Source organism: Crotalus tigris, unplaced genomic scaffold (assembly GCF_016545835.1).
Source record: "Crotalus tigris isolate CLP2741 ecotype Arizona unplaced genomic scaffold, ASM1654583v1 scf7180000024339.11422700, whole genome shotgun sequence".
NCBI lineage: Eukaryota > Metazoa > Chordata > Lepidosauria > Squamata > Viperidae > Crotalus > Crotalus tigris.
This window is the reverse complement of record NW_024100509.1, coordinates 2,276,417-2,557,499: the sequence shown is the minus strand read 5'-3', so window position 1 is coordinate 2,557,499 and position 281,083 is coordinate 2,276,417. Positions and strand designations below refer to the sequence as shown.

Below are 281,083 nucleotides of genomic sequence, written 5' to 3'. Positions count from 1 at the left end.
ATTTTGATTGAGTTAGTTTAGAATTATCAGTGACCAAGAAAAATGGAAAATGTCAATATTTATCCCAATACCAAAGAAAGGTGATACGAAAGACTGCTCCAACCCAGTGAACCATAGCCTTGATACTATAGTGAGTAAAATTACCTTTAAGATAATCTAGCAATGTTTGAATCCAACTGTCAACACAGAACTGCCTGTTGTATAAGCAAGATTTTGGAAAGGAAGAAGAACGTGTGGTCATATTGCCAGCCTGTGCTGGATGATGGAAAAAGCAAAGGAATACCAAAAAGACACCTACATGAGCTTCTTGACTACATAAAAGCCTTCGACTGTGTTGGCCATGACAAGCTCTGGAACTGCCTCAAAGAACTGGAAATATCACCACACCACATCCAGCTCATTCAATCATTGTACTCTGATCAGGCAGCACTTGGAAGAACTGAAATGTCTGGCATGAATAACATCTGGACGAGTAAAGACATTAGCCTTACAGCCAAATGCAGATTAGTTATCAAAATAATTTTTCCAATTGCTACTTATGGCTATGAAACTAACTCTGATAAAGGGAAGCTAGGAAAAGGGTGGATGCCTTTGAACTGTATGCTGGAGGCGATTATTGTGCATCCCAACTGCAAAAATAACAAAGTCATAGACTGAACCACACCAAAAAATATCCCTTGAAACCAAGATTGCCAAACTGAGGCTGTCATACTTTGGCCATGTCATGTGAGCTGAGTGATCAGCGGAAAAAGAAGGCCACCCTACTACCCCACTAGTTGGACACTATAAAGGAGAAGGCCACCCTAGTACCCCACTGGTTGGACACTAAAGATACCAGGATTACCATGGCGGATCTGAAGGAGGCAGTGAGAGACAAGAAGGTCATGGAGAGTGTTGATCCATAGAGTGGCCAAGAGTCAGATAAAGCTGAATGGCTGACGATGATGAGCTTACTCAAACGTTAATTTTAAGCTTTTTTTTTACATTACATAAAATTTAAACTTGTGTACATACGTTGCCTCTTTAACAGTAGGTAATCACTTTGCCTTTGAAAATAGTTGAGTACATGTATTATTATTAGCATTTATTATGGTAAGCAGTAATATAGGTTGCTTCTTTTCATCTTGATGTGTGACCCCTGCTGTTACAATTTAGTATTTTTTTTGCATGTGCTATTACAGCTTTATGCCAACAAATATAGCATAGTGTGATATATCTCTTCATAGCAGCTAATGTCTCTTACCTTCAGTGGCAATGGCTAAACAAAGCGTAGACAAAAAAAGATTGTAAGGAGATGAAGATATCTGGAACATTTCTTTATATAACAAAAGAATGGTTCTATAGATAGAGAAGCATTTTCTTGAGAGGCTGATTATTTCAATTCAGCTATTACCTGGTAAAGAGCAAGAACATTTGTTATTTTAATCAATGTCAAACTTTTAAGTTTTTGGCTTTGTAACGGCTTCCAAATATTTCTCCATTACTCATTACACCAGAGGTCTTCAAATGTGGGCTTTTATGACTTGTAGACTTCAACTCCCAGAATTCCTCAGCCAGGCATGCTGGCTGAGGAATTTTGGGAGTTGAAGTCTACAAGTCATAAAAGGGCCAAGTTTGAAGACCCCTGCATTACACCATCTGTTACCTGGAACACTGCAATGTGCTTTACATGGACTGTCCTTAAAGACTATTTTGGAAGGCACAGTTGCTCCAGTGGAGCAGGAAATGTATTGATCTGAGCTCTGGTGGCACAGTGGTTAGAATGAAGTATTGCAGGCAAACTGCCCACAGCTAGGAGCTCGAAATTGACTCAGCCTTCCATCCGAGGTCACTAAAATGAGGACCCAGATTGTTCAGGGCAATATGCTGACATTGTAGGTCACCTGGAGAGTGCTGTAAAGCAAGTTTAAGTGCTATTGCTATTGCATTGTAGCTGCCCAAAGTCACTTTGGATAGCAAAATGGATGGCATATAGATTTAATAATTTTTAAAAATGTTTCACATGCTTTGATATGCCCATGTGATACCACTGCTCCATAAACACTACTGGTTGGCAGTGACCTTCTGGATACAATTCAAGGTACAGCTTATCAAGTATAGGTAGTTCTAGATATCAAAGATATCAAACTGGTGGACAGCTTCTTCCTTTTAGGATCAACTATCAATAGTAAAGAACAATGCAGGTTGGTTTCAGAATTAGGTATCCTAGGTACAGTTATAAGTCTGAATCAAAGACTTTGGAGAACTTGTAAACTTAACACTTAAACTTACAAACTTTAAACTTAAATTTATATTTTTATTGTGTGCTAATAGAAAGGTCTGCAAACTTCTCCAGCAGGTTGTATAAAAAACATTATGGGATTGTCTGCAAAAAGATTAACAATCTGAGAACATTTGATACTGTTCTACACTAAAGCGATTTGAAGATTCTTTCATTGAGGATGGAAATCAATCACGGCCGGAAATTGAGTGAGGGCGTTTTTATCCAAACCATTTTTTTCAATCTTGGTAACGTTGAAGTTCAACTCTCAGAATTCCTCTCCCCAATAGATGGCCAGGGAATTCTGGGAGTTGAAGTCCACACATTTTTAAATTTGCCAATCTTGAGAAACCGTTAAAACGCTGACATCCAAGCTACCCAGTTCGGATTGGGAACCCTGTTAGCTGGGAATTTTGGAAGTTGAAGTCCAGACATCTTAAAAGTTGCCAAAATTGAGAACTTCCGGTTTACGGGAACATCTTCAGAAAAGCCGGTTCGACCGGGGAAATTGAGTCGCGTTTCTTAAATGCGGTGGGGGAGGGCTACCGAGGGCCCACCACGATTGGCTTCAAGATAGGATATGGCATCAGAGGAGGCGGAGAAAACAAACCGCGAGGTTGCGTAACAGCGGAAGCGGGGAGCAAGTTCTCTGCTTCGCTCGATGTTGATGTAGGGTGCGAACGTAGCGGCCGCTAAAAGGACGGTTGTCCCCTTGGACGCAGAGATGACGAGTGACAACCTCAAGGCGCAGCGGGCCGCCCTGTGGTCGCGTCGATTCGCTCTGCTATACGCGATGGGAGTGTGGACGGTTATTGGGTATTTCGTTTCCCGGTCAGTGCGTTTCAGGGAGATCCCACTGCAGGAGAAGAAGGATCTGCCGCCACCACCGCCACTCGGTATATCCCGAGCGCCGTCTGTAGATAGATCTTGGGCCCTGGGGAGGTATTTTTTCGCCTCCGAGTGTTTTCTACGGTTGAATTATTTTGTTGGCTAAACCATTGTTTATGGTTAATTGAATAGCTTGCAACAGTAACAGGGTTCTAGACTTCATCCATAAGTCCCAAACTGCCGTGGTTAAACTCATGCCACACGAACCTAAGCGAAATCGTCCGCATTGTGGCTTAGGGCGATAGGCGTTCCTACTTAGAGAAGATTTTTGAACATTACACTCCTTCTGGTAGGAAACAGCTTCTTTATAAAACAAGTGAAATTGAATGGCTTTCTCGGACCATTGACTTCCCTCCAACGTAGTACGCTAAGCCATAATTGGTCTTAACTGGCGTTATTCGAATAATAACTGGCCTTAGACAATCCTGAATTGCAAGAAACAGTATACAGAGGTTGATAATATACAATGAAGTGCGAATATGTGAAGCTAGTTACAAACATGCCAGGCCTGCTATTCTGGGTTAGCTTTAGATAAAGGCATTCGGGGAGGGAAGAGCAAATCTGAAAAAAATTAGGGAAAATGTTTATTTTCCTGAAGACTTTTGCCTTTTTCCCCATTAAACTGAAACATTTCAGATAGATTAAAAACTAAAATGAAAATTTTAGAATAATAGATGCAACAAGAAGAGGTGTTCAGAATTTGAATACGGTAGACAATGCCTAAAGAAACAACCTATGCAGGGAAACTGCTTGTTCTTATTTCCTGAAAATAAAGATATGTGGTCAGAGACATATAATTTTATATGATTTTGATAGTTTCTTCTGTTTTAAACTATTATTTTTGGCCAAACAATATTAAGTGATCTTAAGGTTGCAGTAGCAGTTTACAGTTTTGGTGTTGACAGATTTAAAATGGATTAGGGTAAATTAGTAAACCCAAGTGTCTCAATGAATCATATGTTTACATTTAACATGCTAAGCACAATACAGTAATTTTAAGTAACCCCAGGTATGCATAAGGCAGTTTTTTATGTTCTAAGACTACCAAACTGAATTTGAGTAAAGGGTGGTAAGAGAATTAATATATTTTATATTTAAAATTTCTCCCCAAACTCTTATTTTTTCCTGGAAAAATGTTTAATAAAAAGAATCTCTAATTTTGAATTATAGTTTATATCTCATGGCTCAAAATATGCTAATATGCAAACTTGCACATTGTAATTTTAGGTTAAGCATATTCAAGAAATGCTGTATAATGAATAATTGATTTTGTACATTTTAATGTGTCATTTTTTTTATTAAAGCAATGCAGATGAAGTTAATAAGACTTTGAAACTTCATTTGTTTTGTAAAAATAGAACTCATTCTTGTATAGTCTGACCTCCTAGAATTCTTATCTTTATCCATTTAGATGACAACGAATATTCCAGAAGTGTTTGACAAGAGCAGAAGATCAAGACTGAAACTGGACTCACATTAACGGCAAAAACTAGTTCATCTGTTTTTGTGCCATATTCTTCTCATTTGCATAATCATGCTGTCAATTTTTTATAATAATACTGGGAAAGAAAAGTAAATTATATTGAAAAAAAGAGATGTATCACAGTGTCTATAACTTATTGAAGAGTTGCATGAGATCTGACTTTGAAATAACAGTAATTTGAAAGTAGTATGTTCTGTCAGCCTATTATGAGACTTTAGCCCTGCTTCACTTTCATGCATTTGAATATATTGTATATAATTTTATATATTTTCTTTTGTTTATAATTTATTTTTAATATCTTTTCCTGAAATTCTGCTAGCATGTGTTTGAAATCATAAAGACTAAATGTGATTGATTCCTTATTTCCTCCTACAGAAACCATAAATATTTTTCCCATAGAGCTTAGTGTTTATGATAGCTATCTTTGTTTTCAAGGATAGACAATTTCTGTAGCCCTTACCTCTGATGTTGAAATTGGGAAAAGGTGTTAGTTTCTGAATATAGTAGAAGTAACTTTTGATCTTGCAGGTTTGAAATTCTCCTGATTGCCAGATACAATTCAGACTACACATTGCTGATTTCATTACAAGGAATACATTTAACTTTTTTGAAGAAGAGTTTTAAAAGCTATATGTGATATTTTGGATTGTTTTTTTAAAACTATGGTGGCATATTCCTTATCATACAGAGTTTCGGGAAGGCTTGTTTTCTTCACCCCTACCTATTTCATTTTTCCACACACTTGTAATGCAGACATGTCAAACTCGTGACATCATGTGACGTCGTGCAACGTATTGGGACAGTTTTGCCATTGCTGGCAATGGGGTGGTTGCGGCTTCCACGTGACACGTCTGGCCTGCGGGCTGGCAGTTTGACACCCCTGTTGTAATGGAACATTTTATAAATGTTTTGTCTCTAAGTCTGAATAAGACAAAGTGTAGTTCAACAACGTTACATAGGAAATGTAGTTAAGATACTCCACCTTAATATTTTGCACAAGGTCATCTCTAACTGGTTTAGTATGCTATATAATGCACAAGGTATTTTGCTTGATGTGAACGTTAATATGTAAAAGCATAAGAAAAAGCTGAAGCAAATATATCTGGAAAAACTCTGAAGTTTGCCTAATCATGATAGGTTTATGAGTTCTATTGCTACTTTGTGCCTTTGAGCATTTGCTTGATTGATGGAAGCTGGCATTTTTAGAATTTACAAATCTCAAGATAATGGTATTCAGTGTATTTTGGACTTCAGACATTTTGTTTTAAACAATGATACAAGCAACATGGAAATGTGAAGCTGATTTTTCAGTGTTGTGTAATTATTAACAAACAATATGACTTTAATATAAAGCTATACATTACAACGTATAAAAAGGATGAAAAGTTTGGGAACCTGTAGACATGACAAATATATTACTTGTAACTCTTCATCACCGCAGCTCTCTGGAAAAAAGACTAGTTCAGTGGCAGACAAATGGTATAAAATATAGCATTATAAAGCAAACCTAAACTATATATGCTCCCCAAACTGCATCTCCAATACCAGATTGCTTAAAAGCTATCTTTACTGAACTTTGTCAATTCTAATGACCACAAAGCAGTTTTTTATATTGTATTAACTACAGTTTATAGTTTTTAAAAACTACCAGTTTAAAAGAAAAAAAAAACAGATTGAATCTTGTTTTTCCTAAGATCACACAAATAATTAGAGTTTTACAAATTTGATAAATAAAATCTGCCAGGCTGGTACTAGCTCACCATTTCTTACGGTGATTAATGTTTCCTTCAGTATTTTATATTTTATTAGTTATCTTTGTAAATTTTTATATATTAAGAATTTTATATTCTCAAGGGAGATAGCTTTTTAACCTTTATTAAAAACGCCTTCCTTGGATACAAAAGAACTCATACAGTTGTCTCAAATTTTCCATTCTTGAATAAAGAGATAAGATAAAATAATGACCTTGTAACTCCAGATAGAGAATAACAGAGTTGGAAGGGACCTTGAAAGTCTTCTAATCCAGTGTTTCTCAACCTTGACAATTTTAAGGCATGTGGACTTCAACTCCCAGAATTCCACAGCCGGCAATGCTGGGAGTTGAAGTCCACATGCCTTAAAATTGTCAAGGTTGAGAAACACTGTCTAGTCCAACCCCTTGCTCAAGCAGGAGAACTCATACCATTCTGGACAAATGGTTGTCCAATCTCTTTTTTAAAACCTCCAGTGATGGAGCACCCACAACGTCTGCTGGCAAGCTGTTCCACTGATTGTTCTCACTTTCAGGAATTGTCTCTTTAGTTCTCCTTGATAAGTTTCCACCCATTAGTTCTAGTCCTGCTCTTGTGCTTTGGAGAATAGGTTGACCCCCTCCTCTCTGTGCTAGCCATTCAAATATTGGAAGACTGCTATTGTGTCATCCCTAGTCCTTCTCTTCGTTAGACTAGACATACCCAGTTCCTGCAGTCCTTCATATGTCTTAGCCTCCAGCCCCCTAAGCATCTTTATTGCCCTTCTCTGCACTCTTTCTACAGTTTCAACATCTTTTTTGTATACAGGTAGTTCTCAACTTATCACCATAATTAAGCCCAAAATTTCTGTTGCTAAGTAAGACATTTGTTAACAAAATGAAATTCAATGGTGAAAAAAGTAAGGTTCTACATTTAGGCAAGAAAAACCAAATGTACAGGTATAGTATAGTATAGGGGGTACCTTGCTGAATAGTAGTAACTGTGAGAGGGATCTTGGATTCCTAGTAGACAATCACTTAAATATGAGCCAGCAGTGTGCTGCAGCTGCCAAAAAAGCCAACACAGTGCTGGGCTGCATTAACAGAGGGATAGAATCAAGATCACGTGAAGTATTAATACCACTTTACAATGCCTTGGTAAGGCCACACTTGGAATACTGCATCCAGTTTTGGTCACCACGATGTAAAAAAGATGTTGAGACTCTAGAAAGAGCACAGAGAAGAGCAATAAAGATGATTAGGGGACTGGAGGATAAAACATTATAAGGAATGGTTGCTAGAATTGGGTATGTCTAGTTTAACAAAGAGAAGGACGAGGGGGGACATGATAGCAGTGTTCCAATATCTCAGGGGCTGCCACAAAGAAGAGGGAGTCAAGCTATTCTCCAAGGCGCCTGAAGGCAGGACAAGAAACAACGGATGAAAACTGATCAAGGAGAGAAGCAACTTAGAACTAAGGAGAAACTTCCTGACAGTTAGAACAATTAACCAGTAGAACAACCTGCCTCCAGAAGCGGTGAATGTCCAACACTGGATGATTTTAAGAAGAGACTTGGCAGCCATTTGTCTGAAATGGTGTAGGGTTCCTTCTTGAGCAGGGGGTTGGACTCCTTCCAACTTTATTATTATTATTATGGATCATCGCACAGTCAGCCAGATGTTCAGACTGGATTTGGCATTTTGTCTACCTATCGATTCCTTACCCAGGACCTGGGATAGGCAGATGTGGATGTTTGATGGTATTACAGGTATCGTCGCAGGATGGAAGCAGTTCCTAGTAAGGCCGCCTTTTGCAATTGACTAATAGCGAATTTGTCAATGCCAATGGTGTTCAAGTGGTGCTCCAGTTGTTTTGGGATTGCACCCAAGGAGCCTATGACTATTGGTACTATCCTTGCTTGCTTTTGCCACAGTCTTTCTATTTCTATTTGTAGGTCTTTGTATTTTGTTATCTTCTCCAGTTCTTTCTCTTCTATTCTGCTGTCTCCAGGCACTGCCACGTCCACTATCCAGACTTTTTTGTCTTTCTTATCGACAATTGTTAAGTCTGGGGTGTTATGTTGCAGGTGCTTGTCTGTTTGAATTCTGAAGTCCCAGAGCAGTTTAATTTTATCATTTTCTATGACTTTCTCTATTTTATGATCCCACCAGTTTTTGCTTACAGTATTATTATTATTATTATTATTATTACTATGTGAGCTTTGGACCATTTGATGACCTTTCTTGACATAATTGCTAAGTGAATCACTGTAGTGGTTAAGATAGTAACAGAGTTGTTAAGTGGATCTGGCTTCCCCATTGGCTTTGCTTGTCAGAAGGTTACACAAAATAATCAAGTGACCCTGGGACACTGCAACCATCATGAGTCAGTTGCCAAGCATCTGAATTTTGATCACATGACCATGAGGATGTTGCAACAGTTGTAAATGTGAAAAACGGTAATAATAAATCACTTTTCAGTGCCATTGTAACTTCGAACTGTCACTAAACAAACTGTTAAGTCAAGGACTATCTGTACATCTGGATGAAACTGAACATATGGATCAGTTTCAATTAGGGTTTTGCCCAGGATATAATGCTGAATCCATTTTGATTACCTTGATGAATGACCTACGCAAAAAGTAGAGGTAAGAAGTGTGGCCTTCCTAATTCTCAGTGACTTTTAATACCCTCAATAATGGTGTGCTTTGAGACCATCTGATGTGGATATGCAAACAGCACTTTGCACTGTCTCTCTTTCTTGTTGCTGGGTGTGTCCAGAAGATGGTGTATGGATTACTATTTGACATCCAGGTCATTTACCAGTAATGTCACATGGGTTTTTTTCTTTTCCCTTTTGCTAAGTGAAACTATTAGGTGGAATCATTTGGAGCATTGGAATGGATTGCCATCAGTGTGTTGGAGAGACATCTTCTCCTCTTTGTAACTCTGAGGAGGTTGGTGTTTTGGAAGATAAGGTTCTTCATGGGCAAAATCAGAGTTCTCCAACCTTTTTGGCTTTGCAGACCGGGGGAGGGGAAGGTTCTGCGCATGCAGTGCACAAGCGTGCAGCTCCATTTGCGTGAGTGGGGATGCACCCACGCACTTGCCCACCATTTGCATGGCCTGATTCCAAATGGTTCAAGGCCTAGTAGTGCACTGTGGTCTGGGAGTTGGGAACCCTTGGGCTAAATAGCATATTCAGACTAAATCAAGCTAAGTTTAACTTGCTGCTGGTAAAGAAGAAGCTCAGGTAAAGCCATTCTGAATGGAACTAACCTAGAAGAAGAGGTCCGCAGTTTGGGAAAGTTCCTTAACCTCCAGGTATTGCTAAACTGAAGTGATAAATATAGCACCCAGCAACCCTTTCTGAGCTGATTGGCCTTAATAACAATTATCTGTGCACCTTGGTTATATTGTAACTTCACTAGTATAGTCCACTTTATATGGGATTGCCATTAAAAAGGGACCAGAAATTGCAATCTTAAAAAATATGGCTACCCTTTTAACCAATGCAAGATAGAGGGATCACCAAGGGCCTGTAATAAAAAGTTTGTACTGGCTTCCAGTTGGTTGCTGAGTGTCCTTTAACTGGCTGTTGACCTTGAAAGTAATAAACATCTTAAGAGTCTCCAGGATTTTCATTTCTTGCCTGGATACTTAGATTAGCATTTTGAGGACATGCATTCTGGCTTCCCGCCTGGCTTTTAAGATATAGAAGGCCCTTCCTAAAGAAGTATGTTTGAGGGGCCCATCCATGTATTGTTTAGGAAATGATAAAAATCTATCTCACCCATCTTTTAATTGGCCACAAAATTGACTTTAAGGATATTTATTTTAATTTCACCTCTGATTTTAACAGCATTGTTTTAAGAGAGTATTTTGAAGTATAAGCTGCCTTGAATGTGCATGGACGGAAAGGGGGAATAGTTGGCAAATAATAATGGATTTAATTTATTTCCTGGTTTTACTAGGGTTGGTCACAACTTTAATATAGGTGAGAGTATTGAAACTATCTATGCAGAATCCAATCTGCTTGGAAGAATAAATCTCTGGTACTGGTGACCAACTAAGATTGGATGCTGCAACATATTCTGGGACATATATATTTGCCTTCATTCATAAACTACCTGTGATTCAGTATTTTCCATATATATTTTGCTACATTGTTGGCAAGTACTATATTGAAATGGATCTCCAAATGAATAATGATCAATATGTGTTAAGCTTTCATGGAGTTACTCAGTTTCAAACTCTGCCCAAAGGAAACTGAATTCTGAAATTCTGCGCTCATGTGGAATAGGAGCTCCGCAATACTCTATTTTATGGCCCTCTAATGAATTTCAGAAGGCCCTTGGATTCTGATACTCTGAAATTAGGAGTTGCATATTCATAAAATAATACATTTTTCTATTTATCACTGCTCTTGCAGTGAAAGGATGGGGGCGAGAATGAACATGATTGCTGGAAATTATTTCCTGCATGCCATTGGTTCTTAAAGAGAAGGGCCACTGCACAAGATGAGAAAAATATCTCTGTCCCTTTGGTCTGGCTCAAGATGAGAAGGATCTTGACAGACTTGAACACTGGGCACTATTTAACAAAATGAAATTCATTGTGAGAAAAGTAAGGTTTTACATTTAAGCAAGAAAACCCAAATACATAGGTATAGAATAGGTGGCACTTGGTTCAATAGTAGTAAATGCGAGAACGATCTTGGAGTGGACAATCACTTAAATATGAGTCAGCAGTATGCTTCAGCTGCCAAAAAAGTCGACACAGCCCTAGGCTGTATTAACTGGTAGAATCAAGCTCACATAAAGTGTTAATACCACTTTATAATACCCTGGTAAGATTACACTGGGTATATTGCATCCAGTTTTGGTCACCACGATATAAAAAAGATGTTTGAGACTAGAAAGAGTGCAGAGAAGAGCAGCAAAGATGATTATGGCCTTGGAAGCTAAAACATACGAAGAATGATTGCAGGAATTTGGTATGTCTAGTAATAAAAAGAACTAGGGGTGACATGATAGCAGTGTTCCAATATCTCGGGCTGCAACAAAGAAGAGAGTCAACCTATTCTCCAAAGCACCTGAGGGCAGGACAAGAAATAGTGGCTGGAAACTAATCAAGGAGAAAAGCAAGCTAGAACCAAGGAGAAATTTCCTGACAAAACAATTAATCAGTGGAACAACTTGCCTCCAAAAGTTGTGGGTGCTCCAACATTGGAGGTTTTTAATAAGAGATTGGGCAACCATTTGTCTGAAATGGTATAAGTTTCCTGCTTGAGCTGGTACGGTTGGACTAGAAGACCTCCAACTTCTAACTATGTTATTCTGAGTCGTGAATTACTTTCCACGGAGCCATCTGTACTATTTTTTCACTTTCTGAGGAGTTTGCCAAATTCTGGCCCAATTTGGAATAATTTTGGGAAAGATTAGAAAAATCAGAAGAATTCGCACGTTACACAGACCACCAGCTTGTGGAGAGGAAGAACCGAGATCTTCCCGTAGAAACGGCGGATTTTCAAGCATTTCGATACGGATGAAACTACCATCGGCAGGTGAGCTACAAAAAAAAGGGGACTTTTCTTCCACTCGAAAAGTAACTGGAATTGAAAATGCAATTTATTTCACTGGTGCAAACTTTAAAAAAAAGTCCTGCAATTTCTAGTACTGATGCAGAAGAAAGACGGGAAATAAAAGAAACTGATTTTTATTGCTAGGTGTTTAGCTTCGTGGAAAACAGGCGCGCTTAAACATCGCGGATTTCCATCGCAACTATTACCGGTATTTAACCTTGGCAGATTCCCAAATCCTATGCAAGGTTGAATCGGAAAAGTTATATGGAAAAAAGACCGCCGGGTGAGGAATACACTACGAAGTCGAAAAGGCACCTCGGCCTACAGCATTTCTCTTTGGCTGCCGGAAAACAATACTTTTTACGAGAAGCTTTAATTAGAATCAGAGGATATTGTAGGGGAGTTTTCAGGGAACTCAGAACCGCGGGATAAACCCACGTCTAAAAATTATACATCTATAGCTCAGTGTGGGAAGGAAGCATTGTTACTTTACTTCCGGTCTAGGACGGAAGTTGTGCTCGGCCGCTCCGGATTCCTCTGGGCCCGGCGTGATGAAGGCCATCATCCAACGTGTCACTCGAGCCAGGGTGTCAGGTGCGCGGGTGCCGTTTATGTTCCGATTCCGTTTTTTGTCAGCTGCCCAGCGCCAGCGTGCTCGCGTTTGCCCCTGGACGCGGTGGTTTAGAGGCTGTGTCTTCGGCTCCGGCATGCCGGCGGGGCTTCTCGTGGCCGAGCTCAGCCCCGCCATCTTCACCGCCTTCCGCCGCGGGCTCCTTCAAAACCCACCGCCTGGTTGCTCAGTTCTTAAAGGGTCTTATATTTCGTTAAGCCCTGATTTGGCATGAAATGTATTCTCGCGTTGGACATTGCAGCGAATCCCAGTTCTTTGCGGCATGTCCATGTGGTTCATGTATTTCCATCCTTTATCTTTGAAGCTTTTAAATGTGAAACAAAAAAAGGAAGTGTGAATAAGTCTTAAATTGTTGATTCGTTATCCTATTCCACATACGCAGGGTGCTCTTTAGAGAATGGTAATTTGTGACGATCAGCCAGTCTCTTTACGTGTTTTATACAGCATGTGCAAAATTTATATACTGATGTGGCTGACATCTTTAACACGTTTAGATACATGGTTTTACTTTGCAAATATTTAGTGTTTTGTATGCTTTCCCACTGTAAACTATTAGAGTTGAAAAGAATTTAAAGAACTAAGCCCATAGTCGTGCAGGTAAAAAAATTAGGAGGACATAGAAACTCCTGTGAAAAATAATTAAAGGAAGCGATGCTGAGCGTGGCATCTGAGGGGGATAAGCCTAGTGATTGATTATTTACTTATATTTCCTATTTCTTAATTTGTCCATTGTGTGTAGAAGAGTGCATGAGAGTTTGCCATGAGATAACTTGCCTCAATGTTTGTATTTACTTCAGAAATAGACTTGCCATGAAGAGATTTGCTTAGTTTATTTAATTTTCTTTCTTTCCTTACTCCCTCTGAATAAAATGTCTTCAGAACAACAGATTTGATAACATGCACATCTTTATTTAGGCAGAAGTAATGTCCTAATGTGATTGTGTAAAATGTTCAAAAGATTTTACATTACAGTATTTAATCATTTTATTGTAGTATGTTTTTAAAACAATGTCTGTAGCTTGTATATTTATTATTTATAATGTTTTTATCATTGTAGAGTAAATCTTCACAAATTAGCATAAGATAAAAATATATAAATCAAAATAGTTAGGGGAACATAATAGAAACAGAAAATACACTCTGGACTCTAGCAATGAAAAACAGTGAAATGTTTGGTAGAATAAAAACAGAAATAGGAACTGTTTATCTGCCATAAGGATTATTAGATTTAATATGAGTACAGATATGAAAAACATTTGAACTAGTTTAGAATTCACCTATCCCCTTTAACGTGTGGACATCATTGAAATATCCTATTGATTAAACTAGGAAGTTAACCATATGTTTTAATTTTCTTTGTTGTAATTAGGTGGAACTTGATGCAGTGACAGCAAAATTTCAGAAAAATGTTTATTCTAGGGTAGACTATTAAAGGCTCCTTTTGATTTTTATTTTTAAAATATTAGTTGCCAGTGAATATGCAGAATTGAAATGAAGAAGTGACATTTGCAAGCATAATTTATGGAGAATAATGTTGTTAACTTTCAGATGAATAGGTTCAGGCTTTTTCTGTTTACTGTACCTTAAGAGCTATGTCTACATTGTTAGTTGCCTCTCCAGAATACACATTTCTCACCATTATTTTCAAGATCATTTTTATAAACGTATCATTTCCACAAATGTCACAAGACATTTCCATTGTGGTACCTTTCTGTAGCATTCTTAGAGAAAAACTTTGGCAGGTCAGAACAGCATAGCACTTTGTTAGGCAGTCTGTCTAACTGTCCAGAGAAAAGGATAAGGGTAGTAGTAGCATTAAGTGTCCTACAGACTGCAGAGTGACTTAGAATATACAGTAGTGGCCAAAATTGTGGAAACCTTTTGGGAAAAGTGTACAGTAGAAATGCCACCTTTGGTTAAGTTTCCACCAATTTTTCTTATAATTTTTTCTAACTGTAGCCTTGTTTACTTAATAATACTATTTTACATTGCTTTCTGGGCAACCAGTCAACTCTGCACCATTACTTCAATTTTATTACATTTTACAAGCTCACTAAATGAAAGAACACAAAAAAAACCCAACCAACTTGATAGCGATCACTGACAAATGTCCTCCTCTCAGCTTCAATACATGACATCAATAACTGAATCCTACTATGATCTGATTGGCTCATTGCCAAAACAAGATGACACCTGATTGGCTCTTTAAACACTCATGCTCATTGGCTACAATCAGATGAAGGAAAGCTACCTGATTATCAACCTAAGCAACATATGCTTCCTTTTTCTGGTTATTTGGCTATAGCCTTTCATAGAATACAGTACAGATAATTGAACAAACTTTGTTGTATTACACTCTTGATTAAATTATCTTTCCATTGATATACTACTCCAAAAAAAAGTGTTATTAGCCATCAAACCTCAAAAATACACTTTTCCCAAAAGGTTTCCACAATTTTGGCCACTACTGTATTTGCCAGTGTAATTTTACTAGATCCTTATTTTTATGATTGGCTACGGTAAATTTTAATAAATGGGCACCCTGCTATGACAGTTATTTTGTTACAGTATCCACAATATTATCTCAAAATTCTGTATGCACCATCAATCCAAAAGGTTTGGGAAGGTCTGTAAGTAAGTCCTTGACTTACAATTGATTAATGATGGTCCAAAATTAACAACTGCCTGAAAATAGTGTAAAATTAATTACAAATACAAGGCTTGTAAAGCTCTTCAGAAAATGTTGCATCACCATGCCCACAATCCCCTGATCACGATTTGGGTGTTAGGCAGACTGTTTGCACTTATAACTGGTTTTTAAGTGCCCTGCAATCATGTGACCACCTTCTGTAATCTTCTCTGCCAGCTTTCCCAAAAAAATCAATGGGGAAGCCAGAGGGAAGGTTGCAAGCTGCTGCTACCTGCTGAGAGGACTCCCTCTCATCTTTGGGGATTGGCTAAAATAGCTACTTGCCTAGGGAAGCTCTAGTTCCTTCAGTGGGGTGCAGAAAAGGAGCTCAAATCCTGAAGATTTGAGCTTTTCTGCACTACACTAGAGAGTGTCCTTCGGTAGGTTGCAGAAACAGAGCTCACATCTCAGGATTTGAGCTCCCTTCCTGCACTTTGCCAGAGGTGTTCCTTTCCATGCAGAGAGGGGAGCTGAATTACTTCGGCAGGTAACTCTTTCAGCCTCTGTACACTAGAGACAAAAGAGAGCTGAAATCCAAGCAGAGAGCAGAAAAGCTGTGTGGTAAGATAATGAGCATAGGGTTCTTCGGACAGATGGTGGAGGCTCTGGGAAGCCTGGAATGGGCTGTGCACAAGCATCTCTGCTCAGGGACTGAACATTCTGCTTGGATTTCAGCAGGGAGAATTTCAGCTCCAGAGCGGAACCTCCCCCCTCCCCTCCGCATCCCATGCTCTTTACCTGAGACTCTATCTGCTTAATCACCTGGGACAGGGGTCCCCAATCCCCAGGCTATGGCCCACTACCGGGCAGCAGCCTGTTCAAAACCAGGCTGTGCAAATGATGGACAAGCGCATGCATGCATGCGCGCACAATGCTCCACTTATGTAAGTGCTGGCCCTTGCACTTGTACACAAAGTTCCACTTGTGCGATCAAAGGGTGCTTGAGTAGAGGGCACTTGTACTCACATGCAAAGCTCCACGCCTGTGAGTGGAGGGTGCTTGCACACATGCACAAGCACCCTCTGCTCAAGTGCCCTCCATTTGCACAAGTGGAGCTTCACATGCAAACGCCCTCTGCTTATACACAAAACCCCATTCCTGTGAGCGGAGGGCACGCACACCGCTCACCAATGGAGCTGTGTGCGCACATGTGTGCCTGTCACTCACACGCCTCCCCCCCCCGTGCTGTCTTGTTTAACTGGTTTTCTCAGCATTCAAGATTACTGTCTCAGTTGTGGTCGTAAGTCAAGGACCACCTGTAAAGTCTCCTTTGAGTGGATTGGTTATATCAGCAAAGTTTTAAAGAAGTGTTTTTTTAAAATATTTTTTAAAATTTATATTTAATAAATATAAATAGCCTTATCGTTGAGAGTGGCAGCATATAGGTTTAATAACAAGTTAAATAAATAGAATTATATGTTGCCCTGTCTACCTATAAGGCGACTCTGGGCAGCTTACAAACGGTGAAAAGATAAAAAAGATAAATATACAAACAACTAAAATTTGAAATGCTATATTTAAAGCTAGAAGCAAGGAGACTGACGTCACAGGGATAAGACCTTTTTACTCTGTCAGCCCACTTCACTGGTGAGTGCCCCCTCCTCGGAACCCCAAGCCAACTGGCAAAACCAGGTTTTGATACCTTTCTGGAAGGCAAAACGGGTAGAAGCAATTCTCACTTCTGGTGGTAGAATGTTTCACGGGGGGGGGGCCACAGCGGAAAAGCCTCTTCTTGATCCCACCAGTCAGAATTTCTTAGCAGGGAAGGGTTCTGCAGCAGGCCGCTTCCACAAGGGTTAGTGAGGTGAGCTAGCCCCTTTTGGGCGAGACACATCCTTTGATACCCTAGACTCACCCCATAAAAGATTTTGAAGGTAATAGCCAACACTTGAATTGTACTTATGAATTTCTTAAAGCATTATCCATTAACTACTTGTTACAGATTCACTCTCATTGTTGTTTTCACCATTAACATGGGTATGGGAGCACAGATTCACAAGGTGTCCTTGCTGTGTCTGGCACAACAAATGTGAGAGGTAGCCCTACCTCTGTAGATAGATACTTATTTCTTATATGGGGATTGCATGACAATCTACAATGAAGGATTAGATCAGTGGTGGCGAACCTATGGCAAACTTGCCAGAGGCAGCACTCGGAGCCCTCTCTGTGGGCACGCATGCTGTCGCCCCAGCCCTGCCCCAGCCCCGCCTCCCCCCGCAGCTCCCTCCTCACCAGCAGCCCCTCTGGAGGAAAGTCGCCCCCGGGCGCAGCCCACACGGAGCAGCGCAGCCAAGGACATAGCCAGGCAGCAGGGACAAGACTCCGCCCTCGCGCCCCATAGCATGCAGATGATGCTGTGGGGTGTGGGTGGAAGGCGTGGCTGCCATGGTGCTGCAGGGCTGCCTGGGCGATATGCTGTGGTGGGCCATGGAGACGGTGCGTGGCCCTGCGGGCAGGGGGCGGGTGGGGGCGCAGCAGGCAGGGCAGGAGACAGCGGGGGTGGGGGGGGCGGTTTTTGGGCACTCAGTCTCTAAAAGGTTCGCCATCACTGGATTAGATCTTTTCATCAAGAGCAAATTTATTTTCACACAGATAGAGGTGAGGCATGAATTATATTGTGATGTTTTTACTATTATAAATTCTCTTGTTGACACTGTTACACATCTGTCATTTCTCCCTGTTATCTTAGCTGTTCTATATGTGGGTGGTTTATCAATCCTATCTCTAGTTCCTCTCTGAATATGAAGTGCCTTACTTCCATTGGGTACCCCAATTAAAAAAAAATCTGTTAGATAAAAGTCTTGGGGAAGATTAGATAATGATTGAAGATGGAGGACACTAAATGATTCAGCTGAATAATTTATATACTGTATAGCTAGATGCCTGGATGCCTGGTACTCAGATAAATCAGCCATTGATAAACACACAGACACAAACAACATTCAAAAGAGAAAATCAACAAGCCAAAAAGAACCTTTTCCAGCTTAGCACCCATTAATTTTGGCTGATAATTTCAGATCCAGATGAGTGAAACTTTCCTAAATAACTTAAATTTTGAGATTTACTTTGAAATTTGTTGACCTCTTTTGATTCAAAGGGAGCAATTAAAGTAACTGAAAAAAAAGTTATTAAATAGCAAATGTAAGATTCCAGTTTGCAGAACTTTCCCCCTCCCCCTCCAATATTCCCTATTAATGGAGGGGAAGATTGGTTACAATCTGGCTATCTTGAATGTTATCAAAACAGTGTGGGTTCTTCAGACATCCTAGGCTCGATGCTGTAGTGTTAAAGCAGTGTTTCCCAAACTTGACAATTTTAAGGCATGTGGACTTCAACTCCCAGAATTCCACAGCCAGCGTTGCTGGCTGTGGAATTCTGGGAGTTGAAGTCCACATGCCTTAAAATTGTCAAGTTTGGGAAACACTGTGTTAAAGGATGGATATTTGAAAATGTCTTTCAACAACTCTGCCATTGCAGCAGTGATAGAGCTAAGACAGTAGAACTTTTTTTTCTGTATGAACTGTATAACTTGTGTAAACAATTATATTCTGCTTCCATTATGGCTAACAAAAGACGGGGGGGTGGAGATTAAAATTCCTTTTTAAAAATCTTTTTTATATACTAGCTTCTATCTTCACATCAAGATTGGTTACATTTTGCACGGTTTATAATTCTGTAACAAAACATCTGGATTTATTTAAATTGACTGTAGTTCATAAGCATATGAAATATCTTAGTTTGTGTGGTCAGGTTTAGAAGTACATATGTGTGAAATTCCTATTAAAGAGGTTTCCCGATAAGAATTTTGTCTGAAAGAAGATTCCTTTTGGGTATTAAAATATTTATATCATTCTATGATATGTAAATTGGTTGTATGAGCATTTATTAAATATTTTGTATTCAGAGATGTATTCTATTTTTGCCTTCTATTTCCAATTGTGTTACTATGTTATAATTACTGATTGAAGGACTATAAAAGCAACAAACCCACTACATACTGGTACTAACCTTGGGCTAAGGAGATCATATATTTTACATTCCAAAGGCATGCATATATTTCTTGTTTTTCTTTGAAAGGGGATCTATGCATATTATGTTTTGCAACAAATTGTTAAAAAAACCTATCTCCACTGGGAATAGAATTGTGACACTTAATAAGAATACAACTCTATAGAGTAAGTTGCTTTCCGAGTTTAGGAATAAGAAACTTTTACATGTGTGTGTTTATTTATAGGGATATGACACAAAATGAATTCTATACATTTAACTTCTTAAAAATATCCCTTACAGTTGGTGAGGAACAAATAAGCTCCATTGGACGTGGTATTTGTGTGCTGCTGGGTATCTCTGTGGAAGACACGCAGAAAGAGCTGGAGCACATGTAAGTAATAATAAATAGTTAATTTTTCTTCCACTTTGTAATTTACATATGTTTTACTTAAACAAATGATATTTTCTAAATGTATGGATCAGTTGTTATGCATAGAATCTACATCTACTGTAAATCTCTTTATATTATCTTTGCTCCCCGTTTTCTGGTCTTTATATTTATAGAATATAATGTAGAATATACAGTAGATGTAGAATATTGAACAGCTTAACTTCAGAAAAGTTCCATAAAGGCCTCTGACTTTTCATACAGGGTTCGAAAGATATTAAATCTTCGTGTGTTTGAAGATGAAAGTGGGAAACACTGGTCTAAAAGTGTGATGGATAAGCAGTACGAAGTGCTGTGTGTTAGCCAGTTTACTCTTCAATGTATCCTGAAAGGAAATAAGCCAGATTATCATATGGCAATGCCTTCTGACCAAGCAGAATCTTTCTACAACAGTTTTTTAGAGCACCTTCGCAAAGCATACAAGCCAGAATTAATTAAAGGTAAGGCAAAATTAACTGAGGAATTGAAATATTTCTCAGGCAGTAAGCTAGATTCCTATAGAAATCGCTATACTTACTTTGTAATTTATTACACTTAAATTATAATTCTTTTTTTAATAAAGGAAAGTATTTTAACAGTCAAGATTTAATGCTGCTCATTATGCTTTTGGTTTGAATTAATGATAGAGATATTATGACTTTAACAAAAGAATTAAATATTGTTTATGGATAAGTACCCTTTCTCTTTTTGCCATCCAACTCTAATTTTTCAGATGGCAAATTTGGCGAATACATGCAGGTACATATTCAGAATGATGGACCTGTGACCATTGAACTGGAGTCTCCTGCAGCCCCTGTTGACTCTAAACAAGTATGTTATAGTAGTGCTTTTCTTTACCTACCGATTTTGAGATAGTACGTATGTTGATTTGAAAAGCCTTACTATGTTCTGCGGGCCTCCTCTTTATATTCTGACCCGAGAATAGCTAATCCTCGTCTGGACAATAATTATTTTAAAAAGAAGTGAGGTTTCTCTTGGAGAGTATTAAAATCTTGTTATGAAAATAGCACTGCAACAACAGCCATGGAAGAATGATAACTTAGGGCTGTGATACTTTTGGATCTTTATGGCTGTTGCTTCTTTTCAGCTGAAGTTTTATATGTTGCTATATAGCAGTGGTTCTCAACCTTTCTAATGCCGCGACCCCATAATACAGTTCCCCATGTTGTGGTGACCCCCAACCACTTATACATCACCGGGTGCCAGGGGCGTGGCCAAAGAAAAGGGGGAAAATGGCGGACAGCCTTGTTTGGCGACCCCCGTGAAATGGTCGTTCGACCCCAAATGGGGTCCCGACCCACAGGTTGAGAACCACTGCCATATAGCATTGTTACAAAATCATGAGTTTATTTTATTTTTATGTTTATGAGTTAAGATACTTAGAGTATCTTAATAGTTTTATAGTTTTAATAGTTTTATATATTTGTCAATAATCTCAATGCACTTTATGAACACTGTATTATAAGAGGATAACTAGAAAAATGAATGCTGACAGAAGTCTGTTTGAATGAAAAAGAGGAAGTCATTCCTATTTAATTTAAGCTAATGGGAAATGCTAGATCTGACATGTAATGGATCCAGTAGATTTGTGGTATGCGTGCCTTATTACATTGTATTATAGAATATATCATATTCTATGTTCTGTGAACAGTTACTTCCGTCAGAGATTTACTGTTTGCTTCTGTGCTTTCTTTCAAGTCTTTCACTAATCTGGCCCTTATTTGTCCTATGAGTGGCTCTTTCTGCTCAAATAGTTAACAAAGCAACATTTTCAGTGAATTGCACTGCTATTGCATGTATTAATTTTAGATACCACAGAGTCATGTAATAATAATATAGTATTAACTGAGACATATCATTTCTAAGAGTAAGTGGTTAGTACTGACATCTGCTTGTGCTAAATTAGGCTTATACTAGACTAGAGTTTTTAAGTTTCAGCTGTGTGCATGTTAATACATAGCAAATATTGACAAATAAAAATCTGATCAAAGTATTAAAAATAGATAATCAAAAATTACCACTTTAAATATACTATAACTGCATTGGTTATTCTGCATGAATTAGCTGCTACAAAAATACCTTTAATTAGATGTGATTCTTACATTCTGGTTTGTTCTGTTTTGAAAGAAAATGCAACCTCACAACCCAAATACATTATCCCTGATTGCTGTTCTTTTCCCTAATATGAAATGGTGTCAACACGTTCCTATACATCTGAAGTCCTAACCATAAAATCTGTACAAGATTTTCAGCTTGGGTTGCATTTCAGACTGCTCTAGTCTATTGAATCCATTGAAACCCATATTTGATATGGTTGAATTATAAATAAGCAAATACTGAAATTTTGTATTTACCCTGTCTACATTTTCTAGGAGCAGTTTATTTCCATAAAGAAACCTTCCAACATGCTTGCTATTGTTACTTAATCAATTTCTTTCTAAATAAAAACATTGAAAGAAAATAATAGCCTCAAGTTGTTTGCTTCTTCTCAAGCTTCTTTCTAAATAAGAGCTTTGAAAGAAAATAATAATAAATCATCCTCTAGTCTTTTGGCTAGGGCTTGGTATCTAGGAACTGTAAAGAGTTGGAGAAATAACATCAGTGATATGTAAGGAGCTGTAACACTTCAAGAAAATTACTACACTTACTAGAAAGATACTCTTTTAATATACTATTACTGGAAAAAATATTTTAATATTCAATGCCTATTCTGCAGTATAACTATTGTACAAATCCCATACATTTGTATTGCCTGTTGGAAACCAGGCTGTGCTATTACAGACTGACATTTGGAGATACGTTGTGACAAAGTAGAATTGCCAAGGAGTCTGTTCTGGAAATGTTGTTGGTGTGTGTGTGTGTGTGTGTATGTGTGTGTGTAAATAAGTTCTAATAACAGTCTTGTAATGATGAGTATACATTGCCAGCATTCTATTTAAAGATTTTCATTACAGGATGATCTTAATTATAGGAAATCATTAAGTGAAGATCTGTCACTTACATATTTCTTTGACAGGGCAGGAGTTCTGAGTAATATTAGCTTCCTGTCAGTTTATTTGAATTTTTTACTGGAGTGTTTTAAATAATGTGGAACTTAAATTGGTTCAGTTTAAAGTTAGCTAGTCTGGTCATTATTCTGGTTTCTTTTTTCCATATTCTTACTATTACTGTTATAGCTAATGTAGCAGGCAATCTTTATTATTATTAGAATTGACTTGATTTTTATATTTTAGCAGAATCCCAGAAGTATGTGGTTGCTTGTGTTTCCTAACAAAAAAATGAGAGTGCATAATATTTCTGAGAGATATGAAAATGATCAATTTACAATGTTTTATGCAGTGCTGTCAAACATATCTTTGGTGATTTACAGATCATCTTGGCCAATCCTTTTAAAAAGATTTTGGTGGCAAATCTTTACTTATTTTCACCATATATTTTGTCTGCTCACACCATTTCAAGGTCTAATATACATCACCCACCAAATCAAGGTACATATATGTGCTCACTATCAATGGCAAATGAGATCTATTAACAATTCCCCACAATGTTCTATGCTGAACAAAATAGCCAATCGTTGTGCAACAGGATCAATGGACTCAATTGACATAAAATGGCAATTCCTAAACATTCTTGGAAAGCATACTAATTTCATGGAACATTCTTTCTCTGACCACAAAGTGGCAAGATATGTGAGAAAAGTCCCTGAGACAACAGAGGTGAAATTTGTTAGAAGAATTTCAATAGCCTTTCTGATGGAATTTATCAAACGAGATATGTTAACTATTCACTGCAAGAATGTCTGCATCGTGTCTAATTGCTGTTTTATGCAGTTCTGCCCTGCGCTTTCTCTTTATGATTTCCTCCTCCTTCACTTTCTCTTGTCAAATTGCATTTTTTCAGGACAATAAGCTCATTGATTTATTGGTGTTTTTATTGCAATAAAATAGGTTGCAGTAGACACAGGTACTTCCCTTAGAAGTAAGAATGGTTACTATCTCCAGCATCCAAAATATTTATAGCTCTCTGCCTTCAGCCTTTTTCATAAACATTCTGCCATATTCCCCCAGTCCCACAAGTTTGTGCATATAAAATGTTCCTCTCTGAGATCTATATCCCCATACATCTGATGAAGAGCATTGGTGTAATCTACAAAAACTTCCTGTTCTTTATTTTTTATCTTGTTTTGCTGTAAAAGTCTAACATAGTGAAAACTAAGATATTATCTGTGCTATTGCACTGCTTCCGTTTGTTTATATTCATTCACAAATGTGCTTTTCCATCTTTCCTTTGCAACAGTTAACAAAACTTGAGAAACAACAACAGAGGAAAGAGAAAACCAGAATGAAAGTCCCTTCTGAATCAAGCAGAGAACGAAATCTTCCTAGAAGTAAAAATGATCCAAGTGCAAGCAGTGGGGCTGAAGGGGATGTTTCTTCTGAAAGGGAACCGTAACTTCTCAAAGCACCTTTAGGTATGGAGTTTCTGCCTCTGCTCTTCTCGAAAAGATCCATTTCCTGCCATTTTAAGTCTTGTGTAAATTATTTATTATTTTCTTTTCAATCCTGTAAATATGTACTTTTTCAATATTTAAAGCTGCTTCCACTTCATTTCATATAGCCCAGTTTTATTTCCTTTGTATAGTTTCATCTCTCCCTTTCCATGTCTAGTGCTTTTTTCACTCCCTCGCCCCCCCCCCCGGTGCCTGGGGCAGTTATATCTTCTCTGATAAATAATTGGAAATTTCCTTTATTCCTAAAACAAATGGCCATAGCTATTTATGTATTCCAGCTTCTTAATGACTGAGAGGCATTTAAGCAACATTTTTTTAAAAAAATACCTTATATATTCAGGCTGTGTTTCTCCAACTTTTAGTGACATTTTGTGTGATTTGGCATATGCCAATTTTTTGTACAATATATAAATTAAAATCTACCAAATAGGGCCCAGGTCCAGCTCTAAATCTGTTAAAGGAGCTTTATTTCTTAGGGAAAAAGCATAATGGAAAGCATAATGGAATGTAATTTACCTGGAAGCTAGGGGAGGGAGAGAGGGAGGGAAGGGAGGGAGGAAGGAAAAATATGTTACTTTTAATTGAAACTATGCATAATTAGTGAAGCCATGTATCTTGAAATTTTATTATAATCTGAAAAGCAACTGCATTTTCTAGTATGGGATCGAATATAGCATATAAAAAATGAGGAAGGAAGCAGGACTAATCAAAGGATATGTCTGTAGTTTAGGAAGAATCTTACAAAATAAGATTACACTTAACACTGGAAAAAATGGTCATTTGCTTCTCTTTTTCTCCCTTTCTCACTTGAAGTTGTACATGGCCCAGCCTGAGGGGGGAAAATCACTAATATGAAGTAGAATTTTTTCTACCTTGAAATATTATTCCTTCTTTAACTGCTATGTACTGTTTAGTTGACTACAGCATCTTATAAGTACTGTAAACAACAAATAAAATCTGCTATAATTAAAACTTTATTTTTTGATCCTTTGATCCTATATTTATTTATAGTCAACTTAGCATACTGCAGATATTAAGGTCCAGGCAGCTTTGAATAAAAAACATCAAAACAGTTTAAAAGGATTAAAAGCAATAAAAGCAAGTAAAATAATTAAAATAAATAGCTAGAAGCCTATATATGCATTTAAAGTTTTTTTTAAGGTGATAAAAATGTTGACTTCTGCCGGAAACTCGGCACCAATACAGAAGACTTGATCCAGGGTTGCCCTTAGATGAGCTCATTGTAACTGTAGGAGAACCTCCTTAGATGATATCAACAAGCAGAGGATGCTTAGTGATTTGTATTTTGCCCAGAAGTGAAGTAGTAACCAGTGCAGTGGTTTAAGTACAGGTGTGGAATTTTGTCTGCTTTCTTCTTGAGCCCAATCTTTTGCCAAATTTTGTATCAGCTGAAATGCTACAATTAGGATTAAAAAACTCTTAAAACATAAAATACTCTTAAGACATTATAGCTTGGAGTTTAGCGATAGATGAAATAATAGTTTAAAGTTAATTTATTTTCAGAAATCAACAATAGGTATCAGCCAAAGCTGATAAAAATGGTCCAATCTGGAAAACCAGAAAAAAGATTTGAGGTCAGAAGTATGCTGAAGCTATTTACTGCTCCTTCTGGAGAATAACTTCCTTCAGAATGGACTTGTTTCACAAGAAGGTCAAAAAATATTTTGCAGTTTGAGCAGTTGCTTTTTTGTTCATAAAACTAAAAGATCCGGAGAAGTAGAAATTAAGAGGGAGGGAGGGAGGGAGGTAGGGAGAGGGAGGGGGAGGGGGAGGGAGGGAGGGAGGGAGAGAGAGAGAGAGAGAGAGAGAGAGAGAGAGAGAGAGAGAGAGAGAGAGAGAGAGAGAGAACGCTAACTCAAAACTGGGTGAAGTTCCTATTTGTTACCACAATTTGAACTTAATTCTGGCTAATATCCATGCTATCCTATTGCAGCAAAAGTCCAGAAGTTGCATTTATCAGATTGCTTTTAAATCCTTATTCTTAAAAGGGTTGGATGATTGAAAGTGTGTTGGATCTTATAAAAGGGAAAAGAATAAATGTTTGTGAATAAAAATTGATAACATTATTGTAGGTGGTCACTTTTATTACTTTGTCATACTAAACAATTGTTTTGCTGTAGGTCAGACATGTCAAACTCGTGACGTTACGTGACGTCGCGCAACGTGGGCCGGCAGTTTGACACCCCTGCTGTAGGTGCTTTATATTTCCTTGTGTGCTGAGACAAATTGCAACTTGATTTAAATGAATGCTGATGTTTGCATAAAACATGGCACTTAGCCCAAGGCAGTGATTAAAAGAGACACTATAATTTGGAAAGATTGCTGGCTCAGCTCTTAGCTTGTGATGAAATCACTAGATTTCTCCACCTCTCTTTGCAACATGTGGATAGCAATGGTGCTGTTTTACTGTAGAGGAGTGAAAGAGTGACTAAGGATATATCATTCAGATAATAGTTTAAAATAGAACCTCAACCAACTCTGGGCTACCTTGTCTTGAGCAAGGCTTCCCTTTTGGCTTTTAGTTAAACATGAACCATTGTTTGCCAAGATGTCCAACTTGATAAGTTGTGATTAGTACCTGCCCTCAAACCAGAATTAACTTTCTGATTCAAGGACAAGTGTTATTCACAATTTTCCTATTCAAACCTCACAGCACATTATGATATCACATTAAAGGAATTTGTGCCTATGATGCCATGGTGCATAAAATTGCCATATCTATAACATCTGAAATATTTTGAACATACAAAATATTGTATAACTGCTAATCTACTCTTTTTATTTCCCAAGAAGAGCAAGTCGGTGCTTTAAAGACTGATTGATATGATTAAAAAAAAAAATCCATCTAGTATCACCAGATCAATACAGGTGACACTGCTTGCCTGGCAAAGCTGTCATCTAATTGTGTCACTGGATTGCTGGAACAATTTATTTTAACCTTGAGAAGGAATTAATTAGCAAATGTGTGGGCTGAGTAATATTTGTCCACATGATGGAGCAATTTGACAATTACTTCATGGTGAATTTTCTGTAAGTCCTGAGACTATTTTTGGTAAAGGGTCTGACTCACTGAACACTTTGCGCAATTTTCCTCACTGAGTTCAATGACAGTTTCATAAAATTCTGAAAGGAAGTCATTCAATCAAACAGCTTTCCATGTTTTCATTTTGAAAATTGCTTTTGCTCTCTCGCTTCCCAACATGAAGATATTTAAAACAAGCATACTGGGCAATGGTAACATGATGTCTCTTCATTTTAAATCCTTCTGTAAGAGAGTAAGCTTGGAATAAATAAGGGGAAAGGGGAAAGAATGGTTCAAATTCAATGACATAGTAAAGAAAAAAGAATATGTTGAAGGAAAAGTATCCAAATATCAGAATACAGACTGCTCTGATAGAAGAGGATGAACTAAGTATCATCAAAACTCTAGTGACCACAGAGATAGACCTCCAGAATGATTGGTCCCCAGTCTGGTCTTCAGATCTTTCAATAATGTACCCATGACCACTGTAATCAAACTTGGTGCTGATCATTTTTTTCTTCTGTTTCCTTCCACCTTTCTCTGCATTATAAACTTCTCAAGAGAGTTGGGTCTTCACATGATGTGTCCATAATACAAAAAATTGAGTCTTGGGTAAGAATTCTGGATTGATTTATTTCCTTGGCTATCCATGGCATTCTCAAGATTCTTTTCCAAAGCATCAGTACTCTTTCTATCATACTTCTTGATCCAAATTTTGCTTCTATAGAGTGCTAAGGGAAATCCATTATATGCACATTCACATGCATAATTCTTAAAGAACTGTTAATAAAATTTAATTCAAATTTATTACAGCCGTAAGGCCAGACACAAACAAAATATGGTATAAAAGTAGTAGTACATTCTTATATATATGTGTGTGTGTAAAGGAAGGACAGTAGGTATAATAGAGTCTAAAAATAATTAAGAACATAATTCTTATAAAATTCTATTATAAAATTCCAATCCGAAGTAGTGGTATAGAATATCGTACAAATGATAACACAGAATTGGGTGACTTGAGAGGTTATTTTCAAGTCCTAGTCTGAGAGTAGTAGCATTAAATAGAAATTACATTCCCTACCTAGAAATTTCTTCCAGGCAGAATATATAAGGGTCTGTCTAGAGTCCTTATATAAATAACAGTATAATGGTATATGGCCTAGAGTTTCTGTTCAACCATCACCACATAGATATAACTGAAGATTCATAGGAGTACTCCTAAAACATCCCCAAAGAATTGCTGAGGACATAATATCCTTGCAAACCTTTAACATTGAAATAGGCAGTTCTAGCATTATCAAAGCCTAATATGCACAGACTGTAAGTACCCACTTCAAACCTCATCCCAAGAAAGCAGGACTTTTGGAACACTCTCATTCCAAAAGGAACTTTTATTAGGAGAAGCTGACAGCAAGCATAGAAGGCAGGATCTGAGGGTCTCCCGCTCAGATCAATAGGTTAAAAGAGTCTCAAATAAACCCCACCCCAACAGTTCATCCGGTCAGTTCAAACGAGCCAATCTCTAGGTGTTAAGTCCACTGTGGGAAGACCTTGTTGGGTCTTCGCACCTTTCTCTTCCGCAGCGAGAGATAAGCCAGATGGCCGGAGGTACATTCCTTTCTCATCCCAAGTTGGCATCAAGGGAGAAACAGTTCAAAAAGCGAGCATGTAGAAACAGCGGAGAGGATACATTGTAGCAAAGCAAAAGGGCATCCCACAGAGCCTTCTCCCCCCTCCTCAGGAGAATGGCAGAATCCACAAGAAGAAAAGAAAATGAATTAGAAACCCCCCCCCCCGAAAGAAATGGATTCTGACACAGACTTTCTATAGAGAAATCCAGCAACTGAATTTTATCTAGGGCTCTTTGTTAATAAAATTTATTTATAAGTAACAAAAAAAAATTGTTGATAAATATAAAAACATTTTAAATAAATTTTATGTTTATTGTTACAGTTGTAGATTTAAGGCAGGTATGGGGAATTTTATTCCTCTGAAGACTGCATTTTATTTTACTTTATTCTGCTGCCATGATTTGAGGGGATGTGGTCCCAACCCCTGTCTGCGGACCGGTACTGGGCTATAGCATGCTCACAACCAGTCCGCACAAACAAGCAAAGTCCCATCCGTGGGATGCAGGCAGCACACAAAACTACGCACTCTCCAGTCCGCAGAAAAACCTTTCTCCACGGAACCGGTCCCTGGTGCCCAAAAGGTTGGGGACCACCGTCATAGAGGATAGGAATGAATGTTTGTTTTTCTGCTGGAATGCTTTTATGTCAAGTAAGCTTTGCAAATTCATTTCACCAATTTTTCCTCTGAAAAAAATTATACTAATCACATGACTGAAAATCAATTATTTGTTTATTAATATTAGTGTCCAAGTGACATTTTGTAAGGGCAGCATGAATTGGTGAAGAGTTTGTGCGATATGATGTTATGGTAGCCATTCCACGCATAATATCATAAAACTGATGGAAGGTGGAATTTACAGCTTCAGGTATTAGCATAAGTATCTTCAATCCCCTTAGTTCCTCCTCAATTGTTTGTCCTTTCTGGAATTGCCAATATTGCAACTCCACCATTTTCCCCATCATGAGACTGAGATGGGTGCCTATTTGGTAGGCTCATTTTGAGGATATTGTTGATGGTGTGTGAAGGTGTTTATGATCCTGGCTGGTTTGGTAGGCAGCCAGTAATGTTGGTACCAGTTAACTAGAGGTAGCCGAGTGTATAAAGTGGTAATGGCCTCTCATATTTCAGAGGCTGCCCAGTAAGTGGGCAGCAGGCAGCAAAGCTCCGTGGTGCTGTGTATCAACTGCCATTACTTCAGCTGATAAGCAGTGAGAAATGGACTCTGGAGGATTTAGCTCCTGTCTTCCTTGGGTCTGCCACCATAGAAACCATAAGACAGACTAAGCTGGCAGAGGTCAAGGAAGTGTTGGTGGCTATGGCATCCTGGTTGTTGGAGTCTCCAGTGGAATGGAGGGCTCAGATGTCCAGGTGGTTTGTGGGAGCAAGAGTAAGATTGCAAACCTGTGGGGAAGCTCTGTTGTGTCTTGCAGCTACTGTTTAAGTGGCCACGTGATTAAGCAGCCATTTTGCCTGTCTGGAAAGATTTGGGACTGAAGCTGCTGGCACCTGGATTTAGGACATTGTATGGATCAGGAGTTTTATATAGTTTGATAGTTGATGCACAGGCTGGGTGTATCTGAGTTCCCCTCATATGAGAGAAGGGTGGGCTGGGAGTACTGCCACCCGGTCCCTTGGAGAGTGACTTCTCCACTGTCTGGGTAAGGGGTGGTTGGCTGGGAGAGTAAAAGAGAACTGTTTTGGGTTCAAGAATTTGGAAGGGAGGTTTGGATGGGGGCCCAGTTCAGGTGGAGGCACTGAGTGTGTACAGAAGTGCCAGAACATGAGCAGAGCCTGTCAGTCTAGATTCTTAAGGTTCTTGGAGATGTAAGGGTGGAAGGGAGCCAGATAGAGAGGAGAGATTGCAGGAAGGGAATTATAGAGGTGATGGACATGGGAAGGTACAGGGCAGGCCACTCTTGGGAATGGCAGCCCTGGTGTTTAATACTAGCATTATGTTCTGGCCCCCTGTGCTTAGCCCAGTGGTTCTCAAATAGTGGGGCGGGCCCCCCAGGGGGGGCGCGAGGCTCCGTAAAGGGGGGCTCGTTTGACCTCGGCAAATACTGTCATATTGGACGCACGTGACACACGCAAAGGACCCGATTGGATAGACAGTCACGCGGGGGGGGCGTGAAATGTTTTCTTCTTCCTAGGGGGGGCATGACAGAAAATAATTGAGAACCACTGGCTTAGCCCCAGGGCCTGGTTTCAGAATCTTGGCTCTAGTCTCCAGTTGCTGCTGATTAAGGTCATCCAAGTGCCAGGGGTGGGTGGGTGAAGCTGTAAGAGTTTGAATGGGGATAAGCCAATTTCAGCTCAATCCTTGTAAGACAGAATGGCTGAGATTTTGGCCCCCCCAGCATTTTGCCCTGTCCCAGGCCAGGCACGCTCAAGAAAATGGGGAGGTAGTTGCAAGCTTTGCTAAACGATTTGGTGAGACAAAATATGTGTGTGAACACCACACATAGTAGAGTAACAATTTCCCCAAAGTTTAGCAAGCTTGCCTTAAAAGTTCCAATTCAAAACAGAGGTCTGAAGAGCGCTTAGGTAAATTCCAAGAGTCAAAAGGTTTGTCAGCTGTCAGTTCCAGAATCAAGATTGTGAGGTTCACAGATCAGGAGTCAAGATGCATGGAGTAGGAGTTAATGGATGATTGTTGTCAACAGAGAGGGTTGATCTCTAGAAACAGACCAGGTGTTGCTTCTTTGGAAGGGCAAGGCTCCTTCCTTGCAAGCAGCCCTGTAGCCTTTGCTCTCCACACTTCTCTGAATGAGGAGCCCTTGAGTTGTGGGGGGGGGGGGAGGAGTGGCAGCTCAGCCTCTTCATCTTCGGAGAGCAGTGGCAGCTGTGCCTGCTGGTTACCTCATCCGCCTGTTCATACAGTAGTCTGATAACTCTGGAGTAGGCTTCTCATTGTCAGTCAGTTTGTCCAGTAGCAGTGGAGCTGGCTCCTCCTCCAGTCTCCTCTCCTGAATTTGAGCTTATCATGATGGTCTGCTGACGTTATCTTTGACTTTGGATGGGTTTGCACTCCCCCAGCCTGAGTTGGGACACAATTTGAGGGTCCTCCTAGACCAGGGGTGTCAAACTTGCAATGTAACGTGATGTATTGCGACGTATCATGACTTTTTTGCCATTGCTGGCAGTAGGGTGGGAGCAGTTTTGCTATGATGCATCCGGCCCGCGGGCCGGCAGTTTGACACCCCTGTCCTAGACTCAGAGCTCCTGCTTGCTATGAGCAAGTGACAGCCATAGCTCAGGGGTGGGTGGGTGGGGGAGGTTTTGCACAGATGCATCTTGGGTACCAGTTGTACCCTTTACTGGACTGCGAGGCCTTGCTCACATCATTCTTGCCTTAGTCTCTTCCCGTTTGGATTATTGCAATGCACTAATGTTCTTGAAGACAAGGACTATTCTTGAAGACACTCAGAAGCTACAACTAGTTCCAAAATACAGTGATGCATACAGTATTCAGTGCTCATAGGTTTACCCATGTTAGATCTTTATTGCACAAGCTGCATTGGCTCCTAGTTTCCTTCCAAGTGCAATTCAAGGTGCTAGTTATCACCTGTAAAGCCTTACATGCTACAGGACCTGGATATTTGTAGGACTGCCTTTCCATAAAAATAGCTGTTCATTCCATTAGACCACATAGGATGGGCATGCTCCACATTTCTTCTGTGAAATCCTGCTACCTAGTGGGACCTGGAAGTGTGCCTTTTTGTGGGTGCTCCTACATAGTTTAATACCTCCCTCCCCCCCCCGCAGCAATTCAGCAGGCCCCCAACTCTTTAAGCCTTTCAGAAGGCCAATAAGACCTGGCTCTTTATTGAAATGGGACAGGATTGAATAGTAGAAAATATGGAATGAAGGGTGTTTGCTATAGGCCATCCCAAGGGGATAATTAAGGCACAGAGACTGTTTTACGACTGTTTTATAGTTATTGATTATATTGTTGTGAGCCTAAGATAGACAGACATATAAATCTCAGATAAAAGGCCTTCTTCTTCAGTGTCTGGAAATTCACAGAGCCTTCCAAATGCAGAGGTCAGAGCTCCAGTACTCTGACACCTGAGCAGACTATCTGGTTGTTGAGCCTTACAAGAAGCAGCATTCTTCAGGAAATCAGTCCCTTCCTGCAAGTCCAGTAATTGATGTGTCTTCTCATGACAGAAGCCAAAACATTTTGATATTTTAGCTTCTGTTCTGAGCAATCTACACAGTCGCTGAACTTCATAGAATCTGGACTTTTCAAAAATTAGCAGCAGCAGTAACAGTGATGTGTCAAAAGGTAAACAGGATGTGTGGCTCTTCAATCGTAAGTAATTAACAATATGATAATGGAGAAAATTGACTTCTGTATGTGTGGACATATGTGCACATATGCATATATGAAGTTTAAACATATGATTGATATGCATGCATGCATGCTCCATCCAACATTCTGTGAACCAAAAATGTTTCCCTTTCCTTTAGATATAATTAGGCAGAGAAATGAAGATTGAGAGATGATCCTTGGAAAGGATCCTTTAGCAGAATTATTTAATCCATGAGCTTCAGACTGATACAAGTGGGTTTATCTATTGATTATGTAGATAAAGGTGAGGGGTTAGTATTCTTGACAATAACATAGGACAGTGATGGCGAACCTTTTAGAGACCGAGTGCCCAAACTGCAACCCAAAACCCACTTATGCATCGTCGGGTGGGTGTGGCCCATTGAGTGGGTGTGGCCCATTGGGTGGGCGTGGCTACGGTGGTAACGGCAGACTGGGTGGGACTAAAAAGTTCAATCAATCAATTCCAACTTTGCAAGATCTTTTTTTTCCCGCGAGAAGTTGAAATTGACTGATTGATTGAACCTTTTTTTTTTTTTTTGTACACGGCGGCAGCGGCATAAAGTGAAAAGGTTTTATAAAACCCAGCTGAAGGCCTAGGACTGGGGCAATGGCACGCGTGCCCACAGAGAGGGCTCTGAGTGCCGCCTCTGGCACTCGTGCCATAGGTTCGCCACCATTGACATAGAATCCTTTATACCTAAATAAACTGATACAGAAACCTGTATACTTATGAACCGCCTTGAGAGAAATGGGTGTTGAGCCTGCCGCTCTAGTATTTTCTGTTCTTGGAACTAACAGCAACCCTGGTTTGGCTAACTATGTATAAGCAGAAGCTGTTTTCACTACAACCATATTAGAAAAGGATTTTTGTTACTTCTCTGGATATTTCCTCTTTCAATTTTGAATATGTTATACATATTATCCATAAGGATGGCAGAAGTAGTGAGAAAAGGATTTGGATGTGAAACTTTGTGTGAAAATAATTAGTGAATATTAGCCATATTTAGGAGTCTCCAGCTTGTAAATAATGTGACCCTGCAAACTAATTCTACCATAAATAGTGTATACTTGCAGTTGTAGGAGCAGCTACATCTTCATTTAGGCTGCAGTTAAGTGGATAATGTCAGTTCTTTATTGAATATATTGATCCAACATCCTTTGTTGGTAAAAGTATTTGGACTATGTAGATTTGATAACTGGTGCAATTCCTTTAGAGACAACGACTTTATCCAGATGTTTCCTTTACCTGGTGATCAGTCTTGCATATTGTCTTGGAGCTAATTTGGTTTATTCCTCTTTTCAGAACAGCTTCTACTCAGTGATATGTGACGATACTCTCGTGTGAACTACTCACTTCAAGCCATGCCACATTTCAGTTGAGTTAAGGATGATAGGTTTGACTCAGCATTTCAAAGTGAGAAATTTCTTGTTCTTCAGCACAGCTCTGTTTTCTATTTACTTTTGTGTTTCAGGATCATAAAAGTATTACATGGCCCACATTCATTTAAGCTTGAATTCACAGGCTTGATACTCTGGTCTAGAATTTGCTGATACGACCCGTAATCCATTGTGAGGGATTCATTTCAACCTGAGGTACAAATATTTTCCTTTATTGGAATCCATTGTTCCCTCAATGATTGCAAACTATCCAGATCCTGAGGATGCAATGTTTTTCATTCTGCAAACTGTAAAAATCCACATTAATGTCAAAAAGTTTAATTTTTGCCAGATCTGTCCACAAAACAATTCCAGTAGCCTGCTGGATCAGCCAGATAGTCTTGGCAAGCTTGAGATAAATGGCAGTATCCTTTTGGAGGAACAGAGGTTTTTCTCCTATGTACACTACTCTTGTTCAGTGTTTTCCTTACACTAGATTGATGAATTCAAGAGTAGCCTGCAGAGGAATACTATATGCCTTTCTCTGGAGTGATTTTTGTTGAACAGCCACTCTACAAAAGTAAGAATGAAATTGCATTTTCTCTATTTTGTGGACTGCCTGCTTAACTGAGTTGACTGAAGCCAAAGTTTTGGCAATGGTTTTTTGTCCGTTTTAAGCCTTATGAGTATCAATAACCATTTTTATAAAGTCTAAGAGAGTTCTTCAAATTCATTTCCATCGACCTGTCTTGGGAAGAATAGATTCTAATGGGGACAACTTGTGCATGTGTGTGTTTGTTTTTATCGGGAAGGTCCTCTCTCAAACTGAAAATAGGTCTTATTGACTGGAATGTCTGATTCAAATTATCCCTTAAGAAAGCTAATTTATTTCTAAGGCTTCGTACACTTTTCCAGCAAAAGTAGTCAGTAAATGTTGATTGCATTCAATATAGATGTAATGCAGTACACCGTTTTTATGTGTTGCTTGTTTAACCATTAACTCTTATATTTTTATAGGATTTAGATGAAGGTCTATCAGAAATGCAGATAGCTCTTAAGTGTTTACAGATTTTTTTTCTCATCACTGTCTAAAAAGGATATTTCCTCCTTGTTCTTTCATATTGGACAAACTTTTGTTTTGGTAGTAACAAAAATTGAAAGTTGTCAGCCACAGTCACTTCCTTCTGCTCTCTACCTCAAGCTAACATTATTCTTCTCCAAGTAATTTGCTCGCAGAGCCATAAGCAGCCTAAATGCTTCAAGTTTCTTTCCTCTTGATTCTTACTTCTGTCTTCCTATTATAATCCCCTTTCATCACCTTGCTTTCAATCTAACCTTTCTGGATTCCATTTATAGAATTCTGTTACATTTAGGTTTTATCTACAATATCAATAAGCTGTTAAAAGACTTTTTAGCATAGCCTTTTCTAGCCATATGCTGTCCAAATGAGCTAGTTAGAGTCCTTTAATTCTCAGTCGGCAATACCTTTCTGCTGATTGGGTATTGTGAGAGTTAAAAACTGCTACATTGACAACAAGTTGAATAAGAGTCACCAGTGTTTATGAGCAAGTCCCGGAATTATGAATGTTGCTGCACCACAGCAATCAGTTCACCCTTAATGAACGACTGCAGTGGCATTGCAACATTCACCATGGTTATTCCCTCCCTAACTCCCCCCTGCCCCCGATCTCCCTAGGCACCAGGCCTTTAATACTCACCCTGAAAAATTGAGATTCTTCGCTTTCTTGGCTACTCCAGGCCTTTGGTGCATTTGCAGAGAATGAAGGCCTAAAGTAACACAAGATCATGTGAGATCAGTGGCGTGAGATCTCATGCTACTGATTTCACCTGATCTCATGCTACTTTAGGCCTCTGTTCTCTGAAACAGAGAACAGAACCAAAACCAGGGGATGCTTCCGCGTGCTTCTGGACGCTGGATCCAGGCATCGGTGGCTTTTTCCAGGCCGCTGCCACTGGGATCTGAGGCCGGAGGATGCTTCCTCTGCTCCCCAGAGGCCCAATCAGGGCGTTGGAAACCATTTCCTGGTCGCAGCCGCCTGGAAGTGAGCCCGGGGAATGCTTCTGCATGCCTCCGGAGGCCCGATCCGCGTGTCAGAGACCTTTTCCAGGCTGCTGCCACCCGGAAACGGGCCTCTGGAGGCATGTGGAAGCGTCCCCCAACCTCAGATCCCAGTGGCAGTGACCTGGTAAAGGCCTCTGACGCCTGAATCCAGCCTCCAGAGGCATTTGGAAGCATCCCTTGGCCTCGGAGCCAGGCAGCAGCAGCTTGGAAAAGGCTCCGATGTTCCATCACTAGGCCCTCCATGGCCTTCCCCACCCTGAGATACCTCATGTGCAGTTAACAAACCACGCATTTGCCCATGCATGGGCGAAAGCAGGGAATCAATTGCGTTCAAGGTACGAGATTCACTCCCACGAATGTTCGAGTTAAGAATGGAATGGGCAGGCTCCGTTACTTTTGTAACTCGAGGACTACCTGTATTGGCAGCCTGGAGATGGTTTAGAGCAGTGTTTCCCAAACTTGACAATTTTAAGGCATGAGGACTTCAACTCCCAGAATTCCACAGCCAGCAACGCTGGCTGTGGAATTCTGGGAGTTGAAGTCCACATGACTTAAAATTGTCAAGTTTGGGAAACACTGGTTTAGAGGATGACAACAAAGATGGTACAAGGAGTTGAGGGTGTGCCCTATTCAGACATACTGAAGAATTTGGGATATTCAGTAAGCCATATATAGGCACATAAGCCATATACAGGTACATGTAGAAACCACAGGGAAGAGGACATGAACTATTTTTCTATTGCCGTATGGAGTAGGACTAGAAATAAAGAGTATAAGTTGCAACTGCCTAGATTTCATTTCAAGATAAGGAAAAAAATTCTGAGAGATCTGTACAATAACGGAATAGTCTATCTATAAAGATTGTGTAGGCACTATCTCTGGAGATTTTAAAGAATATTTTAGATAGTACCCTCTCTTTCTCGTGGATGGGTTAAATGGTTTTCCATACATTGTGGGTTAAACTACATAACCCCATGGGCCATTCCAGCTCTACAATTCTATGATCTTTGTCAGGAAGGCACGTGGTTCAAAAAAGTAGGAATCTTAGGAAGTCTAGTTTTAAGAACAGTAATACTAGAATCTTAGGAAGCTTAATACACATGTGTAATCTTAGGAAGATTAGACTTCCTGCTAATTTTTTTTGCCAAACTTATTGCTTTCCTTTGCTTTCAAATCCATGCTGAATGTTCTTGATTTTCTTTTAGTGCCATTATTCCTATACCCTGGATTACTTTTACAATACAAATCATTTACTCATTATAAAGTTCAGTGGCTGCTATTCAGGCATCAAGGTCGATCTGTCTTCTTTGTCCTCTTTTGTTGTCTGCCTCAATGCTTATAAGTCCCTAAAGCTTTTATTCCCCTCCCCCTCCCATTTTTATCCTCCCTGCTCTCTTTCCATTCTTGACAAAATGCGTGTTTTGATCATGTCTGAATGTAAATACTATATTTTTTTGTCTTGTCTTTGCATTATCGGAAAACATCATGTCCCTTTGCAGATTACCTTGATTTGTTGTTGTTTTTTAAATCGGACATACTTTTCCTGTATTATTTCAACTTAAACACTGCCCAATTTCAATCAACTGGGCAACTCACAACATAAAAACAAAACAAAAAATAAACAATCTAGATTAAACACAGCAATAAATATGTGGCAGACAATATCACAAGAACAAGTATATTGTTCTTAACATTCCATTGTCTTGTATCATCCTTTTAAAGACAACATCAACAACTCAGTCAAGGGGGGTTGAGTTTTTTCTATGTTATGCAGCATCTTCTTCTATTGTATATTACAGTATGAGGGATATTGGTAGTGAATAAAATGATGAACTGTACTTAGTCCTCATTTAACAACCACTCATTCAACAACTGATTGAGTTACTAAGTTACTATGGTGCTGGTGAGTGGCAGTTAACTACCAGTCCTCAGAATTCTGGCTGACCCAGCACCTGCAATCACATGATTGTAATCTGGGCATTTGGCAACCGGGTCGCAATTACATGGTTACAGCATCCTGCAGTCAGAAAACCATTTGTTGACTCTCCCTGCTGACTTTCATCAAGCAAAATCAATGGGGATGTTGGCAGGGAGGCTCACAAGTTACTCTGGTAAGTCACTTGCATCCTCTCACCTGGCAGCAGTCACCCTCTGGCCCAGCCTCACTCAACCTGCGCTTCCAGGCTTCCCACACAGCCCCGCTGCCTTGGACCTGCTATGCTTGACCCATGTGTTGCAGTATGCCTTATCGGTCTGCTGTCCTGCTTGCAGTCCACCTGGGACTTGCTTAACAGTGGGAGCCAGGATTGCTGTCATTAAACGATGTCAGATGACATCACACTTTCTGAGTGCATCAGCTAGTTATAGAAATTAACTATTGTTAACTGAAGACTACCTGTGGGCTAATACCTAATTAGAAAGATATACTGTATGTAGGAGCTTCATTTGTATATAGTTAATTCCATGGATAAAAGAATGGATAGTTCATTGTCAGGCACGAACAACCAGACCTCATGTGTAGAGTTCAAACTAGTTACTTTATTATTCTATGCTTATTCCAGCTTTTGGTGGGAAAGACTAGATAAGGCTCAAAGACATTCAGGGAGGTTAGACTTTGCCCTCTTGTGTTTATGTAACAAGTCCAAACTAATTCCCTGCTTGAGCCCTCCTCTGACTAGGTGGGTTGCTCTCCAACAGACATAGTTCCCAAAACATGGGCATTTGCTCTGGGCTAGAATATACTTTGAAAAATGAAGTCTCCATGTTGAAAAGATCCACAATTTCATGCCATTGGGGCATAAGAAAACTATACAATTATTTCCTTATCTCTTTCACCGCTAAAATTGGCAGTAGCATCATCCATCTAACTTAGATACTGTATACCCATATTGTAGCATCATATTTGGAAATTACATCCCTGAGTAATGGGAGTGTAGCCACAGAAATTTCCTGGGCAGCATTAACTACACAAATCCAGTGAATCACTTGCATGATGTTCAGGACAGTGTTTAAGAAATGTACTTGTAGCTATTGAGTGGAAGGATTTTCCAGAAAAACTGTCGCAGGTATTTATTTTGAGAAATGCCAGGCAAATTAACTCATGATGACATATAGGAAGATTATTTTGAAAATTTGAACAGATGTTTAAAATGCTAGTCAGAATCAAATTGTTTCCTTTTTATGATTAAATTGAGAGTTAAAGCCAGTGGCAACTTAACATGTATCTGGAGAATGGAAGGGTTTTTTTTTTCCTGCATCACATTATGATTTGTTTTCTTTCTTCCCTTTCTTTTTAACAGGAAAGCTCATAAAACACTACTGGTGACCTTCTGTGCTCATGAGGTGAGGATGCTAAATTTCTAGATGAAAAATTATTTGACCCAGAAGGAGAATTTGAATCAGAAGTAAGGATCTTCATCATGCTGTATTACAAACAACCAAAGGAATGTTATCAACGGCCACTGTTAATAGGTTTTAAAACAAGTTTCTATTTGGGTCATTTCTTATTTGCTGTATTTTCATTGCAGAAACTATGTAACTGTCCCTACCATATAGTTAGGTTTCATATAAATGTGAAATACCCACATTATTTTACCAGTGGATATGGTTCTTGGCATAAATGCTCTCATCATGTTCCCCCCTCTGCTCTTCCAGTGGGCATGATCAATCTATCAGAAGCTAGAGAAGCAGAATAGAAGTGCAGGTATTCTCCATCTTGCATGCCCCCCCCTCCCAAACAATCTGACTCCCCAGAGGAATCCCCAGGCTGTTTTGTATTTTCCAAGCTGATGAAGAGGACAGAAGATAGTCCATCGTTTGTATTTTGAGCTGTATGCTGCTTAGAATGTCTCTTAAAGTTCAACTCAATACTTGAAATGAAATGTCCCTCAGTAAAGGATGGGTTAAATCCTGACAGAATCTTTTTCCAGCTGAAATGTGTCGATGTTTTTCATACTCTAAATATTGCTAGTGTAGTGGGACAATTCTACCATAGTTATTGTTTTAGAAATCAGTCCTGTTTGTGGATCTGTACACAGCTCTTTCTGACATTTTTCTGTGCTTCCTTTCCACACTGCCAGACGATATGAGAAGGCCCATATTGTGTAGGAGAGAGTCTCCTGCATCTTCTACCTTCCAAACACTGAAGTGAGGGATAGTCACAGCAGTAGCTCCTTCTCTGTGCACAAGACTGTTGTGCTTCCTTGGCTCTACCTGAAGGAACAGTGCTGCTGCATTAGCCCTCATCTCATCAGTGGAGGCCTCCATTACTGAGGAAGAAAATTTGTTACATATGCCGTAGCAGCATAAATATAATGAATCTTACAATCCTTTCATTAAAATAATTTTTCTCTTTTTTTTTTTGTAGGAGCATGCTTCTATTTTTTTGTCCATCTAATATATCTTTTTAGAACAAAGTATAAAATGCATTGTTTGTGTGTTGAGTGTGTCGCTGGCTGTACAATCTGTGGAAAAAAACTGAATTCAAGTTAGATTAATTTATCAATTATTTAATTTGTGAACTGTGTGTGTTTATATATGTCTGTTAAATTTTTTCAAAGGGAAGAACTTTATTAATAAAGTACAGCACCTGAACAATTTTTTTATTTGGTAAGCCTGTTTTTTTAAAAAGACATTTCAATGTGTTTTAGTGTTAGGATATCAAAATTGTCTTATTAGGAAAGTTTAATGAAATCCTTCTTTTCTTTTAAATATCTCTAAGGCAGTTCTTACTTTCCTTAGGTATTTTCCATCTCTTGTGTTCACTGGCTGCTGGTGACCAGAGCGGCAGCATGGGAAAATATGCCATTCAAATACCAGGCCTTCCCAGTCCTGTACTTTTTGTCCAGTCATATAGGAACAAAAGCTCCAGTAGGAGCAGAGTTGGAGCAAAGGAGAGCTTCAACTGCCATTTTTCTACATGGTACTGTTTCTCTTGGGAAAGGGCTTTTAGATTACAACATAAATATGGTGGCCTTGAGAGTCAGTGATACTTCTCTTAATATGGTGACATTTTTGCAGAGCTAATAAAGGCAGTCAGATCTTACACCCTTGCCTCTGAGGGAAACAGTAGAGACAACACATCTATAGCAACTACCCTGATATATTGAAAAGTTGGAAATACCATATTTTTATAAATCAGGGCTAGCAAATTTATTTTCTTACTATAGTCTTTGTCAGGTACAGAATTTGCTATCATTTCAAATGATGTATCTTTTCATTTTATACTATTTTATACTGTGATTCATGGTTATCTGTATCCTAGGAAATAACAATTGTTTAAGATACCACTGTAATCTGACAGTGTCACTGTTTAATCATATTGATCATATGATGGCAGGGTATTGTTTGACTTAATATATGTAAATCATACATATTGCAATATAAATATTCCTTGAACTTTCATACTAGTTAGCTACACCAGTAGTCCCCAACCTTTTTAGCACCAGAGACGGTTTCGTGGAAGACAATTTTTCCACGAACTGGGAGGGAATGGTTTTGGTTTCACTCACTTTCCTACTGCTTACCTCCAGCTGTGTGGCCCGGTTCCTAATGGGCTACGGACTGGTACCGGTCTGTGGCCCGGGAGTTGGGGACCCCTCAATTATACATTTGAATAAAGAACAGTATGAAAACTTGAATTTTATATTAATTTAAAGTATCTCTTAATACTTCATAGCCTGAATATTATTTTTAAATGTGTACATATAAACATATGTGTGTAATATAGATGTTCTTGTCAGGTCCAGAATTAGTAAAACTGCTGAAGATTTGGAAGATAACTATTGTCTGTTAAATTATGTTTGGAATGACCCAGAGTTCACAAAATTAGCCCCTTGCTATTGAAGATATGAAGTTGCTATTTTCAAATCTTTTGCTCTTATGTATGCATTCAATTCTTTGAAAGAGGTACAGACTAGGATAGCGGTTCTCAACCTTTTTATACGGCGACCCCCAGTCACACGGACGCGCCGCGCATGCGCATGCGCAGCGCCACCCCCTGAGGGGGAAAAATGGCGGATCACATTGTTTGGCGACCCCCGTAAAATGGTCGTTCGACCCCAAATGGGGTCGCGACCCATAGGTTGAGAACCGCTGGACTAGGAGAATGTCCAAAATCCTGCCATTGTGAATTCAGATGTAACCCAAACTAAGCTGAATCTTTTGCAAATAACTTTTGCCTCAAAATCTTTTGCTTCAAGATGCACTTAACAACTTGTATTTCAAGATAAGGAACATATTTCAAAATATACCTCTGCTGATAAATTACGTTTAAAATATTATTTAAATATATATTCTATGCAAATCTTTCCATGCATGGAAATTTTAGGCTTATGAAAGAGACATAGTGGTGAAACACAGAAATAACCAGATCTATCCACTCCAGGTGTGGTCTTTTTTCTGCAGCTGTAGTACATCACTTCTTAAATTGGTATTTTGTTTCAAAAGTTTACTCCCTTTCCCATATACTCCGTGTTGACTCCTTGCTTCCCTATTAATATAGCTTGCGAGTTTTACGCAAAAAACACTGAATTTTATTTGTAAGGTCTTCATATACAGCACTGACTGATAACAAATCTTGAGAGAGATGGGCAGTTCAGAAATGTGAAAATTAAATTAAATAAATAAATGGCTGAACTGGGAAAGTATTTTCTGAGAACCATACTCCTAAGCAAGCTGTTTTTGAGATAAATCTTAAACACTCTTGATTTCCAGGCATTTTGTTTGCGTTGTATTCAGCAACTTTAAGCCTACTATTTGGAGATAACAGCAAATTCTAAAGTCTTAAGTGGAAAATTAGAACTCAGATAATTTTGAATCCTGATCCAGTTTGAAATGTCCCTGGGCCAGATACTATTGAAGTAAAATGCTTTATTTTTCTTCAATACTAGTCATCGTAATTAGGATTTGAGGAAGTTGTGATTCCACAACATCTGAAGGACCCTACTGGCCCTCTTTGATCTTCAGCAATCTATGATATCTTTCTGGACTGTTATAGCAGACATGTTAAACTCGCGATGTCGCGTGATGTTGCGCAACGTATCGGAATGGTTTTGCCATTGCTGGCAATGGGGTGGGTGCGGCTTCCGGATGATGCGTCCGGCTTGCGGGCCGGCAGTTTGATACCCCTGGCTTACAGGGATTGGGAGTAAGAGGCATTATTCTGTGGTGGTTTTGCTCCTTTCTAAATGGCCAATTCCTGCTAGTGTTGACAAGACCAGAGAGATCAAGCCAAAAACCTTGAACTGATGGTAAACCAGATTCTAAAATAACAGATTCTTGTAAGCCCTGTTGTCCTTACTTCCTTTATCTTATGGTCCAGTGAATTGGGGAGTTATCTGATCCGCTTCTATGTATTTTCTGCCTCTTGTGGATTTAAGGTATGTTGCACCTCTTGTTGGTAATGTATTTTGCAAAACTGTCATAGTCTTCTGTTTTTACTCTTTACATCTGGAGGGTGCCACAAGTTTGATGCTCTCTCATCTTGCTTCACATTCATATGAGGCTCCTGGATGATGTTATCTATTGGCTTCAAGGTCAGGTGTCAGTACACTAATGGTACCCATCTGTATATCCCAACTCCTGGCATTCCAAGTGATGTTAATAGATCATATCTCAGCACTTGGAGGCTATTGGCATGTGAATGGGGAAGAAACAGAATCAGGTTTAACTTTAAGCAAGAGTGGGGGGCTTTACATGGTGGGAGAATCATTGTCGGGATTTTCTACCTACAGTTATAGACAATATCGCATTTCCTCATTTGAGATTGGTATGCTTTCTGAGGATTGTCGCAGGCATTAAGGTGTCCCTCAAAGAGAAAAGAGGAAAATGTAGCCAGGAAGGCATTCGCACAGATTTGTGTTGTGCACAAGTTGAACTGTTTCTGCACTGGATGTCTGCAATCATTCATGCTTGGTCACTTCATTTGTGGACCATTGCAATATATTCTAAATGGGGCTGCCTTGAAGATCACTCAAAAACTGCAGCTGATTCAGATATGCACAGTAATGGGCAAGGCTTAGTATGTCCATATAATAAATTCTACAAGCTGCATTGGTTACCAATAAGCTTGGGGTACAATTCAAAGTGTTAATTATAACCTGTAAAGCCATGCATGCTGATTATTTGAGGGATCATCTGCCCCCATGGTTTCTGCTCATCCTATGTGCTCAGAATTGGCATGTTCTGGGTCCTATACATGTCATCTGATAGATCCAGGAAGCAGGTCTCCTCTGTAGTGTCTGCCTTCTTGGATAATATCCCCTAGAATCTCCACCCTCCTTTCAATGAGCCCTTAGGACAGTGGTTCTCAACCTTTTTAATGCCGCGACCCCCAACTGGTCATAAGTTGAGGACTACCCAACCGATCATAAGTCGAGGACTACCCAACCGGTCGTAAGTCGGGGACTTTCCCTGCCAGGAGTGCCGCACATGCGTGGTGCCGCCCCCTGCGCCGGCCGAGGCATAGCTGGCGAGGGGCAGCGATGGCGCAGGCCGACCACCAGCTGGGCCACCAGCTGGCCCAGCCCAAGGGAGGTAAGGCACCTGCCGGCCCCACGCATGCCAGCAACCCTCCCTGCGCCCGCCAGCCTCCCACCTCCCACCCCTGGCCCTCTTTTACTTACTTTTTTAGTACTTGCTCAGCAGGGAGGGGTGGAAACTTCCAGACAACTCGCCTTCGCTGCAGACAACTTGCAGCACCGTTTGCAGAATGGGACTTTTGGCGGGCTCAGCAGGGCAGAGACAGCCTGGACAATTCCTATTGGCTTTTGAAAGCCAATAGAATTAGACTCTATTCAAGAGATTCTATTCTATTGGCTTTCAAAAGCCAATAGAATAAAAGGGAGTAGCACAGCTAAGGAAAAGGGGAAAGAAATGGTGGACTGCGTTGTTTGGTCCCAACCTACAGGTTGAGAACCGCTGCCTTAGGATCTGGCTCTTTTGTCAGGCTTTTTGACTCTTTGAAAATGTGATTGTTAGAAAAATGTGAGGGTTTTTCTCTGAGTTTAACATTTCTTTTGTTGACTGGCTTTTGTCTTTCCCATTTTTATTTCTGTTTGCCTCTCAAAACCATCTGGATTTATATTTATTTATATTTATTTAATTGATCAATAAATTAAATATCAATATGAAATCACTTCAAACCTTAATCATATTACTAAATTTAGACCATTGTTCCATTTTATCATTCTTAAAATATGAAGATATTTTTAAAAACCAATAAGGAGCGCATAACTTGAATCCATTCCTTAATGTTAAAGAGCTATACATTTTTTGTATCTACATAAATACTATTTGGCAAACTGCAGGCTTCATATAATTGAAATTCTTCAAGAAAGGTCAAATTTTATAATGTAGACAAAATGTATGACAAAAATTTCTTCATTAAAAAACCCAATTGTAGGCACACAGTCTATATACACATTGTGTACACACACACATACACACCCATGCCTTTTTAACTGTAAGAAATCTTGCCTGTCACAATAAAGTATATCCACCAATGAGATTACAGCATACAAACCAACTAAACCTTAATGCTGACTGGCTGCCATATCTGATTGCACAATGTGTCCACCCAACAATGATTTCTACTTCATTTTATTACTGAAATGTAAATACTGTTTGTGAAAAGAGGTATGGTAACACCCTAGCTCTTATATACAAAGTGAGATAACAATTGCTCATTCTCCAAACATTTGTAAGAGAAGATGTGGAGAGAAATAATTCAAATGGAAATCAACGCAAGTCAACAAACTGCTGTTTCAGATTCGTATGAACCTCTGATAGCACCTAGAAATGCTTCAGCAAAAGGCCCTGGGCTTCAGAGCGATTTTATTTTTGAGGAAATTGGGCGCCGCATCAAAGGTGTTGGAGGTCAACTTGTGAAAAAGGTGAATGCTGTCTTTCAGTGGGACATCATGAATGGAGGAAAGATTGTGGCCCAGTGGACCCTGGATTTGAAGTCTGGTTCCGGTCAGCTCTATCCCGGAGCATCTCACGAGCCTGCCAACACAGTTTTTATTCTCTCTGAACATGATTTCATGGAGCTTGCTTTGGGCAAGATAAAGCCCCAGAAGGCTTTTCTGACTGGAAAAGTGAAGGTGAAGGGCAATATTCTACTTGGTCAGAAACTGGAGATGATTCTCAAAGAGTATGCAAAGATCTGAACTCCTTCCTTCCTGGCAATTACAGTTCTCGTTTTCTCTTTAGTCAAGATGTTGCTTATAGAGGAGGACAAGATTAAAATGTGGAGTATTTTAATGGAAAGCATATCTGTTCAAGTTTATATTTCCTTTAAAGCTATTTGAATGCTTTAGACTGACAAATAGTAATAGATTACTCATTTTTTTCCCCTCACAAATTCACCTTTGCAGACACGCCATTGTTTCAGCAGCAAGGAAGGTGCAGGTCAGAGTCATGAACAGCCATGATGTGCTGGAGAAAATCCCCATCATTTACTTTCTTTCTCTGTGAATGTAGATGTGTGTGTGTGTGAGTGTGTGTGTGTGTGTGTGTGTGTGTGTGTATCTTTCATACACACAGAGAAAGAATGAGTACAGTTTTATGCCTCTTGTAACAGAAAAATTATGAAGAAATTATAATGAGAAAATCCTCAGTCTGAGTTCTTTTTTTTTGTAATCTCAATATAATAAATAGTGGGAAATTAAGACATTATGAATATATGAGAAACTGACCTTACTATTCTGGCCTCATAATGGAGAAAAGTCTGTAGCCAAGTTATTTTTGTTCACATCAAATGGGTATATATAAAAGAATAGAACACTGTACAAAAAAGGCATCCCAGGTTTCTAAGCATTTTATGGAATTTGGCTTTTTTTGTTTATATATCTAAAGATGTCTCTGAATATCAATTCAAAACAAATCCTGAGCAGGTCAGACAAAATGGGCTTTTCAATTTTTCGTAGCACCTAATATCTGTTCATTAAGTTGGGTCTTGAAAGCATCACCAGACTGACTGGTTAATATATTATTACTTCATGCCTTTACATATACATCAATCATCTTATTTATTATTTTATTTATAATATTTATATGGCTGTCAACTCAAACTGTATGACTCTGGGTGGTGTACAAGAAAAAAAAAGCATCTATAGCAAATGCAACATAAAATAAATTTAAGGAAAACTCATCCCAACTCATCTCACAGGGTTATTATTGTGGGGATAATAGGAGAAGGAAGGTATTTTGGATTTTTTCACCACCTTGATTTATTTTTAAAAGTAATAAAGGTGAGATATAAATAAACAAAAACAATACAATGCATTAAAACTGATTCTAACAGTAAATTGACATCTATCCAGTTGAAATTCCACTCAATTTAACCTGAAAAGTTTGAGAACAGGACCAATCTTGACTCCCTTTCTAAAGGTCCACAGGATTTGGGGTCTACTGTATATTGTTGGAGCAGATCATTAAAAAAAGGGCCACCACCAAGAAGGCATGCCTCTGAGATCTTACAAAGTGTAATTGTTTCAGTGATTAAATGTAATTGTTTCAGTGAGACAACCTGGAGTATTCTTCGTTGAGTGAGAGATAACCCGATACCCTTGGAAGCAGGTGGCCCCACAAATAATCCAGTCTTATTCCATGTAGAGCTTTATAGGTGATTGCCAGTATTTTGAGTTATAGCAGTATTATTGGGAGCCAGTTCTGCTAAAGGGGTAGAATTGACATAAAAAGGCATGATGAGGAATGTCCATAACTATCCATAGTACTGTGTTCTAGACCAATTAAATCTTCCAGATGATCTACAAGGGTATTTCCAAGTAGAGCATGTTGCAATAATTGAATTGGGAGGTGACTAAGGCATGAGTGATTGTGACAAGTGCTTCTCTGCCATTCCCCCTAGCCATAGCTGCTCTTCCAGCAGAATCTGTGAATCCAGGAGGATCCCCAACTTGTGCACTGAATCTGAACTGGAGAGTGCAGCTCTGCTCAGACTGGTCAATGGTAGAATCTCCATTTCCAGAACCCATGGACCAAATCAAGTAGACACTCAATCCAAGAAGAGTTGAACCAAAGCCTGTTCTTCCCCATTCAGATCCCCACAGCCTCCAGACACTAGAAAAGAACAGCTTCATCTGGGTGGCCAGGGATAGCAAGATCTACTGTTGGGTATCATCAACATAGTAATGATACCTTGGCTATGCTGATGTTAACCTCTGGCATCACCTACATTCATATGTTAAAAAGGAGAGTGGAAAAAAAGAAAGCCTTATGAGTCCCCACAAAGCAGGATCTAGTACAAGACAGCTGCCCCAATATCATTTAACCCACAATTCCCTCTTAACCACAATGGCACCGCCAGGATTGTTGTCATTAAGTGATGTGGTCATGTAATCTACCGAAGCATCATGTAATGATGGAAATTCCAATCCCAATTACCACTGTAATTACCAACAGTTAATGAAATATTCCCCAAGTTGGGGTATATAACAGATTAAATGACATGAAACTACATGAATTCATGAAATTAAAAAATAGAATAATAATGACAACAAAAGACTAAATTGTACAGACTGGTGAAAAGTGAATAGATGCATGAAACACAGCTTACAAAAATAGTAAGCAAGTAGAGTTTTGAACAAGAATATCACAACGGAGAAGGCTCTTGGGTTTCTAGAAGAAAGGTAGATATAAATCAAACAAATAATAAATAGATAAACAAGAAAGTACTACCAAAGAAGATATTTCATGTATCTGGTAATGCTAGGAATTCCACAGTACCTTATGAAACAATTAGCTTCCAATGAATCAGTCACTATCAACATAAATGTTCAGCTACAAAGGTTGTGAATGTGCTTTCACAACAAGGTCATAGTAACTGCTCCAAATTCCTGAGCTTAAACCAATGCAAACCAGTGTTTTGCACAAAGGCTCTATTATTATTTTCCTATTTTGTCACTTTTAAAAAGCACCAGATGGTGTCCTTGGCTTTTATTTCTTTCTGAAATTCAAAGCTAATAATATTTCATGAAAAAGGCAAATAGCAGTGGTTGAGGCTTTCTCGGGTCTATAATTCCACGCAGCATTTGATATTTTCATGAGAACACTCCATGGGTTTGTTTCTCTAAATACAGAATTTGAACATATGGTACATCAAAACCAGAAGGCAGGCAGAGAACAATTTGCAAAAAAACAAACAAGAATTATAATAACAAACAAAGGGAAATGCTGAATAAAGGGAAATAACATTTCATGTATCATGACATTAATTTGTCCCACAGTTTCCACCCTAGTTATTTCTTGAGAATATAAAATGTGGAGTTAATTCTTCAATAGACTACTGATTTTCTTTCAGTTTTTCATACACATTCATGTAGATTAAAATTCTCAAAGTATTGTTGGTGTGGATAATATGGATTAACTCACTGAATTAAAATCTCCTGAGTATTTTAATTTTTTTATTTTAATTTCTTTCAGTAGAATTTGTCTATTGTACCTCTGCAAGAATAATTGAAGTATTGTTAATATTAGAGATGAATAGATACTTCATTACAAATTGTTGTTGACTCCAGAGAAGGAGCAGAATGACCCACCTTCAGATCAGAATGCTTCCTCTTATTTAAACTATGAGCTCCCAAGCAATAATGTGCTCTAAAACTTGTAAGAGAGTAAAGTGTGTTTCCACATTTAATTTTGAAAATGCAGAAGTTCAAAAAAACACTAAATGAAGTGCAGGTAAATTTAATATTAAATTGAAATTATCTGTAAGAGAAGCCAGGGGGGAGAGTGAATTTCCTTTGCAAAGTTGAAGACTCCCAGTTTTCCCACTAGAAATTATTCTTGTGTATTTTATGCATGATTTGATAATTGTGCTGTCATTTTAATAAACACTAGATGATAAGATGAAGGATTTAATGTGGTTTTAAAATGTTTTGATTATATAGTTGGATTTTTCTCTGTTGTAGGACTATGTACTGAGGAATGCTTAAATATATGTTATGATCATATTTTTTTAGATTGGCTATAAATAATGGCGACAGAATTTCTGATTAAATAACACACACACAATCTTAAACACAGGTATATATTTATATGTATGTGTGTGGAGAGAGAGAGAGAGAGAGAGAGAGAGAGAGAGAGAGAGAGATTGCCTTGAAATGTTATATTCCTCTTCACTGCAGGCCCTTAAAGAAGATGCTGGTAGCCAACTAAATGCTTTAGCAAATCTTGCATTAAACAGGAAGTTAGATCAGATGATCTCGAGAACTTCCAATTCTGTAATTCTATGATTCTTCTTATGTAATATATGTTGAAGCAGAGTTGAAATGTATATTTTTTGTCAAAAATCTCATATTGCCCATAAAACAAAAACTATATATTTTGGTCTTTGATACTTTTAATAAATGTAGAACAGTTCCTTATCTGCCAAAACAGCTTGAAAAATAATAAAACACCAGATTTAACAATTGTCATTAAGAAACACAAAAAAGTCTGGATAGTGGATGTGGCAATACCTTGAGGCAGGAGAGGAGAAGAAAAGGAACTAGAGAAGATAACAATATACGAAAGACCTACAAATAGAAATAGAACAACTATGGCAAAAGAAAGCAAAGGTAGTACCGATAGTAATAGGTGCCTTAGGTGCAATCCCAAAGGAGCTGGAGTCTCACTTGGACACCATCAGCACTGACAAAATCACCATCAGTCAATTGCAACAGGCAGCTTTACTTGGAACAGTTTACATCCTACAACGATACCTCTAATACCATAAAACATTAACATCTGCCTATCCCAAGTCTTTGAGAAGGACTTGTGAGGTACATGAAAATGCTAAATCAAGTTTGAATATTTGGCTGACTATGCAATGAACCATTTTATTGATTATTCATTGTTTAAGTTAATATCTTACAGAATCCTTTCAGATTCAGACTGGTTACAATAACATAATAAAATATTATAAACTATCCATGGTAAGAAATGAAAAAAATAAAGTAAATTCATAACTTATTATGTATTATAACAAATTATAATACGATAGATCAGAAGTCCTCAAATTTTTTAAACAGGAGGCCACTTCATTGTCCCACCGATTATTGGGAGAGGCGGACTATAGTTTGAAAAAAAATGATTATAGATTTGTAATTAGCAGGAAAAATAAATCTAGCACTTCTGAATTCTTTTCCCAAGGGAGAAAGGAAAGTTCACAGCCTGCAGTTGCTAGCAAAGTTGTCAAAGAATGTAGTTATTGCTGCTAAAGGCAAGAATAAATAACGAATCAATTTTGCAGCTCTCTCTTGTTACTACATCCTCTTACCTCCAGAATGTGGCCTGGGATTGCACAAGGGGCTAGGCTAAAATCCGGTTGAGTAATTTGCAGCCAGGTGTTCAGTACAGACCTTGCCAATGTGATTTTAATAGCCCAGGAAGGGATAGGAAAACCTGAGGAAAACTTTGCAATCAATAAACCATGGTGAACTACGCTTGTTTTGCCCTAGTTTGATTCTCCTACCCCCAATCAAAGGGAAAAACCCGAATCCAGAAGGCAGCCCAGCCACTGCGCCCCTCCGGTTCCTTCTCCTCACCCCTTGGGCCCAGACACAGTCACTGCTCCTCACCATAGCTGGGGCAGGACTTGCAAGTATGTCCCTTCACCAGCTTTGTCCTGCAAAAAAGGGCTCACCTGGTGGTCCCGCCTACTGGCAGGCCCATCGGCATCAGGAAGGCTCCAAAGAAGGTAGCTGCAGGGGAGAAGCAGGAGGTTTTCCAGCAGGTGCCGCCAGGCCTCCAAACACAGTGCTGCCCCTCCACTTTCCAACTCCAAAATTCCAGAGTAAAGTTGGGGAGCCTTTGAGTGCCCCTGACAAGCTGCAGATTTAATATAGCCTCAGCTGACACCCCCTTCTTTGGCAGGGCGAGGCTGGAGCGCATGGCCTTTAGTTGGGGCTGCCAGCATGGCAGCAGGCAGGAGCACCAAGTGAGTGCCACTTTGCAGGATGAAGTGGGCAGATGTATTGGCAAGTCCCACCCCAGCTATGGTGAGGAGCAGCGACTGCGTCTGGGCCCAGGGGGTGAAGAGAAGGAACTGGAGGGGTGCGGTGGCTGGGTTGCCTCCTGGCCCGCTGGATTCGGGTTTTTCTTTTGATTGGGGGCAGGGATGGGCCAGCCCCTCACTGTCTCCAGGACGGCCCGGGGCCAAATGTAAACACCCCGTGGGCACCGCAGGTTACGTGATGCTTCTGGAAGTGCCAGTCAGCTTGAGCCCAGCGCAGATCTTGGGTGCTCAGCAGAGCCCCAGCAATACTGCAGCTCCAGCTGGCTCTCTCACAGGCCTGTGCAGCATTGCTGCCAATTCAGCTCATCCCCACGCTACACTTTTACACTTTTTTTACACCTTTTTTTTTACAGTGCTTTTCAACTCGTCCTATGTCCTACTCTCTGATTATACCAGAGAGTATTCTATCTATTTCTTGGAGTCCACAAGCCAAGACAGTCCCTTGTAACAGAGTTAAGTGACGCCAGAGTCACCACATAGATTCTGCCCAGGACTCAAGGTTTCTGGGAACTCTCAGCAATTTGGTTGGTAAAAATGTTACACAATCAGGTGTCAGCCATCTGTTTGTCCTTCTCTATGAGGGAATAAGGCTGGCAGCCAAGCAGCCCATAAAGGAGAAGTATCAGTGTTTTGCCTTCTTTACTAATATGACATAAGCTCAGAATTAAGTTTGTACTTATGCTCGATCAGGTTCACTTTTGGTCTTTTTCCATGGGGCTCCAGGGCATTATTTCGATTGTTTTACCTCCCAAAGTTCTTCAGTAAACAAAAGCACACCATGGGATTGGCACAAAGAGACAGGTTGCGCTATTTCATTGAGAGCCCTACTCACCTCCTATTGGCAAAGGCTAACCAGGAAATAAAGTTCTACCTGTCAGATCAAATTGTCCCAATCCATCAGCCAATGGAATGGACCTTCTTGGTGATTTCTGCCCTGCAGAAATGTGAAGGGATTTAGAGATGACGTTGGAATGAAAGAACTGCTAAGGAGGGACTTACGCAAGCAATTACATATTCCAGAGGTTGAAGCAAACACGAGAAGGAAACTCAGAATAGCCCCATCTTGATTTTGCTAACATCAGAGGAGTCAGAAAAACATTTGGACAGGCTTTCAAGCTTCTGTTATTATACCCCACAGCAATAAAGTAGTATTTCTGAGGTCCCAGCCATTTTTGCTTCTTCTCCTGGCCTTCCTCAAAAGGCTGAAATCAATCCAGTAGGCTTCTCCAAGTTTCTCTTGAAAGTTATCAAGGCATTAAGACAAATGGGGATGAAGAGAGAGTAGTTAACAAATTCTTTGCAAGAAGAGATGAGTCAGTGAAATGAAGTATACAATATGACAATTGTATGGTATTTGCAGAAGTGGGCTTCCAATATGTATTGTTCATCCATATTTTAATTTGTCTTTTTCAACATAGAGGAACAAGTCCACATTTCTGGAGTTCTTTTTTTTATAAATTTGCTGACATTTCATTATTACTTTTTGTTGTAGATGGATTGCTTATACATTTAATTGCTAATTTATATGATATAATTTGCCAACAATTCGAGATTAATTAAAAGGCCAACTTTCTGGTTTTCCTTTTTTTTTGTTGCCTCGCTATGTTATCACTGTTATTATTTTTGTTCCTTTAATATATGTGCGCCCCATACAACCCTTTCCATTATGATACGATGTAAGATGTGAAAAAGAAAAGCAGCTTTTAATCACTTTTGCTGACTTTTGCTATAGCCACAGGAATAAAATACTATTATACTAAAGGACATGCAAAAATCCATTACTTTCCTCCAGTTTAAGAAATATTAAATCAATGAATTCATATTCAGGAAAAATTCTCTAATATTCAAGTTTTAGATATTTTTGGATTTTTAGCTTTCTAGGGTCACATATGCATAAAGGCTCGAACTATTCTCTAGTAACTTGTTAATACAGACCATAAATTTAGTACTGCACTTTTTCAAGTTTCCAGCTCATTTGCAAGTGTTAATGACACACAGCTTTAATTACAGGGTTGAAGTTGGCTTTATAAATATTGTGTTTTACACACTACCAAATTGATATTTTTAGGACTAATTTAAAATGTGTTGTGATTAGCCAACATGAATGCATGGAGAAGGTTTTTCCTCCAAATAAATTACCTTTAAAGTGGGAATTCTTGCATTCCTATACAGCCTCATTGAGAGGGAAAATTTTAGAAAGACTCCTTTATCCATAACTGTACAATTTTGCCGAAGACACCCTTTTCAGGTACCAGAGGGCGAAGGAGTGACTGTGAACTAACATATTGCCCCCCCCCTTCAATTGGAGACAACTGTTTTAGGAATTTATGATGCCTAAGTAGGACCAGAAATCCTCTCTAGTATGAATAAGAGTCACTGAACTCAGAGAGACTTATAAAAAAAACTGCTGAACTCAGCTCCAAATGCCTGTTGAGTTTTCCACAATCTCTCTTCCCTGCTAATTCCCCTCCCTTCCTCTTTACTGTTTTATTCCCTCATTTTAATTATCCTTGTAAGTATATCCTTCCTTCTCCGCATCCCAACTCTATTCTATTTTCCCCTCCTTTGTTGTTTCTGTTAAAGGGTGGTGGTGGGGAGGATAGTTGTATGTGCTTTGCCATGTTTTACAGACAATTAATGTTAATCAACACTTATCCACCCAGTTTCTTCCAATTATAATAACAGAGTTCCTTCCAACTCTGTTATTCTATATTCTGTATTCAGTTAATTTTTGTCTTAGCCCTATCTCTTTCTGGAATACAGACTAGTGTTGTTTAGAGGTAATTCTTGACTTACAAGTACAACTGAACCCAAAATTTCTGTTGGTAAGCAATCAAAGTTCTGTCCCATTTTATGATCTTTCCTGTCACAATTGTTAGGTGAATCACTGCAGTTATTAAGTTAATAACATGGTTAAGTGAATCTGGCTTCCCCATTGACCTTGCTTCTCAGAAAGTCACAACATCCCTTGTTCAGTGTCTGATGGTTGCCATTTGCAACCTTCATTGACAAGCAAAGTCAGTGGGGAAGCCAGCAGGAGGTCGCAAATGATGATCACATGATGTTGGCTAATGACCACACGAGATTCATTTAACTGGCAACCAAAACTGCAACAGCTGTTGTTGTAAGTTAGCATCATCGTATGACATCATGCTTTACGACAGGGCTGCTTAGCAGGGTTGCTGATCCCAATTACTATAATTAAGCAAGAATTACCTGTAGTTCCTCCTTAGTCATGGAAGCTGGCTGGGTGACTTTGGATCGCTCTTTCTCTTTCAGCCCTAGACTGGGGAAAAAAAATATCATCTATCTACTAACCTTCACTGGATCAGCTTGGTAGATTATGCTTCCTAAACTTCAGATGATGCTGATGATGATGATACAGCAACAACACCTACACATTTTTATATGCACATATTTTATTGTGAAGAAAACCCTCTAGGATTTTTTTTTAAAATTAGATTTGGCAACTAGCTACACACAAGCTAGAAATGCATTTTATTTCAAGCTAGGAATAGAATAGTTCACTTGATCTAATCTTCTGATCTGGCCACATTATACAGGAACAAAACTCAAAAGATAAGAACCAATGGGAACTTGAAATTGAGCCCTCCCTCCCTTGCAGTGGAACAATGAAAGTGAAGGTGGAATCAGGAGAATTTAGCGATCTACTGCAATTGCTCTTTTTGCTATAAAGAATTCTCTGTTTCACACGACAGTAAACTGCATCAAAATGCAAGTAGGATCATAATTTCAAATGCTCCCAGAAAATACCCCCCCCATGTTTTGAAGAAAAGCCTATGTTATACATTTATTTCTAATTTATTTCTAATTTATTATTTCATTTCTTTCCTCCCCTAATATGGAAAAATAGGATTTTGTATGAAACAGAAAGCATATTTTCTTTTGAACTCAGAACAAAGCATTCCACCTTGAACATCCTGAATATTTTCCATTGGAATATTCTGAGTTGACTGTGATGCAATAGAACATGGACGTCAAACTCGCCACGTCACATAATGTGTTGCGACGTATCACGACTTTTTTCACATTGCTGGAGCTGGGTTAGGCGCAGCCTCCACATAATGCAACCGGCCTGTGGGCTGGCAGTTTGACACCCCTGCAATAGAACAAATTTTAAATGGTTTGAATTTTCTGTTGGAGCAAAATTTGTGTATCATGGGATAGGAAACATCATGAACTGGGATGAAGTCCTCTTATTCTGTTCACCAGAGTCACAAGAAGAATTAGAGGGCAATCTCTGTTGACCGATATTATGCAGCCAACTTGTGGAAAGATTGAAACAGGCAATTCTAACTGATTAAAGAATGAAGAAAGACCTTTATATTCTGAAGTACTGAAGGCAACATGGAGGACAAATGGCTAGTCCCTCTTCACCATTCTTCAAATAGCAGCTAGTTTCCGATGTGCACTCCCAAAAGCCCAGCCGATCAGGCACTGTTATTGAAAGGGACAGCCACATGCTTCAGAATGTATGGGATTACAAACCTGCAGCATCTCTTTTACTCAGCATGTTTTCCTGGGACTGTGTGGCTACTCTGCCAGTAAGTGGGGCGTGCACATCTACACCTACTCTAAAGTCGTTTTTCAGGTTTGAATTAGAAGGTCTACATATCCTTGCTAATTTATTACTTATTTAAACATTTACATACTGCCGGTTCCCTTAACAGGTTGATAGAATAGGAAAGCTAGACACTGCAATTTATAGATATTAATAATTTTTATGTGTAGTTTTCCTTTTTTTCTGGAGGAATCAGTGTTAAGTTCAGAGTCATTCTTCCTTTCAATATATAGTTTATTTGTTTTAAACTGTGGAAAGCTTATTCAGCTGTTCCTACTCTGTTCCCTAAGAAGAAAAATCCTTGTCATTGCTCAAATTCACACTGGCTACAAGGCAGACATCTCACTCACTTTGGCACAGTTCACTGGATAACTAACTGGCAAGATCTTACATAAATGTGTTCTATCAATTTTGGATACAGTACATATATACACTTTGGCATGTCTGGTGCCATGATCGAGCATACAAACTACATACCGGGAATCTCCTGTTGCAGGAATGGACCAATGATAGTTCACTTGCTCCTTCTTTACTCCTGAAACTTCTTTTCTCAAAGGTTGTTCTGTTAATAATTGGCTACAAAATACTTACTAAGAGAAGTAAAATTCTATTCTACCTTCAGCAATATTAAGAAAATTAGTAGCACATGCACATAGGGCAAAAGGCAACGACCCTTTTAAAATTATGGAACTGGGAGAAGTACAACACACAGGCACTTCTCTTTTTACCTTGCCTTAAGCTCAACACCTTATCGCATTTTGGTACAAGTTTTAAAAAATATTTCTTGTACCTAGATAAGCTTAAACACAATAGGACATTGCAAACAAAGGAGATGGATTTATAGAGGATTCATCTTGATGTGGTTTAGTGGGAGGAGGTCGCAATAGATGCAATTATTTGTAATACTTATTGAGTTACAAGCATTTTTTGAAAAAGCTTTGAAGAATGTAAGAGGAAGAATTTCTGGCACTATATCAGTGGTTCTCAACCTTTTTAATGCTGCGACCCCCAACCGGTCGTAAGTCAAGGACTACTCAACTGGTCGTAAGTCGAGGACTACTCAACTGGTGCAGCACCGTTTGCAGAATGGGACTTTTGGCAGGCTCAGCAGGGCAGAGACAGCCTGGACAATTCCTATTGGCTTTTGAAAGCCAATAGAATTAGACTCTATTCCAGAGAGTCTATTCTATTGGCTTTCAAAAGCCAATAGAATAAAAGGGAGTAGCACAGCTAAGGAAAAGGGGAAAAAAATGGCAGACTGCGTTGTTTGGCGACCCCCGTGAAATGGTCGTTCGACTCCAAATGGGGTCCCGACCCACAGGTTGAAAATCACTGCACTATATGCTTATGGTCAGATAAAGGTCAGTTTTAACTGAGTGTCCTCTGAAAGATTCAATATCTCCAATGACATAATGGGGAGAAGTCCAGTAAAGCTAATAATGTAATGGAATGACAATAGAAAAGCGTGGAAAAAATTCTGTAGAACAACAGAAGAAAGAAAGTAGAGGTAGGCTTGTCCTTTTCTAAAACTCAAGATGGCCATGAATAAAACAAAAGAAAATGAGAAGAGGCTTTCCTTCTCAAAGCTATGGTAACTGTAAAAATGAAACAAAACAGCTTGGTTGCCTGCCTGCAGATGTTTCATTACATAGTTAGGAAACATCATCAGTGCTAGAGATTGTGGGTTTGCTTATATATAATAGATTGCCCTACTAATGTTGGTTTGTGTGTGTGTGATTTTCTCTTCGTAGTTCCTTGATTAGGGTATGATTTCTGCTTGATTGCTAATCCTTACTTATCTGGGTGTTGATTGATCAATGAGAGGATATGTTCTAATTGTTTTATTTCCTTAGCTTTTTTATTGTTGTTCTTGAATGGGGTGTAAATGTGGTTTATCTTGGCGTAAATTGATGACTGATTTGTCTGAAAGTCCAGTTTCCTGGAATTCCCTTGCATTTTTGGATTTAGTTTGATCTATGATATTTATAGATATTTACAGTTTTCCAGTTGAAACTATGGTTGATTCTGTCTATCTGTTGTGAGATTTCATTATGTCTTCTGAATGCTAATTAATCCAGTCATATCTTCTGACTGTCTATTGGTCCAACTGTGTCTTCTGACAGCTAGTTGGTCCAGTTGTGTCTTCTGGCCAAGTAGGAGTCAGAAGACATAATGAAAACTCCTTAAAATTAATGGTGGCTGCACTTGGATTGCTGTCACATGCCCCGAGAACACATGGCCTGCCTTCCTTGTACAACATGAGGTCTGGAGAACTTCAGAAGGTAAGTGTGATGGGCATGTTGGGATGAGGCCCAAGTGCTACAGGCTTCTGGTGGGGTGGGGTGGGGTGGGGGAAGAGGGGGGACACTGCAGTGACCCTGTGGTGGGTTATAAGGTTGAATGACTGCAAGTCTGCTGCAGCCATTAATTTTGAAATAAATTAGAAATAGTCATAAATAGCTTTTGGGGGGGTCAATTGTAATTTCAAACCTCCGCTAAACGGCCTTTCATTCCTTGAGGATTATCTGTATATTAAGTCATTAAAAGTTTTTATATTTCTCAAGATTCCTATGTGTTAGTCTCATTCTGAAATTATATCATAATCACCCAAAGTTTTTCAGGAAGCAAAACCTTTGAAAAAAATGTTCAGTAATCCCCATACTTCTCACATAGATGATGTTACCTAGTTGGGATTGTAAAACATTGGCAAGCAAACAATTAAACTCAGAGAGCACAAAAGACTCTACAGTTAAATCCTGAAGTTCATGTTCATCTATTGGAACATAAAAATAAACAATTTCTATAACAAATGCAAGGAAAAAGTGACTTAAGACACTTATAAAACATTCAAATCTACCTTTTAAACATTCCAAAGAAATGAAAAGGCAAAAAAAAAAAAAATCAGCCGCTCTTCTTTATTTATTTTTTTGAAGGCTGGTCATGAGAAGGGTCCAGTGAGCTGTATTGGGATTTTGGGCATAAAGTATGCAAATTCTGATTTTGTGAGAGTGACAGTTATCACTAAGTCTTACAAAAGGGGTCAGTTTTGTTGGAGTTATAGCACTATGACACTAATGCTATGAGTTGGCATCTCAATATTATTTATAATTTTATTGTAATAAAAAAAACTCAAGTGCCCAAAATCTAATCTTGAGATGTTGACCATGTTGACAGTATTTTTAAATTTAACTTTAAATTTTTGAAATTAATTTTATAATGATTTTAATTAATTTGATTTTGGTGCCTGCAATGTCATTTAAAAATGTATGATAGCATCCACTAGCATGCTTTTGACTATTTTGTCTTGGCTATTACATGATTGTTCCATAGTTTTATGTGCAAAAAATTACAAGGAGACAAAATGGATTTGAAGTCTCCTTAACCTTGGCTAGAGGATTGCTGCTCGCACATGGTGAGCTACTAAAAAAGATTGCTGTTGTATTTAAGGCTAAGTGATACATTCATAAAAGCAAAAATAAAATACAGTTGTGCCTTCTCAAAAGTTAGTGAGATAATTTAGTGACAATAAAATTATTTATTGGATTTATTGGATTATTTATTGAATTGAATAAATAATGACAATAGAGGTTCTCTATCTTAATATCAACACAAAAAGAATAATGTATGTTCTTTATATTATACTTTATGAATCTTAGACAGAGTCAGTACTAATCCTAATACTATCAAGGTTCTGTAGTTTTTGCTTTGCTCAAACATACTTTGTCTTGTTGAATCAGCAAGTGGCACCATGTGGCTGATCTTCTGGAGTGGTCAGATCAGGTCTATGAGTACTTGAGCAATTATTGTCAGGCACAAGCAAATGGATCCACATGTGTAGAATTCAAACTAGCTACTTTATTCTGCCTATAATGCAGGATTTTCCCCAGACTGCTTGCCTTCCTTTGGGAACAGATAAGGTTCCATGGAACTTGGGAGAATGGGGTCAGTCTTGATCTCTTGCGGATGCACAATGATTCAAGGCTAACTCCCCACTTGAGTTTTCCTCCCTGTGAGGCTGGGCATTTCCAGCTCTTCCTTGGAGAGTGAAATAAAATGGAAGAGCCCAGCAGCAAACCATTTCTCTACTATTGCTAAGAAAGCCACAGAGTTATGCCGATGTAGTCACTAGGAGCCAAGCTTGATTTCACCTCTATCCATTTTTAATCAAGCAGATGCATGTTTATGATAAATTAATATGAGCATATAACTTTATTATTTACCAATTAATTAAAGAAGTATTTGAAATTTACATGCAAATTGCTACAACTCTGTCTTGTTTGCCTTACACCTTACTTGGAGAAGTTGACTCAGCTCTTTGAGGAGCATAAGGCCAAGTATGGTCTGCCCCAAGACAAGTACCTAATGATCACCTAGCCAGCCACATTGGACCAGCCTGGGACACAGAGGGGCAATATTATTTTTTTAGAGAATGTTTGTTGTGGGTGTGAGTATGCATGTAGATGAATGGTGGCCCTGTTATGTATAAATTTTATTATTGTATTTAGGGCGTATGAATGTGAATATTTTTATTTTCTATGCATATAAATTGAGTGTGAATGTGTATTGAGTGTTTGGGGTATGAGAATGGTGGAGTCGGGGGCGGAGCCTGGTACCCCCTCTGCTGAGTGCAATAGCAAAAGTAGGGGGGGCAGGACTTACCCTTGGGCTTGGTCTGTATGGAAAGCGAGTCCGGTCAGGAAGGGAGAAGGCTGGTGAGGGTGGGGGTACTCCGGGGAGGGGAGAAGGTCGGAGCATCCCGGTTATGACTGGGATGGGCAGATATGGCGGGAGCCGAGGGGCAGGCCATCTTTGGGGAACGAGGACTCGCTATGTTAGAGCGATTCCTTGTTCTGGCCCCTCAAGAGGCTCATCCTGTAGTACTGGTGACAGGGGAGTACAGGGCCCTAATTGTAGGCTGCTGTTGCTTAATGCCAGGTCCGTTGTCAGCAAAGCCCCCCTTGTCCGTGATTTAATATTGGACAGCGGGGCGGACCTGGCATGTATAACCGAAACCTGGCTGGGCCCTGAGGGGGGTGTTTCCCTCTCGGAGATGTGCCCGGACGGGTTTGTGGTGCTTCATCAGCCTCGACATCAGGGCAGGGGTGGGGGGTGGCAGTCATCGCTCGGAAGTCCTTGAGTCCTCGTGGGATTCCTGCCCCGGAGGTTGTTGGGTGTGAGTCCCTCCTATTGAAGTTGGGTTCACGGGTTCAGTTGGGCTTGCTGCTGACGTACCTACCTCCCAGCTGCGTTGCAACAGCCCTGCCTGCGTTGCTGGAGTCAGTAGCCGGGTTGGCGGTGGAGTTCCCCAGACTTATGGTACTGGGGGACTTTAACCTGCCATCACTCGGCGATCGCTCAGAGGCGGCGCAGGAGTTCATGGCTTCCATGGCAACCATGGACCTGACCCAGGTAATTCAGGATCCAACTCATAGGGGTGGTCACACACTCGACCTTGTGTTTCTCTCGGGGCAATGGAGACATGATCTGGAATTAAGGGGAATAGAGATCTCGCCCTTGTCATGGACAGATCATTTCCTATTAAGGCTGGACTTCAGAGCATCACTCCCCCATCGCAGGGAGAGTGAGCCGACTAGGTGGTTCCGCCCCAGGCACCTAATGGACCCAGATCGGTTCCAGGAGGAGCTTGGGGAAATACCTGACTCCCTTGTCCACAACTCGTCCGGGTCCCTGGTTGCGGCCTGGAATGAGGCGGCGTCCGGGGCCCTGGATCGAATTGCGCCTTTGTGACCTCTCTGTGGTGATGGTCCCCGGAGGGCGCCTTGGTTTACTGAGGAGCTCCGGGAGATGAAGCGCCACAAGAGACGTCTAGAGTGACGTTGGAGGGCCAGTAACTCTGAATCTGACCGATCACTATTAAGAGCCTATCTTAGGACTTATTTAGTGGCGATAAGGGCGGCAAAGCGTGTTCACTTTTCCGCACTTATTGCGTCCGCAGAATCTCGCCCGGCCGCCTTGTTTAGGGTGACCCGCTCCCTTCTTAAAGTGGAGGAGGCGGAGGAACCCTTGCAGGGGAGAGCTGAGGAGTTTGTTCAGTTTCTTTCGGACAAAATCGCTCAGATTCAGAGAGACCTGGACTCCGACTGGGCAGTGCCAGCCGAGTTGCCAGGGGCTGGTCTTAGTCATGTTATCTGGAGCGAGTTTGAGCCTGTGACCCCTGATGAAGTGGACAAGGCCGTGAGGGCAATGAATGCCGCCACCTGTTTATTGGACCCGTGCCCCTCCTGGCTGGTTTCTGCCAGTAGGGAGGTGACACGAGGCTGGCTCCAGGCGATAATCAATGCCTCCTTGATGGAGGGGTCTTTCCCGCAACCTTTAAAGGAAGCGGTGGTGAGGCCCCTCCTCAAGAAACCTTCCCTAGACCCAGCTGTTTTGAAGAACTTTCGTCCCGTCTCCAACCTCCCCTTTGTGGGGAAGGTTGTAGAGAAGGTGGTGGCGTCCCAACTCTTGCGATCCTTGGATGAAACCAATTATCTGGACCCTTTTCAATCTGGTTTCAGGCCCGGCTACAGCACTGAGACTGCTTTGGTCGCACTGACCGATGACCTCTGGCGAGCCCGGGATAGGGGTTATTCCTCTATCCTGGTGCTTCTTGACCTCTCAGCGGCTTTCGATACCATCGACCATGGTATCCTTCTGCGTCGTCTCGGAGAGGTGGGGGTGGGCGGCACCGTATTGCAGTGGTTCTCCTCCTACCTCTCTGACAGGTCGCAGTCGGTGTTGGCGGGCGGATAGAGATCGACCCCTAGGCGCCTCAATCATGGGGTGCCTCAGGGCTCGGTCCTGTCCCCCCTCCTTTTTAACATCTACATGAAACCGCTGGGTGAGATCATTCGGCGACACGGGGTGAGGTATCATCAGTACACGGATGATACCCAATTATATATCTCCACCCCGTGTCCTTTCAGTGAAGCAGTCAACGTGATGTGCCGGTGCCTGGAAGATGTGAGGGTCTGGATGGGGGTGAACAGGCTTAGACTCAATCCTGACAAGACCGAGTGGCGCTGGGTCTTGCCTCCCAAAGGCCAACTGGATGGTCCATCATTAGTCCTGGGGGGGCAAATTTACCTCCCTCAGTACAGGCATGCAATTTGGGTGTCCTCCTGGACTCACAGCTAAATTTGGAACAACATCTTTCGGCTGTGGCCAGGGGGACCTTTGCACAGGTTCGCCTAGTGCACCAGTTGCGGCCTTATTTGGACCGGGAGGCTTTACTCACGGTCACTCATGCCCTTGTCACCTCAAGACTGGATTACTGTAACGCGCTGTACATGGGGCTACCCTTGAAGGGCGTTCGGAGGCTGCAGTTGGTTCAGAACGCAGCCGCAAGAGCGATTGTGGGCGCGCCAAGGTACGCCCACGTGTCACCTATCCTCCGCGAGCTGCACTGGCTTCCTGTGGGTCTCCGGACGCAATTCAAGGTGTTGGTTATCACCTTTAAAGCCCTTCATGGCATAGGGCCAGGTTACTTACAGGACCGCATTCTGCCGCACAGTTCCCAGAGACCAGTGAGGTCCCATAGATTGGGCCTCCTTCAGGTCCCGTCGGCCAGACAATGTCGGCTGGCGGGCCCTCGGGGAAGGGCCTTTTCTGTGGTGGCTCCGACCTGGTGGAATCAACTTCCCCCTGAGGTTCGAACTACTCCCACCCTGCCGGCCTTTAAGAAAGCCGTTAAAACTCTCCTGTTCCGGCAGGCCTGGGGCTGATGTCCCCGGGGGGGGGGGGATATGATCGGACTCGCGGTATGACTGTATTATTTTATTGTTTTATGATTGTTTTAACTCTGTACGCCGCCCTGAGTCCTTTGGGATTGGGCGGCATATAAATAAAATTAAATACAAATACAAATACAAATTACACCTCCCCTGTGAAAAATTTTCAAAGTCTTTGGGCAGAAGCAACTGCATGTGCTGATGGTGGTTGAGTTCCTTGATATTACAGTTATGACAAAATGAAAATGAAAATAATTCAGAGGGTGGAGTGTTTTGCTTTTTCACAAATCAGGATGGTGCAGTAAGCAAATGAGAATAGCATTGCAAGGACTGGGACTTGAATACTTGTTCAGCAGGAAAGCTCATAAATTGGCCTTGAGCCAGTCATTAATTTTCAACCTAAATTATCTCACATAGTTGTTGTGAGGAAAAAAAAACCCCTAATGGCAGGGAGAAGAAAGAAACAACACATCTCAGACCTGACCTCACTCAAGAAATACTAGAGAAAATATTAAAAATATAATAAATTACTTGTAACAGGTGCTGAACTGAGAAAGCAACACAATATATTACCTAACCTATCTACAGAATTCAATACTGTTGAATTGAATAAGTTGTATAGTCATTTGTTAAATTACGTATTTAGTACTCAATTTGTCCAGTTCAATAATGTATAATTTATTATATGTTTAATATTATAACTTATACAGCATCTTTCCATCCACCCAGGGCACTTAGATTTCTGGAAGCGTAGTGCTGACAAGGACTTGGAGATCATGTAGCTGCACTCTTGCCCAATGGAAGATCTGCAATGTACACACAAAATCTGCCCAGTTAGTGATCAACTATCTCCAACAATGAAAAACCATGCCCATCCAAGACTGTTCCACCAATGAGCTACTTTGTTCTTGCTTCCTTGTCATTACATTCACATTAAATACCTTTCATACCTTTTAATTTTTTTGCAAGTGAGAGACTTCCATGACTCAATGGCACCTATGTGCATGCACACACATATATACACAAATCCCTTCATCTAAGATGAGCTTGTTAATAAAGAAGCTAGTCATAGCTTTTCTTCTTGGCATGTCAGCCCTCAAAACATCCATGTCAGTCACAAAGGCTGACTAGATATGACAGCTGATGCCTTCCTACCTTCTGCTTGTGAGGTGAAGAGAGTATTAGGACTTGCACTACTTTAGATTTGATTCTGAAAATGCATCATTTAAAGGGGCTACATTCTTCTTCCAACATACTTTGAAGCACCTTTTATGAATAATTTGCAAAGTGCTAAGATCCCTAGACAGTTCTCTAATGCAAATATGCATTTCTAGGTATAAATTTCTTTACTGTGTACTACAGAATTGCCATGATGCTATGGATTGAATAAAGAGCCTCTCTATGCTTCCTGTTGTAAATACTACAGTAGTCATTTCCCAGTTGGGAAAAATTCATTATAGTATCAGGTTAAGTTGATTGAGTCACCTGGCTGGGTGCTAATTGGTAAAATGTGATGGTACTTCTGAGTAGTCATTTTAGTGAGTAACATCCTTGATAAACTCATTGCCTCAGTGACATAAATCTTAAGGAAAAAATATATTACTGTACTGCTAGGAGTCCCAGCTCAAAATATGTTTTATTTTGGTATGCTACTATTGCATTGGATACGAAGAGTCCATATAACTACTGTATGAAAACCAGTAATGATTAATAAATTTATCCTGCATTAATTTGTTTGGTATATATTAGACCAATTTATTTTTCTGTGTAAAAAATAGAGTTCTGCAGGAAACTCTATTGCACATCTATTTTGTCCACAAATACTTCATCTTGAAACTATTGTTATCTTAATCTAATTAGATTAAATTCAACAAAAATAACCATATTTTCCTGGGATGAGCTTACTTGACCTTATAAGGGTTAAGAATTTTGTTTCACATCAAGGACCACTTCAAGACCATATATTAAAGAGCTGGTGCATTAGATGTCTTGGTCTGGACTTCTGCTCCTATTGCCTGAAATTGTACTGAAACCCTCAAGATGATTAACATAAAGTCAATCTGATTGTGTTTCAGGAAAGTATATGTTTATGCTACCCATCTCCCACATTAGGCAATTCTGGGCCTTATAGTCCCAATATTTTAGACTTTGTCAAAAACGAACTTTTTGTATAATGGAAATTGGTTAAAGGGAGGATTATATAACATGAAAGAATAAATCTACATCAGATTTGCAGTTGTTATCATATTTTGTTGATAAGTACAGTCTTTAGGGACATCTTCAGCAGTGGTGCTAGCTTCAAAAAGGTTGGCAGATCCAGCGTTGAAAGTCTCACCTTTTTATCAAGTGTCAGACACACTATTCACAGGTAAGGTCAGGTGTTTGATCAACCAGTCATGTCCACCATTCTGAAACGAGTGATGGTCTCTGTGGAGGTCCATGGTTGTCTGTCAACTTTTTTTTTTCACTGAGATGAGACTGAAGCATTTTGTGAGAAAACAATTACTTTGTTGTATGGTGTCTCAATACTGTGTGTGAAATACTGTAGCTTTCTTCTGCTCGTAGTTTAGCATTATAATCTGGAATATTCCATCATTGAGATTTGTTTGTGATCAGGGAAGTTATCTGTTTATTTCGTTAAAAAATGGACTTAATGTATTTTATTGTACGAATTAAAATCCCTAAATACAATTGTACTGTATTGATCATAGCTTGGTTTTGGTTTATTTTGGGTGGATGTTTATTCTGTATGGCCCAGAGAGTCTGATGGATGTTTATTCAGAGGTAAACCCAACAGAGTTGATTAGACTTACTCCTAAGTAAATGTGTTTTGCACATTTGCCATAATGTGCTCCTGAAGCAGAGGAATGCGGAGTGTTCCTTTACAGGGTATAAACGTTTACACTCTCCCTCCCAACCCTATCGCTTTAATCTCTTCTGTAGACTTTTCCAGCAATGCCTACTGGCGATGGAAAAACAAATGAGCTGAAGTTCATTTATTTTTCTTCCATAGATGAGCCTTTAACTCTTGGAAAACAAAGCACCAAAAGCAAAGTCAGGGGGGTCAGATACGTGTAGCCCATCTGTCAAGGGCTCCAGCTTGGAAGGCTATTTTTTTCTTTTTTCTTTTGTGAGAACAGAGTGTTGTTTAACAGAGGGGTTGCTTCAGTCATGGTTAAAGTACAGAAGGTAATGCTGACACTGGCTAGGTTGTTAATCAGGCTAACGTTGGGTCCAGAGAAATGTGTAATGTAGGAGTTCACAGTTTGGGGAGGAGAATTATTTGAAAACATTTCTCTATGTATTTATTTTTCAAAACTAAGGAAACGAGGTCAGTTAGATTTAGGTTTCAAGCTCACAGTCATTTTGACTTTCTTCTAGATAGACATGTATGGGTTTGCAGTATCAAAGGATAAAAAAAAATGTTATAAGCCAATCAATGAAGATGTAAAATCAATACTAGATTCATATTCCAAAATAGGCTGATTGAACAGGTAACAATTACAGGTCATCTCTTCACCTGCACCCAAAAAAGAGGGCTGCCTGCAAAGCAATTTTCTCTCCTATAGAATGTACCACCAAAATCTGATACCTACTCAAAAGAAATCTCCATCCCTGCACATATACTACCTACAGTCCCTAACAATGCCTACAGAACTAGCAATTGGGGTAGTGATATAATGAAAACTTGCCAGTATTCTTGAATGTAGTAGTTTATTGAGTGATTAGTCTTGAAACCTTATTAATAAATACAGCACGTAAGTCTAATTTTGGGATAAGATAGATTGGAGGAAATAGTAGTAAAAGTAATAGTAATAAAGTTGGAAGGGACCTTGGAGGTCATCGAGTCCAACCCTCTGCTCAGGCAGGAAACCTTACACCATTTCGAACAAATGGCTGGCCAGTCTCTTCTTAAAAACTTCCAGTGTTGGAGCATTTACCGCTTCTGAAGGCAGGTTGTTCCACTGGTTAATTGTTCTAACTGTCAGGAAGTTTCTCCTTAGTTCTAGGTTGCTTCTCTCCTTGATTAGTTTCCATCCGTTGCTTCTTGTTCTGCCTTCAGGTGCTTTGGAGAATAGCTTGATTCCTTCTTCTTGTGGCAGCCTCTGAGATATTGGAACACTGCTATCATGTCCCCCTTTGTCTTTCTCTTCATTAAACTAGATATACCTAATTCCAGCAACCGTTCCTTATATGTTTTATCCCCCAGTCCCCTAATCATCTTTGTTGCTCTTCTCTGTACTCTTTCTAGAGTCTCAACATCTTTTTTACATCGTGGTGACCAAAACTGGATGCAGTATTCCAAGTGTGGCCTTACCAAGGCATTGTAAAGTGGTATTAATACTTCACGTGATCTTGATTCTATCCCTCTGTTAATGCAGCCCAGCACTGTATTGGCTTTTTTGGCAAATATTTTAAAACAAAGAGACAGTAATCAGATAAATGAATCTTCCTTACAGGGTACCCTAATTTGTTCAATGTATTGGATTCATGTTCTTGAATGGAGTTCACATGACACGAGGCACTTCCTGGAAAAAATAGGTAGAGGGTCTGTAATCTTCAAACAGTGATTTTTGACCCAAGTAGGGTACTTACGTGCTGCCAAATCTGTAAAAACATTTGACTGGGTGACTAGGTTAAGGGAAGCAAGGCCCTAGGAAAGCAGTTAATATCTTATTTGTTGTACATTTTCGATCACAGTTCTTTAACAATCATAGTAACTTTTCATGAAATGTTAAATATAAATTGTCATTGTCAACTCCTTTGAGTGCCTCTGGATAGAAAAGCATGGCACCAACAAAGAAAGAAAGCAACACCATAATTCAAGTTGAGGCAAGGACATATTCATGCAATGCGTATTAATTGCTCAATGGATTATATTTTTATCTCACCTTTCTTCCAAAGCACTCAGAACAGTAGATGCTCACAATAGTCATGTGAGGGAAGTTAGGCTGAAATTGATTGGCTCAATCTCACTTGATAAACCAGAAAGGGTTGGGGCCACAAGAGATCTAGTCCCTCCCACTTGTCCTCTGGCTAATTCTTAGTCCAATTCCCCTCTCCCCCTTACAGTCATCAGATTTAGGTTTGGAAGATTTTACTAAGTTCACTTTCAGCCTCTAAGATTAGAGTTCTTTTTCTGATTCTAGTCTTATAATTGCTCAGGGACCCCAGAATCATAGGCTGATGCAAATATATGTATGAACTAACCATTGTCTTAATAGCTGCTGATCAACTGGCAATTTCAATAGATGTTATAATCATCCTATACAGATAGTCCTCGACATACAACTATTCGCTTACTGACCATTCAAAGTTACAGTGGCAATTTAAAAAGTGACTTAGGACCATTTTTCACACTTTTGACCGCTGCAGCATCCCCATGATCACATAATCAAAATTCAGAGGCCTGGCAAGTGATTCATACTTATGATGGCTGCAGTGTCTTGAGGTCAGGTGATCCTCTTTTGCAACCTTCTGACAGGCAAAGCCAGATTCACTTGCCAACTCATGTCTTCACTCTTATTCAGAACACTAACCTAATTTGCTTCTGGTAACAGAGCCAAATATCTTAATGAAACTAATTCAGTTTTCTGCTGGGGTTTCCCAGTTGAATTCCTCTTTTTCTTTCCCTGGAGGAAAATATGGAGGATTGAGACAACAGAATGAGAGCCTGTTTCCAATAATTCCAGTTTTAGGATGACCTGGGTCAAATTCCACCTGGTGTTGAAAAAAAGTTGAGGGAGAACTCACATGCATTGAGCACCAAATTTTAGATGCTTGGCTATCAACATACTATTATGCCAATGTCAATACTACATCTTTTAAAAATGTGGCTTGTGTTTGTTGGCACTATGAAAGAGTGAAAGAAATCTTAAGAGAGCTTCAGGACAGATGTTAGGCTGAATGCAAACCAGAGCCCATTACAACATTATTTGCTTTTTAATAAACATGCGTATAAAATTTGCTTCATATCATCATTTTGAAAGGCTATTGATAGTAGCAATAATCAGTCATTCATGAACTATGACAATATAGTAAGGAATTATATGCACAATTATTCACAATAATATACTCATAAAGATACAATAAAATCAGTTAAGTTAAAACATTTATACAATTAATTTTCTTAGAAATGAACTCAGGTCTATAAGCCTGAGGAATATATCTCCAGATGTTCTCCTAGCACAAAGTAACTGAAACCTAGTCAATTATATAGAGGTTTGGTTTTTTTTTTTACATATTTTCATTTATTGTATTGTATACCACTCATTTTATCTTATTTTTTTCCTCTAAATAGATATGCTTAATAAATGTATCTATTCCACATCATAGAGGCTGAAATCTAATGTAAATTTCTGCAAGTAAACTGTACAGAATGAAGGGGAACTATGCAAGTGTGTGGTAATAATTATACCATATCCTGTAGGCAAAAGATAATACATTCATCTGTAATCTATAATCTTTCACTATGATCACTTGGCAGACTGTTAAGAGGTAAAACTAAGAACTCTTAATAAACATCCATTAAGTAATCTTATTATGGACAATTGGCTGGGCAGATAATGTTAGTGGATAGCAAGGATGTTTGCCACAAATCATCTCATAGCTGCCAACACTGTCATTTTTGCATCACAAAACACTTTTTGGTTAAGCAAATGATGCTGTTTATCTTTGTATTTTGTGATTCTTGATGTTCCTTCTTGCTCTCTGTAGTCATGATAGTGCAATTAATTTTTTTCTGGCACTCTTGTACTTATTATAGACTTACGGTCTTTTTAATTAAAAGTGGAGTGTACCTGGGGACAGTGAGTCATAGGCATCATTTCGGATGCTTGAAGGTTATTAATATTGAAATTGGTCCTTACCAGATTGCATCCCCCCCCTTCCTTTTGGAAACATATATGCTGGGTTTGGTTGAAGCAGGCATTTTCTTTGAAATGAGATATCTCTTCAAGTTAGGAATACTATTATTGGGTCTGTAAAAACTTAAGCAAGTACTTTGTGTGTGTATGCTGTTGAGTGATTACCTGGACTCCTGATGACTACCTGGATTAGTCCCTGAGATTTTCTTGGCAAATTTTTTTGGGAAGTGGTTTTTCATTGCCTCTTTCCTAGGGTAGAGACAGATTGACTTGGCCAAGATCATTTTGTTGGCTTTGTGCCTAAGATGGGACTAGAACTCAGTCTCCTGTTTTCTCCCCTGGTTCCTTAACCACTACACCAATCTGGCTTTCAAGCAACTGGTAGCAGAAAATACTATTTTCTTCCATACTGGGTCATAAGAACTTTTGCAGTGCAAATATGGTAATTCTGCATACACAGACTTTAATAAGGGACTTTTACGTGAATGGAGAGTACTTCTGAGCGCAATCCATTTTTGATACTATTGCACAATGAGGTTAGATGAGAAGGGCTATAAAGGATTACTTTTTAGGAGACTAATAAACTGCCTTCTACTGAAGCAGAGCATTGGTTCCTATCTTTCACTACTGTCCTGGGGGAATTCTTTTAGAGACAGCTACTTGACAGTAATTCACAGAGCTTAAACTGAAAGTCTTCCTCTCTCACACATACAAAGGTATAAACATTGTGCATGCGTGCGCGCACTCCCCCCCCACATGCACATACACGGGAAACACCAACCAAACAGGCTCTTATTTGCAACTTCTCAATCATTTCCCAATAAACTGAACAATAAACAATGTCAGGCTTTCCCTGAAATAATATGATTTCTAGGTGTGAAATCCTTTAGAGATGAATATTAGCCAAGCACAAGTATCATGTAAGATTGAGCAACTGTATGATGGGTAACACCAAGTTTCATTAAGTCTACTTCCTGAAATGTTTTGCAGTAATTGATTTTCCCAGGCCATCTTCTGAAACAGCTTAGATTGTGCAATCCTTGTGCTCTCTGAGCTTGGTTGTTGGCTGCAGACATTTCATTACTGAACTAGGTAACATCATCAGTGCAATTATATCACTACATGGCATTAGTGTAGCACACAAACCAACTAAAGCAAGTCATATTGCTGATGTTACCTAGTTATGTACCGTATGAGTTGAGTTACATATGTTCTCTTCTATTGGAACAGCTTAGACTACAGGGAATTGCAGTAATCAAGATTTAGCAGAGCAGGGATTGTTGAAGTGAGCTCACCTTTATTAAAGTATGGCCGTATCTAGTGCTCTAGCCTAATATGGCAAAAGGACCTCCATGATGCAGATGGACCTCTGATGACAGAGGTGGATCTAGAAGGCCCCCAAGTTATTAAGTAATTTATTTTGAATGAATATAAATTCTTCTAGAACATGCTGAATGCTGCCAGGTAATTGTATTTCTTGTTCAGACAGAAATTCATTTTTTTGACCCCCCTGAAGTCTATTCGTGCAACTAGGGAGTGCTTACTTTTCCTATTTGGTTAGCATACTGCAATGATAATAAGTGTTTGCTCTACATCTCCAAATGATCTCACTCAGTATCGTGTACTGACATTAAACGGAACACGGGGTAAAACAGAAGTGCATGGAACCCCACAAAGAAAGCTCCATGAGTGTTATGAGAAATCCCTTTACACTTCCTTTTATAGATAGCTATCCAAGAATGGACAAAATGATGAACTGTTTGAAATCTTGAGTGTAATCCAAGGTCTTGTGGTGAAATGAGATACCTTAGAAAAACAGTCTGTGCTTTTGGGAGTTCAGTAGTTAATTTTCACTGCACATACAGCAGGGATTTGTGGTCCAGAAATAGCTATCAAGCAATAACTTGCTTTCTGAAAGATTAGTACAAAAGAAACATAAGAGAAGTCCAGCTGGATCTGGCCAAATGCCAACTCGCCCAGAATGCTGTATCACTCACTAGACCCATGCAAGAAGAAGTATGTTACAAGGGCTATATATTTAAGCTTCTTAGTTGGCTATCCTGTATGTATTAATGTTAATCTATCTAAACTGGTAGTCACCCGTAGTCATCACCAACACATCCAGTGGCGGAGAATTCTTTTATTTAACAATTGACTGAATGAGGAAATAGTTCTTTTATCAGTTCTGAATCCCCCAATATTTAATTTTAATTGATAATCCCCAATTCTAATTTACAGGCAGTGCTCAATTTAAGATCCTGATTGGAACCAGAATGTCTGTCCCTAAGCAATGTTTAAATGAGTCACGCCTGACTGTATGATCTTTTTTGCTGTGGTTGTTAAGCAAATCACACAGTAATTAATGCTGGGTTGCCAAGTGCCTGAATTTTGATCACATGGCCGTGGAGATGTTGCAATGGTTGTCAGTGTGAGAACGGCTGTAAGCCACTTTTTTTTTATGCCTTTGTAACTTTGAACAGTTGCTAAATGAATGGTAGTAAGTTGAAGATTATCTGTAGTAAGAGTTGGTGGTGGATTCTATCAGTCCATATCTTTCATGCAGCAGTTCATACATCTTCATCAAATATCCCCATAGTCATCTTCTATCTAAGATAAACATACTCAGCCTTTTCTCCAAGGGACACTGCTCTAGGTCCTCAATACTGTTATTTGATCCTCTCTGTACATTTTTCAGTTCTATAGTATTATTTTGGAGGCGCAGCAATGAGGACTGTATATAGTATTCTGAGTGTTTGTAGATTTATCCTTGTAAGATAGGAGCAAGCCAAACAACTTATTCCAAGTCATTTTTTTTTATTACAGCCATCTGTTAGAAGATGTTTCAATTCTACCAAGAAGCAGAACAAAAGAACTAATGAAGAAGTCCCATCTCCTCCTGGTGACTAGCAAAGAGATTAAAGAGGCTTCCTTTGGTAGAATTTATCCTGTTTTTTCCCTTTTCTCTCTTTCATTATAGTCTAGGTTTGCATTACAATTTTCCTACAGTAATTTCTTTTCAGCATTTTCAGACACTCCTCTGCTTAGCTCATGCAGTGGCCCAAAGTTGTAAGAACAACCATAGAGCTTGCAGCCAGTCCTTGCAAGCGATACACATAATAGAGATCTGTCTCCAGCTAGCACTTCTACCTACCATCCTTTTATTGTAATGTCTTGTTAGGTCATGATAAAGAAGAACAAAAAGGTAACCTGGCTAATTTAAAAAGCACTATAGCATAGTATAAAAGCACTGTGGCACTCCAGAGACTTCACATTGAAGATGAAGGAGTAATTATACAATCAACCAGCATAACTGATGAGGATTTTACTCACCCTCAAGGCTACAGGATTCCAATGTCTCAAATAATAAAGTTGAATTTTTGTAAAATGAGACTTTGGATAATGGAGCTGAAGAAAATCCATTTGGTTGCTTTAGATCAGCCCCCGCTTGGAACCAAGAGACATGGTACCCATCAAGAGCAACATTAAAGACTCATATAGAAGTCCTCAAATTGCCTTTTCTCTTTTGATCCTATATTTTAAATTTTTATTTCTTTTATGGTGGATGTGTTAACTGATGCTATGCTATTTTCACAGTTGCAATGTATGGCTGTGAAAGTTGGACCATAAGAAAGGCTGAGCGCAAAAGAATTGAGGCCTTTGAACTATGGTGCTGGAGAAGACTCCTGCGAGTCCCTTGACTGCAAGGCATTCAAACCGGTCAGTCCTAGAAGAGATCAACCCCGACTGCTCTTTAGAAGGCCAGATCCTGAAGTTGAAACTCAAATACTTTGGCCACCTAATGAGAATGAAGGACTCCCTGGAGAAGGGCCTAATGCTGGGAAAGATTGAGGGCAATAGAAGAAGGGGACGACAGAGAATGAGATGGCTGGTTGGAGTCACTGAAGCAGTAGGTGTGAACTTAAATGGACTCCAGAAGATGGTAGAGGACAGGAAGACCTGGAGGAACATTGTCCATGGGGTCGTGATGGGTCGGACACGACTTCGCAATTAACAACAACAACAACAATGCTACATGGATTATTTTTATCCTCATCTAGTGATGGTTCTTTATAATTTTTATTTCAATAATTTCATGCTGCTGATTTGAACAATTTCTGGATATAAATTTGATATTAATAGGAAAAAAATACACACTTAATAAGGTAGTTGCCTCCATATCTTCTTAGCTCTTTTTTGCTTCTCTTCATGTGAGGCCAAATGTGCAGAGTAGATGTTTGGGACCTGCTGGCATTTCTTGCATTGTAGATCCCAGTTTGCGCTGGAAAATAGTTTGCCTAGTTCAGTTTTCTCCAATCTAATGGAGAATCTGGGAACTGGAGTTAGGGATGGTACTATTTTTGGAAGTCCTATTTTATGCCATAGGATTCCTTTGATCCCAGACTTAAGCATCGGGGAATTGAGGGTTTCTGAATCAAAACATTAGGCTGATAATGAAAAAAATGGCTAAACAAGAAGAGAATCCTTAAGATAAATCAGCACTTTGAAATAATTAGTTTTTAGTCAGGCATAGTGTCTTCTGTAGCATGTCTTGTGTGTATTAGTAGAGAATGTTGCCACTGTAGATTGCTCATAGGTGTGGCTATGTTGCTGGTGGTTAGACTCATTTCTCATTAATGTTTCCTCTGAGTAGCTTATATGGAAGCAAAGGGCACAACATAAATTGCCATAAATGTGCCTTATACTTCCTAGTTAATTTTTTGAGATGTGGTTCAAATGCTTAAGTGGTTGCAATGAGGTTTTCCATTAGGAAGACTGATATATAGCTCTACTAGTATTAATTATGAAGGAAAGTAACCATCATTTTGACCTGTAAGAAAACATACGGAGAAAGCTCTATTGGGGGAAGGGGTGATAAATGAATTAATAAACTAATTTGTCCATCTAAATCCTTACAAAATTCACTTGTATTACTCATTAATGTGGTTTGGTGATTAATGAGGGATGGTTTTAACAAATTGTTTGTGGGGGATGGAAGTCTTGATTCCAGCTTTGCCTAATCCAGTGCATATTTATATAAAGATCTTTACCCTTTACTAATATTCTTTATGTAATTCCCTTTATGGATTACTGCCTTGTCGTGGCGAAGGGGCTTGCGTAACTCAATGAAGCTATAAGCTATGCCGTGCAGGGCCACCCAAGACGGACAGGTTATAGCAGAGAGTTCTGACAAAATGTGATCCACTGGAGAAGGAAATGGCAAACCACTCCAGTATCTTTGCCATGAAAACCCCATGGACAGTACTAAAAGGACAAAAAGATATGACGCTGGAAGATGAGCCCCTCAGGTCGGAAGGTGTCCAATATGCTACTGGGGAAGAGCAGAGGGCTAGTACTAGTAGCGCCAGAAAGAATGAAGCGACTGGGCCAAAGCCGAAAGGACGCTCAGCTGTGGATATATCTGGTGGTGAAAGGAAAGTCCGATGCTGTAAAGATTTTTTCTCCATAGGAACCTGGAATGTAAGATCCATGAATCAAGGCAAGCTAGACGTAGTCAAAAAAGAGATGACAAGACTGAACATCGACATCTTAGGAATCAGCGAACTAAAATGGATAGGAATGGGTGAATTTAACTCAGATGACCATCAGGTATACTACTGTGGGCAAGAATCCCTCAGAAGAAATGGAGTAGCCTTCATAGTCAATAAAAGAATAGGAAAAGCAATACTGGGATACAATCCCCAAAATGACAGAATGATCTCAATTCGAATCCAAGGCAAACCATTCAATATCACAATAGTCCAAATCTATGCCCCAACCACTGGTGCTGAAGAGGATGAAATTGACCGGTTCTATGAAGCCCTACAGCACCTTATAGAATTAACACCAAAAAATGATGTCCTTATCATCATGGGGGATTGGAATGCTAAGGTAGGAAGCCAAAAGATAACCGGAATAACAGGCAAGTTTGGCCTTGGAGTACAAAATGAAGCAGGGCACAGGCTAATAGAATTTTGTCAAGAGAATACGATGGTCATAACAAACACTCTTTTCCAACAACCCAAGAGACGGCTCTACACATGGACATAACCAGACGGTCAACATAGAAATCAGATTGACTATGTGCTCTGCAGCCAAAGATGGAGAAGCTCTATACAGTCAGTAAAAACAAGACCAAGAGCTGACTGTGGCTCAGATCATGAGCTTCTCGTTGCAAAATTTAGGCTTAAATTGAAAAAAGTAGGGAAAAGCACTAGGCCACTCAGGTATGAACTAAATCATATTCCTGATGAATATACAGTAGAGGTGACAAATAGATTTAAGGAACTGGATCTGATAGACAGAGTGCCTGAAGAACTATGGATGGAAGTTAGCAACATTGTACAAGAGGTAGCAACTAAAACCATCCCAAAGAAAAAGAAATGCAAGAAAGCAAAATGGCTGTCTGAGGAAGCTTTGCAAATAGCTGAGGAAAAAAGGGAAGCGAAAGGCAAAGGAGAAAGAGAAAGATACACCCAATTGAATACAGAATTCCAGAGAATAGCTAGAAGAGATAAGAATACCTTCTTAAATGAACAGTGCAAAGAAATAGAAGAAAACAACAGAATAGGGAGGACCAGAGATCTCTTCAAGAAAATTGGAGATATGAAGGGAACGTTTCATGCAAAGATGGGCATGATAAAGGACCAAAATGGCAGAGACCTAACAGAAGCAGAAGAGATTAAGAAGAGATGGCAAAACTACACAGAAGAACTATAAAAGAATGAGCTTAACATCCCAGATAACCACAATGAGATGGTCACTGACCTCGAACCAGACATCCTAGAATGTGAAGTGAAATGGGCCTTAGAAAATCTGAGCAACAACAAAGCTAGTGGAGGTGACAGTATTCCAGCTGAGCTATTCAAAATCTTAAAAGACGATGCAGTAAAAGTGCTACACTCAATTTGCCAGCAAATTTGGAAAACTCAACAGTGGCCACAGGATTGGAAAAGGTCAGTTTACATTCCAATTCCAAAGAAAGGCAATGCCAAAGAATGTTCAAACTATCGCACCATTGCACTCATTTCACATGCTAGTAAAGTTATGCTTAAAATCCTACAAGCTAGACTCCAGCAGTATGTGGATCGAGAACTACCAGAAGTACAGGCAGGATTTCGAAGAGGCAGAGGAACTAGAGATCAAATTGCCAACATACGCTGGATCATGGAGAAAGCTAGGGAGTTCTAGAAAAACATCTACTTCTGCTTCATTGACTATGCAAAAGCCTTTGATTGTGTGGATCACAACAAATTGTGGCAAGTTCTTAAAGAGATGGGAGTACCAGACCATCTCATTTGTCTCCTGAGAAACCAATATGCGGGTCAAGAAGCAACAGTGAGCAACGTAAGAAAGAGGCCAAAGAAGCTTCTTCTGAAAGTGCATCACTGCCGGTGGGAGGAGCAAGACCCAAGAGTTATGCAACACATGCAGCAATGGCAGATCTCGAAGGTGTCTTCTCCGGGCTCCTGGCCAAGGGAGATGGCAAAGTTTCTGACCTGGAATGTTAACGGATTGAATTCTCCTCAGAAAAGGAAAAAAATTTTCTACTATTTGAAGCAACATAATAATGATGTTATTTGTTTACAGGAAACTCATATTTTACTTAAGGATCAGAAATATTTGGTTAATGCTCGTCTGGTATCCCATTTTGTATCTTCTGCTCCTGGGAAAAAGGGGGGAGTTGTTATTTATGTGAAGCAAAATTTACCAGCTTGTCTGGTAGAATCAGATCCCCAAGGAAGATATGTGATGATTGAACTTGGCTTATATGGTAAGAAAGTACTTATAGTGGGACTTTATGCACCAAATCAGCAACAGGAACAATTTTATAGGTTGTTACATCAAAAAATAACTTTGCTGGACTATAGATCCGTGGTACTAATGGGTGATTGGAATGGTGTCTTAGATATACAAAGGGATAAGAAAGGTTCTTCTCCTTTTTTTAAACAAGCAAAATTACCTAAAGCCTTTTTTGACATGAAAGAGGACTGGGAACTAAGGGATTATTGGCGGGAATGTAATCAAGAGGAGAGAGATTTCACCTTTTTCTCAGATAGACACCAATCCTTCTCAAGAATTGACTTTTTTTTATTACAACGGACTTATATAATAGAGTAAAGAATGTAAAGATTTTTCCTAGGTCGCTGACGGATCATAGCCCAGTTTGGATGGAGCTGACTCAAGAAAAAGAGGAGAGAAGATCCTGGAGAGTGAATGAAAATTTATTTAGACAAGAAAAGAATGTTCAAAAGTTAAAGGAGTGTTTAAAGGATTATTTTGCTTTAAATATGTATAAGGGGACTTCAATGTCAATGGTATGGGATGCAGGCAAAGCATTTATGCGTGGTATCTTGATAAAAATGAATAATTGTCATAAGCGAAAGCAGACTCAGAAACGTAAAGAATTGGAAGATGAAATTAAATTAAAAGAAAAGTCTTTGATTTTAAATCCTTATGATGAAAGTATTAAAGAATCTGTAAAGTTATTAAGGACACAATTTAATATGTTGTTAGCGGATCAAGCTGCAACCAACCTATTGTTTATGAAACAAAATACATTTTGTAATGCTAATAAGCCAGGGAGATGGTTGTCTTACCAGTTAAGAAAGAAACAGAGACAGAGAATAATAGATAAAATAAATTATCAGGGTAAATTAGTTTCTCAGAAGGAATTGATTAAGAAATCTTTTTTGGACTATTACCAAAAATTATATAAATCTACCAATGTCCAAATTTTAGATATAAATAAATACTTAAACGAGGCTAGTTTTCCCAAATTGACAGAGGATCAGAAACAGGAAATTAATGGCTTAATTACTAAGGAGGAAATTGCGTTAGCAATTCAACAATTGAAACCAGGGAAAGCACCGGGTACGGATGGGTTAACAGTTGTTTATTATAAAGCTTTAATGGAGGAGATGATTCAGCCATTAGGTGATCTTTTTAATGATATTTTACAGGGTCTAGAGATTCCTCCTTCATGGCGCAGTGCTTTTATATCATTGATTCCAAAAGAGGATCAAGATCTTACTTTACCAAAGAATTATAGGCCTATATCTCTTTTAAATGTGGATTATAAGATATTTGTAAAAATTTTAGTAAATAGGCTCATGAGGGTTGTGCATCATCTTGTGCACAAAGATCAATCTGGGTTTATAACTGGAAGGTATATGAAAAATAATGTTAGACAAATTATCAATTTATTAGAATATTTAGATAAGAATAACCAAGTTCCTGCAGGGCTGATATTTTTAGATGCTGAAAAAGCTTTTGATCAACTGAATTGGCATTTTATGTTAAGAGTAATGGAAGAGATGAATTTTGGTGAAAAGATAGTACAAGCTCTTACGGTAATATATCAAAAACAAATGGCACAACTTATTGTTAATGGAGGGTTGTCAGAGGTTTTTACAATAGAGAAAGGTACTAGGCAGGGATGTCCATTATCACTGTTGTTGTTTGTTTTAACATTGGAAATATTGTTAATCAAAATTCGAGAGTCGCAGGAAATTAAAGGAATAGAAGTTAATAAAAAAGAATACAAGTTAAGAGCTTTTGCGGATGACTTGGTGGTTACTTTGTCGCAACCTACTCATTCTGTAGTAAAGTTATTACAATTGATTCATTATTATGGTTTGGTCTCGGGTTTTAAGATTAATGTTAATAAGACTAAAATTTTATCTAAAAATATGACTAGCCAGGAGAAGCAGACCTTGGTTAATTTGACGGGTTTTGAAATTGTCAATAAGGTAAAATATTTGGGGGTGATGTTATCTGTTTCTAATGCAAAACTATTTAAAAATAACTATGAAAGGTTGTGGGTTAGGGTACAGAAAGACTTGAAGAATTGGGAGAAGTTGCAATTATCCCTCATGGGAAGAATTGCAGTGATAAAAATGAATATTCTACCCAAGTTTCTTTTTTTGTTTCAAATGTTACCGATTTTGAAGAATGAGGTTAATCTAAGTGAATGGCAGAAAGGCCTTAATAAATTTATTTGGGCAGGGAAAAAGCCAAGGTTTAAGTTTAAAATTATGCAAGACTTCCGTGAGAGGGGTGGACTCAAGGCACCGAATTTGAAATTATACTATGATGCGGTGGTTTTAACACTAATTAGTGACTGGGTAAATTTGACAAATCCTGAGATACTCCATCTAGAGGGATGGGATTTACTTTTTGGGTGGCATGCCTATTTAATATTTAATAAAAAAATGGATTGGGTCTTTAAAGCTCATATTTTAAGAATTTCTTTACTTAGGACTTGGAGAAAATATTATAAAAGTGATTTTAAAGTACCATTATGGGCTATACCTTGGCATGCGATAGAAGGAATAAAAAGAGGTGCTAAAATGGATATGGTGTCTTATAGACAGTTACTTAGATGGGATGGACAAAACTGGCAGTTAAAATCACGGGAAGAGTTAGCACAAGAAAATATTATTTATTCTTGGTTCCAATATAGGCAATTAGTAGATAGATGGAAGGTGGACTGTAAGGTGGGTTTTCTTAGAGAAGATAAAAATTTTATTAAGCAAGTGAAGGATCAAAGACAAACCCACATTAAGAGGATTTACGGGGTTTTAGTTGAATTGGATTCAGAAACGGAACTAATTAAAGATTGTATGATTAGATGGGCGCAGAACTTTGGTGAGTCAGTTTCATTGGATATCTGGGAAACCATCTGGGTCAGAAATGTCAAATTTACACAAGCACAGAACTTAAGGGAGAATTTTTATAAAATGTTTTATAGATGGCACCTTGATCCACAAAAAATGTCCCTTATGTACCCTGACTTACAACCTAAATGTTGGAGATGTGGTTGTATGGATGCTACTTATTATCACATTTGGTGGTCGTGCAGAGAGATAAAAGCATTTTGGATTAAGATATGGTGGAATATCCAGAGAATTTTTAGAAGGAGGGTAAAATTTACTCCGCAATTATTTTTGTTGGGTATAGTTATTGATTGTGATATAAAGGAGGTTATATTGATGTTAAATTTGATTATAGCTGCGAGGCTGTTAGTAGGACAATATTGGAAGAAGGAATCTTTGCCTACACTGCAGGAATGGTTTCTTAAAGTGTCTTATTTGGCGGAAATGGCAAAGATCTCGGCTTTTTTAAAGGAACAAACGCAAGAGAAATTTCTTGCTGTTTGGGATAAGTGGATAAAATTTATACAATTTAAATTGGATATAAAAAATATCATATAGCCTTTTCATAATCTTCATTTTTATATATATACATATATGTTTTAATGTTATATTTTCTTTTTTTATAAATATAATTTTTAATTGTTTTTTAATTAAGCCTATATTCTGCTCTGGGAAGCTCTGGGGGGGGAAAGGGGGGGGTGTTTGGGTGGGGGTTGGAGAAGGAGGGTTTTGTTGTTTAATGTTTAGTTTTTTCTTTGTATATGTTGTTTTTTGTTTTTGTATTGTTTTGTTCTTTTTGTAAAACTTATAAAACTTTTTAATAATAAAAAAAAAGAAGCAACAGTGAGAACTGAGCACGGAGCCACTGATTGGTTCAAAATTGGAAAAGGAGTCCGGCAAGGCTGTATACTGTCACCCTGCCTATTTAACTTATATGCAGAGCACATCATGAGAAAGGCAGGGCTAGATGAATCAAAAGTTGGAATTAAGATTGCCGGGAGAAATATCAACAACCTAAGATATGCAGATGATACCACTCTAATGGCAGAAAGTGAAGAGGAACTAAAGAGCCTCTTGATGCGGGTGAAGAAGGAGAGTGCAAAAGTTGGCTTGAAACTCAACATTAAGAAAACCAAAATCATGGCATCCGGCCCTCTCAATTCCTGGCAAATAGATGGGGAAGAAATGGAGGTAGTGACAGATTTTATTTTTCTGGGCTCCAAGATCACCTTAGATGGGGACTGCAGCCAAGAAATTAAAAGACGCTTGCTCCTGGGGAGGAAAGCTATGGCAAATCTAGACAGCATACTAAAAAGCAGAGACATCACCCTGCCAACAAAAGTGCGTATAGTACAGGCCATGGTTTTCCCAGTTGCAATGTATGGCTGTGAAAGTTGGACCATAAGAAAGGCTGAGCGTCAAAGAATTGAGGCTTTTGAACTATGGTGCTGGAGAAGACTCCTGCGAGTCCCTTGGACTGCAGGCGTTCAAACCGGTCAGTCCTAGAAGAGATCAACCCCGACTGCTCTTTAGAAGGCCAGATCCTGAAGTTGAAACTCAAGTACTTTGGCCATCTAATGAGAAGGAAGGATTCACTGGAGAAGAGCCTAATGCTGGGAAAGATTGAGGGAAATAGAAGAAGGGGACAACAGAGAATGAGATGGCTGGATGGAGTCACTGAAGCAGTAGGTGTGAATTTAAATGGACTCCAGAAGATGGTAGAGGACAGGAAGACCTGGAGGAACATTGTCCATGGGGTCGCGACGGGTCGGACATGACTTCGCAATTAACAACAACAACAACAATATTCTCAATTCAAATGCCCCAAACTCAGAAAGATGCCAGAAGTTTCAGTGTTAGAAGTATAAGATAAACGTAAGTTGATTACATGCAGCAACCTAGAATACATCAAACAGAAGAGCAAGCTGGAAAGAAATAAAATCTTGGAATCTATTACTTAATTATTAGACACATGATAATTATCTTGAATCAACTTCAGAAATGAACTTTGGGTCTCTCAAAATTCTCATCAGATAAGAGTCAGGGACCAGAAGTCATATCTTAAATCAAATTAAAACCAGACTTAAGGATATATTCTGCTTTTTCACTCCATTTCCCCCCAAACATTTCTACTCCTTTGTCTTAATTTGATGATACCTTTGCTTGTTGCTAGAGGTACTGTTGGGCTTGGGAGCACATATAAGAAATAGATAACTGGAGGTTAGGGTTATGGATGTCACAATGAACTGTTGTCTCTCTAGAACAAATGAAAGTAGTGCTAATTTTTCTCATCTTTTTTTAAGTTCATTTGAAGTTAATACTGTCCAAGTTTAATTTTGTGCTATAAAGGTCAACTTCTAAAGGATTCCATATGTTATGGCTGTGCAATTGATAAACATTTCCAAGGGCTGAATTTAAATGTAATGGCCCCAAGAAACTGTTGTAAACACAAAACTAATACAATTATATAAAAGTACATGAACGAAGACTGTAATCTGGGATGAAGGATGAGACAAAACAACTTCCAAGATTTATGAAGTCCATTGCCAGTTATCCCTTTCTGTTAATACCTACATTTGGGAACAAAGGATGTGTACAGAACACTTTAAAACTCATATCATCATAGAGGTAATATACTGCATATTTTGGGACTTCATCACAGTGGATTTTAATACACTCAAAGGAATGATAAATCAGATCTCATGGCAAGGAAGGTGACAAAAGGAGGATTTATTGTTGTTGTTAGTTGCAAAGTCGTGTCCGACCCATCACAACCTCATGAACAACATTCCTCCAGGTCTTCCTGTCCTCTACCAACTTCTGGAGTCCATTTAAGCTCATGCCTACTGCTTCAGTGACTCCATCCAGCCACCTCATTCTCTGTCGTCCCCTTCTTCTATTGCCCTCAATCTTTCCCAGCATTAGGCCCTTCTCCAGTGAGTCCTTCCTTCTCATTAGGTGGCCAAAGTATTTAAGTTTCAACTTCAGGATCTGGCCTTCTAAAGAGCAGTCGGGGTTGATCTCTTTTAGGTTTGAACACCTTGAAAAAAGGAAATACTAAAACTACAATTGTAAACAATTCTAATGAGGAAAAAAATGGAGAACAGTGGAAGAAGTCAATGAATAAGCTTTGTGAAGTTTGCTAAACAAAGAAGGACACATATCAGAAATGGGGAAAAAAAAAATCAGGTTAGCAAGGAAGAGTACAAATGGATAACCCAAAATAGTAGACCTGATATCAGAAAAGAAAAAGCTCAGAATAGACTGAGATTAATGAAGGATGCTAAAAATAGCACAAAGAGTTTCTTTTGATATGTTCAAGAAAAGAAAAGAATTGGTATCAGTTGCTCAGTGAAAATGACAAAATTGTGGCCAATTACAAAGAAAAAGCATAACTCAACACTTACGCTGGCAACTGTGAAAAGCAGGATCCAGGAGCAGTTTGAAGTTTAAGATGAATAAAATATGATCAAGAAAAATCAATTTATTATTTTATTTTGAGTGAGTTGATAATTCCAAGACAAGCTTAACTGCATCCTATGGTGCTTAAGGTACCAGCTGATTCTCTGGACAAAACCTTATATATATTATCTTTGAGACATAATAGAAAACTGATGAAATGCCAGATGCCTGAAAATGAGGTTGAAAATTGTACAATGGTTCCGTCTGATGAGACGCACTGAATATGGCACCATAAGGTTCAGCCCTGATAGTCTATTCTTTCATTTTAATTATTAATTAAAAGAACGGACAGAATATTTAACAGAGTTTCAGATATACAAAACTGGGTGGAAAAGCCAATTCTGTAAAAGGCAGAAAGAAAATTAAAAATAATTTTGATAAGCTCAAGGAATGGGCTGAAATAAATGGAATTAAATTTAAATGAGAAAATACCAAACAACTATCAAGTGCACACATATAAGATGGGGAATGCTTGGCTAGGTAATGATTGGTAAATGACTGGATGATGATTGATTGTGCAATAGTAGCTGATTACAAATTGAAGTAACAGCATAATCTGGCTGCAAAAAAGACATACAATTTTAGGTCAAGTCAGCAGAAATACAATTTCCAAATCATAGGAAAATATCATTTTGCTTTATTCTGCATTGATAAGATCACATTTTGACTACCAACTCCAGATTTGAGTACTACATTTTAAGAAGGCTTCTAAGAAATTGGAACAGGGCAGCAAGGCTGATCCAAGTCTACAAATTAAGTCCAGTGAAGAAAGACAGGGAACTAGCCTTGGGGGGGTGGGGTGGGGAATTACCAAGGGGATGTTACATCTCCAAAAGAAATCACATAGAAGAAGGTCAAGATCTGTCCTTTCCTTTTCCAAAGTACATTGCATAGAAGAGTAGATTTCAGCTATGAGAAGACAGATTTTGATTGAATTTTAGAAGTTAATTTTTTCTAACACATACTGTAGAGGAGTGTAATCTTTTACCCAGAGAAGTAGCAGATATTTTAAAGCAGAGGCTAGAGTAGTAGTAGTAGTAGTAGTAGTAGTAGTAGTAGTAGTAGTAGTAGTAGTAGTAATAATAATAATAATAATAATAAGAATTGAAGAAGAAAAAATGGTTTTGGAAGAATATCTGAAGAACAATGATGAAGATGCACTGAAATTAGTATATCAGGAAGGCTTACTGACTACTGGAGAGACCAAACTGGCCTACAAGAAAGACCAATGAAGAACAGAATAGAGGCATGGGAAGACAAAGCACTACATGGCCAATACATGAAAAAAATAGCTGTGAAAGCAGATAATAATAAAACCTGGCAATGGCTAAGAGCAGGAAAATTGAAGAAAGAGACCGAGGGACTAATTCTGGCTGCACAGACCAAGCCTTAAGGACAAATGCATACAAAGTCAAAATTGAGAAGACAGCAAAAGACAGTAAGTGCCGCCTATGCAAAGAAGCTGAAGAAACAGTGGACCACTTGGTAAGCTGTTGCAAGAAGAGTGCACAAACTGATTACACGCAGCGGCATGACAAAGTAGCAACAATGGTGCATTGGAAGATCTGCAAAAAATATCATTTGCCTGTAAGCAAAAACTGGTGGGATCATAAAATAGAGAAAGTCATAGAAAATGATAAAATTAAACTGCTATGGGACTTCAGAATTCAAACCGACAAGCACCTGCAACATAACACCCCAGACTTAACAATTGTCGATAAGAAAGACAAAAAAGTCTGGATAGTGGACGTGGCAGTGCCTGGAGACAGCAGAATAGAAGAAAAAGAACTGGAGAAGATAACAAAATACAAAGACCTACAAATAGAAATAGAAGACTGTGGCAAAAGCAAGCAAGGGTAGTACCAATAGTCATAGGCTCCTTGGGTGCAATCCCAAAACAACTGGAGCACCACTTGAACACCATTGGCATTGACAAATTTGCTATTAGTCAATTGCAAAAGACGGCCTTATTAGGAACTGCTTCCATCCTGCGACGATACCTGTAATACCATCAAACATCCACATCTGCCTATCCCAGGTCCTGGGTAAGGACTCGATAGGTAGACAAAATGCCAAATCCAGTCTGAACATCTGGCTGACTGTGCGATGATCCATAATAATAATGATGATGATGATGATGATGATGATGATGATGATGGAAGGGACCTCGGAGGTCATCTGGTCCAACCCCCTGCTCAGGAAGGAAACCCTACACCATTTCGGACAAATGGCTGTCCAGTCTCTTCTTAAAAACTTCCAGTGTTGGAGCATTCACCGCTTCTGGAGGCAGGTTGTTCCACTGGTTAATTGTTCTAACTGCCAGGAAGTTTCTCCTTAGTTCTAGGTTACTTCTCTCCTTGGTTAGTTTCCATCCGTTGCTTCTTGTCCTGCCTTCAGGTGCTTTGGAGAATAGCTTGACTCCCTCTTCTTTGTGACAGCCCCTGAGATATTGGAACACTGCTATCATGTCCCCCCTCATCCTTCTCTTTGTTAAATTAAACATACCCAATTACAGCAACCATTCCTTATGTTTTAGCCTCCAGTCCCCTAATCATCTTTGTTGCTCTTCTCTGTACTCTTTCTAGAGTCTCAACATCTTTTTTACATCGTGGTGACCAAAACTGGATGCAGTATTCCAAGTGTGGCCTTACCAAGGCATTGTAAAGTGGTATTAATACTTCACCTGATCTTGATTCTATCCCTTTGTTAATGCAACCCAGCACTGTGTTGGCTTTTTTGGCAGCTGCAGCACACTGCTAGCTCATATTTAAGTGATTGTCCACTAGGACTCCAAGATCCCTCTCACAGTTACTACTATTGAGCAAGGTATCCCCTATACTATACCTGTGCATTTGGTTTTTCTTGCCTAAATGTAGAACTTTACTTTTTTCACCACTGAATTTCATTTTGTTAGATAGTGCCCAGTGTTCAAGTCTGTCCAAATCCTCCTGTATCTTAAGCCTGTCTTCTGGAGTGTTGGCTATTCCTGCCAGCTTGGTGTCATCTGCAAATTTGATGAGTTCCCCATCTATCCCCTCCTCCAATTTGTTGATGAAGATGTTGAAGAGCACTGGCCAGAACAGAGCCCTGGGGCACCCCACTACATATTCCCTCCATGTAGATGCGGTTCCACTGAGTACCACACGTTGAGTATGGCCGGTCAGTCAGCTACGACTTGTAGGTGTTCGCTGATTCCTTGTTTGATTATCTTTTCCAGAATCTTCCCAGGTATTGAGGTCAGGCTGATAGGTCTGTAATTTCCTGAATCCATTTTTTGCCCTTTTTTGAAGATGGGAACTACATCAGCTCTTTTCCAGTCCTCTGGTAGTTCCCCAGTGCTCCAGGATCTTTGAAAAATATAGTTCAGTGGTTCTGAGATGACATCTGCCAGTTCCTTGAGAACCTTGGGGTGTAATCCATCTGGTCTTGGTGATTTGAACTTGTCTAGGCTGGTTGATAGGTTGGTCTGTTTTTTCCCTTTGTGTAAAGACAGATGCAAAAAATGAGTTAAATAGTTCTGCTTTCTCCCTATTGCTTGTCACCTTCTTGCCACTTTTACCCACTAATGGACCAACCATTTCCTTCACTTTTTTCTTGTTTTTTACATGTTGAAAGAAGCTTTTTTGTTATTTTTGATTTTGTTTGCAAGCCTTAGTTCATTATGAGTCTTAGCTTTCCTCAATTCATCTTTGCAGGCTCAGGCTATTTGCTGATATTCTGACTTAGTTATGTGCCCCTCTTTCCACTTTCTATACTTATCCTTTTTATCTTTCAATTTATCAGAGAGTTCTTTATGCAACCATGCTGGTTTCTTTTGAGAGCTGTTATTTTTCCTCTTTGTTGGTATTGTGCTAGACTGCGCTTTTATTATCTCAGTTTTCAAAATTTCCCAAGCTTCTTGAGTTGTTTTTCCTTTGAGGATTTTCATCCATGGAATCCTTCCCAAGTCATCTCTAAGTTTATTGAAATTAACTCTCTGAAAGTCCAAGACTCTAGTTTGAATGTGTTCTATTGCTTGTGCTTCCATAATGTTGAATTCCAATATTGCATGACCATAATGTTGAATTCCAATATTGCATGATGTTGAATTCCAATATTGCATGATGTTGAATTCCAATATTGCATGATAGACAACCAAGCTCAAAGGGATTAATTCCTGCAATGAGATGGGGAATGGAGATGACTTAAAGTTCCCCTCCCAATGACATGAGTCCCTTCTTCTATGAATTTTACAACCTCTACTGCTGATCTGTATCCTCTTTTTCCAATGGCTTCCACCTTCCAGTTACTCTTGAGTGATAAAGGGAAGCCATTGTTTAACATCCTTATGGCTTAAAATGACTCAAGGATGTCTCACTCATGGACTAAGGGTGAGATGAAGGTGAGGCATAGAGACAAGGCAAAACAAACATGTTGCTAGACATATATATGCTCTGCTAAGATGCAAGTGGGGAAAGGCAGATGGTGTACATACGTCAGTACAGAAGTAGGCAGCTCTCTTGAAGTGCACAGGCATAGGCTTGCAAAAAGCAAACCTGATCATGATTGCTGTGCGGTTAGTATGCATATCCATAGAAGTCATATGTATGAACCTAGGCAGGGGTGGAATAGCAGGTAGAAGCAAGCTACAGTTGAGTGTAGCCGATATAGGATGGCCAGATATCTCAACAGGCAAAGGAGGACAGCTACTGATAGAAGAGAGAATATTTGTAGTTCAGGGTTGATTTGTGCAATCCTTGGTGCTCTCTGAGCTTGGTGGGTCTTCTTGCAGATGTTTTATTACCAAACTAGTTAACATCATCAGTGCTAGAAGGAAACCTCTTTCTGGCACTGATGATGTCATCTAGTAAGGTAATGAAACATCTGCAAGAAAACCCACCAAGCTCAGAGAGCACCAAGCACTCATAAAGGAGTACATGGACTACTGGATAGGAGGGCAAAAGGGGAGGAAAGGAGGACCACACAAATTGTTTAATATTTGTATACAGTGCTTTTTTTCCAAAAAAAAAGGTGCCGGAACTCACACATGTCATACAACCCGCCTTGCCTACCCTACAAGGTTCCATCAAAAAAGGTGCTGGAACTCCATTCTGGGCATTCTATGAGAAAAAAAGCCCTGTTTGTATTTACATTCCATGGAGATGCAGAGAGTAAAAACAGGCATGCAGTGGGGAATGCAAATTGAGAGGAATGTGCTAGTGCCAGCTGTTTGTTTATTTAGGCTGCAAGCTGGTTAGAGGTCAAAAGCCTGATTAGCATTTTGTCAATTTCAGACCATCTTGTTAACCTGGTTAACAGGTGGTTAGCACTTATTAGGGAAGTGCTGCACCTTGCACAGGGCATAGAAAAACTGCTCAGTTACCTACTCAAAAAGTCTGACAATACTTGATGTTAAAGCTGTGTCTGCCAGAAGAAAGATACATCTTGGTGTGGAGAAGATGGATAAATTTTGTACAGAATAAATATGGGATTAGAAAGTATCATTTAGTTTTTGATTAGCTTATAGTTTAAATTGGGAGTTGTTTGTATTTGAGTTAAAGTATTTTAGGGATTTGGTTATTGGTATAGTTGGATAAGCTTAGTTAGAATTTGTTTGCTTATTTTTTAACCCTGTAATCAGCTCTGGAAAGTGAGGGGGGGAGGGTTGGGGTGGGGAGGGAGGGAGGGTTATTGTATTGTAATAGTATATTTGTATAAAACCTTTCAATTAAAAAAAAAAAGCTGTGTTTGCCAGATGGAGGACACACAGAGAAAAAGGACATGTCCTCCTTTTGCCAGAGGTCTGGTAACCCTAAGCAGACAGCCTCAGTAGGTATATTTACTGGTCTCAATTTCCTCTGTTGGGATTATTCAGACAGCTTCCTCTCATATAAGAGCATTTATTACTTCCTGGAATGACCAGAAAAATCTATTTTAGCTAGCAGAGAAGTTCCTTTCAGCTACATTTACAAAGCCAAGAGGACAAAAATCAAACAAACATTTATTTGGCCAAACTTCAAGAAATCACTTGTCCATGTCTTCAACAACATGCATCCCATAAAACAAGAGTAGATAATGCTGAGCTGAATTGCAGAGCTAGGGGACCAATATATGCCATTTTGTCTTCAAAGAGTTAAATAAAACATGCCTGAATATGCTTCCAAGATTTTCTTTGCACTCAGCACAGAGCACATTTGAAAATGCTGCAAATTATCTGGAAAATGCTGCTAGATAGTACACCACAATTGTAATCACAGAAATGAGAAAGAACTGGCTTACATGGTGCTGTTGCCATGGCTTCTGTGAAAGTAACACATGACTCACATGTTTTGATAAAGGGATCCTGTGGAGAGCAGTATCTGTGGAGACACAGGTTGCCCGAGAAAATTTTTGAGCCAAATTTCTTTTTGAAAGGTATTTGCTTTTTATTCATCTCGATCACATCTTTATTTTGGTATTGTACCATTCACTTTTTATCACATTTCCATAAGCAAATAACGGATGGGAGCTAAAGGACAGAGCATTTTTGTTTTGTTTTCTTTTTTTCTCTTTGAAGAGTTACATTGCATCTCCCATCTTTACATGGAATGACTCTAGAAAAATGGGGAAAAGAAAGATCCAACTCTTTGGAACTTTGCTCTGAAGAAGGGTACCTATTCTGCTGTTGAAAAATATGTGAGCATTTGGGGAGGTGGCTGCATTTCTTCTTAGAACTCAGGAGATCTGGTTGAGGGTTGAATACTTATTGCTGCCCTAAATATTATCCTTGCATTAAGACTCTAAACATAAAATTAACAGTGTAAACTTTGGAAGAGACCTATGCATTTTAGTCTCATTTTTAAGAAAAAAGAGAATAGACAAACCAGCTGATAAGATGTTGTGCAGGTGAGGAACAATATTAAGAAAACACTGGAAGATGTAAAGTAGAGGAAAAGATTTGGAGCTGAAGAAATAAAGAATAAGACAAGAGAGGATCAAACAATCAGATACATATGAGGAAGAAGTCCTACAGAATGGATAGATTTGATTCTTAAAAGGATTTTGAAAAGGTAAGCATGGAAGAGGAAAAAAATGGAGAAGCAAATTTTTTATCTTTTGAGGGGTGTGCGATGGTACAAGGTGCAGCAATTAGAGCTGGTTTCTGGCTCTCCTTTCCTTCTTCCCTGTACCCCTCCATTTATTTTACCAGGCAAGATCTCCAGCTGTGAGTATCAGTCTTGAAATCCTGCATTTCATCTTCTGTGAGGTTGATATTCCCAGTAGCCAAATCATATAGCCCCCCTCTCCACTCATACACGCATAAAAAAAGCAACAGAAAGAAAAATTATGCAAGGAATGTTTTATCTCTCTGGTCGCCACAGAGACCCCCGAAAAAGACAGGAGATGGGCAATCCTGCAAGGGGTTTTTTGAAGCCCAGCAGTTTTTTCATGGCACCCAACTTGTCTGCATGGCTGGGTCTCTACTTCCAATTTTCCTGACTTACTTTCATGCAGATCATCTGGGACCTGCATCAATCTACTTCAGAATGGGCTGAGGACAAGATGGTTGCTTTGTTGTGAGGGCACGTACTCAATGAATGATAAGGAGCCACTTTCCACAATGAAAATAAAATAGAATTAAAACACGGGCAGAATCAAAGGAACAAGAGCACAGATAACATAATAGCCACACTTTCTTTCTCTTTAATAATTAAACATTTAATACTTGACATAAGCATAGTTGATATACTGAAGGAATTTAAGAAGAGAAAATAAAAACAGGAAAAAAATCAGAAAGAAACTCTAATCTTTTGTGACTTCAAGAGGTGTTAGGAAAAAAGGTGGTATATATGCTTATAGCCTGTGTTTCCCTTCTAATGAGTAGGAGAGGCTCATTCCCTCATAAACCTTGGACTGATGAGGTGGCAAAGGTGAGGAATCATCACAGGCAGAGCAAGCTGTCTTCAAGACTGTGAGCTACAAGCTAACGAAGCCATGTCACAGAAAAGCAAAGTCCTGTCTGCTCACCCCTTAGCAGCTGTCAGTTAGACAAGAGATATTGTCGTTATGATCTTGAATATAAAGCAAAAGAAGGACGAGGAAAATGTTACCCCGTGTTAGTCCTGTGAGGTAATCCAGACAAAAAGCACAATCAGGAGTAATGGCTCTATTGCTTTATATCTTTTGTAAGATTACATTAACAGAACCTTGCAAAATCTGAAAGTACATCTCCTGCCTCTCACTTTTACTCTCCTGAAAACTAGGCAGGGTCCCTTCTGCGATGCTTTAGCCCAGTGTTTCTCAACCTTGACAATTTTAAGGCATGTGGACCTCAACTCCCAGAATTCCACAGCCAGCGTTGCTGGCTGTGGAATTCTGGGAGTTGAAGTCCACATGCCTTAAAATTGTCAAGGTTGAGAAACACTGCTTTAGCCTCTCCTTCAGGCTCAAAGTTTGCTTATCAGACCATTGTCCAGATTGCAGCTCTTTCTCCTGTCTCCCAAGTCATTACCACATAACTTTACGTCCCCTGAACCTATTTTGGTGAGCTTTCATTAGCACCTCACTACTCAGGAAAGGAAAGTTAATTTGGTGATGTTGATTTCAACTTAGAAGGCTGGGGGCAGAATTGTCCCTGATCCTAAGAGAAATGAGCAACAATTTATATTTGTTCCAAGCAGGAATATCTTGTATGTACTGTAAAAGGCAGCCGATGAAGGTTTTCCTACACTGTCCCAACTACTCTGACATCTGTTGAATCACCAACTAAGCATGGGACCCCTGTGACCAGGATTGGTTAGAAAGTCTACATATTGCTTTTTTTTCCCAGGTTACACTCTTTCCTAAATGCTTTCAGTAAAAGCCATGTCATTTTTGTTCTTGTCTGGCTGGGAAGAGAGTGATCAATGTAGTTGGGGGTAGGAAGGTGAAGAGGATGTGCCTCAGGCACAGTAGAGGCAGGATCTAATCGACAGGTCAAAGTATCTATCGGAGCTACTAACTGTATTTAGGTTTGCTCAGTAACCTACCGGTACTATACTTTCTTTAGGGAATTAAAAATTTGAAACCTTAGAAAAATAGAGAGTCTTGCTGAGTCAGGCTTTTTGTTATTTATCCTTTAATAACACTTTCAGCCATTTTAATTCATTGGCCTATAATTTTCTATATCCATCTACCAATTGGTTTTTAAGGAAGCGCACTGGGCATTTTCTAGTTTTCAGGAAAAGATGCCTCTCAGTACAGTTTTGCTCTTCATCTCCTCATATTAGTAAGTGCTTGTTCAGCTCAGTTCTGCAACCTCCTCAAAGCTCTTTTTGAAAACAATTTTACAGAAATATCCTGCAAGGGTAGCTGACCAGCCACTTGGACTTCCGTTCAGTGCTAAAAAGGCTTGTCTCAAAAGCTTGGAAAGGAGTGACTAATAGTGATCTGATAACAAAGGCATTCTCAGTTGCAGTCAAGCTTATTAATCCCGGAATCCCATATTCCTCTTTCCTACCATCCTCAATCAAGGAATTTTTCATAAGCAACCATCAGTTGTTTTTTCAATTTTCCCTCCTGACTTTTGATGTGGCAGCCATGGTAGCAAATTGCAGCATGACAGATTTCCAGGGTGCATTGAAAAACTTACTGTATGCTTCCATAGAGGATCTTGAATAGGGCCAGAAATAAGTAAGATCTTTCAGTTATCTTAATAAATATCTATTCTGAACTACATTAACCCACAGTAGATTTGAGCTTTTCTGAGAGTCAAAAGCACATGCCTAGTAAAAGGCCTTCAGAGCAGCTTTAACACACACAGTTGGGCAGATGAACTACACACATCAAGAGTATTTTTGGCTTATGGAACTTCAAGGTAACTACTTCATTGCTGCACCCAGACCCTGACCAGATCAGATCTTCTGTCTCACATGAGTTTGAAGAAAGGGAGAAGAAGAGAGATGGCTGTCAGTCCCACTTCAATTTCACAGAGAGAGAGAGAGAGAGAGAGAGAGAGAGAGAGAGAGAGAGTCAGAGTCCTGTCCCTGTGCAACTTTGTAATACAATTGCCGTTGCATGAAGCAATTGTCACACTGTACCAGCTTTTGAAATCACCGCCCAAGAAAGCTTGCAGCCTGTCTAATAACCAACTCGAGCAATTTATCCATTAGGATATGGTAGTCATTGGTAGTGTGTGTACAACCCTTTAAAGCAGTGGTTCTCAACCTGTGGGTCGGGACCCCATTTGGGGTCAAATGACCATTTCACGGGGGTCGCCAAACAATGCAGTCCGCCATTTTTTCCCCCTTTTCCTTAGCTGTGCTACTCCCTTTTATTCTATTGGCTTTTGAAAGCCAATAGAATAGACTCTCTTGAATAGAATCTAATTCTATTGGCTTTCAAAAGCCAATAGGAATTGTCCAGGCTGTCTCTGCACTGCTGAGCCCGCCAAAAGTCCCATTCTGCAAACGGTGCTGCACCAGTTGAGTAGTCCTCGACTTATGACCAGTTGAGTAGTCCTCGACTTACGACCGGGTGGGGGTCACGGCATTAAAAAGGTTGAGAACCACTGCTTTAAAGGTACAGGAAAATCTTTATGTTGGCAAATTTCATCACATACAGGTAGTCCTCAACTTACAAGCATTCATTTAATGACAGTTTTAAGTTACAGTACAACATCACTGAAAAGTTAATTACAGCCAGCCTTCACCCTTATGACTGTTGTAGCGGTCAAGTGGTCAAAATCTGGGCGCACGGCAACCAGCGTGTACTTACAACAGCTGCAGCATCCCGGGCTCCTGGGATCACCACTCGTGATCTTTCTGAAGCAAAGTCAATGGGGGGAAAGCCAGATTTGTTTGATGGCTGCATGATTTTCCTTAACAACTGCAGCGATTCTATATTAATGATCATTGGGGGAAAAAACGTTAAAAAACTGAGTTCAACACCTTTAACTGCCTTGCTTAGCAACAGAAATTCTGGTCTTGGTTGGGGTTATAAGTTGAGGACTACCTGTATCAGGGAACTTAAAAGTAGAAATGCACAAAATGTTTCTGATTTGAAAATAGGGCATTTTGACCTTACTTGGCACCGCTCAGGCAGTTGCTAGCACAACCCTGGTAAGAGTGGAATGGCTGCCGAGAACTAAGGTTGCAATGTTTCCAATTTGAAATACCCTTACTTAAAAGCCTATGATTAGGGATGCCTGGTGCTAACCCGGCGGGATTACTGCAGGCTTGAATACTGAAACAGGGGAACTGAAACCCTTTTTATTGTCACGTCTTTGTGATGCCAAGGTGCAGACAGAGGTGTCTCTCTTTGTGAGCCCATTGGTTGTCTTCAGGAGCTATTTATGCAATAGCAATACGTCTCTGATGGAAGGTCACTTGCAGCATTTCCAGTCACGCTGAATGCATGTTTGTAATTTTTGTGTAATTTTTGTTTTTTTGTTTTTTTAAAATATACTTTCATTTTCTCAGGCTGAGAACCCATGTGTTCTGGCAATTATTCCATCTGTTTTCTGTCCCATCCAGGGAAAGATTTTTCTGCCAATTATCTTTGAATGATTATTTCAATGTCAAATAATTGGCTTTCAATAGTGATTCCATGTCATTTATTAATGTAAGTGTAATCATGAATATTCTGAAGACACGTTTTAACCATATGTGGGTAAAACCTGGTTTATAGGTGTATTTACATTATGGAGAGCCTCTGAGAAGAAATGTGCTTTTAAATATGTAGAAAAACACAAAGGAATAAACTTAAACGGTTTTGTGCTTTTGTAACCAATTGCAGCAATTCACCGCTTTACTCCCTATTTCTTTTGGTAACAGAAGTCTCTCTCCCTACTCCTGGTCTGGTCAATTGCCACCAACTTTCTCACAGAGAAAAAAAAAGGCAATTCTGTTGTTGCCAATTATTTCAAATGAAACAAATTTCAGTTTTATGGCTAACAGTCGTCTTCGTGTCACCGTCTGTGCCATTCAGCCATAAATGTCTGTTATATTCCCAAGGGATTTCTGTGGAAGTTACCTTCCTTTGAAGATGGATCAGATCAAGCCATTTGGACAGACAAACAGGGAGGCAGGAACCCCCCTATCTCCACACCCTCCACCTTCCCTTACAGCTAGGCACAAAAATATCAGGGAATAAGATCTGTGTGCAGTCTAGAAGTGGTGCTTCTGGTACTCTCTGTGACACAGCAAAGGATTCCCAGGCATTCCTCTTGGATCTCACATGCTGCTGGTGATCTCACTTCACTGCTTGTGTTGCTTATGCAAGCGGAACGAGCCCAGCAATAAAATGAAAACAACATCCTCTCTTTTTAATCACAAATACACATTAAAGCAAGAACTTCATTAGGCCAAGGTAGAGTTGTAAAACAATCCCAAGAATCTTTACTATAATTAGGTGACTAAATGCTTAACAAGCAAAAAAAAAAAAAAAAAAAAGGATAACCTGGGGAGAGGGATAGAATTATTGGGTTGATATTCAAAAGTAAATCACAATCCTTTTCTAAAAGGGGGGAAAAGTAGGAGAAGAATTCTTCCTTCTTTGAAAGCCACATTTATCACAATTGTTTAGGGACCAAGCATCCTACCTTAGAGCCAGTTCAGGCAAGATGATTTGAGATGACTGCCTGATGACTCTTATGTAGAAATGAGCTATGACTTAAAACTGCAGACAGGATGCCACATCCTCACCGCCATTCAGGTCTTAATTCAGCTTTTTTCTCGGTCAGATTCTTTCTTCTATGTCAGCTGAGTTCACATATTCAACTACCTCTCTCAACAAATGCTGGTAAAAAAAGTACTCTGTACATGCTCAGGGTTACTTTTTGCTGCCTGATCTAAAATGCAGCAGAGGTTGAGGCGAAACCCGGAGACAAATGAAACCGCGCCCTATTTACCGGATGAAGCCGTGGAGAATTTGCCCAAACCTCCTCTGGTCCCCCTAAGCTTTGCCAGGTTGGACCATTAGGGGGATAAAAGCGGGCTCCGGCGGCGGCAACGGGGCGTGGGCTCCCTGGCTGTCCCCAGCCGGTCCACCGGTCCCCCCAAGACCGGGATTCGCTGGAAGAGGCGGCGACAGCAGGCGGGACGGCCCCGAAGACGCCCCCGCCCCCGGCCTCGAGGAGGGGGCGGAGCCGATCGGCGACAGGGGGCCCCCGACCGACGGATCTCCACCGCTGTCAGGCCGGCTAGAGCGCTAAGCGTAGCAGCCGTCAGCCGGGGAGCCCTGCCTATGGCGCAGCGCCTCGCCCTCGCCGAGCAGCCGCGCGCCCTCCGGGCAACAGCGCTCGGGAGCGGCTCAGCGTGAGCGGCGAAGGAGGCAGGGCTCGGCTCGCTCCTGACGGCCGAGAGGGCTGCCCGGGCTCTTCTTGCCTCGCTCCGGGCGCTGGCGCCGGCATCCTCCGCGGCGCTCTGCTCTGCACCGCGCCGTCCGTTGAGATGCTGCCGCCGAAGAGGGGCCAAGCTTGGCGGCGCAAGAAGGGGCTGCGCGCGGGGCAGCTGTGCGTCCTGGCCTCGCTGCTGGGGCTCCTGCTGCTCGCCTGCGCCCGGGCAGGCCAGCGGGCTGGCCGCTCAGACGCCGCAGCCGGTGAGTGAGAAGAAGGGGAGGGAGCGAACCGGCGGGGTCGCGGAGCGGGGAGGGGGGCGAAGAAGGGACTCCGGCAGCTGCGAAAGGAGTCGCGAACGCGGCGTTGGGGCGAATCCAACGAGCCGCCCGGGCGGCGTGGAGCTGCTCCGCTGCGGCCAGACCTGCCTGTGGGTTCGGTGATCGGGTGTCCTTCGGATGAAAGGAATCCTGCTGCTCGGGTTCCTGGGCTGGGCTCAAGCGGGGGGAGGGGGATCGATTTGTGGGATCGTTCGCCCTTTTCCAAGCCTGAAAGGGTGGGGAGAGCTGTCCCTACCTCCACAGTCTTTGGGGTGGTCTTCGGGTTCTTTCCTCCGCCGCCATCCTACCTGACAGGTGCCATTCTGGGGCTCCGGTCTGCAGACAGGGAACGGAGGTTGCGGGAACCTTCACTTGTAGGCTGCAGGCAACTCGGGCTGCCGAGTCGGGACCGGCGAGCGGGCTGCGCAGTTTTTCCTTTCCTTTCCTTTCCTTTCCTTTCCTTTCCTTTCCTTTCCTTCTTTCCTTTCCTTTCCTGTCCTGTCCTGTCCTGTCCTGTCCTGTCCTGTCATTTCCCCGAAGTTCTCCTTGCCAGCTCCATTGGAATGAGCGCTTGCCTGCTCCCGTCACCGGTCCCAATGATGTGCTTTTTTTCCCACAGAAATATTCCCGGGTGGTTGTAACATGTCTTACTGAAGAACTGCAGGAAATAATTGGCGTTTGGAGTTTCCACCTGATTTCATTGTATTTGCATAATACGTTTAATCACCAACTGGCTAACCATGTTTTAACTTAGCATGTTGTGTGACCTCCATCCTGTGAGGGTTCAGTGAATTGAAAGAATGGGCTGCATAAACTGTGTTTCAATTAACCATGGTTAGGCATGTTGTACAAATATGACCGCTAATCACTTGGGCTGGCCTAAAGTTTGCTTTACTGACTTCTTCATTATCCCCACCTATGGAACTTCCTCTAGTGATCTAAGGAACTACTGGGCTAAATGGAAAAACTAGGATTTGGCTTGGATTCCTACAACTGAAGGACCTGTATGCACATCTCACCAGAGGACTGTAGCCAAACTGACCTTCATTCAGCTTGTGATCTAATGCATGCTTTTAGAAGGCTGTGATATTTAGATTGCATTCTCATACTTGTTTTCCGGCTGGAAATATGCCTACCTGAATTCAGTGGGCGTATTAAGAAGACATGTTTAGGATTGTGCAGTTAATGAAACCAAATATTAATATCTTTCCAGTGTCAATAATATATCTTTCTTCCAAATAGTAACTTATGCTCCATTCTTCCCTAGCTGCCCCCCAACCACCACATGCCACCTTGATTAGTGGAGAGGAGAGGAAGAAAAGAATTTAGTAGGTTCAAGCATCTACTAGTGCTGTTACTGGTCCTCACCTAATAGCGTAGTAATCTCTTCAAACTTGACGTGGAAAGAGACCATTAGTCTGCCCTCCGTCAATGTCATTAAGTATTTGCGAGCAAGCTGCAGTTTTTCAGGTTTTCTGGGCCTTATATCCTATTGAAATCAGCAAGACTTATTTTTGTCTCACCTTAGCTAGAGAAGCCACACAGACTGAGGTGGTAGTGAATAGCAGATAATAGAATCAATAGATAAACATTTTGTTTGGAATGCTCTATGAATAGTTTTATTGACATTTAGCTGACATTTAGTTGAAATGATAGAATGGATCACTTAATTCTTCTTCACTAAGGTGAAACATTAAGGTTTTAGCTCAGAGACTTTTCACCGTTTCGTAACAATTAGTTTTAGCATCTCTGCATTCAGCACATGTATTGCCTGGACTTTTTTCAATGGGGCAGATGATAATGATTCCCTATATGGGTACAGGTGATGGCAGAGAAGGTGTGTCTTTCCCTCTAGGTTCATGATGGAGATGAGAATTGAACATTTCCATCCATTACTTAGTTAGTCATTAAGACTGCTCTTGTTCTACTATTCTTCTTTTTTCAAGTTTAAAATTCCTGGGAACCATGATTTTCTGATGTTACCTCAACCAGCTGGATTTTACAGTCTCACTTGTCATTCTTGACTTTCATAGAAGAATTGAAAAGGATTGTTTGGCAGCACTGTGACAGCCGATCAGCATTTTCAGGAATTACCCGTATCTGTTCAGTTATGGTTGCATAACTAATGGAAAGGCTCTTCATTTAATTTCTTTTGTAATCCCCTCTATGCTGCTGGATTTTGTGAAGGGAAAGGCTGTGTACAATATATCACCTACCTCTAAACAAAGGAAAATCCATCTGTTTATGGTTTATGTTTCATATCATGCATAAGAGTCACTGAGTCACACACATAGCCGTAGGAAAGCAAATCATTTAACCTAAGTTAATACTTTTCAATTGTGAGGGCATGCAATGGAAAAACTCTGAGCATGTATCAGAACTGGATTATTTGTCTTGCCCTTGCTAGTGTTACTGTATTCTCTGGAGCTCTTGTTTATCCATTGAGGAACAGGAGGGTGATCTAGTATTACATAAACCTGACCTTGATTTGTGTCTTAGAGACCTTATGCCAAACTCTGTTACCTGAACTAGAAAACATGAGAGATTCTCCTGTAGTACACATTCATAAAGCGTTGACCATGGGAATACTTGTGTTAGATTATATCCCACTTACAAGTAGTCCTTGGGTAAGAACCATTTGTTCTTTCAGTGTCCATTCAAAGTTACAATGGCTCTGAATGAAGGAGACTTAATGATGAATCCTCACTGTTTGGCTGTTACGGTGTCCCAGTTTTCAATATTCCCTGCCAGCTTCCCACAAAATAATCAGTGGGGAAGCTGGCAGGAAATCAGAAGTTGTGATCATGTGAGATCCTTACTTAATGACCAATGTAGTCCTCATTTTACAATAGTATCTGAGACTTAGCAATGTGGACACATGTTCTACTTTATGACTACCTCACTTAGCAATGAAATTCTTGGTCCCAATTGCTGTCATAACCCGAGGACTACTGTACACTATTCTAGTGCACAGTAGTAGCACTTGACCTGCAGGCTACCAGTAGATTTGGGACTCCAAAGAACACACAAGAAGTTCTTCTGTCTTTTCAACAAAACTGTACTGCTACCTATGAAGGTGCTAATTCCTGGACAGTCCCATACTATTACTGCTTCAATATTAAGGGATTCAGAGAAGAAGAGATGAAATCCTACCAACAAGGGTGAAGAAAGGAAAAGTTTTTTTCTTTGTGTGTGTGTGTGTGTGTGTGTGTGTGTATGCACCCCTTCAAGTGAGTCTTAACTCCTTGCAACTGTTTGGACTAGTGTCTGCAGTATCCTTGGCAAGATTTTCAGATGTGATTTGCCTTCTTCCTTGAGCCCAGAGAAAATGAATTGCCCATAATCACCCAGCTGTGCTTAAGATTGGACTTGAACTTATGATTTCTGGTTTCTAGCCTGGTGCCTTAACCACTACACCAAACTGGTTTTCTTGTTTCAAGTGTGTATCTATTTCAGTTCTTTATCTCTATCATCCCTATCTCTGTCTCTACCTCTACTTCTGCCTCTACCATCTACATTGACACAGACACAAACAGACAGATCTGTTCAGTTATGTCCAATTTTGGGAAACTACCTAGACAAGTCCATGAAGCTTTCTTGACAAGGCTTTTCAGAAGTGGTTTGCCATCACTGGAGGTTTTTAAGAAGAGATTGGACAACTGTTTGTCTGAAATGGTATAGGGCAGTGGTGGCGAACCTATGGCATGGGTGCCAGAGGCGGCACTCAGAGCCCTCTCTGTGGGCACACACGCCATCACCCCAGTCCTAGGCCTTCAGCTGGGTTTTATAAAACCTTTTCGTTTTAGGCTCCGCCGCCGTGTGCAAAAAAAAAAAAAGGTTCAATCAATCAGTCAATTTCAACTTCTTGCGGGGAAAAAAATGATCTTGCAAAATTGGAATTGATTGAGTGAACTTTTTAGTCCCACCCAGTCTGCCATTACCACTGCAGCCACACCCATCCAATGGGCCACACCCATCCAATGGGCCACACCCACCTGGCACTCAACGATGCATAAGTGGGTTTTGGGTTGCAGTTTGGGCATTCAGTCTCTAAAAGGTTCGCCATCACTGGTATAGGGTCTCCTGCTTGAACAGGAGGTTGGACTAGAAGACCTCCAAGGTTCCTTCCAGCTCTGTTATTCTGTATTCTGTATTGCCTCCTTCCTAAATCTGAGAGAAAGTAGTATTGTTATGAATATTCTAACTTTCCAGAAGGTTTAAAAAGTGTCAACAAATTGGATGTAGTGACTGAGGCTGTATTGTTGATAAAAAGAATGAATCGTTGACAAAAGATAATGAAGAGTGAATGAAAAAGGATAAGGTGAAACAATGATATCTGAAATGTTTGTATGTACAAGTGGTCACAGGCATAGCACACAGAGCACATTTATTAATCCTGCACCTACATTTTATAAATGAATATGTGAAATTATATATAAATTAAGTAGAGATATGTGAAAGAGCAACATGCAGAAAGGCAAAACAGTGCTTCTCAGATATAGGCATATTATTATAAGATCAGCAAAAGTTTCTTTGAAATTTGGGGATATGGGATCTTGATATGCTCCACCGTATGACAAAAAGGGAGCTCTTTTTTCTCTCTGAGATTGGTTGTTTGCTTTCAGACATTTCATTACCCAATAGGCAACATCATCAGCAGAGATGAGTATGGAATTTGCTGTCTGTTTATATGCAGTACTATAGCTTGCCTTGCCAATTTTTGGTGGGGGCATGGTTTTCTCCTTTTGAGTTAGCATCTTTCATCAAGTCAAATCCAAAAATGCTGGAAAATTCCTGGGAGCTTGGCATTTAGACAAATCAGCCAGCAATAGACCATTGAGATAAATCATATTTACACAAAAGAGAAAATTAAAATAAACTAGAAAGGAAACAAAAAGATCACAACCCATCTCCTCTAGCAGCCCACATTCAGATAAGCAAGGATCAGCACCTGACAAACAGGCAGCAAACTATACCCTAATCAAGGAACCATCAAAGTTATTCCTGATTGGTTTTTGAAGTTGCCCATCTTGGGGACTACTGACAAAAGAAATAAAAGAAACAAAGCACAAATTTGGGCAAATAATCAGTGAATAGTTTGCTGTTCTGAAAAACTGCTTAAGTATGGTAAACCAAAATCTAAACACAATTAATTATAGCATAATGTGAGGGATGAACCCTAATCCTGACTCTGCCTGGCTTTTTCCTTGCTTGATAAACTGTGATTAAAATAAATCCTGGATTATGTGCAAATATTAAAATATTGTGGCTAATCCATCAACAAACCACATCAATCTTTAGCATTACGAGTGAGCTAGGCCAATATTTATAAGCCACCATGGGAACTTAAATTCTCATACTGGAGGATGAGTCTCTGCTTGTGGAAGCTTTCCCTGCTGGATATCCATGCCCATGCATAACAAGGCTACCTTAGCTGAGAAAGAAACTGTGACATTGGTGCCACCCGTAATAACGTATAACCCCAGTGTTAACACATGAAACATCAAGTTTTAACTGTGGGGATTATTATGGCAGATGAAGATTATTTGCATACAGGGATAATTGTGGCAGACAAATACCGCAATCAACTAAATAAATAGATATTACTGCTTTTCGCTAAGTTAGAATTAGCTGTTTCTATCCATTGTCTTCATGACCTTTTTCCATGAATGATCTTGATACAATGACATGTCCTGTTGAAGTATCTAATGTTGTCTCTTTGATGTCACATTTCTGACATCTCTGTTTCAATGCATTCTTTAGCACAATTTTTTTAATTGTTCTTCAAAGGGCCACTATCTTGCTAATTCTTCCTGTCTTCTAAACTGTATACATGTTGTATTGAATTCTTATTATCTAGATGGAACATTTGTATTGTACCCTTTCCCCTAGAAGTTTAGAAAAAGGTACATGGAATTATTTCATCATCACAATAATCCAAATATTTTCCGAAAGTTACCCAGTGGACTTTATGACTTTGTAAAAATTCCAACCCAGGTCTTTCTCTACCCTACTTTCTAATGCTTAGCCCCCACCCATATAGTCTTGGTATGCTGAAAAAGCTAAGCTGTCTTATGCAAGTGTAGAAAGCAATAGCTGAGTGCATTGATACTAAACAATTAATTGCAGAACAATTATTGTACAGCTTGGTATGATATGTGAATTCAAGTTCAAGTCTCATTTTATTTGTGATCTGTTCAGAGCTTTAGTTTATTGTTGCTTTGCAAATGAAGGTAGTTGTTTTGAATTCTTTGTCTCAGAACTGGCATTCTCTCCCAAGTGTGTGTGTGTGTGTGTGTGTGTGTGTGTGTGTGTATGTATATATGTATGTATCTGCACATCTTAAAACAACTCTGGTGGTTATAATCAATAAAACAATATAAAACAGTATAAAAACCAACAGCCATAAAACTAAAAATAGTGATGGAATGTGAACCTGGAAATGCTGTTTGTCTGTCTCGCTCTCTCTGTGTGTGTATGTATGTGTGTGTGTTGTCAGAGCTTTCTCAGGGAGCTCTCCCACAGAGAGGCCCAGATTAAGACATTTGTGGTCGTGAGCTAAATGGGGGAGGAGTAAAGAGGTTCAGAGTTGCCACAGCCTATGATATATCTAAGAGGTTAGATGATCATAGCTTTAGTTTGGCAAGATTCATCCACAATCAAATAAAGGATTGGATTCTATTGGGTCTCACTGTGTCATCATTGGGCCTGAGCATGACAAAAACAGAAATGCCTGGTGCCACAACCATACTTTATTGATGCACTCACATTCTTGTCTCACCCTGACTTGCACTATCCCAACTATGTTAGGGGAAGAGCCAGGTTTTACATGACCTCCAAAATGTTAAAGGGGTAGGAATCTATCAGATCTCAGGAGGAGGGTGTTCCATAGGACAGGCACACTTTTGAGGAACCACAAGATGTAAATGCTTAAGGAAAGGGACCTGGAAAGCATGTCAACTCTACTGTTTCTGTTCTGCAGAGATGGGTAGATGTCCTCAGGAAGAGGCAGCTCTGCAAATAATCTGGTCCCAGGCCACGCAGGACTTTAAACTGGAAGTTTTTAAGAAGAGACTGGACAGCCATTTGTCCGAAATGGTGTAGGGTTTCCTGCCTGAGCAGGAGGTTGGACTAGATGACTTCCAAGGTACCTTCCAACTTTACTACTATTACTATTACTAATCAGCAGCTTAAATTGCACTCAGAAGAAAACTGGGAGCCAGTGCAGTTCAAACAACAGGGGTGTAATATGAACAAACTTAGAGACAACCCAACACTGTATTGCTGTTGCATTCTAGACCAGTTGTAACTTCTGTGTGGTCTTCAAGGGCAACTTCATGTACAGCCCCATATATTCTTTGATATATGAAGCACTAGATTTGCTCTATAGGTTGGTTATCCAGAAGTGAATATGTGTTAGAAAATACTATAACCTTCATTGTTGATTGTTTATAGCTCTGTTCCTTCCTACAATATTGGGCTAAGGCAGTGAGATTCTTTCTGGGGCTGATCTGTGTGAATGGTAGGGTTGGAGTATCGTTGGTATAAAGTAAGACAGACAGATGTTTTTCAGGCAGTTTTGGGCATGCAAATCAATTCCTGGAAATGTTTAATTGGTCAGTGTATGTGTGTGGGGTGGGGTTGGGAGTGTATGTGTGTGTGTGTGTGTATGTGGTATGTGTGTGTATGAGTATATTTTTATGTGTGCATCTATCTATCCATCCATCTAACATCTGCCTGCCTGCCTGCCTACCTGCCTGCCTGCCTGCCTACCTACCTACCTACCTACCTGCCTACCTACCTACCTATCGTCATTTATCTTTCTCACAAATAGAAGCAAAGAAGCATCCTATTCATACTCCTTTTGTAATTAAATTTAGAGTTGACAACAGTCCAATGCAACTAAATCTGCTAAAATTTATATTTTTATATAATTAAGAACCATAAATATTTATAAGTAGTTGAGCTTTAAGCGTGTAAGAGGAGTCAAAGCAGCTCTGAAGTTCAGGAAGCTACAAATATCAAACATGAATACAGAGTATCCAGTGAATTTGTGTTTATGGGGGGTTGTATATTCTGTTATTCCCATATACATATCTATTGTTACCTAAATATGTGAAAACATACATGCATGTGTTTGTTTTACTAGGCTCTACTACAGGGGTCCCCAACTCCTGGTCCGTGGACCAGTCTGCAGCATGTCAGCAACCAGTCCGCACAAACAAGCAAAGCCCCATCCACAGGATGCAGGCAGTACATGAAACCACACATCCTCTAGTCCGTGGAAAAACCTCTCTCCACGAAACCAGTCCCTGGTGCCCAAACATTTGGGGACCTCTGCTCTACTATACAAAATGTATGTCATAATCAGCCATATACAGAGAGCACATGAAAGGAAAGTCACAAGGTCACACAGCAATGTGGCAGTTATAAAGAGAAATATTATGCTCTCTAGGATTTAATCATGCAACCTATTGACAGCCCCACAGAGAAGTGCCCTATCACCTGACTTGAGCAACAGTCTCCCAAGTGGAGTTTCTATACTAGTGGTAGGGTGAGATGATTGGGAACAGAATGTCAAGCGCCAGTGAAATCAGGAGATCCAGGCAATTCAAATGGGTTTATTGCAAGCTTAAGCTGTCTAGAAGAATGTGAACTACTAACGGGCAAAGGAAATTGGATAAATGTAGAAGAAATTCAAGATGGGCTGGATTTAGATCTCTTGTGGGTGCAATGGGACTCATGACTGATGACATGTTTGACCCCTCCCTCGGGCTCAGCCTAGTCATCTCCTACACAGAATGACAATACAACTTAATGTGGAGACATGGAATAGATTATTATTAATTCAGAAGTCTTGTTATTGGAAACAATAGTAAAGACCTTTCTTGGATGAAGTATTATTCTGTTGATGAAAGGTAGGTGTAGACTGAAAGTGTGCAATAAGCTTTGCCCCCTAAATCCCACTTTGGCTGCCTGTGGAGTTTCTTTTGCTAAAAAGCTGGGACATTGTCTCTTACCATTTTGTACTAGGAAAAATTAAAAAAAGCATCTGTAGTGGAAATTTAAAATAAGCATAACATCATTTTCAAAACATAAAGAAAACCTTCAATATCCTGTGTCATCAAAACACAGCCCTGGCCTTCCTCTTAGTTCCCCTTAAAATGCACACCCCAAAATATGAGATTAGGCATGTCTGCTCCTGTCCCAGGTTTCTGTGTCAAAGCAATGGCTCTGCCACATTTCTAATGGATCTTCACATCTGCAGCAGGTTGATGGCAGAATGTTCTGGTGATACATCAGGAAAGTTCTGATTTCATCACCCCTTGTAATCTTAGTATATTATCAGGGAAACTCTGCCCATAGCCTACAGCTTGATCCTGACAGAGCTCAAGGTTGCCTCAGCCTTCCATCCTTCCGAAGTCGGCAAAATGAGGATCCAGATTGTTGGGGGCAATAAGCAGACATTATAAACCGCCCAGAGAATGCTGTAAAGCAAGGGTCCCCAACCCCTCATGTGCAGTATGCCAGCAACTGAGCCGCGGAAAAAAGCGAAGCCCCACCCGTGGGTTGTAGGCAGCACGTGAAACCAGTCCATGGAAAAACCTACCTCCACGGAACCGATCCTTGGTGCCCAAAAGGTTGGGGGCCACTGCTGTAAAGCACTATGTGGTGTGGCAATATGTACTGTAAGCTATTGCTATTATCAGAGTATTATTTTATTATCTGATACTATGTTGAAGTGTGCAGGACTTCACTCAAAGCCAGCCCAATCACAGTATAAGCTGATGCCCTGATTCGAGGATGGATAGACTCTGAATCAATTTAGTACTTACAAGCCCAGGACCCGGAAACCTGAGTCAGGTGAACAAGCCATTCTCCTAGAATTAAAGGATTCTAAATCCCAGCAACGTCTTTGAGCTGAACAGAGCTCACCGTCTTTCCATTTCAAATGGCTCTCCAGGGTCCCCCAATTTTTATTTCAGCTGCATAATTTATGCAAAATTTGAACGTGGGGGAACTTGCTGAAGCACGATGTCTGCTTATATGGTATACTGAATACCATTCCTGATATTTGGTAAGCTTGTGAATTTTAATTATAAGGCATGCAACTGAAAGACATTACACAGATTTCCTTTTTTGGGCACAGAGCAAGTGGTTTGATGGAGAGCGTCTGCTGAGAGGGATGCTTGCTCCCAGCTGTTTGGATCCCTTTGGAGGTGTTTTGTTTTTTTGCTTTGAGCATAGACACGTGACCCATCTGTTTTTGCAAAGGACCTCACTGTTTAAAATGACATCTTAATAAATAAAAAGCATTACTCGGAACTGGCTGTACTACACAAAATTAAAATAAAACTATTTTCGACCAAGGCTATTCTTTATCTTGAAAAGATGAATTTCCTATACATTAAAAATGAGGTGTTCTGGCTGCTGGTGAGTGATTGCCTTGCCTCTCAAGCAGGACTCGACCCTGGTTCCTGCACCATTTGGATGATTTTAACTAGAAATGGTAGGGATTAAATTTGAATTTATTAGATACAGAACTGCTAGTCCACTGATGGATTTCTCCAAGCATTAAGCAACTCTGCTGAGTCTATATGCCTGCTTACTTCAGAGACAAAGACCTATTCAGTTCATTAGCCCTCTTGTCCAGGATAAATCTTCTTTCTATCCTTGTATGAATAGGGAAGACTGGAGGAAGGTGTTCAAGGCAATTCTATTTGGTTGTATAGATAAGGGGTTTGTATCTGTGTTTGGGTAAATAAAATATAGACAAGAACCTTTATCGTTCTTAGCTGTATAGAGTCAGATTTATATATACATTTAAAACAGATTCTTTAGTTGTTGTACAGCAATAGCACTTAGACTTACTTATGTACCACTTCACAGTGCTCTATAGCCCTCTCTAAGCAGTTTACAGAGTCAGCCTATTGTCCCTCCCAACAATCAGGGTCCTCATTTTACCGACCTCGGAAGGACGGAAGGCTGAGTCAACCTTGAGCCAGTATATGACAATATAAAGCAAACATACAAAAACATCAAAAAACAATGTGATAAAATGCAGAAATATATAATAAATAATATTAAAATAAAAAGTTGATACAATGTCTGGCTGTTAAAATACAAGCAAAATGAAATGAAAAATAAAAAACTAAACTATCCAGGCAATAAAATTAAACATAAACCAACAAATCTAATAGAGACTTTAAGACAAAGGATTTATATATTGGGAGAATAGAAATATATGGCTATGACAAGTGAAAGAAAACAGTATTGGCTCCAGTTCAAATGTTCCTGAAGGATTTCATAACTGACTCACCTCTGAAATGTCCTTGTTTCTTACAGTTTTTTCTGTGCTTCAGCATGCGAAGACCTCTGAGAGCCTAAAAAGAAGAAGTCAAGGTGCTCAGATAGGAAGAGGCAGGTCATTTGACTGCAAACAATTAAAAACATTCTTAATACTTTGAATGATGGTTAGAAATGAACAGGGCAGCCATATAAATATGGCAAGATTGATGTCAAATAAGTCCTGATTAAAACATTTCTGGCCATTTTTTTGCATTAGTTGTTGTAGTTGTTGTTCTTAGAGAATCGCCAGTGGTAGTCTAGTGAGTGATTTACCCCACCAATCTAAATGGAAGAGTTCCTACATCATGGACAGGCAGGACTACATAGCCTATCTTATAACAGGAGAAGAAGCACCAATAAAAGTACTGGTGCTAACTAAGCAATGGTGGTTCCAAGAACGTCTCCACTTCTTTAGTCAAGTTGTTTTTGAGTAAGCCATGGAAACATGAGAACTGGAAGCTAATTGGTCATAGTATTGGACTGGGTCAAGGGAGATCCAGGCTCAGATCTTTATTGAGTGAATCTACTCTCTTCAAGAACAAGTGAGTTGCAAATGTAACATGGTACTGATTCAGCCTTGTTTGGGGCTGCAAACTGCGCCTCTTTATCCGCTGTGTTATGAGTTTGCAACTATAGGCAGTGATACTTGGAGAGCAGAGATGGATGTAGAAAGGATGCAGAAAGGATTTTCGGAAGTCTGTGTGGAAGAAGAATAGTATAAAATTGCAGTCTGTGTCAATAAGGAATTATGATAAAATAGTAATCTGTTTTTCCAATTTGCCATACTTAGTTAGAATACTCTGGTGCATGGATTTTGTGCTGAATGCTCTTAAAATGTCATGTTGTTATCATTATTAATGTTTTTACAAAGTGAGCTGCCAATAACCTTGAGGAATTAAATGATTTTTTTTCTAGATAAACTGTTTCTTTAGAAGAGATGAAATGTGCCATGGTTTAGTTCAACATGTTGATAGCATTTCATTTTAGAGAATATTTTATAATGTAGAGTTTTAAGATAAAGGGCTACTTTTGTCTATTGTTCTTATTTGGTATGTGAAGGGATTTTTTTTTCCCAAAAGTGGTTAAGGTGCTAGCTTAGAAATCAGGAGTCCTAGTTCCACCTCAGCCATGAAAGCCAGCTGGGTGACTTTGGGCCATTCATTCTCTCTCTCTCAGCCTAATTCACCATAGAGGGTTATTGTTGTGGGAAAAATAGGAGGAGGGAGAAGTATTAGGTATGTTCACCATCTTGAGTTACTTATAAAAGGAATAAAAATCTAATACATAAATCTAATAGATAAATAAAATGACATACAGTGACCATGTGATACTACCAAAGAAGCTTGACAAATTACAGAAAGATCAATGCAGCAACTTAAGCAATCACAGGTCTTCAAAAGAAATCTTGAGAAATAGGAAGAGGTGGAAAAATTGCAGGATTCTGTTGAATGTCTTCTCAAAGGTAGCATCATAAAAGAAGCATAAAAAGAGTCACACGTCATGTTGAATCAGAAGACCAAATGCATCCCAGCATTTTAGTCTTTCAATGAACAACCCCAAACAAGAACATAAGCAGAATATAAATGCAATAAAACACTCCTGCCTATGTTCCCTACAACCGCTATTTGTGTTCATTTTATTTCCTTTGATTCTAGATGTACCCTAATAGCTATTATGATTAATATTTAATGCCTTTCTGCTATCTTATGACTTTGGGTATCCAACAACAGTTTAAAAAAAATAATATTAGTAAAGAATAAAAACCATGTCATCAAAGATGAACCCAATGAACAGTAGATAGAGACCTCTCAATAGGCACCTAACTTCTGATTCTGAGCATATCCAGGTCTCCTGTGAATCTGACATCTTATGTTTTCAATTTAGTAGGAGGAGAGAAAAAGGCTAGCAATACTAGAGATGAGTACTTTTTCACCAAAGCTTGGTAAAATGTTGAAAACTTTGTTCAGAAATATCAATAACAATATGCAGTATAAAATTGCAGTACAATGAGAAAAACAGCAAAATTTGTAAAAACAAGCTTTTGGATCTGTATACATGTATGTATAGACTATGAGAAAAAACATAGAATCATAGCATTGGAAGGGATGTTAGTAGACATCTAGTTTTGGTGCAGGATCCACTATAGCATTTCTGACAGATGATCACCCAGTATCTGGTTGAAGATCTCTAGAAGGAGAACTCAACACATCATGTGGCATTCAAGAAATTCCTCTTTATGTCTACCCTAAATGTGTACTTCCCCATAGTTTTAATTCACTGCTTCTAATCCTGCCTTCAGAGGCAACAGACAGTGTCTGCATTCCCTATTTTATATGACAATCCTTCAGGTATTTGAAGTCTGCTGTCATATTTTGCCTTACTCATCTTTTCTATAGGCTAAACTTGCTCAGATCATTTGATTATTCTTCATGGCATTTAGTTCCAGTCCCATCAGCTCACCTCCTCTGAAGTTGCTTCACTTTGCTAATGTGATTTTTAACTGGGCATGGTCTTCCCAGGGCATGTTTGAGTGGTACAATTACGTCCTGTGGTCTGGATTCTGTGCTCCTTTTAATGGGCTTCAAGATAGCATTTGTCTTTTTAGAAACTATATTGTTGTTGTTGATTGCGAAGTCGTGTCCGACCCATCGCGACCCCATGGACAATGTTCCTCCAGGTCTTCCTGTCCTCTACCATCTTCTGGAGTCCATTTAAGTTCACACCTACTGCTTCAGTGACTCCATCCAGCCATCTCATTCTCTGTCGTCCCTTCTTCTATTGCCCTCAATCTTTCCCAGCATTAGGCCCTTCTCCAGTGAGTCCTTCCTTCTCATTAGGTGGCCAAAGTATTTGAGTTTCAACTTCAGGATCTGGCCTTCTAAAGAGCAGTCGGGGTTGATCTCTTCTAGGACTGACCGGTTTGAACGCCTTGCAGTCCAAGGGACTCGCAGGAGTCTTCTCCAGCACCATAGTTCAAAGGCCTCAATTCTTGGCGCTCAGCCTTTCTTATGGTCCAACTTTCACAGCCATACATTGCAACTGGGAAAACCATGGCCTGGACTATACGCACTTTTGTTGGCAGGGTGATGTCTCTGCTTTTTAGTATGCTGTCTAGATTTGCCATAGCTTTCCTCCCCAGGAGCAAGCGTCTTTTAATTTCTTGGCTGCAGTCCCCATCTGAGGTGATCTTTGAGCCCAGAAAAATAAAATCTGTCACTACCTCCATTTCTTCCCCATCTATTTGCCAGGAATTGAGAGGGCCGGATGCCATGATTTTGGTTTTCTTAATGTTGAGTTTCAAGCCAACTTTTGCACTCTCCTTCTTCACCCGCATCAAGAGGCTCTTTAGTTCCTCTTCACTTTCTGCCATTAGAGTGGTATCATCTGCATATCTTAGGTTGTTGATATTTCTCCCGGCAATCTTAATTCCAACTTTTGATTCATCTAGCCCTGCCTTTCTCATGATGTGCTCTGCATATAAGTTAAATAGGCAGGGCGACAGTATACAGCCTTGCCGGACTCCTTTTCCAATTTTGAACCAATCAGTGGTTCCGTGTTCGGTTCTCACTGTTGCTTCTTGACCCGCATATAGGTTTCTCAAGAGACAAATGAGATGGTCTGGTACTCCCATCTCTTTAAGAACTTGCCACAATTTGTTGTGATCCACACAATCAAAGGCTTTTGCATAGTCAATGAAGCAGAAGTAGATGTTTTTCTGGAACTCCCTAGCTTTCTCCATGATCCAGCGTATGTTGGCAATTTGATCTCTAGTTCCTCTGCCTCTTCGAAATCCTGCCTGTACTTCTGGTAGTTCTCGATCCACATACTGCTGGAGTCTAGCTTGTAGAATTTTAAGCATAACTTTACTAGCATGGGAAATGAGTGCAAACTATATTACGATGCCTGTAATGTTCAACAAGGACAGCCATATCATTTTCATAGGTACTACTGCTAAGCTAGATCTTCTCCATTCTCTTTTTCCTTCTATCCAGATGCAGAATTTTACATTTCTCCTTGTTAAATTCTACCCTATTCATTTTAGACCACTGTTCAAACCTATCTAAAAGTTAACACTGGTATTTAAATGACAAACTTATTACTTTCAGCCGTGATAAAAAGATATTCTTATATAATGATAGACATGTAAATAAGTTGAAAAGTACTTTATTTAGGTAATATAGCCTTTCCTAACTTGGCATCCTTCAGCTGTATTTCACTTTGAATCCTATAATCTCCAGTTTGTACACGTGTTCATACACTTCCTGTTCTTGACGCTAGAATTTTTGCAAATAAAGCATTAGGATCCATAATTACTTAAATATTCAGCAACTATGTTTTAAGTATACATCTTAAATATAGTTGTGACTGATAAAAAGGTGTATTCATTTATTTACATATTTGTTCAACTAGTGTCTCACTGCATACTTCAGTGACAACTAATAGTTACAGTTGGATCAGGGTAGTATAATTAATAGTTATGATAACATTATAAAAATATGTACCCAGCCCCAATGTATTGGTAAAGCCATATGTTAAAAACTGCATCACTGAGTGTTATTTCAACAATGAGGCTTCCATAGAAGTTCACCTACTCTGTTCAAGTGTTCAGTTTTTATCCAGGGTTGAATTCAGGGAAAACCATTTATAAATGGGTGGGGAGCCTGCCAGGACACTTTTGACCAGCTGGCACCTGGGGCTTCAAGAACACATTTATTTCCTCCTCTGCCTGGAGCTATTTTGCATTTTTTCTAAACGAATGTCTTTCGAAACAAAATCCAATAAATAAATGCACTCTCGGTGCTTGAAAAGAACATTTAAAAAGTCAGTCATTTAGCCTGCCTGTGGGAGATACGGGTAAGACTGATGACTGAACACTACTCTGTTTAGTATTTCAGAGAGTGTGTCAATTCTCTTGCAAAATGCGAAGGAGGCTGGGCTACATCAGGGGAGAAAAACCATGTTTAGTTGGAGCCTACAAACAAACAAAAATGTTATCATGTTCTTCTGTTCCCAGAGTCTCTACTTTTGCCCATGATATTCCTATTTTAGCAATCTAGTTCAGAAATATCACAAAGGGGGGCTTTGACAATTAGTTGCAGCATTTTTTGAAGAGAAGGCTTCATGGCAATGACTTATACCCTTAATCTCTTTAACAATAGACTGTTGCAATGTTCTCTACTTGGGGCTGCCTTTGAATACTTAGAAAATATAGTTGGCACAGACAGCAGCAGCTCCCAACTTGCTGGTGGGTGAAAGCCACTCTGACTATCTAAGACGGATTTTCTAGGTGCTACATTGGTTACTCATAGGTTTCTGAATTCAGCTCAACAAACTAATTGTAGAAAGTAAGGAGGATGATCTTGTGGAAATATGCAAGTGATTTGCTAAGAACCCTTAGCAAAAAAGGACTGAAATGTTTCTTAAAGTCCTCAATGAGTTTTGATTAGCATTCAGAAATGTCTCAGGTAGACACCTAATTCACTGAAGTATAAGGAGAAGGAGATACCTTCCAATCAGACAAGATTTTGTTATTTGTTTACTGTTTAAGAAAACGTATATGTCTGCCCAAATCATTCTCAGTGGCTATAGGCAGCTTACAAAAATAAATTATTATAGTAAATCTTAGTGAAAGTAGTTTTAGCCTTCCTGTGGAAATGATTTTTGTGACCCGTTCTATCTAATGAGGCTACTAACATAAAAAATCAGCTATATAGTCCTATATGCCTTGGCTCCGCATGTGCTTAAAACTGTTCACTCTGAGCAGAATCTGCCTGTCCCATACATTGCATCCAGGAGGGAGGCCTTGGGTATCTCCTGGGAAAAGTGTGGGGTTGGAAGCCTTCTCAGTAGGTGCTCGACTGTTTTGGACCAGTTTGTCTCCAGAGGCCTGAATGGCTCCCATGCTATTGAGTTGCAGGAATGGATTCAAAATGGTTTATTTTGTGGCTTTGTGACTATTTAATGTGTACCTTTCATTATGTTTCATATTTTCAATTGTTAGGTTTTTAACCTTAATTCTGGACCACATTTCTGTGCTTTATGGAGATTCTTCTGTGGTTTTTAATCTTTTTCGTGGTTTGTAAATCACTTAGGTCCTGTGATAAAGTAGAATTTAACTTGTAAAATTAGAAAAGTGGAGAATGACATTTATTTATTTTAATCTTTATTTTTTTATTGCTGATTGATCAGCAACCTTTATCAGCTAAAGATGATAACTAAAACCCACAAAGCAGCACTTTCTTCTAAAGTCTAATAAATTCTTTAAAAAAAAAAAAAAAGGAGAGAGAAAACCTGGACATGGAATCTCTTTATTTGCACTCATTTCCCCACCTCTGCAAGTCTCTACTGCAAGTTTGGATACTTTCCTACTCTGACTGGGTTGGAAGAAGCTGGTAAAAACACAAAATGTGCAATTAGCGCTACAGGTTTGAAAAAAAAATACAGCCTCTATATGCATTAAAATGCACATATTTAAGTTTCTTAATAGATCGTCTTCAACAAAAGGTAAAATATATGCAGCTGTTTATGTAGATGTGGGTGGTTCATTTGTGTCGGATAACTATCAAGGCATAATTTGTAGGGCTGTGCATGCTTCTTAAATAGAACAGAATAGAATAGAGCTGGAGGGGACCTTGGAGGTCTTCTCGTCCAGACCCCCAATCAAGCAGGAGAACCTATACCGTCTCAGAAGGTGAATGTCTAGTCCAGTGTTTCTCAACCTTGACCATTTTAAGGCATGTAGACTTCAACTCCCAGAATTCCACAGCCAGCAATGCTGGCTGTGGAATTCTGGGAGTTGAAGTCCACATGCCTTAAAATGGTCAAGGTTGAGAAACACTCCAGTCTCTTCTTGAAAATCTCCAGTGATGGAGTGCCCCGATTTCTGAGGGTAAACTGTCCCACTGGTTGATTGTCCTCACTGTCAGGAACTTTCTTCTTAATTCCAGGTTGCTTCTCTGTTTGATCAGTTTCCAACCATTGTTTCTTGTCCTGCCCTCTGATGCTTTGGAGAATAATAATGTTCTGCAAGAAGTGCAAGCACAACCCCTCTCTGTTACTTCTTAAAGCAGCTCTCATTTTCAGGTTTCCATGTAAGTCTGAAACAAAGTGCAGTTGCTTTAAAGAGTCAATGCATTACTTAGGCTCACTTGGAAGCCTAAAGAAAAGATATGCTTTAACAAATAACAGGGAGGAGCCGTACTCATACTTGTGCAAATTGCAAAACATTTCTTTCCAAGCATTTTCTGAAGTCTGTACAGCCATAATACTACAGTACATATGTGGGAAAACACAGCTGCTTAGTAATGTCTTGGACTGGAGGATGAACTCGGAGTTTTGAAAGGAATAGGCTCAAAGTGTATCAGAAGATTAGATAAACCTGATCGGCAGGAATGCATCTTCAGCGTTTGCTTTAATCTAACCTATATCACTGCTGAGGTTTGCTTCCCTAATCTTCTTTCCAGTGTGGGATGTTCTCATATGAGGCAATTCATTACTGACATTTCTCAGCCTCTGGAAGTCATGCCGTATCTTTGGAGCTTATTCCGGATATCTCTGAAAAGAAAGTTTTCCATATCAGGCGCTAATAAAAAGAAAAAGAACAAGCAATCTGCAATTCCAAACTTGGATATTCCTTTATACTGCAGAATACAGCAGGAGGTTTCTGCCTTTTGGCTCTCTTAACTCCTTGTTCCCTCAGAAATGTTCCTAATCTGTAAAAAAGGAGGAACACACAATAAAATGCATCTTAAATAGTAGCAGTGGAGGGTTTGTAAACAAACAATGGAAATCTTCTTTCTTGTACATAGGAAAGAGGCTCACCAGACTCTGATGATCCTGACCTTTCTTTCACACGTTAGTTTTTCAGGTGCCAGATACTTTTTAAGAGAGAAGGAGTCTAGCTTGCAACATTCCTTCTGTCTGTTGAAATAATAAAAGCCACTTAGAAAAAATCTTTACTATTTAATTCTATTTTATGAATAATCTTCATCAGCTGATTGTACTGAACAGGTTCCTTATGAGAGCTCTATTAAGATGGTGTTTTGTGTGGTTGGTGATCAAATGACACTTTGTGATTTGAATTTGTATATGCTTTAAAAGTTATAATTTGTCATGACATAAATAGTTCAAATAAATACATTTCATATAGTGTAATTTATAGCATAATGATTTACAAGAAATGCATGAGAAAAACCAGCATGGAAAATATTTTTTATATATTAAATACATTGAATGTTAATATTAAATAATTACCACGAATGTCAGAATATTTACTACTTCTCACCTATACATTCCGTCATGTTTGCTGTTTCAGGAAACTTCCAAGCCTCAGAGGGCTTCTACGTAACAAAATTTCTAGTATTTCAAAATACTCTTTTTCTTCTGTAAACTATAAATGTAACTGCAAACTGTTGCTGATATTATTGGGCACCAAGAAATAAAATCTCACTGTGTTCTATCTATACCACAGGCAAGGCATAGCTAAATCAAGTGACAATAAACCTCCCCCTTTACTTTCTTGATGTACACACCCCAACTTTTCTGTAGGAGTTGTTCTCTTCTTTCTTAACAGCATGCTTGTGCAAAGGTTGGGTATGAAACAATTCTTAATTTTTTACTTTTATGAATGTTTCCCGCAATGCATACTATTCTTTTAAATAGATATTTGTGCTAATCCATCATTGGGCAACCACCAATGTTGTTTATTTAGTTATTACATTTATCTTCTGCCTTTATTTTGTATAATTCAAGGCCTCATAATGTTCCCTCCTCCTATTTTTCCCACTATCACAACCCTATCAAGTGGGTTGGGCTGAGAGGGAGGGACTGATCCAAATTCACTCAGCCAACTTCCGTGTCAGAATTAGGACCACCATTTCAATAGGCTGGGCAAAATTAAATTTTATCTCATTAGCCACCATCGTCCAAGAATTCCTTCTCCCTTTGTGAAATAAACTAGTGGCGGGAAAATACTTTAATTGATGCAATTTTTCTTTTTAAAATTCTGTGTAGTCCTTGGCTCAAATTCCAGTTTGAAAAGAAAACTTAAGTAACCTTCTCCAGACTCAGACCTAAAGGAGCTTTTTAAAGAAGCCTGCAACACTTCTATTTTGTCAAATTATTTTGGAAAAGAAAAAGAAAACAACTTACAAGAATAGAATCAGGCGAGAAGGAACAATCAGAAATGACATCTGCCTTTCCCAGAACAACAGCCACTGTGGCTTAACTATATTTTTATCATTGATACCTTGGTATCAGATGTTTACTTGCTTCTGTGAAAAAGGAAGGCCTTGAAGATGATATCAGAGACCTCTTCCAATCCAGTGGAATTGGTTCACAGAGTCACAGCCATTTATCAAATACAAAATAATTAAGAATCCTAAAGTTGTTCACAGAATTCAGTTAAATCCTAATTTGGATTGGGCTGTCCCAACACATTGGGTGACAGGCTGGGTTACCTTCTGCTTAATCTAACAAAACAGTTGGGAACTTTTATTGATCACAGATTTGCCTACAGAAGCATCAGGGCTGCCCCTTCACTCTGTAATCAAAAGAAACTAATTAAAGATTGAAACTGTACAATAATTTCAATTAAAAGTGCTCTAACAAGAATCCATATTATTTATAATCATCATCTTGATGGAAGTTCTCACTGTTTTCTGTCACTGCTGTTTGCACCTTCTGAGATTACTGTCCATTAATATAAGTTTCCATTTCACTTTCATATGCTAGCTATTGATAAGCTTCTGTTCCTCAATTGTCTCATATCTTTTTAAAGCCTAGGATCCCCAGGATTTATGGGACCTCTGAACTTGAATTTGGAATTTTCCATGTTCTCCTGCAAGGAGGATTTCCTCATGCTCACAATGGGAAGGCTCAAAAACTACCCTCCTGAGAAATTATTAGAGAAAACTTTTATGATCTCATTTTCCCCCTATTCTGGACTTATTTCTGTAGGTTAAGTTTTAATTTTAGTTTGAACAAGTAGCTTGTAGATTTATTTCATTTCACTAATTTTTCATCAACCCCAGGGTAGAATGAGGAATTTTTTTTTTTCTATTTTGATACTACACCACTTATCCTTCTTCTGCACTAAATGGTCCCAGAAACTTAATGAGCAAATCTCTCAGCCACTTCTCTCTGAAGCAACACTGCATCTCTGTTCCAGCCAGTGTCTCCACCCAGATATCAAAGAAGAGAGGCAAACAAGGGGACAGGGCCAGTGGTGGGATTCAAATATGTGAACAACCGGTTCTCTGTGTGGATGCTGCTTCCAGAAGTCCATTCTGGGCCTGGGCAACAAAAAATTAGCTACCAGTTCTGCCGAAGTGGTGCAAACTGGCTGAATCCCACCACTGGACAGGGCCTACCCCTCTCAACCATGCTTGGATACATAATATTTTGAGATTAAAAGTAAATTGATCGGGGAATTTAAGTTATACAAAGAGAACCCAGCAGAGCATCCCATCCAAGATCTTATGCTCCTGAAGAAAAAATACAAACATCTTCTACAAAAAAAAAAAAAAAGAGTTCACCAGAATTTCCTGGCAGCAATTGATAACAGCATCCCAAGCCAGGAACTTTACTCTGTTTTTGGCACCTGATAGCCTCCCACCCAGTTGATAAGCCCTTTTCACCCCCTCTGTCAGAAGTCCCTGCCACACCCCTGGCTCCAACAAGAAACAAGCCATTGAGTTCACAAGTGGTTGGTTTATTCACGGAACGCTCTGGCATGCGGTATCCAAAGAAACAGCAAACAAAGTTAGCGCTGGGAGCAATCGCCTCCCAGTGCTCTAAATACATGTCACCCGACCGGTCCTACCCCCCACCTACCTAGCCAGCATTTGGCATGGGGGAGGGGCTGGTCAGGAGACTTGACACCCTTATTTTATACCTGCCTCTGTGTGGGAGGATCATTATGTCCACAAGAAGAGTTTCCTGACTTCGATGTAGAACTCAGTGCCAATCTGCTCTCAAATTGGGTCCCAATTACAAGTGCCGAAATAAAAACACTCATTAATCAGCTGAAGCCTGGTAAAGCTCCAGGCAATGATTTTATCACGCCTGAAATACTACGAAATAGTCTGGAATGGTGTACCACCGCGCTTACCTCCCTGTTTACTTATATTGATCTCACCACAAATTCCAGAGGATTGGAGTCCAGCCATTACTGTGCCTATTTACAAAAAAAGCAGCCAAGTCTTGCCCACTAACTATCAGCCTATTGCCTCGTAAGCGTATACGTAAGCTCTATGCTAGACATTTATACAATAAATTAGTTGATTGGATTGACTTATAGAATGTACTGGCAGATGAACAAGCGGGCTTCAAATCCAGACACTCTATTTATGGTCATGCCCTTGTTCTTCAATACCTGGCTGAAAAATACATACCCAAACCAAGTTCAGTATTATATACTGCATTTATTGATTTCAGGTCCACACTGATCTAATTCCCAGAGAAAGACTCTGGTCTAAGCTTCTGCGTACAACTATTGACAGATGCTTATTTTTGCTTATGCACAATATTTATAGGAATTCTACAATCAAAGTTTGATGCAGCATTACACTAATAAGATTCTAACTTACAGAAGAGTAAGGCAAGGATGCATTATAGCCCCTCTGCTGTTTAATTTCTATATACATTTTGTCTGTATTTCCTGCGTCGGATAAGGAAAGCACATCTTTCTCCTTCTGTCCTGGCCACTTTTTACAGAGGCACAACTGAGAGCGTTTTAACAAGCTCCATCACCATCTGGTTTGGTGGTAGCAGTGTCTCAGATAGAAAGTCCATTCAGAGAATGATAAGGACAGCGAGAAGATCATAGGAAGCTCGTTCCCTGGTATTCAGGATGCTGCTTATAAGCGCTATGTGCTTAGAGCTCAAAGCATTGTTAGAGATCCCACATGCCCCCTTTATGGTCTGTTTGCTCCTCTCTGGGAGAAGGTTTTGAAGTATTTCTAGCAGGATTATCCAATTCTGTAATAGTTTTGTTCCCTATGCCATCCATTTGATAAACTCACAAGATTCATTTTTCTCGCCATGCACATGTATTCATAACCCGAACTAGACTGTTGTTTCTCTGTGTCATATAATATATGTGGGTATATGCATAATTCTGTACTTATTTATTTATTTTTGTCATATTTATGTAGTGTATATCAGAGGTGGTGACCCTTTGAGAGCTGTATGCAACAAAATTTCATTTTTATGTATGCTGATTAGTGTACATTCAAAGTGACAATAAAGTTATTATTCTATTCTATTCTATTCTATTCTATTCTATTCTATTCTATTCTATTCTATTCTATTCTATTCTGCAAGTCAAATCCTTTAAGTATCTGGGCATGGTTTTCCATAGCTCTACTAAACAGTGCACATCTAAACTATGTCTTCTAAAATGCCCAAATCCAGCAGTAGCAATTCAGTTTTTTTTATTTTTTCCAGGGGAGCACAGCATATTCCAGCAACATTGTAGTTATATTCAGCTAAGGCTTGTACACAATTACTCTTTGGTGCTTAGCTGCGACCTTACTCCTCTTTTACTCTTCTGGAAAGGGTACAATTCAAATTCCTGAGAGCCGTATTTCAGGTAGTGCACTGTGTCCCAAATGCAGTACTAAGGAGGGAAGCAGGATTAGCAAAATTGAAACAGGCACATGGATTTACATTTTTGCACATTGGTTAAAACTACTCTTTTTCCCTACAGGATTAAGTTCTCTCCTTACAGAAGACAACTCCAAATCGGTATGGTTCAGAACCATCTCACAAAAAACTCCAATATCTTGGCTTCTAATGATGGGGTAGGAGTGTGGTAGGGTAAGAATGGCAAGATTCATAACTCTAATGTAGGATATATGTATAGGCAGGCGGGCAAATTTCATATCAAAGGGCACCAATGCAATGTGGTTTTCACAGAAAGTTTCTGTATAGAGGAAATAATATCCCATTTAATCTGAATCAAAATAAACTGTTTTCAAAAATGTTTAAACCAAAGCTCAATTTTAGGATACATCCCTACAGAAAGACATTTCAACTTCTGTTAAGTTTGATGTAAATATCCATACTGTGAAAATGACATACAGTTCGTATAAGTGAAACGCTACATGATAATATTTCACATTATCTCCTCTTCCCCAAAATAGCAATTCATGAGATGCAAAACTAAATGACTTGATAAATGCAATACAGAGAAGAAAATCCATTATAGGGGCTGCTTTTGCTTAATGCTGAATCAGGTATTTCCGATGTTATTCCAATGACTACAAGTATCATAAGAGAGCTGTTAATCTTGACTAGTCTATTCCTTTGAGTGCTGGAGATATGGAAGAGTAAATATGCCTTTGGCTGTGGCTACTTTGGTTACTACAAAGTACAACTTTAGAGCGTGTGGCTGGCTGTCAGGGGAAGCTAGGAGTTCTGCCAACATGTGAAAGGCGACTGTTGAAATATACAACAATTTTTCAGCTCCATATTCCTCTGTACTGTTGACTGGCCAATCTTTTAACTGCTCTATGCTAACAAGGTCTGTTTCTTTCTTGTGCATATTTCCTAAAAAATATAGCAAAGGATCTTATCACTCCTTAATAATTTTTAGTATAAAGGAGTCTTTCCACCAGATTGAGGAAACTTGAGTTTATATGCTGAATTGAGGAAACTTCTTTCTTTGGGGGTGGGGGAAGTACAGGAAAATAAGGGTGTGCACTGACTACAAGGCTTTGTTCCATTCTGATTCAGGACTGTGGAAAATAGGCCAACTCAGCACAGGCGACCAGTTTTAAAGTACTAAAATCTTAGCCTAAGAGTGATGGTGAACCTTTTAGAGACTGAGCACTCAAATTGCAACCCAAAACCCACTTATGCATCGTCGGGTGCCAGCTAGGTGTGGCCCATTGGCTGGGCGTGGCTGCGGTGGTAACGGCAGACTTTTTTTCCCCATGAGAAGTTGAAATTGACTGATTGATTGAACCTTTTTTTTTTTGCACATGGTGGCGGAGGTTTTATAAAAAGCGAAAAGGTTTTATAAAACCTAGCTGAAGGCTTAGGACTGGGGTGACGGCACATGTGCCCGCAGAGAGAGCTCTGAGTGCCACCTCTGGCACCCGTGCCATAGATTTGCCACCACTGGCCTAAGATTTACATTTAACCTAATCTCAGACAATTTTCATACCTAATGTGGATAAATATGGGAAACCATAAGTAGGCGCATTTGTATTTTTCAGCACAATGAGATGAGATGTACTGGTGTACTAACAGTTCTACGGATTTCTGACATCTGGAAAAAAATGATTTTAAAAAAGGTGTCCAAAGTGTCCATTACTTTATAAGTTTTAGAAACAGTTAAGATGATATTTACAGATTACTTACCCTTTGGGGGGGGGGTGGAATCTAGTAATTGTTCAGATAGATAGGTTTGGGAAATTTCTGCAAAATAAGTTTTTAGTTAAAAAAAGCCCCAATCATTGTTATTCCTTCTCTACCCCCAATGGAAAATGTTAATGAAAACTGCAAACAGTGTAGAAAGTTGGAGACAATGTAGAGATGTCTTTTGTCAGGAAACCTGCCCATTGTTCATGTATCATAATTGTTTATATTTGATATAACCACGCTGTCAGTGTGACAAAACAACTAATTTTCACTTAAGGCACATCATTTAGTTTGGTTCATTTTGAATGGCCTTTAGAACGAACAAATGCATTGCGCTGGGCATTCATATCTTTTGTATATATCCCAATTTGTTGAAGGCAATGATTACAGTGATCTATCTATCTATTTAGATAGATAGATAGATAGATAGATAGATAGATAGATAGATAGATAGATAGATAACACAGCTGGCAAAAGTGAGACAGAGCCTGTGGCCTAGAGGTTAATACAGCTGCCTAACATGCAGACAGCCCAGGTTCGAATCTCAGAAGGGTATGTCTGGTTGAAAAGAGCTAAAGAGTTCGAAATAGCTATTCCAGTTCTCCCTTAATTCTTTGCTAGCAATCCAAATTTTAGAAATATAGATAGATAGATATCTTGTATGCTGTTTGACTTCCAACAACTCTAGATGGCATATAATTTTAATAATAAATAAATAAGCACCAACCAGGAGTGATGCTCCTTAACTTCCAAGCTTAGACAAGGTTAGCTACAGGTTGCCACTTGTTGAGGCTGGGAAAAAAAATCCTGTCTGTAACCAGTTATACTCCTTTTCCTCCCCTTTCACTCTATCCTGGATTTTATTCAAAGATATAAAACAATGGAACAATTTGTGCAGATTGTAGATGCTGAGTAACTCATAGTAGTGCCTAGGTTTGAATGCATTTACTGGCTTCAAAAGCTTCTTAAGAATAAGTGGGACAGATAGGATATGAGTACAAACCTAAATAGAGAGGATATTTTTGTAATCTCTCTAAACTTGTTCCTTGTCTCTAGAATTTTTCCAAGAAGTTTCAAGCTCATATTGATTCTCTTTTGCTATTCACACTGCAGAATGTTTTGGCTCATTTCCCATTTAAGAAAAATGTGTGCAACATCATTTGATGTTACAGCCCTCCATAGTGATGAATGCCTAATGGAAACCTTAAAAAGATGTTCATCTGAACAGCTTGATAAGGAAAGGGCTAAAAGTTTCAAAACACTTTATGCACATCATGCTTTCAATTCTAATTGTGTTCTTATTTTTGTGAACCTGTTTCTTAAGGTTGAAAAAAATCATGGTGTACTGTACTGCCAAGTGATATATGTTGAATGTAATAAGTGAGTTGGACTTCAGATAAGGTTAATGTTGAAAGATTAATAAAGCTTAGAGAAGCAGGATCTTTTAGTAATGTGGATGGAGAGAACCTTCTCTTGTCTTAACTTCCCAACAATGGAATAGCATGTTTCACATGCTATATTTTTGGTGGTCAAAGGGCACCTCTGATGACATGAAGGAGAGAGCTCAGCAGGCGAGAGGAATCTGGAAGATTTTCTGATGTATATCTCTGAATATTTTGGAAAAGCATGCAAGGCAATGCCATATCCATAGTGGGTACCATCGTAACCCTTGAATTTTCATCGGAGGTAGGCAGTACATGGAAAACCAGGAGGGAGAGTAGAACTGAGTATTCTGGAAAAAAAAGGTGTAACTAGCTGGAATCCTGAAGGGAAATTTTTCACACTGCAAGAATATCCTTTTTAAAATTAGAATTGGTAAAACATTGAATTGCAATTTGATTATGTAACGTTTCACCAAAAATATTTTTACACACTTTTCAGAGTCACACTTCTCCTTTATTACAATATTTTAAAATCAACGTCTTCCCTAAAAAGTTCTGATTCAGATTAAACTTGATAAAATCTTTTGTTTTTCTACCACTTTGGAATTCTTATCTTGGCATGTAAACTCCCTAAGGATGTATTTGGGGGAAAGGGGGGGGAGGAAGAGGGGAAGGGCTTTGTATCTTCTGAGTAATGTCTTGACTCCCATTTAAGGAGCAAGTGCAGACCTGCAGGAAAAAGGCATATATTGATCTAAATTCTTCAACCTAATCATATACTTGTCTTCCAGCAGGATTCTTCTTACGCCCCCCAAATTCAAGAATTATGCATATGCTTTGCACATTTCTCAGGCCATTCTTAAAATTTATTGTTTTCTTGCTTGACACAAAATTACAGTCTCAGACTGTAATTCTTATGCATGCAGGTAACCAGCTGTTTCTATGCTTTAGACAGGCTCCCAATTTTAGAGTCAAGTTTGTTGAGAAAAAATTATCTGGGAAATGATATGATAAGTAAAGATATAACGGAAAAATTATTTGTCGGCACGCTTTTCAGTAAAATCTGATCTAAATTCAGAAAAGCCGTAACCCATTAAGACACGAATGGGCAAAATATGGCCTCTCATCTGCCCTTGGTTGAAATCAGCATGGCCAGAGATGAATGATGGCAATTGCAATACAGCAGCATCTTTGCCCAATCCTGTTTGAGGGCTGCACAGTGGTTCCTCTGGTGTACAACCTGTTGTGCTGCAAAGGTAGATGGGGCTTACTGGGGCTCGAGTAGGCAAAGTCAAGAAGATAATATAATTATTTTCATGTTTTTCTCTCTTAAGAGGATGGAAGACAATTTAAGAGGGCATTGTATAAATAGTCCTCAATTTACAACCATTCATTTAGTGACTGTTCTAAGTTGTGACGGCACTGAAAAAAAGTAACTTACAACTGTTGCAGCATCCCCAAAATCGTGTTATCAAAATTTGGGGGCTTAGCAACCAACATATGTTTATGAAGGTTGCAGAGTTCTGGGGTCATGTATGATTGCCATTTGCGATCTTCTGACTTCTGGCTTCTGATGGCAGATTCATTTAACGACTATGTGATTCTCTGCAATGATTTACTTCACAGCTGTGGCAAAAAGGGTCATAAAATAGGGTGTGACTCTCTTAATAACTACCTTGCTTAGTTACAGAAATTTTCATCCCAATTATGGTCAGAAGTTGAGGGCTACCTATAATTACTAATACCAGGGGTAGCAACCTTGGCTCTTTTATGACTTGTGGACTTCAACTTCCTGAATTCCTGAGCCAGCATAGCTGTTTCTTAACAGCATAGCTGGCTCAGGAATTCTGGGAGTTGAAGTCCACGAGTCATAAAAGAGCCAAGGTTGCCTACCCCTGATTTATACTGTAATTGAACTGAGGAAATAAATCTTACCAACATTAGTTTAGAAAGGTGAGAAATGTCATGTTGGGTTTTGCCCTGAAAGAAGGCATATAAGGCCTCTGCCATCCTGTACAGCAAAGTGCAGAACCCTACCTACTGTTTGCACAAGGCTTCCAGCACCATTTGAACCATAGTGCCACTGAAATTTGAAATCACATTTCAGGGGTATGTGTCTGTGTGCATTTTAGCACATTAATGAAGGAAATGGAAACTGGAGTCCTATGAAGGAAAACACCTGTTTTCATAAATGATTACCCCAGCATCCTCAAATTGATGTTACTGAAGTCTGTAGAGATATGAAACAGCTTTTTTTTAAAAAAAATTAAGGAACAAAATAAGATCTCCTTCATCTGTATAGCAGCTGCTTTTTTCTTTCTGTCTCATGAAGGTTGCTCAACTGATCATCAAGTTTACTGCTAGATTATCTGATATTCAATGTCAGACGGTCAGAAGTGAGGAAGAAATCCTTGACTCATCACTGCAAATATTCCTCACTTTTACTTTCCACATACAATACTTGCTTTTATTTTTAATTACTTCCTTCTCCTTCCTACATGCTGTTCTCCATGTTCCACACAAAATATGCCCAAACCCATCCCACCCCTTTCTTCTTTCTCTTGCATCTTGCCCTTTTCCCTTCTCAGCAGAGCAGAGAAATAGGGAGTGTGGGGTGGCAGAAGTGTGTGTGTGTGTGTGGGGGGGGAAGCTGGCTTGAGTTGTACAGTTTTGATACTTCAGGGAATCTTGCTTTGTACTGTTAACATCTCATAGATTATGAGTTGCCAAATACTAATTGGTAGCTATTAAATACCATTACTCAGCAAATATAATCAATTTAACACTCAAATTAATCTTATCTCTCTTCTCACCACTATCCAGCTCCCTTCCTTTCCCAATTAACACATATATTACTCTATCTATTCTTAGAAGCTGTTTGGAAGGTGTATAAAATGATTTCATTCATTTTTGATAATTTACATTCCTTTAAATATCTTATAGTCTCTGGAATACATGGAAGTGTTTGAGGTGGTTCTGCTCATTTCCAGATTGTCTGCCAGCCATGTGAATTTGCTACAGGCAGTCCTTGGGTTACCATGACTGGAATTGCCAGCATTGTAAAGTTTGATGTCATGTGACTGCATTGCTTAACAGTGGCAATTCCAGTAGTCTTAGTTGGTATCATAAAGCAATGTCTGTACAGGTCATAAAGCAAGGGACTGACATGATTGCAGCTTCTGATTTCCCATTCACTTTGCTTGTGGGGAAATGACAGGAAACGTGGAAATCACAATCACATGACTACAGCTTGCTGTGATGGCAGGAACTCTGAGAACCAGTTATCAGTGCCATTCATTCAATACCATTGTAATTTTGAACTGTCCAGAACAAAGAGTTGTAACCTAAGGACAATCTTTATTAGGGAAAATAGCAACTCTGTTGAGACATAAAGGTATCTAAAATGTTCAGAGGTTGAAAGTAAGCAAACACTATAATTAGGTCATTGCCATTTACAGTAGTTTTGCGCTTTGATTTACCTGAGTGGCTCCCAATATCTGTATCTGAAATTAAGTCCCTAATCAGCCAACTCAAAAGGGGAAGGCCTCTGGCCCTCACCCTATTCTCCCAGCACTACTGAAGAATGACAGAATAGCGGGCTCCAATCTTGGAATCACTTTCCACCTATATTGACACCATAAGATACAGCCTCAAAGACGGGGGCCTGGCAATTATAATCCCAATCTTTAAAAAGGGTTAGGATTAGAGTTAGGGTTGCCCAGCATCTGAATTTTGATCATGAGACCATGGGGATGCTGGAATGGTTGTAAGTATGAAAAATGGTCATAAGTCACTTTTTTCAGTGCCGTTGTAACTTCAGTCCCTAAATGAATGGTTGTAAGTCAAGGACTACCTGCATTTAGGAGTAGTCATACATGCCATTAGCTGGAGGGAAGTCCACTGTGAATATGCTGCTGCTACTGAACAAATATCTGCCAATGCCATCCTTAATTTTTTCCGCTTCAGCTGCACTTAAACTCTTTAAGGCTGAGCCTCTAGCCCAGCTCCTTTAGGGGACTTCGGTTGGGCCCCCAGCTTTGGGTTTACCTCTCTGGAAAGGAGCCCAATGACATGATCTCCCTTCTGCTGTATTGGATGATAAATACCTTTTTTTTAAAAAACAAAAAAAGTTCCATTGAATATTTGAAAGTCTTTGCCTGTGATTCCAGAGAGGTGAAAACTTCAGAACACGTTCTTCTTTGTTGCTCCTGTACGGAGACAGGTTCATACTTCCTCTGAACAGTAGATATTCTGACTTATGCCTAAATGTTGCTTATAGACAAAGTATCCCTTGTTCACAAGTACCCCAAAGCACAGCACATGTGGCTAGGTTTTGCACAGCAGCAGAGAAAATCCGTCAAATTCTGATGTGCCAATGTCCTGCAATGAATTTCTTGCAACTATAATTCATCTAACTTTTAGATATTAACATTTCTCAGATATTACCTTTACTTTGCTGTAATTTTAGATACCACACTATATAATTTTAATCTTTAATTATAATTTAATATAGGCTACATCTTGGATTTTATAGACATTAGTTAGGTTATTTTACAAATGTATTTTAATTGTGTTTTAAATTTTATTTGTTGATTATCTGTGCTGGTCTTTGATCACATAAATTGAATTGAAATTGATGTAACTAATGTCTTTTAAATGCAGAATTAATTAACAATAAAAAACTGAATAAGACTAAGGTATGTGTGTATGTGTACTCCATTCCTAAATTCTTAACAGCTATCTAACACATAAAAAAGAATCAGACAATGTACTAAGAGAAATACATCTAAACCTTAATTTATATACATTGAAGCATGTTTTGGAAGATTGCAAATCAAGAACATTTTTTTATTGTTAAGGATGATTTTCAGTTATTTTGAATTTTGAAATAAAGACTTGCATTACCATGGCATTGCATAGTAAGAAATCAATACTTTGAGGTTTAAATAATAGTCAATATTTAATAAATGAGAGTAATTTAACATTTTTTTCATGCTTATTGGATACCACACAGAAAGTATAAAAAGTGTAATGAGAAACTTATTGTATAATACAGTATAGTCTTGTTACACTATTGTTTCATTTTAGTTTAATATCAATAATTTTGTTGACATCCTTTTGGGAAGGATTGTATGGTTTAAAGATCAGAATGTGATTAAAGATTATTATTAACTGGCTGTTGAGAAGATTGATTAAAATTATTCCATATGCTTTGCTTTAAAACACTTTGTTTTTTGTCTCTTTTTTCTTTTTTCCAAGGATTTATATATGAAGTAACCTGGGGTTCAACATGAATTAATTTTAACTTTTTATTTGTATAAGGCAGCAGAACATGTCTTGCTACACCTATCCAACAATTTTGGCACTAATTCTGCTTTTTCCCTGGTGTCTGTATGGGAAAACTGAATTAAAAAAAAAGATATATGGGAAAGAAAGAACTATAATACATTTAACTCGAGGCAAGAAAGAGTGAAACTTGTAATGGAAACCTGGCATAAAAGCTCTGCTAACTCTTGAAAGGGGTTCAGACTGAGACTGCAGAGCATATAATGAGCACCACGCTGCTGTAGCCTGCCAAATGTTACTGGCACATGAACATGTACTCCATGCTTAATCAGAGCAGCATGCAAGTTTCCAGGATTAAGTAGCATTTGCCAAAAATGTAATAATAATATATCTTGGACAGGTGCCACGTGTTTGAATTGAAATGGAAAAATCAGAGTTTTGCTCACTATTGTCTCCCGTAAAATAGGAAAGGAGGACAATATATCAATAATAATACATATCTAGTTAGTTACCTCTCATGTACATAAAAAACTACTTTTATTTCACAAACATTTGTGAAAAGAGCATAAAAATGTTTTGGCTAGTTTATCCAACATTTGTGCTTCCAAAAAAATCTCTTGCCTCTGGAAGCCTTCTAATGCCCTTGGCTTTTATCTGTTTTTCTGGCTATTTTGTTTAAATACTTGCGTTTCCAAGCTCACTTAATAGTAACAGCAAAGTGATCCCCATGTGCTTTTTATGAGAAAGAACCATGCTGCTGGAATAACAAAGCACCTGCTTTGTATACAGAAGGCTTAAAGTTCCAGCTTTGGTGTTTCCTGGTGGTAGAACTAAAATTGAAGCCTGGCAAGATATTGAGAGTTAGAAGAAACAGTGTTAGGCTGGTCTGGTTAATTTCAAAAGAGGGTTGCTTTCTCCACATTTCTTACTCATTTTAATTCTGGCAACTTGTTTAATTACTTGTCTTGTTTTTCTTGGCCACACACGTGTGTGTGTGTGTGTGTGTGTGTGTGTGTGTTTCCTGCAACACAAAACACTTTCTGGTTTCATTGACATAAGTGTTCTCAATTTCCTTTCCTCCCCAACCTTGTAAAGTAGGCAGTGTTACAAGTACCAGTAGCTACCTTATCTGGGAGGTGGAATACTTCCTCTAATTAAGCTCAGGTTGCTAACATCCCCTATTTGTTGCCTTTAGATGTGTTGAGTTCCTTTGCCATCATACTCAGCAGCACTGCCTAGGGAGTCAAATCTGGTCAAATCTCGAATCACCTGAGATGGGAGCATGGTTTGAGACATTGCCTGAGCTGAAACAGTGGTTGATTGGTTTGATGCAATGACTAAGAACATTGCAAAATTGGATAAATGTTGCTAGTAATTGTGCTAAATAATATCCTGAGAGCTCCCAGCTCTTTCCTTTCAGTTTATATTTTCAATTGAGGGAAGTTAGCCCAGAGAAGGAAATATTAAAAGGGCAGAAAAATATATTTTTCCTCAAAAGGACTTTTTAAAACCAAACCTGGTCCCAAATCTATCTCTCTGCCCCAAGCAAGAGCTAGCCCCATACAAATGCAGATGTAAAACTATCAGAGAATTGAAGCCAGAGCAATCAAGAAGACAAAGAGAAGATCTGCATGCCCCACCCAAACTTTAGGAGTCATTAGCCCCATCACCTGGGAAGCAGGATATGATAATAGGATTAAACCACAGATATTAAGGCCTAGAAAAACACTCAGAAATAGCCTCAAGGTTCATGCCACAGGAACAGGAAACTATTCCAAACAAGGCTAGAGAGGGTATAAAAACCTACTGCCCATGTGCTCAACTCCTCTTTCCTCTCCTCTGTTTTTTCTTGCAAGGACCATCTTTCTGCTTCTTCAATAAACTGTAACCTTCTTCCCAAAGCAGTCGCCATGTTGCTTATTTATTCCCAGCTTGGATGAACCAGGATGAAGACTTACTTCTGACACAATGTAACTCTTAATGAATATGCATGGAATGGGGACTTTGCTTTGCAATGATAGGACCCAGAGATTAAGGACAAGGAAATGTAAGATTACTGTAGGAATACAACTGGGAAATCTAATTCCTTTCTCTTCATGACCTTTTCCTTGCTGGACCTCATTGTGACACCTAGAACCATGAAGGTTCAAATATAATGCTTATCCAAGTATACTGACTTAGTTCTTTCTTTCTTGGTAGTTTACGAATCTCTGAACTTTGATTTGGAGACTAGTGACAAATGGCTGGGAAGAAGACTACTACAAGAAACTGAGGATAATGTCACTGATAAACCAGAAGAAGTAAAACATCTCTATCGAAAAAATTGCACTGAACCAGGTAGGATGGAAGTTTTCTACCTTGATTTGGTAGTCTGTGAGGTTCGGTAGCTACAGAAATATCACCTTTTTCATATTTCCAATCATGCAGATTTTGTATGTTTTGTAAGATGAACGGTGGGCAAGTCCCTTCCAGTTCATACTCCAGAGTAAGAGCCTTATAGAATTTCTGTGGAGTTTACATGCAGAAAAACTTTTACCAGCTTTTTAGTTGTTCTTTGTTTTTATTGTCATTGCAAGCAGTGGCCTGAACATGGATTTTGAAAGAAAGTTGAATCCTAATTAATTTATTAAATTTATTTGCCACTTGACTTTCAGCAACCCTTGAGATACATTCTTATTGTAATTTGTAAAATATTTTTAATAGTGAATAAAAGGTCTGTTTGTACGCTTTGACATACTAATATTTAGCCTACTTTATAGCCTACCTTTCTTCAATAAAACTATGCTCACTTTTAGTACTAGTTCCCAGAAAAATACATGATATTTGAAAAAAGCCACAGAGGTCCCTCCAACGCTGGTTGCTTCTTTTAGCTTTTCTTTCTGATTTGTCACATTCTCAGTTGTTTCTTTGCTTTGGAGAACAGTCCACAACCGCTTTCCTGAGAACTTCTTTTTGTACAAATTCTTATCCTTTGTTCCCTTACCTTTATGGAGAATCAAATTATGTTGTTGGTGGATTATTTGGTTGCTGTGTGTTCTTTTCCATTTTCTCAAAGTGTGTTGTTCCCTTTACTGTGCTTTTGTTCCCTTATTTTATAATTTCTATAATGACATTGTGTTATATTTGCTGTGCAAAATGAAAAGGAAATGAAAATGCAAAAGAAAAGGTTGATCTGTGATTAAAAACCTTCTTAATAGGAAGTGAGATTAAGGGCAATCAAGAGAACTTATTCAAGGAGTAGTTAATAGGCTACTTGTCAATTATCCCTGATCATACTCGGTAGGGCACAATAAACTGGCTAAACTTGTATGCCATAAGTTTTTTTTAATTAATGTTGGGAGGGACCCTTACTGAATGCACTAACTTCCAAATAAACATTACTGAAGGCTCTTTCAGAGGAGAACGCCTTGCTTGAAACTATGCAGTTCATTTAAGTAATGTATAAGACCTCTTATTTTAATTCTATTTTCAGTTAATTATGGGAAAGGCATTTCTCAGCAAGGAAGGTTATAGTACAGATGAGGAAAAACTGAAATACCTGAGTTGTAATTATTAAACGCATATGTGTTCGCAAACACTCAACAAAAACAGCTGCATTTCTGTATTTTTAGCTAATGTCACTACAAAAATCAGAAAAGCGAATGATTAATGAACTGAAAGATTTGACCGTACTAAAGATGATTAAATATTTGTAGAATTATTTAGCTGACCACATAATTTTGCCAACAAATTTATTATAAAACCCTGGAAGGTTTGTTTGTAAATACTCACATAAAGTATAATTAACAGTTAGATTAATTCCTTAGCTGTTATCTTTTAAAAATCAATATCATTTTTTTAAAGAAGTAGATTTTCTGATGAATGCCTGTATTTTCTTTGACAAAAGTAACATTAATATTTCATTTTAAGGAAGAGATAAAAATCCTGTGGTTGTTGTTGTTTTGTGCTAACATATTTTGGGTATATGAATAGGTAAGATTGAATAACTTTCCCTCAGGAAGAATAAAGACAACCTCTCTCAAACAAAAGGGGTTATTTTAGTCTTTTATTTGTTATTGCCACTGCTTGTCTCCAAATATGCAGAAACATAAATACAAGGATCTGGCTGCAGCAAATTATGACTTATCCCAAATGCGATGGCAAATTGGCTCAAAACCAGAAACACTTAAAGTGCTCTTCCCCCACTGCTTGCCCTTTAAACTGTGTGTGTGTGTGTGTGTGTGTGTGTGTGTGTGTGTGTGTGAGAGAGAGAGAGAGAGAGAGAGAGAGAGAGAGAGAGAGAGAGAGAGTGTATGAGTTCTTCATGGCCAGTCAAAAAATACATTTGTTACTAAAAAGCAGGAAGGGACCTTGAAGTGGCAAGAGTCCATATCTCAACTGTGTTTGAAATAACGTTTATATTTGAAAGGTTCTGGGTTTGGTCACCAATATCTTGGGTAGCAGGTGTCACTGGCAGTACTGAATTAAATGCAGCTCTGGAGTTAGAAAGTCATTTTCTATATGCAAAATGTTGTGATAAAGCTATTAGCTAGAGGATTAAAGCAAGAATCCACTTTACTGAGCTTTTGCTGAAAGGCCCACATGACTTTATTTACCAGTGATTTTCCATGGATAAAAGCATAATGTGTTACTTTGAGTTTTAAGGTCTAAAATGTAGAGGGACTATCTGAGGAGCTGTTTGCCTCAATATGAACGTGCCTGAGCACAAAATCCTCTAGAACAATGTTTCTCGACCTTGGCATCTTTAAAAGGCGTGGACTTCAACTCCCAGAATTCCCCAACCAGTACACATCTTAAAGTTAACAAGATTGAGAAATACTGCTCTAAAAGCTGCTCCCATTTTTGGGAACAAAGGGGTGGAGAGCTTCTTTTGCTGCTCTGGAATGGTGAAATGTGCTTCCTTACCTCAGAGCATATATTCAGTCCTCAGTCTTTCTGCCTTTTTTTTTTTTTTAAAAAGGCCAAGCATTCTTCCTAGGACAACAGGTCTTTTCAGCTTCAATAGTTTAATGTGTGTTCAAGTGTTCCTATGAGATTTTCCATGATTATGCTTTCTGTTTCTTGTTAACTTAGTGGAAAGGCAGGATACATCCTAAAAATAAATGAAAAAAAAAGAATAAAATTGCTTGAAACTCAGGCTGTGACTGACTGATCACGCTTTACATCAGGAAGTTCAGGAAAGTAACAGTCCTGTTCTGCTATTCTTGTTGGTGAGATTACTTGACCCTCTGCTGTTTTTGAGGTTTAGGGGAAGGACTGGATCCTGCTTGATATGAACATTTGGGTTCTGCTGTCACCCGGACAAAAATACCCAACACTCATTTGTGAAAATGTTATTTTCACAGAAAAGTAATAGGAAGCAATAGAAAATTGGAAATAGACTTTCCTTTCTTTCTTCCATTTATTTATTTTTGTATTTATTTATTTGATTGATTGATTGATTGATTGATTAAATTTTTATGCCCTCTGTCTTCCCTACAAGGTGACTCTGGGCGCCTCTTCTCAGATTTGTTCAATACTTGGCTTGCAATTCTTGGAAGAATATTCTTTCTGGAAATTTGATAAAGTATACCTTATTTATACCTCCTCACTATAGCAATATGTATGTTATGTAGATATGTTTAAGAAACAGATTAACTGTGCCTTTTCTGTGAGGTTTTCCGCTTCAATCTCAGCCTGCAATATGGAGATAGTATTTCCTACCTGCCTTCTGGGATTTTTACACCAGGCTTGCAACTATATATAACATGGAGAACAAACTAAATATTCAAATGCTCCAGTAGAGGTAGCTTAACATTTTTCTCTGTCTGCCCTGTTCTTCCCCATTCACCTTTTAATAAGTCTAGATTTGGAACTTGAATATGAGATTATAATGAATGAAAAAAAGGCCAGAAGTCAGAGGCAGAACAGGCTTCAGGCTTCCCTCATGCCTTTAATATATTTTACAATCACACCATTATTTCTCTGGCCCAGTGTTTCATGTGTACTGTTTTTATGAATTAATTACAATTTCATATGTATTTCTGTTTGCTGTTTTTATCATCACAGAAGAAAAGCTAGACATTGTAGAAACACATTTTAAACAACATACAACTAGGACTGTGCTGAATTTTTGCCATGTTTATATTTCATTATAGGGTGTTAACACTTCTGAATGGTCTACTTCAATCAAATTCCTAGCCTCACAGTGCTGAGTTATCATATGCCTTTGATTTCCATCTCTGTAAAAAAATCTCTCCACAGGAGCTGTAGTTCATTGTCTTGAAGCTGTGGCAGTTAGTTGCTCTTCTGCAATGTGTATGGTTGCCATCGATTTCCATAAATAATATTATTTGGCATTATATAGGCCTTAAAGATTCATAATAAAGTAGTAACACAATGTGCTAAAATGGGAAATAAGAATGGCACATTAAAAAATAACATATTCATGGACAAAGACATTGAACATATTTGTTCAAATATAGTGAATTGGGGAACACATGGGTGTCTTGTTGCAATCTGGTAACATGGCATCTCATCCTTGACTTGGATGCACTTCTCTCAAGGAAATATGGGCAAAAAGATACAATAAATAAGGAGTGAGGTACAGGTTTGGTGAAAAGAATAGGGAAAAAAGTGTGTCATTTCAGCTCAGGCTAAAATAGTTGGACATACACCACATCTGCCCTCCAGTCTTATTTAAAACACTGGATGTTGACACTCTTTGAGTTATAAATGGTAAAGTCTTGATTAAGGGAGCTTTCTTTGAGATTTTTTCCCCTAATTTGTTGCAGATTTCTGGAAGTGATTTTGCTTCCTTTTTTCTATTTCTACCATGAGTTGTTTAGATACTGTCTGGCTTAACAGGAGTTACTTTGTTTATTTGGAAATAGCAAGTACAACCAGTCTGTTCACCTGTAATTATGTTTAATTTAAATCTTAGTTCCTTTAACATATATTTAGAGGCAAGTTCAACTGAAATTGGGATAGTTACAACATGAATATAATGCACTGCAGTTAACCATGAATGTTTACAAGCATCCAGCAACACTTTAGACAGTTTTGAGAGCTTAAGGTACACATGAAGCGAACGTCCTTCTGGGCCACACATTGCACTAAAGCATAAATGCCAAAAGATTTTGCTTAGCATACCATTCCGAAACACAGTGGGGAATAAACCATAGTATGACTATGTGAGTGGTGATCTCATAAGACCAGTTTGATTCCTTACAAATACTTGGTAGAGAATTTCCTTAGTTCCGAATACATAGACAGATGTTGCGTCCTAGGAACACTTGGATGGTCTCTTCATTTGTTGCGAGAGTGATGTTTTGCAATTTACATAAGAACATACAAATAATTGTCTTCAGTGCTGGATTTGGAAGGGACTTCCCATGTCAAAAAAGTGTGTCAGCCTTTTGCAATCTTAGCTGGCAATGTCTCAAGAGGAGACATTATAAAGTCCCAAAGAAGCTTTTCAAAAGGCAACTGGACTGAATGTTTCACTTCTTGTCCAACACGTGTCTTCAGTTCTGGAAGTTCTGGAAACTTCTTGGATGAGAAGCAAAACATTTTCAATGAAAAAACAAATTCCAGTTGTCTTTTGAAAAACATATTTGGGACAATCAATGACCTGGATGATTGAAAATCTCCATAGACATTGCTCATTAAACAGTGTATTATTGATGTAGTGCATCACACTAATATAAGCAGATAAACTGCCTGTGGAAAAGTGCCTAAGGTACTTTCTAAAACCCACCTCATACCTCAGAAAATTGGTTTACCCCGGGCATAGAAAAGCTTTTACCTTGGCAAGGTAATTGAGACCATAGTAATGAAATTTTGAAAGCCTGACTCCATCCCCCCTCTCTCTACCTTATTCCCAAGGGAGTTATGCAGAGTGAGTTTGAGTTTTTTTTTAAATACTTTCTTCATTTCCCAGACTTAAACCATATTTTGGCAAATGTTGCTGCATAGTTTCTTCTAAGTCATCTCTGGCTCATGAAGCCCACCTGAAATTAAATGAGGAAATTCAGCTTGTATAAAGGTGATTATCAGCTTTAAGAAGACTTGATACATGATGTGAAAATGTCAAATGTTTAGAGTGCACAGCCTTCCTGCACAGTGGCATTTCTCTCTGAGTCAGCTTTGGACAAGGAGATTATGCTTGTTTACTGTACTGTAATGTCCCTAAGATTATCTTGGGCAGGCAGGAGAATGGTGAGACAAAGTATGAATAATTCTTTGTATTCTTTTGTAATAAATGAAGCCATGGCCAGAAAGGAATGATATTGCTATTGTTATTACATGGTTTCTCCTCTGTCGCAGATTCACTTTGTATATTGCAGAAATAGTAAGCTGTTGTTGGAGAGAGAGACTGGCAGAGCCAGGGAAAAGAGGCAAATGGGAATTAGTCTAGAATCCCAAGAGGGTGAAGTCTGACCCATTTTGAACATGTTGAGCTTTATCTAGTATCACCCAGGTGCAAAACGTCAGTCTGAGAAGATTCTTGTGTATAGCCACGAGCAATAAAATCAGCTAATTGAATTCTTCACGTGTGGACCTGGCTGTTCACATCTGACAGCTATGCAGTGCAGTAGTAGTAGTAGTAGTAGTAGTAGTAGTAGTAGTAGTAGTAGTAGTAATAATAATAATAATAATAATAATAATAATAATAGAACAATGATGAAGATGCACTGAAATTAGTATATCAGGAAGGCTTACTAACTACTGGAGAGACCAAACTGGCCTACAGAAAGACCAAATGAAGAACAGAATAGAGGCATGGGAAGACAAAGCACTACATGGCCAATACATGAAAAAAATAGCTGGGAAAGCAGATAATAATAAAACCTGGCAATGGCTAAGAGCAGGAAAATTGAAGAAAGAGACCGAGGGACTAATTCTGGCTGCACAAGACCAAGCCTTAAGGACAAATGCATACAAAGTCAAAATTGAGAAGACAGCAACAGACAGTAAGTGCCGCCTATGCAAAGAAGCTGAAGAAACAGTGGACCACTTGGTAAGCTGTTGCAAGAAGATTGCACAGACTGATTACAAGCAGCGGCATGACAAAGTAGCAACAATGGTGCATTGGAAGATCTGCAAAAAATATCATTTGCCTGTAAGCAAAAAGTGGTGGGATCATAAAATAGAGAAAGTCATAGAAAATGATAAAATTAAACTGCTCTGGGACTTCAGAATTCAAACAGACAAGCACCTGCAACATAACACCCCAGACTTAACAATTGTCGATAAAAAAGACAAAAAAGTGGATGGAAGTGGATAGTGGACGTGGCAGTGCCTGGAGATAGCAGAATAGAAGAGAAAGAACTGGAGAAGATAACAAAATACAAAGACCTACAAATAGAAATAGAAAGACTGTGGCAAAAGCAAGCAAGGGTAGTACCAATAGTCATAGGCTCCTTGGGTGCAATCCCAAAACAACTGGAGCACCACTTGAACACAATTGGCATTGACAAATTCGCTATTAGTCAATTGCAAAAGGCAGCCTTATTAGGAACTGCTTCCATCCTGCGACGATATCTGTAATACCATCAAACATCCACATCTGCCTATCCCAGGTCCTGGGTAAGGACTCGATAGGTAGACAAAATGCAAATCCAGTCTGAACATCTGGCTGACTGTGCGATGATCGATAATAATAATATAATTAGCAAATGATAAAATTAAACTGCTCTGGACTTCAGAATTCAAACAGACAAGCACCTGCAACATAACACCCCAGACTTAACAATTGTCGATAAGAAAGACAAAAAAGTCTGGATAGTGGACGTGGCAGTGCCTGGAGACAGCAGAATAGACAGAGAAAGAACTGGAGAAGATAACAAATACAAAGACCTACAAATAGAAATAGAAAGACTGTGGCAAAAGCAAGCAAGGGTAGTACCAATAGTGATAGGCTCCTTGGGTGCAATCCCAAAACAACTGGAGCACCACTTGAACACCATTGGCATTGACAAATTCGCTATTAGTCAATTGCAAAAGGCGGCCTTACTAGGAACTGCTTCCATCCTGCGACGATACCTGTAATACCATCAAACATCCACATCTGCCTATCCCAGGTCCTGGGTAAGGACTCGATAGGTAGACAAAATGCCAAATCCAGTCTGAACATCTGGCTGACTGTGCGATGATACATAATAATAATAATAATAATAATAATAATAATAATAATAATAATAATAATAATAATAATAATAATAATAAAGTTGGAAGGGACCTTGGAGATCATCGAGTCCACCCCCTGCTCAGGAAGGAACCCTACACCATTTCAGACAAATGGCTGTCCAGTTTCTTCTTTAAAACTTCCAGTGTTGGCACATTCAGCACTTCTGGAGGCAGGTTGTTCCACTGGTTAATTGTTCTAACTGTCAGGAAGTTTCTCCTTAGTTCTAGGTTGCTTCTCTCTTTGGTTAGTTTCCACTCATTGCTCCTTTTCCTTTCTTCAGGCTCTTTGGAAAATAGCTTGACTCCCTCTTCTTTGTGACAGCACCTGAGATATTGGAACACTGCTATCATGTCCCCCCTCGTCCTTCTCTTCATTAAATTAGACATACCCAATTCCAGCAACCGTTGTGGTTTCTAGGTTGTCTTTTAAACCTATGTATTGCACATATTGTAAGCTACCCAGGGTCTTTCTAGAATGAGATGCCCTCAACAAATCTAAGAAATAAAATGAGGTCTAATTCAAAATTAATTCTGCCATGGGCTTTGAGATATAATAATACGTATAAAAGTCACAAGGTAATTTGTTGGATTGTAAAATAAGCAAGAAAAAATGGAATTCCATCAGTGATGTAATACCTAAAGGTGATATCCCTGCACCAGGTGACATAAGAGCATCTCTGTCATTCTAACATGCACAACTGCATGCTGTTATGCTTCACAGGGTTAAAGATAGGATATTCCACTCCACTCCCTTTTTCTTTTCGGTGTTTCTTTTTAACAAGATAGGTAGGTATCCTAGCTCAGAAAGCAGGAATCTTGAGTGAACCCACAAGCTTTAATGTGCTAATATTTTGGTCAGTCATATAGTAACTGAGCTAATTTTGAGTAAAAATAGATGGAGGTGTTGCACCTATTTTAACTTTTATTAGGAATTTTAAAAACCTGCAAAAAAAAGACTGCTTTTCAAACAGAAAATTGAAGGAAAAAAGGGAGATTGGTGGATCAGATACCATAAAACAATTAAAAGATAAAGTACTAATATGATTAAATATTTTCAAGCTGCATTCTTGAGAATTCTTTTGTTTGCGGAGCTCTGGCTGTGTAATAAAAGGCTTACTTATTGAGCAATTTATCTTACCTGTTCTCCTGAAATAATGAGTATTATGAATGAAAAATAGATGTACTATTTAAAAACTGAAAAACAAAGATTTGGTTTAGTATGTCAAAAATGGGGAAAATATGAATAATTACTAACATGCGACACCAGATTGCATCATCGATCTGCATCAACATTTTTACTATTTTATAATATTAGCAAGGTAAAGCTGTAAAGCAATCATTATCATTTTTTGTAAAGTAGCAGTCTCAAAAATAAATTGGTAGATTCAAAGATCAAAACAACGACTTGCTATGTGTGTGGCCATACATATCACACTTTTCAGGAACCCCTTAAACTTGCTGCATCTTCTCTTGGATTTGCATGACTACCCTTAGCAGCTGATGTTTAACAAAAGATGCAGTTGCTTTAAAGTGTTCCTGAACAGATGTTATATGCATACCTGTGCACACTCTGAACTGCACTTAGCCCTTCAGATATGGATTTTCACATAGCCCTAACAAATAATATTCAAAGGAATGATTTATTATTATAATAATATATATAATTCTGATTAAACTTATTGAAAGATTTAAACAATAATGGGAAACAAAGAGGATTAGAGATGTCACTTTTATGCATCACCAAAGAATATTACATATTATTTACATAAACTTTACATGTGTGTAGGTGTGAATTTGAATTAATTAGTATCATTTCAATAAGAATATAGTACATTTAAGTGCACTTAGGAAGGCTTTGCCCAAGAACTATGTGCTTCGTAGGTTTGCTGTCTACATCCTACTGATAGGCAACTCCTCAGCTTCTGCTGCTTTCCATTATTACAACCTTTCTCTTTAAACTGAACATAGAATGGTGACTGTTCTTTGGAAGGTACAACAAATGGTTCCTCCTATTAAGCCTGGCAATATATAAAGACAGGATGTTATAGTGGAATGTGAAGAAAGAAGGGAAGAGAGGCTGCCTAGGAAATGGTCAGACAAGAAAGGCAGGAGCCCCAATGGTTTAATGGTCAGAGATGGACATTAGGAAGACGTGCCCTAATTGATCAAGCAGTTAAAAATGGCAGTGGGTGGCAGTTTGTGCCTCCTGACTTGCAAGATTCTGTTAAATGTAGCCTTACAATAAAGTAGAAATTAGTTCATCTAGTCCTATTTCCTGACTGGCTTATCTGGGAGGGTTAACAGATACAGATTTTCATACATGTAACAGTTGAAATCATCTTTAGTAGACTATGTCACTAATACTCAAGATTATGTGTGAACTGAATTGGACCGAAAACCGTTGTTGAAAAACTTTAGGTAATTTGATGCATCTCTTGCCCGCAAGTTATAAATTAAGGTATGTTGGAATATGACTTGCACATCATGGGACATCTAGAATGATACTGTGCGATAGGATTGGTTCTATACACTTGGCATGCTACATTTCTGGAGCAAAATATCTGCAGTTGTTCATAGTAGAATTGGAAAGTAATTGTTAGGATAATTCTGTGAAAGTCTTACAGGTTCCCCCCCCCCCCCGGGAAATAGAGATCAAGAATGAATGAATCACACCAGAGTCAAAACTTCCAAAAGAGCCAGTCATACCAAAACAAGCCATCAGCAAAAAAGCTAATTAAGTTGATGATGGGTTGTTGAAGTTAGGTGTGGATATGAACTCAGTGCATGCTCTTTAATTTTGTGACAGACAGCCCTCAGACATATACTTCATTGCCATGCTCACCTTGCCCTCATGTGCGGGCTTGTCTACCAGGAAGCATAAAGCAGCACTGACCTGAGTCTACACCCTACATTATAGGTAGTGCTAAGACCTATAGACCCATACTTGTCATTCTCATCCTATCTTCACCAGTGCAGAGTGAGGGAGAGACAAGAATCATGGATTCTGCCTTGATTGGATCAAATCTCTGAAGTATTGGGGCCTGCAAATTGCAATAGTCCTAATGCTTTCTTCCTTTGTCAAGCCAGGCATCACCTGACTATTGAAAGTAGAAGTCAGGAACAACCAGATGGAGGAAACACCAAACTCTAACATTCTCCACCCTTTCTGAGTACATGCCACATTTGATTCCTTTGATCCTGCAACTTGTTGTACGATTGTCCCTGAGTATCTCTCCCTGCTGGTCCAAGTCTTGCAATCTTTGCAGACATCACAGTATGGGTTTTCAAATCCAAGACTGAAGGATTCCCATATCATGCTATCCTTGGGTCTGCAGTACCGAAGGTTTACTGATACTACTGGATGACACCTTCCACCACCTGTCCTACTCAAATGAGAGAGGGTAGTACTTCCATCCCTTCTTTCTTTTCCTAATTTTTAGCTTCTGCATCTAAACCAGGGGTCCCCAACCTCCGGTCCATGGACCAGTACCAGGCCACGGCATTCCAGCAACTGGTCCGCACAAATAAGCAAAGCCCATCTGCAGAATGCAGGCAGCACACAAAACCATACACCCTCTGGTCTGCAGAAAAACCTCCCTCCACGGAACCGGTCCCTGGTGCCCAAAATATTGGAGGCCTCTGGTTTAGATAGCTTGGAACCATCTAATGTTTTGCCTCTTGCTGCTCTTCATAGGAAAAGAAAAATGCTTTGATCTTTCTTGTGGTACCTAATTTCTGTTGCACATCTCCAGGGGCCTTAGAAAGAAAGAACATTTATCTGGTGCCATAAAGCAGAATAATGTTAACATCAGATGAAACTGTAAATAGATGGTCACATCCAGAGAAGATAATAATGTTTTGTTGTAAGCTGCAATAGTTGATTGCTGGGTATTGGGTGTGCCACCTTTATACCAAGATATACCAAGGTATACCGTATTACCAAGTTTGGGTAATACAGCGAGAGTCAGGATGTTTAAAATGCAGCATGTTAGGTGCCAGGCAGTGTACATTTCTTAATTGACTCTTATGGCTTAACCTATAGTGTGGACAAAACTATAATGTTTTTCAACGTAATGCAAAATGGCAGTGATAGAATTGGTACTGCCGTTCTTATGCCTCCTAATATAGGTAATCCTTGACTTACAACAGTTCATTTAATGACTTACAACAACTTCATTTAGGTTCAAAGTTACAAAAGTGACATGACCATTTTTCAAATTTACGACTGTTGCAACACCTGTGATTATGTGATCAAAATTCAGATGCTTGGCAACTGACTCATATTTAGGACAGTTGCAGTGTCACAGGGCCATGTGATCACCTTTTGCAATCTTCTGACAAGCAAAGTCAGTGGGTGTGCTGCCCCACTCACGCACACATGCTCACAATGGGGAGTTCAAAGGTTTTTATTCGAAATCACCAACAGTGTCAATGATTAACCAAACGATGAGTAGGTCCAGTTCCCAATCTTGGCGCAAGAAGAACTCTTGACAAGAGTCAAAGAAACACAAACATAGTCAGTGGTGGGATTCAAATATGTGAACCACCGGTTCTCTGTGTGGATGCCGCTTCCAGAAGTCCATTCTGGGCCTGGGCAACAAAAAATTAGCTACCGGTTCTGCCAAATGGTGCAAACAGGGTGAATCCATCACTGAATGTAGTCCAAAGGTCAGTCCAAAGTCCAAACATGGGATCACAGGTCAAGATGCAAGAAACAGGAACACAAGGCTAGAAACTGGACACATTGTTCCAGCAACGCCCATTACTTTGAGTGGGATTAAATAGACAATGCTGGTACAGCCCCTTACAATAGGTGAGACGGCTTCCTTATGAGTAATCTGGCCAACCCACATTGTGCCTGTGTCTTCTCCGCCCTGCACGTCCTTGGATCTGGAGGAGATGACTGCCAGCAGCTGCTCAGCCTGCCACTTGTCCCATCATCCCGGCTGAGGCTGCTCCCTTGGGCGGGGGCCCTCGCCTCCCTGACTCACACCTCTCTGCACCTCTGTGCTCTCTTCCCCGCAATGCCAGGACCTGGCTCATCCTTCTCCTCCAAACTCGCATCCAGAGAGAAATCCGAACAATGGGGAAGCCAAGTTCATTTAACAACCACATTACTAACTTAACTGCAATGATTCACTTAACAACTATGACAAGAAAGGTTGTAAAATGGGGCAAAATTCACTTAACTACTGTCTCGCTTAGCAATAGAAATGTTGGGCTCAATTGTGGTCATAAATCAAGGACTACTTGTGCCGTAGGTCTCCTTCAAGTTGAGCTTGTCTCTGGTTGGCTTCATGCACATGTCCAGATGAGGTTCTTTGAACTGATAATGAAGGTATCACCACCTTATTCTGAATTGTATTTTGTTGTTTTCATGGTTTATCCAAAATGTCTTAGTCTAGCCTATTGTTTAGTATTTTCCTAGATTTTATAAACAAAAACCTGCTTAGCTTTTTAAAAATCTGCCAAGATTGGCTAGGTACTGACACTTACTCTGTATTGTGTGCTGTAATTCATAAATGTTGACAATCAAATTACCAAAAAGACAGTGTCTTGTTTTTTTTAAAAATGTAAATGTTAAAAATTCTTTGGAAAACACTCACTGCATAGATGAGTCTGAAATTTAACAGGCTTCAACTCAGCAGCTGCAGGTATGCCCGAAAACTTAATCAGTTTCTTTGAAAAGCTGCCAAAGCAATTATAGCTATTAGTTTATTTTCTTCTTAAAATAGATGGAGAGACAGGTGAAGTTTCAGATTTCCCAAAATAAGGTTGGTTTTTTTTAGATCAAAACAAAAGCAAGATGTTCATCCATACAGTAAGACACAGTAATTTACCAAATCAGTTGACTTTTATCTATCCACATCCCAAGGGAGAGCTGTGTATATATGAATGAAGTATTTATATGTGGAAGAGATTGTGAATGAGTGAAGTGATTTCAATTTTCTTGTGTTTTTTCCCGAGTAAAGCTCTATGGCATTGCACTCATAAGAAAAAAATTATTATAGAGGCAAAAAATTATAGAACACAGTGAGCTACATCCATATAGCAATGTAATGAAAACTTTTGAAGTGTAGGTTTTCATAATGAAAACCTCTATCATTCCACAACAGCTAGGTACTTTTTCCCTAAATTAGTAATAAATTTAAAAATTTATTTATCAATCTTCAATTATTTTGTCATTATTGCAAGAAAGCTTATAAGAGAATCCTTCTGCTCGTTATTGTCCGTAATTTCTGCTAATCCCAGAGGTAATAAGGAATCCCCAAACTTAATAGATTTGTCCTATAACCCCTCATTTCACTAGAATTCCATGTTCAAGTAAGCATGATAATCTACAATTTGACATTCAAGGTTTTGCAATTACCTGTCCATACAGTATAGTCTCCAGGACTCAGTTAGCCTGTGCTGTATTTAAAATCATTACCTTGTTAAGTCATGTCTTCTATCAACTTATTACCCTAAAAATCAGAATATGCTAAGCCAAATGAAGAGATGGCCTGCTTTTAAAAAGAAACTGAAAGAATTAGAACCCCACACCCATTTTTGATTTGACATATAAAAGTGTGAGGAACTTCTGACTATTTTATGAAGCATCTTCCTATCTGGTGATCTCTGTACATCTTTGATTGGATTTCATTCACAGGGCTGCAATTCATCTGGAGAGTATCTTAATTTTGTGCATTTTTTGATGCTTCACATCCTAATACAGGCGCCCTTGGTAAAGCTTTAGTTTCTAAACGTAATGTGCAGTGATTGCTTCCCCATTTGTTGCAGAAGGGGCAGGCTCTGATTACTTTAATTACTGCAAAAGGACTTGGTGAGAGTGATTTCATCTGTTTTTCCTTTTACAATTCCAGCTACTTTGTAGAGTATATGGAAGGATTATGATAAACAAAGGCAGAAAGATTTAAAATTAAAGAAAACACATTTCAATCTAACGAAAGAATTAAAGCAATTGCAAGTATGGGAATGCCACTGGTCTTGAATTTTACATCATGGAAACAGGAACAGATTCTGTTTTTATATTTGTTGGAGGCAGTTCCTCTGATGTTACAGTTCCAGACTTCTTTCTCTGCAGGTTAAGGATAATGCTAAATATGATGATTCAGATTTAGTAAGCTACAAACTTTTAAATTCTTAATACTAACAGTCAACTTCTTATCTTAAAACAGCAGAACACAGTCTTCTGCCTCATCTGTCAAACAAATATTGTAAGTGTTATTATATGGATTAGCTGTGCTGCCCGCTTGAAAATTACCAATTATAGCAGAAGTCATGTCCTCCTTTCTTTTGATGATTTGTATTTTTTCACATACAGGAGCTATAATCTCTTCCTCATCCCCAACCTCTCAATTTATTTTCTTCCATTATTAACACAAACAATTTTCTGGCTTTAATAGTGTATGAAGATAGCGGGAAGAAACTTTAGAGTTCTCCCTATTTGCAGGGGAAAAAAATCAAAGGGAAAATGGATGTATGTAAGCAAATTCATAAAAAAGTAAGGCTGTAGAGTGTAGGAACTGAAGCTGATGGCTTAAGTTTAAATTTCTGTGCTTCTTCATGCATGAATGTATAACTGTGCTTATTTTTTTTTAAGTGACTTGGCAAAGTATTCTGTTGGCAAACACAGGCAAAGAGCTGGACACATTTAAATCAAAACTGAGATTCAGCACATCCAGATTGCCTTAGAAGAGTGTTTCTTCAACCTCACCAACTTTAAAATGTGTGGACATCAGCTCCCAGAATTCCCCAACCAATATGCTTGTGAAGCATATGAATGTCTTTTTAAAATATGGATCTGTATGTACCAGTGCCTTGAAAGCTATTATTAAGAAACTGTTCCTTGGGCCCTGCAGTTTTTGAAATAATAATATCTCCTTTTTTGGTTAAGATGTTGGAAAGGTTACAGCTAGCAGTAGATTCCAAGTCCATGAGGTCATAATATGGGCTTTTCAGAAAGGAGTTGCGTGTGTTTGTAGGAACAGGTATTTAATTTAGGTAGTAGTTCTAGATGAATTCTTACTAGTGTACCCTGGTTGCAGCAGAGACTAAAAATGTTTATTTTCATATACCTGACCAAGTTTAGGCAAACTTTAATTCGGACAAAAAAATCTTTCCTAGTGTTTGAACTTGGCCTGAAAGATTCCTTTCAACTCTTATAATTCTGTGATAATGTTATGTCTAGATTACTGTAATGAGTTGTATATGGGAGGGCCTTGTCCATTTTTCAGCAGCCTGTATTGGCTATAGAACACAGGTTGAGTTGACTTATGTTGACTTATAAATTCCTAAACAACTTCAGGTCCATGTTCTTTGTGGACAAGGGCAACCATTTTTTTGTGACCAAAGTCTCCAGTTTTTGTTTTTTTTTCTAAAATATTCATTGGTACAAAGTGGTAATCTAAAGGCATCCAAAGGAGAAAGTTGCTAAGACTTTCTGCTCATAGTTTGTTGTTTTTTTTTTTACTTCTGATAAGTTTAATGTGGGTAGAGAATTATTACACTGTTCAGGTAGTCCATGACTTATGATCACAACAGGGACCAGAATTTCCATTGCTAAGCAACACAGTTGTTAAGTGAGTCACACCTGATTTTATGATCTTTTTTGCCACAATTGTTCAAGTGAATCACTGCAATTGCAAAAGTCAATCATACGGCCCTTAAGCAAATCAGGCTTTTCTCTTTGACTTTGCTTGTCGGAAGCGAGCTGGAAAGGTCACAAGTGACAATCCCATGATGCTGGGACACTGCAACCTTTGTAAATATATGCCAGTTGCCAAGCATCCAAATTTTGATCATAGGACCATGAGGATGTTACGACCATTGTAAGTGTGAAAAATGGTCATAAGTCACTTTTTTCAATGCCACTGTAACTTTGAACGGTTGCTAAACTAATGGTTGTAATTCAAGTATTACCTGTTAGTACATTAAGGCATTAAGGTTTTGTTGGTTTACTGCACCAATTTTCTTTCTTTTTTTGCCTGCTGAAACGTATACTGGTAGTCTTTGATTTACAGCAGTTCCTTTAGTGACCATTTGAAGTTACAATGACACTGAAAAAAGTGACTTATGACCGTTTTTCACATGTACGGCCATTGCAACATCCCTGTGGTCACATGATCAAAATTTAGACGCTTGGCAATTGACTCATATTTATGACGGTCACAGTGTCCTTGGGTCACGTGATCACCTTTTGCAACCTTCTGACAAGCAAAGTCACTGAGGAAGTCAGATTCCCTTAAAAACCAGGTTACTAACTTAACAACCGCAGTGATTCACATAACAATTTGTGGCCACAAAGGTTGTAAAATGGGGCAAAATTCACTGAGCAACTGTCTCACTTAGCAACAGAAGTTTTGTGCTCAGAAGATTACCTGTAGTTGTTTTTCAGTGGCTTGAATACTTTTTAGGGATTACAGAAGAGACTTCTTGGGGATTGTAGAAAAAGACTGGCTACCCTTGAAGTACTTGCTGGAGCACCTCAACTAGCATGTACTAGCCTGGCCTCAGATATCTTGGGTGGCCTCATTGTGGTGTGTCTAGTCATAATTCCCAGGGAGCAGTCAGCCACGTGAGGATCTTCTCTGCTGGGTCACCTGGGAACTCCCTGTCCTAAGAACTGTGTCAGGCATCAGCAGCGCCCAGCTTCACTGGGCAATGGAGTGCTTTGGTTATGAAAATACTGTATTTTAGACAGTTTCTGCTGTTGATATTGAATGAACAAACGTTTTACTATTGCTCTAAATGCAGTCTGTTTCTCAACCTGCTGGCTGGAGAATTCTGGGAGTTAATGTCTGCACATCTGAAAGGTTCCGAGATTAAGAAACAGTGCCCTAATGGCACGTCTCTTACTTGTATATGTTGAAAGTTGGGCTTTTTATATTGTTCTGCAAAATTGGTTTCTGGGTACCTAATTCAGCTTGGTGCTTATTTGTATACTAACATCTACTGTTAAAGCACGTGCCACAGAAAGTATTTCTCTTATAGTGAAATATGTAGTATTGGCTTTGGTATAATGCTGTGCAGTCTAGGAATTATTTCAGCTGAGGGCTAGTGGTAAATATTTCTTCTATTGTGGCTTTGTTAGTCTGAGTGAAGTTGAACCTGAGAAGCCCAGAGAGAGCGTATGGTCAGCCCTGAGTGTCCGAGAATGGTAAATCGATAAGCTTTGTTAAGAAAAAACAATGGTTTGAGATCCGAGAGAAAAACGGGAAAATGTGGGCTGAATAATCTTAAATGTGTTGAATATATTTTGATGCCAGCTTGTCAGTCTCTGTCAGAAAACTGCTGTGCAACAAGATACAACATTTTTGCTCAGAGAATGACTGCTTCAACTTGTAATTTCTCCCCTAAAACAGCATGAGATCCATTTGCAGCTGCTAGTCCAAATTCCTTTTAACAGGCAACTGATAGCTGAAAGGCACACTGCCTGAATTGTAGAACATAATTCTGGAAAGTGATAGCTTATAGTAACTGTTTCCAATTATGCTAAATGTTTCCAAAATCCGCCTTTATGCCTTCCCTGTGGTGTATTTGTTGGGAATTTATCAGTGTTAAAAATTGTGATAATCTTTTCTCTTCTCTTTTTCCCCCTTAAATAATGTCTGCATGTTTATTTTAAATGTTAGAAATATCAAGCTATACTTTTAAACACTTGTGAATTTGCTTCAAGAAATCTGTTTTTCTTAAGTAGTATATAAAGTGATAAATATATGTAGATACTTTAGGATTTGTTTCACAGGGTTATTTCACCTGTGTTTGAAACTCTATGTTTCTGCACATCTAAACTTCTATGCAGCACATAGCTGGAAATTTTCCAAGTTCCATTTTTTAAGCAAAGGAAAGATCCTGTGAACTTATCTGAAATTAAATGATTTTACATCCTTGGCCAGAAATTTCATCATTATCATATCAGCAACTATTTTTGTTTATTATAATTGAGATTTATATCTAACTTCAGAATGCTGGTTACAAAGAATTTTGGATCAAGATACTAACATAAATATGAGAATGTCAAATTTTTAAAACTTATCTTCACTTTCCACTTCAAAGCTCCAGGGCTGTTATTAATTCCAACCAGTGCTAAAAAAAACACAAAAACGTAATGCCGTAATCACTTGGTAAGATATATGTTAAATCAAGCTAAGGAAAGCCATCATTTCCAACAAGAGCAACCTAAATAAGGATAGAACCTGCAAGTCAGAAAATATACTGTTAGAAAAATGGGATAATGAACTAGTTTTCATCCATCCAATAAATAAAAATTCCTTGGCAACATATTGTTACTGTGCCACTGGGACAGTCTTCTGTGCCCATGGAAACCTTAAAAAAAATCAAATTACCTTGTACCAAGTTACCTTGAGGTAAGGTGGATGGCCTATAAATTTTATAAATAAAATAAGTAAATAGAATTAAAATTGCAAGCTTAGACAAGCCACAAAGCCGAACACTAATTACTAGAGCACATCAAGTTCAGTGTGACTCTTCAGAGCACCTTGTCCTTTCCACAGAAACATATGAAACAGAGATGTATCATTGCCCTAATTTATTCAGTTTCTTTCATTATCAAGAAAGGAGCATTATCCACCTATGTTGGCCAATCTCAAATGGATATAAGAAAATTATATCAGAAATACATCTATGGCTTTTGTAAATGTAGGTCAAAAATGTGACATAAATTTTACTCCTGAAGTCTATAACTTAGGAATGTTAGGAAGATCATTCACACGAGATCTCATCAGCTTCATCCAGCTATATCTTTTGGAATGATTAAACTAGATATAACTGTCTGTCTAGCTACCTAATACTAGACATTTTGAAGAACAAACAAACAAAACTAGGAAAAGTATAAAGCAGTAAAATAGAAATTACTAAACAAGGGATTTACACATGTCATGAGGTTATAATTTCCACTGTATCATTATGAATACCTGAATTTATTCCATCATTTTAAAACACTGGAAATCACTATCACGCTCTAATTCACTCAGTACCAATTCATTCTTGCGTTTATCTGTTATTTTACCATGCAGGCTTCTTGAGTAACCCATTCAACTTACTTTTATGATTATTTCAGTATAACCATTTCTCATTTCCATATAACAAAATGGGGAGAAGCGTACTCTTACATATAACTATTTTCAGTCTTTTTATAAACATCCATTGTACCACAGACTTGTGTAGGAGATATGCGATATATGAAGTGTTTTCACCAGACAGTTGTAATTTGGGTTAAATCATGCGGGCAATGTATGTAATGGAGTGGAATTCCTACATTTTCACCATAGTAATTTCTTCAAATTTCACCTCCCCCTAGTACATTGGTTAAGAAGAGACTTCATGAAAAGTCCCATTGGTCAAAAAATACCAAACACAGAACAGGTCTAGGCTTCTTTATTCATTTGGTTCCCTGCATGGGTAGTGAATTGCAACCTTGCTCTCATCATATAAGACCTTTTCTAATAGAGGGACATAAAACAAATGCAAGATTTGTTGAAAGAAGACAGGTTCCATCAGGGAGGGGACATTTCAAAGTCATAGACCAATAGTAGCAAATTCCTTCTTTCATTTTGGCAAGGCATACTACACACAGTAAACCTCACCTCCACCCTTACGTTCTTCATTTAAGAGAGAGGTCACTGAACACATTCCATTAGATATTATCTTAATTACTTAGTTCTTTCTTTTCCTTGTTGTTATGGGATATTTAGTTTCTGACTATCTCTATGTTTCCCTTCCTGAATATTTATGACTGACTTACAGCCTCTTTTTCATGTTTTGCTTAAATCTCTGTAAACCTACATTTGACTGAGTGCCCTTGTCCCGAGTTAGGACAGGATGTGTGGAAGATGATCCTGGGAAGAAAGGGAGTGAAGAAGAGGCCTAGAGAAATAAAGTAGGCTTCAAAGAAGGCTAGTAGAAACCACATGGCGGAAGGGATGATGGAAATTATAGTCAAATACCTCTGGACTACAGGGATGAAGAAACCTGTTTTTGGCTGTTTAAAGTTCCGTTTTCTAAAGGCATTGTAAATACAGTGGTTTCATTTCTATTTTCAGATTTTAGACAAAGGCATTTGTCAGATTACTCTATGGCATAATAGAATCCATTTCTACTATGAAAAGGGGGTCTATGGGATCCATTTCCCGACCTAAATTGCCAGTGGAGGTTTCACAGGGGATGGTATTGTGGGTTTACATGCCTCTAGTAGTCCTGTCAAATTTGTGCCAAATTAAACATTCAGATGGTATTAGATGAATTTCCTCATCCAGTTGTAAAATTTCCTTCTCAGAAAATAGCAAGTGAAATTGAAAACAAAGACATAAGGCTGAGATCTCAAAGAACACATTTCTGCTATTGATTGATTCTAGTCCAAGTGAATTAATGCCACAATGTAATAAGTTTGCTAAAAAGAATGAAGTAAAAGAATACTCATTGAGTTACTTAAAGAAGAATCAGCTGACAGACAAGACGGCGAAGTGAAAGGCTGAGGATTTGCTGTCATGACAGTGGGAGCATTAGCTGACTTTTTTTGAGACTCAGAAAATATATTTATTAAAAACTACTGAAATTCCTAATGTGTGTCAGGAAGAGAAATGAAGGGATGTGCTACAATGGCCTTGCGGTGTGTATGTTCTGAATCTCAGCATGCTTTCTCTAAGCGTTTATTTGGATCTTTTTAAAATATAGCATTCCTTTTAAAGCAGATGATCAGCAACTGACCATATAATAATTCCTAGATGATACCTCTCCTCAAAACTGCAATGTTTTTTTTAATATTGTTAGAAGGTTTGTAGTCAGATTGGTACATATTACTATTTTTAATTCCTTTTGTCTGAATGTGAGGAAATGGAAAAATTACACAACATTTTTAAATAATTAATAGTTTTGTAGCTTTATTGGGCATTTTCCCCAAAACATTAGACTAGAAATTAATTCACTTTCTATTCTAAAGTTCCAAATTCACTCTATCAGAAAAATAGAAAACTAAAGATTTTATTTGGATCAATGATAATTTAAAATGTGGGAAATAGCAATGGCTAAAAAATTAATAGAGCTGCAAAGTTTTCTGAACAATCCTGAATAAAAAAATAGCTGGAGTGGAAACAAGAATAAAATGACTAATTCCTGACATATATTGTCATTTTGGATGGAAATAAATGTGTATTTTTTTTTACCTCTTTAACCTTATAAATATATGTAAATATATGTAAAAGGTGGAATAATAATGATATGGGATTTCTTATTTTAGTTTCTGTTGTGTGATTTCAATTTGTTTATTTTAAAATTTTCCATCTTTGTATGTTTATTTGATTATCATTTATTAAATTTGTAAGCTTGCCCAATTTTTGATGGGCAGAATATCATATTGAAAACAGATAAGATGACACACAACAAAGAAAAAAATCGTCAATATCTGAAATCAGCAAAACAAACACCTCTTTTAACATGCAAAATTCCCACAAAGGACCTGCCACTCAACCTAGCTCAAAGCCTGGGAGAAGAGCCAGGGTTTAAAGATCCATTTAAACAAGGTCACAACAGGGGCAATAGGACTCTCTGGGAGGGAGGCTGTTCCAGAGACAGGAGCCATAACAGAGAAAGTCAACTTTCCCTGTTCCATCAGATGTTTAATTGATGGGATCTGAAACATGCCAACTCTTGAATCAAACAGGATGAACAGATATGATAGAATATAGATGCTCCCTCAGCTGACTCTTCCTTGCCATGAGGAGCATTGTAGGTGATAACTAGCACATTGAATTGTATCCAAACTGGTAGCCAGAACAACTTGGAGCAAAGGTGTTATATAGGCATATTGTAGCATGCCTATAATTGTTTATGATGCTGCATTCTAGACTGAGTGGTCTTCAAGACAACCCATGTGGAATGTATTATAATAGTATACACACAAGTTGGCCAAAGCAAGACGGACTATTTGAAGGCTCTCTCGGACCAGAAATTGACATGGCTGATGCCCAAGATGATGCTCACCTTGGGAGTTGTGAGTCCAAGAAACTCTTCAAATTGTGAATCAGTCCTGACTAGAGAAGCACAACCTCATTCACAACTAAAAATGGAAATTCTTCAGATGTGATTAATCCAAATATCCATAGCCACACAGTCTTGCTAGGGTTGAACCTGTATCTGTTCCTACCCATTTATGTAACCAGCGGTGGGATTCAAATATGTGAACAACCAGTTCTCTGTGTGGATACTGCTTCCGGAAGTCCATTCTAGGCCTGGGCAACAAAAAATTAGTTACTGATTCTGCTGAAGTGGTATGAACCAGCTGAATCCCACCATGTAAATTATATCCACAGAAACTACCAGAGGACCGGAAAAGAGCTGATGTAGTTCCCATCTTCAGAAAAGGAAAAAAATGGATCCAGGAAATTACAGACCTATCAGCCTGAAATCAATACTTGGGAAGATTCTGGAAAAGATAATCAAACAACGAATCAGCAAACACCTAGAGGCAAACAAAATCACTACTAAAAGCCAACATGGGTTTGTCAAAAACAGATCATGCCAGACAAACCTTATTGCATTCTTTGACCAAGTGACAAAATTAATGGATCAGAGGAATGCTGTGGATATAATTTACTTGGACTTCAGTAAGGCATTTGATAAAGTAGATCACAACCTACTACTCGATAAGATAGAAAAATGTGGGTTAGACAGCATCACCACCAGAAGGATTCGTAGCTGGCTGACCAGCTGTACTCAGCGTGTGGTCCTCAATGGAACTGCATCTACATGGAGGGAAGTGTGTGGTGGGGTGCCCCAGGGCTCTGTTCTAGGCCCAGTGCTCTTCAACATCTTCATCAATGATTTGGACGAGGGGATAGATGGGGAACCCATCAAATTTGCAGATAACACCAAGCTGGCAGGAATAGCCAACACTCCAGAAGACAGGCTTAAGATACAGGAGGACCTGGACAGACTTGAACACTGTGTGCTATCAAAGAAAATGAAATTCAAAGGTGAAAAAAGTAAGGTTCTACATTTAGGCAAGAAAAACCAAATGTACAGGTACAGTATAGGGGGTACCTTGCTCAATAGTAGTAACTGTGAGAGGAATCTCGGAGTCCTAGTAGACAATCACTTAAATATGAGCCAGCAGTGTGCTGGAGCTGCCAAAAAAGCCAACACCGTGCTGGGCTGCATTAACAGAGGGATAGAATCAAGATCACGTGAAGTATTAATACCACTTTACAATGCCTTGGTAAGGCCACACTTGGAATACTGCATCCAGTTTTGGTCACCATGATGTAAAAAGATGCTGAGACTCTAGAAAGAGTACAGAGAAGAGCAACAAAGATGATTAGGGAACTGGAGGCTAAAACATATAAGGAACGGCTGTTGGAATTGGGTATGTCTAGTTTAACGAAGAGAAGGACGAGGGTGGACGTGATAGTAGTGTTCCAATATCTCAGGGGCTGCTCACAAAGAAGAGGGAGTCAAGCTATTCTTGAAGGCGCCTGAAGGCAGGACAAGAAGCAACGGATGGAAACTGATCAAGAAGAGAAGCAACCTAGAACTAAGGAGAAACTTCCTGACAGAACAATTAACCAGTGGAACAACCTGCCTCCAGAAGTGGGAATGCTCCAACACTGGAAGTTTTAAAGAAGAGATTGGCCAGCCATTTGTCCAAAAGGGTGTAGGGTTTCCTGCCTGAGCAGGGGGTTGGACTTGATGACTTCCAAGGTCCCTTCCAACTTTACTACTACTACTACTACTACTACTACTACTACTACTACTACTACTACTATTATTATTATTATTATTATTATTATTATTATTATTATTATTATTCCTCTGATCCAATAATTTTGTCACTTGATCAAAAAATGCAATAAGATTTGTTTGGCATGATCTGTTTTTGACAAAGCCATGTTGGCTTTTAGTAATGACTTTGTTTGCCTCTAGGTGTTTGCTGATTCGTTGTTTGATTATCTTTTCCAGAATCTTCCCAGGTATTGAGTTCAGGCTGATAGGTCTGTAATTTCCTGGATCCATTTTTTTTCCTTTTTTGAAGATGGGAACTACATCAGCTCTTTTCCAGTCCTCTGGTAGTTCCCCAGTGCTCCAGGATCTTTGAAAAATATAGTTCAATGGTTCTGAGATCACATCTGCCAGTTCCTTGAGAACCTTGGGGTATAATCCATCTGATCCTGGTGATTTGAACTCGTCTAGGCTGGACAGGTGCTCACTTACCATTTTCTTGCCTATCTTAACTTGTGTTTCTATTTTGTTTTTTATGGCACTATTTTTGATAGGTTGGTCTGTTTTTTTCCCTTTGTGTAAAGACAGATGCAAAAAACCGAGTTAAATAGTTCTGCTTTCTCCCTGTTGCTTGTCACCTTCTTACTACTTCCACCCACTAATGGACCATTCATTTCCTTCACTTTTTTCTTATTTTTTACAGGTTGAAAGAAGCTTTGAGTCAGTTGTCAAGCATCTGAATTTTGACTACATGACCATGGGGATGCTACAGCCATCATATGTGTGAAAATGGTCATAAGTCGCTTTTTTCAATGTCGTTGTAACTTTGAATGGTCACTAAATGAACTATTGTAAGTTGAGAATTACCTGTAGTGTATGGAACAATACTATCTGAGTAATACCTTTGACAGTATTACAGATCTGCCTGCTTTTTGCAGTATGTTAATGTATTGGAGAGTTGTGTTACACATAAATGTAGAGGAAGAGGAGGAGAGGTTATAATGCAGTTGACAAGACGAAGAGACAGGAGAAAAGAAGTGAATGGCAATAAGTTTGGAGGAATACACACACACAAACGTATACTAGTTTGGGATACTGAACAAAACTACTATTTCTACTTTGTTTGCATGGAAATCTTGAGTCTACTTTGTTTGCATACAAAAATCATTTAAAAATGTGGACTGAGATAACACTGGGTCATAAGATAATATTGTACCCTCATTTTATTCAACTACAAGTGGAACAATCCGTGCTATAGTCTAGACTCTAGTGGTTGATAGTGGGAGAAACTAGAGGAAAGACAATAAAATAAAACTCAGTTTTAAGAAGGTTCCCCTTCAATGTTCAGCCTATTCTGAGGCCAGAGTTGCAGTTCAGAAATGCTCTTAGATACTGCATTATCAGTGCAGGCAAAGGCCATCTATGTGGATCAGAGTACCGTACTTTTAAAATCAGTGTAGACTATTACATCAGTTCTAAAATGTATCTGACAGAATTAATCCTGCCATACTTACTCTAACTAGGAACTGTTTGATTGGATTGTTGTCATGCTCTTTATAAAATCTGCCTTTTAAATTAGTGTGAATTGGGGCTGTGCAGTGTTTTTATGTAATGGTGTCTGTGCCAATAATGGTGCCTTGAACATGAAACATAATATCAGTGAGAAAGGGGTATAATAGTATACGTATGTGAATTATAGGTCACAAAGGGACTTGGACAAGACTTTTGATTGACTGTAAGTACTGATTATGTTAGCTGACTGCTGTGTTCCAAAACAGTGGAATGTTAGGGAAAAACAGACTAACAAAATTGGGATGCTTTTATTAATTGTGTTGTTTCGGAAACTAACTAAACTCAAGGCATCTTAGTGGTTCCTCCACCCCCTTAATTTTCCAAAAAAAGTACTATGCTATTAATATTCTGTGAAAACTTCAGTTGAAAGCATATGTTCCTTCTTCTGCAGGAATTGTTCTTTGTTTGACAAATTTTGTTTTTAAGTTTTAAAACAATCTGACTCAAGTTGTTCCTGCATGTAATTATCCATGTATGAACACTGGTTCCTGCCAACAAATGTTAGCATTATTTAGCATTTATTCTTTACATTTATTTATTGGCATTACAGAGATTAGCAGTGTCATTTTTATATTTTGTTAGGAAATTTTGTGTCTGAAGTTAAGTACATTCAATCTTGGAAGCAGTAATCAAATCCCAGTTGTTTCCCTGTTAAATCATTTTAAATTCTTTGTTCTCTTTGTGTATATTTAGTATTTATATTTCTTAGAAATATAATTGCACCTTTTAAATATCTCAGTCAAAACACTATAATAGATTTTCTTTGGGACATATGGATGTTGTGATACACTGTTCAACTTTTGCAAACTGAACAATTAATCAGTGGAACAACCTGCCTCCAGAAGCGGTAAATGCTCCAACACTGGAAGTTTTTAAGAAGAGACTGGACAGCCATTTGTTCGAAATGGTGTAGGGTTTCCTGCCTGAGCAGGGGGTTGGACTAGATGACCTCCAAGGTCCCTTCCAACTTTACAATTATTATTATTATTAACAAATAAATATACAAAGTTGTGTCTGTAGAATCACAGAAGCCAAGCTAAATCAGGAGCTAAAATTGAGGATATCTTTATTTTATTTTATCAGGCAAGACTATAATGGTACCAACTATCCAGGATGTTCAAGGGAAACTTTGACCCCTCTGCTTTCTGTGTGTGTATGTGTGTGTGATTTAATTGTAAGAGATAGCCCTACTAATAGGAGAATTTTAAATTGGTGGCTGCCTTCCAGTAGATAGCCCTTCAGTAATGCTTTGAGCATGTCGTATCTTGCAAAATCAGTGGATTCGGCTCTGGTCTCACTGTTGTACTAATTAGTTTTTAAAAAGTTACACAAGTATAACCTTATTCTAGAAGCTGTGTTAACAACATATATATCTCATTCCCACCTAGTAATGCAGGAGTTACTTACTGTATTGGCTGCTTTCCTTTGATTTTTCATCTTGAGTGTGGAAATGGAGATCACGTTTCTTTTTTAGTCAGCATCTGTATTGCCATCTATAAGTAATTCCCACAGAAGTGAATTCCAGCACTGAGTGATGATAATGATTGCAGCACAGTGCTGCTACTGAATTCTTATACAATTATGCTTGATTTCCACCTTCCTTCTCCTATTAAAAAAGTGATGTCTGCTGCATTCCGAAACTGCTTCTCTTGATTTTACTTTGAGATTTAGTAATTAAGTGGATGACAGCTGTGAGAAGCATTTTTGTAGCAGTGATGAATTTATATATGCATGGCATGATTGTTGTACTCACCCATGTCTGCTTTTGAATAAACAAATATTAAGTGTTGAAAAATATATTTTATGGTAAATGGGTCTGCAATGGGTTTCAAAGAACTTTCATTTGGTAAGTTCAAGTAGCTACTATGGAGCTCAGTTTTTTAGGGGAGAAGCTAAAGACCAAATTAAAGGTGATGATGGCTTAAACTTATAGTGCAGTTACATTTATATCCATGTCTTTCTCTGGGGTCTCTTAGAGTATGCATGGGCTTTGCCCTTAATTTCTGTCCTACAACCTTTAGGCTGACATGTTCAGTAGACAAGTGGGCTTTGAATCTATTTGTCCTTAATCTGAGTCCAGCTTCTGAAGCACTGCATTCTAGTCAGCTCTGGTAGGCTGAGAAGTACAAAGGCCATCCTCATGGACCCTCAAGTACTACCAAAGTGGTTTTGTTGGTTTTTTGTTGGTTTTTTTTTGCTCAACCAAGGATTGGAGCTGGATTGAGGAGAAAAGTATTTGGAAAGTGAAACTGCCAGAGGGAAGCTTGTGAGTGAAGTGTGTACCCAGACTGCTATTTCTTAAACAGCTATCGGTTTAAACATACAGATCTGCTGCCATTCAAGAGTATGATTGTAAAAGTCACTTGATGCAATCCTTGCTGGAATATATATATATAATAAACCAAGATATAATAAACCAGACTGTTTAATATAAACAAGCCTGTGGTTAAAAAGAGTCACTAAGCTTTTGTCAGGCCAAACTACCGACGTCATCAGAGTTGGAGTAAAAGGAGATCAGGAAGGCAGCTCATATAACCTCCTGCCTCTGCGCCCGGGTCCTTAAGTGCGTCATTGGCCCATTGATTGTATTAATCCATACCATGCAGAGTTGTTCCACATCAGGCAAACTGTCCTTGGCTCCGCTAGTTGTTTTACGATCCTCAAGTGCTCTTTTAGAGCATGTGCAAGCACTTAGAAAGCGGCTGTCAATCGGCCCCTGCGCCCAGTTTCCTTCCCTCCCAGGGCCATTATCCTCCCCCACCCCCAAGGCTTTTGTCATCTCCCCCGTAATTCCTCCGCCCCAGTCCTGCAAAAAGCAGCTGTTCCGGCATTCCTGCTCTGCGTCTTTCCCCTCCCTCCCTCTCCTTCCAGATCGCCTCTGCCCATCCGTCCCTGGCTTAGGGCCATTTGGTCCATCATCTCTGCCCATGGGAGTCATGGTCACCTCACCATAGAGCCATTGTCCCAGTTATGCAAGATGCTGTCCCATTGTTTCGGTCTCTGGTTTTTCCCTTTAACCAGGTCATCGTCTTCCTTAGGGATCGTGCCCATCTCATCCATCATTCTACCGCCCCAATTCTGTGAAGGAAGAGTTGAGTGTCTTCTCAGCAGACTGTGACGCTGTCTTTTCCATCCCCTAAGAGTCTGATAAGCCGGCAAAAGATCTATATGCTGGTTGATGGAATTTTCATCAGAGAGCCAGGCTTCCTTGAGTAGGCGGCCACCCTAGGTAGTCTCACGAGCTATAACCTCTGCGTTAGCTAGATCGAACGTGTGGCCAAAGCTGGACATATGGGCCCACACTTGTGAGCGTTGCTCCTGCCTTCTAATAGCCAGTTCATGTTCATGGATCCTGGTCCTCAGCCTTTTAGTAGTTTCCTCAACGCAATTGCTCGCACAGTCCTTGCAATTGATTCTGGGCGAGCAATTATTAAAATATTCTGCAGAGGAACTTCTCATTGGAAGAAGCATGAACCAAGCATCTCTTCTTGAACTGTTTAAATAAACTCATTGTTTCCAAGACATATAGGGAGGCTTGGAGGGCTGTTCCAAGGTATTGCCATATATATGTACATTCAGAGCCTCAGCAGAACAAAGGGTCCAACTGTGCAATGGCGTAGGATTGCCCCTTTCTATTACTATATCACAACTGTACATATACTTTATTGCTTTATTGCTATATACTTTATTCTGTGACATTAAGAAAACTATACAGAATGACACAACATTCTTGGAACTATACATCTGACAGTATAAATGTAGAAGATTGGGCGATTGTATCAAACTGTGGCATGATGAGATATCCTGACTGAGGTGGAGTAGTAAGTTTGTCTTAGTTAAAGGGGCTTTCAGTCTACTTTTCCCGACCGTGAGAAGTATCACATAGTTTCTTGCCTAATTGAGATGCTTTGGGGCGAGACAGTCTTCTTCTTGGTGAAAGAATATAAAAGACAGATCTGTTAGGCCAGTGGTTCTCAACCTGTGGGTCGGGACCCCATTTGGGGTCGAATGACCATTTCACAGGGGTCGCCAAACAACGCAGTCTGCCATTTTTTCCCCCCTTTTCCTTAGCTGTGCTACTCCCTTTTATTCTATTGGCTTTTGAAAGCCAATAGAATAGATTCTCTGGAATAGAGTCTAATTTTATTGGCTTTCAAAAGCCAATAGGAATTGTCCAGGCTGTCTCTGCCCTGCTGAGCCCGCCAAAAGTCCCATTCTGCAAACGGTGCTGCACCAGTTGAGTAGTCCTCGACTTATGACCGGTTGAGTAGTCCTCGACTTACGACCGGTCGGGGGTCGCGGCATTAAAAAGGTTGAGAACCACTGTGTTAGGCAATGGAGGAGAAAAAGGAGACCTGCTGAGAAAACTGGCCGATGACAAAGACTCCAGACTGGGAATTAGCAAGGAAAGTTTGACCAAGGTGCTGGGATTCTTAGGAGCTCCGGAAACAATTATTTTCCTTCTTTCCTTCTCCTTTCTAGACTAAAAGCAAGCAGAAGAAGTGGAAATATGAACATGTCTAATGGAGTGACCATATCATAGTTGTGATAAGAAACTTCTGTGTGAATTAGGGATGGAGTAAGTGAGATATTAAAAACTGTAAAAAAAACTCTGTAGAGAAATATGTGTAGAGAAAGGTATATGTAGTTTATTAAGCTAAAGTGACCATATGTCAGATATGTATAAATTACTTATTTGAAAAGCACTTTAGAAGAAATATCAGTGTATCGGTAGTCTCTGACTTAGAACAGTTCATTTAGTGACCATTCAAAGTTACAATGGCTCTGAAAAAAGTGACTTATGACCGTCCTTCACACTTAACGACTCTTGCAGCATCCCCATGGTCACCTGATAAAAATTCAGATGCTTGGCAAGTGGTTCATATTTATGACTGGTGCAGCATCTTGGGGTCATGTGAACAGCTTTTGAGACTTTGTGACAAGCAAAATCAATAGGGGAATCCAGATTCACTTTACAGCAGTGTTACTTAACTTAGCAAATGCAATTGTTCACTTAACTACTGTTAGCAGGTTGCTGATTAATTATTCTGTCAGGAAGTTTCTCCTTAGTTCTAGGTTGCTTCTCTCTTTCCATCCATTGCTTCTTGTCCCACCTTAAAGTGCTTTGGAGAATAGCTTGGCTCCCTCTTCTTTGTGGCAGCCCCTGAGATGAAAAGACATGCTACAGCAGCATCAAATACCAATGGCTGAGGCCCCAAGAAGTGCAAGAACCAAAACTTTATATCTCCCTTGACACCTGAAGTGGTAAAAGGGAGGAGGAGGAGGAGGAGGAGGAGGAGGAGGAGGAGGAGGAGGAGGAGGAGGAGGAGGAAGATTAAAGAATGGAATAGCTTGTCTCCTTGAATTGTAGATGCTTTATCACTGGAGATTTCAAAAACAGATTGGACAGCCATTTCACCACAATGATATAAGTTCTCCTGCCTTGAGTAGTGGGTTGGGCTAGAAGACCTTCCAGCCTTATGATTCTATGTTCTATGCAGGAGAAAATTAGGGCCTCTGGCTGGGAAGCATCTGACAGATGGAGACAGGCAGGCAGTTAGTCACCATCTACACTGAAACGTAAGGCATCATAGTGGCATTAGAATTCCTCTCAGTGAATTCCCTCTGAATTTCCCCCTTTAACCCTAAAGATAGTTAAACGTTATAGGTAGCTAACACACACACACACCACCGCCATCATTTGAATTTAAATTACCAACTACAGCTAAAGAGCAATCTCTGACTAATTCATATATTAGATGAGACATCCTCAAATTTGGTTTGTTTCATCTGAGCTTGGCACAAAGTATGAACCCAAACACAGTCCACTTGTAAATCAGGTATCAGATGTGTAGAACTCAAGATGCCAAGACCAGATATGCACTCCAAAAATTTCAGTATGATCCTTACATACTGAACACAACCCATCAAAATCTGAAATGTAATTTTTAATATGGCAGGAAAGGGATAACAGCACAACTGTAATCCATTCAGTATTGTTATAGTTAATTTTAAGTTTGGTATTAAATTCAAGTAATTATGACCTACCCTGCCATTTTTATCCATGTTCTTTTTTGGCTCAAAAAGACATACTGTCGTATATGAACATAGTGTGTTCAACAAATGACTGTATGTGCTGTGTTTTAGTATCCCAAGTCCAGAATTGAGCAGAAAACATACAGTGTTTCAATTTATGAAATTATAATAATAATATGAATTATAGCAATTATAGTAATAATATGAATTATTACTTTTATTAAGTTTTGGCTTAGTGACTAGAATCACTTGGTGACTGAAGTCATTTAGTGAGTTTTGGCTAGGTGACTGGAATCACTGGTTGAAGATGCCATGGTCTGAAGAATACATTTAGTCTTTAAAATATTCCTTTTTTTTTTTTTTTTTTGAAAAAAAGGAATAGAGATAACCAAAACCTTTACTTTAATCATGCCCCTTTGGGAGGGGTACATGAGCAGTTCAGGGTTCTGGTTATCATCTATAAAGTTCTGCATGGCATAAAGCCAGGTTATCTGAGGGAATGAATTCTGTTCATCCAGTAAGATCAGGCAGAGTTGGTGTATTTCAGGACCCTTCAATCAAACAATGCCACCTATTGAGATCTAGAAAACAAGTCTTCTCTGTTGTAGTGTCTAAACCTAATGATATCTGTTAAATCCTTCGTTCGCATGCGAATGATGAAGACACATGGCAACTGTTAACTATTCTTTATTCTCCTTTTACAACAACCAAGCAAGACCCCAAAGGCACGCAGGCCTTTTTATATGGCCAGAACCCCGGGCAGTGTCAACCAATAGGAACAGAACGTTTTCGCACCTTGTGCATGCGCACAAGGCTGGCACCGCTCTGTCTGGTCCTGGGCAGCTTTTGGAATGCCCGGGACCAATGCAACATCCTGAGCCTGCTTTTGCAGGCTCAGGACACAACAATATCCTCCCAGAAAATAATGTGGCTCTAATTCTAATGAGGTCCTTGGGGCTTTTGAAAACATGGTTGTTCTCCCAGATTGTTGGGTTGGGTGGTTATGGAGCCCCTTTGGTGTTTTGTTATATGGGATATTGTCTGAATGTCTAGTTCCATTTTTCTGTTTTAAGTTGTAAGCTAAATACAATAAATAAATACATTTATTTTCCTTTATTTTCCCTCGTATTTCTCTCAAACCCAATGGTTCGTAGTAGCACGTCACAGTTTTAAGCCAAGAGTGCTGGCTCTTAGAATGTGAATTAAGGCTGAATGTGCTTATTGGGAGTTGGCAATTCATAAATCAGAGGCTGTCAACCAGTGGTGGGATTCAGCCAGTTTGCCCCACCTCAGCAGAACTGGTAGCTAATTTTTTGTTGCCCAGACCCAGAATGGACTTCTGGAAGCAGCATCCACACAGAGAACCGGTTGTTCACATATTTGAATCCCACCACTGCTGTCAACTAAGGGAGGGGGTCAAATGGCTGTTGGAGATACTGCTGTTGCATGAAAGGTGAGGTCGGGCAGTAAAAGAAAGGAATGCGGACTACGAGGAGGAGAGAGGGAAGTCAGGCCAAAGGAGAAGCACAGCATCAGCTGGCTGAAATAATTTGCTTCTTTTCTGACTGCTAGCCTGAGGGAACTCTTTTTGAGTTTAGTCAAGTATTACGGAGACATGTGAATTTTACCTTTAGGGTATTTGTTCCCTTCCCATTTTAACTGCAGCATTTGCCAAGGGAAATAGGTTACATTTCTTCAAGGTTAACATAGGTATGCCACTAATCCTGGGTGATACAGGACCATCATCAGAAGTAAATTGAAATTATGTCCCTTTTCAGTAGTGGTGCTATTTCCTTAACACAGCAAATAGCTTTCATAAAAAATGTCTATGGAGATTCTCAACCATCCAAGTCATGATTGTCCGAAAGGTGCTTTTCAAAACACAGCTGGGTTTTCTTTGTTTTTTTTTTCTTTGAAAACCTTTTGTTTATCACCCAAGAAGCTTCTTCAGTTCTGAATTGAACTGAAGAAGCTTCTTGAATGACAAGCGAAATGTTTTAAAAGAAAAAACAAAGAAAATCCAGTTGCCTTTTGAAAAGCACCTTTGAGACTTCGTAAAAAAAAAAAATAACTACATAGAAACATGAAAAATGTTTCAAGCTTCAGAGTTCCCAATTATGGAGAAGATGATTGTGTCAGTTGCCCTAAAGTTACGTAGAAAATCAGCCTGCTCCTTTCTCTGTTGCTAAAGTTAAATGTGACTCAATGATGGTTTAAAATTCCATCATTGCAAAATCATCAGTACATCCAGTTTTTGACATCTGGTACATCTGGAAGCACCGTCAGAAAAAGCTTCCTAGAAGAGGGAAATGCCTTTTCAAGCTTTCCTACCTGAAAAGGAAAGATGAAGAGTTAGAGGTTAGAATGAACACATTTCATGCTTTACATATTACATTTTTAAGCCAGAGTGAGAATTTCCCACTATTATTGTTATTATCGTTTTTCTCACACCCATTCTCCAAATTACTCTGCAGCATTACAGTATTTTAAAGAGTTATGTGATGTATTCAGACCAAGATTTTTTGTTGCTTTAGTGCAAACTAATTTTAAGCATCATATTTAAAGCTACAAGCTTTAGTTTATTTAAAATATTTACTAGTTATATTTCAACCAAAAATGCTCCCAGTATGCTTTACAGTGAAATAAAGAGAGAGCTTCTGATTGTGGAATTATAATCTGAAAAGACATGACTGATAAAGACAAAAGGATGAGGCAGGAAAAGATAAATACTTATGTAGTGATTCTTAATTTTTTAAGGATCTTAGCAACTCCTTTTGCCGCCACCCACTGGGCTGGCATTGGAAGCCTTTATAGGGAGAGGCAAAATCTGAATCTGTTGACAGTATCTTCCTTCCTTCCTTCCTTCCTTCCTTCCTTCCTTCCTTCCTTCCTTCCTTCCTTCCGTCCGTCCGTCCTTCCTTCCTTCCTTCCTTCCTTCCTTCCTTCCTTCCTTCCTTCCTTCCTTCCTTCCTTCTCTTTCCAGAAATTCTTTAGCCATTTAGTAATATTTATTTCCTTAATATTAAATTTTCATACTGTGACAGAAGCAATAACAAATAAAATCAAATATCTTTATTATGGTCTTTGACCAGCTTTTACAGTAAAAAAAACCCCAGTTTGACACAACAGCTCATAACTGAGAAAGAGAAAAGAACAAAATCTTCATGCAAAGTAAATTCAGCTTTTCCTTTTATGTGTTGCCAAGTGAGTTTTTCTTGGCAACACCCTGTGGGTGTAAGATGAAAGAGCTTGTTCTTGCATGGCACATCCACGTCTGATAAACTTGTTGTAAACCATACAGTGAACAGTTCCCTGTGCACTGTATGTTAACTATTTGTACAGCAAAAAGAACAGTGATTCGTGAAATAATCTGTCAGTATATTTCTGTAAAAATGTTCTGGTCGTGAATTCTGGAGGCTATGACACATAGACACACACATATACACACAAGCATGCAAACACACACACACACACATAGAGAGAATAAAGTAACTATGAAAGTCCACCTTTGTTGTTCGTGTTTGTTTTTGTTTTCTTTGCAACACTCTGCCTACCTCAGGCATTTCATTTGAGCCAGACTTTTGTACGCTGACCAAACTCTTATGAAGTCATGCCAGAAAATTTTATTCTATTAATTAATTCAGGATTCTGCAAATAAAAATACTTTGAAAATGAATAATGCTTTAGCGCTATTAATAGTGGTGCTGCAACATTTAGACCAGTGGTTCTCAACCTGTGGGTCGGGACCCCATTTGGAGTCGAATGACCATTTCACGGGGGTCGCCAAACAAGGCTGTCCGCCATTTTTTCCCCTTTTCTTTGGCCACGCCCCTGGCACCCGGTGATGTATAAGTGGTTGGGGGTCACCACAACATGGGGAACTGTATTATGGGGTCGCGGCATTAGAAAGGTTGAGAACCATTGATTTAGACTATTATATCGTTCATTAAAAATCTTTTCAATGAATAATCCTTTACCCTATTTACTTCAGCAATTAATATTTTTGGGAAAATATTTGTCTTTATGTATTTAACATTTCTGCTAATGATAATCTTAAAGAAGCTACCTTCTGATCGTTCACGCATAGGAATAGATGTTCCTTTTAAAATGGTGTCTATATATCATATCATTTATATGATTATATATCACATTTACCACATAAAACAAGAACCCTTTTTCTCTTTTGAATTTATTGGTTTCTTCATGTTCAAGTGTGTGCAAGTTTAATTGCTTAACAAACATTATACAACTAATATTTATTTTTATCATTGACCAACAAAATTTACATTCAATTAAAGCCATCCCATTGTGCCAATAGTCTAATCCACACATGTCAAACTTGTGATGTCATGTGACGTTGTGCAACCTATCGGGACTGTTTTGCCATTGCCGACAATGGGGTGGGCACAGCTTCCGTGTGATGCGTCCGGCCCATGGGCCAGCAATTTGACACCCCTGATCTAATCTAAGTATTGTAGGAGTAACTAAAATTTAAGGTGCCATATAAATGTAAAAACATGATACCAATTGTTCTGTTTCACGCATTGGTAGGCATTGAACGAGGCAGAGTAACAAACAGGTACTTCTTTATTCAGGCTTAAACAGAACTCTCTACAAAATGGCTCTCCCCCTTTTTATACATTTGCCTTTGGGCGTTGTCAGCCAATGAATGCAATGTATTTTCCCGCTCAAACGCATGCTCAGTAACTTGGAGACAGCCAGTCTGGCTCAGCAGGCCATGTGGTCTGCCAAGGTCTCAGTGCAGCTTCCTGCATCTGCTCCGTCAATCAAGCACAGGACATAACACCCTTCCCCTCCTGGTTCCGAAGGAGATATTTACTATTTTACAATACTACATGCGTTCCCATAATGTTCATTTAAACAATCAATAATACACAACATTATATGTCTTTTCACTTCTCAAAAATAATAATATTAATTGAAACCCCTTTACAAGGAACATATACACATTCCTGATACATCACATCATAGCACAAAATAAGTCAGTTCCAAAAAGACATACACAAGCTTTTCAGTTGCAATAAAATACAAAAGCATTTTATGGTTGCAAAGACAGAAACCTCACGTAGACCTTTAAGAACTTCGGTGGGCCCTTGGCCCGCTCCGATCATCTCGGAGGTGCTGCAAGTGCCCGATCTGCAAGCTCACCTGCTGGGCTCGGCAGACCAGGACTTTGAGACCCGTTTGATACGGGTGAAACCGGATCATGAAGGCTGGCCTGCTCCGGTAGATCCAAGCCTTTGTCCATTTGACTTTGGCTGGCCCATTCCAGAAGGCCCAAACCAGAGTTCCTTGATGGGGTAGAATTCCCTAAATCAGCATAAACAGCCGACTGGGAGCACTGTCCCATTGACACAAGGCCTGAGTAGATGTGGCATGAAAAGCCGATTGAGCGCAATGTCCCATGCATGCAGTGCCTGAGTTAGGAGCCGCCTCATTGGAAAAACCCCATTTGGCGAATGCAATGTCCTGCTTTCACTGAGAGACTGAGATTCACGATCGCGATCGTGGTCCTCCTCCCCCCCTGAGAGCAGGGTCAGGAGCGGAAGTGTGGCTAGGTAACCTCCAACGCAGCTGGTCAATGTGCCTGCGCAGCACACGACCATCTTCCAATGCCACTTTGTAAGAAAGTGGCCCGTAACTTTGCAGACCACCGCTACCACCCAAGGTGCCCAGGTCCATAGTTCCATGCCCAAACCGGATCACCCACTTGCAATTGCCTCGGTGCCCTTGGCTGTGGCACCTGTGATGCAACCCGATCTGGGTGTAATCTATCTAGCTTGGTGATAAGGCGACGACCCCATCAGAGCTCAGCTGGGCTCTTGCTCGTAGATGTGCATGGTGTAGTGCGGTGACAGAGGAGGAAATCTGCCAACTTGTGATGCCAGTTTCCATGGGTGAGCCATTTCAAGGCTTCTTTTGTAGTGCGAAGCATGCATTCCGCTTGGCCATTTGAGGCCGGATGAAAAGGTGCAGACATAGCATGCCTAATCATATTCGCCCTCAGAAAGGACTGAAACTCCGAGGAGGTAAATTGAGGTCCGTTGTGGGAGACAAGGACATCTGGAAGCCCATGAGAGGCGAAAATCCCCCTCAAAACCTGGATGGTCCCGACAGTCGTCATAGTGGTTACTGGAATGATCTCCAGCCATTTGGAGTGACTGTCCAGCACAATGAAGAAGAGCTGCCCCTGAAAGGGGCCGGCATAATTGATATGAACCCTCGGCCAAGGAGCATGTGTGGTCTCCCATCTATGAATGGGAGCCTGTGGCATTTTGGGCCGGGACTGCTGGCAAATGTGGCACCCTTGGACCTGGGCCTTGATCTCTTTATCGAGCCCAGGCCACCAGAGGTAGCTACGCACAACCGCCTTCATTCGGACTGTGCCTGGATGTCCCTCATGCAAGGAAGTCAAGACCCTAGTCCTCAGTGAGGTCGTGATCACTACCCTACTGCCCCACAGGACACAACCCTTAAAGGTGTATAACTCATGCTTCCTTTTCCAGAAACTCTGGAAATTAGTGCCAGGACACGTATTAGGCCATCCTGACAGCATCCAGTTCAACACGCATGTTAATGTGTTTTTGGTGGCTGTTTCTGCAGCCACATCCCCTGCATTGAGGGGAGACTCCGGCAAATCCTGGATAGCCAGGATGTGGTTGGCCGGAGCAGGATTCAACTCTAATAGCTGTAGAGGCAACCTACTAAGGCCATCAGCGTGGTCTATTTCCTTACTTGGTTGTGAACCAGGCAGTAGTCATAAGCAGAAAGAAATATTGACCATCTCAACATTCTAGGAGAGATGATTTGGGGCGTCTGTTTGTTCGTCGTGAACAACCCCAGGAGCGGCTTGTGGTCCGTGAAGACCGTGAAATGGTGGCCATACAAAAAGTCATGAAACTTCTTGATGCCAGCCACAATGGCCAAGGCCTCTCTATTTGTGTGTAATTGCACTCAGCAGTAGACAGAGTCCTGGAGTAATAGACTACAGGGACTTGTGTCCTATCAGCTCTGAGATGGCTTAAGACAGCCCCAATCCCATAAGGGGATGCATCGCAAGCTATGCTAACTGGCAACTGCTCATTGAAATGAGCCAAAACAGCATTAGAAGACAACAATGCTTTGACCTCAGCAAAACACTTTTTGTGGACTTTTGTCCACTTCCATGGAGCCTGTTTGTCCAGGAGCCAGTGTAACGGCTCTGCCACTGCAGCCTTATGGAGGAAAAATGAATGGTAAAAATTTAGAAGTCCAAGGAAGGCTTGAAGCGCGCTCTTCGACTTGGTACTTGGGGCCTGCTGAATCACTTTGAGCTTAGATTCAGCAAGATGGATGCCTTCAGCATCTATGCAAAACCCCAGGAATTCTGTGGAAGTTACTCCAATTTTGCATTTCTCCTGTTTGAGCTTCAGCTCCGCTTCACGGAAACGCCACTAAGCGGCCCGGAGCCTGTCAGACAGGTTTTTGACTGATTCCCCAGCGATGAGGACATCATTGAAATATGGGCATACACCCGGAATGTCACAATAGTTTGGGCCTCTGCCGTGGCATCGTCCACCGGCAGCTGTTGATATGCCTGAGCCAAATCTAGTTTGGTGAAAAATTGACTTCCCTGTAGAGATGCCAAAATGTGGCTCACTACAGGCACCGGATAAGAGTGCTGCTGTAACGCTTTGTTTAGCGGGCATTTAAGAGCCGAGGTGGCGCAGTAGTTAGAGTGCAGTACTGCAGGCCACTTTAGCTGATTGTGTTCAGCAGGTCAGCGGGTCAAATCTCACCGGCTCAAGGTTGACTCAGCCTTCCATCCTTCCGGGGTAGGTAAAATGAGGACCCAGATTGTTGGGGGCAATGTAAATATATATATATATACATTGCTTACTGGTGTACACCGCTTAGAGAGCGCTTGCACTTAAAGCGGTATATAAGTCTCACAAATAAATAAATAAATAAATAAATTTATAGTCAGCACAAATGCAGACTTCTCCATTGGCCTTAAATGGCGTGACAATGGGTGTTTCCCATGGATTACTATCCACAGGTTCCAAAATGCCTTGCTGCAGCAATTTGTCCAGCTCAGCATTGATCTTTTGTTTAAGAGCAAAAGGCACCCGACAAAGTTTAATCCTGATCAGTGCAATGGAGGGGGTCTAATCTTAAGGCAATTGGAGGCCCCTTGTATGCCCCCAACTTGGGGCTGAACATATCAGCAAACTCCCTGCACACCTCCGCAAGACTTGCCGATTGAAGACTGTGTAACCCAGTCAACTGAATTCCAAGCGCCTCAAACCAGTCGAGTCCAATCAGACTCGTGCGGTCACCATCAGCCACAACAACGTCCAAAGGGCCCTCAAAATCCCTAAACTGCACTCCGAGGGTTGCTTCCCCCTTAACATGCACTCAGGAATTCTGGGAGTCAGTCAAAATAAGGTTCAACAGCCTGAGCTTAATTCTTTGGCCGCTTCTGCAACAAATCTGTTTGAGGGTTTTCTGGGAAATGATGGACAGAGCTGAACCCGTGTCCAACTCCATGTCAGAGGGGATCCCTGCAATTTGACTTCAAGATGGAGCTTTTTTTTCAATGGGCAGTGGGCACCCGTTCTAAATACACTCCTTCTAGTCACACAAAAACCCAACCTGTTCTCACCAGGAACCCCAGTACCTTTCTGAGGCAACTCTTCCAATGGTCAGTCTTTCTTACGACCCAAACAGACGGCGGCGATGTGGCCTTGCTGGCCACATGCCGAGCAAGTGGCGGAACGAAAACAACAGTTGGTACGTTTGTAGCGGCCTCCACACCCAAAAACACCAGCCTGAAGATGACGAATAGGACTTCATTGAAACGTCGCCAAGACACTTCTAATTTGACGCGGGAGAAAACCCGAACCAAAGACCTATGTATGTATGTATGTGTGTGTGTGTGTGTGTGTATATATATATATATATATATATATATATATATATATATATATATAGAATAAAGCGCGTTCACCAGGAGAGTTTAAAGTTAAAATACTTTAATTAAAGTATGCTAGCACAGTCTAGGAACCACGTGCAGACGTCTATGGAACCCATTTGAATCACCTTGTTAGAAACGGTCTCTCAGCCCTGAAGATGTTGGGGAGTTTTCCCAACGAAAGCTTGGCAACCTTTTAATACAGTAAAATACTTTAATTAAAGTATTTTAACTTTAAACTCTCCTGGTGAACGTGCTTTATTCATTCCATTTATAATTATGCCCGGGAGTCGCATTTTCACCATCATTATTGAATATACACACACACACACACACACACACACACACACACACATACATATATACACATATATGTACCTTTTCAGAAGGTCTTTAATACATATAGTTCTGTTGCTGTTTTTTTTATCAAATTGCTATTTTATATTGTTGTTGTTTCCTGTTGTTTGGTACTTCTTTTTATTCATATTAATGTACCACTAGAACATTGTGGAAGTCTGGCAGAATACATATTGTAGGATAATAAATAGAAAAGACTAAAGAAACTAAACAAGTGAGAGAAGGAGTTTCACATCTGGAGATCAGAATAATAAAATAACACAGGACTAACTAGGTGGGCAAAAATGCCAAATCCAGTCTGACCATTTTGGCTGACTGTGCAATGAACCATAATATAATATAATATGTTACAACTGCTAGCTTATATGAGAGAGAGCAGTTCACATTTAGAAAACCAAGAACATCAGATAATGTAGGACTGCCCAGTGAAGACTAGCATGAGTTAATTTATGTACTGATAATTGGAAGGATGTTCCCAGCAAGCTGTACACTGGCGCTTAAAAGTTTGTGAACCCTTTTGAACTTTCAATATTTCTGCATAAATATGACCTAAAAGTTATCTGTATCTGAACCTTTGCTTTATGTAACTGGACGGCAATAATTGCAAGTATTTGGGCGGCAATAATTGCAAGTAAAGGTTTCCAAGAACTGTTAATCAATCTTGCACATCAGCTTGGAGAATTTCCAACCCAGCAACCCCCAACCTTTTGGGCACCAGGGATTGGTTCCATGGAGAGAGGTTTTTTCCATAGACCGGAGGGGCTGTGGTTTCACCTGCTGCCTGCATCCCGGGATGGGGCTTCACTTGTTTGTGTGGCCCTGTTTCTGGCATGCCGCGGCCCAGTGCCAGTCCACAGACTGGGTGTTGGGGATCCCTGTTCTAGCCCACTCCTCCTCACAGAAAAGCTTCAATTTAGGGATGTGGGTGAGCTTCCTTGCATGAACTGCTCACTTCAGATCCTTCCACAATCTTCTGTAGGACTAAGGTCAGAACATTGACTTGGACATTCCAAAACAACACCATTCTTTTCTACTTTAACCATTTTTTATTGCATAACACATGTGTGTGTGTGTGAGAGAGAGAGAGAGAGAAAGAGAGAGAGATGAGACAGAGAGAGACAGAGAGAGACAGAGAGACAGAGAGACAGAGAGAGAGAGAGAGAGGGGGGGCAGCATACACAAGGGAAGCCTGATGAAAACCCAAAACTACACCTGCTGTAAATGCAAGCCTATCTCTTTATTGGAAGAGGATGTGAAGAGACAGAGAAGTGAACACTGGAGGATGAATGACATTGAGAAGGCAGAGCCTCTTAAGTTCTGTTTTCTGTTTGTCTTCTCATATAAGGAAAAAAAGAAGTCAGAAACTACAGTCCTGTCAGCTTGACATCTATAATGAGCAAGCTATTAAACATCACTGTGTCAACAGTTAGACATGCTCAATTAAGAGGAGCCAGCATAAGTTTGTTAAAAGGCAATCATGACAGACTAAATCCATCTCTTTATTGGTAGAAATAAAAATATACCAAGTAGCAATTTCAATTACTTCCATTTTTCTATCTGTAAACTAAATACTTCATTATATTACCATTTCAGTCCCAAGGTGTTTAATATAAATTTTATCTAATTTTGAATTGAAAAAAATGTGAAAACTTGCATTTATATATATATATATAAGCTATTGCTTACTATTAAAAGCAAAATCTATTGCACTTATATCTTTTTAGATGTTTGAACCAGGAATGATGTAATCCTAGCAAATAGCTAATTGCAGTGCCTTCCACATCAAGATTACAACACAACTGCTCCAAGGCAATAACATGAATAGAATAGAATAGAACAGAACAGAACAGAACAGAACAGAACAGAATAGAATAGAAGGGACCAAGGAGGTCTTCTAGTCCAACCCCCTACTCAAGCAGGAGAAACTATACCATTTCAGACGAGTGACTCTCTAGTCACTTCTTAAAAACCTCCAGTGATGGAGCCCCCATGATTTCTGAAGGCAAGCTGTCCCACTGGTTAATTGTCCTCACTGTTAGGAAGTTTCTCCTTAATTCCAGGTTGCTTTTCTCTTTGATCAGTTTCCAACCATTCTTTCTTGTCCTGCCCTCTGGTGCTTTGGAGAATAATTTGACCCCCTCTTCTTTGTGGCAGCCCCTCAAATACTGGAATACTGCTATCATGTTACCCCTATTTCTTCTTTTCTTTAAACTAGCCAAACCCAATTCCTGCAGCCGTTCTTCATAGGTTTGAGTCACCAGGCCTTTGATCATTTAGTTGCTCTTCTCTGAATTTGTTCCAAAGTCTCAACATCTTTTTTGTGATATGGTGACCAAAATTTGTTGTAGAATTCCAGCTGTGATCTTACTAGGGTTTTATAAAGCGGTACTAATACTTTGTGCGATCTTGATTCTATGCCTCTGTTTATACAACCCAGGATTGTATTTCTTTAATATAGAGGTAATGAAAGTCACCTAACAGCAAATGTTGAGGGAACTCCATTATCAATTTGAAGATAGGCTGGGACTCTAGAAAGATTCTCCAAGATAGCCCAGCACAAAGATCCTCAGGTTGCTCTTAGAGTTATATTTAATGAACCACTGTGCATACCTTCCACTTCAAGAGCTGGGACTCTGATCATAGTTAAGGTCCCTTCTGAGACCCAATCCCCCTCCTCAATCTGGAGTCAAAAGTTCTGGAGGACCTAAATCCCATCTTGGCATATTTTTGAGAAGATGACATCACTGTTTCCATGCAGCCATGTTTTGATAGTACTGTATATAACAGGTTCACCTGTTGATCCACAACTGAGTCATGGGTAACAGGGAATTGTTACAAATGGACCTGCATTTATCAAGAACTGTCTGGGGCCAAATTCACTAGTAATCTGGTCACTGATCCAATACTTGGGCTGCTAGGCAGCAAGTGCAGTTCAACACCATAGCATTGATTCCTCATTACTGGTAATGCCACACCCAGTTCCTGCTGCCATCTCTTTCTGAACCCATCACTCTGATCCCATCTTCACAACTTAGGCCACAGCACAATTCTTCTAGTTGCCTTGCTCCAATGATTACCAATCACTGATTACTGTAAATTCTTCACAGCTTCTCACCTTCCCTAAGCATCTTAATCAACCAGGAGTTCCCATGCCAACTGAGCTCTTTCTCACCAATGCTTGGAAGCAGAAATCCTATCCCCATGTATTTTCTCATATAGACAGGAGCCACAATCATGACGATTCAGGAAAGTAGACTTCAACCTAAGAAATCTACTAACACCAAGCCACAGTTTCTCACTACAGCAACAGAATGACCCTAATAGTTACAACACGAGGGCTCCCCAGCTAGCTCATGACAAAACTGAGATCGTTGAAACCAGGGTTACAACACAACATTCCAGTTCATGCTAGAGAGCAACTGCCACCATGCCTCTTTGGACAATTGGGGGAGAGATGATGCCAGTTTAGTTTTCCTCTTACCTTGAGGAGGCTTTATTATAAATTGCTGCAAAAGGATAAAAAGATCATTTGTTTGTTTATTTAATAAGGCCATTCAACATCAAAACAAGTCTGGGAAACATACGCTATTAAAAACAAAGGCAATCAGGAAATATGTAGATTTCTGAATACAAATTTCAAACACTTCACAAAATACACCTAACAGATGCTCAACAATCACCATATTCCAGAGCCTGAGAAGGAAAATTAGATTTTAAAGAACTTCTGGAACTCCATGAGGATGGGAACCACACAGATTTTTATGGGAGATGCTATCCTAGAGGAAAGGTGCCACAAGAGAGATGATACACTTCCTTGGTCCTGCTAGATGGCATTGCTTGATAAATGGACCTGTTGTGAATTGGTTCTCCCTGATCTTACTGGACAGGAAGAAATAATAGAAAATAAGCATTACTTCAAATAATCTGGCCTTATGCCATGAAGAGGTTTATTGTGTACCTTGAATTCTGCCTAGGAGCTCACTGGGAACCAGGACAGCAGCTGGAACAAATGGACATCTTCAGGCATGCCCCCCCCCCACCTGCTCCATTGCATTTTGAACCAGCTGCAGCTTTCACATGGCCTTCAAGGGCAACCTTGATGTCCATTGGGTTAGTTTGGCCTATTAGTAGAACAGTAATATTCTAATAAAGAAGAAACCTCATGAAACATGGACGTGTGATTTGCAACCTTAGTAGGTATATTTGGCCCTCTGATGAAATTTCTAAAGGGAAACCCACATTCTTTTTGCTGTGTTTTTCCTTTGTGTGTTAATCAGCTGCTCATCCTCCACATAGAAACTGATTATACCTCTTGCTTATCTATTTCTCCTATCCCAAGCTTTGGCATTTTGTGCTGATCTTCCTGTGGTAATGATTTCTCACAGATCATTCTCAAAGAGTAGCATTTCCATTTGTAAACGTCCATAGCTGATAAGTGTTACTGCTGAGCATTGCTATTTCTGGATTATAGCTTTTTCCAGCCATTGCATCTCTGAGTTCCAGCCTGATTAAATAGATATCTGTTTATAAGCTCACCTCATTTAAATCTGCTTTTTGAACATTAGAGCCCGTTGTTTGCCTGAAAACTCATAATCTGAGCCCATTACCTATTTGACAGTGGTGTGTTTACAGAGGGGCCTTACAATATGAACAATATTCCGTGCTAACATGGGTCTTATTAGCCACCTACGGACACATTGTTGATGGCCCATAACCCACAAGATGTCAAGGTCTTCATCGAAATCGATGGACGAACAACACAATATGAATACACTGAGTCAGGGAAGGAAGGAAAATGTCTTTATCTGATTCGGCATAATTTTATACATAAAAAGAGATTACTTTAACATACAACCTTGATGAAGTGGGATAGTAGAAAATGGCTTGTGAGAACCAAGAGGGAAAAGTATCCATAAGGTAACATATGCAGTACTCATATCTGAGAGAGTTGCAGACTGACTCTCCCTCCCTTTTTCTTCTCCTGCATGAATGCATATGTACAAGCAATGTATTCTCTTCAGTCCCAATGCAGAGCTGACCCAACTGCTGTTTTTATTCCAACAGGGTCTCAGTCTTGTTTCATATTAGCTGACCCCAACAGTTTCTTCCCCTGCATCTTTAATCAGTTCAGGGAATATTAGAGCTCTTCCTGATGCATTTATTTTTGACTGCTGCTCTATTGCCCTTGTTCCTCACTTTCTATTGAAATTAGATTCTGAACATATTCTCTTTCTTCAACTGTGCTATAATCCCTTTTGCAAAGAGTTTTAGCATACACTTTCCCGTCTTCCCTTGACCTTATTTGACATCGGATCTTTTTCATCGTTACTCTTGAGTATTTTCACTTTAGTTGCAAATTTTCCTGGGACATTCCTTATGTTTTAAAAGAACATCTCATCTTTGCATTCTTCCTATTTTTCTCTGTTGTGGAAAATATTTCTGATTGAGGTATCTTTCCTTTTTGTTTCATGCTTGAGTTTGGATGCCTGCATTTAGATGTTGCATGTCCTTCACGTTGCCCAACATTTTCATCCTGGCAACTTGCTTTGAAACCACTTTAATGTATTACTTTTTTGGAATTATGTAAATGGGTTTCCCCACTTTGGTATTCATAATGTCACTTACCTCTTCCAAGAGCTGCTCTCTTCAGATGAATACGAATCTTATATGCGGACTCCCCTATGCCATATCTTACTGGTAAATTTACTAAGATTATCAGCTAGATCTCGAGACAGCGTATTATTATTATTATCCAGCTTGTTCTTTCTGTTCCGTTAACAGTCTTTTGTTTTTTTATTGTGAAGTTTTCTTAGATTTGCCCTGAGGGAATACTTTAAAAAGACAAATGTCATAGAATGCAGAATGAAACAGTTCTGTATTCTTCACAGGTTATACTAAGGAGATCCAACAACATATACAAATCTTTATTACAACACAAAGGTTGCTTCATGAGAGAAAATTTAAAGTATTCATTAGGTATGCAGCTATTTTTTTGTTCTCAGAAATTTGGAAAGCGTGCAACAGTTCTTTTAAAGCAGTGTTTCCCAAACTTGACAATTTTAAGGCATGAGGACTTCAACTCCCAGAATTCCACAGCCAGCGTTGCTGGCTGTGGAATTCTGGGAGTTGAAGTCCAGATGCCTTAAAATTGTCAAGTTTGGGAAACACTGCTTTAAAGTAATGGAGGAGTCAAAATATTTCTTAGCTGTGTGGTGAAACCTCATCAGAGGATGGAAAAACGTCCCATGTTTTGCTATGGTGCCTACTGTCAACTTTTGGCTCTGAGGCTGTGTTTCCTTTTAGCTTTTAATTAAGCATTCACTTGTTTTCTGTCATTGAGCTTGGCTAGTATGAAAAGATGAACTGTAGCCTTGGTTGCCACTGTGATTAGCCCTTTTTTCTCTTCTTTCTTCCCAGAATGTGACAAAAATGTATTTTTTCAGGCCATTGAGTAAAAACCTCCCGTATGTTTTTATAACAATAATTAGTTGATTAAAGCACATAGGGAATTTTAAAGTGTGCTCTGCAACAGTACTAGTTATAGCAGTCTACATTTCATGTTTGTTTATTATTATACCTTATAACATAGTTTTTATATCTTATAGTTTTTTATTGTGGGTTTTATGAGGAACAGTTTGGAACAGTTCTATTAGGATGATAGATATTTTAATTGGAGTGTGATGATTGTGTTTTCCTTGTTTGGGATCTCCTTTGAAACCTTGATGAATGTCACCTAAATTGAACAAAGAATGGGAACTGAAATTGTTATCTTCTAAAAGATGAAAAGTTAAATCTATGAAAATGAAGAAGACGTATGACTCTGGTGGCTTTCCAGTTCATTGAATTCTACTGGAAATATTGAATTTTTTGTTTTGTTTAAAAATTAGGCTAAGCAAAATGTAATATAATATATTTCTGTTTTATTCATTTTTTATGTTCCTTTTTGCCTTTTAGGTTTTTTTTTGCATATTATAGTAAAATAATAATTAAAAATAGGTTCTTATCTCCTGTTCTTTTGGAGGTATATGCTGAAGCTTTTGCAGACAGATGCTTATCCCTTGGTTTCAATGGGCAAATACAATAGTTCTCCCAGACCAAAGTAAGGAGTTAACTGTTCCTTTTATAGATTTATTTTTTTTAATGAAATTGGCTGCTGTTAACAACTGTCTTGTTCCTATATTACATGGTTGGATTGTTATTCCAGTTACAGTGCTTTAGCTGGATTTTTATACAGTCATCGAGATTCTAATGATAGTTAGTTAATGTAGCTGTTTTAATTTAAAACTGGCTAACCAGCAGCTATTACTTTGCTGGGTGCTCGAAAAGTTTTTGCTATGGTTTCTTTGATCTTTTGAAGTGGACGCTGACTTATTATGGATTTCTCCAGTTTTATTGTCTAGTTATAAATCTATCAATCTTTTTATGACCTAAAACAATCTGCTTATAAATGATACATTCTCATCTATATACTGTTAAAACAGTCATAACTGTCAATTGTTGCACCATAGGCCAACAATTTTTGAAGCAATGTACCTCAAAGGACGCATCCCAAATCCAAAACCTGGGATTCCTGTGAAATTGGAATTTGATAAGGTTGTGACCTATGCTGTATTGCTACCATGGTCAGCTGTAGTCATATGATTGTTATTTCCAATGTTCCCTGCCAGCTTCCTATAAGGAAAGTCAGTGAGGAAGCCGGCAGGAAGTCAGCAGTTGCTCCGACTCCGTTTTTTTGCCCTCCCATGGTGATTTTGTTTCTCTGTTTAGATAAGGAAATACCTCTGAAACAATGATCCAATGGGTGAAAGGGTTTCTAGTTTTCATTAAAGTTATAAAGCTGTATTATATATCAAAAATACCCTCTTTCTCTCCTACCTGGTATCAATAGAAATTTTGAAAATATTGAAACATTGTTTAATATTAATATTCATTGGCTATAAACTTTTGCTTTATGGGATATAGTTTGCTTGCTAGATCATTCCCAAATATCAACATGAGTTTGAAGCCTATCTAGCTATTGATACAGACAGCTGATCCAGCATTCTTTTGTTTATTTGGAATAATATCACCATGAGAAATGTAACGTGTATGTTGATATATATTTAAAATGTCATCCTATTTTCATTTTTTATATTGTTGCAAATTTAAAGAAAAAACAAATATTTTTTTCTGCCAGAAGCATCACTCAGGATTTTAATTGTGTAACAAGAATTGGCCCAGGGGATTTTTTTAATGTTTGGTTTATCATTAAACTTTTATTTTAGCTTCAGCTATTGATTGGCATAAATTTCAGAATTCAGGCCTCTTTGGACCTAATTTGAATATTATTAGGTGAACCTAATAAATCTTTGCAAGCATTATGTTCCTTTTTTATCTGAAGATTGGTTTTAACAGTTGCCCTTAGTGATGTCTATGGAGCTTTTTTTCCCTTCAAAATCTCAAGATCTACAAGATGGGTGCAGTGTCATATTCAAGCTTGCTGGGTTACAGATATCAATAGCAATAACAATGGCACTTAGACTTATCCACCGCTTCATAGTGCTTTATAGCCCCCTCTAAGCAGTTTACAGCCTCAGCATATTGCCCCCCAAAATCTGGATCCTCGTTTTACTGACCTCAGAAGAAAGGAACTCCTGGAGCAGTGGTTCTCAACCTGTGGGTCGGGACCCCATTTGGGGTCGAATGACCATTTCATGGGGGTCGCCAAACCATGCAGTCCGCCATTTTTTCCCCCTTTTCCCTAGCTGTCCTACTCCCTCTTATTGGTGGCCACACCCACTTGGGGGTCACCACAACATGGGGAACTGTATTATAGGGTCACGGCATTAGAAAGGTTGAGAACCACTGTCCTGGAGTGAGCAGTATGGATTAGTCTGTAATCCTGCATTCTAACCACTGCACCATCATGACTCTTAGATGTATGAATGAATATGTGAACAAAAGAAGTGGGGCTTGGATCATAATCCCATGCTTGCTATCTTGCATGTTTTGAACCTTGCATGTCCTGAGGACACTGATGCACTAAATAACACAAGTACATATGGAATTGGTTGCTGAAATAGCTTTCCTCCTTTATTATTATTATTTTTTTAAAAAGCTATATACCTCCCTATTATGGGATTCTAAAAAAGCTTATATTATGAGTTAATCCTAGTTTTGAAAAAAAATATCTCTTTGTTTGGCTGATTTTCTCTTTTACAGGCTTTGGAGGAATTAGATGAGGCTTTTAGAGAATCAACTGGTAAAATATTTTTTAGAGGAAACTGAAGGAAATTTATATAATTGATATTAACTACTTCGAGCAAAATTGTGCACTCTGGAGATAGGAAATGTTCAATGCGTATTCCCATACCAAAGAATGGAAAACCAAGAAATGTGCAAATTACTTAACCATTTTACTATTTCCTCATGGAAACAAAATTTTGCTTGAGATTTTACAAAGAAGAATAGGGCTAGTCATGGAGAGAGAAATGCCAGCTGAACAAGCAAATGGCAAAAAATATTAGACACAAAATCATATAGATAATGCAAGTAGGATTAGTATTTGTTTTGACATTACCTTTCTCTTAATATTTAACATTAACACAAAGTTTCCCTCTGCATTTCAAAAAAAATCAAAATATTTTGATAGGCTAGAAACAAATGCACACTTCTTCACATAATAATAAATATAATGGTATAGGTATAGAATATGGAATGGAATGGAAGTAATAGTACCTGCACAACTGTGGAATAATTGTTAACTTGACCTCAATATCAACTGAGTTCTGATATTTACTCAGCTCAGCTGTGCCTTAGTCCAAGCTAGGAAAGAAAATGATGTGTTGTTGTTTGCAATAATCCATTTCTGCCCAAAGATTTGCTGCATTTCTGTAAAATGTACAGCCCACATAAGCTTCCTGTGGTTTATGCCATCCTATGCATGGAGGCTGCTGTTATTTGGGATGTGTTGCACTTCCAGCTTCAATAAAAACACACATTGTCAATAAAGGAACAGAGTTATGCATGCAGGATCAATGTCATGGTATTTCACAGATATTTAACTGAACTTTCTACATATTATGTGATGAATGCAAAATGCACATTTTATGGTTTATACTGTACAAAAATTCTCTTCAGCTTATTTTCCAAATCTTATACATACACATTTTCAATCTCTCTTTATGAACTGTAACAGACCTTTGTATTTATTATGAAGTAATCTCTTTTAAAATGTAGGATAGTTCCATGTGATTTATGTGAACAGTATATCCTGTCCGGTCTCCACAGAAATAAGGAAGAAAGGTGTACTTTGATTGATTGCAGTGGAGGAAGAGTAATATTTATACAGTTCATTCTGTTCAAATATGTTGAGTTTTATTTACTATATTTTGATTGGTTGGCAGGATACATGGAAATCATGGATCACAATTTTCTTTCTTGTCTCAGAGCCAGCATGATCAAGTATGGATCTAGCTAATGTAAATTCAAGTAGGCATGATGACATGCATTATAATATTTATTAAGACAATTTATGCTTTTAAAGCCCATTAAACGTATCCTATATTTGTATTATGTACAGTATATTTACTTCACTGTTTCTATGACCTTCAGAGGGACTACTCCAAAGTAAATTATCTAGCAGTCTGTGCTTGAAAGTAGAATGGAATGCAACACTACCTATGACATTTGAGCTGGCATGTTTGCTAGGTTTTCATTGTTGTTGCTGCTGCTGCTGCTAAACTCTAATAATTACTGAGAGGATTTTAATTACAAAACGATCTCCTCTGTATATTTTTGGTAGTTGACTTTTAAAAAGTTTATAGAAATTACATTGGTTTCCTTTGAGAATGTTTATTAATCTGTGTTGATATATCTCTCTTTCTGCTTCTATAAGATTTCTAATGAGAGTTAATGGATAATATAGCACAAAGTTTTAAGGAGTTAAGTTAGAAAAGTCCATCGTTTCATTCCCACATGATCTCAGGCAGGCTAACCTTTCATTCCTATTGGCTGGAATAAGGGCCTTATTCCAAAGTTATAGGGAAATATCCACAACTGTCCATGCATTCCTAAAATATAACTGTTTGGGAAAGTATCTTTACCCTCAAGTTGAGGGTATTCAAGAAATACTTTATGACTTACCAGCCTAGTGTGTTAGCCACCTAAATCTCCAGGTACAAGATCAGATGGTACTCCTGTGAAAGATTCTACTAATTGCAGTGAAGGCCTGAATAGTATTGATTGATATTGGATGCCTATCCTACTGTTCCATTCATTCATTTGGTTCATATTCACGTGGCTACAAGCATAAAAACAAAGCAAAACCAGAAATACAAAGTCGAGATTAAAAACAAAACAAAACTACAAATCTTAAAACCCTGCATTATGCAAAATACTGAACAAATTTTTCAGAAAGATTTCTCCACCAAAAGAACCATCCAGTACTGGTATCACGAAAAATAACAAGTATCCTCAGGGGATTTTTGTATCAATCCTGAGATGTATAGCAATAAGCAGCCTAAGCCTATCCAGCCATAAGGGATCCATCTCCCACCTCCCAAGCCAGACAAAGTCAAGTTGAACATGCTGTAATATCTTCCATTTCCAAAGAGGGTTGGAAAAGGAAGGAGATAATGTGGGCGGTTGCAGTTGGGGTTGTCTACTGTCTTAGTTTCGTTGCTGTATTAGGAGCTAATCATCAGCTAGCAAGGAAACACAAATTGTTTAGTGAATGAAAGCTTTACACAGCTAAGCTATATCGTTAGGTCTATTTTGATCTAATATCAGATATATAGTACAGCTAAACTGAAAATGCAGCTGGAATTGCTGTTTGGAGAAAAAAAAATCAATATTCATCCTGTGATAAAAACACACAAACACACTCTTATGTTTCTTTTTAATTAAAAGACTACATTTTGTAAGGACTTTGTCTTGTAAGGACACATGTTAAGTTCACAGTACAAAGAGCTAAGCTGATTCAGAAGAACAATCTATGCTGATGAGAGTAATTGCATTTGGAGGTTATTTTGAGATGGCTGATGTGTCTGGGAAGGGAATCAGGTTCATGGATTTTTCTTTGCTGCAGCAATTGGAGGGGAGGGCAATTCAGCCTTGATTTTAGTCATGTTGTGGACCGTTGATGCTCGGAGAGCCAGCAAAATACAATATGAAGACATGGGGCGTTTTGCAGTTTCAGTTGCACACTATCTCTGCTCCAAGTATTGTGACAATGTAAAAGCCCTCATGTCAGGTATCAAGGTTTACTGTGATCTGTACTTTCTGTTGGTCAAAACAAAGTTTTCCCTCACCACCCCCAAAGCCCCCCACACACATTTAATTACATTTGTTAGGAATGAATCTAGCAAAGGTTCCATGGTATTTGATTGCAGATAGTCCTCAACTTACAACAGTTCATTTAGTGACTGTTCGAAGTTACAAAGGCACTGAAAAAAGTGACCTATGACCATTTTTCACACTTAACAACCACTGCAGATCCCTGTGGTCATGTGATCAAAATTCAGATGCTTGACAAGAGACTCATATTTATGACGGTTGCAGTGTCTTGGTGTCATGTGATCACCTTTTGTGACCTTCTGACAAGCAAAGGTCAGATCTGGGGAACCCAGATTCATTTAACAACCCATGTTATTAACTTAACAGCTGCAGTGATTCACTGAACAACCATGGCAAGAACGGTCATAAAATGAGGCAAAATTCATTTAATGACTGTCTCAATTAGCAACATAAATTTTCAACTCAATTTGGTCATAAATTGAGGACTACCTGTGCTTAACGGTATAGGAATAAGATTCTTGCAGTTATGCACAATTATGAAGAATAAATGCAATTCTTCTTGCCTGCAATCCTATAGTGACAATTATGTATAGTGGATGATTTATTTGGTCCTATGATTATTGATCCAGGTTTGTTTCATGCTATACTACTGGAAAAGGAGCTATTTTAGTTTGTTTCTGGGGGGTTTTTGCAAAGGAGAAAAAAGAACTTGTGATGAGTATGATGAAATATGGGCTAGAACCCATTTTCCAGGGCCAATAAAGTAATGTATTTCGTTTTTGTAAAGGGAAAAGGGAAAAAAAGTCTATTAATTCATTTCTAGCTTTTCATTTTCAGTTAATGATTTAGTTATGGTAGCATAACTCAAGTTTCCTGTACAATAACATCTATGTTTCTTTATGTTCACCTTCCAACATAGTATTAATGCCGATTCAGTCTTGGTCACCCAAAAAGATATTCTGTATTGGAAAGCTGTTGATTCTGCTAGATCTCTTTGTAGTGCAAAAAGATAATTGGTTGGGATGCAGAATATTATCCAGTTTCTTGCCTCATGTAGAAGTTCTTTGTTTGCCTCTTCCTTAGGATTTTTCTGTCTGGTAAATTGATTTCAACAGGCCTGCTTATCATGGGTCAATAGTTTTTAATGAAACATCAGTGTAATTTTATTTTATTTTTTATTTCTTCTATTTTGATCCCTGTTTTTGATTTTATGATTTTGGAATGTCTTTAGCATTATTGTTACAGTGAAAGATAGTATAAATGCTTATTTTCAGGAAAAGAGAAGATTCCTGCTTTTTAAATGAGTGTCATTCCAAGAGACTCGGCAGGAGACTATTTCAAGTACTTGTTTTGTGCAAAAAAAAAACAAACCCAACCCACCCCTCTCTAGTCTCAGTCCATTAGCAGTAATTAAGCTTCTTTTGATCTAATAAAACAAGTTCATTATGATTAATTTAATCCGGTTTCTTTCAGTGGGAATTTGTAATAAATGACATCATCTAGATTATATGATTCAATTCCTATAGGATACCTGTTAATGGATCATCTACCTTAAAGCCTTGAAATTTAGTTGGATGAAACTATACTAACTACATTTTTAAAAAAACTAAACTCTAGTTTCATTTTTCTGTATGCTATGTTCATAATCAGTGCACAGCTTTCCTGTAATTTTCCTTACATTTAAAAATCCTGCTGAGATAAAATGTCCTGGGAATACTACAAAAATATGCCATCCATCTGCTCAAAAATAGCTTATTTTTTGTCAGACATGCAAGAGGGAAATAAGCTCAAATAATCAGTTCATAGTTAGAAACGCTTATAAAAGTTATTTAGTATCTCATGTATGCAAAGAGATGCCACACAGATTTGGAAAGAGCAAGTTTTGTTAATGGTCCGATAGCTGCTACTAGCTTAGAATATGAGAAAATTAATACTGTATATAGGACGTGAAAGTAGACTGTATTATCTTTGGTATAGCATAGTAGGATTTCATTAATCCAGGGCACTATTCTAGCAGGAAATTTGCATAATCTTTTATTGTGTTCAATAGTCTTGTTTGCTTTATAGAGTCTTGTGAAGGAAAAAAAATGCTGGATTGCTGCTGAATTATGTAGTCACAGCAACAATTTTGCATTTTAAATTGAAGTAGAATTTATTTCTCTTTCACTTTATTTCCTTGAATATTAACATAAGCACTACCTTTATTTTATATTAATTGGAGGGGATTTTTATTATAAGGTTCAAGAATATTTTATTACAAATATAAATACTGTAAGCTTATATATCAATGCCAGTGTTAAACAGAATAAGGTACCGTATGTTAATTGGGGACTGCCAATAAGATAGTTGCCAGCTTTATTGTGCAGTTCCTATCTGAAAAGTGATCAAATTTATGCATAAAGCTTTGTCATCGGTAAAAATCAGATGACAAACTCTTAAGTAACAAAGTCCTTTCATTAGCAAACAATTGCCTCCCAATTTTTCTCAAAATTAGGTATGTTAACAGTAAGTAGGACCCGAGCTTTAGAAAAAGAACCGTTAGTTCTTTTTTTGAGGGACAAGAACTGGATAGGCACTACAACCTCTATCCAAATAGAAAGAAGCTAAAAGAGGTTTCAGTGCAGTTTGAGTAATTTCTGGGTTAGAAATATTGCATGAAAGGGAAGGGAGAGACAGGACATCTTGACCGAATTACATGCAGTCAGTACTATGCCAGGCAGTTTTTTCCTCCTGTCCAAAGATTTCTTGCAAATCACATAGATAGTGGTTTTGACTTCTTGTACATTTCCACTGTTAGCAATCTCTCATAAAATATCCTTTTTAATTCTTTTTCATTACAGTGATTTCAGCCATGTCTTCTCTGTGTAAATCTGACATTATTTGCCCTTCTGTAAGCTTTACTTCAGATTTATGGTCTTGCCTTTTTAATTAGCCAGATGAAAACCTTCCACTCAGTTGGATTTATAGGAAGAGCTTAGCAGACTTCCTTGTTAATCAAGTTTTAAAACATAGACTGATCACGGAACTCATTCTATAGAGCAGTTATTTATTACCAAAGATAGTATACTAATAACATTTTTTTTAAAAAAGGCACATGAAAGACAAGCCTGATCAAAGGCACTTTCAAGTACATATCAATGAGTATCCTTTTTTCATGTGCTACTGAAGCATAATGAGAACTGTTGCCAGCATTGAAGTACATCCTTTAACCCATACATCTCAGGTGACATAGAAACCACAGAATCATGTAAGAAGGACTTCTGCCAATTCTTAGATATTTGAACTTATCATGAGGATAGCAACAGTGTATTTTTTCCTCTTCCTACCCCTTCCTTAATCACTTGTACATGTGCACTATTGTAAGAGGCCAATAATAGGACAAATGATCCATATACTGTACATTCGTTTTCTCAGTCTAATGGTCTCCAAATGTGTTGGATTTCAGTTTCTGTAATCTTTAACTGGAATAAAGGTATATGTAATTTTTTATCATTCTTTGATGTAACTCCTATATCTGTATAATACTGTTGGTAGAGCAGATATTTGTCAAGCAATTATTATCAGTGCACAAGGTACAGTATGTACATATAGTACTGTGTTCCCAGGATGATGCTACCTTCATTAAACTATAGCAGTACTACAAATCTTTCTTGTTTCATTAAAATGTCCAATAAATATTTTGTCTCTAGCAATAAAGCTGCAATTATTCTAGAAATCAAAATCCCAACTGATTTACCATTTCCTGTTACTTTAGTTCCAACAGACAACCTGGAAAGTTAATAGGATTGTTCCAAATTTATTGAAATCTCATTCCATTAGGCTTTGTTTTTTCAGAAGATTATTTTAAAGGGTTATTGTATACTGTGTCATGTTTAAAAACATTCACTAAATGAATTATAGACTGAGTTTTTTAAAATTGCAGATTATTTTAGTATAATCCCAATTTATCCTTTCATATCAACATTCAAAATGAAATGAGGAAATCAAATAGGAATTGTATCATCACTCCAAGTTACCATTCTTAATCAGTCACTGTCAAGTTAGAATCCATCAACATAAATGTGAACTTAAGCGAATTATTTATAACTCAAAATGCATTACTATCCACCTACTTACATTAATTACATTTACCTCTTTAATGTCAGTCTTCTTATCTAAAGATAGCTTTGGGTATTTTTCTCTTGTGCTTTTTTTTTAAAATTCCAGTCCTCTTAAATAATTTAATAATTATCAATAATTGCTATAAATATGCTGATATTATAATTAATAATATGAACATTGCTAATTGTTAATACCTCAATTTTCACATAATTAATAAAGAACCCAAAAAGTATAGATACATTTTTTGCCAGTTTTTTGAGATGTAAAAAAATCAGACCAAGATAAATCACTTTAGAATTCCTTCCACCTTAAATATAACATATAAGCTATACAATTCAATTGAAATTGAAAAACAAACTGAAATCTTTTAGGGGAAAGAATAAACATAAAATTATTAATAGACTTAGTAGTTACAGGATAATCAACTGCCTAAAATACCATTTTGTAACCACTTTGTAGAATATGCTTCCAAATCATCTTTGCAGCATAAATTGCCAACCTTGGTGAGCTTATTAACTTAATGTTATTAAATTTGTAACAACTTTATTCCAAAATGTGATCAATCAAACTTAGTCCTCATTACATTATCTATTTACATTAGATGTAGTTTGTCAACTATAGTTATGATAGTAGTAACATAAAGTCATAAATGTTTTTATAATTTTGAGTTCAATCTTTATGCTCACTGATAAATTATGAAGGATATTTCAACAACTGGTTAGCATAAAGAATGTGCTGATATTCTTCTGCTTAATCACTTCAATTTGGTTGTTTCTCTCAGCAGAAATACTGTAGCTAAATGAATTAAAACAATATTCCTGGTTGGTTTAATGTGATTTCCAAATCAGAACATTTAGCTTATTTTTACCTTATTCAGATATAAATGGATGCCAGAAAACAAAAACAACAAAATTAGGGTTAGGGTTAGGAATAAGATGATCTGATCATCTCTCTAAGTAAACCATGTTCACACACATGAGCCCTACTCACAGGTGGGTTCAAATAGGAACAATTGAACAGCTGGAATACAAATTGATATCTCATTTGGAAAATTATTGTACTGGATAAATTACTTTTTATTTTACCTTGGCATTTCGTGTGAGGTTCAACAGTGTTTCAGCTATAAGTCCAAAAATATTTCTGCAAACTCCTCTGCATAATAATGCAGAGAGAAATCTTGGATTGTTATAAATCTACATTGAAAAATATTCCACCAAAATTGCCTTAAATAATTTTCTGCATAGTAATGTCTTTCTCAGACAATTTGCAAACCTACCTGCCTTCCCATATGCTGCTCCCTCAGAATTCTCAAGAATCTCCTAACCCTGGAATAGAAGAGAATCAGGGAACAAAAATATGAAATGAAAGATAGATACCATAACTATGGATCCCTGGATGTTCATCTCTGATGAGAAGTGTTACATTAAATAAAAAGTACACTTGTGTGTAATGTGATTCCAAATGCTGGATCAGATAAAATTATGAAACCTTATTTTTGCGTGACATGTGAAACATTTCAAATGGGGAAATGAGAATGCACGAAAGTATAATTCTCTCAATGGGATTCTCTCAATGAGGTAAGTTCACCAAAATCTGAGAGCATCTAAGATAGGGCTTTTCAACCGGTGGTACAAACCCCTAAATACAGATCCCACCACCTACCTGGAAAAAACCACCAGATCCAAAATAAAAGCCTCCCTCATTAGCGAAGAGATCCAGCAAAGAATCATTCCCAGAGAGAAATCATCCAGATGCCCCAAACTCTATGGTCTCCCCAAGATACACAAAGAAGGAACCCCACTCAGACCTATAGTCAGCTCCATAGGCTCACCTCTACAAAACCTAGCCAAATTTCTCGCCAAACAACTACAGCCCTATGCAGAATCCATCACCTCACACGTAAAAAACTCATTCCAGTTTATAGAGATCATAAAGAAACAAAACTTACAGCCCAGCGACCTACTAGTGAGCTTCGATGTCATATCCCTCTTCACCCAAGTGCCTATCAAAGAAGCCTTGACAGCTATTCAAAACAAATATAACCCCCCCAAACACATCTTAGATCTGACCAACCACTGCCTATCCAACACATACTTCATCTATAATGGACAAAAATACAAACAAACAGAAGGAGCACCCATGGGATCACCCCTCTCACCTGTCATTGCCAACCTCTACATGGAACACTTTGAAACCCAAGCTCTAGAAAAATCGGATCACAAACCCAAACTCTGGCTCAGATACGTAGACGACACCTTCATAATCTGGCCACATGGGAAAGAAAAACTGGACAACTTCCTCACACACCTCAACAGCCTACACCCCAAAATACAGTTCACCATGGAAACAGAAGCTAACAACCAACTTCCCTTCCTGGATGTCTTAGTCTACAAGAAATCCAATGGCTCCCTAGGACACACCATCTACCAGAAGAAAACACACACAAACCGCTATCTGCACGCTCTCTCACACCACCACCCAGCACAGATCAACTCTGTAGCCAAGACACTCATCTCCAGAACAAAACGCTTAGCTGACGAACAACACCTAAAACCCGAACTACACACTCTCACCAATGTACTAACATCCAATGGATTCCATAGAAATAAGATTACAAACCTAATCCAAAAAGAAACCCCCACTAAAATCCAAGACAAAGAACAAGAAAACGGCAAAGCCCTCCTCCCATACATAAAAGGCACCACAGACAGAATCAGTAAGATCCTCCATAAACACAACATCAAAACAGCATTTTGCACAAACAGAAAAATATCCACCATCCTTAGAAACCCCAAAGATAAAATTGAATTAGAAAATCAAGGAGTATACGAAATCCCATGCACCACTTGTCCCACCACATACATCGGACAAACCAACAGAAGAATAAGTGCACGCATTGAAGAACATAAGAACTCAGTCAAAAAAGAGGAACCAACATCTTCCCTGGTCCAACACCTTAAAGCCATAGGACATGAAATTGACTTGAAAAATACCAGAACCATTGCCAAAAGTGAACATTTTAATAACAGAATAATCAGAGAAGCCATCGAGATAGAAAAACGCCCACACAGCATGAACAAGCGAGATGATACCTCCCGCCTACCAGCCATTTGGAAACCCGCCCTTATTGACAAACGACTCCCTAACACAAAAAATGATACCAGACCCACACTCACAAAAACCACACAGGATGTCACCACCACACATCCACGCAAAAAACAAACCCAAAGCCACACCGATGACGAGGCACGACCACAAACCAGAAGCCAGACCACAGCTGCATCATTAGCCACTTTAAACCCCTCCAATCCATACATGAAGCAAACTGACACCCTCCATGAAGAGGAGACACAACCACGAACGAGAAGCCAAAAAAATAGCAAGGCAGCCCAAAATCTTAAACCCCTCTGCAACTCAGACTAACCTGAGCACAACCAAACAGAACACTCCCCCAGCCAATCAGAGCACAGCCAAGCCCCTAACCATTCAGAACACACCTCCACCCAATCAGAACACAGCCAAGCTCCCACCCAATCAGTTCATACCCCCACTGGCAGTTAAAAGGAAGAAACAGCTAAGACCACACATTGCTGCTCGAAGCACGAAGCTGAAAACACCAGCCTGAAGATGACGAATGGGACTTCGTCGAAACGTCGCCAAGACACTTCCAATTTTACGCGGGAGAAAACCCGAACAACCAAAGACCTACATACAAATACCCGCGAAAACCTCAGAATATATATATATATATATATATATATATATATATATATATATATATATATATATATACATACACACACACACACACACACACACACACACACACACACACACATACACAATGCAGGGATCCTTGGGTGAAGAAGCGTCCTTTGGGCGCAAGAAAACAATCAAGTTCAGAGAGCACCAAAGACCCCTCATGTCAACCCTGACCTATAAATACTCTCCTTTATCAGTTGAATAAAAGTATTATTCTTTTCAATATTTCTCAACTTTACTTCACCCTTCTGGGTTGCATTATCATTATCATCATCTTAATTTTATTGCAGTCATTAACCAGAACAAAAGAATTGGCATTCAAATACTCAGAATATCCAAAAGTAAAGTGAGAAATTCAAGATGGTTAAAAAAGTACTTTCAGACAAACATTTTGGCTAAAAAACAGTATCAAATCAGAATATGTTAAAAGGGCTTCTCATACTACAAATATACAACAAGATGAAATTTAAATATGCAATCTGGATAATATGAACTTGGAATAGCACTGTAAAATATGAATATATGCACAAATACATATGCATATTCATATACATTCTTCCTCTCTCTCTCTCTCTCTCTCTCTCTCTCTCTCTCTCTCTCTCTCTCTCTCTCTCTCTCTCACATACACACACACAAACACACACACACACACACACACACACACACACGTAGCCCGCTTATCCTGGGGCTTCACTTAGCAAGCAGCATATTTGCCCTTCAGAGTATAAACAGTAACGTGCCTATTGAAAAGTTTGGTTTCCCTCTTGCCCACTCACAATAGTAACAACTTTTGGAGTGTCTTTTATGGTGGGTTGTAGTTCTTACACAAAGGCTGAGATTTCTTGCACCAGAATCTTGGCATGCAGTTTTTGCAACTGTTCTTATATCAAGAGATTTAGTCATTCCTTTATATTGGACTTAACACTGCTCTGCTTCTGTCATGCTAACTCGCCTCTGCTTCTGCGCGCACATAGGGCGGGCTGTGATTTTCTCCAGGCTGGGGTCTGGGCGACATAGTGCTGGACAATGGGAGGGAGGGAAGGAGGAAGGGACAAAGAAGGAGAGAAGAAAGGAAGGAAAGAAGGAAGGAAGGGACAATGGGAGACAGGGAGTGAAGGAGGGCACCCACCCCAGTCCCACTCCCCTCCACCAGACACTCATGGATTCCCCCCACACAGGCACCCTGCAACCTGACTGATGAGCTGGCCATCCCCCCCCCCGGTCATTGACTTTGCTTGTTAAAAAGTTGCAAAAGGTGATCACATGACCCTGGGACACTGTGACCGTCATAAGTATGAATCAGTTGCCAAGCATCCGAATGTAAATCACATGACCCTGGGGATGGTGCAACAGTCATAAGTGTGAAAAATGGTCATAAGTCACTTTTTTCAATGCCGTTGTAACTTCGAACAGTCACTAAGCGAATTGTTGTAAGTCGAGGACTACCTGTACTTTATCATTTTTTCCCTCTTTTTTATTGGTCAAGTTTTTGAATCCTTGCTGGGCAACTGGTGGTACTCGGATATTGCCTTATCCTAAAAGTGGTACAATGGGTGAAAAGGTTGAAAAGCCCTGATCTAAGAAACTTGCAAGGTTTCAATCATTTTTCCTATTTTAAGTTTTGGCATGCACACCTGAAAATTTGCTGAATATTAGATGAACACATTACATATCTTAGAAGTATACCTCGAATTCGAAAAAAGATTATATAGGAAATAGACAAATATAGTTGTTGCACTGATAAACTTGTACTGATAACGATATTTAGGAAATTTGCACATTCCTGGCAATGTGCAAATGAACTGCAACTTTTGTTTGCACATAGTCTAAGTCAGAAATATCCTAGTGAAAAAGTTCAAGCCAGATTCAAATCAATATATTCCTTGCTGCTTATTTACGAGAGTATCATGCATAAAATAGCTTATGTTGTTGTTAATTGCGAAGTCGTGTCCGACCCATCGCGACCCCATGGACAACGTTTCTCCAGGTCTTCCTGTCCTAAAATAGCTTATAGTAGTTCAAAACTAGTCAAAAAGCTCAGAATCTCTGTTAGGATTCTGCAAAACAGTTTGGGAACTAGCTTTGCCTTAAATATTTAATAGTAACAGGACAAACTGACAAAAAGGAAATGGAGATTGGTTTTTGAATAATCCTTAGCTTAAGCACTTTTTCTTTGAATTGACTACCGTGAAAGCCAAACTAAAACTAAAAGAAAAAAGAGAAAACATGGGTTTCTAAAACATGGGGTTGGTGGTGGGTGAGGTGTGTGATGTCCCCTTTGCTTATTTGTCTGGCTCAAATTGGGGCAGGAATCTTAAACTCAAATTGTAAGAGGGGCAGTGTGAAGACTAAAAGGGAAGGGAAACAGCTTTCCTTGGAACGATGGTCTAATCATTACTAATTTCTGTACTAATACAGTGATGACGAACCTGTGACATTATGTCAAAAGTGACATCCCATGATGTTTGGGGTGACACAGCATTCACAGACACAGACATATAATTTAACCATTTGACAGCTTTGATTCAGAGTCTTGTGTAAAGTGGTTTAGCTAAATGATATACTCTTCTCCCTGCCTTTAGCAGAATAAGTATAACTATAACCCTTAATGTAGGATATACAGTATATATACTCTCTCCCTATTGTGTTTTACTGACCTTTTATTAAGTGTGAAATCAGCCATATTTGTAAACTATTGTTTAAGGCTTATTTTTGATGTTTGAACAAGGCCACTGCTATTTGTTCAACAAAGCTATAGTTAAAACAAACCATGACATAGGACCGTGTATAAACTTGTATTTAGTTGGAGGTTAGGAAGAGAAATGCTAGGTTTTGCCATTCTTTATCTGTGTCTAAATGCAATAGCAGCGAGGGTTAGAACCCTGTGGACTTGTGTTTTTGCAACAGCTTGTTGCTACTATTTGCTCAAATCCCACCTGCTGAGATGCTTACTTAATCCTGCCACAGACCCCTTGCCTCCCCCCCCCCATTTAGCTGTGATGAAGCTGAGACTGGGAGTGGGGAGATGTATTGGTTCCACTGGGATTACAAAGTGCCTGTACATGAGTAGTTAAAGATGTACACTCACCCTCCCCACACTTTGCCTATTTGCTGCAAATACAACCTTGTAAAAATTGTGTGGGGTGAATGCTGCTTTTCTTACAGATAAAACAGTTACACCAAGATCCTTGGATTAAAGAGGGGATTACAGGCATGTTTTTCACTTTTCTTAAGCCTTTGATTTATTCTATATTTAAAGCTAGGTACAAATGTTTTGAGTCTCAACAGCATGATAATAACTTCCAGAATTAGAAATGGTACAAAACAAGTGGCTAAAACATTTCTCCTTCACTCATAACATTATAAATGTAATAATAATGCTTAAAAAAATTCTTTCTTCACATGAATTTATGGAATTCCCTGTCACCAGATGCGAAAGCTGCAGCTATCTGAAAGAATGAGAAAAGTCATGGTACATTTATAAATAATTATGAGCCCCGATAGCAGGACCTGTCACATAATGTTTAAGTAAATCTTCACCTCCCATAAAAGTGCTCTAGAATGGCTGGGCAGTCATGAATAATCTATAAGGAGCTCCACTAGTGAAGGAGTTATTTCTCAGCCTTATTTCTCACACTGACAGCAATGATGGATACAGCCCTCCTTGGGCTCAGCTGGTGGGTGAAGTGTGATGTCCCTTTGCTTGTTTGTCTGGCTCAAATTGGGCAGGAATCTGAAACTCAAATTGTAAGAGGGGCAGCATGAAGACTACTTCATTGTAATACTGAATATGTTTCATACATAACTACAAAAATCATTTTAATCATTATATTCTAATCTATAATCTGAAGCTGTACAGAGGTTGCTAAATTGCAATTCCATCAACCCCAGCCAATCTAGGAAAAGGAAAAGGATGTGGGGCATTTTAGCTCAGCATCATTAGAGAACCAAAGCTGTCTGCTGCAGATAGACCATCATTCCAAGGGAAGCTGTTTACAAGAAAGTATAAGCAGATTTAGAGCTGGCTTGGGGACAGAATGAGCAGAGTGAGCAGTAAAAGTGAAAGAGTGAGCAGTAACGGGACCGGCAGAAAAAAAAATTACACATAATTGAGAAAGAAGGGTGAGAAAGAAATACTAAGTAATCCCATCTTGATATCATTTAGTATTAAATGGGACAAAGAAATTTGGACAGACTTTCAAGATTCTGTTAGTCTAGATTACTACAATAAATGGCATTCTTGGGATCCCTACTGTGCCTGTTTCTTGACCTGCCCTACATTAAAATGTTGACAGGAAAGCACACTAATTCCTGCCTCCAATCAAATCTCTATGCCTTTTGCTGTTGGAGGCAAAAGTGCTTCCCGCCTTTCCTCCCAATTTGACAAGGTTGTTGTAGCTCATTGCTTCTGCCTCCTTAGCCCTAGTGAAGCTCTTTCCAGCAATTGCCTTGCAGGATTTATTTATTTATTTGTAGCCTGTTACAAATGATATAAGGTGGCGAACATCTCCAATACACCTTTCCCCTCCTCCCATTTTCCTCACAACAACAACCCTGTCAGGTGGGTTGGGCTGAGAAAGAGCCTGGCTCAAAATCATCCAGCTGCTTCCATGGCGAAGATGAGGCTTGAACTCATAGTCTACTACTTTCTAGCCTGGTACCTTAACCACTAGAGCAGGGATAGGCAACCTTGGCTCTTTTATGACTTATGGACTTCAACTCCCAGAATTCCTGAGCCAGCCATGCTGAGGGGAAAGGGAGAGGTTTCCAAGCTGAGCCAACCTCTCTACCCCCCCAAAAAGCAGCAAAGCTACATCACAGTCCTTTCACTAGTTGAAGCTTCCAGGCTACTTTTCCCTCCGTCTGAGAAGGCCTTTTAGGATGGTGCCGCACGTTTCTTACTGTCTGCTTGGGTTTTTCTCCCCTTTCTTTTGGGAAGAATAGGACTCTTTCACATGGTAGCTTTATTCCCTCCAAATCTCAGTTATGACATCTGTACAGGGAGGAACCAAAAAGTGGAACTTGTTCAATCTTCCCACTCTCCTTCACCAAGGAGGAGGTGGTAGAGAATTCGAAGAGCCATGCAATCTTGCAACTCATATTTACCACACTTGGGAATATACCACAAGTAACCCAGCGCTATGGTTATGTTGCAACCCAAGTAGCCTAATAGTGGCTTCATTTCACTGTGTAGGGAGAAAGACAGATCCGGAGTGAGGAAAAAAGTTAGAATATGTTAGAATATAATAGAGCTGGAAGGGACCTTGGAGGTCTTCTAGTCCAGACCCCTGCTCAAGCAGGAGAACCTATACCATTTCAGACAGGTGACTGTCTAGTCCAGGGGTAGGCAACCTTGGCTCTTTTATGACTTGTGGACTTCACAAGTGGCTCAGGAATTCTGGAAGTTGAAGTCCATGAGTCATAAAAGAGCCAAGGTTGGCCTACCCCTGGTCTAGTCTCTTCTTTAAAACTTCCAGTGATGGAGCGCCCACGATTTCTGAAGGCAAGCTGTACCACTGGTTAATTGTCCTCACTGTTAGGAACTTTCTCCTTAATTCCAGGTTGCTTTTCTCTTTGATCAGTTTCCAACCATTCTTTCTTGTCCTGCCCTCTGGTGTTTTGAAGAATAATTTGACCCCCTCTTCTTTGTGGCAGCCTCTCAAATACTGGAATACTGCTATCATGTCACCCCTATTTCTTCTTTTCTTTAGACTAGCCCTGCAGCCGTTCTTCATAGGTTTGAGTCTCCAGGCCTTTGATCATCTTAGTTGCTCTTCTCTGAAAATTTTCCAACGTCTCAACATCTTTTTTGTAGTATGGTGACCAAAATTGGTTGCAGCATTCCAGGTGTGGTCTCACTAGGGTTTTATAAAGTGGTACTAGTGATGTGATGCCTCCCTGCCTGCTTGCCTGCCTGCCTGTCTTCTTCCCTGTCTCCCTCCCTCCCTGCCTGCTTGCCTTCCTTCCTCCTTTCCTCCTGCCTACTTGCCTGCCTGCCTACCTGCCCGGTATTCACAACTTCTGTTCATGTATCCACCCATTCCCATGAAAAACCTCAAACTTTCTTGGATGGAAGGCAGTGAATAAAGTACTGAGAGTAAGAGAGCAAGCTCATGCCTGCTGTTGGAGACAGTGTGAATGTATCAAGCCTATGTAGGCTATGGAAAATAAATCAGAGGGCATTGGTGGCCTACAGACTGGAAGTAATCTTCAAGTCTTTTCCCAACATGCCCTTTCTTACTTAACAGACCTGTTTTTCTACCATATCTGTCATAATTTTGCATTTGAACTTGTTGTTAGAGTGAAAATGCCTAAATATCACCAGGATGAGTTTGTTTCTGCTGAGAAGAGATATTTATGTTTGCCTTGTAATCTAATCTGTTCATGTTCACTGTGGAAACAGTGAATGTTGCCTCTGTTTTTGGACCCTATGTTGCAAGGTGCTTTTTCTGTGCTTGTTTCTGAGTTAAAAGATGGCTAGTTCTGAATCAAAACATCGCTTGTGATCAAAGACTATTATCCTGGGATCAAAAGCATCTCTGCTTCCTCTCCAATATGCATATCCATGCACCACTTTGGAAGGTTCTCTGCTTGCTGTTTGAGAGAGGAAAGCTTTGTCTAAAAGTAAGAAACTGGAAAATGACACAAAAATATTTCAAAAGCCTTGATTCCTTGATCAATTTATTTCTATGGCATGCACTTAGATGTTTTTGCTTTGAAGGGAAAATTTAATAGAAACTACACATTTTTCTGCAATAGATACCACTGGAGAAAAGAAGAAGTTGACCTGAGTCTTCCTATTCAAGCTATCAAAGGTGCAGAATGCCTTCTAGTGACCAATTCAGACTGGGAGCTTCATTAGCTTGCATTCCTGCTGACAAAATGACTATGAATGTTAGTTGCTGAGCAACACTAGCACTCCAATCTGATTGGGCTCAAATTTTATCTATTGGTTTCCAAATAAACAACTAGTTTGCCATTGTGTGAACTGATGCAGTTGGCTTTTCCTTTAAGCAGGCATGTTTTTCCTTATATCCTTAAAATCTTAATCACTGTCTGAACGTAGCAGTCCAGCAGCAAATGTACCATTAGTAAGAAACATACATCACATGGTGTTTCCTATCATAAACAGAGATGACTGCATCTCCAATGACTGCATCTCTAGGGATTCCTCTGTTAAAGTACTGACATTTGTAGATAATACAATAGTCATTGGTCTAATTCTAAACAGTGATGAGTCTGCATATAAACAGGAGATTGAACAACTGGCCTGTGATGCAGTCAGAATAATCTGGAGCCAAACATGCTTAAAACTGTAGATGACAATGTATTTAGGAGGAGATCTTCTATTCTAGAATCCTGTGAGCTTTTGGGTTCTATAATCTCCCGGGACTTGAATTGGACACTTAGAACCATCATTAAAGAAGCACAACAAAAAATGTTTCTTCCTGCATCAACTCAGGAAGTTCAGACTGCCCCAGGAGCCGCTGATACAGTTCTAGAGAGGAATTATTGCATCTGTCATTTATATTTCTATAACAGTCTAGTTTGGTACAGAAACCAAACAGGACAGGTACAGACTCCAGCAGAGATAGTAGGACTGCAGAAAAAACAATTGCAACTGGCTTGCCTTCCATAGAAGACCTATATATTGCGTGGGTCAGAGAAAGAAGGTTGAGAAAATATCGACAAACAGCTCACATCCTGGACATAAACTGTTTCAACTCTTTCCCTCAGGGCGCCATTATAGGGCATTGCATGCCAAAACAACTAGACACAGGGAGAGTTTTTTCCCTCGTGCCATCACTCTGCTAATTCTCATAGTATTGATGTCTAAGTATATTTACCCATATTGTGTAGCTGTAGTATTATTATTATTATCCTTCCCACCTTCTTTATTACCCCCTCTTATTGGCATCATCACTATGATTATTATTACTCTGTTGCTTTGCATGTACACTGAGAACTTTTGCACCAGAGACAAATTCCTTGTGTGTCTTTACACTTGGCCAATGAAGTATTCTGTTTTATTCTTTTTCCCACAATTAGTACACAAATAATAAATTTAGCCCCGTTCACTTTACAGTTGCCATTACTGTAATAATAATAATAATAATAATAATAATAATAATAATAATAATAATAATAATAATGGAAGGGACCTTGGAGGTCATCTAGTCCAACCCCCTGCTCAGGTTGGAAACCCTATCCAGTGGTTCTTAACCTTTTTGAACGAATCACCCCCTTGAGCCAATGAGGAAGCTGTCATCGCCCCCCTCCCCCAACATAACCTCTCAATCACAACATAGGAAATAATTCTTCAATTTATGCAAACACTTTTTTTGTTTTCTTTAAAATTGTCATCAGGACATATTGATGCAAATAATTTATTTCCAGTCTTTTTCCCATATCTCAACTGTTTGAAAAATTTTGGTGCCACCCGTCACTTTATTCCCAAACTTTGTGATGCATGTATTTCATTATTATCTTATTTATTCAACACACTTAAATGTAATGACCACTGAAAACAAAATTCAATTGCAAGAAAGTGAAAGGCACGAAAAGAAAAACAGTAACATTTAATGATTGAATTACAAGTGAAATTTAAGACGCAAAAAGAAATATTAAAAGGGTAAAGGCTGCTGCGCAACGCGCATAAAGATAAGCGATGCGTATTCACATATGTACGGCGTTCTGTACTGAAGCTAGCTGGAGGAACATTTGAAAACACAATTCTACACAAACTAATAGTGAGCGATCTGATGTTTTTGTATGACAGATATGCAGCGATTCACTGTACGAAAAAGTCTCAAAAGTGTCCCCCAAACTTCTTGCTCCATCGCCCCCATATTGCCACCTTTTTGTTCTTTCGCCCCTGCGTCGCCCCTTTTTGTTCCATTGCCCCCCTGAAAAACAAAATCACCCCCTGGGGGCAATTTTGCCCAGGTTAAGAACCACTGCCCTATACCATTTCAGACAAATGGCTGTCCAGTCTTTTCTTAAAAACTTCCAGTGTTGGGGCATTCACCGCTCCTGGAGGCAGGTTGTTCCACTGGTTAATTGTTCTAACTGTCAGGAAGTTTCTCCTTAATTCTAGGTTGCTTCTCTCCTTGATTAGTTTCCACCCATTGGTTCTTGTCCTGCCTTCAGGCGCTTTGGAGAATAGCTTGACTCCCTCTTCTTTGTGGCAGCCCCTGAGATATTGGAACACTACTATCATGTCCCCCCTCGTCCTTCTCTTCATTAAACTAGGCATACCCAATTCCAGCAGCCATTCCTTATATGTTTTAGCCTCCAATCCCCTAATCATCTCTGTACTCTTTCTAGAGTCTCAACATCTTTTTTACATCGTGGTGACCAAAACTGGATGCAATATTCCAAGTGTGGCCTTACCAAGGCATTGTAATGTGGTATTAATACTTCGCGTGATCTTGATTCTATCCCTCTGTTAATGCAGCCTAGCACTGTGTTGGCTTTTCAGTTAACATATCCTCTATCTGTTAGCACAGATTTTAAAATAAGTAAATCCACCTATTTGGGACTTGCTCCAAACTGCTAAAATCAGCAACGCATCTGAACTGTAGAGATGATAAAACTCTCGAGTTTGTATTGTCTCATTTTAATCAAAAGTTTCTAAATGTGCTTCTAAAGTATGTCCAGTATTATAAGTATAATTTTATTGATTTAAGAATTTAATAGATCTTTTAAGCCTGGTTACTATAACATCAAATTTCATTATACATATTTACACTAAGATGTAAAATGAAGTAGCTTGGTAATAATATGCACTGTAGGACAGTTTCCATAATATAGAAACATACAAGGATTGCCTTTCTAAAAAACTACTTTGCTTGTTTAATTAATATATCTTTACTATAATTCAACTGTTTCAATGTTTGATTTTATTTTCTTTTTCCTTCTCAGCTCTCCGTGAATTCCCTGATGACATCTTTACGAATGAAGATCGGAGGCATGGAGCAGTAATTTTGCATGCTTTCTGTGTGAGTTATTACTTGCCTACATGCATATTATGTTGGCTGCTTTAACAGAGATGAAACAGCAACAGGTCAAATTAATATTGCCTATTCATAGCTTAAGTGCCTTAAAATGATTAAAAGTTCTAGTTTTCAGTAGGAAAAGTGAAGACCTAAAACTGAAATAATTGTTCCCATCAAAGCTCTGATTCATAGGATACCACAAAAAAGCAAATACTGCAAGTTTAAAAAGCTGATCTGCCCACTTGAATTGAACTAGCATCTACTGTATTCTGGCTACAAGGATAATTCAAAGTTTCAGGGTTGAATTCCAGAGAGAATATTGAACTTTGTATCATATGTCTTTTCTCTCATTTCCTGGAAAAAATAGTAAATTAATTGCTTATTTGAACATACTTTCTCTCTGTGTCTCTCCTCGCTCCCCTCAATAAACAAAGATCCAGCTCAGTGTCCTCCATGTGCCTGGATTGATGGTAAAGGTCAATTTGCTGATTACTAATTGCTTTCAGCTTGAGTCTCACACACAAGAGCCAAGAAGCTAAGACAACAAAATGAAAGAAAGGCAATAGAGTTCTATAAAATCCAATTTTGTTCCAGGTTCCCCACCACATCAACTACTTAGAAGCCCATTGTTTCCTCAGCTAACCAGCTATTGGAATTGTTGCTGAAAATGGAGACACCAAGCTATCTCCATTTTCTGCAACATTTCTATTATATTCAGTGAATTTCTTATCTATTAATATGATAATCTTATGATCTATAAGGGTCGCCTTATCGAGAGATGGGCAGCATATAAATTTAATAGATGATGATGATAATGATGATGATGATAATAATTAACAGAGAGGCACCTGCTACATAACAATTATTGATAAGAAAAACAAAATGTCTGGATAGTAGACATGGTAGTACCTGCAGACAGCAAAAGAAGACCTGTAAATAAAAATAGAACAACTGTGGCAAAAGGAAGCAAAAGTAGTACCAATAATAATTGGCATCTTGGATGCAATTCCAAAACAACTGGAGCACCACTTAAACATCACCAGCATTGACAAATTCACCATGAACAACTTTGCTTGGAACAACTGACATCCTGTGAAGATACCTTTTAAGACCATCAAACATCTGCCTATCTCAGGTCCTTTGGAAGGACTTGATAGATGAACAAAAATGCCCAATCCTATCTGAACATCTGTATGACAAACCATAATTAATAATCCAAATTTTTAATAGTGATTTATGAATGGATTCTTAAAATTGCTTAACTTTAGGTCAGGTGGACAATCCTGTGATGATCAAATGATAATATCCAACCAAAACGATAAGCCGTCACACCAGTCAAAGTTTATGTCTTTTAGTCTTGCCCTCTACAACAGGCAAACTTCAGGAAATTGGGGTGTTCAGGGGTAGTAATGGTGATGGTGGTAAGTGAGTAACATACATAAAAAGGAACAGGGCTTTGATCACATAGACACCAACTTGACTTTTTTTGACAACCACCCCATCCCCCTCCTCCTGATATCCTGGGCTGTAGACGAACTCTGCTCTCAGCCAAGTTACCCAGCTTTTTCAAGGCCTGGCTTCGCTGAAGGCTCAGTGGAGTGTTGCAGGCCTGAATAGAGACATCCCGCAGCAGAATTTTACCCTGTCAATACTCCCCCCTTTTGAACATGGATCAGGGCATTTTTAAGTTAATGACTCAGGAAAACAACAAGCAGTGTGGTTTGTCAATAACCATTTTAATAGAATAAATTCAAAGAAAATTATAGTACCTGAAAATTCTCTTTGCAGGATTGCATAATATTTATTAGTCAACTTATTTATGCTTATTTTAGTTCAGCAATCACAAAATACTTCCTGGGCACAAGAAATTGAAGTGGCTAGTTCTTTATGAAATCATTAGATTTTGTGATGATTAAGCTTATTAATTTAAGATGGGAGACAATAAAAAAATAATACTATATTCAAAACAAGAAGGCATCCATTATATAGTTTACATCTAGTAGAAAGATAACCTTTCAAGACAAAATTAATAAAGAATCAATTTGCCATAGTGTGACATATTAGGTAACAAATGTCTAAAATGTGCTTGAAGAATAAAGAAGTTTAAAAACAGAAAATAGTTGGTCCACTCATCTCAGTGTGATCTATGTTAATTTGCAGCTTTGAATAAAACACTCAGATCGGTTTCTTTTTTATGTTATTGGGATGCAAATGTTACTTTGTTTCTGATCTTTGGTTAAAATAAATTGGAACAATTGATTGGTTGATTGATTGATTGACTGATTGACTTAGAGCTGCTATCTAGGATTTTGCTCTTACTCTTTTTGCAGATGACATGCCAGGGATCACTCAGCTTTTTTAGCCAATGTCTGCTGTAACACTGAATTGTGGTCCTTTCTCTTCCAATGCAAACATAAATGAATAGCCACACATATCTCTTTCATCCTAGATCTGCTTATCGAAAAACTAATCCATATACCAGAATAAATTATAGACTTGCATGCACATTTTGTTCTGACTTTTTATCTAAATTAAAATCAGCTTTGAAATGCAATAGGAACTAATGAGCTTTTTTGTGAAATGTGTTTCTTTTGAGTCACGGAGAAAATTATAAGAATTTAATTTGTAACTAATAGGCAATTAATTATTATTTGCTTATCTCAACTATCCTTATTAGTTTATGTATTTTTCATTCTGCTTAAAAGATATGTTTGCAGAGTGTCTGTTCTTGCTCTTGAATGTCCACATTAGCATTTATGTAACCATGAAGTACTATTATAAAACAGAAAACAAAATTAAAATCAGCATATAAAAAGCAACTGTGAAAACACCCTAGAAAATGAACCTTGGCAGCACTTGAATTGACTTAAAATCAAACTGCTTGGGCTTTGTTTTGTGGTGATGTCATCAATTATTATCCTCCTTGTCAGGAGTTTGATGTCTTAAATCAGGATTTTAATGGCTTTAGGCTAGGACAATATGGTGAGGTACCATAAATGGTGTATACAGAACTTTGACACTGAGGAGAATCATGATGCATATAGCATTGAATGGCACTACTCATGAAACATTTTGTTTCTGGAATCCAACTTACCAATTTGCCTGATCAATAAGCCAGTGTTTCCCATTCCATAGCTTTTAATACAGCTGCTCATACTCCTGCTTTGATCTAGATATTTGTCTATGCAGGTCTGGCCAGATCCATTTTGATAGCTATGCCAAGTCCTGGGTCAAAAACCTCAAACATAAATACAACAGTTTAAGAGGAATCCCTTTGTTTCTGTCAGGACTCCTGCACTGAAGAGGGAGTTCAAGACTCCACACCCCAGTTACCTTTGCCCAAAGTACTGTATTTTCTCAATATCTTTTCGGTCTATTCTTGACTTTTATCTTGAGTTGGTAACTGAGAGAAAGATATGACCTGCTCAGAAGATGGATTCATTTAGTTGAAAACTTTTTAAATTGTGATTCCTTGTTTGTGATGTGAGTGACTAGCCTATCTTTACTTTCATAAAAATGCAAGTGTCCACACTTTGCTGTTGATTAGCTTTCCCTGTGTCATTAGGTGATTTGTGCTGTGCGCCAGTTGAAGCCTTTCCTGGATCAGGACTCCCTGCGCTAAGTCGTTCAGTCCTTGGTCATCTTATGATTGGATTATTGTAATGCGCTCTACATGGGGCTACCCTTGAAGAGCATTTGGAAGCTACAGCTGGTGAAGAGTGCAGTGGTGTGGGCACTTTGGGGGCCCCAAGAATGGCCCCTGTAGCACCACTGCTCCATGAGCGACATTGGTTACTGGTCTGCTTCTGGGTACAATCCGAGGTGCTGGTAATCACCTTTAAATCCCTTCATGGCATGGGTCCAGGTTATTTGAGGGACCATCTCACCTGACTGGGGTTGGCCTGTACCACTCATGCCGGCCGAGGAGGCATGCTGTGGGTCCTGTCAGCCCAAGTATTCCGGCTGATGGGGTCCAGGAAGAGGTTCTTCTCTGCTGTTGTTCCTGCCCTCTGGAACATCTTGCCCCAACCCTCCTATCTTTGTGTAAGGGCCTAAAGACGTGGCTCTGCCAGTCGGCTTAGGGCCCCAGTGGAGATGGTTGATCGAGTAACAAAGATTCCCACCTTCCCCCATTCCACCCCCACTTTCCCCACATATCCTTAGATTTTAATATTTGGTTTAATTTATTCAGTTAATTTAGATCTATTTTTTATGTTTGTAAGCTACCCAGAGTTATCTTATGGTAAGGTGGGTGGCCAATGCATTAAATGAATAAATGAATGAATGAATGAACGAACGAATGAATGAAGAAGTACATTTATGACATTCAACAAAGCAATTCAAAATTACATATTGTATGAGAGTTGTATTCATTCATGCAGCTTTTAGCTTACTGTGTCATATCCAAACCCTTTATTGCCACAAAGTAGAAACAGTCTGATGTGATGTGTTCCAGAAAAGATTTAATGATAATAATTGTTTGTTTGTTTTTGCATTAATGTGAATTGCATTTTTAACATTGTCTCCGTGACAACAGAATGAGTGACAAAGATACCAGTCTTCCTACTATGAGTGAATTGAAAAGTCATCATAATGTGACTGCAAACATTATCAAATTTGTAAAGTGGTAAGAATTGAATGATGAGCTTGTTCTATTTCAGCCTTCTGAGGTTCTGAATAAAGAAAGCAAAATTCCATGCTGGGTCTCAATGTGTGATATAGTGTGAAATAGTTTTAGCCTTCCTAAATTACCGGTAATAGGGTAATGGTGGGTAGTCTTTTGTGGATGAATGGCCACATTGGAGACAAATGTATAGCTATATTTTAAAAGTAGGCATGGCCAAGAAAACGGCACATATTACAAAGGGTAGAAAGCATGTCTAGAGCAAAAAGAATAATTTTATCAATAGATCATTATTAATGCATTAATAAAATATTCTGCCTCCAATAAAGCCCAGCTGAACATTTCAAGATGTCTGGGGAAAAAAATTAGCAGACAGGATAGCACAATCTCTTGAATATGATTGCTTTTCTTTATTAAGATAAATTATTCTGACCTAGTTCTCTCTCTTTTATCTGTTAACTTTTGTTTACTGTAGCAAATGCTTGAATGTTTTTCATCTGTCATCTTTCTTTTTGTGAAGCAAATTTTAACTGAACTGTTTCTGAATGGTTTGCCTCCAAAATTCCCCAATAACAGATCACCCACTTGTGCTACTCATAGGGAAGAGCAACAGGACTGACTATTTTGCTCTTTGTTCATCCAAGTCCACTCTGAGGCCCCAGGGACAGATAGGTCTTTATATGATCACCTCTGTTAGCTCCAGAAATTACTAGCTCCATCCCTGTCCTACCAGACACTTTCTTCTAATTAATCTAACACCATATAACAGTTTTTATGGATTTAGGATTTGAACCTAGGGAAAGAATCCAACCCTAGATTTAACTTCATTGAAACCTCCAGTTGGAATCCAGTTTAGTCTCTCAAGTTATAAAACCCATTCACCAAATACACATTTGTACAAATCAATAGACCTTTTTCTTCTAATACTTAAACATATGCAGTAAAAAGGAAACTGCTGTTGCAGGTCTTGCTACATTTGATAGTATTTTCCCCCATGGAAGTGGAGTCAGAAGCAAACCTTTCATGAGTTATAGTGATGTGACAACCTTAGGTAGCAAGTTTGATGCTATTAAGAATAGTAGAAAGAAACCAATATTACCAGTATATAGCTGTAAATCATTGATATATTCTACATAAGTTTTACTGAGGCAAATGGCAGGTGGAAATAGTCCTTAGAGAAAGGACTAATAACAGTTTGGTATTGTTTGGCTTATGGCGAGAATGCCTTGGGCCTCTATTTGGATGAGTTTCAATAATAGAATTGCTCTCTCTGGTCCCAATATTATCTCATCCTTACTAATTTGATTGAGGGTCTTTTCTGGGCATGCATATTCTGGGTTTTTACAGCTTTACTGGCTTTTAATATTGTAAGCTGCCTAGAGTCTAATGGACTTGGGCTGCTCCCTAAATCTCATTAATGCAGTGGTTCTCAACCTTTTTAATGCCGCGACCCCCCAACTGGTCGTAAGTCGAGGACTACTCAACCAGTCGTAAGTCGAGGACTACTCAACTGGTGCAGCACCGTTTGCAGAATGGGACTTTTGGCGGGCTCAGCAGGGCAGAGACAGCCTGGACAATTCCTATTGGCTTTTGAAACCCAATAGAATTAAACTCTATTCAAGAGAGTCTATTCTATTGGCTTTCAAAAGCCAATAGAATAAAAGGGAGTAGCACAGCTAAGGAAACGGGGGGGGGGGAAATGGCGGACTGCGTTGTGGCGACCCCTGTGAAATGGTCGTTTGACCCCAAATGGGGTCCTGACCCACAGGTTGAGAACCACTGCATTAATGTATATATTGGGGGGGGAGTGGGGAGGGCATCTAGATAGATGAGGGATGAATATCTAAACATCTAAGGGTCAAATCAGTTTTCATTATTTGTCTCTCTCTTTATTTGATAGCCTAAGAGTCAGAGATAGGGGACAGTATAGTTACTATGATTTCTGACAATCTACTAGAAATGCCTTCTCCACTGTTAATTTAAAGATACTAATTTGGGGATTCCTTCAGAAGAGAATGGAAAGAGCATACTATCCTTTCAATTACCATCCAATCAAAATGGCTGTCCCCAAAAAGATTTGATGGCCAGAATTATGAATTCTGTATCAAATTATTATGACAATCAGTCTATGCTTCAGTAACCACTAGACTGAGGCTCAGCAGTGTTCCCTTATTGCCTCCTAATCTATCTACTATCTTTTCCTTTTTTAAATAATTTAATTACTTTTAAAATAACAGAAAAAGGGAACAGAAAAGCATTGTCCTTATTACATTTCCAGCAAAATGCTGTCCTAGATCAAGAGTCCCCAACCCCCGGTCCATGGACTGGCACTGGGCTGCGGCATGCCAGAAACCCAGACACACAAATAAGCGAAGCCCCATCTGTGGGATGCAGGCAGCACACAAAACCACATTCCTGCCGGTCCATGGAAAAAACTCTCTTCACAAAACTGGTCCCTGGTGCCCAAAAGGTTGGGGGCTGTTATCCTAGACAATCCTTTTCTATACAGATGTAATGTTGTATAAACCATAGTCTAAGGTCCAGTGGTACTCTTCTTATAGAAATTAAAACATTCTTCTATGGTCTAAGCCAAGCATGTCAAACTGCCGGCCCGCAGGTCGGATGCATCATACTGAAGCCGCACCCATCCCATTGCCGGCAATGGGGAAAAAGTCATGATATGTCGCGCAATGTCACATGATGGCGCAAGTTTGACATGCCTGGTCTAAGCAATATAGGAACCTCTAATTCTGTATTCTACTCATCTCTTTAACATCTGCATATCAAATTGATTTATTGATAACAAATACCTATAGAAACAAATAGTATGCTTCAAAAATGTGTTTGGTTCACCGCAGAAACTGAAAATGCTGCTGGTCCAAATAATGTTGTTAACCAATGTTTTAGCCTGGAGGAACGTTATCCATGGGGTCGCAATGGGTCAGACACGACTTCGCAACTAACAACAACAATTGCAACTGAGTTGCATCTGATAGGCTATATTTATCTGTTAACACAGTATACGTAAAAAATTTATATTCATTGTCTATTATTGACTACAGAATCAATATCCCTGCTTCCATCCAATATTTCCATATTGTCATCTTTTTTCCAATCCAACATTAAAAATTATGAAAAAAGGCAGTAATATGGAAACATTGGATGAAAATAGGGATATTGACTCAGCATAGGAATTTAGGATTTATCATAGTCAATTTAGCATAGGAAAAAAGATTGAATCCATTTTTATTAGGCGTTACATTTCATAGCTTTATAACTGTAGCTCCGAATTTGAAAAATGGAACCCTCCTTTGTTATTTGGTGATTGCTTTTTCTGTAAAGCTATTCTTGGAATCAAAGAACCCCATTAAAATATATGAACAAAGAGTACTGTATAGTTTTTGAAAAAAAATCCAGATATTTGAACAGGAATTGTTCTCAGAATATAAATTAATCTGGAAATAATATTCATTTTGAGAGCACTCATCTTTCCTCAAAGAGTGAGGTTTAACGACTCCCATCTATCTATATCTGAAGAAACCTTTTACTATATTCAGTGGTGGGATTCAGCTGGTTCGCACCACTTCGGCAGAACCGGTAGCTAATTTTTTGTTGCCCAGGCCCAGAATGGACTTCTGGAAGCGGCATCCACACAGAGAACCAGTTGTTCACATATTTGAATCCCACCTCTGACTATATTACCTGTTACTAATTGTGTTATGTCTTTCAGTAAACACATACCTAAACATTTAACAAATTTGGTACAAGTATGAAATTAAAATTCCTTAAATGAATGGTAACCAAATTTCCATCTATTTGCATCAGTTCTGATTTAGATCAGTTAATAGAATATCCTGCTATTTTACTAAAAGCATCTATTATTTGCCTCAATACAGAAATTACAGAGTGAGGTTTAGAAATAAACACAAGAATGTCATTTGCAAATAAAAGCAGTTTATGTTCAACTGAATTATGTATTACTCTATAAATCTCCCCGTGTTGTCTAATAGCACAAGCCAAGTGTTCTACACAAATGTCAAAAAGCAAGGGTGAAAGTGGATATTCTTGTGTAGTTCCTCTAAATAATGGGAAAGTAGCAGAAAACATACCATTAATCTTTATTTTAAATGTGGGCAACTCATATAATATCTTCATTCATTTTTTTGATTTTCAAACAAAATTCAAACCTAACACAGCAAACATGTATTTCTTATATGTTTTGTCAAAAGCTTTTCCTGTGTCTAATGATAAGATTAAAAATTGGTCTTCATTTTTATTCAAGTCTCTTAAATCTGCATTTAACCTAATATTGTTTGCTGCTTGCCTGTTTTTTTTTTAAATAAATACTGCTTGATCATTCTTATTAACAAACAGTAGCACTTGCTGTAATCTGTGTGCCAGTATCACTATTAAGAACTTTGTAGCAACATTAATTGGTGTGATTGCATGTCATCTTTATCTGATTCTGGTTCAATTGCAACATTAGCTTGATAAATATTGAGAATATTCTTCCGATAACATCCTTTCTCACAAATATTATCATACAATTGATAAGGTTTTGGTACCAAAAGATCTATAAATGTTTTATACCACTCTGTAGGGAATACATCAAATCCTGGCACTTGCCATATCACAGAAAACAGAATTCATGTTAACGTGTTTTAAACAGAGATAATGGGAGAACAGGGAAAGACCTAGTAAGGTTTTGGCTAATTGTTTAAGGAAAAAGAAAGATAGGACAATGATTCCAATTAAAAGAGATGAAATATATAAAATTTCATAGGATATAAATGGTTAATTTTTAAAATTCTATTCAGAACCATATAGCAAACCAGAGCTTACACTGGATGAAGACATCAAGAGCTACCATTTTTAGACCGTACACAAAAACCAACTTTTATTTGCCCACTTTCTGAAGTAGAGTTTTTAAAATTTACTATTTTCTTTACCATGTATTCATACGTTTGGTAATAAATAAAAGTCTCATACATTGGTCAAAGGTTTACTTACCTTAATAAAAGTCTTTGAATATTTATCTTGACATTTATGGTACAGACAACTTTTACATTCAAAGAATTATGGACACAGAGTAGGGGTGTTTATTTTATGCAGGTGTAACAATAACAAAATAACATAGTTGGAAGGGACCTTGGAGGTCTTCTAGTCTGACTCCCTGCTTAAGCAGGAAATCCTATATCTTTCACAGAAGATTGGATACAAAATGTCCAATTCCTAATTTCAGAAAATTTGGGGGAAATGAAAAATCAAATGTAAGGAATCAATATATACTTCCTGAAGCTGTTGTAAAGGAAAATATATGGAGGGCATATTTAATGAATTGCTTGATCTCAAGACAGGGATGCCTAAAATTGAAGTGTAGGCTTGGAGGCAGATGATCAGTTACTGGCTTAAGAAGCACAGATTTGTTTTCTTTATCTCTAAAAAATGATAACTTATCAATCTGGAAAGTATCTGTTGAACAGAAGGTAATATTATAATCAACTTTCTGTATTTTATTATATTTTTTTAGTGTAAACAGGTAAAACAGGGTTTTCTTTGATGGCTAAATTACTATACAGGCAGTCCTCAACTCATGACTGGTTACTTAGTGATGTTTGAAGTTATGATGGTCTCCAGTAAAGCTACTTACAACCCAGATTCAAGTTTCTGATGTGGTCATAGCATTTTCGGTGCTCAGCAACCAGGCTGCATTTATGACCATTTGCGATGTCCCAGGCTCACTTGAATATGATTTACATTTTTGCTGTAAACTCACGTTTACTTTTGGTTTCTGGAAAAAAACACCCCATCCGAAACAATGAATTTACACAACAATCATGGTGCTGCATTATGATTGCTGCGTAATGATCTTCTCCTTCATTGGTACTGCTGTCTTTGCGTAATGATCTTTACAATATGGTTGTAAAATCAGTCACTTGTGTGATGACCTGCTTAACAATCATACTACTTACAGCTGAAATTGTTGCTTAATTATGGTCATAAATTGAGGACCGTATTTGAAATATTAGGAAAAAAAATACATAACTCTGGAAAAAATAGGAAAGAGGGTGCTGCAAAATTCCATTAGAAATCTGCTGTTTTTTAAAAAAATATTTGCCTTTTCCAGATTTGAGAGAAAAAAATAGGGTAGTCATAATGCTTTCTAACCTGCACTTCTGTAGATTAGATATTCTAATCCAGTGATGGCGAACCTTTTAGAGACCGAGTGCCCAAACTGCAACCCAAAACCCACGTATGTATCGTCGAGTGCCGGGTGGGTGTGGCCCATTGGATGGGTGTGGCCCATTGGGTAGGCGTGGCTGCGGTGGTAACAGCAGACTGGGTGGGACTAAAAAGTTCAATCAATTCCAACTTTGCAAGATCTTTTTTTTTCCCGCAAGAAGTTGAAATTGACTGATTGATTGAACCTTTTTTTTTTTTGCACACGGCGGCAGAGGCCTAAAGCAAAAAGGTTTTATAAAACCCAGTTGAAGGCCTAGCACTGGGGCGACGGTGTGCGTGCCCACAGAGAGGGCTCTGAATGCCGCCTCTGGCACCTGTGCCACAGGTTCGCTACCACTGTTCTAATCCTTTTAGCTGAGTTCACTTGACCACACTTATCTGGAAATTGAAACCATACAATATTTCCTACAGTGCTTTCCATCAGGAGCATTGTAAGAGTTATGGTTTGCTCCTCTTATGCTAATATCTTTACAGAATGGGTGGTTTTAATCTTTTTTCAGATATGAAACATTCAGTTGTCTGCATGGTAGCAAAATAGAGCATAGCTGCAGTGAAAACATTACAAGTATTGCTTTATTGATGTTCCTGGGTTGTTGTTTTTTGTCATTTTTGATCATCATTAACTGTAAAAAAAAACATTCGATATGCATGTATTTGTGTGTATTTGTATGTGGGGTGTGCATGTTAAAAATTAAAAAGATTGGTATAGTTGGACCATACACTTTTATTAATGCTAAACATTAAGCCCATAATGAAAAGTGATTCAAAGTTTTTGTATGTATTGTAAAAATAAAAAGAATGTTTATATACATTCTTTTAAAACAGCAGGAAAGCATAGGCCCAATCAATTCCAAATCATTCAAACTTTCTCAAGGATGAAAGAAATTATTGTCTCCCAGTAAGGCACTATCTTGATGTGGTTGTGGGTTGTGTGCCCTGAGGAAGATGAGGGTTATACCAGATGTTCAACCATACCAGACAGGTTTTATCAGAGTGTCTCTCCCATAAACAATATGGTGAGATATAATTTATAGAAAGTTATACCGAATCGGTCAGCTCCTGGGTCAACAAAGACCATGCTAAATGTTATATGTCTACCAAATAGACATCTGGTGACAACGAAGCTAACTGAGCATCTAGAAAAGTGCAAAAACAATAAAATAAGATTGTATTTTTTAATGCTTGTTACAAAGAAACAGCTAATACAAGTTTTAAAAGATGCCAATACTATAATATTAGATATAAGCTCACTGCAAGAAATAAACTAACTAATGTATAGCATGGCTGCAGTTATCACTAGATAACCTGGATGCAAAATCAACAAACAAGAAAAGAACCCAAACAGTGCACCACCAAAATGGAAGATAAGATTGGACAATAAATCAGCATGCTAAGATCAGATGGAAGCAGGCTAGAACAGATGAAATAAAAGAAGCTGAAGAGCAAGAAGATCAAAGACTACCAGATCGAGAAATATCACCTAGGAACAAGGGAGCACTAGAAATAATAAAGTAGCAAATAACAGCTACAGTCAAGAAGATTAACAGATTCGAGCTTAAATTACACAAAAGGAATAATCTCAAATTTCAGTTGAATCAGAAACATTTCTACCAATCAAAGGAGAGACAGCAATGAACCAGTCAGTGACAAAGAAGAAACAGTGAACACCTTGGTGCAACTATGGGACAACCCAAAGAAATACAATAATGCAGCTTAAATAAAGGAGTTAGATAAGAATAAAAAAGGAGCTGAAATGAAGAACTTGTAATATCAGAAATGGTGGAGAAAAGGGCTAGGACGATCAAGAATTGGTCAACACCAGATGTAGATGAACTGCATGGTTTTTGGTTGAAACATCTGCTTGGTTGACACCCACTTGTTGCCAAACAGTTTAATAAGAGACCGCAAGAGGGTGTAATCAGTGGTGGGATTCAGCCGGTTCGCACCACTTCGGCAGAACCAGTAGCTAATTTTTTTGTTGCCCAGGCCTAAAATGAACTTCCGGAAGTGGCATCCACACAGAGAACCGGTTGTTCACATATATGAAACCCACCACTGGGTGTAATTGAAGATTGGTTAACATCTGGCAAAGTGATAATGAAAGATCCAACAAAAGGCAACTTCAGGCCAATTACTTGCTTACCAACCAGTTTCATATTGCTAAATGGTGTTTTAGATGATGCAGTCTGACAGCAACTAGTTGAAAACAAGCCCTTTCCATCCAGCAGAGGAACAAAAAATCAGCTCCTAACTGACAAAATTATTTTGGAAAATTGCAAGAGAAAGACACAGGTGACTGTAGCTTGGATTGATTACTTGAAAGCATTTGACTCCCTGCCACAGGATTAGATAATAAAGTGCCTAGAAATAATAGGAATCAGTAGGAATATCAGAAACTTTGTGCAAAGATAAATGGTATTATGTTACAATAAATTTCCACAATCTTACAATCCTCTTTTCATTTCCTCCAGTTTAATATGTGTATTAGTAATGGCACCTTAAAGTCAATCAATGCTGTTATACAAATTAGAAAATGATTACTTGTTTCTAGCTCCAGTAGTAATTAAGCAGGAGAAACATTTGCAGGAAATACTGAAGCCAGTCCCAGTCAATTATACCAGTGGTTCTTAACCTTTTTGAACGAATTGCCCCGTTGAGCCAATGAGGAGGTTGTCATCACCCCCCTCCCCCAACATAACCTCTCAATCACAACATAGGAAATAATTCTTCAATTTATGCAAACACTTGTTTTGTTTTCTTTAAAATTGTCATCAGGACATATGATGCAAATAATTTATTTCCAGTCTTTTTCCCATATCTCAACTGTGTGAAAAATTTTGGTGCCACCCGTCACTTTATTCCCAAACTTCGTGATACATGTATTTCATTATTATCTTATTTATTCAAGACACTTAAATGTAATGACCATTGAAAACAAAATTCAACTGCAAGAAAGTGAAATGCCCGAAAAGAAAAACAGTAACATTTAATGATTGAATTACAAGTGAAATTTAAGATGCAAAAAGAAATATAAAAAGGGCATAAGAACAAACCTCAATGCAGGAACTAAGAATTTCAAGATGAAAACTCTGAAACTAAATTAAGATTCGAGGAAAGTATATATAGTCACGCACACTGTAAAAAGGATTAAAAAGTCACAAAGAAAATATAATATCGAACTAGAGTGCATGCTAAAAAAGTACAATACAAAGAGACACACAAAACAGCATGCGATGTTTCAAAAGAAGCACTCCCCCCTCCATCACTGCCCATTCTGGCCAATGGTGAGCCACTGTATGGGTAGAGCAGGGTAAGCAACCCAAAACACTCATAGAGCCACTTGGACCCGTTTCCCACCGAAAACAAAACACTGGGAGCCACAAAACCCTTTTGACATCTAAAATGAACATAACACTGCATATATCCTTTTTTACCTTTATTCTATATATCTCTTCAGTGTTATCTTCATTTTAGATGCCAAAAGGGTCTCTCTCTCTCTCTCTCTCAATCTCTCTCTCTCTCTCTCCCTCCCTCTCCCTCTCCCTCTCTCCCTCCCTCCCTCTGTCTCTCTCCCTCCCTCCCTCTTCTGCCCTTGGTCTGCCAGTCCTCTTCCCCCACTTGGTGTGTGTGTCTGAGAGAGAGAGGGGGGGGAGAGAGAGGCACTTGCGCTTCCTCTCTCTCTTTCCTCTCTTTCTTTTTCTCTTTCCCCTCTCCCTCTCTCTTTCTCTCTTTCCTCTCCCTCCCTCCCCCTTTTTTCTCCAGGTGAGGAGAAAGAGAGAGAGAGAGAAAATGAAAGGCAGAAGGCACCGAAGGGGTGGGGGGGCAGGAGGCAGCAGAAGACCCCGTCACTGCTGGAGGCACCCAGCTTTGCTGCCCGCCGGGTCTGCAGGGACGCCCCGGCTCACGGTCACATTGGCAGGCCGTCCCATGTGCCGCTGGTGTCCCTGAGCTCAAGTCGGGGCCACGGGGCATCTGCAGAATGCCCCGCCCATCGACTGCATCGCCAAGCCTCCCCTCGCCCCACCAGCGTCCCCGGGCTTAACTCACAGGGCATCTGCAGAACACCCCCATCAGCTGCTGGAGGAGCTGGGGCCACTCCGCAACGCACGACGCTCCCGGCCATCCACGACCCACCAGCATCGCCCAGGGAGTGATGCCCCCGCTGGCAGCCAGGACTGCCACCCGGGGGGCAACAGGAGGAAGAAGGGGAGGAGGTGGAGGGCAAAGAAGCTGGCACTGGACTCCAGGAGGAGGCGCTCCCGCGGGTCTGGTTGGAAAATGCCTCCCCCTCCCTTTCTCTCCCCCCCATCTTCTACTCACCTCTCAAAGCAGCCAGGACTCTGGCACACCTTCCCGGCCAGCTGGGCCAACAGTCCCATGGCTGGGGATCACAGGGGCAGCTCTCCCTCAGGGCCGCGGCTTGCAGGAAGGCTGGCCTGCTAGACTGAGGCTCTGGTGGGCTTCTCCCAGCAGGGATCCTGGGGATCCCCTGCGCGGTTCCCCGGCCACATGCACTTGGTACGGGGCCAGCCAGGGAAATGGACTTCCTGGCTGCGCTTGTCCAGGAGGCGGGGCATCCGGGCTCAGGGCCAACCAGAAGCCCTGTGAGGGGGCAAATCCACATCAGAGAGAGAGTGAGAGAGAGAAGCACAAGTGCCTCTCTCTCTCTATCTCTCTCTCCAAATGGCGGAGGAGGCTCGGAGCCACAGGGGCAGGCTCAAAAATGTCCCCAAAACGTCTTGCTCCATTGCCCCCATATCGCCCCCTTTTCGTTCCTTTGCCCCCACGTCGCCCCTTTTCATTCCATCGCCCCCCTGAAAAATGAAATCGCCCCCTGGGGGGCGATATCGCCCAGGTTAAGAACCACTGAATTATACCATCATCTTGACTAGAAATTCTTGAAATTGGACTGTGTTAATTGGGCATGAAGACACTTCTCCACTTTAATTTGTATTAGTGAATAAGATACTCAGACAACATATTTTAGTTGAATAATTATTATTGAATTCTGTTTTTTAAAAAAAACTTTATAAAAAAAGACACTTCTCCAAGTGGCTTATCTTCTGTCACGCCATTTATTACCCTACAAAAAAAAAGATAATTAATCTAGGGAGACCCTTTTATTTAGATGTGATTGTTTTAATAAAAACTAAAAGTGGTTCCAACTGTTTGGGAATTGAAATAAAATAGATTTCTATAAAATTACCTTTCTTCATTGTTACCTATCCTATGGAAATGTGATCATTAATTGGCATCTCCAGAAAAGAAACTGGTCATAATACAGTCTCTCACAGGTAAGTGCACAGAGGCTCTTTGCATATGACCTGACCGTGTGCTATGCATTACAAAGAATATCTTTGCATGTGCTTTAGCATTTTCCCTCATAGCATAAGACTCTCCTGTTCCTGTGTATGAGGTGTGATTCTGGATTAGCCTGCATAAGATGCTTGAGTGACTTGAAGGTTCTCTTGTGCTTGTACAAAGCTCTACACAAAGGAATGGGATATGTGGAATTAATATTCCACTGAAATGAATTCAGGAATTATTGTGCAGGAAAAAGCTTTGTGTATGCATCAGAATTTATTTGCATGGAACTAATAGGCCAGAGCATGTGAGTTGATATTAACTCAGCATTTAGTATAATCAGCATTTGACTTGTAATGCTTGTACTGAATCTGTCTAGGCATGGGCAGAAATGCTATTGGAATTGAATAGCAATATTGTTTATTTATATGAAAATCATTTGAAATTAGAATAAAAATGTAAAAGCAACAAGGAGCACATAGAAAAATATAAGCATATAAAAGATATATAAATATAGAACAAATAAAAATGAATAAGAGAACCATTTACGTGGGACTTCCGGTGGTTAAAGCGGTGGAGATGGCGGCTACTTTGTAGCCGTCCTCCTGAGAAGGTGTCAGATCCGCGGAGCACAGCGTTTACCAGCTGGCCCGCGGCTCGCAATCCCCTTCCCGGGCGAAGGGAAGGGGTAGAGATCGCATGAATAGAGGTAGAACCTCTTAACTCTCCCTGGATTTTTATTTTTAGGGGGGTAGAAAGAGGGTTCCCTCGGAGTTCATTGCCTTCTCCGCCTCTCAGCTGTCTTTGTTTCTTCGGAAACAAAGCGAGACGCCGCTACCATCTCCGTACTTAAAGAAACCGTGAGTAATCTTAAACCGGACAGAACTGTTTAAAGGATTTTATTTATAGTTTAGCTTTATTTTATTTTTTTTAGTTTATTTAGTTTATTTAGTATCTGCTGATTTTTTTTTATTTTTTTGAGCTTTCTCTTTTTTTTCGGGCGGAAAAGTGAGAGTGAAAGTAAAATGGCGTTTTGAAAGTTTTTTTTCCTTTAAAAGACGGATCGGCTGAATTGTTGTTTAATACTGCTTTTTTTTTTACTTTTTTTACTTTTTTATTCTTGGGGACTTTTAGATTGATCTTATTTTATTTTATTTTATCTTATTTTTAATTTTTTTTTGGATTACTTATTTTTATCGGTATTTTTAAGAAGAAAGGAAGATAAATTAAAATGGCTTCAAAACGACAACCAGCTACTGCAGCTTCTAAAGTAACTTCTTCTCCTGCTACTTCTACTGTGCAACAACAACTTAAAATAATACCCTCAGTGCAGCAACCTAAATCCACTCCACCTTCACCTCCCCCATCTGGCACATCAGCACAAGACATTAAAGAAATAATGGTAAGTGCTGTCTCACAGTTTAGGGAGGAAATGAAACAACTTTTGGACCAGAATAAATCTGAAACTAAGGAGGAAATGAAGAAAGAGATGAAGGAGCTTTTAGAACAGAATAATGCTATTTTGAGGGATGATATACTTCTAGCTCTATCTGGAATGGCCTCAGTGGTTGTGAAGCTGGACTCCAGAGTAGAGGAAATTGAAGAAACAGTTGAACTTTTGGATTATAAATTTCAAGATATGGAGAAAAAAGTGGAGACTTCACAAGATGATATTCTTATGTTCCAGTATAGACAGATGGAATATGCTTTGAGAATAAGGGGTCTGAAAGAAGATAAAACTCAAGATTTGATGGAAATGGTGATTAATGACTTGGCTGTTATTTTGAATATTGATAAAGAAGAGTTACGTGGGGATGTGGAAAGAATTTATAGAGTTAATTCTTGGATTGCAAAACAGAGGAATTTGCCTAGAGATGTGGTGATATATTTTGCTAAGAAGTCTTTGCGAAATCAGATTCTACAAACTTTTTATAATAAAAGATTTCAGATTGCTGCCCAAGATATTATTATTTTAAAGGAAATTCCACCTAAAATTTTAAGAAGCAGAAAAGATTTTGCTTTTTTAGTAAATGAACTTAAAGCAAGACAAATGCCATTTAGATGGGAGATTCCGATGGGCATTGTTTTGAGCCATGCGGGGACACGTTATAGACTTAATACAGTTGCTAAAGCTAAGGAATTTTATAAAACGGTCCTGGGAGCAGGCTCTCCTTTGCCCATGATGCATAAAGTCTTGAGTGACAAAGAGATGGAACAGAAATCTGAAGGTACAGGGATGATGACTGCTGGACAGGTGGTATGGATGTCTCAACCAGAGGTTAAAGAACAGAGAATGACCCGTGCAGCACATAAACGTAAAGAAAAAGAACAACAGAAAAAAGAAAAAGAAAAAGAAATTGAAGAATCTACTCAGCAAATTGCTTCAGTGCCGGTGGGAGGAGCAAGACCCAAAAGCTCTGCTACATATTCATCAGCAGCAGAATTTGAGCGGATCTTCTCCAGGCTGAAGGCCAAGGGAGATGGCAAAGCTCCTGTCTTGGAATGTTAATGGATTAAACATTCCTCAAAAGAGAAAAAAAATTTACCACTATTTGAAACAACATAACAATGATATTATTTGCTTGCAAGAAACTCATATTACAGCTAAAGATCAAAAATATTTAAATAATCCTCGCTTGGGATCTCATTTTGTATCTCCCGCCCCTGGGAAGAAAGGGGGTGTGGTAATCTATGTTAAACAGAATTTATCTGCTACCTTGTTAGAATCAGATCCTTACGGAAGATATGTTATGCTTGAACTTGGTTTATATGGCAAGAAAATTCTTATTGTGGGGTTGTATGCACCAAACCAGCAACAGGAGCAATTTTATAGGTTACTACATCAGAAAATAACTTTGTTGGACTATAGATCTGTGATTTTAATGGGAGACTGGAATGGTGTCTTAGATATACAAATGGACAAAAAAGGCTCTTCTACCTTTTTTAAACAGGCTAAATTACCTAAAGCCTTTTTTGATATGAAAGAAGATTGGGAATTGAGAGACTATTGGCGTGAACGTAATCAAGAAGAAAAGGATTTTACGTTTTTCTCAGATAGACACCAATCTTTCTCAAGAATTGATTTCTTTTTGATCACAACAGATTTATACAACAGGGTGAAGAATGTAAAAATTTTTCCTAGGACATTGTCCGATCATAGTCCAGTTTGGATGGAACTGTTTGTAGAGAAGGAAGATAGGAGATCCTGGAGGGTAAATGAGAATTTATTTAAACAAGAAAAAAATGTTCATAAATTAAAGGAATGTTTAAAGGAATATTTTACTTTAAATATGAACAAGGGAACATCAATGTCAATGGTCTGGGATGCAAGTAAAGCTTTTATGCGTGGTATTTTGATAAAAATGAATAATTTGCATAGACAGAAACAGACTCAGAAACGGAAAGACTTGGAAGAGGAGATTAAATTAAAAGAGAAACTTTTAATTTCAAATCCCTTAGATGAAAAGGTTAAAGGAGCTTTAAAATTGTTAAAAACACAATTTAACATGCTGATGGCTGATCAAGCTGCAACTAATTTGCTATTTATGAAACAAAATACATTTTGTAATGCTAATAAACCAGGGAGATGGTTGGCTTATCAGTTAAGAAAAAAACAGAAACAGAGGAATATAGATAAAATAAATTATAATGGTAAATTGGTTTATCAGAAAGAATTGATTAAGAAATCTTTTTTAGAATACTATCAAAAATTATATAAGGGTACTAATATTCAAATTACAGATATAAATAATTATTTAGGCAAAGTTAACTTTCCTAAATTAACAGAAGATCAGGAAAAAAAGATTAACGGTTTAATTACTAAGGAAGAAATTGTTACAGCTATTAAACAATTGAAATTGGGCAAAGCGCCGGGTACGGATGGGTTGACATCTATTTATTATAAAGCTTTAGTAGAAGAGATGACTCAACCGTTGTGTGAACTGTTTAATAATTTATTACAGGGGTTAGAGATCCCTCCATCCTGGCGTAATGCATTTATATCATTGATTCCAAAAGATAGTCAAGATCTTACTTTGCCTAAAAATTATAGGCCTATATCTCTTTTAAATGTGGATTATAAAATTTTTGCAAAAATTTTAGCTAACAGGCTTATGGGGATCTTGCAGCAGTTTATACATAGGGATCAATCGGGTTTTATAACTGGAAGGTATATGAAGAATAACGTTAGACAAATTATTAATTTATTAGAGTATTTAGAAAAGAATAACCAAGTCTCTGCAGGCCTGATATTTTTGGATGCTGAAAAAGCCTTTGATCAAGTGAATTGGCAGTTTATGCTGTGTTTAATCAAGGAGATGAATTTTGGACAAAATATATTACAAGTATTATCCAATATATATCAAAAACAGACTGCTCAAATTATTGTAAATGGGGGTTTGTCAGAGGCTTTTGTAATAGAAAAAGGAACAAGACAGGGATGCCCGTTGTCTCCGTTATTGTTTGTTTTAACACTGGAAATTTTGTTGATTAAAATTCGGGAGTCTCAAGAAATAAAAGGAATAGAAATTAATAAAAAAGAATATAAATTAAGAGCCTTTGCAGATGACTTGGTTGTTACTTTGTCTCAACCTGTTTCTTCGGTGGTGAAATTATTACAATTGATTCAACAATATGGACGTGTTTCTGGCTTTAAAATTAATAATAATAAGACCAAAATATTAGCTAAAAACATGACTAATGGTGATAAACAGGCTCTAGTTAACTTAACAGACTTTGAAATTGTTGATAAGGTAAAATATTTGGGGGTTACATTATCTGCTTCCAATGTAAAATTGTATAAAAATAATTATGAAAAGCTGTGGATGGAGGTACAGAAGGATTTAAAAAACTGGAATAATTTACAGTTATCCCTTATGGGCAGAATTGCAGTTATTAAAATGAATGTCCTGCCAAAGTTTATTTTTTTGTTTCAAATGTTACCTATCTTAAAGAACGAACGTAATTTAGATGAATGGCAAAAAGGTATTAATAAATTTGTTTGGGCAGGGAAAAAACCAAGGGTGAAACTTAAAATAATGCAAGATTTTCGTGAGAGAGGTGGACTCAAGGTACCAAATATGAAATTGTATTATGATGCTGTAGTATTGACATTGATTAGCGATTGGGTGAATTTAACAAATACAGAAATACTTCATTTGGAAGGCTGGGACCTATTTTTTGGATGGCATGCCTATTTAATATTTAATAAAAAAGTGGATTGGGTTTTTAAGTCTCATATTATAAGAAACTCTTTGCTAAGAGTGTGGAGAAAGTATTATAAAAGTGACTTCAAAATACCATTATGGGCTATACCTCGGCATGCCATAGAAGGTATAAGGAAAGGGGTAAATATGGACAAGGTCTCTTACGTACAGTTATTAAGATGGGATGGCCAAGACTGGCAGTTAAAATCTTTGGAAGAATTAACACATGAAAACTTAACTTATTCATGGTTCCAATATAGACAAATAGTGGATAGATGGAAGATGGATTGTAAAATGGGCTGGCTTAGAGAAGATGAAATTTTTTTAAAACAAGTAAGAGATCAAAGGCCAACCCATATTAAGAGAGTTTATGGGGTTTTAGTGGAATTAGATTCAGAACTTGAACTAGTTAAAGATTGTATGATTAAATGGGCACAGAATATTGGTGAAACGATTTCAATGGATACTTGGGAACTTATTTGGATAAGAAATGTTAAATTCACACAAGCGCAAAATTTAAGAGAGAATTTTTATAAGATGTTTTATAGATGGCACCTTGACCCAAAGAAAATGTCCATTATGTACCCTAATCTACAGCCGAAATGCTGGAGATGTGGATATTTGGATGCTACCTATTACCATATTTGGTGGACGTGTAAGCATATAAAAGCTTTTTGGATTAAGATATGGTGGAATATTCAAAGAATTTTTAAAAGAAGGGTAAAATTTACTCCGCAATTATTTTTACTAGGTATTGTTATTGACTGTGATGCTAAGGAGGTTATATTGATGTTAAATTTGATTACAGCCGCTAGGTTGTTAATAGGACAATATTGGAAGAAGGAATCTTTGCCTACTTTACAAGAATGGTTTCATAAAGTTTCGTATTTGGCAGAAATGGCAAAGATTTCGGCTTTCTTAAAGGAGCAATCTCAAGAAAAAATTTTTGCGGTATGGGAAAAATGGATAAATTTTATACAACATAATTTGGATATGGAAAAATATTATTTAGCCTTTTTATAATTTGTAATGATTGTTTTTTCTTTCTTTCTTTCTTCTTTTTCTTTTTTTATATATATACATTTTTTATGTATTATTATTCATATATATTTTTTTTTTTATATATATATATGCTTTATTCTTCGTCTACTTTCTTCTTTCTTCTTTCTCTCTCTCTCTTCTCTTTTTTTTTTTTTTCTTTTTTAGTATATATTATTCATTTTAAAGTTTATGTTATGTATATTATTATTATATATATTATTACTGTGATTTTTATTATTATTATTAATTATTTTATAAATTGCAAATGTTATTTTTAAAATATTTGTTAAATAATCCTATATTCAGTTCTGGGAAGTCGGGGGGGGGGGGGGTGGTTGGGGAGGGGGGGGTGGATTTTTATTTGTAAAACTTTTGAAAAATTTCAATAAAAAAAAAAAAAAAAAGAACCATTTACGCATCACAAAAGTATATACAGTAATTGACTTCAAGTACTTTCAAATGTGTGACAATTATTTAGCATCAAAAATTCTGTACACTATAAAGGGTCATATTGTATAGTATTTTTTCCAGATGTATATGAAATGGTATGAAATGGATAGTTTTAGTACTGTGTATTGTGCATTATATAATCCCTTTATAGAGAATGCTATTTGACATAATTAGGTGCAATCTGCATAGTCCCATCCCTTGGTCTTAATACAGTGCATAATATAATAAAATACTGATGAATCCCCAGATGTTGGTTCCATCTGGGGAGAAGGAAGGAAGAAGCAAGGATAGTAAAGGCAATGTGGTGATTTGCAGGGTAATTCTTCTAATTGCTCAGACATTCAGCTTAAACAATTTGGGATTGATTGTCAAGTGGGAACAAGGAAACCAGTTTCATATTTTGGAACTGATAGGTGGACAGAGTCTGTGTCACCTTGCCTACCAGTGATTACTTCAAGATTATAGCAAAAGCCATATAGGCAGATTTATACCATCAGACTGAATATGGTCTGAATTAGGGAAAGAATTAAAACATGTTTGAAAATATACAGAGTTGTTTTTACACACATACAGATACTCACCCACCCACTTTCATGTAGAGAACTGGGCATACAGATGCATATCTGATTGGGTTAATAATTCCTGGTTTTCTTGCAGGAAGAGTAATCCTATGCTGGGAGCTGAAATGTGTAATTGACTTCTCTCAACAACTTCTCTCAATAGATTACTGCCCTTGCTTGGGGTTAGAAATTGAGTAGGTTTGGACCTTTTTCCATATTTAGATGGGAATCCATCAGGACATTCCTCAGCTATAGGCTAAGCTGGGAACATAGAGAAACATCCCAGAGAGCTGCAGTGGGAAACTACCTTTGTACTGTTATCAAAGATTCAGTATTTTTTTCTGTCTGCCTTTAGTGATAATAACATTTTTAATCATATTGATATTAAGAAAACAAAGTAGAGATACCAATAAATTGAGCTCAATTAAAGGATGTCTTTCCTCTTTAGTATTAAAAAAAAGGTAGATGTGCTTTAAACTCTTTTAATAGAATGAAATGAGGAAATATCATGATTTAAATTGCCTTGTCTCAATGGAATGCTTTTTGTTTCTTTAGGCTGTCTACATGTTCTATGCTTTGGCTATTATCTGTGATGATTTCTTTGTTCCTTCATTGGAAAAAATTTGTGAAGTAAGTATCTGCTGGAAATAGTTTTCCATGTTTATTGAAATGTATACATTATCATGTTTGGCATTTAATCATATTTAATCTCTCATTTTACATTTTTCATATCTATGGCAGAGGTTTCCTGAATATCTGTATATTTGTACCATTTCCTACTCTTATTTCTTTTATCAGTGAGAAACATAAGGAGAGTAGCCTTGATTATTAGTGCTTCCCAAGAAATGTTACTGGTTGTATTTTATGTTCTCTGAACATGGAGGTTAAGGCTAATACACATGGAAAAAACTTTCTCCATTCTGAGTACGGTATGTCTAGTTCCTTGTAAATGTCCTCTAGCATATTTAACTTAAAGGCTGTGCCATGCTTCAGATTCAATTCTGCAAGTTGCTTTGTGGCACCTGAAGAATGAATGCAGCACCAGCCAGTAATTCATTAAAACACCCATATCTGTTGCCAGAAGCACATGACTGATATGGAAAAAGACACAGCTGGTTTAATAAGTGACCAACAGGTGTTACCTTGGCATTTTTGCATGTTGCAAGAGAACTTTTCAGAATAATTGATTCTGAAGCATTACAGATTTCCAGTGAACATGGAAAAAGAATAATCCATAAGCGCGTGAAATGCACATTTCCCTACTCTAAGTTTTCTAAATGAAAAATACACTTTTTTTCTAATTTCCATATTGCTTTATTTGTCCCATTTGGATATTTTTTTTCCAAATTGACATGTATTTTAAATGGAAAATTACTAAAGGGGTACTGTACACAGTCTTCTAAACATAGTTATGCCATTAAATGTGTGTACTACTCTTAAAATACTAGCAGTTCCCTGTCTTCTTTTCTCCATGCTCTTTCCAAGGGAATTAGCTTTTTAAACACTTAAATTATACAAGGGTTGTGATTTTCTATAAGGCTTGACATTAGAAAGTGTTTATAAAAAAATATGAGCTATATCCAACAGTGTAATTCTGCTGCAAAGTTTTAACTGTGTGATATGTTTGTTTGCCTTGATCTGAATTGGATTGTTTAAATTTAAAAAGTCCTGTTGAGGAAATTTTCATTTCTCTTATTATACTTATATGAATATAATTGTATCTTTCTGTACCTTTTTTGAGGTCAAACATAATTCCAATATAGTAAACTCATTCCAAAGCTACATAACCCTTTTATTTTATTAGCTAATATCTAGCCTAATATCAACCCCACTCTCATACCATATTTTCAAAAATATTTTGCCATCAGATTTTGATGACACAGTCAGGAGCTCCCAAGATTTTTCTTTTTAAAGAAGTGGTTGGCAGGACTCATAACTGTAGGTTGTTGATTACTGCTTTAAAAAATACAGACTCATCCAGAGTGTATATGCAGGAACATTGTTTAAGGAACATTGCACATTTATAAAGTAAATACAATACTGGGCATTTGTACAAACCTTCTGATTATAAAGCTTTCTGTATTTGTTTCATTTCAAATCTAAAAACTGCTCAAGATGACTTTACTAGTCTAAAACAACCAAACTGAAGTTGGTAGGAAGTGCCATTCAGTAGGACAGAGCAAAAATATTTAGGAAACAGATGAATGATAACCAAACCAAACTTCCCACTTCTCAATCAGTAATACAGCCTAGCCTAGGGTAAAATGTGTACTCAGTCATCAGTCTAGGTCTCTGAAGTTGATGTTACTGGAAAAATGTCTGAATGAAGAAAATGACTCAACCAATTCTGGAACTCCGCCCTTGACAAGCCATGCAATGCATCCTTTGTCAGATAGGTATGAGATGCCTTTTGCTTCTCATCTAATATTTGATTGATATGACAGTTGCTTACCTTTATTGAGGTGTTTTAATTACACTTTAAATGTGTTTTTAGATTTTTAATCTCCTTTATTATGCCTTGAGAAACATTAAAAGTGGTTTTAAAGTCATATCAGTCAATCAATGATTTTTTTTTCCCACTCCCTCCACAGCGCTTGCATCTCAGTGAAGATGTGGCAGGGGCAACATTCATGGCAGCTGGCAGTTCTGCTCCAGAGCTGTTTACATCTGTGATAGGTAACTAAAACCAGTAACTTCTGACCAATAACAGTTGTAAAAATAAGAATGACTATTTGTGGCTGTGTTCCTGCTTTGCTAAAGTGTGTGTGTGTCTTTGAAACTAGCTAATGCTGATGGAATAGCAAACCTTTGTGGCAGAAAAAGTGACAGAATGATTGTCCTATGTAATGAAGTGGGATCTTGCATGATGCCAACATTCAGACTCTGTGAAAATGGATGTATGATTGTCAGCAGACGTCTGTTAATTGGGAAAATATTATATTCGGAACAACCACCAAAAATGTGTAGACAGAGGGGCATTAATTAAGACATACTCCTGTGCTTTCAAGTGCTAATTGTGCTGTAAGGTTACGTTAAAAAGGATGGGAAGAACAGTTTATTACTCAACTGGTAATTACTTTGATACGTGGTGTTTGAAATGTGGGGAGAAGCCAGCTCATGAAAGTGGTGAAGTAGTAACTAACAGAGCACATGCCTTGCATTTATTACGTTCCTGGCATTTCTGAGAAGCACCTTTGCCTGAAACAAGTAAGAGAATGCTGCTTTATTTTATTTTATTTTATTGGAGGTAAATAAACTGCATTGAAATGGCAGTTGAATGAGAATAGCGTAAGCATTTTTAATAGGAGTCATCTGAATAGGTAACAACAGATGGGAAGGCCAGATTGTTTGACTGCTACTAAGCAAAAATACAGAGAAAATATTGTACTGTCCACCAGTGTTCAGCACTGTTCTGAAAGAGAGGACTCTCCCATTCCAGCATCTGATTTCGGAAAGGATGGATCAGGTGAGGGGAACTTCTAGTCTTTCTCACGGTAGATTTGACTGGAGCATCTTCTGTGTGGTCACCAAGAGAGAGAAGCCAGAGCAGCAGGCAGGGCTGTCAGACGCCTTTGTGGAATGTTTGCACAGGACTCCTTGCCAGATCTCCCGCCATGCAAGGAGCAGCGTACTTTGGCAGGGGTCGTTGCTGTAGTGAAATATGCAGTTAGAACAACCTGTTCGGCATTCTTAGGTCTATACCAAAACTTCTAGCTCACGTCAGTCAAAAGTGCAGTTTAAAAAATGTGAGACTTTACATCTCCCATCGTTGTATCATGCATTATATGGAAAAAACAGAATAATTGCATTTATGCCTTTAAGCAATCACGTATGCAGCTTTTCCGGAATATATTTCCAGTACCACTCAAATCTGAGAAGCTTTTTACATATTACTCTATTCAAGAGGAAAATGTGATACAAATAGTCTTTTTGTTTCATGACAGTTCAAAGTTACAACAGCCTGGGGAAAAAGTGATATATGATCTATCCTCAAAGTTACAGCCATCATACCAAACCCCCATGGTCACGAAATCACAATTTGGGTGCTCACATTTATGAACAGTTGCAGCTTCCTGTAGTCACGTAACTGCAATTTGTGACCTTCCCAGCTAGTTTCTGACAAGCAACATCAATTGGCGAAGCGAATTGACTTAACAATTGCCTGATTCACTTAACATCTGCTGTAATAATTATTGTAAAATCAGGTCCAATCATGTGATGACTTACTTTACAATTGCAACAATTCCAGCCCCAATTGCAGTCATAAATTGAGGACTATCTATAGACTGGAAATAGGGAAAGTCACATTTTAAGAGCTTATTTGCAAGAATGGCTGGGAGCAGGACTTATTCCCCCTAACTTTGCCACCTCTGTCTGGTTAAAAAATGCAGATGGCAGCCTATTCCATCATCTCACTTTGAGACACATGTTGGTTAGGGGTCTATATGTTTTGAATAAATGTTGAGAAATCTTTGCATAAATATTGTTGTAATCCACTTTATTTTATCATGCAAAAATCACATCTGGCTGCACTTGTAATTCCGCATATCTGCTTTAATCAAAGTTTAAATATGCAATTTTTTTGCAGTTCAACTCTGCATAGAAATCTTGTCTGCCTTTTGATAACACATTGAAATTATCCCCTATCCCCAGGTGTGTTTATCACAAAAGGAGATGTAGGTGTTGGAACCATTGTTGGCTCTGCAGTATTCAACATCCTGTGCATAATTGGGGTTTGTGGCCTATTTGCAGGACAGGTAAGGTAATTCATGGAATTCAAAAACATTTCTAAAACTTCTTTTAACCTGTACAGAATGAGAACTATGTATCCAAAAATCACTTGTCCCTGATCTCTCTCTTGCCAGAACCACTATCTAAACCTCACTTTAGAAAGGTGCAAAATGATTCCCATACAATATAGGTATTATTCATAGAAATAGATTCCTGGGTTTCCTGCATACTGTAGTAAGGATATGATTTTCCCAATTATTTGAAAGTGAAACTTAAAATACCACACATACCTGGAACAATACTATTCACTATTGCTAAAGGCATTTTTGAAGGTGGCAAACCACTTCCACATTGCTGCCTGAAAACTATATGAATATATCCATATAGTTACCAGAAGGAAGTTATCTGTAAGAGGATGGATAACCTTTTGTTCATCCACAAGTTGGCTTACTTTTGGATCAATATATGCTAATATAAGTAAAGAACTTTTTTTTCTTATGCATTGCCAAAATAATTAATTGAGAGAGTATGAAGAGAATTTCCATAAAATTGATTTTGGGATAGTGAAAATGCTACAAGATTTAGCCTAAAACAAAAATCTTACTGAATTCCATTCAACTTCTTTTCAAGTAGATACCTATAGAAATGGAGTAGCAAGTTTCTTTTAAGTACAATAAGAAATCACTAGAAATTTTTTTAATGAATCAATGTAATAAGAACTTTTAAAGCATCACCTAAAGAAATGCCAGACCCTGGACTCTTTTGCAAGATGACTCTTGAAGCCAGCTACAGAAAGAGTCATGCTAAAAGAAATCTAAAGGTCCCCAACTTCTGTTGACCTTCTATAAGATGCTAAAGACCTTGGTTTTCCCTCAGGGCAGGATGTTAAATAGACTCCTGCTTTTTTTTTTTTTTACGATCAATTTGCCAGATGGAAGAAACTGTTAGAACTTCCGATACATGGTATACTGACCCTTGTTTTAATTTTTTTTTTTTTTTACTTATTTGAGATTTTACTGTTTGGGAATTTTAATGCACCGTCAGCCAGTCACCATGGCAGTAGCAAGATGATGGGCCATATAAACAACTTAATAAATAAATAATATATATATTCATGGCCTCTATCTTATAGTCCAAAATAGTCGTGGCTCTTCGCCATAGTGAAAGATGCTTTTTAAAATATTTGAATACCAAGCTATTTAGCACATTAGGGATAATTTCCAGTTTCTTGAATTGTGGTTGGAAGCTAATACTATCTGACTCCAGAAGCTAAGATTCTGACAATCATATTTTCAATTGATTTTTGAAACTAGACCTATATATAATGCATTATAGTAATTTGGTCAGGAGATTAGTGAAGCATGAAGCATTATGCCATATTTAGTGGCTATTACTATCTGTCTAGTTAATGATTAGTACAGAGAAGGGAATTAAATTCAGGAGAAAAGGTATTAATATTCTATTTTTCTATTTGTATAGCTGTTCCATTCGTCCTAACAAAATGTAGCACCGGAATATTTGTTCAGACTAGATGAGTAACCCCTCAAAATCAGCAAGGATTTCTTTTAAAAAAAAATCTATTCTAGGTGAAGAAATAAATTGATCTAGAATTTTATTCTATTATGATACATTATAGGCCTACGGGAATTCTTAATACAATAAAATCGCACTTAAACCCTAGATAGACAACATCTGTTGTTTCCTCATGTACACGAACCGCATTAATACGGAAGGCTTTTCTTTCTTCCCGGAAAGCAAAAGGAAGAAATAAATTTAAGAATTTATCCTAGATGTAGTTGGTAGAAGTCTGATTGTAATATACCTTCTTTAGAGTCAATCTGCTATTAAAAAAAAAAAAAGCTAGTGCAGCAAATATATAGCAAAAGTTGATGGGTTAGTTCTCTGATAGCACCAACTCTGGTAAAATAATGTAAGTGTTATGGAAAAAACATATGTAGTATTTTAAAAAAATAAAAAGGAATAGCAGCCTAAATGAAGCATGGGGATGGGTAGATGTGTGGTTTCTTCAGTTAAATTCTGAAACAGGAGAAACTGAGGTCTATTACAGTGTTTCTCAACCTTGACAATTTTAAGACATGTGGACTTCAACTCCCAGAATTCCACAGCCAGCATTGCTGGCTGTGGAATTCTGGGAGTTAAAGTCCACATGCCTTAAAATTGTCAAGGTTGAGAAACACTGGTCTATTATAAGCGAATGGCTCAGTGGATTTTTCTTTACATTTTATATCTCTTTTCACACATGGTTTTCCCTTTGGCTGCTGATAAAGCCATAAAGCCCTTGGTGTTCATGCAGAGAGTAGCAGAATTATATAACCAGGATAATAAAGGAAGCTATTATAAATGGCATTGTATGGTAATGTAAATGGCATTTGAAACTAAAATGATTCCAGTCAGACCATTCAAGAAAGATCTTTTATGAAATGCACTGCCTTTTGCATCATCACAGCCATTACACAAGCAATTTTGCAATAATCATGTACCAACTTCATACCTGACTTAAGATTAAAGCACTTTTTAAACAAGTCCTAACTTTTAGCATCTTCTGCTTGGTTCCGGAAGTAATGGCAGTCACCTGAGCCCTGTAAACAAATACTTTGGAATGAATAATCCATCTGGAACTTTCCATATATTTCATTTTAGCAACTGGAAACCTCATTTCGTCTCAGTGCTTTCATATCCCAAAAGCCTTTGTATCAGATGATTACGGTCGCCATCTTTACTTTTTGACCTATTCTGTGGACACCCCTGAACCTTTGGAGTATATGGGTAGCCTATATCTTTCTAAAGGTGAAACAGAAGGTAGTTAAGATCTGCTCATGCCCAGCTGACAGATAATCAACACAGAGGAGGTACAAGGCTAAAGGGGAAGAGAGCTCTGCAGTGCTGCTGCTGTCAGTTGGACTACTTCAGAACAAAGATTGAATGCACTATACCTTTGTTCAAAAATAGCCTGCTGACAGGTAGAAAGTAAGGAGGGGCTTTTGTAATGAAGTGGAAATAGGCAGCAAGCAGGCTCTGTTATTGGCTGCAAAGGAATGACAGTGTTAAAATGACAGAATAAAAGGGGCCAGTAGAAATTGGACAGCTACCATCCCACAGCATCCCCTGAACAGATCAGCAGTCAAATTATCAGGAAAGCATGCCATATTATACTCATGGCAAAAATACTGTGTTGAAACCAAAGTAGTTAAACACCATGTGAGTTGCCTCAGTTATGAGCTAAGCATGAGAGAATGACATGGTATTCAAAAATGGTTATCAAGGCATGTTTGTGCTGTGGTTAGGCTCAAAGAAGAGCCTTCACATTATTCCCAATAGCAATTTTATCTGTTATATCCATAAAGTATTGTTAGCACCAACGAGTACTAACACTTGCAAAGCACCAAGCCATTCCAGCTCTTACAAATGAAGTAGTAATTTTATGTAAAAGAAATGTACTATTCAGAAACATAGAAATAGACAGTGAAGAATCCACAACCGTAAACTACAGCAGGTTTGGACTTCTGGTTTGCGATTGCGGCTTTAGCAGATGTGCGGGGTGATCGCTCTCTCCGCTGTCCAGTTTTCTCCTGCCAGGGGACCCTGAAAAGGGTCGGAAGTCACCCTGGAGGGGCGACGAGTGTGAAGAGGACAGCTTTTCGAACTGACGGGGAAAAGATCAGCCATCAAGATGGCCCATCACTAATGCTGCTACCAGCCAAGACCAAAATTGCTAACAAGCACCTTGAAAGCACCGCAAATTGGGTGACATCTTACCTTCTATGTACCCCAAGTATTTTCCTGTAAAAAGCTTCTTGAAATTTCTTCCCCCTGTGAGGAGAGAGGGAAAGGAATGTCTTCCTCCCATCATCTAAAATGGCAGTGTCTGACTACCTAGGGGAAATAAAGCCTCGAAAAGAACAACTAAATAATTGGATTTACATCTTCTTGATATTTGAGGACCCAAAAAGTTCCTACTCTCACAGGGACTTGCTATTTTATCTACTCGTAAAAAAGATGAAAAAGAACTTAAATTAGATAAAAACCTAGCCTGGGATTTGAAAAGACTTTTGGCGAAGCTTGGTACAGCAAGTGAATATTCTTGACAAAGAGACCTACTCATAGCTCAGATCTGTCCTTGGTATTATCTAAAAGAAATTAAAAGCTGAGAGAACAGCTGGGCGGTGAAGTTGGTTTTTAGGAACTGTGGAGGTGAACACTTACTGACTTTTTTTTTAATAAATAGCCTTCACTAAAGGACCATCTATAACCATGTCAGAAATGGAGGAGGACCAGCAACAAATCTCGGCTAATTATAAACTTATACTTGAAAAAAATCTTGAAGCTACTGAGATAATTAAATCTAGACTGAAAGACAAAGGCACCAGCTTAAATCTATGAAGCAAAACCCTGACTGCAACTAAAGAATTTACAATCCAAAAAACAACAGAAGTGGAAGAAATTAACACCAAGACAGAGGACTTCAAAGATCAACAAGTACAAGGTACTGAAAATTTAGACAATCAAACTCTGATTGTAACTAAAGAACCTATAACTCAAAAAACAACAGAAGCGGAAGAAAGTAATAGCAAGACGGAGGGCATTAAAGATCAACAAGTACAGCTTACTGAAAACTTAGACAATCAAACAACAACTATAAAATTGGACATGACTTTCTGCTTAAACCAGAAGAAACCTGAGGAAGAAGAAGACCAGATCGAATTGAAGACAATTGTTGTTGTTAATTGTGAAGTTGTGTCCGACCCATCGCGACCCCATGGACAACGTTCCTCCAGGTCTGCTTCAGTGACTCCATCCAGCCATCTCATTCTCTGTCGTCCCATTCTTCTATTGCCCTCAATCTTTCCCAGCATTAGGCCCTTCTCCAGTGAGTCCTTCCTTCTCATTAGGTGGCCAAATTGAAGACAATTATACTAGAGCAAATATGGACATCTGCGCCACCAGGGCAACAACTTAATGATTATAATGGGCCAGTTTTTCTAAAAAATTAACAATTAGATGGTCTCCTTTAATTCAAGTAACATGCACAAGAATGAAGGGAGATCTATCTGATGATCTAAAAGCATTGGTATGGAAGCCTGGTTGGCATAAAAAGAAAGCTAGAGTTAGATTTTAAAAATGGGGGTTTTAGATTTATTAGAGAGGATCCTAAAGTTTCAACTAATGGGCTAAAGGGAGATTTTGAGATGAAGGGGAATTTGATTATTAGATTTAAGTATTGTTGGAAAATAATAAAAAACAAGAGATTAATTGGCTTAATATTGAGGAGTTAGACTATAGCTTTGAATTATTGTTTAACCCAGATAATGCAGATGATGGATTTGTGTGGTGATGTATTAGGATGAGAAACAGAAAATGTTTATGAAATAAAATAAGAATATATTTAAGTAAGTAATATGTGTATTTTAGATAGTATAACTTTTGTGTAGTGAAATAAAGGAAATTTGGGCTACCCGAAAATTAAATACTATGGATATTAAAGGTTAAATTGGAATATTGCAATTAAATATTAAAATTAGGTAAAACTTAAAACCAGAATATGGATATGTATAAGCAAAAACACATTGATAAATGTTTCAACTTAATTTGATATAATTAGAAATTTACTAGCTTAAATATGATATAGCAAATGTTAAGGGAAATAGAGAAGGAATTTTTGATGATGTAACCTGAGATATGTATTAAAGATTTTGTTATTGAACTATTGACTAACCCAATCACCACATTGCTTTCCAAATACTCAAATGTAAAACTGGAAAATTAATAAAAATTTGTTTAAAAAAAACTACAGCAGGTTTGCACAACAGAATCTCCTCACTGATTTTGATCTGCAGATTGTGGTCATGTAAACTTTATCAAGCTAAACTATCATATAAGAAAGAAATCCTATAGATGACTAGATGCACAGTTGGGTGGCTAATTACTTAGGATATATCCTAGATGGTGGGGTGGGGGTTCTGCCCAGTTAATTTGTGCCAGCTATTCTTTGAGCAGCTATAATTCAAATGCTGCTTCTGTTCCCCAGTTCTGCATTTTACTAACTACAAATAATTCAAATGGAGTCAGTCTTTGATCTCTTTTATCATGATTGTTTACATGAACTTGCTGCCCTGTAAAATGATTTTGGGTGTGATTGTTTTGATACAAAATACTCCCTGAAAAAGTTTGCAGCATATGAAGTACTAAATGCACTACATGTTGCAAATAATGCAGGGTTATTTTAAATAATAAATAATATAGTTTTGATTCATGCCACTAAATAAACTTAAAAGAGTATCTTATTGTATGGAATCAGAATTCTACAGATAGTGTGAAATGTATTACCACCAAACTGACTTGAAACATCCTAGTATTGCAGCCGACAAAATGGATTGGAATTTGATGACAATAATAACTCAAGCCTCACCTTAATGCAATGGCAAAATGAGACAGCAATGGGGCAATAATGAATCAAATCCCCTCAGACTGCAAGTCAGCAGTGTTCACATTTCAGAAATCTTCCTTTTATGAAGAATCAAAACATTTATTAAGAATAGAATAGAATAGAATAGAATAGAATAGATCTGGAAGGGAACTTGGAGGTTTTCTAGTCCAGCCCCCCACTCAAGCAGGAGAACCTATACCGTCTCAGACAGGTGAATGTCTAGTCTCTTCTTAAAAATCTCCAGTAATGGAGCATCCACGATTTCTGGAGGCAAGCTGTTCCACTGGTTAATTGTCCTCACTGTTAGGAACGTTCTCCTTAATTCCAGGTTACTTCTCTCTTTGATCAGTTTCCAACCATTGTTTCTTGTCCTGCCCTCTGATGCTTTGGAGAATAATTCGACCCCCTCTTCTTTGTGGCAACCTCTCAAATACTGGAATATTACTATCATATCACCCCTATTTCTTCTTTTCTTTAGACTAGCCCAACCCAAGTCCTGCAGCCGTTTTTCATACGTTTTAGTCTCCAGGCCTTTAATCATTCTATGCCTCTGTTTATGCAACCCAGGATTGTATTAGCTTTTTTGGCTGCTGCTGCACATTGCTGTCTCATAGTCAAGTGATCGTCCACTAGGACTCCAAGTCCCTCTGGCATGACATGGAGTGAATTGGAGGCACATTGTTCATTTATATACTGTGTTTTTTGAACTTGTGTGAATCTATATCAACCAGCATTCAAAAATGGAATTTTTCTCAGATGCCATCTGATTTTGTCATCTCAATGCTTAAACATACGTAGCTTATTTTCTTAGAGAAAAAGTGTTCCTCTTTTCAAGCATTAAAGAAGCAAAAGCACAGCAGTCTACAGGGGTCAATTTTCAGTTTTCACTAAAATAAAATGTTATTAACCAAGTTGCCAGCAGCAATAATAAATCCGTTACTAATGGTCATAAATCTCTTTCTGATTCCCTCCCCACCCCCACCCCATAAATGTTCATTCATAAGTGATCTCTTGGCCCACTTCCAAGATCAGATTCATAAATAGTTTGACACATACTTTGTTTGGGATAGTCTGCCCTGACTTGTTCCCACTTCTGGAACATGGTTTCAGGAAAAAAAGAATGCTCTTCTTGCTGTGAGGATTCTCAGAAAAACCCATCCCTTTCAGAGCCTCGTGTTGCCCTCCTGAAAGCTAAGCCATTGTTCAAGCCCCCAAACTAGAGAAAATAGCCCCAATGAATAACTGTGGTGGGTCTACTCTAACCTATTTGCATAGGGAAGGAGGGGGTAACATTTCTCTGTTGCTCATCTTGTTGCTCTCCTGGCCCCTCTTTTACACAACAGTCATTCTGGTATCTCCCAAGTCAAACTGACAAACTAGCCTGAGTCAGCAAGACCTGTCATAAACATTTCACTCTGCAGGTTTACATTTGTCTGAATGCAAAAGAACCAGAATTGCCAAATTCTGCAAATATAATGTACTGAGATCTGCTTCTCCCCAGTTTCTCTAGCTCATTGCTGTGCTGTCTTGCCAGTGCCCCCAAACCCATTGCCTACCCATCCCAAAGGCTCACTCATTGTCTAATCCAGGGGTTCCCAACCAGGGGTGCGAGACGATATTCCAGGGGGTGCGAAAACTTGGGTTTTCAAAAGTATAGCATATATGCATAATTCGTTGCCATTATTTTGAACTTTTGTAAGGGGTGCGAGAATATATCAGAAGCGTTCTAAGGGTGCGGGGTATAGAAAAGGTTGGGAACCACTGGTCTGATCAAAAGGGTTACTTTAAATTTCTGCGAGGGCTGTCATTTAAGGAAACTAGTATCCTTTCCATCAATATTTTATACAACCAATGTCAATTCCTGACGTGTGTGTGTGTGTGTGTGTGTGTGTGTGTGTGTGTTTAAGAGAGTGAGCGAGCGAGCGAGCGAGCGAGTGAGTGAGTGAGTGAGTGAGTGAGTGAGTGAGTGAGAGAGAGAGAGAAGTATGTTGCAGAGCTATCATTTGCAGTGAAGCAATGTTCTGGAATTGAAACTTGGGGTGCAGAGCATTGGGGAAGGCCTTGAACAGGACAGAGCAGGGCAAAATCCTGCTTCTGAAAAGCAAAAATCTGGCCTAAATTGCCCTGATTCACTATGAATTCAAGCTCAATCACAAATCAGACAGAGACCTAATCTCTCATTGTGTGGAACTAGGTATCTTTTTTGGAAGTAACCTTGAGTTTCAAAACTGCAACATTTTCAGATTTCTCATAGCAAATAATTGTATATGGGAAACAGCACCTCAACGTTTCAAATTATTCTAAAACCCTTTCTTGCTATTTGTTTTTGATGCAAACTATGCTCACCAATTCCTTTTCTTTTTGCTTGTTTTCTCAGATAGTTGCATTGTCTTCTTGGAGCCTCTTGAGAGATTCAGGATATTATACCTGCTCAGTTGCTGCACTTATTTTGGTACGTACTGAGTGGTTATTCTCCTAAATAAAGGGTTTTGGCTATGTACATGTGCATGTCATACTGACCTAGCCAACCAAATTTTGGTTTCCATTTGTATATATACCCAGTTTGCATAGCTAATTTATGATTAGATATATTGTACAAATCCACAATTGAATAAAGCATTGTTAATTTGGCCTGGAATAAGAATGTGATGTAAATTCAGTCTCTGACCACCCTTAACAAACAAAAGAGTGTTGATCTTCCTATTTTGTAAAGATTTTAGTAATGACAGATGTTTTTACCAGTATATATTGATTGTTTTGCTATTCTGGACATTCCATTTAACTGAACACAAGTCACACTTCTTAACAATTTCAGACTTTATCCTTTAGTGATTTTTTTTATATTTTGTCCATTGTGATCTGAAAAAGCTTGTTTCAAAACGTCAGAATATGAGGCTTCATATGAGGCCACAGCTGTATTGAGCATACCAAATTTTAGTATTTAAAGCAAATACTATACATTCTGAATTCTTAAAACATGTGTTATCATTCGGAAAATATGTCTTAATAACTGAACGTTGACATAAAATTTGTTTTATGAACTGCCAAGATGTTATTTTATGTTATTTCCAAAAGGATAGTTGTTATCCCTTCCTTTCCATCTTTGGATGTTTATTTCTTGCCATATTTTATTTATTTATCCTATTTATGACAGCTGCAATTGCCAGTCCTTCAGCAGTTTGCAGTAATGACAAGCAACACAAGCATTTAAATAAAATGTCCACAATAGGAACTAAAATCATAAATGTCATGAAAATAATCACATTGGGTGATACCAAAAGACCCTTTGGATTAACTCAGTTTTCTGGAGGTCTGAAAGGCCAAGATTGAGATATCTTTTCAGATGTACTATATGTCTCAAGGTATCTGCTTGAATTTTTGAAGACAGAAATCATACTTGTGCATGACCTTAGTAATCAGTATGTTCTATAACTGTGGTGGCGAACCTATGGCACATGTTCCACAGGGGGCACGCAGAGCCCTCTCTATGGGCACACGCACCGTCGCCCCAGTCCTAGGCCTTCAGCTGGATTTTAAAAAACCTTTTCGCTTTAAGCCTCTGCCGCCATGTGCAAAAAAAAAAAAGAAGGTTCAATCAATCAATCAATTTCAACTTCTCGCAGGAAATTTTTTTTTTGCAAAGTTGGAATTGATTGATTGAACTTTTTAGTCCCACCCAGTCTGCCGTTATCACCACAGTCCACCCATCTAATGGGCCACACCCACCCAATGGGCCACGCCCACCCGGTACCCGACGATACATAAGTGGGTTTTGGGTTGCAGTTTGGGCACTCAGTCTCTAAAAGGTTCGCCATCACTGGTCTATAACAATGGCTCTAAAATGGTAGCCTAAGAACATTGATGTACTGGTTTACTTTCATGTAGGGCTACAATTCTGGGCTGCCAAAACCTGGATTAATGATAGTTAGTGGCAAAAAACAAGATGTCAATCTGTCTCTTTGTTGCTATTTAGTGGCAATCATGATTTTTGCAAGGCACGTCTGGTAGCAATGCTAATCCTGTGGCAATCCATAAGTTATTGTCTTCCATTACATGCGTTTTTTATGTAAACAAATTCAACATATTGTTACCACAGTAAGTGGCACTACCTGGTGCAACTGACATATTCTCATGATTTCAGCTGGATTGAGAACCTATCAATGGTCTATTGTTTGAAAGTCAAATAGGCAACTGCCTGAAAGTCAAATTCCTCTCATAGAATATTGTAAGAAAGTAAAAAAAGATTACGGTAGTTTATATTGCATGATTCTGTATCATTTATTATCTGACCTGGGATTTTCTTAATAATATCTTGAGATTCCAAGGAACCCCGTGGAAGACTTTGTGGGGCAGGTGAAAAAGTTCATCTGGCACATAATGTATTAGAACATTGGTTGTGTATTAAATATAGGGATCGTTACTTACTCTCATTCCTTGAGGAGCTCAGACATTGGAATTCTGGTTTTCAGCCAGCTCCCAGGGTCTAAAGGCTGGCTGAAGATGCAACTTCTGCCAAAATCCAAGCAGAATTTTTAGATTTTTCAGTCCCAGAGTGGAGAAGTTTCAGAAGCTTCTTGACTCTGGGACTAAAAATTCAAGAGATTCTGAGGCTCTCACACATCCTCTCTGACCCTCCCATGCACCCCTTTGCTCCCTCCCCATCCTGTGGGGCCTGGAGATTAGAACTTCCTTGATTGTGGAAAGCGGGCAGAAAGTTGCTATGCCTAACAACTGGGACATTAAGGTAATGATGACAATTGGGACTGTCTGGATTGCCGGCACAAAGCAGTTGCACTTTGTTGACTGCATTGCTTAGTGACTGCAATTCCCATCCAATTGACATGGAAGATCAATATGCAGGTTCAATACTACTTATATTGAATATTTATATAGCTGTTATTTGTATGGTGAGAGAGAGTGACTGATTGTATTTTGAAAGAGCTAATACTCTGTATGATGCTGATAGTTATTTTTTTATTTTGATAGAAAATTAAATAAAGAATAAATTGTATGAGTCATGACAGTGAGCCTAATACTTCAAGTACAGTAGGTGGTATCTTTCACCACTCAGTGTGATTATTTTATTCTCTTTCCTTAAGATGTTTGCTGCTGTCTCCTTGATACTTTCTCTTTGCTTTATTTTCTTTATTCCGTATCTCAAATGGAAACTTTGATAGGGAAAGTAGAGCTGTGCACAATTCTGAAGTAATTTGGAAGAAGTGCTTGGAAACCTCACATAAGCATAATACTGCCCCACAGTTCATTAAAACAGTACCTTTCCCGCTCTTTTTCAGCCTCTTGCCAAGCTTGGTGGGGGGAAAAAAAGGAGGCTGCTTTAACAGACACATTCACTTTAATCCCTTGACAATTTAAGCAGTTGTGCCTTCTTCGGGCTCATGCAGAATAATTCTGTACCAGAATTAGGGTCTGCTCAAGCAAAGTCAAAGCAGTATCTTGAAAGCGTGCATGGCACCTGGGGAGTGAAAGTGACAGAAGAAACCATTGCAGCCACCTGGCACAATGGTGATCTGGACATTAGTTCATTCTCTAGTTAGGAGCACCACATTACCAGCGATCTCTCTGGTTAAGGACTGTACAGAAGCTTTTCCTTTTTTTTTTCCATTGTCATATAATATTCTAGGAATCTTTAGCCAAAATCCAGATGGCAAAAAAGGAAGGTTGTGAAATCAGAAATGCATTTTTGCTGTCCTCCTCTGCTATGATATTTTATTATTGCATGAATATGTTTCCCGGCCTGTAAGTTACTTCATAATGAGGCCTGTAGTTACAGTGATAACTAAGAACAAACAGATAACCAGTTGTATATTTTTAACCACGACACTATAAAGGAAGTAGAAAGCTAGACGTGTAACCATGCAAATACTACTACTAAATACTCCAGGTACCTTAATTCGCTAGTATTATTGTAGGCACATCTGAAAGAAAAAGCACAGAAGTCAAGTAGAAGCATAGGATGTCAGTGCACTCTGGTGGTCACGTAGAGGAAAGCTTCTTCCTGGTTTACATCCCAGAAGAAGAATAGAGCTGCATGTTGATTGCCAAAGGAGCTGCTAGAATCAGGGATTGTGATTTCAATATGGAGAGGGAAGGCTTGAATTTTAGAAAGTTTTTCCACATTCAGAATAGATGTGTGTATAGAGCGACATCAAGGGAAAGATGGATATATAATGTACTATTCAATTTTATGCATTTACAGTATATGAAAGCAGTGGCACTATTCAGAAAGATGCCAAATGACTAGCTATATGTCCAGTTGAGTTCTTCACATGAAATTCACAGAGCAAAGTAGAGAATCACATGTGTTGCATGTACAACAATTTAACAGAACTTTATATTACACTTATTGGCTTCTCTGGGAGTTGAGTTGAAATATGATTTAATATATAATTTTTATTTAAAATTAGAAAAATTGCTGTTGGATAGTCAAATTGGAAACTCAAACTCTGACATGGTATTTATAATTGTGATTTATTTAAACTCTGGCTTTCTGCTCTAATTTGCATGTTAATTTAAAACAAAAATTACATGTAATGTATGGAGTTCTACATTACAGATGCTTAAACAGTTTGAGAGAGAGAAATGTGCAGAATAATTTGAGTTATAGAGCCAGCATAAAATACTGAGATATGAGATTCTTTTTTAAAAAAAGTAGTAGATATTTTATTAGCAGTCCTATACAGTAATATTTATTTTTCCATTTTTTCCTCAGTTTATTTATGATGAAAAAGTTGCTTGGTAAGTAGTATGGTTGTCATTTGCCAATTAAGAAAAGTTAGGAAAACCAATGTTGTGCTAAGAGGGTTCAGGGACCAATTTCAATCCTGTAGGAAAACTAAATAATAAAATGATTTGTCTATTTTTTTTTTAAATTAAAAGAAAAAACTTTCCCAGGACTTTTGGATTGGCCATCAGCATGAAAGTAATTGTCCCAACCAATTACTTAAATGTAATGCCAAATTTACATCTCTAAAGAAATGGTTGATAATTACACTGCAGATTTTATTGAATGGTTATGATGAACTGTGTCAAAAATGCAGTTGTATTATATTATATATTGCTAACTCTTTTGTTGGATGATGCTTCCATTCCAAATAATTGAATGTGTGGAATATGCATAGACTAAGACTTATAGTTTGGCCCAACAGTTTAAGGATTTATCCTTCTCACAATCACTGGAGTTTTTTTTTTAAGAAGAGACTGGACAGCCACTTGTCTGAAATTGTCTTCTGCTTGAGCAGGGGGTTGGACTAGAAGACCTCTAAGACCAAGGTCCCTTCCAACTCTATTCTGATTGATTGATCACAAGAGAATGAGTCATATCTCAAGGTCAGGGGCTGAAAGGAATTAGCATGCTGTTTTCAGTTGTACATTTTGCTCTGCTTTCTCCCTGTCCATCCAGCTTCATTTTTGATACCCCAGATTTCTCCTGGCACCAACAGGTGCCATCTCACTCTCTGTAAGCCAGTGTTTCTCAACCTTGACAATTTTAAGGCATGTGGATTTCAACTCCCAGAATTCCACAGCCAGCATTGCTGGCTGTGGAATTCTGGGAGTTGAAGTCCACATGCCTTAAAATTGTCAAGGTTGAGAAACACTGCAGTGTAAGCAATATTAGAGGGTAACTTGCCCTCTGTGCTCCACACTTGTCATCATTCACCATCCCCTGTGACGCTGGCCTGAATTTCAGAAGAAAAGGCAATCATACCGTAGTCATGGAACTGTGCTGCTTATTGTTTCCCTTTTATTTCCTTGGCTGATCGCAGGTGGGAGTCCTTAATCCTAGTGCTGATGTACATCATATACATTCTTATCATGAAGTAAGTACAATATGTTCTGGCCTGTTTATTGTTCCATGTTATTATTTTAGACAAATCTGGATTACCTACAGCTCCTACCATGTCCTTGTCCATCTGCTTGAAAGCTTCTCCTCAATACAGTGCAATTTTTGTACACTTTGACAGTTATATATTACTCATTTTAATTAGCAGAGACACCTTGGAGATTTTTTTTTCTGGCTTCTCCGCTTTCTGTTATTGTTCATTCTACTCTCATATTAGTAAAATATAAGAAAAATCTAATCACCTGCAAGGCAGCAGAAAAGATCGAGCATTTTCTGCATCTATTTGTTCCAACCTTGTGGCCATCTGACCTTCTGGAATCCAGATGTGGCAAATCTAGCCATATTGCAGCCTGTCTCAATACTAGCCCACAACTAGGGGAAAAAAAGTTGTTACACAGAATGTTTCGTAGAATAAACAAACAGAAGATGATTGAAGGAAAGAAAAGAACTCTCTACACAAATATAGCTGGACAGTATAGAAATATGGGAAATAATTAAGTAAATGGATAGGGCTCTATTTTCCATCCGTGTACATCAAGTAAGGCAAAGGCTAAGATTTTTGCAAGCTGAGCTCTGCTCTTGATGACTACTTAGACATGTCCCCAAAGTTACCTTGGCAACAATATAAAAGTCATTTGCTTTTGTCTCCTTTACAGCCAAGTCTAATTTATAGCCCTGCATTTATTCATAGCCTTCTGTCCAAGTATTAAGCAGGTCTGACTTGGCTTAACTGTTTTGAGATCAGTGAATGTTAATTAATACAAGTCATAAAAACTTGTTCATACAGGTTTCATCATATGTATTATTTTTATTTTACAAAAAATATCTTCGCTCTTTTTCAATATAAACTGTAAATTTATAACCAGGATTTATCTATCTTAAGAGTAGAACTCTGACTCCCAAGACAATCACAAAGCATGCCAAAACTAGGAGAGGATAGTGCCAAGATTCTGTATAATCAGACTCTTAATATCAATAGGGAATAAAAGTGAACAAAGCAGTAACTTTTGAACTATGTTAAAATTTGATTTGATTGGCAGGACATGGGAAAATATGGGGAACATCATCATGAGACATCCTCATATCACAAAACAAGCTCCTTAAAATGAAGGACAGGTTATAGGGCCCTCTGGAGCCAAACTGATTTCTTTTATCATGTAACTGGGCAAAACATCAAATACTGGGCCTCATGAAGATGCCCCAATAGGAAGCATTCTTTAGTAGTAAAATAAAAGGTTGCAGGAATCCAAATGAAAGTTGTCTGGGCCTTTAGTCATCCAACCAATAATTCAAAATTAGCTGCTCTGCTGTTTCTCCCACCATATTCAATCAGGGATCTGAAATGAGACCAGGAGTTGTATAGCATCTAACAGTGCCTAAAATAATCCCAATTCTTTCTTCTTTGTGTAGGTTTAATGCCAGTCTTCAGCATATGTTTGAACGGAGGACAAAGAATGTAACAAATATGGTGAATGGATTAGCAAATAATGCCGAGATGGATGACAACAGCAATTGTGATGCTACAGTGGTATTACTAAAGAAAGGTAACTGTTCCAGTAAGTCAATCTGCTTGCTTGGAGAACTCTAATATTTCATTAGCTAGAAACTCAGGGCCAATCTAGGCATTATTTTCAATCCAATTGAATCTCATTCATGGGATTTCCTGTTGGGTGTATCATAGGAAAAATTGTCAACAAAGGGACCTCAACTGGACCAATTTGCAGAATACTAGGTCCTATTACTCCCAAGGGGATGAAATTTGAAAAAGTTGTGACTGCTTCAGCCCTGCCATCTGCTGCTGCAGTCACCTGATCCTCATTTTCAATGTTCTGTGAGAGTTTCCCAGCCACTCACACAATCCCTTTCTCCCTCACCCACCCAGCAGCAGCCACTTAACTGCCTACTGGAAGGAAATGGAAGGGAAGGGGAGAAAAGAAGAAAAAAAAATAACAGAACGATAGGGAAGGAAGGAAGGAAGGAAGGAAGGAAGGAAGGAAGGAAGGAAGGAAGGAAGGAAGGAAGGAAGGAAGGAAGGAAGGAAGGATTTTTGATGCTCTTGCCAGCTTCCTGCAAGAAACATCAATGAGGAATCCACCAGGAAGTTGGGAGTCACTCTTACTCCCACTGCTTTTTAACCACCCCGTGGTCATTCTGCTTCTCTATTTAAATAAGGTAATATCTCTGAAATGATGACCCAGCAATGGCCATCAACTGAGGCACAGGTTGTCTAGTGCTTACTAAGGTAAATACAAGTAGTCCTCTATTTATGACCACAATTGAACCAAAAGTTTCCATTACTAAGCAAGACAGTTGTTAGGTCAGCTTTGCTTCATTTGACAACCTTCACTGCCACAATTGTTAAGTGAATCACTGTAGTTATTAAGTTGATAACACAATTGTTAAATGAGACTGGCTTTCCCATTGACTTTGCTTGTCAGAAGGTCACAAAACATGATCACATGACCCTGGGACACTGCAATTGGCATAAATACATGCCAGTGGCCAAGTGGCTGAATTTTGATCACATGACCATGGAGATGCTGGAACAGTCATAAGTGTGAAAAACAATAATAAGTCATTTTTTCAGTGCTGTTATAACTTCAAATGGTCACTAAACAAGTGGTTGTAAGTTGAGGACTACCTATAAAATCAAAAACAGAAAAACTATTTCTTAATAGACTTGTATAGGATTGTACTGTTAATCACAACAGCATTCCATTTGTTTACATGTACAGCTAAAAAGATGTTAAGAAAAAATAGCTTGAGGACAATGCACTATTATGTTCTACTTTGGAAACTAAGCTGCTGTTTACATTAGGAGCCTGAATGCCTCAAAGAATAACATTAAAACTTTTGCAATTTGTAATATCTTTAGCTTATAATGTGACATAAGATGTAGATCAACAGTGTCATGTGTCTAGAGCACAGTGAATTATTGTTCTAGTCCGTAACCAAGTTAGGAACAGTGCAAATCTGTAATTTATAAAATTAAGCATCCATATACCTGTGATATATATCCATATACCATCATTTTTAAGTTATTTACAATTTATTTTTCTGTCATAAATTATATTTAAATAACCAGAATTTTGTAGTGTTTATCAAAAATATACTTGGCCAACATAAAGAGTTAGAAACATGATAATAGAGGCAAAAGAGAGTTGTGAATGGACTCGATACATCTAGATTTTTCAGAATTAATTGTATGTTTCTAAAAATTAGGGAGATGTTACTAACATGTTAAGTGGAATTAAGGTCAAAAACACCATAAATTATAGAAATTTCAGATAAGAAAAATTGATGGTGTAAAAGGCATTTTCCTTCCAATTCTGTTAATTATTGTTTAGGAAATTTCCATCGCAAAGCCTCTGTAATCATGGTGGATGAGTTGCTGTCTGCATATCCACATCAGCTATCCTTCTCAGAGGCTGGACTCCGGATTATGATCACAAGTCACTTTCCTCCCAGAACCCGGCTCTCCATGGCTAGTCGCATGTTGATCAATGAGGTATTTACTATGTTTTATTTCGTGGTGGGATTCAGCTGGTTCGGTAGAACTGGTAGCTAATTTCTTTTGAGTTCGGAGAACCAGTTGACGTGTGGCAGAAATGCCACCCGCCCCTGATCGGACCCATGCGACACCTTCTTTCCAGCCCCGATGTGGTCCTCCGTCACTTCCTCTGCCGCCGCGAGCAGTCCCACAAACAAAAGAAGTTTATGGGACTTAAAAAAAAGTTCAATGAATCAATTCCAACTTCACGAGATTTTTTTTTCACGATAAGTTGGATTTGATTGATTGAACTTTTTTTTTTTTAGTCCCACAAACTTTTGTTTCTGGGACTGCACATGACGGCAAAGGAAGTGATGGAGGAGCTGGAAAGAAGGTCATAAGTCACTTTTTTTCAATGCCGTTGTAACTTTGAACAGTCACTAAATGAACTGTTGTAAGTCAATGACTACCTGTACTGGCATCAGCCAAATATTTTTGAAGAAATAACTCTTTGTCTTTTCATTCAGTTTATTTATGTTTTAAAATTGCCTGCAGATTTCACTTTGTTTTTGTTTTCTTCCAGAGGCAAAGATTAATCAACAGCCGAGTGTACAGCAATGGAGAAGCAGAGATAGCCATCAAGGTCCCTTTCAAACATACCATGGAGAATGGATCAGGGCTCAGTAACTCTGCTAAAGGAAGCACAAATGGAACTGGGAGAGACGAGGAGGCTGCTGAGGGTGGCAATGAAACAGAGAATGAAAATGATGACAATGAAAACAATGAGAATGATGAGGAGGAAGATGATGATGATGATGATGATGATGATGACCAAGGTCCATACACTCCCTTTGATCTGCCATGTAAGAAATTGCTGTGTTTCTTACCTTAACATTTCAATTCCTCATCTTTCATTCCTTAATGATGAAATATCTAATTTGGACATATTTACTTTACTTTATTGTACTTAATGGTATTAGAACGAAGAGAGTACAACAAGCAATGTACCTTTATAAATTTTCCTTCCTCTTCATGTCTTTTCCCATACAGACAAAATTAATTCATATTAATTTACTGTCCTTAAATAATTGTATTCTTTGATGCCTTGTAGAAAAAAGGGGAATAATAAATGCCAGAGATTCTTTTCTATATTCACGGCTTTGTAGGATTTGACAGTTTAAAGTATTTTTCCCTTTTGGGTTCAGATTGGCAGCCTGATGTTCCCCAGATGTTTTAGACTTCAGCTTCCACCAACCCCAGCCAGAATGGGACTGTAGAACTTGTGGTTCTAAATATTTTTTGTAGCACCAAGTTGCCTTCTCATCTTTTAGGGGGAAATCTTACAATATCCTTTAATATTGTTTTATATTGTATTTACTATATGTTTTCCACTTCCAAAGCATAATGTTACAGGTCTATAGACACTTGAAGAAATTTCAAATAATGTTTGCCTTTTTGCTTTAGTTATTAAGCAATTAATATTTGTAGCACTGAAAGCAAAATATGAATTAGCACACATTTCTGTTTTGGCTCTTCTTGGTTGGATTCTTTGGAATTAGAGCAGTCCTGCCTTTTGAATGCTGTTGGTTACAAAAGAGTTTGTAATGTGGGAGTAATGTTACTGGCATCTCATGTGCTATCACTAACGTTGGAGAGAGCAACATCTGAAAGGGGACTACAGTAAAAGCCTTCTGACCTTCTGGAAAGTTATTTCTGCACTGAAAACATCCACAAAATACTTCCTGTTTCTTTGCCTAACTGAGGAATATTTAAGAATTCTCTACAGCCAGCTTCCAAAGGGAAATATTGATGCTGTGGCCTAGAGCAGGGCTTTTCAATCGGTGGTACCCATACCAGCGGTGGTACATTGGCACCTGGCAGGTGGTACATGGCCCTGTCCAGCCTAGACAAGTGTAGCGGGGGAAGGAAGGAGCTAAACTGGCAAAGTGCAGGACTTGCCATGAGAGAGTCCTCAGGAGCTGCAGGGCTGCTGGGGTAAGACAAAGGCCCCAGGATTGGCACTTCCAGCTCACCCGGAAGAGAAAGGAGGAGAGAGATACAGTAGAAGAAAGGCTTTTGGGGAGGTGTGTGTGAGAGAGAGGTAGAGAGGAAAGGCTTTTGGGGGAAGTGTGTGTATGGGGGGGGGGGGCTTTTGCGAACAAAAGGTGGGGAGAAAGAGAGGAGATAGACAGAGGAAGCAGGGCCGACCAGCCACCTGACCATCAAGGTAGTGGTGTATATTAATAAATATTGAGAAATTCATCATACATTTGTCAGTATAAAGGGAAAGTGATTCAGCAAAGGAACCACCACCAAAGAAGTTAAAACCAGTACTTTTTTCCTTTTTTTTTTTTTTACAGTTTGTAACATTTTATTAGATTATAGAATAAAATACAAAAATACAAAAGCAAATAGTAAGACACAGTGGGGAGGAAAAAGGGGAAAAAGTGAGGGGGAGAAGGGAAAAATAAAAGAAAAATCATTGACTTCCGACTTCCTCTGTTGCAGTAGCAGGAAGCATTAACATTGTACCTCAACTTTTTACTTTTCCATAGTGTTATAAACTATCCATTTCTATAACGACAAATGAATCTAACCAGTAAAATGCAAAATCCCCCCCTTTTTTTTTTAGTCATCACGTTTTTGACACCTTGCTAAGCACGGTGGTACTCGAATATTGTCATGTCCTAAAAGTGGTACAATTTGTAAAAAGGTTGAATAGCCGTGGCCTACAGAGAAAATGATTATTTAATTATTTAAAATAAAAGTGGTGAATATTGTAAAATTGTTGTTGAAAAGATGATCTGTCATTCCAAAACTTAAATTTATTTGATAAGAAAATTTGGCAGCGATAAACATGCTCATACTTCATTGGGCTTGGTCACTTTTCCAACCTAGAGTTTCTAATAGGGGATCAACCATCTAAAGCAGGGGTCCCCAACCTCTGGGCTGCGGCACACTACTGGGCCTTGAGCCCTTCAGAACTGGGCCATAGAAGTGGTGGGCGAGCGCACACAAGCGGCCAGCAACCATGTGCACTATGCACACGAGCCCACCGCTTGTGCAAATGGAGCTCCATGCATGTGCACTTGCTGGCCACTCGTGCTGAACCATCCCGTCTCCCATCCCTACAGGTCTGCAAAGCTGGAAAGGTTGGGGAACTCTGGTCTAAGGGCCCCATTACTTGGTTTTACTATTTGCTGATTAATCATTATGGCTGCTGTTTGTACTTATTTATTTTGTGGACGCTTTTGTTGTTTAAATGCGTTTAATTGTTTTATAATTTTAGAATTGTAAGCCACCTAGAATCCCGTTTGAGGTATGTGGCTATAGAAAATAAATGAACAAATCTCTGAAATTTTAACTTTATAGGTTGGAAGACCATGTTTCCTACCAAAAAAAAGGATTTTAAATTGTACTAAAAATGATCTGATCAGGGTCCCTGAATTTAGTATGCCAGCCAGCAGTATTGTCAGGTGCTGTGGGACCAAGAATTGTTCCATTGAAATAGAAAATTAATGGAAGGTGCACCAGCACTTGAACTGAAACTATCAGTAGGAGCCCTCAGTTTAGGTTGTAAAATTTGGGACATGCTCCTTGTTGCATGATGATTTGTTGATTAGTGTAGAGTCTGTTGTTGATTTGTGTAGAGTCTGCCTTTTGCACTAGTTCTATCTCACACTTTAAATAAGTTCCTTGATCTGTTGCTCTGGTAAAGAAATCATCAGGCACAAGACAGATTCCCTTCCTGCACTAAAAAAAGAAAAGAAACAGCAGTATTTAGAGAAGTAGGAGACACTCAGGTAGTTTTTGTAGATAGATTACTATAATCATAAGGAATTATATCTTTAACAATTGAAAGGAGAGAGAACAGCTTCCCACTGTCTTCATTATTAGCAATAGAGATTAGAAATTGCAGAATGAAAAGAGCTTGTTTGAAACCCTCTAGCCTTTTCAGCATGGTGTCCTGCTGATTCTTAGACATTTGTGAAAAAGCATTTGATAAATGCACCCTACTACAGTTTGGCTATTAGTTTAGTGAAAATCACTCTCCCTTCAACTGACAAGACAAGCTTAAAGGGGGAATTATCAGGGCTGTTTTCATTTTATTATTGTACACTTCTTTTGTACTTCATATATCATTTTGTATACGTACAAGGCCGTCCCCTCATTAGAGTTAATACAATCTGAATTCTTGAGAATTACACTCTGAGACCCATGTTCAGTTACCAATGCTCTCCTTTTTTTAGATGCTTGCTCTCTGATGCCTGCTTGAGGCTACGCTTGTTAAAATACTGATTCAAGCAAATGTTGAGGAGGAGGATCTCCAGCACAAGTCATGTACTCCTAGAAAGTAATATTTCTTCACAGCAGAACCAAATTTCTTGTTTATAAACAAAGGCAAATAGACGTGTCCCAGGATAATGTTGCAGGATGCAATCTGGGTCAGTCACTGGGAGCCAGAGGTTTAGTCTTCTGAGCTTTCGGATTCGCACCGGGGCCCCCATCCTCAGGGATTTTCTAGCAGAGTGTATCCATCCTCAGGAAACTTCTCACTAGCACAGACTCCGCCAAGAGAAGTTCCCTGAGGATGGGCTCCAGCATGGGTCTGACAGCTCGGAAGATTAAACCACTGATCCCAGTGACCGACCCAGATTGGATCCTGCAAATTTTCTTCTTTCCTCACTTATGGCAGTCTTGTTCATCATGGTCTATGCCTGCTGGCCTAGAACTGAAATTATGAAAAAAATTAAAGACCTCAGTGTGCAAAGGGATAAAACTACAGTTTCGTACTACTTCCCCCTAAATATGTTTCAAATTCCGTATTTTCATACACACTTAGATTCCTTCCCCTCAATAGTGTTAACAAGGATGTAACTGTTATGTATTGATGTGAATTACTTTAAAACCTGTTGGAAAAGGTCAAACGGTTGCATCCGTTTAGACCCCAGACTTTCTGTCTACAGTCTTGTTAATTAGCATTTAAGTGGGAAAGACTGCTTTAATTCTATTGGCCGCCGCCTAGCAGTGATCCGTATAAATAGTGGCTCAGCAGCAGTTAGTGCTGCTTCTGTTGTTAACTGAATAAAGAGTTGTTGTTTGCACCATTCGCCTCGTCAATGCCTCACCGAACTTGAAACATAACAGTAACAATATTCCCTCCGAAGTTCTGTTCTAATAAGAAATCACGATAATGATAGTAGTTGCCAATTAATTCTCCCTGGACAGTGGAATTGATAACCCTTCAACCTAAACAATATTTGAGTTGGTAATGAACTTTCAGTTCAGTGAAGTTTCCAGGCAAGGGGCTAAATTTTGTACTATATTTGTTGTCAGAAGTCAGAAGATCTAACTGAATTAAATCCTGTAAAAATTTGCAGTGTATCATCTTCAGTTATTGTATTCAGCCCCCACCCTCCTTTTCTTTCCTTTTTCATCTGTATTCATTCCCTATATGTTACAGTGAACAACACTTTTTTTCAAAAGTTTTGCTTCCTGAAAAACGTTTGATGATTATGATTTGTTCAAACTGAACAAAAATATAATTCCAGACTGTATCACATAGGAATCTTGAGAAATCTTGAGAAATTATTTAATTAACTTTTAATGACTATAATGTATTTAATTGCATAATGTTTCTGGCGTGCTGCATGAGTTCAACAGGTCTAAAAGTGTTTTGCTGCTGATCTTCATTTCACTTAGTGTCTGATGCATCTCGCTGCAGTGTCCAACAATAGTCAGCCAGCATTGATGGATTCCAGTTGCCCTGATATTGTTTTTCCATTGTGGCGATGTCCCAGTGAAACCTTTCACCATGTTCACACTGACTGCACTAGATTTTCAAGAAAGAAGTCCAAGGGTGAATGCAGAAAATGAATTTTCAGTGACATGTTGCATTTCATGGTTGTTGTTTTTTATGCTGTAGGAAGCTTGTTAACCAGCTGAATGTAATTTTGTGCTCTGTAGATGCCAAGAAATTTTTCAGTGACATCCTTGAATGCTTTATAGGATTTTCTTGGATCCCTACTAACAGATCTTTGAACCGCTTATCATTGACGACGTATCTGATCTGCAGACCAACAAAAATGCCTCCTTAATTGTGGCACCAGTTATTCTTGGAGGCATCTGTCTCAAATAATGAAAACCTTCTTTGTTCATCGCCTTCACAAAATTGTTCATCAATCCAGGTTTTGTGTGAAGCAGAGGCAAAAGTATCTTTGTCAGGTCAAAAAGTGGTTCATGTGCCACATTTTTATGTCCTGGAACCTAATTCTCTTGGAGTAGCCATTTCTTTTTAATGTAATGACTGTCCCATTTGCATATGTAACAATATTACTTGGTATATCGGAGCTGCATTCCAAATAGGAGCGTCACTACTTTTAGATCTCCACAGAAATTCCAGTTATACTTGGTGTACTGGGTGTGCTTTAACAACAGTTCCATGCTTTTGTATGTTTCTTTCATGTGTGCAGCATAGCAACAGGTACTAAAGGATGTACATTGCTGTTGTGTAAAAACACAGTTTCTATAAAACAATATGTGATAGATTAAACTGCAGGTTATTTTCATGATTAGCAGCCAAAACCCTGTAAAACATATTCAGGAGTGTTCAGGAAGAAAAATCTTTTCTGCCCATTATTATTTTAAATTGCTGGTCTTCAATTATTATTATAAAGTCTATAAAGGTATATCTTTCCGTCCATCCATCCATCATCTCTCAATCTTTTTGGCAATATATGAAAGTTTGCAGACCTGAACTACTCAGATTTCTATACTTCTGACTAACCATATTCTCCACTGCTTTTAGCATCACTTTGATTATTTATAAAAGTGTGGCATAAGAAGTGCAAGTAAGGCTCTTTGGATCTTATAACATGTATTGATCTATTTTTTTTTACAGCTGGGATAATAGAAATTATCAAGTGGCTCTTCACCTGGCCTCTGTCTTTGCTCTTATACTTCACGGTGCCCAACTGTAGCAAACCCTACTGGGAGAAGTGGTTCTTGGTCACTTTTGCTTCCTCTACGCTCTGGATTGCAGCCTTTTCCTATGTGATGGTCTGGATGGTATGTATTAGGCTTGAGTAAGATAGCCTTAGATTTGGTAGATGCACTGTCTTTTTGCAGTAAAATCTAGCCTTCATTTTCAGCACTAATCAGCCAGAAGCTCATAAGGAAGATATTATCGTCCCCCCAACAGTTGTCAAGCAATCAGTGAAATGATGTCAGGAGTGACAAAATTCATACCCCAGGTGTACCTGCAGCCCCTCCTTGGTTAACAGCCATTGCCCATCCCTTTGTCACAATTGCAAAAAAAACAGAAGTACCATTTTCTGCCATTTTTGAGTTAGGAAAAGCAGAAAACTATGGTGTATATATCTTAAAATAGGCTTGTGGGCATTCCCTTCCCCACAAATCTCAGGAAAAACAAAATTCTGAACTGGTCCATTTGTTCCCCCCACCCCCAAATAATTATGCCTATTGAGGGTGAAGGTTCGTTCTCTGAGCTTATGGGTTGGTTTCTGAACATTTTGTTACCAAGCTAGGTAACATCTTCAGCAGAGTTTAGGGGATGTTAGTGTTCTTCTATTTATAAGGGCTTCACATTATGCTTATTCTTAAAAGACAGTAAATTGGTCTGTTCTATGTACATTTTCCAAATTGTTTTGTAAAAACCCACCTCCTCTACCTCACAGGTGTCAAACTTGCTGTGTCACATGACGTGTTGTGATGTATCGTGACTTTTTTTGCATTGCCAGAGCTGGGGCGGGCACAGCCTCCGTATGATGCAACCTGCCTACGGGCTGGCAGTTTGACACCCCTGCTCAAGCGAATCCCAACAAGTTGCCCACCTCTGAGTGTTTCAAGGCAATTTAAAGAGATCTCTTTGAAACAAGGAGGCATCTTGTGCTCTAAGAATCATTTATCTTGCTAAATAAGACATCTTTACTCTCAGGTAGAAATTACAAAAGAAGATGAGCAAAGATCCATGGGACTAGTTATAGAGCATATCCTCTAAGGCAGGGGTGTCAAATTCGCCATGTCACATGATGTGTCATGATGTATCACAACTTCTTTTGTATTGCCGGAGTTGGGGTGGGCGTGGCCTCCATATGATGTAACCAGTCCACGAGCCGGCAGTTTGACATCCCTGCTCTAAGGAGACAGTGATTCAAGCATCACAATTGAAACTGATTAAATCTAACTATTGTTAGCTATTAAACACCCTCATTGTTGACTATATGAAAGATGGCATCCAGATAATCTGAATATATCATATTTTGTCAGCAAAATAACTCATTAAAAGTAGTACAAGCTTCTTGGTATGCTCTAAAACAATTTTGGGAAGAAGAAATGGGAGTGCAAGTCAGTCACTTGCAACCTGAAACAACTTAGCAGATCATAAGGTTGTGAGTGTCTTATGTACAGAACCTCCCTCCCCATGCTTATTTGCACTACATCACTATAGTGCAAGTCTTGGTTATGGACTGGTCATTGCCTGCAATGAAGATTCTTCTCTTTTCACAAGCCATGAAGTGGTTTTTAAACTGTGCTTCTTAAATTCTGTTTTTCCTCCATCTGCCTTACTATGTTAGTACCTAAGTTCTTTGTGCATACTGTAGCAGATCAGAGAGTGCACTTAGTAACAATTGTTGAGAGCTTGCATGCTCCCTATTCTAGGTTTCATCCATAATATCACCCAAACCAGTTGCAGCACAGGCTTCTGGGAATCCAATTGGATCTAATAACTTTTTCAGCCAGAGTATTCTAATAAGTACTACTGTTCCTGCAGAAACTAATTGTAGCCACATGATGATCAGTGGGAAAACCTAAAGTGTCTCCATCCACAGAGCACCTCGCTGAAAACCAAATGGCAATATAGACAAGTGTTTAAGCCACCTGACAATTCATTTTATTTTTCTAGGTCACAATCATTGGTTTCACTTTGGGTATTCCAGATGTGATAATGGGGATCACATTTCTGGCAGCTGGAACCAGTGTACCAGATTGCATGGCAAGCCTTATTGTGGCACGACAAGGTATGTTTATAATTTGCTATATACAGAGCAATATTACAGAGTTCTTGAAGATATTTAAAAGGCATTCTTTAATTCTGTTTTGGGGTAAAGAAATAACAATTGCTACAATAGAGAGTAAATATTCATAATACGGAAAAGAGTAGTCTCTTTTCAGATAGGGAGCCAAAAAAAATAATAACTGAGAAGGATAGGGAATGTCTTTAGACTTGCACACCCTTTTCTTTCTCTTTCCCATCTCTCTTTGATTTTCCACCATAGGTATGTTATGATGGATTACACGGATGACAACCTGAAATATAGGGCCACACCTCTTCCTTTTTTTCTTCCTTTATAATTCCATCCTCCTTATTTTTCTTTTCATTTTCTTTCTCTTTCTTTTGCAGCTCTCAAAACACTTTCTGAGCATAACTGCTGAAAATCACAGCCTCATCCACTTTACATTTTTGCTCACCTATCCCAATATTAAATGTATTGGTTTAACCTCTAAATTGGAGGGTTCTAGTCTTTGTCATCTCTGCAACACTACATGCATTATGCCGAAGACGTAATATTCCTGTGATGCAGCATATGGTAAACTGATGTTGGTAAACTGAGACATTGCAAATCACATGACTACCCAAAACAAATATGTCAGCAGCAAGCATGCCAAGATTAGCACCCTTCCCAGACTGAATTCTAGCCATACAGGATCCAATTCTGTATTTTAAAAACAGAAAATGAGTAGAAAATTGCAACCAAACATAGAGTTGGAACTATGTGGATCAGACTCCTTAGTGCAGTGATGGCGAACCTTTTAGAGACCGAGTGCCAAAACTGCAACCCAAAACCCACTTATGTATCATCGGGTGCTGGGTGGGCGTGGCTGCGGTGGTAACGGCAGACTGGGTGGGACTAAAAATTTCAGTCAATCAATTCCAACTTTGTGAGATCTTTTTTTTTCCCTGCAAGAAGTTGAAATTGATTGATAATTGAACCTTTTTTTTTTGCACACGGCGGCAGAGGCCTAAAGCGAAAAGGTTTTATAAAACTTTGCTGAAGGCCTAGGACTGGGGCGACAGCGCGCGTGTCCACAGAGAGAGCTCTGCGTGCCACCTGTGGCACACATGCCAAAGGTTCGCTACCACGGCCTTAGGGTTTTAGTTTTTTAGGATTGGGATTTACCATTGGGATTATTAGAATTAAGGTAAATTCTAATTCCAATGCTCATTTTGATCTTTAAAGAGTTTTGTAGCACAGGCCAGGTTATTTGAGGTACTGCCTTTTCTGACTACATCTCATCGGGTCCAGCAGAAGAGGTTTGCTGTAGGTCCTATTTGCCAAAGAGTTACATCAGACAGGAGCCAAGAGATAAGTCTTTTCTGCTGAGGCACACACTCTGTGGAACATCATCCTCCCCAAAGTGAGATTGGCCCCATCTCTGCCCACCTTCTGGAAGTCCTTCAAAACCTGGTTACATCAACAGGAGGTCACGAGTGAATTGTGACTTGATGAGGTAGCTCCATTGTTCATAATATCTGATGCTCTTTTCTAGCATTTAAATGGTACTATTTATTGGATTTTTAAAATTGATTTTATGGTTTGATTGTAACTGCTCAGAGTCACAGTTTGTGAGATGGGCAGCCAAAATAATTATGATAAATAATTTCACTGTTTGTTTTGGTTTTAGTGTTAAGGTTAAATTTAATATCAGTCACGGGAAAAGGTAGGTTTGAAATGGGGTAAATGTTTTATATTAAGGTTAAATTTAAATTAGCATATTGTCTTGGTTATAGTTAAATTCAGGGTTAGGCTTATCAGTTTTAGGGATACTTATGTTATTTTCATGTTGGTGTTGGGTTATATTGTTGGGGCTAGATTTGTAAATATATGTTGTTATGTTGAGGATACATCAAAATTATAGTTAGCGTTCAATCCAGATTATAGTAAAATTTAGCTGAGTCTTTTAAGGGCTGCAGTTAAGAGGGGGGAAATTCAAGAAAAAAGACTGAATTTTGAAAATTTTGGCATGAGGAAGAGAATTTCTTATTACCTCTCTCCTAACACAGAATGGGACCTTTAGTCTCCCACCATTGGGCGTGCCCAATTCACCTCCAGCCATCCGTCTCAGCCCATTTACAGCCAGCTTTCCTCCTCCTCTGGTCCTCCCTCGGCCATTCTCCCTGGCCAATGGGCTCCTGGCCCTTCACCCCTCACTCTTCAGCCAGGGGCCCATTGGCCAGGGAGAATGGTAGGGGAGGGCCAGTGGAGGAGGAAAGCTGGCTGTAACTGAACTGAGGCAGATATACAAAGGTGAAGTGGGTGCAGCCAATGGTGGGAGCCTAAAGGGCCTAGACCCCTCCTAACATGCTTCTTTTCTTTTCTTTTCATTTTCAAATATGGTTGTGTTCCTCACAGAATGCATCTAACTCAGAGAATGTGTTACTGCAAGACAGGGAATGATAATAATTTATGGAGGACAAGTTTATGATCCTGATTGCTGATTGTTACTTTTGAGTTAAGAAGAGATATACCTTTTCAGTATTAATTTCTTCTCACAAATGCTGTAGAAGAGTTGCTTTTGGGGGGGTAAAATGCTAGACAGGATGAAGCTTTTCTTTAATCCTTCTTTAATCCTTTAGAGTCAACAGCTTTTTTCAAATCAAAAGCCACACTGAGAAATGGGAAGGGGGCTGTAATGGATGGCAACTGGATGGAGCCAGGGAGAGTATTGTTGGTAGATTTGTCTTCATTGGACATTGCTAAATCAAAACAAACATAAAGTAAAACAAGGCAGCCTGGATCAAACAACTATTAAAAAAAGCAAGATCACTCATCCTTAACCCCAGGCCTGGGACCAAAGCCAGGTTTAAAGGCTTTTCAGAGCCCCAGGAGGGAGAGTGCTATCTGGGCCTCAGCATCTGTGGAGGGATGCTATTCCAGAGGGTGGGGGCTGCGTCAGAGCAGGCACGCTTCCATGGTCCTGTAAGATGACAACAACATTGAAAAGAGGAGACCTGGAACACATCCACTCTGCCTGAATGTACCAGACAGGCAGAACAATGGGAGAAGGACAGGTCCCTAGGTAACCAGCTCCTATGCCATGGAGGACTTTGCATGTAATTATTATCATTGGTACAGTTATCATTGTATTTAGTATACAATAATGATTGCATTTATTGTTAGTATTCCCTACCAATGTAATTCAAGTAAAAATAACTCAGCATTGTATCATTATTGTTTTCATTTTATAAATCAAAATACTTATCTTTACCAGGAATTATTAAATACTTTATTATATTTATTAATATTAAAATACATTACAGTAGTTCGGCACATGATTTCATTGAGCTCATTTCATCTTTAAATCTGTTCTGTCTCTGCTGCATTTGTATGTTGCTGTCAATGACTCAAAAAGAAAAAAAAAGAACAGATTCTCTAGAAAATTGGGAACAACCCAATAGACAATACCTCTCTCAGAGAGAAGAAAGGAGAAGAAAGGAAAGAACAGTAGGGCTATAGTCATTGTGTACTCTTCGCGTTGGAGTTTCATATGAAACTCCACTTTAAACTCTTTATTGAGAGCAATTTGTAGCAAACTACTTTTGATGCATTCTAAGTTATGCTAATGAAAACAATGACAAAAACAGGATGAACAGGAAGCCTCAAGCCATACAGAAGGGGAAAATGGTAGGAAGCCTTTTAAAATTTCTCTATAATAATAATGCAGTGGTAATTTCTCCATTTCTTAACTTCTGCTTATACTTTGTTCTGAAGAAAGTTTACATATGCTTTACAACATCTTAGCTGGTTATAATAAAGGCAATGCCCAGCTATAGATTTAGGAACTTGCTTCAGTAGTTCTGTTTTGTGGTAATTCTGACTTATTTACTTTCTTATGTTGCAGGAATGGGCGACATGGCCGTTTCTAACTCCATCGGAAGCAATGTCTTTGATATTCTAATTGGCCTTGGCCTTCCATGGTCTCTACAGACTCTAGCAGTAAACTATGGCTCTGTTGTAAGTTATACATTTGGCTGAATGAATTCAAGGGCATGAGGTGGAAGATAACTTTCTAGACATGTGCAAAACTCAGAAGAAATTAAGAATTAAGGTGGATAACAATTTTGACTGGTACCGTCTTACTGTTAGCAAGGAATACTACCTGTGGCATGGATACAATTAAAACTGGTAGTTTCTCTATACACCTTCTCTACATAACTAAAAAGTTTACCTGTTGGTATCATTCTTTAGTATCCCAATCCCAAAAGACTTTTGAGCAGTTTAGATGTCTTGGTTTCAATAAGAAAATTAAAAGGGAAGGGGGGGAGAGAATTATATGAGAAGCATAAAATGGTATCATCTAGAATAAGTGTGTCCAACCTGCAGACATGGGCTACTTGCTGCCCTGGACAATTAGTAATATGATCCCACAAGACCCCCCTCTCAAAATAAACGAACTTTGTTATTTATATGTGACTCAAGACAATTCCTCCACACTCAGTGCAGACCCGGCAGGCCAAAAGGTTGGACAAACTGATCTAGAATGATGTGGATGTGCGCTGAAATAGGAATCTACGAATTGGTAATAGTTACAGATTACGCTCCAAAGTGTAAAGATAATTGTTTGGAGAAACTCCACTTTTCTGTCCCCTTAAGTGGATCAGAATGACTACACTTATAGTATGTCAAGTAATTGTATTTTTTTAGCATAATAATGCAGGAATTACCATATTCCCTTCAAATGCCTCATAAAACTAAGGTGCTGGAAAGTAGCAACATAAAAAATAATATTGATAACACTGAAATATTAAGAGAATAACAAGTGACAGAAAATAGTTTGCAAACTATTATGTTATAATGCCTACTCTACATATACTGGTAGGCATCTTAGAAATCTGCTTCAGTCCAAGTTCCAAGATCCTTTTCAATGGACTTAAACTATATACTTACACAAGCATCATTTCACATCGAGTGCTATTCTACAATACCTGTGTTATTATAGTTATTATATTTATAACTGGTTTACACAAAAGAAAATAAGAGCTGTTTTCAGAGTCACATGTCAAGAAGTCAAAACAAAACAAATCTGTTTACCAAGCTCTAGGGGTACAAAAGCTAGTATCCAAGCAGTCAAAATAGAAAAGGGAGCAAGTGGGAGCAAGCTACTTTACAGAGTCAAAACATTGATTGTTTTGCTGCTGTGGAACTGGATATTCACTATCCATCCAATGTAAATGTGCCCCGCCCTGGCATAGCAGCTTTCTGAGAGGAAGAAGAAAAATCAGATAATCCCATTGCATTGTGAATATGACCCACTAATGCAGTCCCAAGAATGGTCCCTGGCAAAAAGAAAGGAAGAGCATTGTGAAGATGAGAGAAACTTGAGAGTAATCCAGTGTGGTTAGATGACCTTACAATTAGACCTGAGGGAGCTTGAAAAAAACACTAGCTGAGTATAGATGCTGCAAGAACTTGTGTTTGGTTAGCTCTTCATTGAATGACTATCTTAGTTGTGTTACTTTGTCAACACTGATTATCCAACAGTCAGTGCACTCTCCTTTTTCTGCTTGGATCTTAAATTTTGATCTCCAGACTCTTGTCTGAGTCTTGAGCTGGTTTTGCTTTTGACATCTGAGCCTGTTTGCTAATTTCTCTATATTTCTCTGGCTACGAGTAATTCTTTTGTGCATTGAGACCTTGGACACTTACACTTTGCTGTTCGAAATCCTTAATATAGTCCTAAATAAATATAGTTAGGTAATAAACAAATACAATAAATGTAAAACATAATAAAAATGAATGTGTCTTTGAGAGCAGTATTGCTAGAAAAGAATAAACAGCATCAATTTGAACTGACCTATTTAAGGATAAGTAAGATTTACTAAATGTAAAATAAATGAAGTTAAAATCCATATCTAATGGACAGCTTAAACTGGACTATAATAGGAACTGAAATTTATATTCTATAACTATAATGACTATAATGTAATTGAATTCTTCAGTACATTCTGTCCTACATTTAATAAAGTAGAGCAACCAGATTTGAGGCTGCAAAAATCTGGATAACCACTAGATGGTACCAAATTCATACAATCTGAAAAAGGACTAAGAGAAAATGTAAACTTTTTTACAGATGGTACAGGTAGTCCTCGACTTACGACCACAATTGAGCCCAACATTTCTGTTGCTAATTGAGACAGTTGATAAGTGAGTTTTGCCCCATTTTATAACCTTGCTTGCCACACTTGTTAAGTAAACCCTCCCTGCAGTTGTTAAGTTAGTAACACAGTTGTTAAGTGAATCCGGCTTCCCCATTGACTTTGCTTGTCAGAGGGTCACAAAAGGTGATCACATGATCCCAGGACACGGCAACCGTCATAAATATGAACCAGTTGCCAAGCATCCAAATTTTGATCACGTGACTATGGGGATGCTGGAAAGGTCATAAATATGAAAAAAGGGTCATAAGTCACTTCTTTCAGTCCCACTGTAATTTCGAATGGCCATTAAATGAACTACTATAAGTTGAGGACTACCTGTACTTTAAAAAACAAGGGTGAAAATGAACTGGGGCCTGAAGTCGCATCTTGAGATCCTGTGTGAGAGCAACCTGCCATATTTTTGAAGCAAGTTCCAAGTTCAAAGAGTCAAAAGAACTGGAATAGGGTGTGCTAACCTTCAGACACTTTTCAGCTCGTGCCAGAGGAAGAAAAAATGCCGGATCCAAGAAAGGAGGTGCTTCAATGGAAGCTGGCAGGGAAAACCTTTTATCCACAACAACCCTCTAACAATGCAGCCAATTACAGAGAGAGGGTCAGATAGCATTGTATGTATTAGCTTAAGCAACTTGGCAATTCATTTTATTTTTCTAGGTCATAGTCATTGGTTTCACTCTGAGTATTCCAGATGCGATCCTGGGGATCATATTACCAGGTTTCAGGACAAGCCTTCTTGTAGCAGTATTGTAATACCTATTAATATTAATGTACATTACAGTAGTTTGGCACACACTTTCATTAAGTTCATTTCAGCTTTAAATTTGTTTTATCTCTATGCTGTGTTTGTATTTTGCTTTCAATGACTCAAGAAAGAGAGAACAGAGATATCCTCATAGAGAGAAGCAAGCAGAAGAGGAAAAGAAATAGCAGGGATGTAGCATCCGTGTATTCTAACCTTTGGAGTTTCGTGGAAACATAAAACTCTTTAATGAGGGTAATTTGGTACCAAATCACTACTGGCAAAAACAGGTTGAACAGGAAGCATCAGGCACTTTCCTCTCTACTTTCCTCCCCCCCCCCCCAAATAGCAAAGAAGGAACAAACAGGTAGGCACACACTTCGGACACCTCAGAATATGCCAGAGGAAGAAAAGTTTGCCAGATCCAAGAAAGGAGGTGCTGCAACAGAAGCTGGCAGGGGGAACTTTTCATCTGCGACAATAAATTTATCAGGCCAATGTACTGACAGAGCTGGCAGCCATCTCTTTAACGGATGAATTCAAGCATAATTGTGACAGTTGTCTGTCAAGGGTGTTTTAACTGTACCGATCGGGGGTTAGACCTGAGGCCTGGAATGGCTCCTTCCAATTTTATAATTCTATTATTTTATGTACGGCCTTCAATAGGTTGGTTTTGGCTTTAGCAACAGGTCCTCATCTTCCCTGAATCAAGTGTGGCAGCAGACTTAGAAAGCAAAGAATGCTGCTCTTCCTGTTTTTTTATTTTTACTCTCCATGCAAGGGAACTGGAGTCAGCTTGTTTTGAACAGTATATTGTAAACTCATCTGTTTATTTAGTGAAATTGTGAAGGGAATTTTTCCCCTTTCCATCCTGTGAGAACTGGAAACTCCACGGAGCAGCCCCGATCTAAAAGACTGTCTCATCCCCCTTAAAAAGAAAAGGAGGGCTTAGGAGCCCTAGTGGTGCAATGATTAGAATGCAGTATGGCAGGCAAACTCTGCCCACAGCCTGGAGTTCGAGATTGTTGGGGGCAATACGCAAATAATGCTTATATTGTAAATTGCCCAGAGAGTGCTGCAAAGTGCTATATAAGTCTTAAGTGGTATTGCTATTGCTATTGAATAAGTGTTCACCTATCATGATGTGGGAGGGGAGAAAGGGAAGCCCTTTCCTCTCTGTATGTAACATTCTCAGTTGATGGCATGAGCTATACTGATAGGCTTCCCTTCCCTATGAAATGTCTCCTTAATCCTGAGACGTGATTTCCTGGTCAAATCTCAAGAGGACAAATCAGCCATTAGGAAGCAAATCAGCTTCCTAATGGCTGGTGCTTAAATATTGCTTTCTTGACGCAGCTATGCAATCCTTTGTCTGTTGTGAGAAGAGGAAGCAATGATGTACCGGTAGTGACAATGAAATATGCTGTAGCTATAAGAGGGAGTTATTGGGATACTGGTTCATCTTTCATTTTTCTTAAGTTATTCTTTGTGTGCATTTCCTGATTCCTCATAGATCCCCCACCCATTGGACTTTTGTCCCAGTGTGACACTGCTGATGCAAAGAAGTACATCCTAGCTAGGGCTAACTATCTTTTGTTTGCCAGCTTTTTTTTTTTTTTTTTTTTTTTTTTGAGACATGTGCCAAGAGGCTTTCTTGCCCCAAGAAATCCAACCTTTGTTCCAGGAAACACAGCTGTAATGCCATTGTGGGCAGCTGAGTCTATAAACCAAGTACATGGAAAAGTTGCAAAGTCTTCAGTTGCAACACTCCCAGTGAATTTCCCTACGGAAATTTGCCTGCTTTATTCATTAAAGAGACTCTAAGAACTTATATCCAGCAAGAAGAAAAGTTATTTCTTGGCCCTTTCATGCAATGATCCTGCATTAGATTTGGCGGCCCTGTAAAAATATAAAAATATCCTAGATGCATTTTCTTGTTATTGTGCCCAGTCTGGCTCTGGGAATTAAGGAGACAAGACCAAAACTAATGGTATAGCAATGCTAGATGAAAATCAAAGTCTTAAACCATATCTTCTCTAATATTTCTATGATATTTCTGTATTTTACATTATTTTTTACATTTTGTTTTGCCTCTGCATACTCTAGCTCTCATGTGTTTACTGCTTTTGAAGGCAAAGTAAGAAATGGTTGATACTGATGCAATACTATTGAGCATTACTTCGATGCAGAAAGATTTTATTTTAATTGCTCATTAGGCAAAGAACAACTTTACAAACTAGGAAGAAAGTCCTTCTGTTGAACGAACAAGAAATGCATTGTTAACAGGGCATGAACTTTAATCCTCAGTTATTTTGTGGTGACAGATGAATGCTTTTCTTCTTCTCTCTTTCTGTACATCTGTGAGCCCAGCTGAGTAACTCAAATCTGGAAGTCATCCCATCACCTTTAGAAGAAGATTTGTCTGCTAGAGATGCCCTGAGCCCACTGAAACAATGGCGGCTTGCCATTAAAAATATTTGGGTAACCTAAAGAAAATAAAAGCCAACAAATACTAGTTAGAAATATGTCTGGAAAATAATTGTGTTTCTTGGACATGGTCCTGATATTTATATAGCTCCAGAAAAAAATTAACAGATTGATTCAATATAGGATTGTTTAGCTTTTTAGAGGCTTGAAAGTGGATTTTTTTCACCTAACTTGGTGGATTGTAAATATTGATCACGTAGTCATGAACTCTTTTTAAAGCAGCATGTAAAATTGACACCATATAACTGTTTTTCTAGAAGGAAAATATGAAATGCATTTACATACCCTGAGTAATGCCGAAATCTTTCTTTCTAACCACCTTCAGTTCTAAACAGCTGGAGTTTAAAAGTGCTGTCCCAGCAGACTTTATTTCTAATTATGTGTTATGATCCCACTGAAGTTCCAGTTAGATCATGTGTATACTGGAATAGAGCCAGGTACAAAAATATACACATCTGTTACTACTAAGGTGACTAATGGGAATTGGTCTCTTTTGTTGGGAAATGTCTTGTTTCTGAAAACTTTTAAAGGTCCAGGGACCCTTCATCCAGGATAGTTTACTAATAGTTTACTAATTATCACTCTGATGCCTTAACCTGTATACTACAGAAACTCACATGTCTGTTTATTGATATCCATTAATGGGGCAATATAGTGTTTCATAGGAGAACAGTTTTTGAATCAATGTACCTCAAATGGGCTCTTTTAGAAAATTCATCAAAAATCTGGGACCCATTATTCCCATGGGACTGAAATTTGGCATATTTGTGGCTCCTTCAGTACCATGCTAGATACTGTGCCAATGTGGTCAGCTGTGGTCATGAGGTTGTTATTTCCAACACTCCCTGACAGCTTCCTATAAGGAAAGCCAATGGGGAAGCCAGCAGAAAGTTGGAAGTCACTTCTGTTTTGCCCACCTTATGGTTATTCCGTTTCTCCGTTTATGGAAATGGAAATACTTCTGAAAGGATGACCTGACATGTTGCAGGTTGTCTAGTACCAAAAAGGTGAGAGTGCAGGCCTATACATTATTATTAAAAATATGTCTTAAGTAAGATTGCTTTTACATAAATAGGTATAGTGTTCCACTCATAGAAACTGATGTACTCATAGGAGTCAGGTTATATGTGTGTATATATTATATAAGAGGCAGGAAGAGAGAACTGTGCCCATCCAAAGGCACTTTTTGGGGGGAGAAAAATAGTTTTCAGCCCTGGTGGTGCTGTGGTTAGAACATAGTATTGCAGGCAAACTCTGCCCACAGCCAGGAGTTCGATCCTGACAGGCTCAAGGTTGACTCAGCTTTCTATCCTTTTGAGGTCGATAAAATGAGATTGTTGGGGGCAATATGCTGACATTGTAAACTGCCCAGGGAGTACTGTAAAGCACTACAGAGTGGTATATAAATCTAAGTGCTATTGGTATTGCTATTGAAATACTAGCATGCTTCTCTAGCCTTTCTCTTAGTTAGTTCTCCTATCTTCTAGCTAGGGGTTGTCAGTGTACAGTAAATCCCCGCAAATGTGAACCTAGATACGTGCATACCCACAGAGAGAGCAGCTGAATAAAAAGTGCAATTAAGGAAGTATTTGATTGCCATAAGTGAGCATAAGTGTTCAAGGGCATCGTAGGTATCTGCGAAGGGAGCCATAACCCATGAGCCATAATGCCCTGATTCACCTCTTTCAATTTAAGAACTAGTCCCTAACTGTTCTTGAAGCCAAGATAAGAAGTAAAACACCGTATGGCCTATTTTATCTGGAAATACTTTTCCTGTTTAGCGAGCAGAGCTAGCAATGACAGGCAGGGAAGCTAGCCAGCAAGTGTAAAAGTAAAGGCAAGAATGTGTCATATTTCCTAACTCAGGATTATATCTAAAATCACTATGATTTTTCAAAACATTCTAAGCAATTCAACAGAAAATGCTGAGTGGTGGTGGTGGTGGTGGTGATGGTTTCTCAAAATGGAAATGTGGGGTGTGATGTTAGTGATGGGAGATAAAGCTGATTATAGGACTAATACAATTTATTGGTGCTTGGGGGTGGCTTTTGGGGGAGGGTAGGCTTGGACTGCACAGTGATCTGGATTCAAAAAGGAAAAGGTTATTTGGAGTGCATATGTTCCACCAATTGGCAATTCCTCAAAGAAGCTGCCTCTTTTTGTAAGTATGCATATCCATCACAGAGTCCTGATTTCACAAGGTGCTCTGTGGCATGAAATGCCTGCTTTGAATCCACCTTTCCCCCTTTGAAATTTAATGGTTGCCTAGCCCAATCCTTATTTATTTGTTTGTTCATATCCTTCCTTTTTTATTTTTACAAATAACTCAAGGCAGTGAAAATATTCAATACACCTTCCTCCTCCTGTTTTCCCCATAACAACAACCCTGTGAGGTGAGTTAGGCTGGCTCAGTTCACCCAGCTGGCTTTCAGGGCAAAGGCAGAACTAGAACTCACAGTCTCTTTCTGGTTTCTAGCCTGATGCCTTAACCACTGGACCAAATTGGCACTCTATACAGTATATACCATTAAGCAAAGCTTCAAGATTGCATGTCTCTTATTTCTACATGAACCTCTCCCACTCTCAAAGCTTGGGTTGATCTGTGGTGTACAAGTGCTTAGAAAAACAATGCTTTTGTATATAGTAGGGAATTCTAATGTGAAGATATGATAGGTTCTTCTGTGTAACAATGCAGCAAAGTCTGGGGTGGGCTGCAAGCTAAATTGAGTGGTACTATATTACCTTACTGTAGGAAAACATGGGAAATACAGTATTTGCTTGTTTATCTGACTGAAAGTCAACTTCCTTTCCAAAATGAACCCTGAACAGTTAACAATTCCTTAACCTCCTTCTTGACCGCACAAGAGACCCTGTTCTAATCCTGATTTGTGGTTCTTCATTCCATCTCTGGCTGATGCCAGATGCTATTTTAAGTCTTGGACAGCTTCTTTGGACTTAAGTTATTCAGGTTTTAGCCTCAGGTGGAACAATTTTATACCTTGTAAAATAAGTTGACCTAATGCTATTATTAATTAGATATTTTTAATCCCACTTTTATTATTTTTATAAATAATCCAAGGCAGCAAACATATCTAATATTCCTTCCTATTTTCCCCACCTCAATAATCCTGTGACGTGAACTGGTCTGAGAGAGAGTGACTGATCCAAAGTCACCAAACTGGCTTTCATGACTAAGGTAGAACTAGAACTCAGAGCCTCCTGGTTTCTACGCCAGCACTTTAACCACTTCACTGAACTGACTTTAATATCCCTCCATTTTAAGGTTAGGCCTCTGTATTGCGATGGGCTTCTTGCAAGGGCCTCCCACTCACTCATATTTGCTGGCTGATACTGTCACTTTTTAATTGAATATGCAACCAGGCACGTTTGCATCCCTCAGGGCATAAGAGCATTTGTGCAGCATCCATTTGAAGTAATGAACAAAGTTGTATTGTGTTAGTTGAGGAAAGAAGTAGTTGATCAACGAAGTGCAGACAAAATGAGCTCCCAGTTTGGCCGAGTACAGATGTTTTCCTCATCCCCAGGATGAAGGGCCTTCCCTACAGGCTCCACTCCTACTCCCCACAGAATGTCTGCCAGTTTCTCAGAGCTGAAGGGAAGGGCTGGAATTTAGCATAGCCCCTCTGCTTTGCAAGAAGGAGCTCCTAGGAGGGACTCAGTCTTAAATCTTGGAAAATTCCTGGTGACTGTTACTGGATCAGCCCATGGTTAGGCTAGGCTGCTTCCCATTTTAGAATATGGGACACTTTCCCTGAAAAAGGTGTGCTTGTACTGTTTCTGCAAAGTGGATGTTACTAAGAAAATCCAATAAAATCTTAAGATTTTTGGTACTGTGTATCTGTTATGGAATATGACATTAAGTAACAAAGATGCCCACCCCAAAATGGGCAGATGTATTATAGAGCAGAGCTTTTCAAACTTTTCACCCATTGTACCACTTTTAGGATATGGCAACATCCAAGTACCACCAGTTGCCTAGCAAGGTGTCAAAAACTTGATGACCCCCCCCCAAAAGGAAAAAAGTGATAAAGTACAGGTAGTCGTCAACTTACAACAGTTCGCTTAGTGGCTCTTCGAAGTTACAATGGCATTGAAAAAGTGCCCCCCAAGCCACAGCTGAGCAAGACACCTGCCTGCCCACCCGATGGCGCTCTTTCTCCTGTCTGAGGTTTTCATTGTTCTGAGCATTTCTGTTGAGGATTAGCAGTGGGGGTGGGGTGGAGGTGTTTGGTTTTTATTCCCCCCACCTGTTGGGTGGTTGCAGCAGGTTTTGGTCACTTCACATGATCCTAGGACAATGTGACTGTCATAAATATGAATCAATTGCCAAGCATCTGAATATAAATCACAAGGTCCTGGAGGTGCTGCAACATTCCAGCTGATCGGCGCTTCTTCTGGGCTCAGCAGAAGCACTAGGATAAGTGCTGCTTTCCAGCTGATTGGTGCTTCTTCAGGGCTTAGCAGAAGCACCAGGATCAGCGCCAAGCTCCAGCTGGAGCCTGGCGCTGATCCTGGTGCTTCCACTGAGCCCTGACAGTCCTGCAGCTCCAGCCATCTCGCTCAGGTTTGTGCAATGCTGCCACCAGTTCAGCTCATTCCTTTCCCCTGCTACCACTTTTCTAGGATGGTCGTGTACCACCTGCCAGGTGCCAATGTACCACAGGTGGTACCTGTACCACTGGTTGAAAAGCCCTTTTATAGAAGATACATGTGCAAATTACACTCTCATTCTACACTGTAATTTTGTTCATCTGTAGCGATGCAGTTTAAACTGTGATTTCTTTTACTTGTGATCTATGATCAACTATCCGAGGGGTAGGCAACCTTGGCTCTTTTATGACTCGTGGACTTCAACTCCCAGAATTCCTGAGCCAGCCATGCTGGCTCAGGAATTCTGGGAGTTGAAGTCCACAAGTCATAAAAGAGCCAAGGTTGTCTACCCCTGAACTATCCTCTTCTTTAGATTTTGCCAGATGATTGGGAAGTGCAATCAAACAAGCTTACAGTACATTGATTGATGGATTTTGTTTTATTTTAAAAAGTTATTTTTAAACTTTTGTCCTGTCCATATTGTACTTAAACTATATTCTCCCAAAGGGAATGTTAATCTAATGCTAATCTAGTGTGAAATATTGAAAATTTAACATAGTTTTCCGTATAATTGCAGTTTCCAGAAGGAAATCTGGAATGCATGTGTAATGCACACCAAATTGGCAATGGAGGAGATGCAATTTAGCCAAATGCAAGCTGAAGGCAACACTGTACTGTAATCTGTATCAAATGAATCTAAGTTAGCCTGGGAAAAAGCAACACCAATCTTAATGCAAGCTGACTGAAGAAGCTAGACAAATATCCATTGGAAGCAAAATAAATTAATGCAGAAGTAGAGGGTGAATTTGCGTAGTCTAGATAGGAGCAGTAGCACAGAAGATTATGCAGCCAAGCTCAATAAACGGGTAGATAGATCTATGGGCTTCTATATGAGGTTAGTAATGATTATCCTAAGTTCATACACAGCATCTTATTACATTCATACATGGTACCTTATTTCTGGTTTGTTTCCTCTTTTATCCATGGGTTGGTTATGCTATGTTGTAAAATTCATTCATGTTTTTGTTATCCAACTTTTCCTCAAAAGCAGCCTAGTGTTCCCATTTCCAATTTTTCTTCAGAACAACTATGAAAAGTAGGCTGGGTTGAGAAATGCAGGTAGTCCTTGACTTATGGCCACAGTTGAGCCCAAAATTTCTGCTGCTACGGGACACATTTGCTAAGTGAACTTTGCCCCATTTTACGAACTTTCTTGACACTATTGCAGTTGTTAAGTTGATGACACGATTGTTAAGTGCATCTGGCTTCCCCAGTGATTTTGCTTGACAGAAGGTCGCAAAAGGGGATCGCATGACTGCTGGGACACTGCGACCATCATAAATATGAGTCAGTTAGCCAAGCATCCGAATTTTCATCACATGACCGTTGGGATGCTGCAATGGTCGTAAGTATGAAAAATGGTCATAACTCAACTTTTTTCAGTGCCATTGTAATTTTGAACAGTCACTAAATGAACTGTTGTAAGTCGAGAACTACCTGTAGTGACTGGCTAAAAGCCATGTCGTAAATTTCCATGACTGGACTAAACTCTTCCCAGACCTAGTCCAGTCCTTAAGTATACTGGTCAATATATCAGAGGAGGATCAGAAATCTAAACAGTGCACCACCACAAACAGTTATTTATTTATGCTTATTCACAGTGCTTTTTTTCTAAAAAAAAAAAAAGGTGCCGGAACACACACACGTCATACAACCTGCCTTGCCTACCCTACAAGGTTCCATCCAAAAAAGGTGCCAGAACTCCATTCTGGGCGTTCTATGAGAAAAAAAAGCCCTGCTTATTCATCTTCTGCAACATGCATTCTGGCTTCTAAAGCTTAAAGGGAATGATCAAACAAAGCAACACACCTGAAACTGAAATAGAGTTTTCCATTTTACCCAATAGAAACATAAAATTATAGTACAATAAGTCCTTGACTTACAATCACAAGTGAGACTGGAAAGCTTGTCATTGAGTGGTACAGTTGTTAAGTGAGGCATCATATAAATGCATCCAATTTCACAACCTTTTTTGACACAATCATTAAGCAAATCACCCATGCTGTTAAGCAAGACATCAAGTGACTTGTAACCTCCTGCCAGCTTACTCACTGACTTTGCCTGTCGGGAGCTGTCTGGGAAGGTCGCAAATGGCATTCACATGACTGCATAAGGGCGAGCTAGTTGCCAAATGCCCAGATTACAATCACATGATCACAGGGATGTTGTGATGGTCCTAAATCACTTTTTCAGTGTCATTGTAACTTCAAATGGTCACTGAATGAATGGTCATTAAGCAAGGTATTGAGTAATGATAGCTAGATAACTTTTAACTTGTTATTTGCTGCTCGTGGAAAATGATTCTACAGCAAGGAAAAAACCTTGAAGTTGCAGGTTAGCATCCATTTCTTTAAGTCATTGAGTTGGATAGATTGGACACATTTGGCATGATGTTAAGCATTTTTGACTTTCTTACGTCATATCATGAATCCCATCATGAGATAATGAGAAGTCAAAGTTCACACACTTCAGATAAGGCATAAGTTTCCTTTTCTGGCGGGCTTTATCATTCTCTCCTCGAGCAAATATGAAGAACTGAAAGTCTTTTCAGCATGAGGGTTTTTTTTACAGATTTCTCTTTAGGTAAAATACAAAAAAGGGAAAATGCAACTGTTCCATGTAAGAACAGCTGTTGCCTTTAGCACTTAAATCACAGAAGAAAAGACCTGAATTGAAGCAAGAGACTTCTTAAAAAATAGAACTCTGTTCTGTATAAGAGCAACTCTTGCCTTTGGCAACTAAGCAGTCTTTGAACATGACAAACTGTGTTTTAGAGAAAAGCCCTTGATTTCATTCTTCCTGCAAAAACTACCCAAATCCCAGAACACACTGTGCTTTCTGGTACTTCATGTCTAAGCAATTTCAAATATGTCTTTGTAAATGCTAGCCAGAGCAATATACACATTAGTCACCCTTGCTTTATTCACACAATGTGAGCTTTGCAAAATAGTTCAGACAGGAAGCACAACCATCTTACTTTACTGTAAGATTACAGAATCTTGCAAGCCTGAAAATAACAGCTCTCCCCCTTTGTTTTACAGCCCAAGAAACTAGGGAGTGTCAAGTTCTTGGTGCCAGGTGCCAGATTAACTGGAGACTGAACCTCTCCAGTTATTTCTGCAATGTAGAAGATTTGTAGAAAACTTTTCTAGCTTTATTGTATCAGGAGTGTAGGGAGACATGTGTGAAAATTTGGCTAAGTTAGGTGGATTTTTCAAGAGCCTTTAGCCACAATTACTCATCCATGCCTTATGAATCTCAGACTACCAAACTACAGAGAAAGACCATCACCTTTGTTCTCTAGCATTATGAACTTCTCATTGGCCATGGCCTTTTGGAAAGAGGGTACAGTGTAGAAGACTTGAGCTGATCCTCCTGGTAGGGTCCAGCAATACTCCAAATGCAGCATTCGTTTGATCCTACAGATGTGGCGTAACAGACTTGCTTAATACTGTATACAGTTCTGACAGCTAGTTTTCTTTTGCACAGAAATTATAATTACAGTTCATTGGAAATAATGTGAATAACAGGATTCTTAACATATCCTACCAATTTTTCAGATTCGATTGAATAGTCGTGGACTTATCTATTCTGTGGGCTTGTTGCTAGCTTCAGTTTTTGTCACGGTAAGTATATAATATTTTATTTTTTAAAAAGCGATCGTAGGCATGTTGGCCATGAGGGGAAAAAATCACAGAGGCAATACCCATGGCTGATCTTCAAACTGTATCAGTACCATGTTTAGATGGAAAGCAAAGCAACATTTAGACCTGCAAATTGGATCTTATCAGATTGTACCAAGGATGAAACTGAACAGTTTTTTAATTTCAGTATTATAAATCTGTTCTCATAAACATCTCTTTGTCAAGGAACTTAGGCCAGATTGTTGTTATTGGAAGAAGAAATGCTGTTGATTTGTAAGAGGGATTAATGGAGAGAAGATTATTCACATTGGTTCATAGATATGGGAGAGCCATCTCTAGATTTATATAGTAGTAATGACTTTCTTTCTATTTCTAGGTGTTTGGAGTTCATTTGAACAAGTGGAAGTTAGATAAGAAGCTGGGGTTTGTGTGCCTTTCCCTCTATGGAATCTTCTTGTGTTTCTCCATCATGACAGAATTTAATGTCTTCACTTTTGTAAATTTGCCTATGTGCAAAGATCATTGATCCTATGGACAGTCTGTTGAGAGGCAACTTCCTTCTGTACCAGTGCAATATGAAAATGGTTGGCATTTCCAAGCAGCATGAGGTCCCCTATGAAGGCTGTGAAGTTCAGTGGGGCCTCTTCTTATCTTGGCTTAGTCTCTTTCTAAGCCATCTTTTCACACATACAAACGCTCACCTGGAAACCACCTATATTGATGTGAAGATTTACAAATTCAGAAGCTCTGATGGGCAAACTAACTTTTCCCTGGCCCTGAGCCAGAGAAACTGAACTATTACAGTTTTTTTAAGTTATTTGATGGAAGACTAATTTATGAATTGAGACTATAGCTAAGATACAAAGAAGAGGGTACATTGCATTGACTGCTTTTGGAGAAAAATGAAAGGAATTTATTTTATTCTTCTTTCCTAAGAAAGTTTCCTTGCAACTTATCTACTTTGTGGAATACTGCATCTCATTGGATGATTCCGATGTCATAAACAGTGCTGTGAGAACTGAATTCCAGGTACTTACTAACACAAATGGACCTATACTTTTCAGAAGTGGTACGTAATGACTTCCTTACGGGAAGTAATGTATCCCAGAAAGAGATTTGGGAGGAATCTTAACTGAATTCAGACTGTAGAGTTGAACCTTGCTGCCATTTTATTCTTAACCGCAGAATGTGATCACTAGGTTGTTTAGAATATTTCCAAGCAATAGTTTAGGCCTACCGACCCCGGCAGGCTCACAAGATGGAGTCCTGGTTTTTAACTTGATTATTGCCAAGAAAACTACATGGATGTATCCATGAAGTCACCAGGAGCCAAATGTGACTCAAAGGAGATTTAACTCTTTTTTTCCCTTTTAATTTAAAATACAATGCCTGGACTAATCTTTTATGGGTTCTCGATGTTTATTGAGATTATTCCTTTAGCACTTTTAGATTGAAAAGTACTTTATTACCCTCCCTTTCCTCTTTATCCTGGCAACAGTTTCTTAAGGTAAGCATTAATATTCTTGTGTCTTAAAAAATAGTGCAGTTGAAAAAAATCTGTGTCCCCACACATATCAACTTCAGGACCACATTAAGTTCTGAACCAAAATTGTTTTGATCCAAAACAAAATTCAGATTTTGGGATCATCAGACCACCTGTTAATGTTTGGAGACTGGAGAAGAGGAAATGGATGTAAAGGGAGATTAGTTGAGAAGGGAATATAGCACATGTTTTAAAATAATTAGTTGAAGACACTGGTTTGTAAAAAGCATATTTTGCACATATATTATTGCTGATGTTATCATTTACCATTCTGCGAAGGATACACTGGACCTGGGTGGGCATGTTATTGTTTTTTCCTTTTGTATCCCACTGGGTGGTTTGCTTATGCAAATCCTATTTTAGGAATCTTTGTTGGTGAGTTCTTCCTGCTATTTACCACAAAATTGCATAGCACTTATTTTTAGTTTTCTTGACAAAGAGGATTAGATTTTGACAGAGAAAGCTATGATAAAGTCCCCCTTCAATGTTCCATTGACTCTGCTGTCTTTAATGTAGTTTGCTCTGTTCACTCTGGAAATCCTGAAGACACCTCAGCTTCCATGTAAACCACATCCATTCCCATTACATTTTCAGTGATAAGAGCTGCATTCCTGACTGTCCCAGTGACATTTAGGCCCGGACTGTCCTGTTTTGTTTTATTTGGTATATATGCGTATGCTTTGTTTTACTCTGCTTTTATAAGAAGGGATCTTTTGCTAGGCAAATGTGCAAGGAAGATTTTATCTACATAATTCACAAAGGTTATTCTTAACAGAGAAACAGCAAGCTGATGCCTGGGCATAAACACACCTTTCAATTTACCCATCAATTTATTTTTTAGTGCTTCCTTAT

At 38.7% G+C, this 281,083-nt stretch overlaps 3 protein-coding genes and 2 long non-coding RNA genes across 14 annotated transcripts; 4 read left to right on the top strand and 1 right to left on the bottom strand.

Moving 5' to 3' along the window:
• The first annotated feature begins 2,870 nt into the window (after positions 1-2,870).
• Positions 2,871-4,748, top strand: LOC120300233. Its single transcript, XR_005554608.1, has 2 exons — positions 2,871-3,156; positions 4,560-4,748. It is a non-coding gene; the product is annotated as an uncharacterized LOC120300233 (long non-coding RNA).
• Positions 4,749-12,414: 7,666 nt separating this feature from the next.
• Positions 12,415-41,283, top strand: DTD1 (D-aminoacyl-tRNA deacylase 1). 9 transcript variants are annotated; one of them, XR_005554583.1, is made up of 9 exons: positions 12,415-12,538; positions 19,555-19,645; positions 19,907-20,142; positions 20,415-20,512; positions 23,999-24,173; positions 26,354-26,423; positions 34,527-34,598; positions 34,696-34,816; positions 39,983-41,283. XR_005554583.1 is itself a non-coding variant. In XM_039325841.1 (6 exons), exons 1-5 carry the CDS (start codon positions 12,496-12,498, stop codon positions 24,152-24,154), a joined length of 624 nt encoding a protein of 207 aa, XP_039181775.1. In that variant the 5' UTR covers positions 12,415-12,495; the 3' UTR covers positions 24,155-24,173; positions 39,983-41,283. The 9 variants fall into 9 exon arrangements, 2 of the variants coding, with proteins under 2 accessions (XP_039181775.1, XP_039181776.1); XR_005554582.1 differs by lacking the exon at positions 26,354-26,423; XR_005554580.1 differs by lacking the exon at positions 26,354-26,423 and having other exon boundaries at positions 34,527-34,816; positions 39,983-40,025; positions 41,050-41,283.
• A 5,033-nt stretch (positions 41,284-46,316) lies between these two features.
• On the top strand, positions 46,317-47,111 carry SCP2D1 (SCP2 sterol binding domain containing 1). The gene has a single exon (XM_039326132.1). The coding sequence runs from the start codon at positions 46,394-46,396 to the stop codon at positions 46,850-46,852; it is 459 nt and encodes a 152-aa protein (XP_039182066.1). The 5' UTR covers positions 46,317-46,393; the 3' UTR covers positions 46,853-47,111.
• Positions 47,112-98,213: 51,102 nt separating this feature from the next.
• SLC24A3 (solute carrier family 24 member 3) lies at positions 98,214-280,720 on the top strand. Of its 2 annotated transcripts, none has more exons than XM_039325992.1 (17): positions 98,214-99,535; positions 134,176-134,313; positions 205,883-205,959; positions 229,938-230,012; positions 231,974-232,058; positions 234,036-234,139; positions 242,936-243,010; positions 247,289-247,314; positions 248,343-248,396; positions 249,830-249,975; positions 251,767-251,927; positions 252,493-252,772; positions 258,811-258,977; positions 260,836-260,950; positions 264,834-264,946; positions 278,605-278,670; positions 279,065-280,720. In XM_039325992.1, the coding sequence occupies exons 1-17, from the start codon at positions 99,388-99,390 to the stop codon at positions 279,212-279,214; spliced, it is 1,980 nt and encodes a 659-aa protein (XP_039181926.1). In that variant the 5' UTR covers positions 98,214-99,387; the 3' UTR covers positions 279,215-280,720. The 2 variants fall into 2 exon arrangements, with proteins under 2 accessions (XP_039181926.1, XP_039181927.1); XM_039325993.1 differs by having other exon boundaries at positions 98,215-99,535; positions 249,830-249,963.
• Positions 269,492-272,204, bottom strand: LOC120300236. The gene is made up of 2 exons (XR_005554609.1): positions 270,659-272,204; positions 269,492-270,372 (listed from the first exon to the last, which is right to left on the bottom strand). It is a non-coding gene; the product is annotated as an uncharacterized LOC120300236 (long non-coding RNA).
• Positions 280,721-281,083: the final 363 nt, after the last annotated feature.

What these genes read in the sequence shown, in the direction of transcription:
- DTD1 (XM_039325841.1), top strand. Translation starts at nt 12,496, where the DNA reads ATGAAGGCCATCATCCAACGTGTCACTCGAGCCAGGGTGTCAG. An exon ending in CAAGCCAGAATTAATTAAAG is followed by an intron (nt 20,143 to 20,414) that starts GTAAGGCAAAAT and finishes CTAATTTTTCAG; the next exon opens with ATGGCAAATTTGGCGAATAC. An exon ending in CCCCTGTTGACTCTAAACAA is followed by an intron (nt 20,513 to 23,998) that starts GTATGTTATAGT and finishes CCTTTGCAACAG; the next exon opens with TTAACAAAACTTGAGAAACA.
- SCP2D1 (XM_039326132.1), top strand. Translation starts at nt 46,394, where the DNA reads ATGTGGAGAGAAATAATTCAAATGGAAATCAACGCAAGTCAACAAACT.
- SLC24A3 (XM_039325992.1), top strand. Translation starts at nt 99,388, where the DNA reads ATGCTGCCGCCGAAGAGGGGCCAAGCTTGGCGGCGCAAGAAGGGGCTG. An exon ending in GTCGCATGTTGATCAATGAG is followed by an intron (nt 251,928 to 252,492) that starts GTATTTACTATG and finishes GTTTTCTTCCAG; the next exon opens with AGGCAAAGATTAATCAACAG. An exon ending in CAGTAAACTATGGCTCTGTT is followed by an intron (nt 264,947 to 278,604) that starts GTAAGTTATACA and finishes CCAATTTTTCAG; the next exon opens with ATTCGATTGAATAGTCGTGG.